This window comes from Salmo salar, chromosome ssa19 (assembly GCF_905237065.1).
Source record: "Salmo salar chromosome ssa19, Ssal_v3.1, whole genome shotgun sequence".
NCBI classification, from domain to species: domain Eukaryota; kingdom Metazoa; phylum Chordata; class Actinopteri; order Salmoniformes; family Salmonidae; genus Salmo; species Salmo salar.
Genome location: NC_059460.1, coordinates 67,643,398 through 67,931,755, shown reverse-complemented (window position 1 = coordinate 67,931,755; position 288,358 = coordinate 67,643,398). Strand labels below are relative to the sequence as shown.

At 42.6% G+C, this 288,358-nt stretch overlaps 1 protein-coding gene and 1 long non-coding RNA gene across 8 annotated transcripts; both read right to left on the bottom strand.

Moving 5' to 3' along the window:
- Positions 1-52,762: 52,762 nt before the first annotated feature.
- On the bottom strand, positions 52,763-178,676 carry LOC106579428 (fibroblast growth factor receptor 2). Of its 7 annotated transcripts, none has more exons than XM_014159332.2 (18): positions 177,993-178,676; positions 172,463-172,739; positions 144,391-144,660; positions 136,422-136,496; positions 132,704-132,873; positions 115,961-116,084; positions 106,484-106,674; positions 105,917-106,055; positions 100,037-100,236; positions 98,862-99,004; positions 93,986-94,107; positions 85,569-85,679; positions 82,007-82,197; positions 76,979-77,101; positions 65,851-65,921; positions 58,058-58,195; positions 57,349-57,454; positions 52,763-54,434 (listed from the first exon to the last, which is right to left on the bottom strand). In XM_014159332.2, exons 2-18 carry the CDS (start codon positions 172,650-172,652, stop codon positions 54,270-54,272), a joined length of 2,529 nt encoding a protein of 842 aa, XP_014014807.1. In that variant the 5' UTR covers positions 172,653-172,739; positions 177,993-178,676; the 3' UTR covers positions 52,763-54,269. The 7 variants fall into 7 exon arrangements, with proteins under 7 accessions (XP_014014807.1, XP_014014806.1, XP_014014805.1 ...); XM_014159331.2 differs by having other exon boundaries at positions 100,031-100,236; positions 177,993-178,664; XM_014159330.2 differs by lacking the exon at positions 105,917-106,055 and adding an exon at positions 104,778-104,922 and having other exon boundaries at positions 177,993-178,658.
- Positions 178,677-235,079: 56,403 nt separating this feature from the next.
- Positions 235,080-285,014, bottom strand: LOC106579438 (uncharacterized). Its single transcript, XR_006760779.1, has 3 exons — positions 284,866-285,014; positions 284,476-284,596; positions 235,080-236,141 (listed from the first exon to the last, which is right to left on the bottom strand). It is a non-coding gene; the product is annotated as an uncharacterized lncRNA (long non-coding RNA).
- Between the last annotated feature and the right edge of the window lie 3,344 nt (positions 285,015-288,358).

Here is a 288,358-nt window from a genome sequence, read left to right as displayed (position 1 = left end):
GTTGTAAAGCCTTTTTGAAATCGGACAGTGTGGTTAGATTAACGAGAGTCTTGTCTTTAAAATGGTGTAAAATAGTCATATGTTTGAGAAATTGAAGTAATAGCATTTCTAAGGTATTTGAAAATCGCGCCACGGGATTACACTGGCTGTTGCGTAGGTGGGACGATTTCATCCCGCCTAGCCCAGAGAGGTTGAATGTATTTGGCTAAGGTGTATGTTAACTTCCGACTTCAACTGTAGATGTTACAATTTTTTGGGGGCCTGTCTGTCACACAAAATGTTGTTTTGTTGAAGGGAGGACCAAGGCGCAGCGGGAATGTGGATACTCATCTTTCTTTAATGAAAAAACACGCAAAGCATCCACAGTGAAAAAACAATAAATAATACTCACGACAAGAACAGTTTTGCAGGCTAACAAACGCAGCGCAAAAACAATTACCCACAAACACACAGACAAACACACCCTACTAATATAGGACTCCCAATCAAAGGCAACTCAACACACCTGCCTTCAATTGGAAGTCCCACCCCAATTAACTCTACATAGAAAACCAAAGCTAGACAGAATGTAGACACACATACCAAAACACAAAGACCTCTGCCACGCACTGACCAAAACTAATACAATTACTCCCTCTGCTGGTCAGGACGTGACAGTACCCCCCCTAAAGATGCAGACCCCAGAATGCACCTTAAAAAAAGAAAACACAAAAATTCCTCAATACCCCAACAAAACCAATAAACAATATCCCCTAAACAATAAGGGAGGGAAGGGAGGGTGGCTGCCGTCAAAGAGGGCACTGTGCTACACCCTCCCTCCCCAACCCACCTATCCTGGAGGTGGCTCAGGTGCGGGACGTGGACCTCGCTCCACCTTCGGCGTCGCCCACTTCGGTGGCGCCGATAGCTGCGCCGGGCAGACGGGCCACTCGGCTGACCCTGGCAGACGGACCACTCGGGCTGGGCCGGAGGACAGGCGGGCCACTCGGGCTGGGCCGGAGGACAGGCGGGCCACTCGGGCTGGGCCGGAGGACAGGCGGGGCACCCCGGCAGACCCGGAGGACAGGCGGGGCACCCCGGCAGACCCGGGCAGTCGGGCCACTCCGGCAGACCCGGGCAGTCGGGCCACTCCGGCAGACCCGGGCAGTCGGGCCACTCCGGCAGCTCCTGACTGGCGGGCAGCTCCGGCGACTCCTGACTGGCGGGAAGCTCTGGCAGCTCCTGACTGGCGAGGCTGGGCTGACACACTAGACGCCTGATGCATGGGGCTGGTACTGGACGTGCCAGCCTGGAGACACGCACCTTAGGGCTAGTGCGGGGAGCTGGCCTGGGGCTCCATTCTTGCCCCGCAAAACTGCCCTTGTGCCCCCCCAAAAAAATTATTGGGGCTGCCTCTCGAGTTTACTTAACTCTTCCATAGCCCTGGAAACGCTCATCCTTATCTCCGCCCACGTCCATCCTTCTTCCTCGTTCCTCCGCTGCTTGGTCCTTTGGTGGTTGGTAATTCTGTCACACAAAATGTCGTTTTGTTGAAGGGAGGACCAAGGCGCAGCGGGAATGTGGATACTCATCTTTCTTTAATGAAAAAACACGCAAAGCATCCACAGTGAAAAAACAATAAATGATACTCATGACAAGAACAGTTTTGCAGGCTAACAAACGCATTGCAAAAACAATTACCCACAAACACACAGACAAACACACCCTACTAATATAGGACTCCCAATCAAAGGCAACTGAACACACCTGCCTTCAATTGGGAGTCCCACCCCAATTAACTCTACATAGAAAACCAAAGCTAGACAGAACGTAGACACACATACCAAAACACAAAGACCTCTGCCACGCCCTGACCAAAACTAATACAATTACTCCCTCTGCTGGTCAGGACGTGACACTGTCCATGTATTTGCAATCGTGAACATTTTGAAGAGTGCGTGGGTGTTGGTGTGTGTGTTATATTGATAGAGGAGAAGCGAAGGTAGAATCAAGTGAAGGAATGAGAGAGAGCGATTAAGACAGAGAAAGGAGACGGAGAGAGAGAGAGACGACCAGAGAGGGAGCTAGTGCAAGCGAGAGAGGAAGGAGTTGGATTAAAGGGTTTCACATTTACCGGGGTAGCGCTCTCTGGAGATGCTTTCTTGTCACTTGGACTAAGCACCAGCCCTAAAGGACTTCTAAAGCCCACTGAAAACTCCCAGAACCCTCCACTCCACTCTGACAGTCTTAAACCCTTTTTACAAGGTGTCATGAAATAAAACTGAGGGAGAAAAGAGAAAGACGGGGCTAATATCTAGGTATCCATCTTTTCTCTCTTGTTAAAGTGTCCCCCCTTCCTCGCTCTCTCTGTCTCTCTCAACACACACTCACGCAGGTACGCACACTCTCCCCCCTCCTCCCCCCTGGGTTAGGTCTCTACAGTTGGTTGAGAGGGGGGCAGGTGGGGATGTTGACGCGGTTGGTTGGTCAGCCGGTCCCTGTCTGCCATCAGTTGACTGGGGAAGCTCTAGCAGGTCAGAAATTTTATGAACTGACTTGTTGATAAGGTGGCATACTATGACGGTGCCACGTTGAAAGTCACTGAGCTCTTCAGTAAGGCCATTCTACTGCCATTGTTTGTCTATGGAGAATGCATGGCTGTGAGCTCGATGTTATACACCTGTCAGCAATGGGTGTGGCTGAAATGGCCATATCCACTAATTTGAAGGGGTGTCCACATACTTTTGTATTTATAGTGTATATCTGTCTCAAGGTAATCTGATCTTTATTTATTTAACAAGCTTTGTATTTTAGTGGGATGTACTATTGACATAAAATGTAAGACAACATTATGTAGTATAATAATACAATGTTCAACTGTATTATTTACAACTAGGCTTTAGGAAAACAATGCTGGCTAAACATCTGAACACAATTAGTAATGGGTTAGTTTTGTAAAAAGCAATACAATGAAGTAAGGTGTTCATTATGGCAAATCCAACATTCAAGTTCTCATTTATTTATATTTGTTTGAATTATGTCTCCAGAGAAACCTAGAGTGAAATATAGGTCCTATTTATCAAATTACCATAGGCGTAATTAGGTGTATTTTCGCTGGAGTCAAAATGACCCCAAAGGACTTGATATAGAAACACTAAACAATGATTTATATTTGTTAAAACAAATAAAATCAAATTGTATTGGTCACATACACATGGTTAGCAGATGTTAATGCGAGCTTAGCGAAATGCTTGTGCTTCTAGTTCCGACCATGCAGTAATATCTAACAATTGCACAACAACTACCTTATACACACAAGTGTAAAGGAATGAATAGGAATATGTACATATAAATATATGGATAAGCGATGGCCGAACGGCATAGGCAAGATGCAGTAGATGGTATAGAGTACAGTATATACATATGAGATGAGTAATGTAGGGTATGTAAACATTATATAAAGTGTCATTGTTTAAAGTGGCTAGTGATACATTTATTACATCCAATTTTTAATTGTTAAAGTGGCTAGATATTTGATTGGCAACGTCATGTAAAATGTGAAGAATTTAATAAACCACCTTTGGACTATGATAAAAAAATTATGCCTCTGGGGTCAAAGCAACAACAGTATGTGAGAAGATTTAAATTGACTAGTAATATGGAAAATCTACATCGATATATATAGACATCTTTTGATACCATGGGGATATCATATCGGTTATATAAATAAGTTTCATAAATAGCCTTGAATCTGTGTTCCTTTTCTGTTAACCTGTTGGGTCTAGGGGGCAGCATTTGCACGTCTGGATAAAAAAAATGTACCCGATTTAATCTGGTTACTAATCCTACCCAGTAACTAGAATATGCATATACTTATTATATATGGATAGAAAACACTCTAAAGTTTCCAAAACTGTTTGAATGGTGTCTGTGAGTATAACAGAACTCATTTGGCAGGCAAAACCCTGAGACATTTTCTGACAGGAAGTGGATACCTGATGTGTTGTATTGACTTTAAACCTATCCCATTGAAAAACACAGGGGTTTAGGAATATTTTGGCACTTCCTATTGCTTCCACTAGATGTCACCAGCCTTTACAAAGTGTTTTGAGTCTTCTGGAGGGAGATCTGACCGAACAAGAGCCATGGAACGGTGATGTCCCATTAGACACCTGGCGCGCTACTTCATGTTGGGTACCCTCGTTCCAATACGTTATAAAAGACTATGCATTCGTCCACCTTGAATATTATTCATGTTCTGGTTAAAAAGGCCCTAATGATTTATGCTATACAACGTTTGACATGTTTGAACGAACGGAAATATATTTTTTCCCCTCGTTCATGACGAGAAGTCCGGCTGGCTTACATCATGTGCTAACGAGACGGAGATTTTTGGACATAAATGATGAGCTTTTTTGAACAAAACTACATTCGTTATGGACCTGTGATACCTGGAAGTGACATCTGATGAAGAGAATCAAAGGTAATGGATTATTTACATAGTATTTTCGATTTTAGATCTCCCCAACATGACGTCTAGTCTGTATCGCAATGCGTATTTTTCTGGGCACAGTGCTCAGATTATTGCAAAGTGTGATTTCCCAGTAAGGTTATTTTTAAATCTGGCAAGTTGATTGCGTTCAAAAGATGTAAATCTATAATTCTTTAAATGACAATATAATATTTTACCAATGTTTTCTAATTTTAATTATTTAATTTGTGACGCTGACTTGACTGCCGGTTATTGGAGGGAAACGATTTCCTCAACATCAATGCCATAGTAAAACGCTGTTTTTGGATATAAATATCAACTTGATAGAACTAAAAATGCATGCATTGTCTAACATAATGTCCTAGGAGTGTCATCTGATGGAGATTGTAAAAGGTTAGTGTATCATTTTAGCTGGTTTTATGGTTTTGGTGACCCTGTCTTTGACTTGACAAAACATTACACACAACTCTTGTAAATGTACTGTCCTAACATACTCTAAATTTATGCTTTCGCCGTAAAACCTTTTTGAAATCGTAAAACGTGGTTAGATTAAGGAGATGTTTATCTTTCAAATGGTGTAACATAGTTGTATTTTTGAAAAATTTGAATTTTGACATTTATTTGGATTCAAATTTGCCGCTCTTGAAATGCACCTGCTGTTGATGGAGTGCACCACGGGTGGCACGCTAGCGTCCCACCTAGCCCCAAGAGGTTAACCTGTTGGGGATAGGGGGCAGTATTTGCACGTCCGGATAAAAAACGTACCCGATTGAATCTGGTTATTACTACTGCCCAGAAAGTAGAATATGCATATAATTATTGGCTTTGGATAGATAGAAAACACCCTAAAGTTTCTAAAACTGTTTGAATGGTGTCTGTGAGTATAACAGAACTCATATGGCAGGCAAAAACCTGAGAAGATTCCTTACAGGAAGTGGCCTGTCTGACCATTTCTTGGCTTCTACACTCTCTTTATTGAAAACTGAGGATCTCTGCTGTAACGTGACACTTCCTACGGCTCCCATAGGCTCTAAGAAGGCGGCAAAAAGCTGAATGATGTCTTTGCAGCCCCTGGCTGAAAAACATTAGCGCATTTGGATAGTGGTCGATCAGAGGACAATGAGACTGAGGCGCGTGCACGAGGCGACACGATGTTTTTATTTTCTCTGTCTTTGAACGTAAACAGGGTTTCCCGGTTGGAATATTATCGCTTTTTTACGAGAAAAATCGCATAAAAATTGATTTTAAACAGCGGTTGACATGCTTCGAAGTACGGTAATGGAATATTTAGATTTTTTTTGTCAGGAAATGCGTTGGGCGCGTCACCCTTCGTCACCCTTCGGATAGTGTCTTGAACGCACGAACAAAACAGAGGATATTTGAACATAAGGATTATTTGGAACCAAACCAACATTTGTTATTGAAGTAGAAGTCCTGGGAGTGCATTCTGACGAAGAACAGCAAAGGTAATCAAATTTTTCTTATAGTAAATCTGACTTTGGTGAGGGCTAAACTTGGTGGGTGTCTAAATAGCTAGCCCGTGATGGCTGGGCTATCTACTCAGAATATTGCAAAATGTGCTTTCACCGAAAAGCTATTTTAAAATCGGACATAGCGATTGAATTCTGAGTTCTGTATCTATAATTCTTAAAATAATTGTTATGTTTTTTGTGTACGTTTATCGTGAGTAATTTAGTAAATTCACCGGAAGTTTGCGGTGGGTATGCTAGTTCTGAACGTCACATGCTAATGTAAAAAGCTGGTTTTTGATATAAATATGAACTTGATTGAACAAAACATGCATGTATTGTATAACATAATGTCCTAGGGGTGTCATCTGTTGAAGATCATCAAAGGTTAGTGCTGCATTTAGCTGAGGTTTGGGTTTATGTGACATTATATGCTAGCTTGAAAAATGGGTGTCTGATTATTTCTGGCTGGGTACTCTGCTGACATAATCTAATGTTTTGCTTTCATTGTAAAGCCTTTTTGAAATCGGACAGTCTGGTTAGATTAACGAGAGTCTTGTCTTTAAAATGGTGTAAAATAGTCATATGTTTGAGAAATTGAAGTAATAGCATTTCTAAGGTATTTGAATAACGCGCCACGGGATTCCACTGGCTAGGTGTGAATGTTCTGGGGCCTGAACATACCCAACTATTTTGAATACAATGAGGAGCCCATCAACCATCAGCAGGGAATTAAGTATGATAAGTTGAGAGCCTTTGAGAAAGTCTGTGAGAGAGTCATGTAATATAGTTTACCAAACTACCAATTACTTCACGCTGGAAGAAGTTAAGGTTAGCTTTAGTGTAGCTTAAGAAAAATATATTTGACTTAACTAAAGTTACTTTGGAAAAGTAGCACTACCTCCTAAGTACTTTGTGATACATTATGATATCAGATATGTCATAGACTACAAATTGCAAGAACAGTTCATTCTGCAGTCAAGTGTGAAAATTGGGGCAGCTCTGTTGCCGAAAGATTCTTTCCTACTTCACACATTTTATTGTTGCAATAAAGAGGTAGTGTGAGGTTTCAGTAGTTATCTACACCGCTACATGGGGGAAAAATAATTAACTACTGAAAACACTACCAAGATTATAATTGAGTTCAACTACCACCAAGTTACTGCAACCTGTATTTAAATTACTAGTATTAGTGCAATGAATAAAAATATAATCCTTAATTCTAGAAAACAGATGTATGCCGCATCGGTGGACAGAATGATGTTCAAATGCCCTGGGGGATACAAATAAAGGATCCGGTTCGGGTTCGGGAAAGTCGTATTCCTGGTAATGTTGGTGAGTTACCGCCGCTCTGATATCCAAAAGTTCTACCCGGCTGTATACAATAACACAAGAAAAACTCCTGGGCTAATAACATAAGAAATAACACTTCAAAATACTGCAAGGTTTCCTAAGAGCTCAAAGCACAGCAGTCATATTTGTCAGCGCCATTACTATACTATATTACTACATAACTCCCTGTGAACAAGCAAGTGAATAGACAATTTACCACAACAGAGGTGGGGGGGAATATTAAGAATAATTGGTATAGGGGAATTTGGTGTACTTTTTTGAACAGTCTTTTCACTCACGGGGCACAGTAGATCACCCCAGAAGCCTTTGCAAAGGTCTAATCTGCATAAACATTGTTGACTCACTGTGTTTTTAAGACAAGACAGGCCCTCTCTACCCTTTGTAAATAGGGAGTGGTGTGTCTGGACTAGTAGTTGTAGACTGGTTGAGAGACTGGGTGGTAGATGTAAATGGGGAAAAAGGGGGGGGACATGTTAACTTCTCTAGGGTAGGGGGCAGTATTTTGACGTCTGGATGAAAGGCGTGCCCGTAGTAAACTGCCTGATACTCAGGCTCAGAAGGTAGGATATGCATATTATTAGTAGATTTGGATAGACAACTCTGAAGTTTCTAAAACTGTTTGAATGATGTCTGTGAGTATAACAGAACTCATATGGCAGGCAAAAACCTGAGAAAAATCCAACCAGGAAGTGTGGAAATCTGAGGTTTGTAGTTTTTCAAGTGATTTCCTATACAGTATACAGTGACTTAGGGTTCATTTTGCACTTCCTAAGGCTTCCACTAGATGTCAACAGTCTTTAGAACGTTGTTTCAAGCTTCTACTGTGAATAGGGAGAGAATAAGAGCTTCTGGAAGTAGACGACTGAGAGAATGACATGAGTTCAGTGGCGCGCACTCCCGTGAGAGTTAGCTGTGTTCCTTTTCTTTTTTGAAGACATTGGAATTGTCAGGTAATAATATCAATGAAGAATTATGATAAAAACATCTTAAAGATTGATGCTATACATCGTTTGACATGTTTCTACGAACGTAAGTATAACTTTTTTTTGACTTTTCGTCGTGACATTTTGCGCGAGCTTCCTGCATTTGGAGTAGTGGACTAAACGCGTGAACAAAAAGGAGGTATTTGGACATAAATTATGGACTTCATTGAACAAAACAAACATTTATTGTAGAACTGGGATTCCTGGGAGTGCATTCTGATGAAGATCATCAAAGGTAAGGGAATATTTATAATGTAATTTTTCTCATTTCTGTTGACTCCAAAATGGCGGGTATCTGTATGGCTTGTTTTGATATCTGAGCACTGTACTCAGATTATTGCTTTCGCCGTAAAGCTTTTTTGAAATCTGACACAGCAGTTGCATTAAGGAGAAGTGTATCTATAATTCTTTGAATAACAGTTGAATATTTTATCAACGTTTATGATGAGTATTTCTGTAAATTGATGTGCTCATTCACCGGAGGTTTTGGGAGGCAAAACATTTCTGAACATTACACTACATTACGCTAGCGTCCTACAGAGAGGTTAAAGTGGATATTGTCTGATGGTACTAATGTCGATAACCTCTAAATATAGGTTCACATAGAATTGATTAATGATGTAACCTCAAAAGGTAAAATGCTTGTAAGGATATGTGTACACACAAATACCAGTAGCACTATTAAAATACTATTAGATCAGATTTTTAAGATCACAAAGGATCACTTACACACAATTGAACTGATCCTAGAGGCTGTTCCAAAACTTTGCCAGCGGAAAATAGGCACTCGGAGCGGACTTTTAGTCCGACTCAGGAGGCGCGCACACCACCCACCGCTTCCGAGTATATTACTTGCTAATGTTCAGTCTCTAGATAATAAAGTTGCTGAGCTCAGGGATAAGAATTTCCTTCCAGAGAGACATCAGGGATTGTAACATACTGTTTCACGGAAACATGGCTCTCTCGGGATATACTGTCTGAGTCCGTTCAGCCAGTTGGGTTCTCAGTTCATTGCGCAGACAGGAATAAATATCTCTGGGAAGAAGGGCAGGGGGTGTATGTTGCATGGTTAACTACTCATGGTGTGATTGTGATAACATGCAGGAATGCAAGTTATTTTGTTCACCCGACCTAGAATACCTCATAATCAAATGCCGACCGTATTACCTCCCAAGAGAATTATCTTTGGTTATAGTCACAGCCGTGTATAGTACCCCTCAAGCCAATACCACGATGGCCCTCAAAGATTTTCACTGGACTTTATGTAAACTGGAAATCGCATATCCTGAGGCTGCCTTGATTGTAGCTGGGGATTTTAACAAAGCAAATTTGAGGAAAACGTTACCGAACACATTGACTGTAGTAATCTGCTAAAACACTCAACCACTGCTACTTCAACTTCCAGGATGCCTACAAGGCCCTCCTGTCGGCAAATCTGATCACGACTCGATTTTGCTCCTCCCTTCCTATAGGCAGAAACTCAAACAGGAAGTACCTGTGCTAAGGACTATTCAACGCTGGTCTGACCAATCGGAATCCACGCTTCAAGATTGTTTTAATCACTCGGACTGGGATATGTTCCGGGTAGCCTCCGAGAACAACAGACAAATATGCTGATACAGTGACTGAATTTATCAGGAAGTGTATAGGAGATGTTGTACCCACTGTGACTATTAAAACCTACCATAACCAGAAACTGTGGATAGATGGCAGCATTCGCGCAAAACTGAAAGTGCGAACCATCACATTTAACCATGGCAAGGTGACTGGGAATATGGCCGAATACAAACAGTATAGTTATTCCCTCCGTAAGGCAATCAAACAGGCAAAACATCAGTATAGAGACAAAGTGGAGTCGCAATTCAACGACTCAGACACAAGATGTATGTGGCAGGGTCTACAGAAAATCACGGACTACAAAGGGAAAACCAGCCACGTCGCGGACCCCGAGGTCTTGCTTCCAGACATGCTAAACTTCTTTGCCCGCTTTGAGAATAACACTGTGCCACCGACCCGGCACGCTACAAAGGACTGTGGTCTCGCCTTCTCCGTGGCTGATGTGAGTAAGACATTTAAACGTGTTAACCCTCACAAGGCTGCCGGCCCAGACGGCATCCCTAGCCGAGTTCTCAGAGCATGCGCAGACCAGCAGGCTGGAGTGTTTATGGACATATTCAATCTTTCCCTATCCCAGTCTATTGTCCCCACATGCTTAAAGATGGCCACCATTGTTCCTGTACCCAAGAAAGTAAAGGTAACTAAACTAAATAACTATCGCCCTGTAGCAGTCACTTCTGTCATAATGAAGTGCTTTGAGAGACTAGTCAAGGATCACATCACCTCTACCTTAACTGACACCCTAGACCCACTTAAATATTCTTACCGCCTGTCACGTCCTGGCCAGTAAAAGGGGTTATTTGTCATTGTAGTTGGTCAGGGCATGGCAGGGTGTGTTTGTTTTGTATAGTTGGGTATTGTGGGTTTAGGTTCTAGTTTTCTAATTTCTATGTTTATCTAGCTTTTCTAGTTCTATGTGAGTTTTGTCAATGACCTCCAATTAGAGGCAGCTGGTTGTTGTTGTCTCTAATTGGAGGCCATATTTAGTTGTGTTTGTTTTCACTGGGTTTTGTAGGTGGTTGTTTCTAGTATAGTCTATGCACCTTACTGGACTGTTTTCGTTGTTTGTTTTGTATTGATTAACCTGTTAGGGCTAGGGGGCAGTATTTGCACGGCTGGATAAAAAAAATTACCCGATTTAATCTGGTTACTAATCCTACCCAGTAACTAGAATATGCATATACTTATTATATATGGATAGAAAACACTCTAAAGTTTCTAAAACTGTTTGAATGGTGTCTGTGAGTATAACAGAACTCATTTGGCAGGCAAAACCCTGAGACATTTTCTGACAGGAAGTGGATACCTGATGTGTTGTATTACCTTTAAACCTATGCCATTGAAAAACACAGGGGCTGAGGAATATTTTGGCACTTCCTATTGCTTCCACTAGATGTCACCAGCCTTTACAAAGTGTTTTGAGTCTTCTGGAGGGAGATCTGACCGAACAAGAGCCATGGAACGATGATGGCCCATTAGACACCTGGCGCGAGTTCATGTTGGGTACCCTCGTTCCAATACGTTATAAAAGAAAATGCATTCGGTCCACCTTGAATATTATTCATGTTCTGGTTAAAAAGGCCCTAATGATTTATGCTATACAACGTTTGACATGTTTGAACGAACGGAAATATATTTTTTCCCCTCGTTCATGAAGTGAAGTCCGGCGGGCTTAGATCATGTGCTAACAAGACGGAGATTTTTGGACATAAATGATGAGCTTTTTTGAACAAAACTACATTCGTTATGGACCTGTGATACCTGGAAGTGACATCTGATGAAGAGAATCAAAGGTAATGGATTATTTACATAGTATTTTCGATTTTAGATCTCCCCAACATGACGGCTTGTCTGTATCGCAACGCGTATTTTTCTCGGCGCAGTGCTCAGATTATTGCAAAGTGTGATTTCCCAGTAAGGTTATTTTTAAATCTGGCAAGTTGATTGCGTTCAAGAGATGTAAATCTATAATTCATAGAGGTTAAGTGTTTTCTTTTCAAAAGAAGAGGATGAGCACTTTACCCGCTGCGTTTTGGTCCCCCCTTCAATGACGAAGTGTTACACGCCGACCCAACAGATCCACAGACGATGTAATCGTCATCGCACTGCACACTGCCCTATCCCATCTGGACAAGAGGAATACCTATGTAAGAATGCTGTTCATTGACTGTAGCGCATCATTCAACACCATTGTACCCTCCAAGCTCATCATTAAGCTCGAGGCCCTGGGTGTGAACCCCACCCTGTGCAACTGGGTCCTGGACTTCCTGATGGGCTGCCCCCAGGTGGTGAAGGTAGGAAACAATACCTCCACTTCACTGATCTTCAACACTGGGACCCCACAAGGATGCGTGCTCAGCCCCCTCTTGTACTTCCTGTTCACCCATGACTGTGGCCACACAAGCCTCCAACTCAATCATCAAGTTTGCAGATGACACAACAGTAGGCCTGAATACCAACAATGACTTTACAGTCTACAGTGAGGTGGCGAGGGCCCTGGGAGTGTGGTGCCAGGAAAATAACCTCTCACTCAACGTCAACAAAACAAAGGAGCTGATTGTGGACTTCCTATCCACATTGACGAGACCGCATTGTAGAAGGTGGACAGCTTCAAGTTCCTTGGCGTACATATCACAGACAAACCGAAATGGTCCACCCAAAGAGAGTGTGGTGAAGGTGCAACAGCGTGCCTTTTGCAAGGCACTGTAAGTTCCGCATGGAGCGGAACCCTCCCATGGAAATGCAGGGTTGAAGGACTGGAGGATTGTATTCAGTGTGGAGGGCCCAGCCTGGGCCGGACCAGCTCAGGGAGGGCCAACCCATCACCCCCTTGGCCCAGATGGTGGCTCCGCTGGTGCCAGCAGAGGGGGTCTGAGCGTCTGGCCTCTGGCCTAGAACCACAACCTCTGATGGAGTTAAGCTGGCCAGAGTCTAGCCCAGCACAAAGTACCTTTTCAGGGGCCCGTTCACCCTCTCTCCCCTCAGCCAGAGTCCAGTCACCTCATAAAGCCTGGGAGGGAATGCTTTCAGTGCAGAAAAATGGGCTGAGGTTCAGGATTTCATATTTTCCCCCCTAACTCTCTGGCTGAAGGATTGTGAGGGCCACAGAGACTTAAATGAAAATATGGATATGCATGTTTGAATACTATACAACAATGAGAAGAAAAAAAAGAGAACCTCTGTTCCTAATGGTTTGTGCAGATAAACATACTGTTTCATTACTACAGCAGCTTTGCTTCACTTTGCATACACACACCTTTGAGACATATGTAGTAGTCATATTTAACCTTTATTTAACTAGGCAAGTCAGTTAAGAACAAATTCTTATTTACAATGACGGCCTACCCCGGCCAAACCCTAACCCGGACGACGCTGGGCCAATTGTGCGCCGCCCAATCACGGCTGGTTGTGGTACAGCCTGGAATCGAACCAGGGTCTGTAGTGAGAACTCTAACACTGAGATGCAGTGCCTTAGACCGCTGCACCACTCAGGAGTCCTATAGATGGATCTTGTTAATAACCTTAAAATAAATGTAAAGGTTATCTCTAAGCATAGCTTCCAGCGCTGCTTGCACTGTTTGCTTTTTTACATGTCAGAACTACTGTATTGATCTCTCCCAACCCTTTATTGTCTGATTTTAAAAAGTAACAATCCACAAAGTTACACATCTTGACTCTTGGCAAGAAAGGGAGAGATGGAGAGAGAGAGAATGAAGTGAAGAGCTTGAAGGTGAGCATTTAAGTCAAACTGTAATTACCTCTCTTGCCTGGGCAAGACAGAGCGGGTTTCTGTTGGAGCAGGGCGGGCGGGTAGGTACTGAGAGAACGCTTTTCTTTAATTACCTCCTCCCTACTGTATAGAGTAGTGTGTGTCCCAAATTGCACCCTATTCCCTTTATAGTGCACAACTTTTGACCAAGGCCCATAGGCCAAGCCATAGGGCTCTGATCAAAAGCTGTGCACTATATAGGGAAATGGGTGGCATTTGGAACGCAGGACAAGACATTCAAAGAGGCATTCTCTTTACCTGCCCTCAAAAGAATCAGCAACACGCAATTACCCTGGGAAAGAAGAAACATTACCTAGGAATTCAGAGGAGAGAGAACGAGAACTTTGAAACATATTTGAAATTGACTGGGAGAAAGAGACCTGTTTTTGTATGTATGCCTACGTTAAATGAGCAGCCATAGTATGAGAGAAACACTGGGCTTCTTGTTAGCTTGGAAAAGGGGATGTATGTAGGAGGAGGGTTATACACCGTGATTTATATCCCACGTCTATCACCATGGCATTGTTATGGCAATCAATCATTTGGATTATAAAAACAATGACAAAGCAAACCCACACACACAATGAAGCATTTGAGCTTGTGCAAACGCCTCACTAACTGCTGATCCACTCTTCCTTGTTTCTATAGTCCCTTTTTCATTTTCTTCTATTTTAAACTTGCCTTACGTTATTTCTTTGTCTTTCTATAGTCATGTGTTTATATAATTTCACTGTTCATTTAATTTCAAATAATTTGTCATAGGCTACGTCTACACTTAGTTGAACAATGTATGTACAAAAGTTACCAGTCAAAAGTTTGGACACACCTACTCATTCAAGGGTTTTTCCTTTATTTTCCTTTTATTTTATTTCACCTTTATTTAACCAGGAAAGCCAGTTGAGAACAAGTTCTCATTTACAACTGCGACCTGGCGAAGATGAAGCAAAGCATTGCGACAAACAACACAGAGTTACACATGGAATAAACAAACGTACAGTCAATAACACAATAGGAAAAGAAATCTATAGACAGTGTATGCAAATGTGGTAAGAATAGGGAGGTAAGGAAATAAATAGGCCGTAGTGGCAAAGTAATTAAAATTTTGCAATTAAATACTGGAGTGATAGATATGCAGAGATAGTTGGATGGGCTATTTACAGATGGGCTGTGTACATGTGCAGTGATCTGTGAGCTGCTCTGACAGCTGATGCTTAAAATTAGTGAGGGAGATATGAGTTTCCAGCTTCAATGATTTTTGCAATTCGTTCCAGTCATTGGCAGCAGAGAACTGGAAGGAAGGGCGGCCAAAGGAGGAATAGGCTTTGGGGGTGACCAGTGAAATATACCTGCTGGAGCACGTGCTACGGGTGGGTGCTGCTATGGTGACCAGTGAGATAAGGCAGGGCATTACCTAGCAGAGACTTATAGATGGCCTGGAGCCAGTGGGTTTGGTGATGAATTTGAAGCAAGGGGCAGCCAACGAGAGCATACAGGTCGCAGTGGTGGGTAGTATATGGGGCTTTGGTGACAAAACGGATGGCACTGTGATAGACTGCATCCAATTTGCTGAGTAGGGTGTTGGAGGCTATTTTATAAATGACATCGCCGAAGTCAAGGATCGGTAGGATAGTCAGTTTTACGAGGGTATGTTTGGCAGCATGAGTGAAGGATGCTTTGTTGTGAAATAGGAAGCCGATTCCAGATTTAATTTTGGATTGGAGATGCTTAATGTGATTCTGGAATGAGAGTTTACTGTCAAACCAGACACCTAGGTATTTGTAATTTTCCAGAGTAGTGATGCTGGACGGGTGGGCAGCGATCGGTTGAAGAGCATGCATTTAGTTACTTGCATTTAAGAGCAGTTGGAGGCCAATGAGAGTTGTATGGCTTTGAAGCTCATCCTGAGGTTAGTTAACACAGTGTCCAAAGAAAGGCCAGAAGTATACAGAATGGTGTCATCTGCGTAGAGGTGGATCAGAGAATCACCAGCAGCAAAAGCGACATCATTGATGTATACAGAGAAAAGAGTTGGCCCGAGAATTGAACCCCTGAGGTCCGGACAACAGGCCTGCCGATTTGTCACACTGAACTCTGTCGTACTTGGTGAGCCAGGCGATGCAGTCATTTGAGAAACAAAGGCTGTTGACTATACTATTTTCTACATTATAGAATAATAGTAAAGACATCAAAACTATGAAATAACACATATGGAATCATGTAGTAACTAAAAAAAAGTGTTCAACAAATCAAAATATATTTTATAATTTATTTGAGATTCTTCAAAGTAGCCACCCTTTGCCTTGATGACAACTTTGCACAATAAAGCAAAGGTAACTGAACTAAACTATCACCCCGTAGCACTGACTTCTGTCATCATGAAGTGCTTTGAGAGGCTAGTCAAGGATTTTATCACCTCCACCTTACCTGTCACCCTAGACCCACTTCAATTTGCTAACCGCCCCAATAGGTACACAGACAATGCAACCGCCATAGCATTGCACACTGCCCTATCCCATCTGGACAAGAGGAATACCTGTGTAAGAATGCTGTTCATTGACTTTAGCTTGGCATTCAACACCATAGTTCCCTCAAAGCTTATAATTTAAGCACGAGGCCCTGGGTCTGAACCCTGCCCTGTGCAACTGGGTCCGGATTCATGAAACATTACTTATGAAAGAATTTAAGGATCTGCTTAACAAAAAAAAAAAGTAGTTCATTAGATAGTTTGTAAATGCAATTCCTCAATGTTCTTAGGAATTCTTTCTTAACCTGTTATGGATAGGGGTCAGTATTTTCACGTCCGGATAAAAAACGTATCCGATTTAATCTGGTTATTACTCCTGCCCAGAAACTACAATATGCATATAATTGTTTGATTTGGATACAAAACACCCTAAAGTTTCTAAAACTGTTTGAATGGTGTCTGTGAGTATAACAGAACTCATATGGCAGGCCAAAACCTGAGAAGATTCTATACAGGAAGTGCCCTGTCTGACCATTTCTTGGCCTTCTATAGCCTCTTTATCGAAAACAGAGGATCTCTGCTGTAACGTGACATTTTCTAAGGCTCCCATAGGCTCTCAGAAGGCGCCAGAACGGGGAATGATGACTCTGCAGTCCCTTGGCGAAAAACAGTAGCGCATTTGGAAAGTGGTCGATCTGAGAACAATGACACTGGTGCGCGCGCATGCACATGAAGACACCATTTTCTTCTTTTAGTCTTTGAACGAAAACAACGTCTCCCGGTCTGAATATTATCGCTATTTTACGAGAAAAATCGCATAAAAATTGATTTTAAACAGCGTTTGACATGCTTCGAAGTACGGTAATGGAATATATTGAAAATTTTTGTCATGATATGCGCCAGCGCGTCACCCTTTGGATAGTGTCTTGAACGCAAGAACAAACGCAGCTATTTGGATATAACTATGGATTATTTGGAAACAAAACAACATTGGGTGCTGAAGTAGAAGTCCTGGGAGTGCATTCTGACGAAGAACAGCAAAAGTAATCCAATTTTTCTTATAGTAAATCTGAGTTTGGTGATTGCCAAACTTGGTGGGTGTCAAAATAGCTAGCCATGATGGCCGGGCTATCTACTCAGAATATTGGTTCCAAATTGAATAATTATGTAAATGGAGATATCTGTATTTCATATTCAATAAATGTGCAAGCATTTATAAAAACATGTTTATCATTATGGGGTATTGTGAGAAAAATATTGAATCCAGGTTGTAACAACAAAATGTGGAATAAGTCAAGAGTTATGAATACTTTGTGAAGGCACTCTATTTAGGTGCTGACTGACTGAACAAAAATATGAAACGCAACATGCAACAATTTCAAAAGATTTTATTGAGATAGTTCATAAGGAATTAAGTCAATTGAAATAAATCCATTAGGCCCTAATCTATGTTTTTCACATGACTGGGAATACAGATATGCATCTGTTGGTCACAGATACCTTAAAAAAAGGATATGGGCGTTGTCATGACGTTGGCCTGTGGGTAAGGTTTATGACCCCCCCCCCCCCATAAATACCTTTTACCACTTCCCCTCTCTGAGTCTACTGAAGGACTTGAATAGCCTGTGTTAAATATAGAGAGTCTGGGAACATCAAACAAATGGGGAAAGGTACCACATATTTTGTTAATAAAACCAGTTGGAAATATGCTTGGGAACGTAATGAGTATGTATGTCAGTTCGGTTGTCATCTGAGACATTATGACTGATGACAGGACGACATAAACTGTATCTGAGAAAGTATACACCCTCTAGTTATCAGAGTCACATGGAATTGTTATGCAATTGAAATGTTTGATATTGAAAATGTTTGTTAGGAGATGAAATGTAATTTTAGCTTCCGAATGAGAGATTTGGGTTTTCATAAGGAAAGTGCCCTGCTCGATCAGTGGCCAACCCTGTGAAGAGACAGGGGTTATAAACGATGAAACACCTCCCTCCCCCTCTCCACTATATAATCCTTTGACGAAAAGATAACCAGGGTTGTTCCAGTACGTGAGGTCTGCAGCCTCTACGTTAGAAGGACACACATGTCAAGTACAGAACTAAGCCAACCTCGGCGTGAGCTCTGGTATGAACTGGTATGAACTTTGAGCTTATTCACTACAGAAGTGCTACTTCCTAGCCGTTGAGTTAGCAGCGGCCGCTGCTAACGTGGGTTAAAAATTGAGAACGCTCTCCAAAATTAGCCATCAAATACAGGCTTTGTGACTGTTCTCTCCACTTTAGCACTTATGTATCGCCATCAAAGGTTGGCATCGGTCCAATACCACAGTGCACAGCTGAAGCACGTGCAAGACATGGCTAACATGAGGGCACAGGTGGAGAGAACTGAGCAACTATTGACAAAAGCAGGAAATGAAAACATTCTGCTAGTCGAGGAACTGCGTTTGAAATCGGAACAATTAAAAGTAATTGCAAATACTTATGACGATGAACGAGCACAAACTCTCCAACAAAATCGTTATCTGCAGGAACAACTCGATTTAGCCAAAACTAAATGCGATGTAGTCCACGCCAAACTAGATAAATCTGTCGAGTTATCTACAAACAGGAACGCGCAATTTGATAACATGCAGGCAGTTTTGTTGAACGTTACTCAAGGTAACAATGTTCTACTCCAAATTCTGCAGACCAAAGACGATCAGTTGATGACCACAATGACAAAGTTGGATGACAAATCAGCAGAACTTATTGAAGTCGCTGACCAAATGAATGATGAGAGAACTCAGGTGATGAGGATGGAAATATTGATTTCTAAGCAAGCAAAGGAAATCTCATCACTGAATCTCTCGCTCCGTACTCGAGACCTCTATCTGCAAACCATGACGCTTGGTGCGGAATACCTTGACAAACTCGTCAAGAATTTCCCCACCTTTGACCCCGTTCCAGGTCAGCCAAACGATACTGAGACGTTCCTAGCTGACATAGAGGACGCGTTGGGTGGCTACCTGAATGCTACGGGTTCTGACAGGGTTTACCTATTGAAGCGAACGTCGAATAGACACGTGACGAGGTTCATTCGCCTATAACAGCAACACGTGCTAAATGACTACGCTAAACTTGCCACAGCTTTGATATTAGAATTCAGTGGTTCTGCGACTCGCAAACACGATAGCTCACTGGCTAACACCGTCAAACAAGCTCGGAACGAACACCCACAAGCTTTCTATCATAGGCTTCGTTCAGCTTACTTTGGCCTACTCACGGAAACAGGAATGGAAGAGCTGTTACCATTCAAACAAATGTTTCTGTCGAACATGTATCCCACCTTCATTACCTACTTGGGCCCTGCGATCAAAACATAGACCAATGTTCTCCAGAAGTTCCACTACGTGAAGAACTAAAGCGAGAACAATTTGAGAAAAGGGTAAAAGATAAGTCACAAGGACTAGACGGGGAATTACCGGACACCAGGTCCGCAGAAATTAACACCCATAGCAAGGACGTTAAAGTTCAAATTTCTCCCGCTCTCATTCAAGACCCTATCCAGGGCCCGCCTGATCAAGAAACAAGCCCCCGGGCTTTGTCTATAGACTCTGATACAAAAGTTGCGAAGAAAAAGGTCAAACGCTTCGTTAAAGCCAAGCCCACTCAAAATCGGAAAAGTCAATCTGCTTCCACCTTGAACAGAAATGGCACATCACGTCGTTGCGAACGACCACTCCACTTTGTGGGGAATATGTCCACTAACCACGAATCTAAACGGCCATACCTGGAAACAGTCCTGGAGGACTGCTTAACTTGTCATGCGCTAATTGATTGGGGTGCGACAATATCACTCATCTCTCAAACATTGTTTGATGATCTCAAAAGGGCTTTGAAAGTGGAACGATGCGACACTACACTTCGAGGGGTCACTCAGACTACCTCGCCTCTCACATTGAGAGTCATGCTGAAACTACACTTCCAGGACGTATCGCTCGTTCACCCTGTGTATGTTACCAGCCTCGAAACTGTAACCCTGCTACTTGGAGCAGACTTGATGGATCGGTTACTCCCATTGATGGATTGGAAAACCAACCAGGTATGGTCACAGGCCACAGTGCCTTCTCCACTGACCACACTGTCTTCCCCTAACGCTAGCTGCAATGCAGTCATTCACGAGGGGTATCTGTCGAAAGCACCCCTTTGGGAAAAGACGTTTAGAAACCTCTTGGTGCAGAATCCGATCCAAGGAGATATTACGATATCTCGACACATTCCATCAGCCAACCTGATTGACCATTCTTTTCATGATTTCGAGCCAGCTGTCTCTGTGATTAAGCAACTTCCCTCCTCCTTGCAGTCGTGCAATTCGATAGTTGAGATGAACTTCCCTTGCCCTTCGGACACTTCCGCAAGCACTGCGGCCGTCTCAGCAAGAAAAACATTGATGTGCAGAGTACACTCTGCTTCCAATGATACACCTTCTGCTTTGTTGGGAACTGTCACCCCTTACAATGACACTAATGGCGTCAGTCCAGCAACTGACCCGATGACTCCCACTGGTGAAACACTTTGCGATATCACAGACCGATATCCTCGTCTCAGTTTGCAGGTACTGAAGAGGTTGCCACACGCGGACGCGGTGGTGACTGACAGACCTCGACAGCCACTGAGGGTGTTGAAGCACAAACACCAGGAGATTTGGTTGAAAGGTTACAGCCATTCTCATAATAACACGGCCACTGACAACTCGTACATAGGGTCCGACCTTTTCGTTTGCGCCTCGGACACCAACACCACCCGCTGGTGGGGGGGTCCCGAGACACAAAGGGGGGGAATAGTAGCCCAGACCCATGATGAGCCTCATCGAGGCCGGTGGGGGGTCGAGACTACGGACAACACCGTACGAGGCCGCCAGAGCATAAATCAAATCTAGTTGTAAACTCCCCTATGAGAACAGTGAGGAGCAGACAGGCCCCTAGACGGGGATTATCTTAGAACACGTCTAAGATAGTACTGAGGTGTACCACACTGGTCGTAAAGGAAGTCCAATGGACTTGTCCACCTCCAAAACAAATGGCAACAATAATAATTCCTTGCCATGTGTAGGTTCAACTACAATACAACTAGTAATATGCTCCAATCATGTGTTCCGGTAGATAATATTTCAGAATAAATCGGTAGGACAACTGGACCCCTTGAATACCAGTACCAATACCGCAGTCAGTCCAGCAACACTCAGTAAGAGGATTAGTAACCTCACAAGTTAAATTGCTATTGATAATAGCGACATAGGAGTCACTCAGAGTGCAACACGGGGAAGGGAATCTCCATTGCACTCTTCCAATGGTTAACACATGCCACTAATAAATAGAACCCTCCGTTCAGGAGAAAATTATTAGAAGTCATGAACCATGATCACACCACGTACGACTGGTCTAATACTTAGAGTACTTCCGTCGTGAGGTTAGCTCCTCCGTGGATAACATAGCTATGAAATTGACTTCATACCTACTGCCACTACAATAGTGGAAGACACAGTGACTTGTAGAAAACTACTACAGACTCCCTTGACACCAATTCTGACTGACCTCCAAGCATTGACCTGAAATTTACTTGACTACGTCAGACTCATTCTGAACAAGTTGTAGTCTGCCAGGATACTTGGTTTTCTTCCCTTGACATGCGCGATTGTGTAAGCATAAACGCACATGCACAACGGAACTTCCAATTAGGATTTATGCTAGGATCACTTAAGGGTCCAAGCAAAATACCAGCCTTAGTAAAGTTCAACATTTACTTCTAGGCCTTTGACTCTACAGCACTCACCAGTTTTCTAACCAGAAGTCCATAGGTCATCCTGTAGACTGCCCAAAACTAGTGCCTTACAGCTGTAGACTTATCATATAGTTGTCAACTTAGGATAGTACCCTAAGCGCCACCCCGCAAATTAGGAAAGCCCTAGATATGACATTAGACAATGGCATGATAGGGTCATTTTGCCAAGACCATGGACGTAGATAGAATACAGTCCAATTAGATGATTAAGGTGGCATAACTATATTTTGTTTTGTTTATGCTTTCATTCATTTTGTTTCATTTTTTTCGGCACATAGAAAGTGATAGAGCCATAAACAACTCCCCCATACAACCATCAGTTAGTGCCACAACGCCGCTCATTTGGGGGAAATGTAATGATATATTTCATGAGTGTGTGTGCGTTGTTAACATCTGCCTAAGTTACTGCCCAGATATTCCAGTCTGGACGACCAGACGACGGGTCCGGAACGGCGATCCCAATCCGGACATCCGCTGCCGAGCCATGGAACGGACTTCTTCATTTGCAGAGACCCTACCCGGGTCGACCACCAGAGGGGGGACTGCAATAGCAACCACCAACTGGACATCTACTGCCCAGCCTTGGAGCGGATTTCTTCATTTGCAGACACCCTACCCGGGTCGACCGCCAGATGGGGACCACAACGATGATCCACAACTAGGACAACCCACGTTCATTTTTATGTTGGGTTATAACATGCAGGTTAATCGCAAGATTGAACCCAACATGGGGGGACTGTCATGACGTTGGCCTGTGGGTAAGGTTTATGACCCCCCCCCCCCCCATAAATACCTTTTACCACTTCCCCTCTCTGAGTCTACTGAAGGACTTGAATAGCCTGTGTTAAATATAGAGAGTCTGGGAACATCAAACAAATGGGGAAAGGTACCACATATTTTGTTAATAAAACCAGTTGGAAATATGCTTGGGAACGTAATGAGTATGTATGTCAGTTCGGTTGTCATCTGAGACATTATGACTGATGACAGGACGACATAAACTGTATCTGAGAAAGTATACACCCTCTAGTTATCAGAGTCACATGGAATTGTTATGCAATTGAAATGTTTGATATTGAAAATGTTTGTTAGGAGATGAAATGTAATTTTAGCTTCCGAATGAGAGATTTGGGTTTTCATAAGGAAAGTGCCCTGCTCGATCAGTGGCCAACCCTGTGAAGAGACAGGGGTTATAAACGATGAAACACCTCCCTCCCCCTCTCCACTATATAATCCTTTGACGAAAAGATAACCAGGGTTGTTCCAGTACGTGAGGTCTGCAGCCTCTACGTTAGAAGGACACACATGTCAAGTACAGAACTAAGCCAACCTCGGCGTGAGCTCTGGTATGAACTGGTATGAACTTTGAGCTTATTCACTACAGAAGTGCTACTTCCTAGCCGTTGAGTTAGCAGCGGCCGCTGCTAACGTGGGTTAGGAAATAACGGACGACGGATCCAGTCTAACAACCAGACGAAGATACCACCACGTATCCAATGGACCACCATTGACATTCTTCCGAAAACAGGGAGATCTGTTGGCCAACCCGGCCAGCATCTACGACCAATCTACCGAAGCGCAGCTCAGAGTAAATATTTATTGCATTTTCCTTTTCCAAATGGGCGGTAACTTAGAATGCATAAGATAATGTATTTACGATAGCATAGCTGCTGTTTCTGTGTTCCTAAATCTTCCCGCTCTTTCATTCAAGCCCAACCCCTTTCCTTTGTGTAACTAGCTTTCATACAGGTTCCGTCCACCAGGACGTTTTCTGTATGACATCATTGTATTCTATGTATTTGTAATTCTGTGTGATTAGTTAGGTATTTAGTAAATAAATAATTAAACCCAATTTTGTATTGCTGATTCAACTTGTTAGCCAGGGTTCGTGAAGATAGCCAAGAATTTACAACTTTCATTATGAGACTGAAAATAAGACAAGGGTTAACCTCTTGGGGCTAGGTGGGACGCTAGCGTGCCACCCGTGGTGCACTCCATCAACAGCAGGTGCATTTCAAGAGCGGCAAATTTGAATCCAAATAAATGTCAAAATTCAAATTTTTCAAAAATACAACTATTTTACACCATTTCAAAGATAAACATCTCCTTAATCTAACCACGTTTTACGATTTCAAAAAGGTTTTACGGCGAAAGCATACATTTAGAGTATGTTAGGACAGTACATTTACAAGAGTTGTGTGTAATGTTTTGTCAAGTCAAAGACAGGGTCACCAAAACCATAAAACCAGCTAAAATGATGCACTAACCTTTTACAATCTCCATCAGATGACACTCCTAGGACATTATGTTAGACAATGCATGCATTTTTAGTTCTATCAAGTTCATATTTATATCCAAAAACAGCGTTTTACTATGGCATTGATGTTGAGGAAATCGTTTCCCTCCAATAACCGGCAGTCAAGTCAGCGTCACAAATTAAATAATTAAAATTAGAAAACATTGGTAAAATATTATATTGTCATTTAAAGAATTATAGATTTACATCTCTTGAACTCAATCAACTTGCCAGATTTAAAAATAACCTTACTGGGAAATCACACTTTGCAATAATCTGAGCACTGCGCCCAGAAAAATACGCGTTGCGATACAGACTAGACGTCATGTTGGGGAGATCTAAAATCGAAAATACTATGTAAATAATCCATTACCTTTGATTCTCTTCATCAGATGTCACTTCCAGGTATCACAGGTCCATAACGAATGTAGTTTTGTTCAAAAAAGCTCATCACTTATGTCCAAAAATCTCCGTCTCGTTAGCACATGATGTAAGCCAGCCGGACTTCTCGTCATGAACGAGGGGAAAAAATATATTTCCGTTCGTTCAAACATGTCAAACGTTGTATAGCATAAATCATTAGGGCCTTTTTTAACCAGAACATGAATAATATTCAAGGTGGACGAATGCATACTCTTTTATAACGTATTGGAACGAGGGTACCCAACATCAACTCGCGCGCCAGGTGTCTAATGGGACATCATCGTTCCATGGCTCTTGTTCGGTCAGATCTCCCTCCAGAAGACTCAAAACACTTTGTAAAGGCTGGTGACATCTAGTGGAAGCAATAGGAAGTGCCAAAATATTCCTAAGCCCCTGTGTTTTTCAATGGGATAGGTTTAAAGTCAATACAACACATCAGGTATCCACTTCCTGTCAGAAAATGTCTCAGGGTTTTGCCTGCCAAATGAGTTCTGTTATACTCACAGACACCATTCAAACAGTTTTAGAAACTTTAGAGTGTTTTCTATCCATATATAATAAGTATATGCATATTCTAGTTACTGGGTAGGATTAGTAACCAGATTAAATCGGGTACATTTTTTTTATCCAGACGTGCAAATGCTGCCCCCTAGACCCAACAGGTTAACATTGACTGCTATCGATGTAAAATATTACTAAGTATTTTAAGAGTTTATTCGGAAGATAACGGCTCTATAAACGTTCTTCCGTGGTGCCCCGACTTTGTAGTTAATTATATTTACATGATTAGCTTAATCAGGTAATATTAATTACAGAGAAATCATTTTATAAGTTAGCATGTCATATCACTTAATCCGGCATAGCCAAAGACACGACAGCGTGGATCAGAAAACCAGTCAGTATCTGGTGTGACCACCAATTGCCTCATGCAGCGCAACATCTCCTTCGCATAGAGTTGATCAGGCTGTTGATTGTGGCCTGTGGAATGTTGTCCCATTCTTCAATAGCTGTGCGAAGTTGCTGGATACCGGAATAGGCTTTCGTACACGTCGATCCAGAGCATCCCAGACATGCTCAATGGGTGACATGTCTGGTGAGTATACAGGCCATGGAAGAACTGGGACATGTATAGCTTCCAGGAATTGTGTACAGATCCTGGGGGTTGTGTATTATCATGCTGAAACATGAGATGATAGTGGCTGAATGGCATGACAATGGGCCTTACAATCTCGTCAAGGCATCTCTGTGCATTCAAATTGCCAACGATAAAATGCAATTGTGTTCGTTTTCCGTAGCTTATGCCTGCCCATACCATAACCCCACCACCACGGGGCACTCTGTTCACAACGTTGTCATCAGCAAACTGCTCGCCCACACGACGCCATACATGCTGTCTGCCATCTGCCCGATACAGTTGAATCCGGGATTCATCCGTAAAGAGCACACTTCTGCAGCAAGCCAGTGCCCAAAGAAGGTGAGAATTTTCCCACTGAAGTCGGTTACGATGCCGACCTGCAATCAGGTCAAGACCCTGGGGAGGACAACGAACACGCAAATGAGCTTCCTTGAGATGGATTCTGACAGTTTGTGTAGAAATTATTCGGTTCTGCAAACCCAGTTTCATCAGCTGTCCGGTTGGCTGGAGTCAGACGATCCCGCAGGTGAAGCTAGATGTAGAGATCCTGGGCTGGGGTGGTTACACGTGGTCTGCGATTGTGAGGCCGGGAAGACTTACTGCCAAATTCTCTAAAACGAAGTTGGAGGCGCGTCATGGTAGAGAAATGAACACAAAATTTGTGCAAAAAATTGTGAGAAATACGCTTTTTATGCATTTGGAAAATGTCAGGTATTTTGGATTTTAGCTCATGGGACCAACACTTTACATGTTGCGTTTATATTTTTGTTTAGTATATTTTCATGGAGATTATTATTTTACTTCAAACTGTATAGTTCTACACCTATGTCTTGTGTTTCCATTTGTGAGTTTTCTAAGTTCTCAAGTGATACCAAAGACCGCAGCTGATGAAACTGTAAGGCCTTTTAGTCAAATCTTCTGAATTACAACTGCTCCGTCACAATTGTGCCATTAGCAAATGTAATGGAGGACCCCAATGGGCAACAAACCACACACATGCACTCACCCACAAACACAGTCGATTTGTTTACCCTTCCATGAAGAACCAGACACTGTGCCTTGCAAACCCTAAAACAACTACTTCCTTCTATAGCCACTGACCCAGCGTTGAACCAGTCATGATCTTCTCTTCAATACAAATGGTACGTTTGAGCATGCAGGCATGACGGATAGACCATACAGCAGTCCCATTGGTCAACTGTTATATACAGTGCATTCGGAAGGTATTCAGACCCCTTGACTTTTTCCACATTGTGTTATGTTACAGCCTGATTCAAAAATGTATTAAATCATTCTTTCCCTTCATCAATCTACACACAATATAATGACAAAGCAAAAACAGGTTTAGACATTTTTGCAAATGTATAAAACAAGGTTTTACATAAGTATACAGGCCCTTTACTCAGTACTTTGTTGAAGCACCTTTGGCAGTGATTACAGCCTCGAGTATTCTTGGGTATGACGCTACAAGCTTGGAACACCTCTATTTGGGGAGTTTGTCCCATTCTTCTCTGCAGATCCTCTCAAGCTCTGTCAGGTTGGATGGGGAGCGTTGCTGCACAGCTACAGTATTTTCACATATCTCCAGAGATGTATGATTGTGTTCAAGTCCGGGCTCTGGCTGGGCCACTCAAGGACATTCAGAGAGTTGTCCCGAAGCCACACCTGCATTGTCTTGGCTGTGTGCTTAGGGTTGTTGTCCTTTTGGAAGGTGAACCTTCACCCCAGTCTGAGGTCCTGAGCAGGTTTTCATCAAGGATCACTCTGTACTTTGCTCCATTCATCTTTCCCTGGATCCTGACTAGTCTCCCAGTCCCCACAGCATGATGCTGCCACCACGCTTCACCGTAGGGATGGTGCCAGGTTTCCTCCAGACGTGACGCTTGGCATTCAGGCCAAAGAGTTCAATCTTGTTTCTTATTGTCAGAGTCCTTTAGGTGCCTTTTGGCAAACTCCAAGTGTGCTGTCATGTGCCTTTTACTGAGAAGTGGCTTCCGTCTGGCCACTACCTTAACGGCCTGATTGGTGGAGTGCTACAAAGATGGTTGTCCTTCTAGAAGGTTCTCCCATATCCACAGAGGAAGAACTCTGGAGCTCTGTCAGAGTGCCCATCGGGTTCTTGGTCACCTCCCTGACCAAGGCCCTTCTCCCCTGATTGCTCAGTTTGGCCGGGCTTCCAGCTCGATGGTTCCAAACTTCTTCCATTTAAGAATGGAGGCCATTGTGTTCTTGGGGACCTTCAATGCTGCAGAAATGTTTTGGTATCCTTCCCCAGATCTGTGCCTCGACACAATCCTGTCTCAGAGCTCTATGGACAATTCCATCGACCTCATGGCTTGGTTTTTGCTCTGACGTGCACTGTCAACTGTGGGACCTTATACAGACAGGTGTGTGCGCACCTTTCCAAATCATGTCCAATCAATTGATTTTACCACAGGTGGACTCCAATCAAGTTCCAGAAACATCAAGGATGATCAATGGAAACAGGATTCACCTATGCTCAATTTTGAGTCTCACAGCAAAGGGTCTGAATACTTATGTAAATAAAATGTTTTTACATTTGCAAAAATTCTAAAAACCTGTTTTTGATTTGTCATTATTGGGTATTGTGTGTAGATTGATTTGGAAAATGTTTTATACATTTTAGAATAAGGCTGTAACGTAACAAAAATGTGGAAAAAGAGAAGTGGTCTGAATACTTTATACATCGAAAAGCAAAGTAGCAGCGTTTTAGGTTGGAGAGCCAATGAAACAATCATATAAATCCGTCCCCCTGCATTTTAACACAATTATGCTACATAATGGGACCCTCGTTTCATGCTGTGTAGGGAGGGATTGGTGGTCACTGGCGGTAAAAAAGTAAGTAGTGTTAAACTTCAAGTCAAGGGTAAACATTGTACAATGTTCAATGAGTGTTTCTTATTGGACAAGTCCAGGTTGTCCCTTCCTATTTCAGTATGTTTTGTTCCATTTGGTGCCTAATAAACACAGCCAAGTTCCTGAACAAAGTCTCTCTTAGGGGTGGAATTCAGACCCAAATGATGTTTGTGTAAATGGAACTTAAATCCCTTTTTATGCACTAATCTCTCGACGCGTATACTGACCTTGAAGTTAAGCATGGGCCAGTGTCAGAAAGATACCTGTATGGGATGGAGATCAAAGAAATGGAGGTGTGTCTACAGTCGTGGCCAAAAGTTTTGAGAATGACACAAATATTAATTTCCACAACGTTTGCTGCTTCAGAGTCTTTAGATATTTGTCAGGTGGAATATGTATGGAATACTGAAGTACAATTACAAGCGTCAAAGGCTTTAATTGACAATTACATGAAGTTGATGCAAAGAGTCAATATTTGCAGTGTTGACCCTTCTTTTTCAAGACCTTTGCAGTCCGCCCTGGCATGCTGTCAATTAACCTGTTTAGGATAGGGGGCAGTATTGACACGGCTGGATAAAAAACATACCCGATTTAATCTGGTTACCACTCCTACCCAGTAACTAGAATATGCATATACTTATTACATATGGATAGAAAACACCCTAAATTTTCTAAAACTGTTTGAATGGTGTCTGTGAGTATAACAGAACTCAAATGGCAGGTCAAAACCTGAGAGATTCCTTTACAGGAAGTGGCCTGTCTGACCATTTCTTGAACTTCTTTTCCATCTCTATCATTTACTAAGGATCTCTGCTCTAACGTGACACTTCCCACGTCGTCCATAGGCGCTCAGAGCCCGGGAAAAAATAGAATGTCGTCATTCCAGCCCCAGGCTGAAACACATTATCGCCTTTCTCAAGTGGCCGATCAAGGGACACTGGGCTTATGCTCGTGACCCCGACCGCCCCCGCCTTTGGGATTTTTTCCTATGTTTGCCGAAAAGGAGATTCCCTGTCGGAATATTATCGCTTTCTCACGAGAAAAATGTCGTAAAAATTGATTTTAAACAGCGGTTGACATGCTTCGAAGTACGGTAATGGAATACTTAGAATTTTATTGTCACGAATTGCGCCATGCGCGCGACACTTCTTTACTATTTCGGATAGTGTCTGGAACGCACGAACAAAACGCCGCTATTCGGATATAACGATGGATTATTTTGGACCAAACCAACATTTGTTATTGAAGTAGCAGTCCTGGGTGTGCATTCTGACGAAGACAACAAAAGGTAATCAAACTTTTATAATAGTAAATATGATTATGGTGAGAGTGCTAAACTTGCCGGGTGTCTAAATAGCGAGCCCGTGATGCCTGGGCTATGTACTTAGAATATTGCAAAATGTGCTTTCACCAAAAAGCTATTTTAAAATCGGACATATCGAGTGCATAGAGGAGGTCTGTATCTATAATTCTTAAAATAATTGTTATGCTTTTTGTGAACGTTTATCGTGAGTAATTTAGTAAAATATTAGCGAATTCCCCGGAAGTTTGCGGGGGTATGCTAGTTCTGAACGTCACATGCTAATGTAAAAAGCTGGTTTTTGATATAAATATGAACTTGATTGAACAAAACATGCATGTATTGTATAACATAATGTCCTAGGGTTGTCATCTGATGAAGATCATCAAAGGTGAGTGCTGCATTTAGCTGTCTTCTGGGTTTTGGTGACATTATATGCTGGCTTGAAAAATGGGTGTCTGATTATTTCTGGCTTGGTACTCTGCTGACATAATCTAATGTTTTGCTTTCGTTGTAAAGCCTTTTTGAAATCGGACAGTGTGGTTAGATTAACGAGAGTCTTGTCTTTAAATGGCTGTAAAATAGTCATATGTTTGAGAAATTGAAGTAATAGGATTTTTAAGGTTTTGAAAATCGCGCCACAGGCTGGCAGTGGCTGTTACGTAGGTGGGACGAATTCGTCCCGCCTAGCCTAGAGAGGTTAACTTCTGGGCCAAATCCTGACTGATGGCAGCCCATTCTTGCATAATCAATACATGGAGTTTGTCAGATTTTGTGGGTTTTTGTTTGTCCACCCGCTTCTTGAGGATTGACCACAAGTTCTCAATCGGATTAAGGTCTGGGGAGTTTCCTGGCCATGGACCCAAAATATCGATGTTTTGTTCCCCGAGCCACTTAGTTATCACTTTTGCCTTATGGCAAGGTGCTCCAACATGCTGGAAAAGGCATTGTTCGTCACCAAACTGTTCCTGGATGGTTGGGAGAAGTTGCTCTCGGAGAATGTGTTGGTACCATTCTTTATTCATGGCTGTGTTCTTAGACAAAATTGTGAGCCCACTCACTTGGTTGAGAAGCAACCCCACACATGAATGGTCTCAGGATGCTTTACTGTTGGCATGACACAGGACTGATGGTAGCGCTCACCTTGTTTTCTCCGGACAAGCTTTTTCCAGATGCCCCAAACAATCGGAAAGGGGATTCCTCAGAGAAAATGACTTTAGCCCAATCCTCAGCAGTCCAATCCCTGTACCATTTGCAGAATATCAGTCTGTCCCTGATGTTTTTCCTGGAGAGAAGTGGCTTATTTGCTGCCCTTCTTGACACCAGGCCATCCTCAAAGTCTTTGCCTCACTGTGCATGCAGATGCACTCACACCTGCATTCTGCCATTCCTGAGCAAGCTCTGTACAGGTGGTGCCCCGATCCCGCAGCTGAACCAACTTTAGGAGACGGTCCTGGCGCTTGCTGGACTTTCTTGGGCTCCCTGAAGCCTTCTTCACAACAATTGAACCACTCTCCTTGAAGTTCTTGATGATCCGATAAATGGTTGATTTAGGTGCAATCTAACTGCCACAAATATCCTTGCCGGTGAAGCCCTTTTTGTGCAAAGCAATGATGACGGCACGTGTTTCCTTGCTGGTAACCATGGTTGACAGAGGAAGAAGCTTCCAGTCTGTTATTTGAACTCAATCAGCATGACAGAGTGATCTCCAGCCTTGTCCTCGCCTTGTTAACGAGAGAATCACTGACATGATATCAGCTGGTCCTTTTGTGGCAGGGCTGAAATGCAGTGGAAATGTTATTTTGCGATTCAGTTCATTTGCATGGCAAAGAGGGACTTTGCAATTAATTGCAATTCATCTGATCACTCTTCATAACATTCTGGTGTATATGCAAATTGCCATCATACAAACTGAGGCAGCAGACGTTGCGAATATTTATATTTGTGTCATTCAAAACTTTTGGCCACGACTGTACCAATACCACAGGAAGTTGGTGGCACCTTAACTTCTCTAGGGCCAGTGGGACGATTTCGTCCCACCTACGTAACAGCCAGTGAAATCCCGTGGCGCGTTATTCAAATACCTTAGAAATGCTATTACTTCAATTTCTCAAACATATGACTATTTTACACCATTTTAAAGACAAGACTCTCGTCCGATTTCAAAAAGGCTTTACAACGAAAGCAAAACATTAGATTATGTCAGCAGAGTACCCAGCCAGAAATAATCAGACACCCATTTTTCAAGCTAGCATATAATGTCACAAAAACACAGAAGACAGCTAAATGCAGCACTAGCCTTTGATGATCTTCATCAGATGACAACCCTAGGACATTATGTTATACAATACATGCATGTTTTGTTCAATCAAGTTCATATTTATATCAAAAACCAGCTTTTTACATTAGCATGTGACGTTCAGAACTAGCAAACTTCCGGTGAATTTACTAAAAATTTACTAAATTACTCACGATAAACGTTCACAAAAAGCATAACAATTATTTTAAGAATTATAGATACAGAACTCCTCTATGCACTCGATATGTCCGATTTTAAAATAGCTTTTCGGTGAAAGCACATTTTGCAATATTCTGAGTACATAGCCCGGCATCACAGGGCTAACTATTTAGACACCCAGCAAGTTTAGCCTTCACCAAAGTCAGATTTACTATTAGAAAAGTTTGATTACCTTTGCTGTTCTTCGTCAGAATGCACTCCCAGGACTTCTACTTCAATAACAAATGTTGGTTTGGTTCCAAATAATCCATAGTTATATCCAAACAGCGGCGTTTTGTTCGTGCGTTCAAGACACTATCCGAAAGGGTAAAGAAGGGTGACGAGCACGGCGCATTTCGTGACAAAAAATGTCTAAATATTCCATTACCGTACTTCGAAGCATGTCAACCGCTGTTTAAAATCAATTTTTTCTGCAATTTTTCTCGTAAAAAAGCGATAATATTCCGACCGGGAATAATACATGGTTTCCTGGTGTTTGATGCCATTCCATTTGCACCGTTCTGGCCAGTATTTTGTGCCATTCTCCCCTCAGCAGCCTCCTGTGACAGATACACCATATTATGACCTTAACCTAATTCCATCTTCACGTGCAAGGAAACCATGAATAACGTAGAGCGAACCTGATGATTCCAAGCTGAAAATTTTTTTCTGATAGAAAAAACTGAATTCTACATGCACTAATTTATACATTGATAAGAGCTAGGTAAATGAGTAATGCGTTTAGAGAAGAGATTGTAAATACACATAGCAATTGTTTTTAGATTTTCCCTTATGATCCCTGGAGACAAATGGGAAACCAGTCATATTTATTTATTTTATTTATTTCACCTTTATTTAACCAGGTAGGCAAGTTGAGAACAAGTTCTCATTTACAATTGCGACCTGGAACAAGATAAAGCAAAGCAGTTCGACACATAAAACAACACAGAGTTACACATGGAGTAAAACAAACATACAGTCAATAATACAGTAGAAAAATAAGTCTATATACAATGTGAGGAAATGAGGTGAGATAAGGGAGGTAAAGGCAAAGAAGGCATGGTGGCAAAGTAAATACAATATAGCAAGTAAAACACTGGAATGGTAGATTTGCAGTAGAAGAAAGTGCAAAGTAGAAATAGAGATAATGGGGTGCAAATGAGCAAAATTAAATAAATTAAATAAATAAATACAGTAGGGGAAGAGGTAGTTGTTTGGGCTAAATTATAGATGGGCTATGTACAGGTGCAGTGATCTGTGAGCTGCTCTGACAGCTGGTGCTTAAAGCTAGTGAGGGAGATAAGTGTTTCCAGTTTCAGAGATTTTTGTAGTTCGTTCCAGTCATTGGCAGCAGAGAACTGGAAGGAGAGACGGCCAAAGGAGGAATTGGCTTTGGGGGTGACCAGAGAGAAATACCTGCTGGAGCGCGTGCTACAGGTGGGTGCCGCTATGGTGACCAGTGAGATAAGGGGGGACTTTACCTAGCAGGGTCTTGTAGATGACCTGGAGCCAGTGGGTTTGGCGACGAGTGGATGGATTGAATGGATTACAAATGGATTGAAACATCGCAGTAGGTGATGACTTCTCTGGGTTACTTTTTGCGTAGGGTGCTTTGTTTTGTGAATGTAGGTAAACCTCAACACGAATCTATCTACAAAAACTGCAGCTTTTTCAAGAGTGAGATCCTTGCGCTCATAAATGTAGGTCGCAACCCTTCCATGAAGGCAATTCTTGAACTGCTCGAGAAGCATGAGAGAGTCTTTAAATCCTCAAGGTTCTTGACCTCTTGAGGACCACACCATTGAACTCAATCGATCAAATTTATCTCATAGATCATTTTATAACATTTTTGACATGCGTTTTTCTGGATTTTTTTGTTGTTATTGTCTCTCACTGTTCAAATAAACCTACCATTAAAATTATAGACTGATCATTTCTTTGTCAGTGGGCAAACGTACAAAATCAGCAGGGGATCAAATACTTTTTTCCCTCACTGTATGCACGCTCACTGTTCAGTTTTAATTTCACTTCACCAATTTGGACTTGTGTATGTTCATTACATGAAATCCAAATAAAAATCAATTTAAATTACAGGTTGTAGTGAAACAAAATAGGAAAAATGTCAAGGCCGTGAATACTTTTGCAAGGCACTGTAACAGATAGCCGGAAAGTAGAGGTAGCCGGAAAGTAGAGCATTGCAGTCGTCTGATCTATAAGTGACAAAAGCATGGATTAACTTTTCTGCATCATTTTTGGACAGAGTTTCTGATTTTTGCGGTGTTACGTAGATGGAAAAAAAGCTGTCCATGAAATAGTATTGATATGTTCGTCAAAAGAGATCAGGGTACAGAGCAACGCTGAGGTCCTTCAGTTTTATTTGAGACTGTACAACTATCAAGATTAATTGTCAGATCCAACATTAGATCTTTGTTTCTTGGAACCCAGAACTAGCATCTCTGTTTTGTCCGAGTTTAAAAGTAATAAACATGCAGCCATCCACTTCCTTATGTCTGAAACATAGCCTTCCAGGGAGGGCATTTTTGGGCTACACCATGTTTACATTTACATTTTAGTCATTTAGCAGACGCTCTTATCCAGAGCGACTTACAGTAGTGAATGCATACATTTCATACATTCTTTCCCATCGAAATGTACAGCTGTGTATCGTCTTCATAGCAGTGAAAGGTAACATTATGTTTCCAAATGACATCACCAAGAGGTAAAATATATAGTGAAAACAACAGTGGTCCTAAAACAGAACCTTGAGGAACACAAACTTACAATTGATGTGTCAGAGGACAAACCGATATCTTTGACAGATAAGATCTAAACCAGGCCAGAACTTGTACGTGTCGACCAATTTAGGTTTCCAAAAAGAATGTGGTGATCAATGGTGTCAAAAGCAGCACTAAGGTCTAGTAGCACGAGGACAGATGCAGAGCCTTGGTCTGACGCCATTTAAAAAGGTAATTTACCACCTTCACGAGTGCAGTCTCAGTGCTATGATGGGGTCTAAAACCAGACTGAAGCGTTTCGTATACACTGGAAGGGTATCTAGGAATCTTTAGGTTGTCCGAGAATTTATAGCACGGCTTTGATGATCCTTGGTTGGGGTCTAAGCAGATTATTTGTTGTGATTGCAAACGTAATAAAATGGTGGTCAGATAGTCCAGAATTATGAGGAAAAACATTAAGATCCACAATATTTATTCCATGAGACAAAACTAGGTCCAGAGTATGACTGTGGCAGTGAGTTGGTCCAGAGACATGTTTGACAAAACCCATAGAGTCTGATGGCTCCGAAAGCCTTTTGGAGTGGGTCTGTGGACTTTTCCATTTGAATATTAAAGTCAAAGTAAAATTTGAATATTAGGAATTCAGGGAACTCAGTGAGGAACGCTGTATACGGCCCAGGAGGTCTGTAAACAGTAGCTATAAAAAAAGTGATTGAGTAGGCTGCATTGATTATGACTAGAAGCTCAAAAGACAAAATCAAATCAAATTTTCAAAATCAAATTTATTTTTATATAGCCCTTCGTACATCAGCTGATATTCTCAAAGTGCTGTACAGAAACCCAGCCTAAAACCCCAAACAGCAAGCAAAGCATGTGAAAGAAGCACGGTGGCTAGGAAAAACTCCCTAGGAAAAACTCCCTAGAAAGGCCAAAAACCTAGGAAGAAACCTAGAGAGGAACCAGGCTATGAGGGGTGGCCAGTCCTCTTCTGGCTGTGCAGGGTGGATATTATAACAGAACATGTTCAAGATGTTAAAATGTTCATAAATGACCAGCATGGTCAAATAATAATAATCATAGTAGTTGTCGAGGGTGCAACAAGCACGTCCGGTGAACAGGTCAGGGTTCCATAGCCGCAGGCAGAACAGTTGAAACTGGAGCAGCAGCACGGCCAGGTGGACTGGGGACAGCAAGGAGTCATCATACCAGGTAGTCCTGAGGCATGATCCTAGGGCTCAGGTCCTCCGAGAGAAAGACAGAAAGAGAGAAAGAGAGAATTAGAGAGAGCATATTTAAATACACACAGGACACCGGATAAGACAAGAGAAATACTCCAGATGTAACAGACTGACCCTAGCCCCCCGACACATAAACTACTGCAGCATAAATACTGGAGGCTGAGACAGGAGGGATCAGAAGACACTGTGGCCCCATCCGATGATACCCCGGACAGGGCCAAACAGGCAGGATATAACCCCACCCACTTTGCCAAAGCACAGCCCCCACACCACTAGAGGGATGTCTCCAACCACCAACTTACCGTCCTAAGACAAGGCCGAGTATAGCCCACAACGATCTCCGCCATGGCACAACCCAAGGGGGGGCGCCAACCCAGACAGGAAGACCACGTCAGTGACTCAACCCACTCAAGTGACACACCCCTCCCATGGACGGCATGGAAGAACACCAGTAGGCCAGTGACTCAGCCCCTGTAAAAGGGTTAGAGGCAGAGAATCCCAGTGGAAAGAGGGGAACCGGCAAGGCAGAGACAGCAAGGGCGGTTCGTTGCTCCAGCCTTTCCGTTCACCTTCACACTCCTGGGCCAGACTATACTTAATCATAGGACCTACTGAAGAGATAAGTCTTCAGTAAAGACTTAAAGGTTGAGACTGAGTCTGCGTCTCTCACATTGGTAGGCAGACCATTCCATAAAAATGGAGCTCTATAGGAGAAAGCCCTACCTCCAGCCGTTTGCTTAGAAATTCTAGGGACAATTAGGAGGCCTGCGTCTTGTGACCGTAGCGTACGTGTAGGTATGTACGGCAGGACCAAATCGGAAAGATAGGTAGGAGCAAGCCCATGTAATGCTTTGTAGGTTAGCAGTAAAACCTTGAAATCAGCCCTTGCCTTAACAGGAAGCCAGTGTAGGGAGGCTAGCACTGGAGTAATATGATCAAATTTTTTGGTTCTAGTCAGGATTCTAGCAGCCGTATTTAGCACTAACTGAAGTTTATTTAGTGCTTTATCCGGGTAGCCGGAAAGTAGAGCATTGCAGTAGTCCAGCCTAGAAGTAACAAAAGCATGGATGAATTTTTCTGCGTCATTTTTGGACAGAAAATTTCTGATTTTTGCAATGTTACGTAGATGGAAAAAAAGCTGTCCTTGAAACAGTCTTGATATGTTCTTCAAAAAGAGAGATCAGGGTCCAGAGTAACGCCGAGGTCCTTCACAGTTTTATTTGAGACGACTGTACAACCATCCAGATTAATTGTCAGATTCAACAGAAGATCTCTTTGTTTCTTGGGACCTAGAACAAGCATCTCTGTTTTGTCCGAGTTTAAAAGTAGAACGTTTGCAGCCATCCACTTCTTTATGTCTGAAACACAGGCTTCTAGCGAGGGCAATTTTGGGGCTTCACCATGTTTCATTGAAATGTACAGCTGTGTGTCGTCCGCATAGCAGTGAAATTTAACATTATGTTTTCGAATGACATCCCCAAGAGGTAAAATATATAGTGAAAACAATAGTGGTCCTAAAACGGAACCTTGAGGAACACCGAAATTTACAATTGATTTGTTAGAGGACAAACCATTCACAGAGACAAACTGATATCTTTCCGACAGATAAGATCTAAAGCAGGCCAGAACTTGTCCATGTAGACCAATTTGGGTTTCCAATCTCTCCAAAAGAATGCGGTGTTCGATGGTATCAAAAGCGGCACTAAGATCTAGGAGCACGAGGACAGATGCAGAGCCTCGGTCTGACGTCATTAAAAGGTAATTTACCACCTTCACAAGTGCAGTCTCAGTGCTATGATGGGGTCTAAAACCAGACTGAAGCGTTTCGTATACATTGTTTGTCTTCAGGAAGGCAGTGAATTGCTGTGCAACAGCTTTTTCTAAAATTTTTGAGAGGAATGGAAGATTCGATATAGGCCGATAGTTTTTTATAATTTCTGGATCAAGATTCGGCTTTTTCAAGAGAGGCTTTATTACTGCCACTTTTAGTGAGCTTGGTACACATCCGGTGGATAGAGAGCCGTTTATTATGTTCAACATAGGAGGGCCAAGCACAGGAAGCAGCTCTTTCAGTAGTTTAGTTGGAATAGGGTCCAGTATGCAGCTTGAGGGTTTGGAGGGCATGATTATTTTCATCATTGTGTCAAGAGATATAGTACTAAAACACTTTAGTATCTCCCTTGATCCTAGGTCCTGGCAGAGTTGTGTAGACTCAGGACAATGGAGCTTTGGAGGAATACCCAGATTTAAAGAGGAGTCTGTAATTTGCTTTCTAATGATCATGATCTTTTCCTCAAAGAAGTTCATAATTGTATTACTGCTGAAGTGAAAGCCATCCTCCATTTGCGAAGGCTGCTTTTTAGTTAGCTTTGCGACAGTATCAAAAATAAATTTCAGATTGTTCTTATTTTCCTCAATTAAGTTGGAAAAATAGGATGATCGAGCAGCAGTGAGGGCTCTTCGATACTGCACGGTACTGTCTTTCCAAGCTAGTCGGAAGACTTCCAGTTTGGTGTGACGCCATTTCCGTTCCAATTTTCTGGAAGCTTGCTTCAGAGCTCGTGTATTTTCTGTATACCAGGGAGCTAGTTTCTTATGACAGATGTTTTTAGTTTTTAGGGGTGCAACTGCATCTAGGGTATTGCGCAAGGTTAAATTGAGTTCCTCGGTTAGGTGGTTAACTGATTTTTGTCCTCTGACGTCCTTGGGTAGGCAGAGGCAGTCTGGAAGGGCATCAAGGATTCTTTGGGTTGTCTGAGAATTTATAGCACGACTTTTAACCTGTTAGGGCTAGGGGGCAGCATTGACACGGCTGGATAAAAAACATACCCGATTTAATCTGGTTACCACTCCTACCCAGTAACTAGAATATGCATATACTTATTACATATGGATAGAAAACACCCTAAATTTTCTAAAACTGTTTGAATGGTGTCTGTGAGTATAACAGAACTCAAATGGCAGGTCAAAACCTGAGAGATTCCTTTACAGGAAGTGGCCTGTCTGACCATTTGTTGAACTTCTTTTCCATCTCTATCATTTACTAAGGATCTCTGCTCTAACGTGACACTTCCCACGTCGTCCAGAGGCGCTCAGAGCCCGGGAAAAAACAGAATGTCGTCATTCCAGCCCCAGGCTGAAACACATTATCGCCTTTCTCAAGTGGCCCATCAAGAGACACTAGCTTATGCGCGTGACCCCGACCGCCCCCGCCTTTGGGATTTTTTCCTCTGTTTGCCGAAAAGGAGATTCCCTGTCGGAATATTATCGCTTTTCTACGAGAAAAGTGTCGTAAAAATTGATTTTAAACAGCCGTTGACATGCTTCGAAGTACGGTAATGGAATACTTAGAATTTTTTTGTCACGAATTGCGCCAAGCGCGTGACACTTCTTTACTATTTCGGATAGTGTCTGGAACGCACGAACAAAACGCCGCTATTCGGATATAACGATGGATTATTTTGGACCAAACCAACATTTGTTATTGAAGTAGCAGTCCTGGCTGTGTATTCTGACGAAGACAACAAAAGGTAATGAAATGTTTATAATAGTAAATATGATTATGGTGAGTGCTAAACTTGCCGGGTGTCTAAATAAGCGAGCCCGTGATGCCTGGGCTATGTACTTAGAATATTGCAAAATGTGCTTTCACCAAAAAGCTATTTTAAAATCGGACATATCGAGTGCATAGAGGAGGTCTGTATCTATAATTCTTAAAATAATTGTTATGCTTTTTGTGAACGTTTATCGTGAGTAATTTAGTAAAATGTTAGCGAATTCCCCGGAAGTTTGCGGGGGGTATGCTAGTTCTGAACGTCACATGCTAATGTAAAAAGCTGGTTTTTGATATAAATATGAACTTGATTGAACAAAACATGCATGTATTGTATAACATAATGTCCTAGGGTTGTCATCTGATGAAGATCATCAAAGGTGAGTGCTGCATTTAGCTGTCTTCTGGGTTTTGGTGACATTATATGCTGGCTTGAAAAATGGGTGTCTGATTGCAAACTTCCGGGGAATTCGCTAACATTTTACTAAATTACTCACGATAAACGTTCACAAAAAGCATAACAATTATTTTAAGAATTATAGATACAGACCTCCTCTATGCACTCGATATGTCCGATTTTAAAATAGCTTTTTGATGAAAGCACATTTTGCAATATTCTAAGTACATAGCCCAGGCATCACGGGCTCGCTATTTAGACACCCGGCAAGTTTAGGACTCACCATAATCATATTTACTATTATAAAAATTTCATTACCTTTTGTTGTCTTCGTCAGAATACACACCCAGGACAGCTACTTCAATAACAAATGTTGGTTTGGTCCAAAATAATCCATCGTTATATCCGAATAGCGGCGTTTGTTCGTATGCGTTCAGACACTATCCGAAATAGTAAAGAAGTGTCACGCGCTTGGCGCAATTCGTGACAATAAAATTCTAAGTATTCCATTACCGTACTTCGAAGCATGTCAACCGCTGTTTAAAATCAATTTTTTCGACATTTTTCTCGTAGAAAAGCGATAATATTCCGACAGGGAATCTCCTTTTCGGCAAACAGAGGAAAAAATCCCAAAGGCGGGGGCGGTCGGGGTCACGCGCATAAGCTAGTGTCTCTTGATGGGCCACTTGAGAAAGGCGATAATGTGTTTCAGCCTGGGGCTGGAATGACGACATTCTGTTTTTTCCCGGGCTCTGAGCGCCTATGGACGACGTGGGAAGTGTCACGTTAGAGCAGAGATCCTTAGTAAATGATAGAGATGGAAAAGAAGTTCAACAAATGGTCAGACAGGCCACTTCCTGTAAAGGAATCTCTCAGGTTTTGACCTGCCATTTGAGTTCTGTTATACTCACAGACACCATTCAAACAGTTTTAGAAAATTTAGGGTGTTTTCTATCCATATGTAATAAGTATATGCATATTCTAGTTACTGAGTAGGAGTGGTAACCAGATTAAATCGGGTATGTTTTTTATCCAGCCGTGTCAATGCTGCCCCCTAGCCCTAACAGGTTAAGTAACCCAATTTTGAGATGTGAGGTATCACAATCTCTTTCAATAATGGCAGGAATGGAGGAGGTCTTTATACTAGTGAGATTGCTAAAGCGAACACCGCCATTTTTAATTTTGCCCAACCTAGATCGAGGCACAGATACGGTCTCAATGGGGAAAGCTGAGCTGACTACGCTGACTGTGCTAGTGGCAGACTCCACTAAGCTGGCAGGCTGGCTAACAGCCTGCTGCCTGGCCTGCACCCTATTTCATTGTGGAGCTAGAGGAGTTAGAGCCCTGTCTATGTTCGTAGATAAGATGAGAGCACCCCTCCAGCTAGGATGGAGTCCGTCACTCCTCAACAGGCCAGGCTTGGTCCTGTTTGTGGGTGAGTCCCAGAAAGAGGGCCAATTATCTACAAATTCTATCTTTTGGGAGGGGCAGAAAACAGTTTTCAACCAGCGATTGAGTTGTGAGACTCTGCTGTAGAGCTCATCACTCCCCCTAACTGGGAGGGGGCCAGAGACAATTAATCGATGCCGACACATCTTTCTAGCTGATTTACACGCTGAAGCTATGTTGCGCTTGGTGACCTCTGACTGTTTCATCCTAACATCGTTGGTACCGACGTGGATAACAATATCTCTATACTCTCTACACTCGCCAGTTTTAGCTTTAGCCAGCACCGTCTTTAGATTAGCCTTAACGTCGGTAGCCCTGCCCCCTGGTAAACAGTGTATGATCGCTGGATGATTAGTTTTAAGTCTAATACTGCAGGTAATGGAGTCGCCAATGACTAGGGTTTTCAATTTGTCAGAGCTAATGGTGGGAGCCGTCGGCGTCTCAGACCCCACAACGGGAGGAGTAGAGACCAGAGAAGTCTCGGCCTCCGACTCCGACTCGCTTAATGGGGAGAACCGGTTGAAAGTTTCTGTCGGCTGAATAAGCGACACCGGTTGAGCATTCCTACAGCGTTTCCCTCCAGAAGCCATGAGAAAGATGTCCGGCTGCGGGGACCGTGCGAGGGGGTTTATACTAACGTTACCATCTGTACTTACTGGTGGCACAGACGCTGTTTCATCCTTTCCTACACTGAAATTACCCTTGCCTAACGATCGCGTCTGAAACTGGGCTTGCAGCACAGCTATCCTTGCCGTAAGGCGATCGTTCTCCTGTATATTATAGGTACAACGACTGCAATTAGAAGGCATCATGTTAATGTTACTTAGCTTCGGCTGTTTGAAGTCCTGACGAACCATGTCCAGATAAAACCTCCGGGGTGAAAAAGTTGAATGAAAAAAGTTGAGTGAGGGAAAAAGTAAAAACAAACACAGTCATTTTCTTTTGTAAATGGAAATGTGCTGCCTGGCTGCCTGGCCTGCACCCTATCTCATTGTGGAGCTAGAGGTGTTAAAGCCCTGCCTATGTTCATAGATCAGATGAGAGCACCCCTCAGCAGGCAAGACTTGGTCCTGTTTGTGGGTGAATCCCAGAAAGAGGGCCAGTTATCTACAAATTCTATCTTTTGGGAGGGGCAGAAAACAGTTTAACCAGCGATTGAGTTGCGAGAGACTGCTGTGGATTTCATCACTCCCCCTAATTGGGAGGAGGCCAGAGACAATTACTCAATGATATTTATAGCTGTTTCACACGCTGAAGCTATGTTGCGCTTGGTGACCTCTGACTGTTTCATCCTAAAATTGTTGGTGCCGACGTGGATAACAATATCCCTACAATATCCCTACACTCGCCAGTTTTAGCTTTAGCCAGCACCATCTTCAGATTAGCCTTTACGTCGGTAGCCCTGCCCCCTGGTAAACAGTGTATGATCGCTGGATGATTCATTTTAAGTCTAATACTGCGAGTAATGGAGTCGCCAATGACTAGGGTTTTCAATTTGTCAGAGCTAATGGTGGGAGGCTTTGGCGGCTCAGACCCCGTAACGGGTGGAGGAGAGACCAGAGAAGGCTCGACCTCTGACTCCAACTCGTTGCTTAATGGGGAGAACTCATTGAAAGTTTGTCGGCTGAATGAGCATTTCCTTCCAGAAGCCATGAGAATATAGTCTGTCTGCGGGGACTGTGCAAGGGGATTTATACTACTATTGGTACATATTGATGGCACAGACTTTCATCCTTTCTTACACTAAATTACCCTTACCTAACGATTTCATCTGAAGCTGGGCTTGCAGCACAACATCCTCACCATAAGGTGATTGTTCTCCTGTATATTATGAGTACAGCGACTGCAATTAGATGGCTTAATGTTACTACTTAGCTTCAGCTAGTGGAGGTCCTATAGAACCATGTCCAGATAAAGCGTCCGGGGTAAAAGAGTCGAATGAAAAAAGTAGAGCAAGGGAACATATAAAACAGTTATTTAACCTTTCTGGTGCAGGCGTTCCGCTAGCGACCCACCTCGACAAAATCCGGTGAAATTGCAGAGCGCCAAATTCAATACAGAAATAGTCATAATAAACATTCATAAAAAATACAAGTGTTATACATCGGCTTAACCTGTTGGGGCTAGGGGGCAGTATTTTCACGGCTGGATAAAAAAACGTACCCGATTTAATCTGGTTACTAATCCTACCCAGTAACTAGAATATGCATATACTTATTATATATGGATAGAAAACACCCTAAAGTTTCTAAAACTGTTTGAATGGTGTCTGTGAGTATAACAGAACTCATTTGGCAGGCAAAACCCTGAGACAGATTCTGACTGGAAGTGGATACCTGATGTGTTGAATTACCTTTAGGCCTATGCCATTGAAACACACAGGATCTTATTAATGTTTTGGCACTTCCTATTGCTTCCACTAGATGTCACCAGCCTTTACAAAGTGTTTTGAGTCTTCTACTGTGAGATCTGACCGAACAAGAGCCTTGGAACGGTGATGGCCGATTAGACTCTGCGCGCGAGGTCATGTTGGGTACCCTCGTTCCAATACGTTTTAAAAGAGAATGCTTTCGTCCACCTTGAATATTATTCATGTTCTGGTTAAAAAAGGCACTAATGATTTATGCTATACAACGTTTGACATGTTTGAAATATATTTTTTCCCCTCGTTCATGACGAGAAGTCCGGCTGGCTTAGATCATGTGCTAACAACACGGAGCTTTTTGGACATAAATGATGAGCTTTTTTGAACAAAACTACATTCGTTATGGACCTGGGATTCCTGGAAGTGACATCTGATGAAGAGAATCAAAGGTAATGGATTATTTACATAGTATTTTCGATTTTAGATCTCTCCAACATGGCCGTTAGTCTGTATCGCAAAGCGTATTTTTCTGGGCGCAGTGCTCAGATTATTGCAAAGTGTGATTTCCCAGTAAGGTTATTTTTAAATCTGGCAAGTCGATTGCGTTCAAGAGATGTAAATCTATAATTCTTTAAATGACAATATAATATTTTACCAATGTTTTCTAATATTAATTATTTAATTTGTTGTGCTGACTTGACTGCCGGTTATTGGAGGGAAACGATTTCCTGATCAACGCCATAGTAAAACGCTGTTTTTGGATATAAATATGAACTTGATAGAACTAAAAATGCATGTATTGTCTAACATAATGTCCTAGGAGTGTCATCTGATGGAGATTGTCAAAGGTTAGTGCATCATTTTAGCTGGTTTTATGGTTTTGGTGACGCCTGTCTTTGAATTGACAAAACATTACACACAGCTATTGTCAATGTACTCTCCTAACATAATCTAACTTTATGCTTTCGCCGTAAAACCTTTTTGAAATCGGACAACGTGGTTAGATTAAGGAGATGTTTATCTTTCAAAGGGTGTAAGATAGTTGTATGTTTGAAAAATTTGAATTTTGACATTTATTTGGTTTCAAATTTGCCGCTCTTGAAATGCACCTGCTGTTGATAGGGTGCACCACGGGTGGCACGCTAGCGTCCCACATAGCCCCAAGAGGTTAAAGATGAACTTCTTGTTAATCCAGCCGCTTTGTCAGATTTCAAAAAGGCTTTACGGCGAAAGCATACCATGTGATTATCTGAGAACAGCGCCCCGCTTACAAATGCATACAAACATTTTACAACCAAGTAAAGGAATTACAAAAGTCAGAAATAGCAATAAAATTAATCACTTACATTTGAAGATCTTCATATGTTTGCAGTCACGAGAGTCCTAGCTTCAAAATAAATGTTTGTTTTGTTCAATAAAGTCCCTCTTTATATCCCAAAAACTCAGTTTTGTTGGTGCATTTTGTTCAGTAATCCACTGGCTCCAAGGTGGTCAAAACATGCAGATGAATACATCCTAATAGTACTGGTAAAGTTTGTCGAAACATGTCAAATGATGTTTAGAATTAATCCTCAGGTTGTCAATTGTCTAAATTATCAATAATATTTCAACCGGACAATAGCGTATTCAATAGAAAGGAAAAACAACGAAGGGCGCGAAATCGGTCACGCTCAAACCAGCTCTGCATTCTTCCTCAGTCCACTGACAAAAAGGTCTCATTCTTCTTCATTTTTCAGAAAACAAGCCTGAAACAATGTATAAAGACTTGACATCTAGTGGAAGCCATAAGAACTGCAATCTGGGTCCTAACCCATTAGACACTGTATAGGCATTCAATTGAAAATACCCACATCAAAATAATTCAACTTCCTGGATGTATTTTCCTCAGGTTTTCACCTGCCATATCAGTTCTGTTATACTCAGACATTATTTTAACAGTTTTGGAAACTTGAGTGTTTTCTATCCAAATCTACCAATTATATGCATATCCTAGCTTCTGGGCCTAAGTAACAGGCAGTTTACTTTGGTCACACTTCTCATCCAGACATTGAAATACTGCCCCAAGCCACACAATTTTAAAAACTAAGTTGGCAGGAAGCAACGTAACATTAGCAATAACCCGCACAGCAGCATGGAAACTGCTGCTGTGCGCACAACAGCACAGATTCTGTCTTTCGTAATTTACGGAACTGTTGTCTGTATGCCTCTGGGACCAACTCGTAAGCCTGATTTGAGAGCAGCTTCAACAGTGTCATAATCTGGACTCTGGTCAAGAGATGAATCGGCATATACTTTGAGCCTTTCCCACAAGAACGCTTTGGAGGAGCAGTGACCAAATGTCTCACGGCCATTTTAGGGATGTGACAATCCACTCAGTAAAATATACGTCCACCTCCTTTTCATTTAAAGGCGGTACAAGTTGGCTGTTCCGACCAAGATCAAACTCTGTTGAGGGTGCAGGATGGCCTGACTGGATTCGTAGTGCTTTCAGTTCTACAGCATCTCTTAATCGAATGGCATACTCATGTTCCTGTTCCCTTTCCTTGTACTCAAGTTCAAATTTCTGTTGCTCCAATCTTTGCCTTTAGTACTAACTCTCGCAGTTTCACGTCTACCGGATTCACTCAACTACCCATAGGACCCTTTTCATCAGCCTCCCCCTCTGACAGGATCTCCTCCTCCACCACCAAAGCAGTACCGATCAACTTCTGCTTTTGGATCGCCAGATGCCACCTTGATGTCAATGCTTTGAAATGACGAGCAGATTCGCCTTTGTACATTTATCTAGCATCTCCCATGTAGGATTTTCCACATGATTCCAACTTAAAGTTGCTTATTGAAATTCTCAATTATAGTGGATTTATCGGTGGTGACAGAGTTTCCTATCCTCAGTGCAGTGGGCAGCTGGGAGGAGGTGCTCTTATTCTCCAAGGACTTGACAGTGTCCCAGAACGTTTTTGAGTTTGTGTTGCAGGAAGCAAATTTCTGCTTGAAAAGCTAGGCTTGGCTTTTCTAACTGCCTGTGTATATTGGTTTCTAACTTCCCTGAAAAGTTGCATATCACGGGGGCTGTTCGATGCTAATGCAGAACGCCACAGGATGTTTTTGTGTTGGTTAAGGGCAGCTAGGTCTGGAGAGAACCAAGGGCTATATCTGTTCCTGGTTCTAAATTTCTTGAATGGGGCATGCTTATTTAAGATGGTGAGGAAGGCATTTAAAAAAATAACCAGGCATCCTCTACTGAAGGGATGAGGTCAATATCCTTCCAGGATACCCGGGCCAAATCGATTAGAAAGGCCTGCTCGCTGAATGTTTCAGGGAGCGTTTGACAGTGATGAGTGGAGGTCGTTTGACGGCTGACCCATTACGGATGCAGGCAATGAGGCAGTGATTGCTGAGATCTTGGTTGAAAACAGTGTAGGTGTATTTAGAGGGCAAGTTGGTCAGGATGATATCTATGAGGGTGCCCGTGTTTACGGCTTTGGGGTGGTACCTGGTAGGTACATTGATAATTTGTGTGAGATTGAGGGCATCAAGCTTAGATTGTAGGATGGCTGGGGTGTTAAGCATGTCCCAGTTTAGGTCACCTAGCAGCACGAGCTCTGAAGATAGATGGGGGGCAATCAGTTCACATATGGTGCCCAGAGTACAGCTGGGGGCAGAGGGTAGTCTATAGCAGGCGGCAACGGTGAGAGACTTGTTTTTAGAGAGGTGGATTTTTAAAAGAAGTTCAAATTGTTTGGGTACAGACCTGGATAGTAGGACAGAACTCTGCAGGGTATCTCTGCAGTAGATTGCAACACCGCTCCCTTTGGCCGTTCTATCTTGTCTGAAAATGTTGTAGTTAGGGATGGAGATTTCAGAGTTTTTGGTGGTCTTCCTAAGCCAGGATTCAGACACGGCTAGGACATCCGGGTTGGCAGAGTGTGCTAAAGCAGTGAATAAAATAAACTTAGGGAGGAGGCTTCTAATGTTAACTTCTTGGGGCTATGTGGGACGCTAGCGTGCCACCCGTGGTGCACCCTATCAACAGCAGGTGCATTTCAAGAGCGGCAAATTTGAAACCAAATAAATGTCAAAATTCAAATTTTTCAAACATACAACTATCTTACACCCTTTTAAAGATAAACATCTCCTTAATCTAACCACGTTGTCCGATTTCAAAAAGGTTTTACGGCGAAAGCATAAAGTTAGATTATGTTAGGAGAGTACATTGACAATAGCTGTGTGTAATGTTTTGTCAATTCAAAGACAGGCGTCACCAAAACCATAAAACCAGCTAAAATGATGCACTAACCTTTAACAATCTCCATCAGATGACACTCCTAGGACATTATGTTAGACAATAAATGCATTTTTAGTTCTATCAAGTTCATATTTATATCCAAAAACAGCGGTTTACTATGGCGTTGATGTTCAGGAAATCGTTTCCCTCCAATAACCGGCAGTCAAGTCAGCACCACAAATTAAATAATTAAAATTAGAAAACATTGGTAAAATATTATATTGTCATTTAAAGAATTATAGATTTACATCTCTTGAACGCAATCAACTTGCCAGATTTAAAAATAACCTTACTGGGAAATCACACTTTGCAATAATCTGAGCACTGCGCCCAGAAAAATACGCTTTGCTATACAGACAAACGGCCATGTTGGAGAGATCTAAAATCGAAAATACTATGTAAATAATCCATTACCTTTGATTCTCTTCATCAGATGTCACTTCCAGGAATCCCAGGTCCATAACGAATGTAGTTTTGTTCAAAAAAGCTCATAATTTATGTCCAAAAAGCTCCGTGTTGTTAGCACATGATCTAAGCCAGCCGGACTTCTCGTCATGAACGAGGGGAAAAAAATATATTTACGTTCGTTCAAACATGTCAAACGTTGTATAGCATAAATCATTAGTGCCTTTTTTAACCAGAACATGAATAATATTCAAGGTGGACGAATGCATTCTCTTTTATAACGTATTGGAACGAGGGTACCCAACATGAACTCGCACGCCAGAGTCTAATCGGCCATCACCGTTCCAAGGCTCTTGTTCGGTCAGATCTCACAGTAAAAGACTCAAAACACTTTGTAAAGGCTGGTGACATCTAGTGGAAGCAATAGGAAGTGCCAAAACATTAATCAACCCCTGTGTGTTTCAATGGCATAGGCTTAAAGGTAATTCAACACATCAGGTATCCACTTCCTGTCAGAAAATGTCTCAGGGTTTTGCCTGCCAAATGAGTTCTGTTATACTCACAGACACCATTCAAACAGTTTTAGAAACTTTAGGGTGTTTTCTATCCATATATAATAAGTATATGCATATTCTAGTTACTGGGTAGGATTAGTAACCAGATTAAATCGGGTACGTTTTTTTATCCAGCCGTGAAAATACTGCCCCCTAGCCCCAACAGGTTAACATGCATGAAACCAAGGCTATTACGGTTACAGAAGTCATCAAAAGAGAGCGCCTGGGGAATAGGAGTGGAGCTAGGCACTGCAGGGCCTGGATTCACCTCTACATCGCCAGAGGAACAGAGGAGGAGTAGGATAAGGGTACGACTAAAAGCTATGAGAATTGGTCATCTAGGACATCTGGAACAGAGAGTAAAAGGAGCAGGTTTCTGGGGGCGATAAAATAGCTTCAAGGTATAATGTACAGACAAAGGTATGGTAGGATGTGAATCCAGTGGAGGTAAACCTAGGCATTGAGTGAATATGAGAGAGATATTGTCTCTATAAACATCATTGAAACCAGGTGATGTCATCGCATGTGTGGGTGGTGGAACTGAGAGGTTGGATAAAGTATAATGAGCAGGGCTAGAGGTCCTACAGTGAAATAAGCCAATAAACACTAACCAGAACAGCAATGGACAAGGCATATTGACATTAAGGAGAGGCATGCTTAGCCGAGTGATCAAAGGGGTCCAGTGAGTAGTGAGGTTGGTTGCGGTCACGGCGATTCAGACAGCTAGCCGGGTCATGGGCAGCAAGTTGGCAGAAGATGGTCTGTTATTAGCCACCTCATGCGTTTCCGTTGATAGATTAGTGGGGTTCCGTGTGGTAGAGGGGACCAATCCAATTGGCAAAATAGTTATAGTTATTGTTATAGTGGCCCAAGAAAATTTGGCCGATAGACCTATTAAGATAGCAGCCGATAAGACAGCTAACGATTAGCTGGCTGCAAATGGGCGTTCAGGTTACGTCGCGACGGAGTGGCCAGTTGGATAACTCCCTCGGGCAGATAACGTCGGTAGTCCAGTCGTGAAGGCCCGATGGGGCTCCGCATCGGCAGTAAAACGGGTTCGGATAGGTGATTGTAGCCCAGGAGTGGCTGATGAAACTCTTCAGCTGGCTAGCTCCGGAATAATTGATGTTAGCTCCGGGACCGACATTAGCCAATAGTCACTCGGATAGCAGCTAGCTAGCTGCAAGATCCAGGTGTAAATGTCCAGAGCTTGTGGTAGAAATCCGGGGATATGGAGAGAAAATAGGTCCGGTATGCTCTGGTCTGAGTCGCGTTGTACAAAACTGGCAATAGCTTTTCGAGCTAAGGGATAGCTGATGACCGCCAACCGTGGTTAGCTGAATTCTAACATTACCTAGTGAACTGGCTAACTTCTGGCTAGCTTCTGTTGTGGATTTCCGATTTGAGGTAAATAATATATATATTTTTTTTAATTGGTGAGGCAGGTTGCAGGAGAGTGTTTTGAAATTGAGTTTTTAGAAAAAAAATATATAAAAAGATATGCAAAGAAAATATGTAAATATATATATATACACGGGACACGACAAGACGAGGACAAAGGACATCTGACTGCTATGCCATAATACTGTAGCCCCCTCTATGGGATAGCCAACACTTTGTCTGGGTGTGGTGGTCAGGGTTTAAGATAATCTCTAAACCAGAAAGTCCTATTTTGCAATCATCCCTGGGGTGCAGTTTTATAAAACAATATATGGATACCTCACCAAAATAATAAATGTGATATCAATAAATTCACAGAATGTCCAGAATAATATTATAAAATAATGTACAGTTCTACAATTGTGTTTTTCGAAAGGTACATTGGTCTCGTTTGCCACTCATGGAGCTCCATGCAGAGGCTGTGGGAAGAGACTAAAGGTACAATAACTGCGTAGTATATAGGTTGTAAGGAAATGTCTGTATACTTTATCCGTGTGTGGTCTTAAAATAACAACTTCTTTCAATCTGTCAGTAATTTCGGGAATTTTTTTTTCATTGCATTAGGGGTAGCTTTGAACTTCTGTGTATAAGGAGCACTCTAAACTCTCTCCAGTCTCAATATGCAACCTCCTCCTTGGAGTGTGTTCACCCCACCCCCTGGCCTCTCCAGGACTGTGTATAGCCAGCCCACAGGACAATGGAGAGCGGCTGAGCCTTGGTGCTGATAACAGTGAGCTAAAGCCAGTGTGGATATCCGGCCAACACCACCGCCTTTCTCTCTTTCTCTACACCCCATAATGAAGGGTGTATGGCTCTGTGGTTAAACTCTGACACTTTTTCTTTCCTCCAATCCTATAGGGCTCTTCTTCGCCTTTCAGTGTTTCCCTCTATTCGGTGGAAAAAGCTAAATGTTTTTCCCCACTTTTCCCTCCAAGCCCTCTCAGGTTACAGGGGCATGAGAGAACACATTGAGTGGAAGAAGGAGCCATCGAGTCACAGGGGTGGGGGTGCAGTGCACTCTGAGATTCTCAGAGCAAGACAAGTCAACACGTGGTTACTGAGGGTGAGGGAATTAAGATTTACTCTAAAGAATGCAATTGCTAATGTCTACTCTTAACAATCGTTGGCCTTCCAACTTGACTTGACTTAGGGCTTGATTCAATCCGTATCGCGGAAGATCCGCGGTATAGTTAGGGGAGGATTTGGCCGGGGTAGGTTGTCATTGTAATATAAGAATTTGTTCTTAACTGACTTGCCTAGTTAAATAAAAATATGAATACAATAGTGCGATTGAAATGTAAAGGTAATTTCCAATTGAGGCGACATATGCAGCATGTACCGTGAATGTAGTCTCTGTGAACGCAGGAACATTGCATTTATACATTTCAATCGTGCCAAACCACAGATCTTCTGTGATACAGTTTGAATCGAGCCCTTATTCTTTTTAGCTTCTAAAGGAGCAAAGGGCCTCAACAGTGCAGCTCCAGCGAACCCTGTTCTGGGCAATTTTCCTAACTTCATTCCAGGCCCTACAACTAGACACATCATTCCTCCACCCCTCCTATAGACTGGCAGGCAAAATTATCATACATTTTAATTAAAGTTGAATTAATTTGGTGATATTTTAACCAACTCAGTTTTTTATGCCATTGTCTTGCTGTATGTTGCTATTAATGTTATTTCTTTGCTTATATGAATACAGTGCCATTAACTATATGAACACAGCCATTATCGATTAAGTTGATAATAAATATAGCCATTCTCAGACCTCTTTTCTCTCTCAAGGACATGACAAGATCGCAGAAACTAGTAACTTTTGACTGAATAGTGTGATTACACAAAATAGAAATCAACACAAACACTTGTTTTTCCATCTTTAATTTTGCAAATGTGTCAAGAACACTAGCAAAGAACATCTTAAACTTGGTCCAGTAGAAAAAAAAATACTTGAATGATTTAATACTTTTGTTCTTCAGCTTTGAACCCTCTGGTGTGAATTTGGAGTCTCACAGATTGCTTGTGGGTAGTTCCAAAATCATTTTTCTTTTCAATCATATATAAATATCCAGAAATCATATAATTTCAAATGCAAACCTAAGATAGAGTAAAATGACTGGATAGAAACTGCATTATCTACATAAGAAAGGGATTAGCAGACAATAAAATGTACAGTACTTTCAAACACCCACTACTAAAAATAGCTTTTGTTTCTGTTACCTCTGAAAGAGAATTTTAAATTACGATAATAAACATAATGGATTATTTAATATCAGCGTCATTAATAGCATTATATCTTTCTTACTATTTCAAATTTTTTTTTTTTTTTAAATCTTTTTGTTTTCATTTTTTTTTAAAAAATCAATAAATTAACAAGCTACCTCTTTCCCTGAAAGCCAATACTCCACTGTGTCATTGAATGAGAGTGAGAGTGTGTGTGTTTTTGTGTGTGTGCGTATATGTGTATGTGTGTGCATGCCTATATTTGTGTGTGTTGTGTTTAAAAGAACACAAGTGAACAGAAACATAACCTGGGTGATGACACACCAGTCTCAAACCCAATGAGGGAGGGGAGAGGGGGAATAATTCTGGAGTCCATACAAAAAATAATTCATTGTAAATATATAATATATATTTATACATATTTGAATATATTTACAAATATACCCAGCCCTATATACTGCGTATTATTTTTCTCCATAACAATAATAAGTGTGTGGGCTTATCAAGAGAAGGTATAAAGAAACAAGACAATATTACAAAATATAAAGAAGAGGCAGTGTCTGTATGCGCTCTTCTCCTATTCATCTGTTTTTGTTAGTTGATTCTTTCTTTCAGTCCTTTCAGTTTCCTATTTTGTCGTCCTCTTTATGAGTCCCTTGTTTTTTCCGTACATTACGGTCCATCTTTTCCCTCTGGGAACAAGCAAAAGTCTTGGAATGCAGCCAACGGAATGGAATCATGAAATGCAAAAATAGTAAATTCCAAACTCTTGTGGAAAACAACTGGAACAAATAAAACAGCAAGAAAGGAGAGGAGGTGGACCCTTGGGAACAGATATTCATTCAGTCAGTCAAGAGGAACACTGATGAAGGGTCCCGGTCCTCTCCTTAAGACCTTGAACATGTGTATGAGTGTGTGTGCAAACGTGTGTGTGTGTTCAGTTCTAAAAGCAGCACTGCCACCAGCCCAGTCCCATCTGGGTCCGTTAGTCCATTTGGAGCCAGAGGGGGGTTGGGGGCCAGGAGGTTTGTGGGGTTGGTGGTGGGGGTATATCTAATTTTCTCTCTATGGAAGTGTCGCTTTGTGGGGGGGTTTTGGGGGGGGTTGGTCAGGCTGGAGCTGGATGGGGGGGATTGAGGAGGGGAGGGCTCATGTTTTGACGCCTCCATTGATGTGCTGGTACTTGGGGAGGCAGGGCTGGTCTGGCAGGGGGTCATGGGAGAACACGGAGTCGTCACCGGAGGAACAGGAGCTGTGTGTGTCCTGGAAGCTGGGAGAATACTGCTCCGCTGGGGCACACAGGTCCAGATACTCCTATACACAGACAGGGTGAGAAGGTAGAACTATTACACTCACAGGTTTAGAGGAGAGTGAGAGAGGAGAGAGAGAGACAAATGGAAAATACTGAAATAGAGACAGGCATGAAGACAGTTTCAGGAGGACAGTGATGGACATGTGGAGAGGATCTTGTGGAGTGTATCATTTTTATTATTTTATTTATGCAAAATATAAACTATTCCCAAATCACGCTGGACGGATTTATGAAAAATGTTGGCGCCAGGAGAGAAAACGATTTGATATCGGATCCGTATGAAAATATGTCGATGAATAATACCTCATAAATGGGGTGTGGGCTAAAGAGAGGGGAACTTTCCAGCACAGTTCACATAGAGCAATGCTGACCTGGTTGCTGTTAGTCTCAGTATAAAATGGTTCAATGTGTCTGGGCGGGCGAGGGAGAACACCCAGAGAGCGCGAGAGAACGTGAATGAGAGAACAAGAAAGAAAGAGAGGGGGAAGACCAGAGAGAGAAAAGAGAGACCAGTGAAAAAGGGGGGAGAGCGAGGTAGAGAGAGGGTGTGGAGCCCAGAGATAAAGAGAAACCAGAGAGGAAAAAAGACCAGAGACAGCGAGAGAGAGAGAAAAAGATAAGAGATACCCAACCCTGGGCTTCATCCATACCGCTCTGCTTCACGTCACTACCCAGCACAATCAGAACAAACCTGACATCTGAAATTGGAATGTGGATTTGAGCACAGTAGGAGAATGACTGAAAAAAAATATCCCAAAAACCAAGGAAAAGATAAAAAACGTAAATTATGTTATTAAAGACATGCTCCGGAACTTTGGCAACTACTAAGTATTTTTTAAACCTCCTGCTTTGAGCTGGATGTGCCAATCTGTAGTTCATACATCCATAATCTATGATCAGAATTACTGTTTTACCTCAATTAGCCACAACATTTGAAAGCAAGGGTTTTTCCTGGAAGCTGTTCTGTGCCATTTTCCCCCATGTGTGCCAGCCCCCTTGCAATTCGAGTTCTAGCCAATGAGCTTCAGCCCCTCGCCATTTGAGTGACAGCTAGCAAGATGAACACACAGCAGAGTGAGAAGAGAGAGCAATGACATGGTGCATATATCTGCACATATGTGACATAGTAACCATTTTTCGGGGATCATTTTTGGCCCTTAAATTTACTTTCAAAACAATTGTCTAAAAAGTACACAAAAATACTGGAGAATCTCTAATGTTAGGGCTTTTTTTTTTTACTTGAACCAGCATTTTGCAGTTGTTTTTGCTCTTTTCATCTTCATCCCTGCACCCTCCTCCCTCCTTTTTTTCTCTTGTCTTTTGTGGCAGCTTTTGGAATAGTTGTGAGGTTAAGAAATAGTTGAGAGTGAGTTGGGAGGAAGAAGAGAAGCGTTGTTGGGGTTTGAGCGTTCTTATAAAAACGAGTGCTGGCTTCCATTTCTCAGCTCAACACAAGGCGTCTCACATTACTAAAGAGCGGTTTAAAAATAAGGGAAAAAAAGAAAGGCGCTTTATTACATTTCAAAAGTTCAAACTCTGAAACACTGAAGTTGGAGATTTTGGCATAATCTATGGAGGCCCAGACTGAAGCCAAACGAGCCCTGACATATTTCCATCCATAGCCCCTCTTCAGGCCCGCGCATGGATATCACACACAACAGGAGGGGAACGGAAAGAAACACAAGCCATTATTCTGAGGCGAGGAATAGCTCAAAGTATCTTTTGATGATTGGGCAACATCAGTGGGCCATGGCCACAGCTCTGGGGCCTGGTTTGAATCAAGCAGCCATTTTCTGGTCATTGTAAAGGTCATGTGTCAGCCAACGCAGGATCCTTCTAATGCTTTTCAACATTCTTGGTTAATCAACTTTGATCAACTTTGCTTGCCCTGGCAATTGGAGTGTCCGTGAGCCTGTATCATGTTTTCGCAGAGTACGACCCTGCCTCACACAGGAAGCGGCGCAGGTCCTAATCCAGGCACTTGTCATCTCCCGTCTGGATTACTGCAACTCGCTGTTGGCTGGGCTCCCTGCCTGTGCCATTAAACCCCTACAACTCATCCAGAACGCCGCAGCCCGTCTGGTGTTCAACCTTCCCAAGTTCTCTCACGTCACCCCGCTCCTCCGCTCTCTCCACTGGCTTCCAGTTGAAGCTCGCATCCGCTACAAGACCATGGTGATTGCCTACGGAGCTGTGAAGGGAACGGCACCTCCATACCTTCAGGCTCTGATCAGGCCCTACACCCAAACAAGGGCACTGCGTTCATCCACCACTGGCCTGCTGGCCCTCCTACCTCTGAGGAAGCACAGTTCCCGCTCAGCCCAGTCAAAACTGTTCGCTGCTCTGGCACCACAATGGTGGAACAAGCTCCCTCACGACGCCAGGACAGTGGAGTCAATCACCACCTTCCGGAGACACCTGAAACCCCACCTCTTTAAGGAATACCTAGGATAGGATAAAGTAATCCTTCTAACCCCCCCCTTAAAATATTTAGATGCACTATTGTAAAGTGGTTGTTCCACTGGATATCATAAGGTGAATGCACCATTTTGTAAGTCGCTCTGGATAAGAGCGTCTGCTAAATGACTTAAATGTAATGTAATGTAATGTGTTCACCTTTTTCCAAGCTTTAGGAGAGAAGCCTGACATGCTTTTACGTCATACTTCTCATTGACCAAGTACTTCCACGAAAACAAGGTCAGCAGGGTTGGGGTCAACTTCATTTAAATTCAGTTAATTCAGGAAGTAAACTGAAATTCCAATTCCATGTTTACTCAATGCCTTTCAACAGAAAAAATAGTTTTCTTCCTGAATTGAAAGGCAATTGACCCCAACCCTGGAAGTAAGTGAACTGCTCTGGCTCCAGATTCTAGATACGAAAAGGTGAAGTGGAATGACTCTGGTTCGTGCCCTCACCTCATTCGTGGCCAGGGTGAGGATGCGGTCTAGATCCTCCACCAGCTGCTTGAAGGTGGGCCGGTGGGAGGAGATGGCATGCCAACAGTCTTTCATCATCATGTACCTGAGAGAGAGAGAGAGAGAGAGAGCAGAGAGAGAGAAACAAGGAGTATGAATGGTTAGTAAAAGTACTTCATTGTTTTTATTTCCAAAACACATGCCATGCCACCCATTCAACAGACTGATGCACATTTATAAAATCATTGTCCAATTGCCTGTCAAAAGTGGTGAGATGATAAAGACTAATTTCTCTGAGCCTAGGTGTCAAGGTATGAACCAGCCAATCCAAACACAGAGCTATGCTGGTTCTATTTCTCTGCACTCTAACGTTTAAGACAAATGCATGCCAATACCAATCCTATCCTAGGTCTGTCTGTCTCCACTGTAGATTTCTAGTACAGTGTGAGAACATTAGGTCCGACAATACCGGTGCAGGCAGTGACATTATGTGCTGTGTAACTGGAAAGGGCCCATTGTGAATGACAACATTGATACAGGCCCAGGCCAGCTGTGTAGGATCATGGGTCTGATAGAGATGGGGTGAGGGTGGGGACCCCAGTAGGGTTTGTGTGTGTGTGTGTGCACATTTGTGCATGTGTGTTTCTGCCTGCCTGCATAGTGTGTGTGTGTGTGTGTATGAGATAAAGTGATAAAAATTGTATTATACAGCTCATTGGTGCAGTTGCCAGGCTTGTCCATACGATGGCCCTCTTTCAACAGCTTGAAGAGCTCCTCTACGGGGATACCAGGGTACGGAGAACCCCCGAGGGTGAAGATCTCCCACATCAGCACCCCAAATGACCAGCTGGGAAGAAAAACACAAAACACACATATTCAACATGAATGCTTTCATTACTATTATCATGTTATGCATCCATTGATACATACATACATACATACATACATACATACATACATACATACATACAAGTGATAACAATTGATGGCAATGAAGTACTAGACTTATTCTTTCTTATTTTTTACACGATTTCAACTGCTACTGCTCAGAGAAACAAAGGGTTGAAGGGTAACTGTTTACAGCTACATCATTCCATTGATTCCATTAATTATGGAATCAATGGAATTAATTGATTCCGCTAACCATTCTCTATAAATGTTCACCCCTAACATTAATTTAGGGCTCAGAGTGGCGCAGCGGTCTAAGGCACTGCATCTCAGTGCTAGAGGCGTCACTACAGATCCTGGTTCGATTCCAGGCTGTATCACAACCGGCCGTGATTGGGAGTCCCATAGGGCGGTGCACAATTGGCCCAGCGTCGTCCGGGTTTGGCCGTGGTAGGCCGTCATTGTAAATAAGAATATGTTTTTAAGTGACTTGCCTAGTTAAATAAAGGTTAAATAAAAGATTACTCTTCATGGCAGTGTGTGAGTTGGAAGCAACAAAGAGTGTATTATAGCACCCGCAGGGAAAGGCGGCACACACACACACACAGAGCAACACGCCTACCTTAGTGACCCAAAGAGGCCATAACACGACACAAAGACACCGTGACCTTTTATTTGCTCCTGTGGTTCTCTCTCCATCGATCTGTTGACATAACTGGCCCTGCGTTTGTTCTCTCTTTCTATCTCTCCCTCTGCATCTCTCTGTTTGTTAACACATCCCTTTGCTCCATTCAATGACACTTTGAATCCATCGCTCACCTATTGTCATTCCACTGGCCCATGTAAATACAGTTGAAGTCGGAAATTTACATACATACACCTTAGCCAAATACATTTAAACTCAGTTTTTCACAATTCCTGACATTTAATCCTTGTAAAAATTCCCTGTTTTAGGTAAGTTAGGATCACCACTTTATTTTAAGAATGTGAAATGTCAGATTAATAGCAGAGAGTATTATTTATTTCAGCTTTTATTTCTTTCATCACATTCCCAGTGGGTCAGAAGTTTACATACACTCAATTGGTATTTGGTAGCATTGCCTTTAAATTGTTTAACTTGGGTCAAACGTTTTGGGTAGCCTTCCACAAGCTTCCCACAATAAGTTGGGTGAATTTTGGCCCATTCCTCCTGACAGAGCTGGTGTAACTGAGTCAGGTTTGTACCTGGTTTGCGAGCAAGCGGTTTGCGAGCAAGCTTTAACTTCCTGACTGATGTCTTGAGATGTTACTTCAATATATCCACATAATTTTGCTTCCTCATGATGCCATCTACTTTGTGAAGTGCACCAGTCCCTCCTGCAGCAAAGCACCCCCACAACATGATGCTGCCACCCTCGTGGGATGGTTGGGATGGTGTTCTTCGGCTTGCAATCCTCCCCCTTTATCCTCCAAACATAACGATGGTCATTATGACCAAACAGTTCTATTTTTGTTTCATCAGACCAGAGGACATTTCTCCAAAAATTACAATCTTTGTCCCCATGTGCAGTTGCAAAACGTAGTCTGGCTTTTTTATGGCGGTTTTGGAGCAGTGGCTTCTTCCTTGCTTGCGGGCTTTCAGGTTATGTCTGTAGGATTAGTTTTACTGTGGATATAGATACTTTTGTACCTGTTTCCTCCAGCATCTTCACAAGGTCCTTTGCTGTTTTTCTGGGATTGATTTGCACTTTTCGCAACAAAGTACATCCATATCTAGGAGATAGAACGCGTCTCCTTCCTAAGCGGTATGATGGCTGCGTGGTCGCATGGTGTTTATACTTATGTACTATTGTTTGTGCAGATGAATGTGGTACCTTCAGGCATTTGGAAATTGCTCCCAAGGATGAACCAGACTTGTGGAGGTCTCCAATTATTTTTATGAGGTCTTGGCTGATTTCTTTAGATTTTCCTATGTCAAGCAAAAAGGCACTGAGTTTGAAGGTAGACCTTGAAATACATTCACAGGTACACCTCCAATTGACTCAAATTATGTCAATTAATCCTATCAGGAGCTTCTAAAGCCATGACATCATTTTCTTGAATTTTGAAGGCTGTTTAAAGGCAGTTTTTAAGTGATCATTTTATTTATTAAGGGAAAAAAGCTATCCGAACCTTCATGGCCCTATGTGACAAAGTAATATCCCCCCCTTGTTAAATCATGAATTTACTAGGGTTAATCACATTTTTTTGGAAAGCTGAGTTCAATTTCACTAGCCACACCCAGGCCTGACTACTGCCAGACCTGTTGAATCAAGAAATAATTTAAATAGAACCTGTCTGACAAAGTGAAGTGGGCCAAAAGATCTCAAAAAGCAAGACATCATGCCGCGATTCAAAGAAATTCAAGAACAGATGAGAAACAAAGTAATTGACATCTATCAGTCTGGAAAGGGTTACAAAGCCATTTCTAAAGCTTTGGGACTCCAGCGAACCAGGGTGAGAGCCATTATCCACAAATGGAGAACATTTGGAACAGTGGTGAACCTTCCCAGGAGTGGCCGGCCTACCAAAATTACCCCAAGAGCGCAGCGACGACTCATCCAAGAGGTCACAAAAGAACCCACAACAACATCTAAAGAACTGCAGGCCTCACTTGCCTCAGTTAAGGTCAGTGTTCATGACTCAACCATAAGAAAGAGACTGGGTAAAAAATGGCATCCATGGCAGAGTTCCAAGGTGAAGACCACTGCTGACCAAAAAGAACAAAGGCTAGTCTCACTTTTGGCAAAAAAAACATCTTGATGAACCACAAGACTTTTGGGAAAATATTCTGTGGACTGACGGGACAAAAGTTGGACTTTTTGGAAGGTGTGCAATCCGTTACATCTGGCATAAAAGTAACACAGCATTTCAGAAAAAGAACATCATACCAACAGTCAAATATGGTGGTGGTAGTGTGATGGTCTGGGGCTGCTTTGCTGCTTCAGGACCTGGACGACTTGCTGTGATTGATGGAACCATGAATTCTGCTCTCTACCGAAAAATCCTGAAGGAGAATGTCCGGCCATCAGTTCATGACCTCAAGCTGAAGCGCACTTGGGTTCTGCAGCAGGCCAATGATCCAAAACACACCAGCAAGTCCACCTCTGAATGGCTTAAAAAAAAGAAATGAAGGTTTTGGAGTGGCCTAGTCAAAGTCCGGACTTGAATTTGATTGAGATGCTGTGGTGTGACCTTAAAAAGGCGGTTCATGCACGAAAACGCTCCAATGTGGCTGAATTAAAACAATTCTGCAAAGAAGAGTGGGCCAAAATTCCTCCACAGCAATGTGAAAGACTCATTGCCAATTATCGCAAACACTTGATTGCAGTTATTAGGTTTAGGGGGCAATTACTTTTCTACATAGGGCCATGAAGGTTCAGATAGCTTTTTTCCCTTAATAAATAAAATTGTCACTTAAACTGTATTTTGTGTTTACTTGGGTTATCTTTGTGTATTATTCGATCTGAAACATTTAAGTGTGAGAAATGTGCAAAAAAATAAGAAATCAGGAAGGGGGAAAGTACTTTTTCACAGCACTGTAAATATATGGATGAGCGATGGCCGAACGGCATAGGCAAGATGCAGTAGATGGTATAGAGTACAGTAGAGATTTGAGTCAGAATGTTGGCTGCAGCCACTCAATGTTATTGATGGCTGTTTAACAATCTGATGGCCTTGAGATAGAAGCTGTTTTTCAGTCTCTCGGTTCCAGCTTTGATGCACCTGTACTGACCTCGCCTTCTGGATGATAGCGGGGTGAACAGGCAGTGGCTCGGGTTGTTGTTGTCCTTGATGATCTTTTTGGCTTTCCTGTGACATCGGGTAGTGTAGGTGTCCTAGAGGGCGGGTAGTTTGCCCCCGGTGATGCGTTGTGCAGACCTCACTACCCTCTGGAGAGACTTACGGTTGTGGGCAGAGCAGTTGCCGTACCAGGCGGTGATACAGCCCGACAGGATGCTCTCGATTGTGCATTTGTAAAAGTTTGAGTGTTTTTTGTTGCACCTTCTTCACCATGCTTTCGGTGTGGGTGGACCATTTCAGTTTGTCCGCGATGTGTACGCCGAGGAACTTAAAACGTTCCACCTTCTCCACTATTGTCCCATCGATGTGGATAGGGGTGTGCTCCCTCTGCTGTCCACGATCATCTCCTTTGTTTTGTTAACGTTGAGTGTGAGGTTGTTTTCCTGACACCATACTCTGAGGGCCCTCACCTCCTCCCTGTAGGCCGTCTCGTCGTTGTTGGTAATCAAGCCTACCACTGTAGTGTCATCTGCAAACTTGATGATTGAGTTGGAGGTGTGCATGGCCACGCAGTCATGGGTGAACAGGGAGAACAGAAGAGGGCTGAGAAAGCACCCTTGTGGGGCCCCGGTGTTGAGGATCAGCGGGGTGGAGATGTTGTTACCTACCCTCACTACCTGGGGGCGTCCCGTCAGAAAGTCCTGGACCAGTTGCACAGGGAGGGGTCGAGACCCAGGAGCTCGAGCTTAATGACGAGTTTGGAGGGTACTATGGTGTTAAATGCTGAGCTGTAGTCAATGAACAGCATTGTTTCATAGGGATTCCTCTTGTCCAGATGGGTTAGGGCAGTGTGCAGTGTGATTGCGATTGCGTCGTCTGTGGACCTATTGGGACGGTAAGCAAATTGGAGTGGGTCTAGTGTGTCAGGTAGGGTGGAGGTGATATGATCCTTGACTAATCTCTCAAAGCACTTCATGATGACGGAAGTGAGTGCTACAGGGCGATAGTAGTTTAGCTCAGTTACCTTAGCTTTCTTGGGAACAGGAACAATGGTGGCCCTCTTGAAGCATGTGGGAACAGCAGACTGGGATAGGGATTGATTGAATATGTCCGTAAGCACACCAGCCAGCTGGTCTGCGCATGCTCTGAGGACGTGGCTAGGGATGCCTTGCGAGGGTTTAACACGTTTAAATGTTGTTCTCACGTTGGTTGCAGTGAAGGAGAGCCCGCAGGTTTTGGTAGCGGGCCGTGTCGGTGGCACTGTATTGTCCTCAAAGCGAGCAAAGAAGTTGTTTAGTTTGTCTGGGAGCAAGACATCGGGGTCCGCAACGAGGCTGGTTTTCTTTTTGTAGTCCGTGATTGACTGTAGACCCTGCCACATACCTCTCGTGTCTGAGCCATTGAATTGCGACTCTACTTTGTCTCTATACTGACGCTTAGCTTGTTTGATTGCCTTGCGGAGGGAATAGCTACACTGTTTGTATTCGGTCATGTTTCTGGTCGCCTTGCCCTGATTAAAAGCAGTGGTTCATGCTTTCAGTTTTGCACGAATGCTGCCATCAATCCACGGTTTCTGGTTGGGGAAGGCTTTAATAGTCGCCGTGGGTACAACATCACCGATGCATTTGCTAATAAACTCGCTCACCGAATCAGCGTATACATCAATGTTGTTGTTCGACGCTATCCGGAACATATCCTAGTCCACGTGATCGAAGCAATCTTGAAGTGTGGAATCAGATTGGTCGGACCAGCATTGAACAGACCTGAGCACGGGCGTTTCCTGTTTTAGTTTCTGCCTATAGGCTGGGAGCAACAAAATTGAGTTGTGGTCAGATTTGCCGAAAGGAGGGCGAGGGAGGGCTTTGTATGCGTCGCAGAAGTTAGAGTAACAATGATCCAGAATTTTGCCAGCCCGGGTCACGCAATTGATATGCTGATAACATTTAGGGAGCCTTGTTTTCAGATTAGCCTTGTTAAAATCCCCAGCTACAATAAATGCAGCCTCAGGATATGTGGTTTCCAGTTTACATAGAGTCCAATGAAGTTCTTTCAGGGCCGTCGAGGTGTCTGCTTGGGGGGGGGATATACACGACTGTGATTATAATCAAAGAGAATTCTCTTGGTAGATAATGCGTTCGGCATTGGATTGTAAGGAATTCTAGGTCAGGTGAACAAAAGGACTTGAGTTCCTGGATGTTGTTATGATCACACCACGACTCGTTAATCATTATGCATACACCCCCGCCCTTCTTCTTACCAGAGAGATGTTAGTTTCTGTCGGCGCGATGCTTGAAGAAACCAGGTGGCTGTACCGACTCTAACGTATCCCGGGGAACTTTTTGTGTATGCAGTGAACTTTTTGTGTATGCAAACCAGGTATAACAAGTTCAGTCTTGGTTGAATATTTGCTATGCGCAATACAGTCTACTTTGATAATCAGACATTTACTCTAGGCTATTTAGTCCTTAAAAAGTCCTTGAAGTTATGGAAGCCGATTTAGAAGTTCTACTGCTCCAATGAGTTTTTTGTAACCGCTTTAATTTGTTTCCCGCTGTTTCAATTAACGGGTGCTGCGCTAGTCTGTTGCTCTCATTTTGGAAAAAAATGTTTGGTTATTATGAGCAAGACAACACTGAATGTAGGCTTCAACTTGGTTTTCCATATAAAGCGTTCCATTACAAAGGGAACACAGTTTTTGCTCACTTTCTCATTTTTAAAACATGATACAATAACCCCTCAATAACTCTTTCATTTCAAATGGAGAAACTGACTAGCTACCACAGACTTCATTCAAAAATCTACTGTTGCATGTGGTCTTATTTAGTCAGGCAATACCCACTCTATTCTGACATGTTTTAGAATCTAAAAAAATTGTAATGTCAATGCATAATGCCATTGGGAAGGCTTAATAAAACATGCATTATTCTCTAAGTGGTAATGCATACTTTTTTGCATACATTTTGGGGGGAGATTTCTTTCTAAAGGCTATTACAACAATTCAATATAAAATGTAGGTCCAAGAAAATTACAATTAAGTACTTGAAAAAGTCCTTAAAAGTCCTTGAATTTGACTTTTCAATGTCTGTATGAATGCTGTAGGCTACTTGCTCAGCCCAAATTAAAGATAAAATCACCTGCTATTGAAATTACGTGTGCATCATCCGCTTTTCTGCCAGATCTTGACCCAAGACAGATTTTCTTTTCATTCGGGACCGTAACTTTCAGTTGGCAATGGCTCAGTGTGCCATTGCCAACTGTTGCAGTTAGAAACATAAACATTTTGCTGCACCTGTGATAACATCTGCAAAATAAGTGTACGCGACCAATAACATTTATTTGATTTGAATTCAAAATGTGATTTGAATTGAGAATTGAATTGAAGGAGGCCTAGGGGAGACTTAAGTACAGGGCAGGGGGAGGGGGGCTCTGGCTCCTTCCAGAGGCTTTGAAGACGGGCAGATTAGTAACAGCATCAGGCCGTGTGAAACTTTCCCTTTCACCAACAGGCCGGCCAGTACACACCCCACCCACCAAACAAATCCCCCTGCACCCCCTAATTCCGCCACCACCAAATCACCTCACTAACCTCCTGTACCCATTCCTCCACCACCAGCCCAACCTCTTACCCCCTGGGTCTCACTGCAAAACAATTTGCATCAGAAAGCTACAGCCAGTGTATATGCCAGGGTCGTGTTCATTAGGGCACACAATGGCAAACTTTTTAAAACGGCTGGTTTTAACAGGTTTTCTTACGTTGGGTGCCTAATGAACACAGTTTAGGCTGCGTTCCTCTTTCTAAAACAGTAAGCGAATTGTGTGTGTGAGAGAGTAAAACCAAGGTACAGTACTTACACATCACTCTGGTGAGTGTACACACGGTCAAACAGCGCCTCTGGAGCCATCCACTTCACTGGGAGACGACCCTGAGGAGGACACACACACACACACAGGTCAAAGGTCAATAGGTCAAAAAGGTAACATTTAAATATCTATACACAGACAGGGTATTTCATGACCAATATTTCTTGGCCAATCAGAATTTTTTAATTCATGCACTCTTCCAGGTTCCTGGTATTCCCAAGAATCTCATTAGATCTGGGAATATCAATACGGATTTCCCAGAGGTACTGTCACACGTTTATAGCAGTTAGCAGATAAACTGGGTTGCCGATAAAGACAGAGTTTATAGCTACATGCCATTAAACACTGCAGCATGGATAGCTAAGTGACAAGCAGGGTCAAATACATTCACGCACACTGAAGTTACAGTGTAGGAGAAATTATTTTAGAATGGGTAATAGAAAGGTAGGGGCAGATGATAAGCATGATGATGATTAACATTAGTTCTGCCCCTATCTTTTTATTAGGCCTTCTGATATAAGTCTAATTTCTCCAAGACTAGAACATACTATTGTAAAGACTGATGGATTGGTGATTATCATCATCATCACAATCACCCATTGTCTATGGCTCATGCTGTGCTGTGCTGTGCTGTGGTTTGTTGTTTTTGTGGTTCTTGTTGTTTTCAACTAGGCTAGGTTCTCAGCGTGTAATGAAAAGGCAGCCATGCATACTAAAGGAGGATGGGCAGGCTGTGCTGTGCTCTACAGTGGGAATCAGATGAATGCTATTGGGGGTCTGCTATGGAGATGTCAAGCACTCTGTTGCTCTCCCTCTATTTCAGTATCTCTCTTGGTCTGTTTGGACAAGTGGCTATGGAAGTGAAGGTACAAGAGAGGAGGCACAAACTAGTGCAGAGCCTCTATAGAAGCACTGCATTCACTGATGGCCTGGGAACCTCCAGTTAGAGAGCTGCGGGCCCGACAGAGAGCATTGCGGTGCAGCCTGCATTTTTCATGCTGTGGGTGGGAGCGGGTGGTCAGACAGATAACTTTGGGATGAAAATATTTTTGGGTCCACAGATTATTTACAACAGTTGTCTTTCTTATCTATTGTATTAAAAGCAGCTCTTTGTCGCAATATTTACAAACTCTCAAATGATAATTTTGCTTCAAGTTCAGTAACCTAGCTCTTCTCTATTGTGTTGGGCGTGGGAGATCAAATGTGCCTATGTTTGGTCTCAATGAAACCTGTATGTTGTATGAATGGATGAGCATGTGCAATGGTCTTTCCGTGGAAATTAACTTCCTAAATATGATAGGCTATAGTTTAGGTTCCAACATTGACTGTAAATAAATATTGATAACACATTTATTTGTGTCTGCCTGCAAATTGTCCTGCTCCTATCAAAGTTATGCAAGATTATTTCAAAACCATTTTGTCTTTGTTTTGTAGGCTATTCATTATCTACAGTGCCATCAGAAAGTATAAACACATTCTACATTTTGTTGTGTTACAGCCTGAATTTAAAATAGATTAAATTGAGGTGTTGTGTAACTGATCTACACACAATACCCCATAATGTCAAAGTGGAATTATGTTTTTAGAAATTACATTTTTTTAAACAAATGAGAAGCTGAAATATCATGAGTCAATAATGATTCAACTCTTTTGTTATGGCAAGCCTGAATCAGTTCAAGAGTAAAAATGTGCTTAACAAGTCACATAATAAGTTGCATAGTGTCACACCCTGATCTGGATCACCTGTCTTTGTGCTTGTCCCCACCCCCTCCAGATGTCGTCCATCTTCCCCATTATCCCCAGTGTATTTCTACCTGTGTTCTCTGTTTGTCTGTTGCTAGTACGTTTTGTTCGTCAAGCCTACCAGCGGTTTTCCCCTTGCTCCTGCCTGTTTCTAGTTTCTTTTTTCTAGTTTTCCCGGTTTTGACCATTCTGCCTGCCCTGACCCTGAGCCTGCCTGCCGTTCTGTACCCTTTGGAGTCTGATCTGGATTACCAACCTCTGCCTGCCCTTGACCTGTCGCTTTGATGGCTCCCTGTTCTAGCAAATAAACCTTTGTTACTTCGACACTGTCTGCATCTGGGTCGTCCCTGGAACGTGATAGTACGAACTGACCTTGACTGACCCAGCAGACTCGGACCAGCCCTGCAACTCCACCTCCCCCCAAGGAGCCACCATCGGAAGGCACGAGGAGTTGCTTCGTGATGAATGCCATGACGGAGCGTTGAACACATTGCTGGAGCAATTCTGCGGGTTGTCTGTTAGGCAGACTATCACAACGGTAACCTCCCAGCCCCTCAGTAACCCGGCTGTTAGCAGCTCCACTTCCCCGGCAACCCCGGAACACTTCGATGGAGAGTCGGGCACCTGTTGGCCGTTTCTCGCTCAGTGTTCCCTCATCATCGAGCTGCAGCCCTCCTCCTTCCCCTGCTCTAAGATAGCATACCTCATCACGCTAATGTCCGCAAGTGCTCTCACCTGGCCTTCTGCAGTATGGGAACAACAGTCGGTCGTATGCTTATGTCTGGAGGAGTTTGTGGCGGTGGTAAAGAAAGTTTTTGATGCTGCAGTGTGGCATACAATGCGGGGGATTTCCACATATTGGCAGCTGAGAGTGCCTGGAACCCGGAAGCACTGTTCGACATGCTCCAGCACGGAGTTTCAGAGGAAGTAAAGAACGAGCTTGCAGCCCGGAAACTACAGATGGATCTCGACTTGCTCACTGCCTTGACCATTCAGATCGATGGGCGACTACGGGAATGAAGGAAGGAGAGGAGATTTGATTTTGCCCGCACAAGGATTCAACCTCGCCTCCGAGGCATCCCGGAAGTCCTCGACGGCGCCTTTGCCGAGAGAACCCGAGGCTACCCGAGTTCCCCTGAGAGTCTCAGAAGTCTGCCGATTCACCTCTTCCTGAGCCAATGCAACTAGGCAGAGCTAGGCTGCCTGTATTGCGGGACTACTGGCAATTTCGTCTCCACCTGTCCACTAAAAGACCAGGCTCACCGGTAGGAGCGAGTACTCTGGTAGGCCATAGGGAGAACTTTTCCTCTCCCCTTACTCGTACCCCTTTTCATGCCATTTTGCTGTGGGGGAACCAATCGAAATCTCTCCGGGTACTCATCGACTCTGGGGCCGATGAGAGCTTTATGGACGCGACCCTGGCGTCCAAGCTGGGCATCCCCACTCAGCCTCTCTCCATTCCCATGGATGTTAGAGCGCTGGACGGGCGCTCTATAGACCGGGTCACCCACAATACCACCCCCATCAACCTACAGGTGTCAGGGAACCACAGCGAGACAATACAATTCAATTCCTGCTCATTAAGTCTCCTCAGGTTCCCGTGGTATTGGGATTCTCTTGGCTCCAGCAACACAATCCCCTTATTGACTGGTCTGCTGGTGCCATCATGGGCTGGAGCCCGTTCAGCCACTCATCTCTTTGGCCTTCAAGTCACTCCAGGGGGCCACCGTGTTCTCCAAGCTGGACCTACGAAATGCCTACCACCTGGTGAGGATATGGGAAGGGGACGAGTGGAAGACTGCTTTCAAAATGAGTGGAAGACTGCCTCATCTCTTCGGCCTTCAAGCCGCTCCAGGGGGCCAGCTGGTACTCCTGATGCCATCATGCCATTTGGCCTTACCAATGCACCAGCTGTGTTTCAGGCTCTGGTTAATGATGTTCTCCGCAACATGTTGAACCGGTTTGTCTTCGTCTACCTCGACGACATCCTTGTCTTCTCCCGCTCCGCCCAAGAAGACATGCTCCACATCTGACAGGTTCTCCTAGAAAACCAGCTTTTTGTGAAAGCAGAGAAGTGTGAATTGCATTGCCCCACCATCGCTACAGGGAGAGTACAGATGGATCCCGGGAGGGTGAGAGCGGTGGTGGATTGGTGCCAGCCTATGTCGAGGGGGCAGCTGAAACGTTTCCTGGGATTCACCAACTTTTATCGCCGCTTTATCCGAGGTTACAGCACCCTGGCTTCCCCCCTGTCTGAACTCACCTCTCCCAGCTGCTGATCGGGCGTTCCGGGATCTCAAACACCATTTCACCACAGCTCCCATCTTGGTTCATCATGACCTGTCCCGGCAGTTTGTTTTGGAGGCCGATGCTACAGATGTCAGAGTGGGGGCTGTCCTGTCCCAGCGTTCTGCCCTGGACCTCAAGTTACATCCTTGCGCCGCCTTCTCCCATCGCCTCAACGCCACGGAGAGGAACTACGATGTGGGGAATCGTGAGCTTCTCGCGGTGAAGATGGCATTGGAGGAGTGGAGGCACTGGCTGGAGGGGGCGGAACATCCATTCATTGTGTGGATTGACAACAATAACCTGGAATAGGGAAGAACCTGTAATAGGGAAGCAGGTTCGTGAGGCGCAACATTCCCAGCCGAACCGGATGTTTGTTCCTAACGCGGTCCGCTCCTTGGTCCAAGCCTCCAGGCTTGCCTGCCACCCGGGCTCCCGTCGGACCCTGGCCTTTGTGCAACAGAGCTTTTGGTGGACTACCATGGTTCCTGACGTCTCTGCGTTCGTCGCCGCATGCAAAATCTGTGCGCAGAACAAGACTCTGCCTTACCCTCACCGTCCCTGGTTTCACATATCCCTGGACTTTGTCATGGGTCTCCCCCGGTCTGATGGCAACACAGCCATCCCGACAGTAGCGGACCGGTTTTCCAAAGTCGCCCTCTTAATTCCTCTCCCTAAGCTACCCTCTGCCAAAGAGACAGCCCAGCTCATGGTGTAGCACGGATTCATGGACCCACAGTGGACATGATCTCTGACCGGGGTCCTTAGCTCTCGTACCAGTTATGGAAGTCTTCTGCACACTCATTGGGTCATCGGCCAGCCTGTCCTCCGGGTTCCACCCCCAGTCCAACGGCCAGTCGGAGCGAGCCAACCAAGACCTGGAGACGACCCTTCGCTGCCTGGTCTCCGCCAACCCCACCACCTGGAGCCAGCAACTAGTGTGGATCGAATATACCCGCAACACCCTTCCTTGTTCAGCCACGGGTCTCTCACCCTTTGAGTGTTCCCTGGGTTATCAGCCCCCCGCTCTTCCCTGAGCAAGATGTCGGCATACCTTAGGCCCAGTTGTTTGTCTGCCGCTGTCATCGTACCTGGAAGAGAGCCCGGTCGGCCCTTCTCAAGACCACCTCCAGGTATCGACGACAAGCGGACTGCCACCGGAACCCGGCTCCCCTGTATTGTCTCAGGCAGAAGGTATGGCTGTCCACCCAGGATCTGCCCCGTCGGGTGGAGTCCTGCAAACTTTCCCCCCAATTTATTGGCCCTTTCCCCATCTCCAAGGTCATTTGCCCCTCTCCTGTTCATCTTATGCTGCCCCGTACCCACCTGTATACATTCTACATTTCATGTGTCTAGAATCAAAACCATGCCTCACAGCCGCCCTTTGTCTCATGTTTCTCTGATCTGGATTACCGACCTCTGCCTGCCCTAGACCTGTTGTTTTGCCTACCCCCTGTTCTAGTAAAAGACGTTTGTTACTTCAACACTGTCTGCACCTGGGTGAATTTCAAGCACAGATTCAACCACAAAGACCAGGGAGGTTTTCTAATGGTTCGCATGGTAGATGAAAAAAAAATGACATTGAATGTCCCTTTTGAGCATGGTGAAGTTATTAAATACACTTTGGATGCTATACATCAGTCACTACAAAGATACAGGCGTCCTTCCTAACTCAGTTGCCAGAGGGAGGAACACTGCTCAGGGATTTCACCATGAGGCAAATGGTGACTTTAAAATGGTTACAGAGTTTAATGGCTTTGATAGGAGGACAATTGAGGATGGATCAACAACATTGTAGTTACTCCACAATACTAAACTAAATGACAGAGTGAAAAGGAGGAAGGCTGTACAGAATACAAATATTCCAAAACATGCATCCTGTTTGCAATAAGGCACTAAAGTAAAACTTTGTCAAAGAAATTAACTTTATGTCCTGAATTCAAAGTGTTATCTTTGGGGCAAATCCAACACCACACATAAGTATGTATGTATGGCAAGACTTGAAAATAGCAACAACCAACTTGACAGAGCTAGAAGATTATTTTTAAGAAGAATGTGCAAATGTTGTACAATCCAGGTGTGCAAAACTCTAAGAGCCTTACTCTGAAAGACTCACAGCTGTAATCCCTGCCAAAGGTGATTCTAAAAGGTTTATTGACTCAGGGATGTGAATACTTATGTAAATTATATATTTCATTTTCATTTTCAATCAATTAGCAAAAATTGTATTATGGGGTATTGTGTGTGATAAAAAAATACTATTTAATTAATTTTGAATTCAGGCTTTAACAATGGGTATGAATACTTTCTGAAGGCACTGGTCACACTGTATGTGTGGTCTCAATGAAACAGCCTGTAGACTAGGCTATATGGGCGGAGAAGCACGGCACAGTTGTCTTCCTAAATATGATACACTATAGTTTAGACTCCGACATTGACTGGAAATAATTATTGATAACATGTATTTTACTCTCCTCGAAAATCATCCCGCTCCTAAAAGTTATGCAAAATGTATCTCAAGTCAAGTAAGGGTCCACTCTCCTATATTTCGCCCCAATTAAAGGTCTACTCTCTTTCAAACTATGTCTACCCTATTGGTGATATAGCCCAATAATACTGATAGCCTAATATAAATGGGCCAAGTGAGAATCTATGGTATTTTATCCCTGGTATTTTTTTATTTTAGCGCATTTTGATCTTGACTAGGGTGGCCTAATTGATGGGAATGGGGCTGCAAAGCGAGCTGTGTCACATAAACCTAAAACAGGGTTCTCCAATAGGTGGGTCCAAATTTGGCGATCAAGCATCCACATAATTCTGGTCATGTGGTGTACATAATGTTAATTTGTGTAATTTCTTTCTTAATGTGTTTGAGACAATCAGTTGTGTTGTGACAAGGTAAGGATGGTATACGGAAGATAGCTCTATTTGGTAAAATACCAAGCCCATATTATGGCAAGAACAGCTCAGATAAGCAAAGAGAAATGACAGTTCATCATTACTTTAAGACTTGAAAAATGTCAAGAATTTTGAAAGTTTCTTCAAGTGCAGTCGCAAAAAACATGAAGTGAATTATATGTGAAATAATCTGTCAGTAAACAATTGTTGGAAAAATGACTTGTGTCATGCACAAAGTAGATGTCCTAACCAACTTGCCAAAACTATACTTTGTTAACAAGAAATTTGTGGAGTGGTTGAAAAACGAGTTTTAATGACTCTAACCTAAGTGTATGTAAACTTCCGACTTCAACTGTATATCTTATATTTATATTTATATATTTATATTTACAGTTCATCTAAGGAAATCAACAAAAACAAAATCCTAGATGGTTTGTCCTCTGGGTTTCGCCTGCCAAATATGTTTTGTTATTCTCACAGACATCATTCAAACAATTTTAGAAACTTTAGAGTGTTTTCTATCCAAATCTACTAACCATATGCATATCCTAGCTTCTGGGCCTGAGTAGCAGGCAGTTTACTTTGGGCACGCTTTTCATCCGGACGTGAAAATACCACCCCCTAGCCTAGAGAAGTTAAAATGACTTTGGAGGCGGCTTATGGTAGAGAAATTAACATTACATTATCTGGCACCAGCTCTGGTGGACATTCCTGCAGTCAGCATGCCAATTGCACGCTCTCTCAAAACTTGAGACATCTGTGGCATTGTGTTGTGACAAAACGGCACATTTTAGAGTGGCCTTTTATCGTCCCCAGCACAAGGTGCACCTTTGTAATGATCATGTTGTTTAATCAGCCACACCTGTCAGGAGAAATCCTCACTAACAGGGATGTAAACACATTTGTGAGTATGGAACATTTGTGATATTTTATTTCAGCTCATGAAACACGAGACCAACACTTTACATGTTGTGTTTATATTTTTGTTCAGTGTAGGAAATCTGTTCCCAAGTAAGTCCCACGCATAAATAAAGATATATGTGATATTGCTGAGCGATTAACCATTTCATTTTTTTTTTTAAACAACTAATTGACCGTTGGTTTAATTATTTTGAATTCCATTTAAATAGTTTTTGGATCTAGAGATAAATCAGATCCAGCCTGAACTGTGAAATGTAGTAGGGATTTGTAGTTTCAAACAGGCCAATTTTCTACATAGTTTAGTGCATAAAATGTGATAATTAACTATAATGACCATAATCCATTGCACATCTACTTGTCTGGTCTGTGTCTCTTTTATGACTGCTTCTATGGAAGAGTGAAGAGTGCACGATTGCTGACATAGAGAGCAGCTGTTGCTTCGCAAGGTATTTCTACTTGAACATACATGATCTAAGTGATTTATAGTTGGTATTCAGCAGTCATAAAAGTATGCCTTATTTACTTTGAATAACTACAAAATAGTACTTTTGTCAGACAGCACAGGCAGCAGCTGTATAGAGATGAGATAATGACATGGAATGAAATTAAGTCATCAAATAAAATATACACAAAGTCAAGTAATGTGAATAAATGATGGATAATAAGTAATAACCAGTCATGTGCAGTCATTACTATCATGGGACATGTATTAATGCGTTGTTACAGCATTCAACTCACATAATGCATAGTGCATTTAATGTTTAAAAACATTACTGAAACCGAAATTGAAAACCGTTGTCACGTCCTGACCAGTAATAGGGGTTATTTGTATTGTAGTTTGTTCAGGACGTGGCAGAGGGTATTTGTTTTATGTGGTTCGGGGTGGTGGTTTGCTTAGAAGGGTGTTTGATGTATTATTTCCGGGTTTTGGGTTATGTTTTTTGTATTTCTATGTTCTCTCTAGTTTAGTATTTCTATGTCTAGGTAATTGGGTGTTGGACTCTCAATTGGAGGCAGGTGTTTTTAGTTGCCTCTGATTGAGAGTCCTATATATTGGTATGTGATTTGTTTGTGTTTTGTGGGAGATTGTTCTGTGTATAGCCTTTTGCCTTATCAGACTGTTATTCGTCATTGTGTTTTGTGTGCGTGTTTATTTTGGTTTCCCTTCTTTTCTTTAATAAAGAAGATGAGTACATACGATCTCACTGCGTATTGGTCCCACAATGATTTCTCTTTATCTTCTGACGAAGAAGATTGTGACAACCGTTATTATTTTTTCATAATCAAACCGACATCAAAAAGCACTAATCCAGACCTGCCAACCCTGTCCAACTTTTTTAAAGTACCAGACGCGTGGAGATTCAACTCGCCGAATTGGGATTTTCTTTCCCCCCCTGCATGCTCGTGCATGCGCTGTTCGTGAGTCTGATCGCAATTATAGAATTGTACCAAATCAAGTCAATAAAAGGTTGGAATACTTTCTTGACAGCATTCCATTTACACATATGGTAAAAGTCACTAACAATATCAAATAAGAAAGAACACACAAAGGACCTTTATTCTTGGAGATTACATGTACAGTGTAGAATGGAGATAATGATCTATAAAGCTTTTCTTAGCACATGCCCCCAAGTTTAGTCTATATAGTAGAGGAACGCTTGTCACCTCTCAAACAGGGCCAATCACAAGGGCCAGCTCACAAGTATTGGCTTTTTAGACACGGTTCCTAATCAACACTAAAAGCAATATCATTTTGAAAACATGAAAAACAAATGATTGCATCGACACAGACCGCAAACTAGCTACACAATGCTTAAGTAGGCTACCGCAAAGGGAATCTGACCGCTGTTCGCTAGAAGAGTCTGGTGTTTCAGCCTATGTAAAGGTGCCTATTGTATTTCTATGCAGGGCATACATTTCAGATTTTCTTAATTGATAAAATCTCAAATCTAATGCAAAGGCATTTTAGAAGCATTGCCGCTAATACCGGACACTCATTCATTCTTCATCGCGCAGTCTTCTAAACTCCCGACTCCTCCATTTAATGCCAAGATTTTTCTATTTATTTTTGATTATACTTTTGTAATGCTTTTTGTGGCGTGGATCATAATTACAGTTACAGTCTATCAGGTTCCGTGATCCTCCTAATGTTACATGGAAAATACAACTAATGGATACACAGAATTAAATTTATATCACACTTGCACAAATGCAACCAGTTATTTTTTGCATTTGCATTTCATTTAATTCACTAGCAAATGTGAGTGAACTGCTGGCACTTTAGAGCCCACTGAATGTCCATCTTATGTTTGCTAACGTTAGCTTGAAACAATTAGTGTTTACCTTTCCACAACACACGGAGTCAAAAATTGATTTGTCTATGTGTTTACGTACAGCTGACAGTCAGCATCACAACAAACAAGAGGAGGGGGAGACACGGGGTAGCTACGTCGAATAATGATGTATTGATCTCCATGTCCGTTGACACAAACTCCGTACATGTCTGTGTGTTGCAGCTCGAGAATCGGGATGTTAGATTTATTCAGTGGATTTATTTTTTATTTAGATGTAAAATATATATATATCAGGCCCTTTTCATTTCTGCATACTTTTAACTCGGATCTCGTACCTACGTACATGGACAGAGAATTGCATAGTTGGTACGCAAAATGCGTGCATGTTGGCAGGTCTGCTAATCGCTCAGCAGTAATATTTGCTCATATTCCAATGTAATCAAGGTTTGAAATGATTACGTTTTTGTCAAATACTATATCTGTTTGGGATTCATGCGGTCAATTTGCAGTGTACAAATTATTTATAACTATGTTCCGGCCACCGACCATCCGCTCAAGGAAAAATTGGCCCACGGCAGAATGTAATTGGCAACCCCTGACTTACAATAACATTGCAGTATGGCGGCCGCGTTCGGGACCAGTTCTTTCTGGAGCGGGTGGGAATCGGACAAGAAGTCAGTGGGAGCAGGAGGGTGTGGTTTGAAAAGCAGTGGGAGCGGGATGAAGGAATCAGTCCCCCGCAGACTACTACCTCCTGTCTCTGCCAAGACTGAGAAGGACGGAGGGAGGCTCAACTTACACAATACAGAAAGTAAACTGAAATTCAAATTTTCCTTAAGGAATTTCGGTTTACTTCATGAATTAACTAAATTGAAATGGAGTTGACTGTCACATACACCCCCTCACAACATTACAGAACACACTAACAAACACAACACAGCATACACTCCTCAAGTGCACCCCCCCCCAGTACTCACGTTAGTTGTCTTTTTATAGTAATCGATGTTGTGGACGTCCCTGGCCAGACCAAAGTCAGCAATCTTCATGAAGTTGCTCTCTGTGACCAGGACGTTCCTCGCTGCTAGATCTCTATGTATACACTGGATGGAGAGAAGTAGAGAAAAGGGGACAGGGTGGACGGAGATATAGATGAAATTGAGAACGAGAAAAAAAAAACCTAAACAGAAATTAATAGAAACATGTAAGTAAGCTATGCTAAAAATGTTACTCACAGTATATGGTAAGTGTAATGAACCAGAAACATATTTAATTAACCCTTTGACAAGTACCAACAAACCGCTGTGATCATTCTACAGTGGTCCCTGCAGCGTACGCTCAAGCCGGTGTGAACATCCAGTTTCGATTGACGCAACAGTCAGCGTTTCAGCTGGCAACACTGTTTTTTTGCAGAAACATTTTGCACAAACACAGTCCTTAGAAAGTTATGTCCTGAATTTGACCAGTTTATTTTTGGATGCAATGTTTAAACATTCACAGAAGTAGCGACAGCATAACACAATCATCCAAACTGGAAAATGTAGGCTACACTAGTCCTAGCGCTAACCGAGGAAAGATTGAGGTAACACATGCGGTCATATTTAGCTAACTCTCGGCTGACAGAAACCACAACATGCTAATAGAAGTTATTACTTACAATTCATCACATCACGGGTGAGTTCACCATTGATTGAAATAACTTAGTAAAAACCATTCCTTCACCTCATTTTGTTATAACACCTTTGGTCTGACAGACGTTTAAGTGACACCCAGAATGCATTGTATAATGTCAACAAACATGGCCCCACACAGAGCTGGCAAATAGCTTAGCATTAGCTCATCATAATCAGTACAAACTTCAAAAAAGTATTTTACACACATCATAGATGTGGTGAAGGTAGGAACCAACATCTCAACTTCGCTGACTCTCAACACTGGGGCCCCACAAGGGTACGTGCTCAGCCCCCTACTGTACTCCCTGTTCACCCAGGACTGCGTGGCCATGCACACCTCCAACTCAATCATCAAGTTTGCAGACGACACAACGGTAGTGGGCTTGATTAGCAACAACGACGAGACAGCCTACAGGTAGGAGGTGAGGGCACTCGGAGTGTGGTGTCAGGAAAACAACCTCTTACTCAACGTCAACAAAACAAAGGAGATGATCGTGGACTTCAGAAAACAGCAGATGGAGCACCCCCCCTATCCACATCGAAGGGACAGCAGTGGAGAAGGTGGAAAGTTCACATCACAGACAAGCTGAAATGGTCCACCCACACAGACAGCGTGGTGAAGAAGGCGCAACAGCGCCTCTTCAACCTCAGGAGGCTGAAGAAATTTGGCTTGTCACACAAAACCCTGACAAACTTTTACAGATGCACAATCGAGAGCATCCTGTCGGGCTGTATCACAGCCTGGAACGGCAACTGTCCTCAACCGCAAGGCACTCCAGAGGGTGGTGCGGTCTACACAACACATCACAGGGGAAAACTACCTGCCCTCCATGACACCTACAGCACCCGATGTCACAGGAAGGCCAAAAAGTGTATGGTGTCAGGAAAACAACCTCACACTCAACGTTAACAAAACAAAGGAGATGATCGTGGACAGCAGAGGGAGCACACCCCTATCCACATCGATGGGACAATAGTGGAGAAGGTGGAACGTTTTAAGTTCCTCGGCGTACACATCGCGGACAAACTGAAATGGTCCACCCACACCGAAAGCATGGTGAAGAAGGTGCAACAAAAAACACTCAAACTTTTACAAATGCACAATCGAGAGCATCCTGTCGGGCTGTATCACCGCCTGGTACGGCAACTGCTCTGCCCACAACCGTAAGTCTCTCCAGAGGGTAGTGAGGTCTGCACAACGCATCACCGGGGGCAAACTACCCGCCCTCTAGGACACCTACACTACCCGATGTCACAGGAAAGCCAAAAAGATCATCAAGGACAACAACCACCGAGCCACTACCTGTTCACATCGCTACCATCAAGAAGGAGAGGTCAGTACAGGTGCATCAAAGCTGGGACTGAGAGACCGAAAAACAGCTTCTGTCTCAAGGCCATCAGACTGCTAAACAGCAATCACTAACTCAAAGACGCTGCTGCCTACATAGAGACTCAAATCACTGGCCACTTTAATAAATGGATCACTAGTCACTTTAAACAATGCCACTTTAACCTGTTGGGGCTAGGGGGCAGTATTTTCACGGCTGGATAAAAAAACGTACCCGATTTAATCTGGTTACTAATCCTACCCAGTAACTAGAATATGCATATACATATTATATATGGATAGAAAACACCCTAAAGTTTCTAAAACTGTTTGAATGGTGTCTGTGAGTATAACAGAACTCATTTGGCAGGCAAAACCCTGAGACATTTTCTGACAGGAAGTGGATACCTGATGTGTTGAATTACCTTTAAGCCAATGCCATTGAAACACACAGGGGCTGATTAATGTTTTGGCACTTCCTATTGCTTCCACTAGATGTCACCAGCCTTTACAAAGTGTTTTGAATCTTCTACTATGAGATCTGACCGAACAAGAGCCTTGGAACGGTGATGGCCGATTAGACTCTGGCGCGAGGTCATGTTGGGTACCCTCGTTCCAAAACGTTTTAAAAGAGAATGCATTCGTCCACCTTGAATATTATTCATGTTCTGGTTAAAAAGGCACTAATGATTTATGCTATACAACGTTTGACATGTTTGAACGAACGTAAATATATTTTTTCCCCTCGTTCATGAAGTGAAGTCCGGCGGGCTTAGATCATGTGCTAACAACACGGAGCTTTTTGGACATAAATGATGAGCTTTTTTGAACAAAACTACATTCGTTATGGACCTGGGATTCCTGGAAGTGACATCTGATGAAGAGAATCAAAGGTAATGGATTATTTACATAGTATTTTCGATTTTAGATCTCTCCAACATGGCCGTTTGTCTGTATCGCAAAGCGTATTTTTCTGGGCGCAGTGCTCAGATTATTTCAAAGTGTGATTTCCCAGTAAGGTTATTTTTAAATCTGGCAAGTCGATTGCGTTCAAGAGATGTAAATCTATAATTCTTTAAATGACAATATAATATTTTACCAATGTTTTCTAATTTTAATTATTTAATTTGTGGTGCTGACTTGACTGCCGGTTATTGAAGGGAAACGATTTCCTGAACGTCAACGCCATAGTAAAACGCTGTTTTTGGATATAAATATGAACTTGATAGAACTAAAAATGCATGCATTGTCTAACATAATGTCCTAGGAGTGTCATCTGATGGAGATTGTAAAAGGTTAGTGCATCATTTTAGCTGGTTTTATGGTTTTGGTGACGCCTGTCTTTGAATTGACAAAACATTACACACAGCTATTGTCAATGTACTCTCCTAACATAATCTAACTTTATGCTTTCGCCGTAAAACCTTTTTGAAATCGGACGACGTGGTTAGATTAAGGAGATGTTTATCTTTCAAAGGGTGTAAGATAGTTGTATGTTTGAAAAATTTGAATTTTGACATTTATTTGGTTTCAAATTTGCCGCTCTTGAAATGCACCTGCTGTTGATAGGGTGCACCACGCGTGGCACGCTAGCGTCCCACATAGCCCCAAGAAGTTAAATGCCACTTTAATAATGTTTACATAACTTACATCACTCATATCATATGTATTTACTGTGTTTTATGCCATCTACTGCACCTTGCCTACGCCGCTTGGCAGTCGCTCATCCATATATTTATATATTTACATATTCTCATTCACCCCTTTAGATTTGTGTGTATTAGGTAGTTGTTGGGAAATTGATAGATTACTTGTTAGATATTACTGCACTGTCGGAACTAGAAGCACAAGCATTTCGCTACACTCGCATTAACATCTGCTAACCATGTGTATGTGACCAATAAAATGTGATGTCCATTACAATCTATGCAATAATCGGAATGCATGATTTGTGACCAGTACTTGAAAACGTGAATAAAAGTGTAAATATATGCTACAGTATAAATTATAACACAATATACAGAAAATAAAGGCACCTCGTTTGATAGGATTAAAGTTATTATTTGTAAGGAAAAAAACAATGCGACCGCCAGCCAGAAAATGTGCCTGGGGGATAAAGTTTGTGCAAGACTGCTTGGGCTCTCCTCAAAGAGAGAAGTTTGTCCAGGTCAGTAAAGGCTCAAACATAAATTGTCCAGAACAGTGAAATGGGCTACTTCTATGTGAATTAATGAGCAGGCAGAACACACCACAATTCAAACTGTTAGAAAATAAAACTTAAGAAAATAACTTGAAATTGACAAGTTATTTTTGTTTGAAGGCAGCGTGGGTTAATTGTCCTGTTCCGTAATAACCACATTTTGGAACAGTGAGTGCATTCTGACATCACGTGCATAAAAAACTCACGCTGGGGCGACTGTTAGAGATATTTGGAACTCATGCGTGAAAAGGTTAAAGTAACACACGCTACCTAATATAACATGACGACAAAATACACGCACGACAAACGTGCCTGAATTGGAGGAAGATTCATGACAGATACATGGTAGAAGTTGTTTGTGCACCTAGGTGTGTATGTCTGCCTGTGCATGTGTGTTTAGGTGCATGTCTGCATGCCAGAGTGTGTATGCATGTGTGTGTGTGTATGCGTGTGAGTGTGTGTTAGCATACTGTGTGATTGTATGCTCTAGGCTCTGTCACATTCCTCTAGTGAGCAGGAGCGTTATGGAGTGTTTGGCTAAAGTGCCAATTGCTAGTTGTGAATGCGTTGTGAAAACGCTATTCTTCAGTTTTCTACACAGAGAGGCTTTGTGTGATAGAGAGAGACAATGCTGAGATTTGGACAGGTGGCTAGAGTTGTGTTTTTAGGAGACAATATTGATAAACACACGCTATTTACACAACCACCATGGCTAAAGCCCTAGTCACAAAGACCCAGTGCAATGCCAAGGAAGTGTGTCTACCTAGCAGAATGAACATGTTGTATGTGTATTTGTGTGTGTGTGTACCTTCTGTGAGGCCAGATATTCCATGCCCCGTGCCACCTGGTAGGTACAGGAGACCAAGTCCTTGAAGGTGAGCTGTTCATCTGAGCAGCGGGTAATATCGTAGGAGTACTCCATGCCAGGGGGCCTGCGGGCACGTAGGTACTCCCTCAGGTTCCCTTTAGAGGCATACTCCACTATCACATATAGAGGGCCTGTCACAGAGAGATAAAGAGACAGACAGAGAAAGAAAGAGAGAAAGAGAGAGAGAGGACACATACACACATTTAGGACTCCACACTGACTGATCACTGCTTTCCAAAAATTGGGGGAGAGGGATGAATCTTGAGTATTGAAGGAACCGAGTCAATCTGGGATTATGGGCATCACGATGTTATCTTGAAAACTTGAATGCTGACAATTTGTGAATGACAGAGTCAAACATGACAAAAATGACAAATATTTGGTGGGAGAGGTTTTGTCGTGTGTGTGGATAAAATACTGATGTAGATTCAGTTCTGATATTCAACACCATATTCATAGTACAGTTGTGGCCAAAAGTTTTGAGAATGACACAAATATTAATTTTCACAGTCTGCTGCCTCAGTTTGTATGATGGCAATTTGCATGTACTCCAGAATGTTATGACGAGTGACCAGATGAATTGCAATTAATTGCAAAGTCCCTCTTTGCCATGCAAATGAACTGAATCCCCCAAAAAGATTTCCACTGCATTTCAGCCCTGCCACAAAAGGACCAGCTGACATCATGTCAGTGATTCTCTCGTTAAACCTGTTAGGGCTAGGGGGCAGTATTGACACGGCTGGATAAAAAAACATACCCGATTTAATCTGGTTACCACTCCTACCCAGTAACTAGAATATGCATATACTTATTACATATGGATAGAAAACACCCAAAATTTTCTAAAACTGTTTGAATGGTGTCTGTGAGTATAACAGAACTCATTTGGCAGGCAAAACCCTGAGACATTTTCTGACAGGAAGTGGATACCTGATGTGTTGTATTACCTTTAAACCTATCCCATTGAAAAACACAGGGGCTGAGGAATATTTTGGCACTTCCTATTGCTTCCACTAGATGTCACCAGCCTTTACAAAGTGTTTTGAGTCTTCTGGAGGGAGATCTGACCGAACAAGAGCCATGGAACGATGATGGCCCATTAGACACCTGGCGCGCGAGTTCATGTTGGGTACCCTCGTTCCAATACGTTATAAAAGAGTATGCATTCGTCCACCTTGAATATTATTCATGTTCTGGTTAAAAAGGCCCTAATGATTTATGCTATACAACGTTTGACATGTTTGAACGAACGTAAATATATTTTTTCCCCTCGTTCATGACGAGAAGTCCGGCTGGCTTAGATCATGTGCTAACAAGACGGAGATTTTTGGACATAAATGATGAGCTTTTTTGAACAAAACTACATTCGTTATGGACCTGTGATACCTGGAAGTGACATCTGATGAAGAGAATCAAAGGTAATGGATTATTTACATAGTATTTTCGATTTTAGATCTCCCCAACATGACGTCTAGTCTGTATCGCAACGCGTATTTTTCTGGGCGCAGTGCTCAGATTATTGCAAAGTGTGATTTCCCAGTAAGGTTATTTTTAAATCTGGCAAGTTGATTGCGTTCAAGAGATGTAAATCTATAATTCTTTAAATGAAAATATAATATTTTACCAATGTTGTCTAATTTTAATTATTTAATTTGTGACGCTGACTTGACTGCCGGTTATTGGAGGGAAACGATTTCCTCAACATCAATGCCATAGTAAAACGCTGTTTTTGGATATAAATATGAACTTGATAGAACTAAAAATGCATGCATTGTCTAACATAATGTCCTAGGAGTGTCATCTGATGGAGATTGTAAAAGGTTAGTGCATCATTTTAGCTGGTTTTATGGTTTTGGTGACCCTGTCTTTGAATTGACAAAACATTACACACAACTCTTGTAAATGTACTGTCCTAACATACTCTAAATTTATGCTTTCGCCGTAAAACCTTTTTGAAATCGTAAAACGTGGTTAGATTAAGGAGATGTTTATCTTTCAAAGGGTGTAAAATAGTTGTATGTTTGAAAAATTTGAATTTTGACATTTATTTGGATTCAAATTTGCCGCTCTTGAAATGCACCTGCTGTTGATGGAGTGCACCACGGGTGGGACGCTAGCGTCCCACCTAGCCCATAGAGGTTAACACAGGTGTGAGTGTTGACGAGGACAAGGCTGGAGATCACTCTGTCATGCTGATTGAGTTCGAATAACAGACTGAAAGCTTCAAAAAAGGAGGGTGGTGCTTGGAATCATTGTTCTTCCTCTGTCAAACATGGTTACCTGCAAGGAAACGCGTGCTGTCATCATTGCTTTCCACAAACGGCTTCACAGGCAAGGATATTGCTGTAAGATTGCACCTAAATCATCCATTTTTCGGATCATCAAGAACTTCAAGGAGAGCGGTTCAATTGTTGTGAAGAAGTCTTCAGGGCGCCCAAGAAAGTCCAGCAAGCGCCAGGACCGTCTCCTAAAGTTGATTCAGCTGCGGGATCGGGGCACCTCCTGTACAGAGCTTGCTCAGGAATGGCAGCATGCAGGTGTGAGTGCATCTGCACGCACAGTGAGGTGAAGACTTTTGGAGGATGGCCTGGTGTCAAGAAGGGCAGCAAAGAAGCCACTTCTCTCCAGGAAAAACATCAGGGACAGACTGATATTATGCAAAAGGTACAGAGATTGGACTACTGAGGACTGGGGTACAGTCATTTTCTCTGATGAATTCCCTTTCCGATTGTTTGGGGCGTACGGAAAAAAGCTTGTCCGGAGAAGACAAGGTGAGTGCTACCATCAGTCCTGTGTCATGCCAACAGTAAAGCATCCTGAGACCATTCATGTGTGTGGTTGCTTCTCAGCCAAGGGAGTGGGATCACTCACAATTTTGCCTAAGAACACAGCCATGAATAAAGAATGGTACCAACACATCCTCCGAGAGCAACTTCTCCCAACCATCCAGGAACAGTTTGGTGATGAACAATGCCTTTTCCAGCATGATGGAGCACCTTGCCATAAGGCAAAAGTGATAACTAAGTGGCTTTGGGAACAAAACATCGATATTTTGGGTCCATGGCCTGGAAATTCCCCAGACCTTAATCCCATTGAGAACTTGTGGTCAATCCTCAAGAGGTGGGTGGACAAACAAAAACCCACACATTCTGACAAACTCCAAGCATTGATTATGCAAGAATGGGCTGCCATCAGTCAGGATTTGGCCCAGAAGTTAATTGACAGCATGCCAGGGCGGATTACAGAGGTCTTGAAAAAGAAGGGTCAACACTGCAAATATTGACTCTTTGCATCAACTTCATGTAATTGTCAATAAAAGCCTTTAACACTTATGAAATGCTTGTAATTATACTTCAGTGACATCTGACAAAAATATCTAAAGACACTGAAGCAGCAAACTTTGTGGAAATTAATATTTGTGTCATTCTCAAAACTTTTGGCCACGACTGTAGATGTATGGGAGAGGTACAGAGTAAGTTATGGTAGAGCCCCTTGTACTCACCATCTTGTGTACAGGCCCCTAGCAGGTTGATGATGTTCTTGTGTTTACCGATCATCTTCATCATCTCCATCTCTGACACCAGATCAGACAGGTCCTTCTCTGTAGCATCGTCTGGAGGGGGGCAGGAGGAGGGATGAACAATGGGTCATTATAGAGGACAGAAAATACGTATTCATGAATAACAGACACATGCGCAATGCTATAGGCTGCATTCATTTGTCAGCATCATTACCTGTTAACTAGCCCTCCCTCTTGGTTGGTCCTGTCTCGCTCAGTTAAACCTCTTAAATGTAAAGTCCCCATATTTTATTTATTCAATTCAGTCTGGAAAAGCAGGGTGTCTGCGGAGAGCTGAGTATCTTGGCTATTGATCGGTGCCTTCAAATCTTTTGTGTGACTTAATACCAAATATGGGCATATGAATTTACAAGTCCAGGCCGAGCCCATGACTTAATTTCACGATGGCTGCTACCTACATGAGGATAACTTATTTTTCTGCCTGTGACCTACTGTTATTGATCACCAGCCCCGAGAGTCATAATGTTTATATAATGTTTTCACCAAACATGTTAAAATGTAAGTTTCGATTTGGTCTGTGTGTGAGCTATAGCTACATGGGGGCTATCAAATTAATTATTCGGTAGGTAGGAACAAATCTAGCCAATTTACAATGTTATCTGATTATGTATGACTTAATGGCAACATTGAATGTCCACCGAGTGACTATCTTTGTGCATCAAATATATGATGTTGCCTGCTTACGTGCTGTAGGCATCCATTACACAGGGGATTGGCTACTTGGGTGGGACAAAGCAAGGCCTAAAACCTTTTATGCGTAATGCAACCTATTGCTACCTGGCTCAGAGACGAGACACACTGAGCACACTACATAACATTGTAAACAGATTTAATTGATTTCATTTCATTGCTTTAGCATAAAAGATGTCTTAAGAAAAAAAGGGAAAAACTAAGATTACTGAACAGGAACCTAAAAAAAAGGCAGCTATGAATGTAATGTAGCGTGCTCAGTGCGTCTCGTCTCTGAGCCAGGTAGGAATAGATTGCATTACTCATAAAAGGTTTTAGGCCTTGCTAGAACTGTTTGGCCATAATGGCCACCATTTGGAGGAAAAAGGGGGAGGCTTGCAAGCCGAAGAACACCATCCCAACCGTGAAGCACGGGGGTGGCAGCATCATGTTCTGGGGGTGTTTTGCTGCAGGAGGGACTGGTGCACTTCACAAAATAGATGGCATCATGAGGTAGGAAAATGATGTGGATATATTGAAGCAACATCTCAGGACATCAGTCAGGAAGTTAAAGCTTGGTTGCAAATGGGTCTTCCAAATGGACAATAACCCCAAGCGTACTTCCAAAGTTGTGGCAAAATGGCTTAAGGACAACAAAGTCAAGGTATTGGAGTGGCCATCACAAAGCCCTGACCTCAATCCTATAGAAAATTTGTGGGCAGAACTAAAAAAGCGTGTGCGAGCAAGGAGGTCTACAAACCTGACTCAGTTACACCAGCTCTGTCAGGAGGAAAGGGCCAAAATCCACCCAACTTATTGTGGGAAGCTTGTGGAAGGCTACCCAAAACATTTGACCCTAGTTAAACAATTTAAAGGAAATGCTACCAAATATTAATTGAGTGTATGTAAACTTCTTACCCACTGGGAATGTGATGAAAGAAATTAAAGCTGAAATAAATCATTCTCTCTATTATTATTCTGACATTTCACATTCTTAAAATAAAGTGGTGATCCTAACTGAGCTAAAACAGGGAATTTTTACTAGGATGAAATGTCAGGAATTGTGAAAAGGTGAGTTTAAATGTATTTGGCTAAGGTGTATGTAAACTTCCGACTTCAACTGTAGGTATTACAGACTCGGTCAGGGAGAGGTTGTAAATGTCAGTGAAGACACTTGACAGTTGGTCTGAGAGCATCGAATCCCCACTCTATCGTTTCGAGTTCCCCACCTCCATCATGAGTGAACTGATTCTTGGCCATCAACCGTACTCTTCACATGAGTGACCCACAAAAGGATCAGGAGAATGACGGGGACTGCAGGGTATGATCGTCTTGCAAGACTCAAGCCCCTTTATCATGACATGGTGGAGGCATGCAAAACTTACTTCCAGCCTGCTCAAAATCCATCTATAGATGAATGCATGGTTGCCTCAAAGGCTCGAATTAGCTTGAAGCAATATATGAAAAATAAGCCAACCAAATGGGGCTACAATGTCTTTGTGCTAGCCGATTCAGCCTCTGCTACAGGTGGAACTTTTTCATCTATGAAGGCAAGGTGATCACACCCATTGGGAAGGGCCTTAGTTATGACTGTCATGCAGCTGATGGACTTCCCATTACTTGGCACTGGGTACAAGCTCTTTGTGGACAATTTATATTCTTGTCCCATGCTTTTCATAGACCTCTTGAAAAAGAAAATAGGACAAATGGTGACACAAGCCCCTAAGAGAATCGGTTACCTCAAGACCAAGGTAAATGACATGACAAAGACAGCAGAGAGGGGGACAATACGTTGGATCAGGACTAACAAGCTGCTTTTTGTGAAATGGAAGGACACTAGGGAAGTAACCATGCTCACCACACAGCATAAGGCATTCAATAACGACCACGTCTCAAGGAGGGAGAAAAATGCCAATAGAGCAAGGGTGAGGAAGAATGTCCCCATTCCTGTTTCTGTGAAGGACATGTGTAACCAAGTTTGTGTTTGATAAGACATTTTTATATATTTTTAATGTATATCTATTGCTTTTACATTGTTTTTGTAAACAGTTCATTTGTATGTGGGACCAATACATTGCATATGCCTGGGCTAAACGTTTAACGTCACTAGAGTAGGGGGCACTATTTTCCCCTCCAGGTGAAAAGTGTGCCCAAAGTAAACTGCCTGCCACTCAGGCCCAGAGGCTAGGAGATGCATATAATTAGTAGATTTGGATAGAAAACACTCAAGTTTCTAAAACTGTTAAAATAATGTCTGTGAGTATAACAGAACTGAAATGGCAGGCAAAAACCTGAGGAAAATTCATCCACGAAGTGCCATTATTTTGAAATGGCTGTTTTTCCAATGAAAGCCTATCCACCATTTAAAGGGATAGGACCCAGATTCTGTTCCCTATGGCTTCCACTAGTTGTGAACAGTCTTTAAACATTGTTTCAGGCTTTTATTCTGAAAAATGAGGGAGAATGACAACTTTGAGTGATTGAATAGTGGGATGTCCTCAGTGCTGGTTACTGCGCACGACCAAGAGCGCACCTTTTTTGTTTTTCTTTTATATTGACGACGCTATTGTCCGGTTGAAATATTATCGGTTATTTAGGCTAAAATCAACCTGAGGATTGATTATAAACATCGTTTGACATGTTTCTACGAACTTGACGGATACTATTTGGAATTTTCGTCTGCCTGTTGTGACTGTATTTGAGCCATTGGATTACTGAACAAAACGCGGCAACAAAATTGAGGTTTTTGGATATAAAGAGGGACTTTATCGAACAAAACAAACATTTATTATGTAACTGGGAGTCTTGTGAGTGCAACCATATGAAGATCATCAAAGGTAAGTGATTAATTTTATTGCTATTTCTGACTTTCGTGACTAATCTACTTGGCTGGTAACTGTATGTAATGTTTTGTGTGCTGAGCTCTGTCCTCAGATAATCGCATGGTTTGCTTTCGCCGTAAAGCCTTTTTGAAATCTGACACGGCGGCTGGATGAACAACAAGTTAAGCTTTATTTTGATGTATTACACTTGTGATTTCATGAAAGTTAAATATTTATAGTAATTTAATTTGAATTTGGCACTCTGCAATTTCACCAGATGTTGGCCAGGTGGGACGCTACCGTCCCACACCCCCTAGAGAGGTTAAACACTTTGGAGAGGTTGAAAAAACACTTGGATATCCCCTGTATGTCCCCCAACACCACCACAATGTTTGAGAGAGATTGGTGTTGTAGAAATATAGTTTTTATAGTGAACAATAACTTTTAGGCGCATCCAGTGTGCAAAAACAATTACCACATTCTGACACTTTGGATAGGTTGAAAGGACACTTGAATGTACCCTGGATACCCCATAACACCACCACAATGTTTGAGTGAGGTTGATATGCTATAAATTGTGTTTTTTTACTGAACAAATAATATTTAGGGATTGCAAATATGTAATATCACTGGAATCATCTAATTTATAGACATATACCACTTTGGAGAGGTTTAGAGACACTTGGAAACGTCCTGTGACTACACCTGACACCACTTACTAAAACATCTGCCCATTTCTAGTTAGGTCTATCAATCCCATTTTTTTCATGATATTGTTCACATGTTGTGGAAGCCATCTGATGTGTTTCCAGCTCTAGTCATCAATAATTCACTTATAGCTTGTCAATGAAAGATGACTTAATAAAAACGGTTATTTTGTGTGTGCTTGATCTTGTGTATTCTTAACTATGCAACGCCTATCTATCTTCTGATCATTTACTCATAATATCCCACATTGGCTTCTTTCCAGATACACCAAGTTTTTGCATGTCAGAATCATGAAATTACACATTAATAGCAGTTACTTTTGGGTATGTCTATTTAGGTGGAAATCTACATTTTGCCATTACATTTAAGAGGTTAAAGGGCACATTCCCTTGCTCAGCCATGGTTGAAGTCCCGATGTGTGTGTCCATGTGTACATCTGTGTCCACCCCCACCCATCAAATACTCTACCTGACCTAGCCCCCCCCCACGCCTCACCCCCCTCCCATCTCCCTCCCTTCTTAGGGCTATTCCCTCCATCCCCTCCTCGTTTCTTAATACAGTTGTCCTTCCAGCCTTCCATCCCTGTGACTGAGCGGTCTTTGTGTCAGTGCAGACTAATGCCTGGGCAGCTGGTGCTGTGGGGGTCAGGTATGTGACCCTGCACCCGTGATTCCACCCCTACAGCCGTCAATCACCAACAAGGAATAATGACAGACCCCAAGCCCCGCCTTCCCCACACCGCCAACCCCAGTAGGACAGATCCTGAGATGGATAGCAGCTCTCACACACACATACAGGTAAAAACACACACCTAGATTTTGGGTTCAGGTACACACGCACATAAGGTGACACATATAGGCAGGTTTGTATGTACACTATATATACAAAAGTGTGGACTCCCCTTCAAATTAGTGGATTCGGCTATTTCAGCCACGGTGTATAAAATCGAGCACACCGCCATGCAATCTCCATAGACAAACATTGTCAGTAGAATGGCCTTACTGAAAAGCTCAGTGACTTTCAATGTGGCACTGTCATAGGATGCCACCTTGCCAACAAGTCAGTTTGTCAGATATCTGCCCTGCTAAATTTGGCCCCGTCAACTGTAAGTGCTGTTATTCTGAAGTGGAAATGTCTAGGAGCAACAACGGCTCAGCCGCGAAGTGGTAGGCCAGACAAGCTCACACAACAGAACCACCGAGTGCTGAAGCGCGTAATGCATAAAAATCCTCTGTCATCGATTGCAACACTCATTACCGAGTTCCAAACCCACTCTGGAAGCAACGTCAGCACAAGAACTGTTCGTCGGGAGCTTCATGAAATGAGTTTCCATGGCCGAGCAGCCACACACAAGCCTAAAATCACCATGCGCAATGCCAAGGGTTGGCAGGAGTGGTGTAAAGCTTGCCGCTATTGGACTATGGAGCAGTGAAAACATGTTCTCTGGAGTGATGAATCACGCTTCACCATCTGGCAGTCCAACGGACAAATCTGGGTTTGGCGGATGCCTGGGGAACGCTACCTGACCGAATGCATAGTGCCAACTGTAAAGTTTGGTGAAGGAGGAATAATGATCTGGGTCTGTTTTTCATGGTTTGGACTAGGCCCCTTAGTTCCAGTGAAGATAAATCTAAACGCTACAGCATACAATGACATTCTAGATGATTCTGTGGTTCCAACTTTGTGGCAACAGTTTGGGGAAGGCCCTTTCCTGTTTTCGTATGAGAATGCCCATGTACACAAAGTGAGGTCCATACAGAAATGGTTTGTCGAGATCGGTGTGGAAGAACTTTGACTGGCCTGCACAGAGCCCTGACCTCAACCCCATTGAACACCTTTTGGATGAATTGGAACGCCGACGGCAAGCCAGGCCTAATCACCCAACATCAGTGCCCGACCGCACTAATGCTCTTTTGGCTGAATGGAAGCAAGTCCCCACAGCAATGTTCCAACATCTAGTGGAAAGCCTTACCAGAAGAGTGGAGGCTGTTATAGCAGCAAAGCGGGGACCAACTCCATATTAATACCCAAGATTTTGGAATGAGATGTTCGGCGAGCAGGTGTTCACATACTTTTGGTCATGTAGTGTATGTAGTGAACACGGTTGGGTAGGTTACTTTTGAAATGTAATTATCGTAATCAGTAACATAACTTTTGGATTACCCAAACTCAGGAACATAATCTGATTACTTTCAGTAACTTTTACATTACTTTCCCTTAAGAGGCATTAAAAACCAAAGTCTGTCAGATTTTTGCAATCAGTCACTTGTAATGGATTTCATGTAATCCATTATTCCCCAAGCCTGATGGTGTACTTGCACACACAGTGACACATAGCCAGGTGTGCAGTGGTATGTAGTGTAAATAAGAAATAATACATACTGTAAGTAAACACACCCTCGTACACAAACACACACGCCCAGCCACAACATACACCCCAAACTAGAGCCGGTAGCTTACAGCTAGCAGGGCAGTGTGTCACACGGCTAGAGATAACTGTGTCGATACTGAGATACTAAGATCCTGTAGGCTTTACTGAGGGAGGGACACACACACACACACAGTGGTAAACACACGCACAGGTACAAACTGAGGGACAAACTCACATGTACAGTGCATCCGGAAAGTATTTAGACCCCTTTAATTTTTCCACATTTTGTAACGTTAAAGCCTTATTCTAAAATTGATTACATAATTTTTCCCCCTCATTAATCTACACACAATACCCCATAATGACAAAACGAAAAGTTTTTTTAGACATGTTTTGCAATAAATACCTTATTTACGTAAGAATTTAGACCCTTTGCTATGAGATTCGAAATTGAGCTCAGGTGTATCCTGAGATGTTTCTACAACTAGGAGTCCATCTGTGGTATATTTAATTGATTAGACATGATTTGGAAAGGCACACACCTGTCTAAATAAGGTCCCACAGTTGACAATGCATGTCAGAGCAAATACCAAGCCATGAAGTCGTAGGAATTGTCCGTAGAGCTCAGAGACAGGATTGTGTCGAGGCACAGATCTTGGGGATGGGTACCAAAACATTTCTACAACACAGAAGGTCCCCAAGAACACAGTGGCCTCCATCATTCTTAAATGGAAGAAGTTTGGAACCACCAAGCTGGCCAAACTGAGCAATCAGGGGAGAAGGGCTTTGGTCAGGGAGGTGACCAAGAAACCGATGGTCATTCTGACAGAGCTCCAGAGTTCCTCTGTGGAGATGGGATAACCTTCCAGAAGGACAACCATCTCTGCAGCACTCTACCAATCAGGCCTTTATGGTAGAGTGGCCAGACAGAAGGCACTCCTCAGTAAAAGGCACATGACAGCCCACTTGGGATTTGCCAAAAGGCACCTAAAGGACTCTGACCATGAGAAACAAGATTCTCTGGTCTGATGAAACCAAGACTGAACTCTTTGGCCTGATAGCCAAGTGTCACTCTCATCACCTGGCCAATACTATCCCTACGGAGAAGCATGGTGGTGGCAGCAACATGCTGTGGGGATGTTTTTCAGCGGCAAGGACTGGGAGACTAGTCAGGATCGAGGGAAAGATGAACACAGCACAGAGAGTACAGAGAGATTCTTGATGAAAACCTGCCCCAGAGCGCTCAGGACCTCAGACAGGGGCGAAGGTTCACCTTCCAACAGGACAACGATCCTAAGGACACAGCCAACACAACCCAGGAGTGGCTTCTGGACAAGTCTCTGAATGTCCTTGAGTGGCCCAGCCAGAGCACGGACTTGAACCTGATCTAACATCTCTGGAGAGACCTGAAAATAGCTGTGCAGCGACGCTCCCCATGCAATCTGACAGAGCTTGAGACGTTCTGCAGAGGAGAATGGGAGGTGTGCCAAGGTTGTAGCGTCATACCAAAGAAGACTCTAGGCTGTAATCGCTGCCAAAGGTGCTTCAACAAAGTACTAAGTAAAGGCTCTGAATACTTATGTAATTGTGATATTTCAGGTTTTTATTTTAATAAATTAGCAGAAATTTCGAAACCTGTTTGCTTTGTCATTATGGGGTATTGTGTGTAGGTTGAAGAGTAAAAAAAACACCAATTTAATCCATTTCAGAATAAGGCTGTAAAGTAACAAAATGTCAAGGGGTCTGAATACTTTCTGAATGCACTTTACCTTTCAGCATCTTCACAGCCACTGTGACGGCCTCCTTGGGCTTGTCCTTATCAATGCCCAATGCTTCGGCCATCACCACCTGGCCAAAGCAACCCTCGCCCAGCGGCTTGCCCAGAGTCAACCTGTAGAGGAGGAGAGGGAGAGGTTAGAAGAATAGTTCAAACAGCTGTGTAGCTACACACAGAATTAGTAATAGCTCACCTTTATACACACTCACATGGGCATGTGCACGCACGCACACACACTTAGACCCAGTCCCACACTTCCCACACCACTATCACTCATGGTCACAACACCTCTCTGACCACTGATCCTTTGGTAATAGATTGACCCTCTGGTCCTAGTTTGAAAGACAGGCGGTGGCCTGCCCCTGTGGCCCAGTCTTGAGGTTGTGTAAACATTCACACTGGCTCCGGGGCCTAAGGCCAGCACGCCGTCAGAGTAACACAATCCCTAGTCTGTCCACACAGATGCCGCCCCACCCCCCACCCCCCTAGCTCAATGGCACCCTTTCTGCCCTGGCCCACCACACATAATCAATGTTATTTTTCCTTCCACGCCAGCACAAACGTTAGCATTCCTGAGTGTTCCGCATCTCCACCACGGCCCCGAGGCACTTGGGAATGACAGACGAGGAGCGTCGAAGAGGAGACGGGGACAGAGATGAACGAGAGACACACAAGATTTAACAGTAGGGGCTTAATTGAGCATGCCAATGAGACATGTAGAATGCTTTTGATCCCCTACTGTTAAATCTTCACAAAAACATGGCATGGCGAAACACCACAGGCGGAATGTCCTTGTCCTTACCCAAGAGCCGGATTGTGTTTTACTGTCTGGGTTTTCCCCATTGCTTAACAACAAGAGACCTCACCGAAGCAAAATCACTATGTATAAGTCCGTTGTGGCCTTCAGCCTGACACTTTCCACTGAAGCTGACTGAGGCCACTAGTTCAACTCGTAGTAGGGACTAACTCCTCTGGTATGAGGCAAAGCAAACAGTCACAGCACAAAAACACAGATTACAGCCATAACACACACACAAAGACACACACTGGGTCCTGTTCATTAGGCAAAAAAGAAAAAAGAAAAGTGAAACATTAATCGGAAATACGCTTTTCTTATTGGACACTTCCAGGTAGTTCCTCCCTGTTTCAGTCTGTTTCCTTCTGTTTGGTGCCTAATGAACAGGACCCTGGTACAGTGTAGCACTGAGAAATTACTCATTGGTCTGTGTAAGTGATACGGAAAGGGCTGGGTGCCAATGGCCTCCCTGGGTCATGTTCAGTAGAGCACAACGTTTTTAAACATGGAAAAGAAAAATGAGTGTTTCTTATTGGACAAGTCCAGGCTGTCCCTCCCTGTTTCAGTCCATTTTCTTCTGTTTGCTGCCTAATGGACACTACTCTGGTACAGTGACATTTTTTATCACAGCCACAGCCATTACTCACTGGTTAATCATTACAGATCACAGACCATGTTCAATGGTGCTTAATAGTATATTATACCAGACAACACTAGTACCTCATGTAATAGCCTGCATACACAATCAGTTAGCCAAATGTTAGCTAACGTCATTCATGAGGGGGTTACATGCTACTATAATGCATCTAGTTAGGAGACAAGCATTTCGCTACACTTGCATTAACACCTGCTAACCATGTGTATGTGACAAATTAATTTGATTTGAAGTAATTAGCAACATTCACACTTTCACTTGAAAGAGCTAGTGTGAAATCACTGCCACAATCTCTGACAACTGGGACACTGCACTGGATTCATTTCTGGGTTTGTTTGAAGTTAGGTAACCTAACGTAGCAGGCGTAAAATAAATGCCTGAGTGGGGTCGAAGGAAACCGGAAGCATACGGTTTTCAGGCTTCGCCTCTTCTCTGCTTTTCCCCTGAAAACCGGATGATTCCGGATTTTACAGACCCGCTGACGGTGTGTTAGGTAGAAATACATTCCAACTGAGCAAAAACCTCACTGACTCCAGCTTACAACAGTATGCAGCTAGTCTTGGGCCTCACCCATTGCCTCACCGATTCTCAGAGAAATAGCTGAGAAAGCCATAGGCCGCATTCCAGGGGGTCTGTGAAACAGTTGCGTAACAAAAATGTACCAGTGATTGAAAGCCACTTACTCTATATTGCAGTCCAGTAGCCTATGTGTTGTGATAATTGGGTTGTTTGGTCTATAACCTGTTAGTTCATATTATATATACTGTAGGCCTAAAGCCGAAACAATAAGAAGACAGTTGCAGAATAAATTCAACCACACCTTTGTTTCATCACAAACCCAGCGAGCAAGTCTTCAAAGCATTTTGCATGTAACAAACAGTTACAAAAACTACAGCATGGTCAAGCAAATTGTTTCTGATATTTTCGAACTACAAAACAACCATTGATTTAGAACCACGGAGAGTTACCTCAAGTCTAAAAGAGCTGCCTTCAATATTCCAGCACCATTTCAACTTCAACATCATCAAATCACCTACAGTTGAAGTCGGAAGTTTACATACACCTTAGCCAAATACATTTAAACTCACCTTTTCACAACTCCTGACATTTAGTCCTAGTAAAAATTCTCTGTCTTAAGTCAGTTAGGATCACCACTTCATTTTAAGAATGTGAAATGTCATAATAATAGTAAAGAGAATGATTTATTTCAGCTTTAATTCTTTCATCACATTCCCAGTGGGTCAAAAGTTTACATACACTCAATTTGTATTTCGTAGCATTGCCTTTAAATTGATTAACTTCGGTCAAATGTTTTGGGTAGCCTTCCACAAGCTTCCCACAATAAGTTGGGTGAATTTTGGCCTATTCCTCCTGACAGAGCTGGTGTAACTGAGTCAGGTTTGTAGGTCTCCTTGCTCACACACACTTTTTCAGTTCTGCCCACAAATTTTCTATAGGATTGAGGTCAGGGCTTTGTGATGGCCACTAAAATACCTTGACTGTGTTGTCCTTAAGCCATTTTGACCCAACTTTGGAAGTACGCTTGGGGTCATTGTCCATTTGGAAGACCCATTTGCGACCAAGCTTTAACTTCCTGACTGATGTCTTGAGATGTTGCTTCAATATATCCACATCATTTTCCTTCCCCATGAAGTGCACCAGTCCCTCCTGCAGCAAAGCACCCCCACAACATGATGCTGCCAACCCCGTGCTTCACGGTTGGGATGGTGTTCTTCGGCTTGCAAGCCTCCCACTTTTTCCTCCAAACATAACGATGGTCATTATGGCCAAACAGTTCTATTTTTGTTTCATCAGACCAGAGGACATTTCTCCAAAAAGTACGATCTTTGTCCCCATGTGCAGTTGCAAACCGTAGTCTGGCTTTTTTTATGGTGGTTTTGGAGCAGTGGCTTCTTCCTTGCTGAGCGGCCTTTCAGGTTATGTCGATATAGGACTCGTTTCACTGTGGATATAGATACTTTTGTACCTGTTTCCTTTGCTGCTGTTCTGGGATTGATTTGCACTTTTCGCATCAAAGCACGGTCATCTTTAGGAGACAGAACGCGTCTCCTTCCCGAGCGGTATGACGGCTGCGTGGGCCCATGGTGTTTATACTTGCGTACTATTGTTTGTACCTTTAGGCGTTTGGAAATTGCTCCCAAGGATGAACCAGACTTGTGGAGGTCTACAATTTTTTTTCTGAGGTCTTGGCTGATTTCTTTGATTTTCCCATGATGTCAAGCAAAGAGGCACTGAGTTTGACGGTAGGCCTTGAAATACATCCACAGGTACACCTCCAATTGACTCAAATTATGTCAATTAGCCTATCAGAAGCTTCTAAAGCCATTACATTTGTGGAGTGGTTGAAAAACTACTTTTAATGACTCCAACCTAAGTGTATATAAACTTCCGACTTCAACTGTATGCTTAGTTTAATATAGTGAAAAGACACCAAAAACTACTTAGTCCAATCAACGTAAGCTAAATATGATGTGGCTGTCCATGGTACTGATTTGTGTGTTTGTGTGTGCAAGTAGAAAAAACATGTTGACTCACCCTACTTGTAGAGAAACGCTTGAAGTTTTTGTTGTCCAAAGCTACCTGGCTAAAATGCTTGCTCGCTAGCCTATCTTCCTTTCATGGCCATCTATGTGCCAGGCCAGCTAGTCAACATTAGCCTATTACATCTATCTACTTCCATCCTCTCAGGCCAGGGGCACAATGTATGAATTTATGGTCGGATCAGAATCGCCGTTTTAATCATTGGCCAGTACGGAGAATTAAGTAAAACCACAAGTCCAAATCCCTATCTCCATCCATGGCTAATTTAGGAAAAGGAATGATTTTAGCTAACTAGCCACCGGAGGACAATGACACAATGGGATGCAACAATTCAAGTTTTTTTCTGTAAATGCCGTTCTGCTTTGATGTGATTGTTCTGAAGTCAAATCCAAACTGGCTTCCCTTGACACTTTTTTTTTAGTGCGCCAGGAACATTCACAGTTGAGCTCACTCAGGTTAGCTCAACGCTGACTGGCTATTATAATAATAATTTTTTATCAAAGGAGGCCAAATGCTCGCTGGCTTCTCTTGCATTCAATGCTACGGGCGGCAACAATGTCATACTCTTTTTGACCAGACAGCATCAGATAGATGGGCTACACATACTGTGAAAGAGAGGTGCTGTTTCGCTCACTTGGATGCTTCTCCAATGAGACACATTCAGCCTCTTGCGAATTGAAAGAAAATTATGAAACAGAGATGTTCTGAGGTTTGGTGAGTGACTACTATGTAGACAGCCTGAAATGTGGCCATACTGTTGAGGTCAATGACATCCTTGTACACTGTCCCCTCCCCGCAACATCCTTTACCTCCCCCTTCCCTATTCCTACCCCCGTTCCCATCCCTCCCCATCACCTGTCTCTGGAAAACTCCCAGCGTGGGTCCTCTGGGAGGTCGTACTCTGGGATGGGGTCGTCATGGCCGGCCGAGCTGCGTCGTGTGGTGATGCGGACCAATGGGGTGCTGGAGTTCATCGAGGAGCTGGAGTCATTTGACACCTGTAGGAGATGACAGATTGGCTGATCACTTGAGCCTAGATACACTGGTCAAATAAGAAAGGGCGGGGATAGGCATGTGTGTGTGTGTTTGTATTACTATAATTGTGAGGACCAAGGAGTGTAGGTGGGTAGGTGTGTGTGTGCGCACACGTGTCTGTGTGATGAAAAAAAATCTAAAGATCAAATGCCTCATTTACATGGGCTTTAAATTATATTGATACTGTGCTAATCAACATATTCTTCATGGTTTTTAAAAAGTGAGTTAATGCATGTTAGGGATCATTAGTGATCACAACTCAGTGCTATAGAGTAACGTTCTATCTGATGAATGTGTCTTTTTTATCATTGTCCTCAGGGCTCTTCTCTCCTTTTTGCTCCAACCTTACCTTGACACTGGAACCACCCATCTCTCGAAGGAATGTAATCCATCACTTTCTGTACCTCTTGGAGTTTGTTTTCCCCTTGAGGGAAAAGCATCACTCACAGAGAGGTAGAGGAGCTAGAACAGGAGCTAGAGGTGCTGGAGAGCAGTGCTAACATGCTCAGACGCCATGCACTGTAGCTAGCTGTCTTTCAGTGGAGTTAACTGATGCTTAGCACCTCAAGCAGTGCGATGTATTAGTTACAGTAGTGTTATTAAAATCCACTTCTCCTGAACAGCTAAATTAACTGGGCTCTCAAATCAGAGTACCAGTAACCCAATTGATCTATGTCGGGAATACTTTTTGTGTGTTTTCTGCTCTTAGTAGGTAAACCTTGGACTATTTTCCTGTTTGTTTTTATTTAAGTCTAAGTATATGGGGCTTTTCACACTGCTGAACCTGAACCAAGCCAAGCCAAGCTGTACTGAGCTGGCCTGGTTACACATCCACCATAGTAGCTGAAACCATGAAAAAATTAAATCCCAGTCAGTACAGTTTGGTTTGGCACAATAGTGTGAAAAGAGAATTATGTATGAATCCATGTGTGCGTGGAGTTTGTCTTTTTATGGGTGTTAAATGCCTTGGAAACCCCTTATCTACTTTCTGTTACCTGGCGACGCAGAGGTATCTGCTTGCTGAGTTTGTGGACTGCTGGCTGGTTCCCGAAGTCAGGCTTCTTAGCTGTATTCCTCATCCGGCACACCACCACGATGACCACCATACAGGCGATCAGGAACACCCCGATGCAGTAGATGGCTATCTCCACGTAGTCAGGTGATGTCAGACCCGTCACTCTCTCTTCCTTATTGGCTGTTTTGGGGAGCAGAGGGAGGGGCAAGGGGAGAGTGTCAGAGAGGGATAGAAAGTGGAACGTAGAGGCACATACTGACTCATGACATAATGTACACATACAAACACATGGACGTGGGCACACAGACACACAGACACTTAAACAAAAAGACATGGACACATCTGATAGACGCACATGTATGAACAGAACACATGCCATGGAAACGACACACACACACACGTCATTGCTAGATAGACAAACAAAACATAAATAATGAGAACGACGCACACGTTTTTCCCTCTCCGTCCCCCTCCCTCTACTCTCCCTCTTCTTCACACAACCATCTACTGCCCATCTAGGACAGACAGAAAACCATAGAAATACAATCACTCTGATTCTATTTTTACGAGGTAAATACACTGAGCTCAAGCAGGGTGCTGTACTAAGTGCCTACATTCAGGGTTACTTGTCACACCACACACGCAGGGTGCAGACACACTCTCTCAAAAACACACACATGCACGCACGCACACACAAGTTCTCCCTCCCTCTCTCACCAGCATACACACACCCTTTGACACACACGCTTCACATCAGACTGCAAACAAGTGAGTGGTGCCCTTTGTGGCGATATATGGCCTGAGCTTCCTGTCTGTAGGAAATGGGTCTAGGTTTGTCTCTGAGTGGCTATAGGACCACAGCCTGTTCCATAATGCATGTCATCCACCCATGGCTACAAACAATGCCCTTGTACTGTGCAGCCAGGGGGAAATAATAACATGTAGGAACCTTTCTCCAGTCGGCTTCGTATCACCTGGTCCAAAAACCACAGCGCAACACAGAAGGCAGAAGAGCCATGCGGGCGCCACCAGATCAGATACATGGGGACTAGGGCAATAAATTAAAGATACTATTCGCCAAGAAATGAAATCCAATCAAAGAAAAATGTTCATGCTCCGAATACAATAGGTGTAGACCTTATCGTGAAATGCTTTGACAAGCCCATTGCTTGACAAGCCCTTAAACAATGCAGTTTTAAGGAAAATAAGAGTTGAGAAAATATTTACTAAATAAACTAAAGTTTAAAAAAAGTAACGCAATAAAATAACAATAACAAGGCTATATATACAGGGGGTACCGGTACCGAGTCAATGTGCGGGGGTACAAGTTAGTTGAGGTAATTTAAGTAATATGTACATGTAAATAGGGGTAAAGCAACTATGCGTAATAATAGTATTGTGTTCAGAGACAAAACAAGGCTATTATCTGGGAGGACATTGAGGGGATTTTTGTACCTGTTGTCTGTTCATGTGGTGGATTACAGGAGATTAAGTGCTATGGTCCATCTCATTTAATGTCCAGAGTCCAGACATCTCACCCACCCTACATACATGTAGATGTATTCATGTTGGCTGACTCTGTTGTCTGATCTGAACCTCTATCTAAGGAATGAGCATAAGTGTTCTATTTATATGGACTTTAACTGTGTTTGGAATATACAGTGGGGTTCGAAATTATTGATATCCTTGATAAAGATGGGCAAAAATTATTGTATGCTCCAAACATTTTGGAAATTCTATTATTTTATACGGATATAAATGCTCAGAGTAAGAGATTTTGTTTAACAGTAATACTTTTTTTTTTCTCAAAAAGGTAGGAGTCTTTTTTTAATACCTTTCAATAGCTCACCTTGCGAGGATAATGGCACTGAGACATTTTCTAAAATGTTTTATGAGTTGAAGAACACATTGGGAGGGATCTTAGATCATTACTCCATACAGAATCCTTCCAGATGCTTGATATCCTTCGTCTAAGTTTATGGACTTGAAAATGGGTTTCAGATGGCCATTGCAAAATGTTGATTTTGTGGCAAATAACCAGGTTTCCAGCCAACCTTTTTATGTTGGATAAAAACATGTCACGACAGGCCTGGTCAAAATTTGTTGGTAAACCTTCCAAATGTCAACAAAACAAAATATGCTAGAGAAGGTGGGATCTTTTTGTGTCGGTAAAATGTATTATGCAAGAAATGGCAGTGGAAATGCCTTTATGCGCAAATATCGATATAATAATAACCATCTTATCAAACTTGGAGTCACGAGATTATATGGTGTGTGGTCCTCTCACTCGGGAAAGCATACCGTTTATTATGCTACAGATGAAATAAGTTATGATGAACTTCACAGGGTGGTGAAAGTGCACTGTGATGAGCTTGATCATTGCTTTTTTTTGGTCCATAATAATCTCATCATGTAGGCTATACATGCGAGCTGTTCTATATCGAGTGCACGTGACAAGACCAGAGTGGGCACATTTGCTATATAAGAAATGTTTTTTTGTGACAAAACCATCAGTAGAGTTGAACATGCTATGGAAATCCATATAACTTGTATGTTTTATTCGGTACATGGGAATTTAAGCGCATAAGTTATTTTTATGTGCACTACGTCATCAACCACAGCCTTTTACCGTTAACAAGTCAGAAAATCTGTCGCTATTTGGATGGAAACCTAGCTATAGAACAGTGGAGGCTGCTGAGGGGAGGACGGCTCATAATAATGGCTGGAATGGAATCAATGGATGGTATCATATGTGGTTTCCATGTGGTTGGAAACCACGTATGACCCCTCCTCCCCACAGCAGCCTCCACTGCTATAGAACAATTTCTTTGTTGATTTAAGTGTAATTGGGGTTATTGTCTTGCTGAAAGATCCATTTGCAGCCAAGTTTCAGCCTCCTGGGGGAGGACACCAGGTATTTGGCTAAAATGTCCTGGTACTGGGTAAAGTTCATGATGCCGTTGACCATAATAAAGGCCCCAAGACCAGTGGAAGCAAAATAGCGCCAGAGCCACCACCATATTTTACAGTAGGTATGGCGTTCTTTTCTGTTCATGCATTCTCATTTCGATGCCAAACACACCACTGGTGTGCGTGGCCAAAGAGCTCTATTTTCATGTCATCCAACAAATGAAAATGCCTGGAGTTTGCTAAACGGCATTGGCACTTGGATTGGAACCGGTGCTTTGGTCAGATGGCATGAAAATAGAGCTCTTTGGCCATGAACACAAGTGGTGGGTTTGCCGTCAAAATGAGAATACATAAGCAAAAAAGAAAATCTCTTTCTCTGAGCAATTGTATTAGTATAAAATAATATAGCTTAGTATTCGAATTAGTTATTTTATACAGCTATTTTTGCAAATCTTTATCAAGGGTGTCAATGACCCCACGGTAAATCTATGGATGTTTGTCAGTGCAGACATGAGGGACACAGACACACTCGCACAGACACAGAGAGACACACATTTAAAGACACACACACACACACAATCGTGCAGACACACACATACATTTAAACTAGGTCTGCCAAACGATAAAATGTTCTAATCGAGTTAATCGTATGATTTGCTATGATTAATCGCAAATTCAGAATTCGCTCAAATTAAGATGTAATTTAAGATTGTTTATACAAAAAGCATTACAAGAATAATGATGTCTTGATTTATCCCAAAATAATGGTTAAAAAAATTAAGTAAATTGATAAAGCACACCTTTAACCGCAATGTCAACTTGTTTTGGAGACAACATTGTTTTTAGCAGTATATATTTGTATTTTGGATGTTTTCTGTCGATTTTGAACGCTTTCATACAATCTGATTAATCACAATAAAACAAATGTGTGCACTAAAATCAAGTTAACTGATTAACTCTGACAGACCTAATTTAAACACACACATGCAAACACACACACACACACACACACACACACACACACACACACACACACACACACACACACACACACACACACACACACCCACTATATAAAACATATTGAATACATTTTAAACAATTGGCCCTGATAATTGAGAAAGTCAAGCCGTGAGTATTCCAGCTGTAACATTCTTTTTTTTTATCTCAAGGAGAAAAAATAAAAAGGCAATCAATTATCAGAGCCAGGAAAGAGGTGGAGCCTTGAGGGAGTTTTTATCAATTCTCAGGGAATGACAGAAAAGTCACTGACACCGACAGACAGACAGAATCACCAAGACAGACAGACGCCCTTCTTCTGTAAAAACTTGCAGTCCGAGCCAAAATGTACGTAGCACCAACAGACTTTCCCCGAGAACCAGGAGAGAGAGAGAGATGAGGGAGGGGGAGAGAGGCAAACCTCCTCTTGAGTAACGAGACACTCGAGCCATTCGGAGAAGTCGGGTTATAAGCTTAGAGCAAATGTCTCTTTATCTGGCCCCTTGCTTTCAACACACCAAGATAACAAAATATTTGTAATACATATTCCTGCTCTAGTATTACACCGAATTAAATGTTGAGTTGTTGACTGTGTAAATTCATCATTGTATTCTGATATTATGTTATTTCGTTGAGTTTGTGTGTCTTTCACTCCAAAGGAATTTTTCACTTCTCCCTTCCTTCCTCCCATAGAAATCATCAATATAACTTTATTGACCGAACGTTTTAAAACCGTTAGTGAATGACATTGAGAGAGAGTGAGAAAGAGAGAGAGTGAGGGGAAAGGGAGGGCAGTATATGAGTGTATATACCTGGAAGCACCGTCAACCAAGCAGTGTGATAGGAGATCCCAATAGAATTACCCGCCAAGCAGGTGTACTCCCCAGCATCCTCGTAAGTGACATTGGGGAGGTAGAGGACTTCAATCTCCTTGTCCGTGGTGTTTACACCTGCGGTCTGGGAGAGGGTTAGGAGTAGTTGTGGAGGAGGATGAAGAGGAGGAGAAAAAGAGGAGAATGGAGTATGAGAGAGGAAGGGTGGAAGAAGTAAGGGAAGAAGAGGAAGAGGAGAAAGAGAAGGGGCAGGTCGGTGGGAGAGGGAGGGGTGGAGGAGAAAGAAGAGGAAGAGACAGGGATGGAGGAGAAAGAAGAGGACGAGACAGGGATGGAGGATGAGAAAGGGAGGGTGGACGTTAGGAGGATAAAATATATTTAAGGAGTGAGTAGGAAGAAAGTAAGATAAAGGGAAGGAAAAATAGCAGAGAGGAGAGAAGAGGAGGAAAAGCAGAGGTAACAATTAGACCCACAACACCATGAGAGAGGAGTAGCTGGATGGTGTCCATAGCTGGGAGGAGAACGGTCATCCCATCTATAGAGAGATAGAGTAGATGGGAGGAGCATCCAGGGAAGGAGAGGAGCGTCCAGCGAGGGAGAGTCTTCAAAACAAACAGGAAGAGCACCTTGTACCACAAGAAATAATAGCAAACACAATACACCAAAACACGTGATAAAAATACCCTTCACCCACAACACCAGAGCCCAATCGTATCCACACCAGGCCTGGTCATGCACAGTACACACAAACACAGAAGAAGAAGGCATGGAGATCACCCCACTGCAGCCCCCAACACTAACCTGTGCCCTTACAAATCACACCATTGAAATGGGGGGGGGTCGGGGGGAAAAGAAGGAGAGAGAGAGAGAGAGAGACAGACAGAGTTGAAAGGTCTGAGATGGACATAGCAGGATAGTGTGAGTGTGCAGGTACAGTAGGCATTTCCATGGCTGTACAGTCACAGTCAGTAGTTACAGTAGAGCAGCTGGGAAAGGATCAGTCAGTTCACAACCCAGCAGGAACTAAGACCACCACACCGAACCGGGTCAGTGACAGGCCCAAAGAGACCACACGGGAGGTGGTCAACAGAGGTCAAGGATCAGGGGTCAGCGGTTACCTGGGATGACCGTCAGCCAGCCCGACTGGTTGACCTCCCCTATATAATTGGAGACTTTACAGGTATACTCTCCGGTGTCCTCCTCAGTCACGTTGGTGAGTGTGAGCACCTCCACGTCCGAGCTATTGATGCCTGAGCGCTGAGGTGTGTGAGCCACACGCACACACACATGCACGCACACATGTGCACGCATACACAAACAACCAAACACACACACACACGTACACACATACACGGCAGCAGAGGGACAAAACAAAACACAGGCCTGTTACTATCACATCTGCACCTCAGTGCAGGGAAAGGAGGTTACAGGATCCGCCACCCAGACCGGAATACAGCCAGTGTTCCAGTAGTATAGAGGGAAAAGGGGTATTTATTATTCTTCGTAAAGGAGAGAGATTAGATACTATAGGAAGACAGATGGGATAGTAACAAAAATGCTGCTTTTACAAATGGCAAAAAAGTTACCTGAAAACAAAAAAATTATTAGCCTACACTTTGAAGAAAAAAACTGTGTCAATCAGGTCAAAACAGCCAATGAGGGGCCAGGGGGGGGCTGGAACGTACCTTCAGTACACGGACGTAGGGGTGTCCGTCTGGGCCGGTGCGACTACCATTCTTCTGGATGTGCTGCAGCCACTGGATGTGGGGCTGAGCATCACTGTACACCTTACACACAAAGCGTGCGTCCTCCCCTACATGCACACTGGTGTTGGCTGGCAGCCCTGCCTGGAGAATGGGCCTATGAGGGGACCGTTCTAAGATGGAGAGAGAAAAGGGGAGATGTTTTATGGTGAGTTAGTTTGTGCTTGAGACATCGCCATTGGCCATTTCAAACCCCAACCTTGCACCATACACCCCTTGGTAAAAGACAGATTTGTATTTCTAATATCAATGACGGCCAATTGATCAACTAAGCTAGATCACCACTGGGTACCTTGGGAATAAGCATTAGGACACAGACTTCACTTTGTCTAAGGAACTGAAAACGAGCACAGAATACTTGGGGGTGAGGGTTCGGAGAGTCATGGGGGGTGGTATGAGGCTTGCGGGGCACTGGATGGGTTAAAGAAGGAGGGCTTATAAGTGGGTGGCAGAGAAAGGAGAGGGGTGGGAAAATAATAGAGCGAATAAAGGGAGCTCAACAGACAGAGTGAAAATAGAAAGAAAGAGGGGTGAAGAGGGTGAATAAAAAAAGGTATAGAGACAACTTTCATGCACTATGTGTGTGTCAGTCTGTCAGAGTTTTGCCACTAGTAATCTTCCTCTGTGCTGTTCCTCTGTCCATCAGAAGGCCAAATGGCTACTCTCTCTCTCTCCGTCAGATCAGATGATTCCCACCCCTCCCTCGTCTCTTTCTCCCTCCTCCCTACGCATTCCTTGGGCTCGCCGTGTTTATTGTCTCTCTCCCTTCCTTCCATCCCTCGTTTGTGCATGTATGTGTGCATATGTGTATATATGTGTGTGTGTGTGTGTGTGTGTGTGCGTGCGTGCGTGCATGCATGTGTGTTAGTGGTTTAGCGGACTGGTGGAACCTGCCTGAAGTCATCATGTAGTCTTGATGGCTGCTTGGCGTTGCTACTGATGACTTATTCACCAGTCTGCTCTCTGACCACACTGACTCGAGTGTTTCTGTGAAATGTATGTTTGTGACTCGAGTGTTTCTGTGAAATATATGGTTGTTTGCATGTATAGCATGTGTCAGGTGTGGATCTATCCATAACTGCATGGATAGCATGGCGACTATGACGTACTATCCATATATGTTATAGACACCATGCTACCCATGCATTTATGGAGAGACCAACACCTGACACATACTGTACACACACACACACCCACTCTGCCCTTTTATTATCCCGATTCACTCACCCGAATCAAATACAAACATCTATTTATCAATTAACTTCTCTAGGGTAGGGGGCAGTATTTTGACATCTGGATGAAAGACATACCCAAATTAAACTGCCAGCTACTCAGACTCAGAAGGTAGGATATGCATATTATTAGTATATCTGGATAGAAAACACTCTGAAGTTTCTAAAACTGTTTGAATGATGTCTGTGAGTATAACAGAACTCATATGGCAGGCAAAAACCTGAGAAAAATCCAACCAGGAAGTGGGAAATCTGAGGCTGTAGTTTTTTCAAGTGATTGCCTATCTAACACACAGTGACTTAGGGTTCATTTTGCACTTCCTAAGGCTTCCACTAGATGTCAACAGTCTTTAGAAAGTTGTTTGAGGCTTCTATGGTGAACAGAGAGTGAACAAAGGAAGTTGTTGACTCAGGAAAGGACATGAGTTTATTGGCGCACATTCACGTGAGAATGTAGCTGTGTTACATTACATTTTTCAAGACATTGGAATCGTCCGGTTGGAATATTATTGAAGTTTTATGTTAAAAAGGCCCTAAAGATTGATGCTATACATCGTTTGACATGTTTCTACGAAAGTAAATATAACTTTTTTAAACTTTTCGTCGTGAGATTTTCGGCGAGCTTCCTACATTTGCAGTAGTTTACTGAACGCGCAAACAACAAGGAGGTATTTGGACATAAATGATGGACTTTATCAAACAAAACAACATTTATTGTGGACCTAGGATTCCTGGGAGTGCATTCTGAAGAATATCAAAGGTAAGTGAATATTTATAATGCTATTTATGATTTTAGATGACTCCAAAATGGCGGGTATCTGTATTGCCTGCTGTTGTTTTCTGAGCGCCGTACTCAGATTATTGCAAAAAGCTTTTTTGAAATCTGTCACAGCGGTTGCATTAAGGAGATGTTTATCTATAATTCTTTGAATAACAGTTTAATATTTTATCAACGTTTATGATGAGTATTTCTATAAATTGATGTGCTCATTCACCGGACGTTTTTGAAGGAAAAACATTTCTGAACATTACGGGCTAATGTAAAATGGGTTTTTTGGATATAAATATGAACTTTATCGAGCAAAACATACATGTATTGTGTAACATGAAGTCCTATGAGTGCCATCTGATGAAGATCATCAAAGGTTAGTGCTTAATTTTAGCTGTATTTCTGGTTTTTGTGATGCCTCTTCTTGCTTGGAAAATGGCTGTGTGGCTTTTCTTGTTTAGGTGGTGTCCTAACATAATCTAATGTTTTGCTTTCGCCGTAAAGCCTTTTTGAAATCTGACAATGTGGTTGGATTAAAGAGAGTCTTATCTATAAAATGGTGTATAATACTTTTGGTTGTTTTGAATTTGCCGCCCTGCTATTTCACTGGCTGTTGAATAGTGTGTCCCGCAGGTGGGACGGTCACGTCCCACATACCCAAGAGAGGTTAAGTCATTAGTAAAGTACTTATGGCTGCTGGGAGTTGGTAGTTAGGAGTTGAGGAAAGGGACAGACTTCTGTGGCGTCTAAGCAGCACCACTAAACTCTGGGTAACCTGGCGGCTTGACACGCAGAGCCATGGGGGTCAGGGAGGGGTTGTTGATCGGAGGGGGATAGGGCCAGGCCCGGACCAGGGGAAGAAACTGAAGAAGGAGTGAAAGAAAAGTGGAGGGGGCTGGGCATAAACAAAGTACCCGCGGGGTGACTGGGTACCACTGTGGGTGAGCAGGCTGGTGAAGGCCAACGGGTACCACTTGTTGACGTCTCGGAGACGCTCAGTCAGGGCACAGATCTGTGTGTGTGTGTGTGTGTGCATGTGAGTGTGCACTGCATGTATGTGTGTTTGTCTGGGGGGCCCTCCCCCTGCGCCCGTATTCAGCCAGAAAAGGCTGGTCTAGCTTTGTTTTTAATGGCTGATCCTGTTGGTCATTTGGGCCCAAAAGCCCGATAAGAACAGCCTTCCAGACACTCTCTCCCCCTCCATCTCTCTTTCTGTCTCCACCCCTTCTCACACTCTCTTAAACAGTAAAAATCAGTAAAATTAAGCAAGAGGTTGGGGGGGGGGTTAATCTGGAGCCGGACATAAAAAGGGTTTACTGCTGAGCAATAAAACAGAACAAAAAACAGAAACAGAGAGAGTCTGAAGGAGAGCTTTAGTTAATCCCATAGCAAGGAGGCCTGGAAGGGGGAGAATATGTGTGTGTGTGTGTGCATCTGGAGGCTACAGCCGTGAGGTATTTGAGGGTATTTACACTCAGGATTCCATCTCTTGTCTGATAGTGTTGTGAACATTTCCCTTTATTACCATGGAGACCCTGACAGAAGGCTAGGGCAAATTAACAAAGGGGGTCAACTCTCCTGAGAGCTGAGCTTTACAACCACATGGACAAATAACATCCAAGACCTCTGGGAATTAAACCACAATGTATTGTGTATTGACCTAATGGTTATCAGTAAGGCATTGATGAACCGTGTGGGGTAGTTGCCCCTAGATGCTGATCTGTGGTCAGTTTTTCATTTTCTACACTAATGGTTAAAGTTAGGATTGGGGGAGGGAAAGCTGATCCTAGATCTGTACCTAGGGTAAAGGTCTCACCGGAGCTTGATGAACCCTAGAGGACAGAAGTGCTTTGATGCCCACTGGCTGTTTTTCATGTGGTACAGTAAGGACAACAGGGAAACAAATAGATACAGATTAAAACATTGGCCAAAGACCCCCCACAGACACACTGGGGCTGGTACAATTACCGTATAACTGTTTAACCGACGGTTATGAATGAAGACTGTAATGAAAATAAAATAACTGTCATAAAAAAAATATATACTATATATAGTATTTTGACTGGTACTGTATATACAGTAACAGTCAAAAATTTGGACACACCTACTCATTCAAGGCTTTTTCTTTACATTGTAGAATAATACTAATAATAATCACAACTATGAAATGACACATAGAATCATGTAGTAACCAAAAAAAACTGAAAGAGTAGGTGTGTCCAAACGTTTGACTGTTACTGTATATATATATATATATATATATATATATATATATATATATATATATATATATATATATACACACACACACACACACACACACACACACACACACACACACACACACACACAGTAACAGTCAAACGTTTGGACACACCTACTATCATTTTTTTTTTTTTTATATTAGGAACACATGCTCTTTCCATGACATAGACTAACCAGGTTAATCCAGGTGAAAGCAATGATCCCTTATTGATGTCACCTGTTAAATCCACTTCTATCAGCGTAGATGAAGGGGAGGAGACGTTAAAAATCCTCCTTTAAGCCTTGAAACAATTTACACATGGATTGTGTATGTGTGCCATTCAGAAGGTGAATGGGCAAGACAACATATTTAAGTCAGGTATGGTAGTAGGTGCCAGGCGCACTGGTTTGAGTGTGTCAAGAACTGCAACCCTGCTGTGTTTCACGCTCAACAGTTTCCCATGTGTATCAAGAATGGTCCACCACCCAAAGAAGATCCAGCCAACTAGAGTCCATGCCCTGATGAATTGAGGCTGTTCTGAGGGCAAAAGGGGGTGCAACTCAATATTAGGAAGGTGTTCCTAATGTCTTGTACACTCAGTGTATATATGCATTTATTTATTGTGTAGAATGAACAGCTGACTGAAGGCGTAACGGCCGGACATTCATGCAGTTGAGTCTGTTTCGGTTGTAACATGGAAACTTAACAACGTGATGAAACTTTGTTGCTCCTTGCGGAAACAAGTAAGGTATTATAGCAAACGTGAAACAAGCAAATTGTTGTAGCAAACGGGTCTTTGGTTGCCTAGGCAATGCCCCCTCCCTCCAGCAGCACATACACTCTTAGAAAAAGGGGTTCCAAAAGGGTTCTTTGGCTGTCCCCATAGTATAACCCTTTTTGGTTCCAGGTAGAACCCTTTTGGGTTCCATGTAGAACCCTTTGTAAGGGTTTTACATGGAACCCAAAAGTGTTCTACATGGAACAAAAATGGTTCTACCTGGAACTAAAAAGTGCTCTTCTAAGGGTTATCCTATGGGGACAACCAAAGAACCCTTTTAGCTTCTAGATAACACCTTATTTTTCTAAGAGTGTAGAAACGTAATGAATATCATATCATTCTATTTCTATGGCAGCACATGCAGTCAGGAGGAGAGGAGAAAATGTACTTATATATATATATATAATATAATATATATATACACACTGCTCAAAAAAAATAAAGGGAACACTTAAACAACACATCCTAGATCTGAATGAAAGAAATAATCTTATTAAATACTTTTTTCTTTACATAGTTGAATGTGCTGACAACAAAATCACACAAAAATAATCAATGGAAATCCAATTTATCAACCCATGGAGGTCTGGATTTGGAGTCACACTCAAAATTAAAGTGGAAAACCACACTACAGGCTGATCCAACTTTGATGTAATGTCCTTAAAACAAGTCAAAATTAGGCTCAGTAGTGTGTGTGGCCTCCACGTGCCTGTATGACCTCCCTACAACACCTGGGCATGCTCCTGATGAGGTGGCGGATGGTCTCCTGACAGATCTCCTCCCAGACCTGGACTAAAGCATCCGCCAACTCCTGGACAGTCTGTGGTACAACGTGGCGTTGGTGGATGGAGCGAGACATGATGTCCCAGATGTGCTCAATTGGATTCAGGTCTGGGGAACGGGCGGGCCAGTCCATAGCATCAATGCCTTCCTCTTGCAGGAACTGCTGACACACTCCAGCCACATGAGGTCTAGCATTGTCTTGCATTAGGAGGAACCCAGGGCCAACCGCACCAGCATATGGTCTCACAAGGGGTCTGAGGATCTCATCTCGGTACCTAATGGCAGTCAGGCTACCTCTGGCGAGCACATGGAGGGCTGTGCGGCCCCCCAAAGAAATGCCACCCCACACCATGACTGACCCACCGCCAAACCGGTCATGCTGGAGGATGTTGCAGGCAGCAGAACGTTCTCCACGGCGTCTCCAGACTCTGTCACGTCTGTCACGTGCTCAGTGTGAACCTGCTTTCATCTGTGAAGAGCACAAGGGCGCCAGTGGCGAATTTGCCAATCTTGGTGTTCTCTGGCAAATGCCAAACGTCCTGTAAGCACAACTCCCACCTGTGGACGTCGGGCCCTCATACCACCCTCATGGAGTCTGTTTCTGACCGTTTGAGCAGACACATGCACATTTGTGGCCTGCTGGAGGTCATTTTGCAGGGCTCTGGCAGTGCTCCTCCTGCTCCTCCTTGCACAAAGGCGGAGGTAGCGGTCCTGCTGCTGGGTTGTTGCCCTCCTACGGCCTCCTCCACGTCTCCTGATGTACTGGCCTGTCTTCTGGTAGCGCCTCCATGCTCTGGACACTACGCTGACAGACACAGCAAACCTTCTTGCCACAGCTCGCATTGATGTGCCATCCTGGATGAGCTGCACTACCTGAGCCACTTGTGTGGGTTGTAGACTCCGTCTCATGCTACCACTAGAGTGAAAGCACCGCCAGCATTCAAAAGTGACCAAAACATCAGCCAGGAAGCATAGGAACTGAGAAGTGGTCTGTGGTCACCACCTGCTGAACCACTCCTTTATTGGGGGTGTCTTGCTTATTGCCTATAATTTCCACCTGTTGTCTATTCCATTTGCACAACAGCATGTGAAATTTATTGTCAATCAGTGTTGCTTCCTAAGTGGACAGTTTGATTTCACAGAAGTATGATTGACTTGGAGTTACATTGTGTTGTTTAAGTGTTCCCTTTATTTTTTGAGCAGTATATATATATATATATATACACTGATATGACCAAAGTCATTTGGCTGAGCAATAACCATCATTTAAAATTCCATGACCGTCACAGCCATAACACACACACACCCACAGCAACACACAGTCTGGGACACAGACCCATATTCATAATCATAAGAGTAGATTGTTGAATAACTCAGCAGGGAAAAACACACACACGGGCATGCAATATATACAGTGTACACACATTTATCTGACATTTGACTAACCCAAACCCTCTGATTTAACCCCCTCTTCTCCCCCACCCTCCTGCTAGTTTATTTTGCAAGATGACCAGTGCTCTACATAATACATTGAACATAACACACACACACACACACACACACACACACACACTCTAGTCTTGTTTGCTCCAAAGGTCAGAGTAAAGGGGTTGAGTGAGTTATGTTTGAACTTGCTGTGTCCCCTTGTAATACTGCTGACCAACGTTCCCTCTAAGCTGCGCACATGCGAGAATGAACTTCACTCAATGAGAATGAACTTCACTCAACTTTGTAGAATTTTCCCTGTTATTTAACACTATCAGCGTGTCCCTTTACTGTGACAATATTAGCCACTTTCAATGCAACATACCACAACAAAACAAACTATGAAAGACAGTATGCAAAACTAACTATGCAAGAGATTTGGTTGTAGGCAGAACGCATTGGAGTAGGATTTTATTGCATTGACATAACCAATCAGAGCTGCAGTAGGACTATATCACATAGACCATTGCCATATATGGATCTGTGTTCTTCACTTCGAACTGGACTGTTCTACAGCATGAGCAGTCGTGAGTAGATGCGCTTGTTTTGAGATCAAACCGAGAGCTTTATGTAGCCACGTGTGCACATTTCGTTAATATCCTTTGCTAGTTAGTGAGCCCAGTTATAGATAATTTGCAGTCAGCAATAGGGAAGTGATTGCTTCCTACAAGAGCACAAAGCAAGTCAGGTAAAGAGCATTTTGTTTGTCTTAAAGGGGCAGTGTTGTATTTTGAGACAGGCTTTAATAAGCTAAGTAGCCAATAGGCAGAGGGTAGCATTAATTCTCTGTAATAATGGAAGGCGAACAATAATGCATTTTATTTTGTTAAGTGGTTTTTGTATCAAACAACACAACATTTTCAGTCACCTTGTCTGAAGGACAAGTGGATTAACAGTTTAATGTCAAGCTCTGAATGTTTTTTTCAAAAGTCTCATGGAATATAGGTCAACATTGAACATCACACATTGGCTGCTACTGAAGGCTGAATGATAGAACAACTATTTCCATGTTAAAATGTTATGGGATGCATTTTATCCATTGTTTTTGATGGAGCCACAGTAACCTACTTGCCCACTGTTAAAACTGAAATTTAAAGTGGGTACAGCCTCAGTGTTCACAGTAAACGTGAGCTGAAGGTTGCACAGAATTTTAACAATGTTCAAGAAGGCCAGAAATTTGCTCAGTGCCCCAAAACATTTGAGGTAACATTGCTGCTGACCACATTGGTTCTGTTTGTTCCCCGAGAGAGGCTCAGCAGCATGTACTCCCACCGTCCCTCTCCAACTCCTCTAACAGTCACATCCCTGGCCCCTTATGTCCAGCCGACTTTTGCCGGATTCACAGTGTTGGGCCAACCCGAATAGTACTTGGCTGGCCTGGATATTTTATTTTCACAATGTCTTTTCCCGCGAGTTTCCAAAAAATGCGGCTGATGCGTAACCAGGCAAGCACAGTACAGTTTGGCTTGTCTTGGTGTGAATCAAACTATTGCGACTAAGGAGCAAACAATTTCAAAGACTGCAGTCACCCAAGTCATAGACTGTTCTCTCTGCTACGGCACGGCAAGCGGAACAGGAGCATTGTTGGTTAAGGGCTTGTAAGTAAGCATTTCACGCTAAGGTGAAATACCTGTTGTATTCGGCGCATTTGACAAAACAAATTAGATTTTTTATTTGGCCAGGGCCCTGCCTACATACTGTACATGCATCAATCCTGCCCATAGAAACAGACCTGGCACACCTAGGCAGCATTCCCTCTCTGTACTTACATACAGTGTAGTAGCATGCACCTGGGGATCAAACAGACAGCAATAATCCTCAACCCCACCCTGTCCCCAACACCCTCTGTGAGAATCCCCTAATGCTGGCCCAAACAAGTAATGTTTAGTTGGAGGCGGCAGGTAGCCTCAAGGTTAGACCATTAGGCCAGTACCTGAAAAGTTGCTGGTTCAAATGCCGCTGTGCCCTTGAGCAAGGCACGTCACCCCAAATGCTCCAGGGACACCGGCAAATGGCCTAACCTGGTTCTGACCCCTACTTTTCGCAGATGTTATTATTAACCCCCCATCCCTCCCTCACTCCCAGGCAGGCCCAGTGCTGTACTCACCCACTACATCCAGGGTGTAGGTGTGGTTGATGGTGCCATATGCGTTCTCCACCAGGCAGGTGTAGTTGCCCTTGTCGGATGGCACCACACTCTCCATGATCAGGGTCCAGTGCTGGTGACGCACCTGAAAGGGAAAACAACCCATTAATGTGAATCTCACACAGGAACATCCAAACCAATGCAAACTGCAGATTGATGGAAGGCCAGAGAGCGTAAGTGAGGGGGCTCAGTGAGTGACGGGCGGTCAGGTCTATTCTCACGAGCGCATCATGGTGAAAAACAATATTACGGGGAGTGACAGACTGGTCCTAAGGTGAGCTGCTACCCCCACCCAAGGAATTTCACTGTTTTGCTGAGACTGTGGGGTGGAGTGCTCTCCCTAAGCTACTACTTACCACCTCTACTCCTTAGAACACGAGTGAAAACCCTGTAGATTCTAAATATTCTACTTTTTACTACTTAGTGAGAAAACACTAGATATTCTCTTTTATTTTAGGGCACTTGTTTTGCATGGGCAAGTCAAGTGGAGTGTGTGTGTTTACAGAACTGTCACTAAAGACAGTGAGGAGAGAGAGTTCTACTGAATACCGTGTTTATTAGAATGAGACTTTCTACAGAATTAAAGCCAAGGGGAAACATTCTCCGGAACTTCCCATGAAGAGATGGCTGTGTTTCCTCGTAAACTATCACCCATTAACTACATGTGTCACTGTTTCCTTCCCTATTACATCCAAACACACTAGATAACTTGCAAATGAATCCATCACTGTAAAGTGTAATGTGACTTTTAATTGCACTTTAAAAAACATTTGATTTGATTTCGATAGATTGGATGATTCCCCAATTGTATTATCTTATTCAGCTGAAGTATTTTTATATACAGTGCTTTCGGAAAGCAATCAGACCCCTTGACTTTTCCACATTTTGTTACGTTACAACCTTATTCTAAAATGTATTAAATTGTTTTCTTTCTTCATCAATCTACAAACAATACCCCATAAAAACAAAACAAAAACAGGTTTATAGAAATGTGTGCAAATGTATATATATATATTGTGGCAAAGAAGGGGGTCGAGTGATAAATGGCAGATATGTGAGAGCAGAACTAATAAACGGCCTCTGCCCGATCACTAAAATGGCCACCCGATCAGAACTACAGATCACAAAATGGCCGACTGCCAAAACTACAATTCCCAGAAGCAAGGGGAACCCTCAGAAGGTGGAGCCGACCCACAGATAAAAGGTCAAGAAAAACCAGGAAGAGAGAGAGAGGGCGGGAAGGATCTATGAACCATAGAGAAGGAGACAATCTACATTGGCTGGATTTACCGTGTACGAGCTGGACTGTTTTGGACTTACCTGTTGGTGTTTAGACCTGGACCTACCGAGAACCAGATTTGTGTACCGAACCCTGCAATCCTTGACCTTACCTGCGGCCTGGGTGGACCAGGACAGCGAAACAAACACACAGGTACTGTCATGTTTGAAAGAACTTTCATTCTGGGCTGACTTTGGTGACAGTTTCACACTTAATTTGTGACAAATGCTCCTAACCTTGAAGAGGTTTGCCACTATATATATATATATATATCACATTTACATAAGTATTCAGACCCTTTACTCAGTACTTTGTTGTAGCACCTTTGGCAGCAATTACATCCTCGAGTCTTATTGGGTATGACGCTACAAGCTTGGCACACCTGTATTTGGTGAGTTTCTCCCATTCTTCTCTGCAGATCATCTCAAGCTCTGTCAGGTTGGATGGGGAGAGTCGCTGCACAGCTATTTTCAGGTCTCTCCAGAGATGTTTGATCGGGTTCAAGTCCAGGCTCTGGCTGGACCACTCAAGGACATTCAGAGACTTGTCCCGAAGCCACCCCTGTGTTGTCTTGGCAGTCTGCTAAGGGTCGTTATCCTGTTGGAAGGTGAACCGACTCTCTTCCCTGTATATATCAATGTCGCTCTTGCTGCAGGTGATTATTTGATCCACCTCTACGCAGATGATACCATTCTGTATACATCTGGCCCTTCTTGGACACTGTGTTAACAAACCTCCAAACGAGCTTCAATGCCATACAACACTCCTTCCGTGGCCTCCAACTGCTCTTAAATGCTAGTAAAACGAAATGCATGCTCTTCAACCGATTGCTGCCCGTCCCCGCCCGCCAGACTAGCATCACTATTTTAGACGGTTCTGACTTAGAATGTGTGAACAACTATAAATACCTACAGTGAGGGAAAACAGTATTTGATCCCCTGCTGATTTTGTACGTTTGCCCACTGACAAAGAAATTATCAGTCTATAATTTTAATGGTGGGTTTATTTGAGCAGTGAGAGACAGAATAACAACAACAAAAATCCAGAAAAACGCATGTCAAAAATGTTATAAAATGATTTGCATTTTAACGAGGGCAATAAGTCTTTGACTCCTCTGCAAAACATGACTTAGTACTTGGTGGCAAAACCCTTGTTGGCAATCAGAGGTCAGACGATTCTTGAAGTTGGCCACCAGGTTTGCACACATCTCAGGAGGGATTTTGTCCCACTCCTCTTTGCAGATCTTCTCCAAGTCATTAAGGATTTGAGGCTGACGTTTGGCAACTCGAACCTTCAGCTCCCTCCACAGATTTTCTAAGGGATTAAGGTCTGGAGACTGGCTAGGCCATTCCAGGACCTTAATGTGCTTCTTCTTGAGCCACTCCTTTGTTGCCTTGGCCGTGTGTTTTGGGTCATTGTCATGCTGGAATACCCATCCACGACCCATTTTTCAATGCCCTGACTGAGGGAAGGAGGTTCTCGCCCAAGATTTGACGGTACATGGCCCCGTCCATCGTCCCTTTGATGCGGTGAAGTTGTCCTGTCCCCTTAGCAGAAAACACCCCCAAAGCATAATGTTTCCACCTCCATGTCTGATGGTGGGGATGGTGTTCTTGGGGTCATAGGCAGCATTCCTCCTCCTCTAAACACGGCGAGTTGAGTTGATGCCAAAGAGCTCCATTTTGGTCTCATCTGACCACAACACTTTCACCCAGTTGTCCTCTGAATCATTCAGATGTTCATTGGCAAACTTCAGACGGGCATGTATATGTGCTTTCTTGAGCAGGGGGACCTTGCGGGCGCTGCAGGATTTCAGTCCTTCACGGCGTAGTGTGTTAATAATTGTTTTCTTGGTGACTATGGTCCCAGCTGCCTTGAGATCATTTACAAAATTCTCCCGTGTAGTTCTGGGCTGATTCCTCACCGTTCTCATGATCATTGCAACTCCACGAGGTGAGATCTTGCATGGAGCCCCAGGCCGAGGGAGATTGACAGTTCTTTTGTGTTTTTTCCATTTGCGAATAATCGCACCAACTGTTGTCACCTTCTCACCAAGCTGCTTGGCGATGGTCTTGTAGCCCATTCCAGCCTTGTGTAGGTCTACAATCCTGTCCCTGACATCCTTGGAGAGCTCTTTGGTCTTGGCCATGGTGGAGAGTTTGGAATCTGATTGATTGCTTCTGTGACAGGTGTCTTTTATACAGGTAACAAACTGAGATTAGGAGCACTCCCTTTAAGAGTGTGCTCCTAATCTCAGCTCGTTACCTGTATAAAAGACACCTGGGAGCCAGAAATCTTTCTGATTGAGAGGGGGTCAAATACTTATTTCTCTCATTAAAATGCAAATCAATTTATAACATTTTTGACATGCGTTTTTCTGGATTTTGTTGTTGTTATTCTGTCTCTCACTGTTCAAATAAACCTACCATTAAAATTATAGACTGATCATTTCTTTGTCAGTGGGCAAACGTACAAAATCAGCAGGGGATCAAATACTTTTTTCCCCTCACTGTAAGTGTCTGGCTAGACTGTAAACTCTCCTTCCAGACTCATATTAAGCATCTCCAATCCAAAATTAAATCTAGAATCGGCTTCCTATTTCGCAACAAAGCCTCATTCACTCATGCTGCCAAACATACCCTCGTAAAACTGACTATACTACCGATCCTTGACTTCGGCGATGTCATTTACAAAATAGCCTCCAACACTCTACTCAGCAAATTGGATGCAGTCTTATCACAGTGCCATCCGTTTTGTCACCAAAGCCCCATATACTACCCACCACTGCGACCTGTATGCTCTCGTTGGCTGGTCCTCGCTATATATTCGTCGCCAAACCCACTGGCTCCAGGTCATCTATAAGTCTTTGCTAGGTAAAGCTCCGCCTTATCTTAGCTCACTGGTCACCATAGCAACACCCACCCGTAGCACGCGCTCCAGCAGGTATATTTCCCTAGTCATCCTCAAAGCCAACACCCCCTTTGGCCACCTTTCCTTCCAGTTCTCCGCTGCCCAAACTGGAACGAATTGCGAAAATAGTTGTAGGCTATTGCTTCTAACTTCAATTTGCTCTTTAAATAAATAAGAACTACACTACTTTTAACAGCACATTACTCAACACTAATGAGACTCAAGTCGCCTACAGTATATTGAAAAATACAACGTGACTCTCCCCCAATAATGAAATATAGAGGATTGGAGGATATTTCTGTAATTCAGTGATATTTATTCCCATAGTAATTCGTTATGGATCGATAACTAAATAAACAGGATTTTGAAAGAGCATTTTTATCATTATTTTTATTAACAAAAGCATAAAGATGCCATTATTCGTTACATTGTTTTAGTTTGAACGTGCAGACTGGCACTAAGAACAGAACAGCGGGAATGTTTCCCTAGTCAGCTCCATTTCTAGTCCAATGCCCCTTAAAGTGTTGCCAGTGTGGAGGGGTGGGGGTCCACCCTCCCTCCTTCTCCTCCCTTCCCCATGGGCTAGGTCGGTCTTCTGTTCGCGGCTCTGCAGCCCATCCTGTGCCCCCTGCCCTCGTGCCTTGAACCTTGCGCGCTTTCAGTGGATACAGCTGGAAAAATATATACTGCTCAAAAAAATAAAGGGAACACTTAAACAACACATCCTAGATCTGAATGAAAGAAATAATCTTATTAAATACTTTTTTCTTTACATAGTTGAATGTGCTGACAACAAAATCACACAAAAATAATCAATGGAAATCCAATTTATCAACCCATGGATGTCTGGATTTGGAGTCAAACTCAAAATTAAAGTGGAAAACCACACTACAGGCTGATCCAACTTTGATGTAATGTCCTTAAAACAAGTCAAAATGAGGCTCAGTAGTGTGTGTGGCCTCCACGTGCCTGTATGACCTCCCTACAACGCCTAGGCATGCTCCTGATGAGGTGACAGATGGTCTCCTGAGGGATCTCCTCCCAGACCTGGACTAAAGCATCCGCCAACTCCTGGACAGTCTGTGGTGCAACGTGGCGTAGGTGGATGGAGCGAGACATGATGTCCCAGATGTGCTCAATTGGATTCAGGTCTGGGGAACGGGCGGGCCAGTCCATAGAATCAATGCCTTCCTCTTGCAGGAACTGCTGACACACTCCAGCCACATGAGGTCTAGCATTGTCTTGCATTAGGAGGAACCCAGGGCCAACCGCACCAGCATATGGTCTCACAAGGGGTCTGAGGATCTCATCTCGGTACCTAATGGCAGTCAGGCTACCTCTGGCGAGCACATGGAGGGCTGTGCGGCCCCCCAAAGAAATGCCACCCCACACCATGACTGACCCACCGCCAAACCGGTCATGCTGGTGGATGTTGCAGGCAGCAGAACGTTCTCCACGGCGTCTCCAGACTCTGTCACGTCTGTCACGTGCTCAGTGTGAACCTGCTTTCATCTGTGAAGAGCACAGGGCGTCAGTGGCGAATTTGCCAATCTTGGTGTTCTCTGGCAAATGCCAAACGTCCTGCACGGTGTTGGGCTGTAAGCACAACCCCCACCTGTGGACGTCGGGCCCTCATACCACCCTCATGGAGTCTGTTTCTGACCGTTTGAGCAGACACATGCACATTTGTGGCCTGCTGGAGGTCATTTTGCAGGGCTCTGGCAGTGCTCCTCCTGCTCCTCCTTGCACAAAGGCGGAGGTAGCGGTCCTGCTGCTGGGTTGTTGCCCTCCTACGGCCTCCTCCACGTCTCCTGATGTACTGGCCTGTCTCCTGGTAGCGCCTCCATGCTCTGGACACTACGCTGACAGACACAGCAAACCTTCTTGCCACAGCTCGCATTGATGTGCCGTCCTGGATGAGCTGCACTACCTGAGCCACTTGTGTGGGTTGTAGACTCCGTCTCATGCTACCACTAGAGTGAAAACCCGCCAGCATTCAAAAGTGACCAAAACATCAGCCAGGAAGCATAGGAACTGAGAAGTGGTCTGTGGTCCGCACCTGCAGAACCACTCCTTTATTGGGGGTGTCTTGCTTATTGCCTATAATTTCCACCTGTTGTCTATTCCATTTGCACAACAGCATGTGAAATTTATTGTCAATCAGTGTTGCTTCCTAAGTGGACAGTTTGATTTCACAGAAGTGTGATTGACTTGGAGTTACATTGTGTTGTTTAAGTGTTCCCTTTATTTTTTTGAGCAGTGTATATCGTCCTGCTAATAACAGGGTTAATAATACAGTGCCTTGCGAAAGTATTCGGCCCCCTTGAACATTTCAACCTTTTGCCACATTTCAGGCTTCAAACATAAAGATATAAAACTGTACTTTTTTGTGAAGAATCAACAACAAGTGGGACACAATCATGAAGTGGAACGAAATTTATTGGATATTTCAAACTTTTTTAACAAATAAAAAACTGAAATTGAGCGTGCAAAATTATTCAGCCCCCTTAAGTTAATACTTTGTAGCGCCACCTTTTGCTGCGATTACAGCTGTAAGTCGCTTGGGGTATGTCTCTATCAGTTTTGCACATCGAGAGACTGAAATTTTTACCAATTCCTCCTTGCAAAACAGCTCGAGCTCAGTGAGGTTGGATGGAGAGCGTTTGTGAACAGCAGTTTTCAGTTCTTTCCACAGATTCTCGATTGGATTCAGGTCTGGACTTTGACTTGGCCATTCTAACACCTGGATATGTTTATTTGTGAACCATTCCATTGTAGATTTTGCTTTATGTTTTGGATCATTGTCTTGTTGGAAGACAAATCTCCGTCCCAGTCTCAGGTCTTTTGCAGACTCCATCAGGTTTTCTTCCAGAATGGTCCTGTATTTGGCTCTATCCATCTTCCCATCAATTTAACCATCTTCCCTGCCCCTGCTGAAGAAAAGCAGGCCCAAACCATGATGCTGCCACCACCATGTTTGACAGTGGGGATGGTGTGTTCAGGGTGATGAGCTGTGTTGCTTTTACGCCAAACATAACGTTTTGCATTGTTGCCAAAAAGTTCGATTTTGGTTTCATCTGACCAGAGCACCTTCTTACACATGTTTGGTGTGTCTCCCAGGTGGCTAGTGGCAAACTTTAAACGACACTTTTTATGGATATCTTTAAGAAATGGCTTTCTTCTTGCCACTCTTCCATAAAGGCCAGATTTGTGCAGTATACGACTGATTGTTGTCCTATGGACAGAGTCTCCCACCTCAGCTGTAGATCTCTGCAGTTCATCCAGAGTGATCATGGGCCTCTTGGCTGCATCTCTGATCAGTCTTCTCCTTGTATGAGCTGAAAGTTTAGAGGGACGGCCGGGTCTTCGTAGATTTGCAGTGGTCTGATACTCCTTCCATTTCAATATTATCGCTTGCACAGTGCTCCTTGGGATGTTTAAAGCTTGGGAAATCTTTTTGTATCCAAATCCAGCTTTAAACTTCTCCACAACAGTATCTCGTACCTGCCTGGTGTGTTCCTTGTTCTTCATGATGCTCTCTGCGCTTTAAACGGACCTCTGAGACTATCACAGAGCAGGTGCATTTATACGGAGACTTGATTACACACAGGTGGATTCTATTTATCATCATTAGTCATTTAGGTCAACATTGGAACATTCAGAGATCCTCACTGAACTTCTGGAGAGAGTTTGCTGCACTGAAAGTAAAGGGGCTGAATAATTTTGCACGCCCAATTTTTCAGTTTTTTATTTGTTAAAGTTTGAAATATCCAATAAATTTCGTTCCACTTCATAATTGTGTCCCACTTGTTGTTGATTCTTCCCAAAAAATTACAGTTTTATATCTTTATGTTTGAAGCCTGAAATGTGGCAAAAGGTCAAAGTTCAAGGGGGCCGAATACTTTCGCAAGGAACTGTATATCTGTGAGAATACCCAAAGCGGGCTTTTGTATCATTCTAAATTAATAATAATCACCTTGTTTAAAATAAATTGAATTTTGGAGATGATTTTGTTTTCAAATAACGTCAAATTTGTGAGAAAGGCCATTCTTGAACATGGGGTGAGACATTGTTATTAATTTGTAAATAAAGCCAGTTTGCTATTTAGAATTATTTATTTAAACCAAAAAACTACAGTCATCTCATGGGTCTCCCGGTCAAGGCCGGCACAGGTATTGAACCAGTATCTGTAGCAACACAGCTTGCACTGCTATGCAGTGTCTTAGACCATTCAGGCGCTGTATAACATGACCGGTCGGGAGTGGCCTACAGTACTACTGTCACGTCCTGACCAGTAAAGGGGTTATTTGTTATTGTAGTTTGGTCAGGACGTAGCAGGGGGTGTTTGTTTTATGTGGTTCGGGCTATGTTTTTAGGTAGAGGGGTGTTTGGTTTATGTGTTCTGGGGTTTGTTGGTTTATGTTCTATGTTAGTTATTTCTATGTTCTAGTCCTTTTAGTTATATGTTTAGGGTTTTGATGGACCTTCAATTGGAGGCAGCTGTTCCTCGTTGCCTCTGATTGAAGGTCCTATGTATAGGGGTGTTTTTGTATTGGGATTTGTGGGTAGTTGTCACCTGTTTAGTGTATGTTCGCCTGACAGGTCTGTTAGTGTCGTTCGTTGCGTTTGTATACGTGTTTTGTTTGGTTTTCCTTCTTTTTATCTAATAAAGAAGATGTGCATACACGTTCCCGCTGCACCCTGGTCCAATTCTTACGACATCTATGACAACTACAGAAAGAGCAAAATAATCATAACAAAATAAAAGAATAAAAACCTTAGCGTAACAGTTTTAGTAAGTAATACTGAAGTTGTGCACAATTATCCATTTCTATTTAGGTTTATGTCGCCCACTCACTGTCAGTTAGAGACACAGTAGGACCCAAAAGCATAATCCGTGCTCTAATTCCCCCTTGCGCTGGTCTGGAGCAATGAAGTGGTGACGCAGGGTACCGTACTAAACCACAAATTACCTACAAGTCCCGCAGCATAATCGCACAACTTTTAGTGGAGCAACCACTGTACCCATTGTTCGTCTTTAGTGCATTTAACTATATGTCGCAAGTAAAAGCCTTGGGTAGCGAATTTATATAATTCCAAGTCTGGAAGGTTAAAACCACCCTCAGATTTTTTTAAAGTCTGTTATGACTGAGTATACCTTTCTTAAAGAATGTCTTCGGTGGGGTAAAAAAATGAATACAAAAACATTGGGAGCCATGCCATTCTAAATAGTTTTATTCTACCTGTAAGATGTATGGGAATATTATTTCATTTAATTAGATCTGCCTTTATATTGTTGAGTAATGGAATAAAGTTATTTGTTGTCACTTACTAGGCATCATAAGTATTTCATATTTTTTGTGGTCCATTTAACCTCTTGACGGTCGCCTAGGATAGGGGGCGCTACAGCGATTTTTGAAAAAAATTAGGGCCCATTTTAAACGACCTCTTACTCAAACTCAGAAGCTAGGATATGCATATAATTAATACTTGTGGATAGAAAACACCCTAAAGTTTCTAAAACTGTTTGAATGGTGTCTGTGAGTATAACAGAACTCATATGGCAGTCAAAACCCTGAGACAGATCGTAACAGGATGTGGAATTCTGAATTGCGGACTCAACTTCATCACTTTGCCTATAAATCACACCGTGAGCTATGGTTCATTGAGCACTTCCTATTGCTTCCACTAGATGTCCCCAGTCTTTACAAAGTGGTTTGAGCCTTCTACTGTGAAAACTGACAGAATGAGTCTGTGGAAAGTGGTCACATGGAGAGGGCCATCACCATTATGACGCCGGCGCCCCTGGCTACCCTCCCCTTTCGAAACGTTTAGAAAGACAATGCAACCGTCCCCCTTGAATCTTATTGGTGCTCTGGTTGAAAAAGGCCCTAAAGATTTATGTTATACAACGTTTGACATGTTTGAACGAACTTAAAAAAAAATATATGCATTTTGTTGAGAGAGAAGTCCCGTGGCCGACGGAACTTTTGGAGCAGCCTTCAACAACAGCAAGCTATTGGGACATAAAGGATTAACTTTTTTGAATGAAAATACATTTGTTGTGGACCTGGGATTCCTGGAAGTGCCTTCTGATGAAGATAATCAAAGGTAAGGGATTATTGACAATAGTATAGAAGAGTAGTTTTGATATGCGATTGTTCCAAGATGGCGCTGACCTGTAACGGTAGCCTATTTTTCTGAGTATCGTATCCCCTTTTATCGCAAAGTGTGATTACCCAGTAAAGTTATTTTTAAATCTGGCATTACAGGTGATTTCAAGAGATGTTAATCTATAAATCTTAGAATGACAATATTACATTTTAAAAATGTTTTCGAATAGTAATTTAGTAAATTGTAGCGCTGTTTCACCGGATGCATTTGAGGGAAAATAGTTAGTCAACGTCACGCGCCGATGTAAAATGCTGTTTTTATATATAAATATGAACTTTATCGAACAAAAGAATGCATGTATTGTGTAACATGATGTCCTAGGAGTGTCATCTGATGAAGATTGTCAAAGGTTAGTGCTGCATTTAGCTGTTATTTGTGATGCATGTGGTTGGTCGGAAAATGGCTATGTGGCTACTTTTACGATATACTCCTCTAACATAATCTAATGTTTTGCTTTTGCTGTAAAGCCTTTTTGAAATCGGACAACGTGGTTCGATTCAGGAGAGGTGTATCTATAAAACGATATACAATAGTCCTAAAAATTTAAAAATAAATTTTGTAAAGAAAATGGCGATAGGATTTTTCTCTGGATGTTGATCCCGCATACGGGACGGAGCCCGTCCAGAGGTTAAAGAATTGCTGTAAATCGTGAGTTTTTCTTATTCCTATTGCCATTATTACTTTTTTCACATAAATGTTATATGCTGAGATTTTAGAGTTTTCTGAAAATATTTTTAGCAAAGGGGGCATATTGGTCTGGTACAGTATATCAGGAGATCATCTGCAAATAAGTTTAGTTCATATTGATGTTTACCAATACTGATACCTGCTACGTTTGGATCCTGTCTAATTATTTCTGCAAGCGGTTTAATTGCCAGTGCAAACAGGAGGGGACAGCTCTGTCTTATGGCGCTTTCAAAAGCAATTTCATCAGATAATGTATTATTTCTGTATATTTTTGCTTTAGGACATTTATACAATACTTTTATTAAATGTATTATAATCAGCAGGGGACTGACGCTGGGCCAAATGTGCGTCGCCTCATGGGTCTCCCGGTTGCAGACGGCCGGGATGTCCTTGTCCCATCGCGCTCTAGTGACTCGTGTGGCGGGGCCGGGCGCATGCACGCTGACACGGTCACCAGTTGTACAGTGTTTCCTCAGACACATTGGTGCAGTGTGTCAAGAAGCAGTGCGGCTTGGCAGGGTCACGTTTCGAAGAACACATGGCTCTCGACCTGGCGGGCGCGTCACCAACAAACTATCATGGTCCAAACACACCAAGAAAGTCATGAAGAGGGCACGACAACGCCTTTTTCGTCTTTTGGTAGGGACAAAAATGTCATATTTTCTCATTCTGTTTTCTTGCTGGTGCAGTTCATCTTGTAAAGTTTGAACCTTTGTTTCCAGAAGCCCAATTGAGTTGCCTTGTTCATGCACGCTCCCGCCACGTACAGTTGAAGACGGAAGTTTACATACACTTAGGTTGGAGTCATTAACTTCATCGGGGTAGGGGGCAGTATTTTGACGTCCAGATGAAAAGCATGCCCATAGTAAACTGCCTGCTACTCAGGCCCAGAAGGTAGGATATGCATATTATTAGTAGATTTGGATAGAAAACACTCAAGTTTCTAAAACTGTTTGAATGATGTCTGTGAGTATAACAGTACTCATATGGCAGGCAAAAACCTGAGAAAAAATCCAACCAGGAAGTGTGGAAATCTGAGGTTTGTAGTTTTTCAAGTGATTCCCTATCCAGTATACCGTGTCTCTGGGGTCATATTGCACTTCCTAAGGCTTCCACTAGATGTCACAGTCTTTAGAACGTTGTTTCATGCTTCTACTGTGACTGGGGAGAGAATAAGAGCCATTGGAATCAGATGACTGAGAAAATGACATGAGCTCAATCGTGCGCGATCACGTGACAGTTAACTGTGTTCCTTTTCATTTCTGAAGACAAAGGAATCGTCCGGTTGGAATATTATGGAAGATTTATGATAAAAACATCTTAAAGATTGATTCTATACATCATTTGACATGTTTCTACGAACTCTAATATAACTTTGTCTGAACTCACTGCGCGTGCACAGTAGATTTGGATTACTCGACTGAACGCGCAAACAAAATGGAGGTATTTGGACATAAAGATGAACTTTATCAAACAAAATTAACATGTATTCTAGAACTGGGATTCCTGGGAGTGCATTCCGATGAAGATCATCAAAGGAAAGTCAATATTTATAATGTAATTTTTGTCATTTCTGTTGACTCCAAAATGGCGGGTATCTGTATGGCTTGTTTTGATATCTGAGCGCTGTACTCAGATTATTGCAAAGTTTGCTTTCGCCGAAAAGCTATTTTGAAATCTGACACAGCGGTTACATTAAGGAGAAGTGTATCTATAATTCTTTGAATAACAGTTGAATATTTTATCAACGTTTATGATGAGTATTTCTGTAAATTGATGTGTTCATTCACCGGAAGTTTTGGGAGGCAAAACATTTCTGAACATTACACGCAAATGTAAAATGGGGTTTTTGGATATAAATATTAACTTTATCGAGCAAAACATACATGTATTGTGTAACATGAAGTCCTGTGAGTGCCATCTGACGAAGATCAAAGGTTAGTGATTCATTTTAGCTATATTTCTGGTTTTTGTGACGCCTCTCCTTGCTTGGAAAATGGCTGTGGTTTTTCTTGTCTAGGTGCTGTCCTAACATAATCTAATCTTATGCTTTCGCCGTTAAGCCTTTTTGAAATCAAACAATGTGGTTGAATTAACGAGAAGTGTATCTTTCAAATGGGATATTATAGTTGAATGTTTGAGAAATTTGAATTTTATGATTTTTGATGTTTTGAATTTGGCGCCCTGCTATTTCACTGGCTGTTGAATAGGGACGCTAACGTCCCACATACCCCAGAGAGGTTAACTCGTTTTTCAACCACTCCACAAATTTCTTGTTAACAAACTATAGTTTTGGCAAGTCGGTTAGGACATCTGTGTGCATGACACAAGTAATTTTTCTAACAATTGTTTACAGACAGATTATTTCACTTACAATTTACTGTATCACAATTCCAGTGGGTCAGAAGTTTAAACAGCTTGGAAAATTCCAGAAAATTATGTCATGGCTTTAGACGCTTCTGATAGGCTAATTGACATCATTTGACTCAATTGGAGGTCTACCTGTGGATGTATTTCAAGGCCAACCTTAAAACTCAGTGCATCTTTGCTTGACATCATAGGAAAATAAAAAGAAATCAGCCAAGACCCCAGAAAAAAAATGGTAGACCTCCACAAGTCTGGTTCATCCTTAGGAGAAATTTTCAAATGCCTAAAGGTACCACGTTCATCTGTACAAACAATAGTACGCAAGTATGAACACCATGGGACCACGCAGCCATCATACCGCTCAAGAAGGAGACGCGTTCTGTCTCTTAGAGATGAACGTACTTTGGTGTTGAAAAGTGCAAATCAATCCCAGAACAACAGCAAAGGACCTTGTGAAGATGCTGGAGGAAACCGGTACAAAAGTATCTATATCCACAGTAAAACGAGTCCTAAACCAACATAACCTGAAAGGCCGCTCAGCAAGGAAGAAGCCACTGCTCCAAAACCGCCATAAAAAAGCCAGACTACAGTTTGCAACTGCACATGGGGACAAAGATCATATTTTTTGGAGAAATGTCCTCTGGTCTGATGAAACAAAAATAGAACTGTTTGGCCATAATGACCATCCTTATGTTTGGAGGAAAAAGTGGGAGGCTTGCAAGCCGAAGAACATCATCCCAACCGTGAAGCACATGGGTGGCAGCATCATGTTGTGGGGGTGCTTTGCTGCAGGAGGGACTGGTGCACTTCACAAAATAGATGGCATCATGAGGAAGCAAAATTACGTGGATATAATGAAGCAACATCTCAAGACATAAGTCAGGATGTTAAAGCTTGGTCGGAAATGGGTCTTCCAAATGAACAATGACCCCAAGCATACTTCCAAAGTTGTGGGAAAATTACTTAAGGACAACAAAGTGAAGGTATTGGAGTGGCCATCACAAAGCCCTCACCTCAATCCTATAGCTCTGTCAGGAGGAATGGGCCAAAATTCACCCAACTTATTGTGGGAAGCTTGTGGAAGGCTACCCAAAACATTTGACCCAAGTTAAACAATTTAAAGGCAATGCTACCAAATACTAATTGAGTGTATTTAAACTTCTGACCCACTGGGAATGTGATGAAAGAAAGAAATAAAAGCTGAAATAAATAATTCTCTCTACTATTATTCTGACGTTTCACATTCTTAAAATAAAGTGGGGATCCTAACTGACCTAAGACAGATAATTTCTACTAGGATTAAATATCAGGAATTGTGAAAAACTGAGTTTAAATGTATTTGGCTAAGGTGTATGTAAACTTCTGACTTCAACTGTATATGCATATTGACATGATAGACTGTACTTTCCTTTTGAGCAAATCTACTTTTTTAACAACAGCTTGTAACAGTTTATTTGTTTTGGTGAGCATTTTAGTTATGTATTCCTGGATATCCTTCAACTGTTGCTCTCATTTACATCTCCAAGTTGTTTATCTTTTCCTCTAAAGTAAGCCATGGCTTGTTGGGATTGAGTCGCAGCGACACTTTACCCACAGATTAGTTCGTAGTTTTACAGTATATAACTGATCGCTCACTCTCTCCCAGGTACTTGGGGATATATTGATCTATCGATTTTAAGTGCTTAATTTAAACTATATTGTCTGGCTTCTACATATAATCACAGTTTGAAGGTACAAAACGGAGCTACTCCCTCCCCATGGGTCCCATCGGTACGCGCATGAGCCTCCACTCTATGCACATGGACTTTTCAAACATCTATAAAAAATGAAATGCCATGAAAATATTAAAATCAAATTTATTGAGAAAAAAAAAAGTTTAGGACTACATTTGCACGGAAAGCGTGTGTGTGTTTGTATGGTCGAAAGTTGAGTCTTAGGTCACCTCTTGGTGTCTTTACATTGTTTGAGTTTGCAGAATGTGCAAACAGCAGTTGGGCGAAGTGCATGGGTTCTTAGAACATAGGCTGGTCCCTTCTGTTCAACTTAAGGCCGAGGCTGCAGATCCATAGGTAACCGCCCCGTCCCGCCGGATCCCTTTTCCCCAGAGCTGATGATCCAAATCACTGGCTGTACCTCTACTTTACACACCAATTTTTGTGGTCACCCTCCCTTCACATTTCTCACTGCCAATCGTGAATGATAAAGTTTTACCGGTGAAAATTACATGCAGCACCTGCATTTCAACTATTTGATCTGAACCAGTTTCATGGGGATATTCATCTAGATCTTCTTGAGTTATCGATTGTGATGGGGGGGAAAAAAGATGGTTACATATCGGGATATTATTTTTTATGACGTATCGTATCATTTTGACAATATCTCAATATTATTTTTGACTTAGTTGGCTGTACCTGCACCAAAACTATTTTTCTTCACAGATTGAAAATAATATTTTTTTTAAATGGGGAGCCAATTAGTTTTCAGCACTTATTTCCGTGACTGATCGTTTTTTCATGGCTCTGTCTTGTACCTCTGCAGCAGACATATGGTGGGCAATATGTTTGGAACATCGAATCGCTATATAGAATCATGAGAATCACAACACATACCATATCGGCACCTAAGTATCGTGATAATATCATATTGTTAGGTCCCTGGCAATTCAGAGTTGTAGTTATCAACATGGTTTCGAAGTACCCTACAGTGTTGTTTTGCATTATGCACATGGAGCAAATTTTAGTCTCCTACCTGTGTTTTTTTGTTGTTGTTGATCAAAGCACATATTTTGTTCAGTGGCGCACGCTGAGTTGAAACATGCAAGTATTCGAAAGAAAGACGCAAACAATCATCCTAAAATCTCTTAATAAAAGAGGTAGTGTGCGATTTATATTTGGTTATGTTGTATACTTTCATTATGTGTTCTTGCAGACTTTGATCAACTTTACTAAAGAAGCAACATTCTTCAGAGACCGTGCGTAAAGTAGAGAATCCTGCACATGTGAAGAAGCTTCAGGACCTTTAGATGTTGGCAAAACGGGTCGAGAAAGTCGCATCCACAGTAAACTTTAACTAGGCTGCGCAGCTCAACAATAGTAGCAATAGACAAAATGGACGGGCAACAGTCTGCATCAAAATCAAGACACAGAAAAATACATTGAAAGTCCTTTCTAAACAACAGTCACAAAAGTAAACTTGAATGAAACATTTGATTACAGACTAATTTCAATGAGCTAGTCATGAGAAACTCCATGTCCCAGCATGCTGCAGTGCAGGGTTCTCTCTCGTACCTTGTAGCCGCCCATGCGGTCCTCCTGCCGGAATGGTCGGCTGTTCTTCAGCCAGCGCATCTTAGGACGTGGGTTGCCCCCGGCAGCACAGCGAAACTTGACTGTGTTGGCAGCAGGTACAGCATGTAGCCTCTTCTCCATCTTCTCCAGCATCGTCCAATAGGGCGCCCCTAAAGAAAAGAGATGACCAATCAGGGTTTTTGTTTAGTCAAAATCTCAAATTAGATTTTGTCCATCTATAGCAAAACAGTAACATATATTATATTAGGGAAGTACCAGACAGTACCAGAAAGTTTTCATTGTTACCACATAGTTTATTAGTTAAAACCATATCAGCTTAAACCGTGCTGTAAAATAAGTCTTACTAATATTTGTGAGAGTAACTTTGCTCACTTTATCTCTGTCAACAGAAACACTGTATGGGAAACATGGCTGAGGAGCAGAGCTCCGTTGATTAACAGTTTCAGTCCAAAGCCTGAACAACATGGATTACTACAGCCAGCAGGTAGTGAGAAAGAGTGAGGGAGGTGGTCACAGGCATTGTCCCAAATGGCACCCTATTCCCTATATAAAGGCACTATTTTTGCCCAAAGCCATATGGTCTGAGGGGGCCCTAAACTGTTATTTCCACTCCCTAGCCCACTTCACAACACTGGGCTATATGGACTTACAACCCAGCAATGGCTTCACAGGCTACGTCCCAAATGGCACCCTATTCCCTATGGGCCCTAGTCAAAAGGATTGCACTAAATAGGGAATATGGTGCCATTTGGGAAGAAACTAGTTCACACTGGCAACACTTAAAACTCAAACATAATTGTTATCTTTTGAAGGTTGCAGGACACGTTGCCAAGTGGGTAACTAGACCATCACATCCATTTAATCTAGTTGCAGTTAGTGCTTTTTTTTAACCACTTCTTCCAATTACAATATTTAGCCTCCTGTCATCGGGAAGATATGGCTGTTGGGAAGAAGGGATATTTATCACCCATGAATAATCATTTGTTGTGAGTGAGAAATGTTTGGTTTGTAAAGAGTAAGTTACCCACACAATGATCGATCATGCTCCTTCATTCAAATACACCCCCACAGGGACGTATAGGAAGTTAGGAACACCCCTTTTCTGTCTGGCCTACATACTGTAACTGCAGCTCGTTCACCCCATATCTCATTTTCTGTAGTTCCCTGAAGCCCCCCCCTCTCTCTACCTCTTCCTCTCATACACTTTATCTTATCTCTACCCCCCCCATTTCTCTCTCTCGCCACCTGGGAGAGTGATTGGATAAGCAGATGAACTCAGAAAGAAGAGAAACTTCACAACCGATGTCCTCCCCACCATCACTTCGTATATCTCTATTACAGGAGCAGGGAGAAGAGGGGAAACACTCCAGGGTTACTGCAGCCGTTAGACACTCCTTTAGCCTTCTTGGGCCTCTGTACTTCTCTTTCCACCCCTCCCTCCCTGTTTTAGCCCCTCTTCCCACTCCTCTCTCCCGCCCACCAGAGTGCAATCAGAATACTATCAGAGTCGGTCACCTCCCATAATTTTCTCTGGCATGCAAACCGGACAGTACACACATACTTTGATACAGAAGAAGTAAACCATGCTCTTCCTTCCAGGATGAACGAACACACTATAATTAGACTAGTTAGGTTATTTTAAGCCCATTTCCTTCTCACTCTGTCCCCCTACTTCTCGCCATCTTATTTTATTTTTCAACACTCCTCCCTACAGACACAGTCAGACAGGTTAAGGTAGCGACTGCCCCCGCTCGGGAACTCATCTCTCTCAGGTAAACTCTGACCCCGGAGTGGCAGCAGCTGTATCTGATGAGCACGGTACATGATGGTGAAAGGTGACCAGGTCTGTTTCCCATGCTCCCGTCGTCCGGAGGTAGCGAGACTTCAAAGACCCCCCCCAACCTCTGTCCAGATGAGCCAAACTCTCACTGGCCAACTGCTGTGGCCCCTAAGACACCTCTGTGGCCCCTAGCACCCTGTGTGGCCCCCCTATGGCCCCTTAAGCTCTCTGGTTTACTCTGTGGCAGTCTGGGGTTAGCTCAGGTTATCTATGTAACTCCAAAACAAGAATGTGCTGTACGTTCAGCATGAGGAATGAGGCACAAACATAAGTGTCAAATTATAGTATTAATTGTTTTAAAGTTGTACATTTGCCCCATACTGTAGAGCTGGTACTAGGGCTACATATACTGTAAATCTAGGACAAACATAACAAAGCAGCTAATGATAACAGACTATTAAAAGCTTGTAAATTGTACCCTACAGATGTTTCAAACGAAGACAAACGGGAGCAATTAAGGATGATCTCCTTAACAGGCCAGAGAATGAGTTAGAACAACAAAACCAACGAGACTGGAACCCCACATCCACTCTGACCTCCGCCTGACGTCAATGCTGCCCCGAAAAACAAAGCCTTCTCTATGATCCTTCCGTATGCCTTGCTCGTCTCCTCCAATCACAGCCAACCTCCGCTGACGCTGGGTAGGGGTACATCTTCACTCATAACTTTTTCTCACAGTGTTTTAGGGGGGGCCAGGTTGTGACTGTGTTGTTCAATCTCTTTTTAACAAAGTGGAATCAAAGTGTGCTGAGACAGACACTGAAGCCTAACCCATCGGGCATTGGAACGGCCCCAAGCACAATGCTCAGACCCCCCCCTTCTCCTTCCTTCTTTCCCTAAAAAGCCTCCACAACACCCCTCCAAAAGTGGGCCGGGGGCCAGCGCTCTACAGCGTAAGCGTACACAGAGAAGTGCTGGTGCTGATCCAAACCAGAACGCTGTAGTTAAAAGGCCTCAACCGTCCCCTATTTTTTTCTCTTCCCCCACTCTTCCGCCTCTCTTTTTTAATATTCCGGTTTTGAATTCTTAGAAAAAACACCAGGAGAAAATTCAACCGAGCTGCCAGAACAGTTTTTACTTTGCTTCAAACAGCTTATTACCACCAGAAACAGTTTTTTTTCCCCTTCTCTCCATTTTCCTCTCCTTACAGAGTTCCTAGATTACATATTTAATGGATTTCAGGCAATTATAGTCGGTGCAAAGTGGGGGAGTTGAACCCACTGTGAGGCACGGTGCGTGTTTAAAATTTTAACAAGATATGGAAGCCTTCAGCCTGTGACACACACACAGAGCCCATCTCCCATCAGGTCCCTAACCCAGTCCAGATGGGAGCATTCCATAATGGATGAGTCCAGCTGACTCGCTCCTTGGGGCCTGACTACCTGAGAGATGCCGGTTACAGGAGGAATGTTAGGAATTCCTCTTCCCTGGAGCGCCTAAAAGGCCTGGGAGAGATAGGCTTACAAACATCACACACACATATACACATTCCCAGCACACACACTCCCAGACTTACTACATATACAGGAATGCTACAGTACAGCTGAGATCTCATTGCAAATTTGAACTAATGAAACTAACAGATTTAGTAACACTGTGCACACAACACACACAAATTTAGGAGTATAGTAACTTTGGTCATGACGACATTTGACCTGATGGTCGAAAGTCCAAGCCATGTCCTTCAGATCCACAACAGTGTTATTATATAACAATGCAGGTAAAAACAACCCCAAAAAACGACAACCTATTTGCTGAGTTCACATATTGCCTCAATGCCCCCACTACAGAAGACAACGGTCACGGCCTCTCCTGCCCTGTTCCCACACTGTCCCACAATACTATGCCCATACTCACTTATCTGCTCTCCGTCCACCCCCACGTCCTCCGATCGCTCTGTGTCGTCCTCATCGTCCCCAGACGAGATGGCATCTGTAGAGATGACCACGGTTAATTCCTACTATCTCTGCCACCTCTCAACACAGCTCCAGCCATACACATACACTGCTACACACGCATGCACACCCACATGTACACACACACACTGCAGCACATACATGCACTGATGTGTTTAGGTGAGGTGGCAGAATCAGGTGATGTAATATTGACGTTTACACTGTTCACAAAATCACTAATCATATGCAATCAAGAACAGCATGAGAGTCACTGACGTTTGTAAGAAAAGTTGAATAACTACAACTACATGACCATTCCACAACCCTTCCATGGCCATTCCCCAAATACCACCCTATTAAAAAAGCATCACAACTGCAAAAGATCAGGGATGTAGTAGGCTGGACACATTACATTTTTAACAATGCTTTTTTCTGATAAAAACTAGTTCATTGCATCAGCCGTGGAGCCCAGTTTCATAATATTACCATATGTCCCAGCTGCTTGCCATAGGTTTGAAGTAATCATGAAAAAACAGGCCTTATTTTGGGGCATTTTTCACCCTGCCAGCTTCTATATTAGTTATATTGAGCCCCGTGGCACCAACTCGCCTTCCGAACGTTCTATTCCCAGCCTACTGTTACAATGCCTGCTTTGCTATTGTTGGCAATGAGACCTGCCCACGTTGCTGGTAGTTAAAATGTAAACAACAACAAAAAATTACTCTGAGGTCGTCCCATTGTTTCAAATCGGGAAATATAGATATGTCTGTCCATTTCGCCAAATATCTCGTAATGTGTATATTTCGATTTTTTTAAATTGGACAACATTTTAATCAGGATAATCTCCTCTTTCTAATTATGTAAGGCTGGGCAGTGTATTCCGTTGTCATCAAACGCTAGACCAGAAAGTCAGAAGTTGCAATTTATTCCCGACATCCTCATTATGCAGACATAAGCACACTTGACACTTTTGAGGTGCGGATGTTTACTTTCTACACAACTTGGTATTTTTCAGTTTCGTCATAAGAACAGATTTTAGTAGTAAAAATAAAAAGGTGGCGCAGTGGTCTAAGGCACTGCATTGCAATTCTAGCTGTGCCACTAGAGATTCTGGGTTTGAGTCCAGGCTCTGTCGCAGCCAGCCGTGACCGGGAGACCCACTGGGCGGAGCACAATTGGCCCAGCGTCCTCCGGGTTAGGGGAGGGTTTGGCCGGCAGTGATGTCCTTATCCCATCATGCACTAGTGACTCCTGTGGCGGGCCGGGCGCAGTGCACGCTGACACGGTCGCCAGGTGTACGGTGTTTCCTCCGACACATTGGTGCGGCCGGATTCCGGGTTAAGTGGGCATTGTGTCAAGAAGCAGTGCGGCTTGGTTGGGTTGTGATTCGGAGGACGCACGGCTCTTGACCTTCGCCTTTCCCGAGTCCATACGGGAGTTGCAGCAATGAGACAACACAGCAACTACCAACTGGATAAAACGAAATTGGGGAGAAAAAAAAGAAAAGAAATATAAAAAGATATGTGTGAGAATGTTTTAAACTGTACCTATCTCGGAATATGTTTGTTTGTAATGATGTACAGTACTGACATAGTCAATATCTTTTCCATTATTTATTTATTTCTGTCACACCCTGATCAGTTTCACCTGTCATTGTTGTTGTCTCCACCCCCTCCAGGTGTCGCTTGTTTTCCCCAGTGTATTTCTCCGTGTGTTTCCTGTCTCTCTGTGCCAGTTCATCTTGCATGTTTAGTCAAATCAACCAGCGTGGTTTTCCCATACTCCTTTTTCTAGTCTCTTTTTGATAGGCAGGGGTCAAAACCGGGAGGACTGACTCTGGACTTCTTTCCCGCCTGCCTGATCATCCTGCCTGGCCTGACCTTGATTCTGCCTGCCCTTCAGTACCTTTTGGACTCTGTACTGGTTTTGACCCTTTTGACTGTCCACGACCACTCTTGCCTTCCCCTATTGGATTAATAAATATTGTACGACTCCAACCATCTGCCTACTGTGTCTGCATCTGGGTCTCGCCTTGTGTCATGATAATTTCAAAATAGTATTTTCTGTATAAAAAAACACGCCCATCATCATATTTCCCAACATGCTCTATTACAGGTTGATTTTAAGAATTGTTTGCTTCAATATCTGTGTTTTTGCATGTATATTGATTGGTTGATAAATAACATACAGTACCAGTCCAAAGTTTAGACAAACCTACTCATTCAAGGGTTTTTCTTTATTTTCACTATTTTCTACATTGTAGAATAATAGTGACGACATCAAAACTATGAAATAACACATATAGAATCATGTAGTAACCAAAAGAGTGTTAAACAAATCAAAATGTATTTTATATTTGAGATTCTTCAAAGTAGCCACCCTTTGCCTTGATGCCAGCTTTGCACAATCTTGGCATTCTCTTAACCAGCTTCATGAGGTCGTCACCTGGAATGCATTTCAATTAACAGATGTGCCTTGTTAATTTGTGGAATGTATTTCCTTTTTATTGCGTTTGAGCCAATCAGTTGCATTGTGACAAGGTTGGGGTGGTATACAGAAGATAGCCCTATGTGGTAAAAGACCAAGTCCATATTATGGCAAGAACAGCTCAAATAAGCAAAGAGAAACGACAGTCCATCATTACTTTAAGACATGAAGGTCAGTCAATACGGAAAATGTCAAGAACTTTGAAAGTTTCTTCAAGTGCAGTCGCAAAAACCATCAAACGCTATGATGAAACTGGCTCTCATGAGAACCGCCACAGGAAAGGAAGACACAGAGTCACGTCTGCTGCAGAGGATAAGTTCATTAGAGTTACCAGCCTCAGAAATTGCAGCCCTAATTAATGCTTCACATAGTTCAAGTAACAGACATAACTCAACATCAACTGTTCAGAGGAGACTGCGTGAATCAGGCATTCATGGTCGAATTACTGCAAAGAAACCACTACTAAAGGACACCAATAAGAAGAAGAGACTTGCTTGGGCCAAGAAACATGAGCAATGGACATGAGACCGGTGGAAGTCCAAATTTGAGATTTTTGGTTCCAACCGCCATGTCTTTGTAAGACGCAGAGTAGGTGAACGAATGATCTCCGCATGCGTGGTTCCCACCGTGAAGCCTGGAGAAGGAGGTGTGGGGGTGCTTTGCTGGTGACACTGTCTGTGATTTATTTAGAATTCAAGGCACACTTAACCAGCATGGTTACCACAGCATTATGTACCGATGAGCCATCCCATCTGGTTTGCACTTCGTGGGACTATCATTTGTTTTTCAACAGGACAGTGACCCAAAACACACCTCCAGGCTGTGTAAGGGTTATTTGACATAGAAGGAGAGTGATAGAGTGCTGCATCAGATGAACTTTCCTACACAATCATCCGACCTGAACCCAATTGAGATGGTTTGGGATGAGTTGGACCGCAGAGTCAAGGAAAAGCAGCCAACAAGTGCTCAGCATATGTGGGAACTCCTTCAAGATTGTTTGAAAAGCATTCCTCATAAAGCTGGTTGATAGAATGCCAAGAGTGTGCAAAGCTGTCATCAAGTCAACTTTGAAGAATCTCAAATATGAAATATATTTTGATTTGTTTAACACTTTTTTGGTTACGACATGATTCCATATGTGTTATTTCATAGTTTATTTTTCTACAATGTAGAAAATAGTAAAAATAAAGAAAAACCATTGAATGAGTAGGTGTGTCCAAACTTATGACTGGCATTGTATATTTTGAAAAACTAATCCAATTTGTTAGTAGTTGGACTTAATATACCAGCGAAATGGTTCCAGTTTTAATGATTTAGGTAGCATCAATAATCAATTTGGAGGGTTGAATACCGGGAAACAGGTTAGCAAGATTTACCGCCCAAACCCACTCCCTTTTCCCAGGATAAATAACTGCGAGAAACTGGTAAATTATTATAAATTATTTCTATCAACAGCATGACTTGAAATGGAACTGCTAAATTATGTGATGTCTAAATCTGGCTTCTCTATGGCCTTCTCTCTGCTATCTGCATGATCAATCATCAACAATCAGGGTGGGGACAGACAGCGTATCTCAGTAGGAGCATAGCTCACAATGCATGTAACTTTTTTTCTTGTGACAGGGGGCTGTAGTGGAGCAGGTTGAGAGCTTCAAGTTCCTTGGTGTCCACATCACCAACAAACTAGAATTGTCCAAACACACCAAGACAGTCGTGAAGAGGGCACAACAAAGCCTATTCCCCCTCAGGAAACTAAAACGATTTGGCATGGATCCTCAGATCCTCAAGAGGTTCTACAGCTGCAACATCGAGAGCATCCTGACTGGTTGCATCACTGCCTGGTACGGCAATTGCTCGGCCTCCGACCGCAAGGCACTACAGAGAGAGGGTAGTGCGTAAGGCCCAGTACATCTCTGAGGCTAAGCTGCCTGCCATCCAGGACCTCTACGCCAGGCGGTGTCAGAGGAAGGCCCTAAAAATTGTCAAAGACCCCAGCCACCCCAGTAATAGACTGTTCTCTCTACCGCATGGCAAGCGGTACAAGAGTGTGAAGTCTTGGACAAAAAGGCTTCTCAACAGTTTTTACCCCCAAGCCATAAGACTCCTGAACAGGTAATCAAATGGCTACCTGGACTATTTGCACTGTGTGCCCACCCCAACCCCTCTTTTACACTGCTGCTACTCTCTGTTTATCATATATGCATAGTCACTTTAAATATACATACTACTTCAGTTGGGCCACTGCCCCCACACATTGGCTAACCGGGCTATCTGCATTGTGTCCCACCACCCACCAACCCCTCTTTTACGCTACTGCTACTCTCTGTTTATCATACATGCATAGTCACTTTAATCATATCTACATGTACATACTACCTCAAATCAGCCCGACTAACCAGTGCCTGTATATAGCCTTGCTACTATTATTTTTCACTGTCTTTTTTACTGTCGTTTTTATTTCTTACTTACATATTGTTCACCTAATACCTTTTTTGCACTGTTGTAAGTAAGCATTTCACTGTAATGTCTACACCTGTTGTATTCGGCGCAAGTGACAAATAAACATTGATTTGATTTGCTGCAGCATAGCCTATGCTACAGCCATATAAGTACTGAATGCATGTCTAATTTACACATTCATCTGGCTTTCGGGGTCACCTTATTTTTTTTATTGTAAAGAAAAAAATGTAAATTGCAGCTGCAGAGTTTTAAAACAGCTTATCACTCAAATATCGTTGCTTTAAATCAGTGCATACGTCAGCACTACATATCCTAGCCTATCTCTTTTAGGTAACTAATTCAATGCAGTATTAGTTGTAGCCTATATTTAGCTTATGAATGATGGGCTATGCATAAGCTTCTAACTTATAGCCTTTGTCTGTTGCGCAATAGTCACCTGCGCTCCGCTGGGCTCCTTAAAAAACGCTCCTTAGCTCTTGCTGTAAACATTTTTATATTTTTTGCATTTCTTATAATATTCTTTTCAAAGAGGGATACATGCTCTTGTTTGCTGAATGTTAAATATAGCAGCCAATTGAACTCAGAGAGTTTGAATAAAGAGAGAACGCGCGCGATGGCGGTAGGCTATAACAGTGTAACATTGGAAAGCTGCCGCGGTCATCCCCTTTGATACTCTAGACCCAAATTGTTACAGACCTATATCTATCCTACCCTGCCTTTCTAAGGTCTTCGGAAGCCAAGTTAACAAACAGATCACCGACCATTTCGAATTCCACCGTACCTTCTCCGGTATGCAATCTGGTTTCCGAGCTGGTCATGGGTGCACCTCAACCACGCTCAAGGCCCTAAATGATATCATAACCGCCATCGATAAGAGACAATACTGTGCAGCTGTATTCATCAACGTGGCCAAGGCTTTCGACTCTGTCAATCACCACATTCTTATCGGCAGACTCAACAGCCTTGGTTTCTCAAATGACTGCCTCGCCTGGTTCACCAACTACTTCTCAGACAGAGTTCAGTGTGTCAAATCGGAGGGCCTGTTGTCCAGACCTCTGGGCATTCTCTATGGGGGTACCACAGGGTTCAATTCTCGGGTCGACTCTTTTCTCTGTACACATCAATGATGTCGCTCTTGCTGCTGGTGATTCTCTGATCCACTTCTACGCAGACGACACCATTCTGTATACTTCTGGCCCTTCTTTGGACACTGTGTTAACTAACCTCCAGACGAGCTTCAATGCCATACAACTCTCCTTCCGTGGCCTCCAACTGCTCTTAAATGCAAGTAAAACTAAATATATGCTCTTCAACCGATCGCTGCCCGCACCTGCCCGCCCGTCCAGCATCACTGCTCTGGACAACTGCAAATACCTAGGTGTCTGGTTAGACTGTAAACTCTCCTTCCAGACTCACATTAAGCATCTCCAATCCAAAATCAAATCTAGAATTGGCTTCCTATTTCGCAACAAAGCATCCTTCACTCATGCTGCCAAACATACCCTTGTAAAACTGACTATGCTACCGATCCTTGACTTCGGAAATGTCATTTACAAAATAGCCTCCAACACTCTACTCAACAAATTGGATGCAGTCTATCACAGTGCCATCCGTTATGTCACCAAAGCCCCATATACTACCCACCACTGCGACCTGTATGCTCTCGTTGGCTGGCCCTCGCTACATATTCGTCACCAAACCCACTGGTTGCAGGTCATCTATAAGTCTTTGCTAGGTAAAGCCCTACCTTATCTCAGCTCACTGGTCACCATAGCAGCACCCACCCGTAGCACGTGCTCCAGAAGATATATTTCACTGATCACCCCCAAAGTCAATTCCTACTTTGGCCGCCTTTCCTTCCAGTTCTCTGCTGCCAATTACTGGAACGAATTGCAAAAATCACTGAAGCTGGAGACTCATATCTCCCTCTCTAACTTTAAGCACCAGCTGTCAGAACAGCTCACAGATCACTGCACCTGTACATAGCCCATCTGCTCCTTTGCACCCCAGTATCTCAACTTGCACATTCATCTTCTACACATGATCACTCCAGTGTTTAACTGCTAAATTGTAATTATTTTGCCACTATGGCCTATTTATTGCCCTACCTCCCTTATTTGCACACACTAAATATAGACTTTTGTATTGTGTTATTGATTGTATGTTTGTTTATTCCATGTGTAACTCTGTGTTGTTGTTTGTATTCGCACTGCTTTGCTTAATCTTCGCCAGGTCGCAATTGTAAATGAGAACTTGTTCTCAACTAGCCTACCTGGTTAAACAAAGGTGAAATAACAAATAAATACAAATAAAATGTCTTTAATGTAGGGCTCATAAAATGTCTAATGTAGGGCTCATAAAATGTCTTTAATGTAGGGCTCAGGTAGTATCAGGCTTGAAATGTCATGCTGATCAAAGCTCATAATGTGACTAACATAATGTGACTGTAAACCAGGAGTTTCCATCCGCTGTGTTAGGACATAATTAGGCCCTGAAAGAAAGGCCTTATGATATACTGTATCTAATGTATCGTCATGAAAAAAATATGCAAATAATGCTAGAACCGTTCATGGAGGGTTCTAAGAAGAACCTATAGAGGATAAAAGGGTTCTTGGTAGAATTCTTTGTAGAGGGTTCTACGAAGAACCCTTTATAGAGAATCCTAGCTATTACACTTTACAGAGAGTTCTATGAAGAACCCTTCATATAGGATTTTAGGTAGAACCTTCGGCAAAGGGTTCTACCTAGCACCAAAAAGGTTCCCCCATGGAGACAAACTGAAGAACCCTATATGGTTCTACTTAGCATTTTTTTTTCTAAGAGTGTAGGACCTACACTATGACCAACCCTACCTTTGTCTGTCCCTGTCCTGCCCTTGCAGGCTGGTTGGCTGGCTCGTTTCTCCCAGCCCTGGGTTATTGGTTGCTCCCTGCCCTGACTGGCTGGTTACCCTGTCCTGCTTCCTGCCTGGCTCCCTGACTCACCTGTGACGTTCACTATGAAGCAGAGTGTGTCGCTGCCCTGAGGGCCCACGGTGCTGCAAGCGTACAGGCCCGAGTCCTTGGGCGAGGCGTCGCGGATCTGCAGCACCTCCCGCTCTATCAGGGTGCGGTTGTTGACCCCCAGAGAGGAACCATCCTTAGTCCAGGTGATGGTCCCCATCTCCCCGGGCAGAGGGCAGTTGAGCTTCAGCAATTCCCCCGGGTGCACCGAGCACACGGTGGGCTTAGATATTTGGTATTTGGTCGGAGGCTCTGCAGAGCAAAGAAAAGGGGGGGAGGCCAAGGAGGGGTGTGCACAGAAAGGAGGGAAGAAGACAGGGAGAAAGGCGGAAGAGGAAGAAACAAGCAATAGTGTAAGAAATATTTTTTTTAAACACCACATAACCCCATGGATGCACTTAAATCAACGTAAAGCCAAGAGGAGTGATACAGAGAGAGAGGAGGCACAAATTGTTTAATCTTAAAACCATATATTAACATGACAACCCTCATTCAGGACATACCCTAAACATTATCTTTAGTGTTGGGTTGTGTTTTCATGTGTAAAGCATGCAGTTATGGCCCAAAGCAGAGGGTAGAGAGTGGACAGTGGCATGGAGGTGGAGGCAGAGCCTGTGAGAATAACAACCAATCATTGTGGCCAGACAGATAAACAGACCCCCTCACTTTCAGCACAAATACCAGCCAGTGTGAGTATAGCAGAGAAAGGACAGGTACCTCAAAAACAACAAGATATACACTGAATAAAAATATAAACGCAACATGTAAAGTGTTGGTCCCATGTTTAATGAGCTGAAATAAAAGATCCCAGAAATTATCCATACGAACAAAAAGCAAATTTCTCTAAAATGTTGTGCACAAATTTGTTTACATCCCTGTTAGTGAGTATTTCTCCTTTGCCAAGATAATCCATCCACCTGACAGGTGTGGCATATCAAGAAGCTGATTAAACAGCATGCTCATTACACAGGTGCACCTTGTGCTCTGGAAAATAAAATGCCACTCTAAAATGTGCAGTTTTGTCACAACACAATGCCACAGATGTCTCAAGTTTTGAGGGAACAAGAAATTGCCATGCTGACTGCAGGAATGTCCACCAGCAGCTGTTGCCAGATAATTGAGTGTTCATTTCTCTACCATAAGCCACCTCCAATGTCATTTTAGAGAATTTGGCAGTACGTCCAACCGGCCTCGCAACCGCAGATCACGTGTAACCACTCCAGCCCAGGACATCCACATCTGGCTTCTTCATGCAGAATTGTCTGAGACCAGCCACTCAGACAGCTGATGAAACTGTAGGTTTAAAACCGAAGAATTTCTGCACAAACTGTCAGAAACAGTCTCAGGGAAGACTGCGTGCTAATCGTCTTCACCAGGGTCGTGACCTGACTGCAGTTTGGCATCGTAACCGACTTCAGTGAGCAAATGCTCACCTTCGATGGCCACTGGCATGCTGGAGAAGTGTGCTCTTCACAGATGAATCCCGGTTTCAACTGTACCAGGCAGATGGCAGACAGCGTGTACTGTATGATGTTGTGCAGTTTGCTGATGTCAATGTTGTGAACAGAGTGCCCCATGGTGGCGGTGGGGTTATGGTATTGACAGCAATTTGAATGCACAGAGAAACCGTGGCGAGATCCTCAGGCCCATTTTTCGTGCCATTTATCTGCCGCCATCACCTCATGTTTCAGCAAGATAATGCATGGCCCCATGTCACAAGGATCTGTACACAATTTCTGGAAGCTAAAAATATCCCAGTTCTTTCATGGCCTGCCTACTCAACAACGTGTACGACAGCATGTTCCAGTTACCGAACAATATCCAGCAACTTCGCACAGCCACTGAAGAGGAGTGGGACAACATTCCACAGGCCACAATCAACAGCCTGATCAACTCTATGCGAAGGAGATGTGTCGAGCTGCTTGAGGCAAATGGTGGTCACACCAGATACTGACTGGTTTTCTGATCCACGCCCCTACCTTTTTTTAAAGGTATCTGTGGCCAACAGATGCATATCTGTATTCCCAGTCATGTGAAATCCATAGATTAGGGCCTAATGATTTCTTTTTTAAATTGACTGATTTCCTTATATGAACTGTAACTGAGTAAAATCTTTGAAATTGTTGCATGTTGCGTTTATATTTTTGTTCAGTGTATTTTTTCAATCCCCTACACCCATCAGAAAGAAAATCCAGACAGGAAAGGGTGAAAGCTGTTTTAGAGGGAGCACTCATTTTTCTTTTCTTCCTGTCTTGTTTTTGGACAGCGAGACAGAAGACAAAACCTTGACCTAACCAAAGGTCTAACTACTCTGTTTTCCAGCCCTCTCTCTCTCTCTCTAAAAACATGGTAAATCTAGTCTCTAACCTCTGCCTTGATTTGACGCACTCAGTCTACAGATTTCAACACTCAGTAAAACCCTTCATTACAAAAATAAACCTTGGCAGAGGTGCAAGATTTTTGGATTGTTTATTGCAATATTGTGTGTGTGCTTGTTTTCCATAAAATAAATATTGTACGTGGCTAACCTGTCTTAGACAGTCCACATTTGGCTGACTGTACAGTAATAATTAGAGGCATAGTACAGAGGCACTCCCAACCGTTCCTGTATCTCAGCACACCTCCCTAAGTACATTCCACCTTCATTGTGTGTGTTACATTAACTCCCACCCCTGAGCAGGAAGAGAAAGTTAATTCCACTTGCAGGCAGCCGGCCATGCCAGAACGTGTGTGCTCTAAGCGCTCCCCCCGGGCACATTGCCCCACACAGGTATAGTTCCAGTACTGTGATATTTTTTTCATCTTTCCTTTACTCCGGAAATAATTAAGCCATCCCTCTCCACCCACCACCCACTATGCATGGTCTGAGGAGGAGTGTGTGTGTTGATTGATGGGGGCTATATTCACCACCTTTGTTTTTTTCCCTACATAGTTTTCCATACTACTTTAATTGCATTGTTATTGACTCTGCGTTTCCCTCCATTGTGTGATCAAAGCCTGTGGAAAGAGCTGTTCCTGTTGCCTTCCACTAGGCCTGATACAGGCGCTCAGTTCGGGAGCTAGGCCTCTCTATCAACACAGGTGAGAGAGAAGGGGTGTACAGAAAGCTAATATACACAGAACTGAGAGGGGATGGCCATATACTATGACAGGCACCATCCATCACACACATAGAATGGGGGGTGGGGCAGGACATTGTTAAATAACTCCAAATGGGGAACACTTGGAAAGATATGCTTAAGTGTTACTTTGAGGTGTTGTATCTCTCTTCTAAGCTGTGTGTACATCTGTCCATCTTCATCAATGTCTCTCCTCTCTCATTCTTCTCTTTCACCTCCTTTTCCTCCTCCCATGACTCTGTTGACCTGACCCTGACCCATCCCTAAACCTGTTGACACCTTCAGGATTCCCAAATATTCATGGGAACCATGGGGCCAATCACACTTACACCTCGAAACACACGCACTCCAAATTCACTAACCATAACCCACACAGCAGATTGTGGCCATGGACTTTGTTACAATGCAGCATCTCAGTGGAGGTTGAGGGTTTGAAAACCACCACTGCAGACTTTTCAGCTCATCCTCCTCCTTCTACACCACAGGAGGATGTGTTCTGATATGAACTCATTCTACTCCTAGACACCTCTCTCCATTCCTACCACAGTCAGCTCTCCCTCCCATTCTCCCCATCAAAAAAATATAAAACACATTACAAATATTTTGCTGCGTTTTGTAAATGCAGATCAAAAATGCTTCTTATTGTAATTTCTGCACAGCATCAAACAAATGTTTTGCTTCAGTTGCACTTCTCCACTCGGATGAGAATTCACGAATGGGCATTCTATCAAAACACAGCGCTCTGACTGATGTGTAGCTACTTCTCTTGTACTTTTCTTGGTGTAGTCAGCCTACTTTTCTCTGGTAAAATGCAAGATTAACTTTAAGCAAAACATTAGGAAATGTAGCTGGTTACATTCTTTCTATGATAAACATTAGAAATATGATGGCCATGCATCGTTTTTTCATTGTCTCATTTACTTGTGTGGCTGTCAGCCAAATAGGGTTGCACTTCTGTTGTCATCTGATGACAATGAAGCTATTTTCTGCCAAATGTGTTGCACTAATGTATTTTCTGTGAAGGAAAACTATAGTTGCACATCCCTGATAACTCTATTGAAGCAAAAAAAACACTTGACTTTCAATATAAAACGCTTTCTCCTGTTGTGCTATTTACAAACATACTATGACTAGCTCAACTGCTCTGGGGAACTACAGTAAGCTTCATAATGCAAAATAATGTGATAGGTGAAATGAAGAACACAATCTGCTTTATCTCCTAACGTATTGCACAAGTTGACTGCAGGTATTTAGCTACAAATATAAACATGTATTGAAAAACATTGCAAAGGTATTGACGGTACTGTAAAACCATCCCATGGCTATTTCCAAATACCCCGGTATACGGTATACCGCCCAAGCTTACTACCAGCCTACCTGTCAAGAGATGAGTCTCAACTAAACCCTGCCTACACAACCTGTTGACATGTTGAGGTTTGACATTTTTCTGACTCTTGCCATTTGATAACTCCAGTGAAACTGTGTCGGATTCCAGACGTCATTCATATTTGGATATGAACATGATCAAATAGCTATATCCTATGTTCTCTCTGTTATCATTTCAGCAAGCTAGCTAGCTTTCAATTAATTATCTAAATTGCACATCTATATATCAATGCATTATCTAAACTACGGGTGCAAATCCGCCATAGAAATAGAAAGAATATAAACTCTGGTAATATGGATAACCTAACTATTGAACGGTTTGGAGCATGTATACCAATTTGCCTAAAACTTTAGTGGTCAAAACCTTTCATCTTGGGGGGAACGGGGTTCTAAAATGCAATACTAACACACAATTTTACCATTTACATGACAAAGCGGTGCAGGTTTCTCAAAGCAACTTTTGAGGATTTTACATTTTGTGGTCATCATCTTCAAAGTTGTTTCCGCGGGTCACTAAAAGCTAAATTAACATGACACAAGCTGAATTAAATGTAAAAGGATTTGAATATAGAAAGATTGGTATACGCTCAGTGCTCCGTTAACATTTCACAGAGATACGCTTGTTTTTGTGAGACATTAAAGCGTATACTAAAATATGAAAATACTAAGTAATGTCTCATATACCCATCTTATCTCTATATTGTTTTAAGTCCTACGGATTCGAGAACAAAGATGACGAGTTCATCGGGAAAGTGAGCCTGTCAGTTAGCAAGTAGCCTTAATTCTTTAACAGAATCCAGCCTAGCTGACGAGATGAAATTTTCCAGATTTTTTCCCAACTTTTTTCTCTGGCCTCCATTGATTTGATCACCCTAATTCTGGCCATCCTACAAGGGTAAAAACTCCAATAACTTTTGAACGGATTATGATAGAGACATGAGGTTTTGACCATTGGTTTTCTTAGAGGATTAACATATTTGCCCACTTTCGGGTGGCAAAGTCTAACGATGATTTTCATTAAGGTCCATGACTGATATAATGGAGCCGGAGGAGATGGCTGCCATTTTACGGGCTCTTAACCAATTGTGCTATTGTGCTACTCATTTCTACCAGCATGTTAAATGTGCAACCAGAGGAAAAAAAACAACCTCTAGACCACCTTTACTCCACACACAGAGACGCATACAAAGCTCTCCCTCGTCCTCCATTTGGCAAATTTGACGATAATTCTATCCTCCTGATTCCTGCTTACAAGCAAAAACTAAAGCAGGAAGCACCAGTGACTCGGTCAATAAAAAAGTGGTCAGATGATGAAGATGCTAAGCTACAGGACTGTTTTGCTAGCACAATCCGGAATATGATCCGGGATTCTTCATTGAGGAGTACACCACATCAGTCACTGGCTTCATCAATAAGTGCATCGATGATGTTGTCCCCACAGTGACGGTACGTACATACCCCAACCAGAAGGTTGAATCGTACTACACTGGCTCCGACGCTAGTCGGTTGTGGCAGAGCTTGCAAACTATTACAGACCACAAAGGGAAGCACAGCCGTGAGCTGCCGAGTGACATGACCCTACCAGACAAGCTAAATTTATTCTATGCTCGCATCGAGGCAAGCAACACTGAGGCATGCATGAGAGCATCTGCTGTTCCAGACGACTCATGCATCAGCTGTTCTGGACAACTGTGCGATCACGTACTCTGTAGCCGATGTGATTAAGACCTTTAAATAGCTCAATATTCACAAGGCCGCTGGGCCAGACTGATTACCAGGACTTGTACTCAGAGGATGCACTGACGAACTGGCAAGTGTCTTCACTGACATTTTCAACCTGTCCCTGACTGAGTCTGTAATACCAACATGTTTCAAGCAGACCACCATAGTCCTGGTGCCCAAGCACACTAAGGTAACCTGCCTAAATGACTACTGACCCGTAGCACTCACGTCTGTAGCCATGAAGTGCATTGAAAGGCTGGTCATGGCTCACATCAACACCATTATCCCAGAAACCCCAGACCCACCCAAATTTGCATACCGGCACAACAGATCCACAGATGATGCAACTACTATTGCACTCCACACTAACCTTTCCCACCTGGACAAAAGGAACACCTATGTGAGAATGCTATTCATTGACTACAGCTCAGCGTTCAACACCATAGTGCCCTCAAAGCTCATCACTAAGCTAAGGACCCTGGGACTAAACCCCTCCCTCTGAAACTGGATCCTGGACTTCCTGACGGGCCACCCCCCAGGTGGTAAGGGTAGGCAACAACACATCCGCCACGCTGATCCTCAACACGGGGGCCCCTCAGGGGTGTGCCCTCAGACGAACCCCTCCTGTACTCCCTGTTCACCTATGACTGTATGGCCAGGCACGACTACAACACCATCATTAAGTTTGCAGATGACACAAGAGCGGAAGGCCTGATCACCAACAACGATGAGACAGCCTATAGGGAAGAGGTCAGAGACCTAGCTGTGTGGTGCCAGGATAACAACCTCTCCCTCAATGTGATCAAGACAAAGGAGATGGTTGTGGACTACAGGAAAAGGAGGACTGAGCACGCCCCCATTCTCATCGACGGGGCTGTAGTGGAGCAGGTTGAGAGCTTCAAGTTCCTTGGTGACCACATCACCAACAAACTAGAATTGTCTAAACACACCAACACAGTGATGAAGAGGGCACAATAAAGCCTATTCCCCCCCAGGAGACTGAAAAGATTTAGCATGGGTCCTCAGATCCTCAAAAAGTTATACAGCTGCACCATCGAGAGCATCCTGACTGGTTGCCTCACTGCCTGGTATGGCAACTGCTTGGCCTCTGACCGCAAGGCACTACAGAGCGTAGTGCGTACGACCCAGTACATCACTGGGGCCAAGCTTCCTGCCACCAGGACCTCTATACCAGGCAGTGTCAGAGGAAAGCCCTAAAAATGGTCAAAGACTCCAGCCACCCTAGTCATAGACTGTTCTCTCTGCTACCGAACAGCAAGCGGTACCGGAGTGCCAAGTCTAGGTCCAAAAGGTTTCTTAACAGCTTCTACCCCCAAGTCATAAGACTCCTGAACAGCTAATCAAATAGCTACCCAGACCATTCACATTGTCCCCCCTCTTTTACACTGCTGCTACTATCTGGTTATTATCTACGCATAGTCACTTTAACTCTACCTACATGTACATATTACCTCAACTACCTCAACTAACCTGTGACCCCGCACATTGACTCTGTACCGGTACCCCCTGTATATAGCCTTGCTACTGTTATTTTACTGCTGTTCTTTAATTAGTTATTTTTATTTTTTACTTATCACTTATTTTTCTTAAAACTGCAGGGCTTGTAAGTAAGCAATTCACTGTAAAGTCTACACCAGTTATATTCAGCGTATGTGACAAATAACATTTGATTTGATTTGACAGACAGTTATATGTGGGTATGATACCCATATATCGGAGGTAGCTAAATGTGGGTATAACTGGATTATATGTTATGACCCCTATGCTGGTAATTAATGAACATTTTAAAATCATTACCATGTTCTGTTATGATCTCCACCTGGCACAGCCAGAAGAGGACTGGCCACCCCTCATAGCCTGGCTCATCTCTAGGTTTCTTCCTAGGTTTTGGCCTTTCTAGGGAGTTTTTCCTAGCCACCATGCCTCTACACCTGCATTGCTTGCTGTTTGGGGTTTTAGGCTGGGTTTCTGTACAGCACTTTGAGATATCAGCGGATGTAAGAAGGGCTATATAAATAAATTTGATTTGACTTGCATAGTGGAGTCTTTTGTTTAGATATGTAGCTAGCTAGCTAGCTAAACAATTAACCATAATGTCATGATTATGTGTAATGTCCTGACCAGTAAAGGGGTCTATTTGTTATTGTAGTTTGGTCAGGACGTGGCAGAGGGTATTTGTTTTCATGGTTTTGTGTATGTGTTAGAGGGATATTTTGTGTAGTGTTTCTGGGGTTTATTGGTGTAAGTGTCGATGTAGAGGGGGTAGTTCATTTAGGTGGTTCGGGGGTGTGTGTATTGTAGAGGGGTATTTGATTTATGTGTTCCGGGGTGTTGGGTATGTTCTTGTGTTCGTTGTCAGGGTTGATTGTTTGTTATGAGGTTCTGTGTTTTTCCCTCTTGGAGTTACATTGTATTGTTTTTGGGCTGCGTCCCTGGTGAACATTCTTTTAAGGGTGGTGCCTTTATTTTTGCACACCCTGCACTCCGTCCTTTGCATATTTTTCCGTGTGAATATTTTATTAAAACTTTATTCCCGGAATCATCTGTCTCCTGCGCCTGACTCCACCTCTTCTGATTCCTCAAGCCACCCGTTGTGACATTATGCATGAATCTGCAGGTAGCTTACCAACCAGGTTCAATGTTTGAACTTGAAATGAAAACAACTTTGACAAAATTAGAAACGTGTAATATCTGAAAATATAGCTAGATAGACTATCTTACCCGTATACATGGATGGACGCTTCTCCCTCTCTGTCACGGATGCCATGGTTGCCCTTAGTTTGAAGATGCAATCCGGAGACAGGTGTTTTATACAGCCTTCTGTGTGTTCTCTTTTCGACTCCCTCTGTATATTTGCAATCAAAGGCCAGACTTTTCTCCATCTCCTTAGCTATCATACTCTAATTCCACTAGGCCTTCCACTAATTTCAAAACTATGTCCTCCAGAAAGTGGAGAACAACACTTTGATATAAAAAAAAGCCATGTTAGAAAGGATTACCTACAAATACTGAGCAGCTCATGTTATAGACAGAAGCGTGCTACATGGCAGACCAATCCAAACTCATCTCTCGGTATGTCCAGCCCATTCATTATCTCAGCCAATCATGGCTAGCGGAAGGTTCCTGCCTTTTTCCATGGCTAAACCAACTAGGCTCGTAATTGAACAATTGTATTAGTATTTACAGATGGCATACAAGTTTGTTATTAAGGCACATGTTCCAGAAGGCATTTCTGCCAAAAAATGCATTTTGATAAAAAAAAAAATGTACGTTCAAATGGCTCTCCTGTGAAGTAGTGACGCGCAACATACAGTTTCCTGAAACGAGTCACATGTATGCATTTTGGGGTATCTCGAGCCAGAATGGACAGTATTGGGATGTGCTCAATTATCACATGGTACCCTAGATGATATCTACAACAGATTTCACACAGAACAAGGAGATCCATTGGGGAAGTTTCTTAGATATATAGAGTCATCATAGATGTTGTCAATAATCTGTCCCAGTAGCCTATTTTCAAGATGGCCGCCATTCAAGTCAATGGGAAGGAACTGCATTGATTGAGCACAGCCATAACTGAATAAATAATTGGTGTAATAAGACAAGTATGTCAGTTATATGCATTTAGCTAAATATGACCAGAATAGTGGTAAAAAATATGCCCCAAAAAGTATTGTATCTGTTTCAAATATATTACATAAAAAATTGACATTTTCTACAAGCATTCACTGATGTCTATTTATTAAAATGAAATGCAATATGAATCTATAAAAATGGTATTGACATCAACAAATACCCAGTACATTGCACCCTATATGAAATCCCATAGGAATGCATCTAGCAAAGATGCACAGGTAACACATTTTCTGAAAATGCCTTCATAATGAGTGCATACTTTACATAAAGATAGGAAAAGTCTAAACAATGATGTTTAGTTATTGCTGATTTAACCATAGGGTACACATTTTCCAATATAGCCACCAACCAGCTCCATTGGTTTTGACTGGATTGGTCTGACATTGCCACAACTCTTTCAATAATAGGTGGAATATGACTAATGATAATTAAAACATTAAAGTTATGCAAATAACAACCAATTTTACTAGGTTTGCAAAATATATTATATTTATAAAATATTAGCAAAATGATTCCAAAAAGTGCCCCCCAAAATATATTTTCAAGCAATAAGAAATTATCTATATTATTCATAAATTTGTCAACCAGCCTTTGGCTACAAAATGATTAGTTAACATATTTCATTTAATCACTAGTAAGGTTAGAGAGGTTAGAGCTGTTGTGGCGACCGTATAACCACCACACCGCCATTCATGATTCATTGAGTCACGGTAACCTCCTATTATGCACTCTGGACATGCATTGGTAGTACCCAACTCACTAACGACCACTAACTAACCACTCTGACATCAAGGCAAAGGCAATCTTCTTGGGTATGACGCTACAAGCTTGGCACACTTGTATTTGGGGAGTTTCTCCCATTCTTCTCTGCAGATCCTCTCAAGGTCTGTCAGATTCGATGCGGAGCGTCGCTGGATATCTATTTGAGGGGCTCTCCAGAGATGTTAGATCGGGTTCAAGTCTGGGCTCTGGCTGGGCCACTCAAGGAGACTTGTCCCGAAGCCACTCCTGAATTGTCTTGGCTGTGTGCTTAGGATCATTGTCCTGCTGGAAGGTGAACCTTCACCCCAGTCTGAGGTCCTCAGCGCTCTGGAGCAGGTTTTCATCAAGGATCTGTACTTTGCGCCGTTCATCTTTGCCTTGATCTCAAGTCCCTGGCGCTGAAAAACATCCCCACAGTATGATGCTGCCACCACCATGCTTCACCGTATGGATGGTGCCAGGTTTCCTCCAAACGTGACACTTGACAATTAGGCCAAAGAGTTCAATCTTGTTTCTCATGGTCTGAGAGTCTTTAGGTGCCTTTTGGCAAAGTCCAAGTGGGCTGTCGTGCCTTTTACTGAGGTGTGGCTTCCATCTGGCCACTCTACAATAAAGGCCTGATTGGTAGAGTGATGCAGAGGTGGTTGTCCTTCTGGAAGGCTCTCCCATCTCCACAGAGGAACTCAAGAGCTCTGTCAGAGTGACCATTGGGTTCTTGGTTACCTCCCTGAAAAAGGCCCTTCTCCCCCGATTGCTCAGATTTGGCCTGGCAGCCAGCTCTAGGAAGAGTATTGGTGGCTCCAAACTTCTTCCATTTAAGAATGATGAGGCCACTGTGTTCTTGGGGACCTTCAATGACAGTTTTTGGTACCCATCTGTGCCTCGACACAATCCTGTCTCGGGGCTCTACGGACAATTCCTTGGACCTCATGGCATGGTTTTTGCTCTGACATGCATTGTCAATTGTGGGAACTTATATAGACCAGAGATGCAAACTGGTGAGAGCCCAAATAGGTGACACTTCTTTCTTTGTTGCACCGAAACATGCAAAAATCCCTGCTAGGGGGAAATACAGGTTATAACTAATTAAACAACAAAGAATATGATCTACATGCTCAGTCTGCGTGTAAAATAAAAAGTGGTTAAAGTGAACCTAACTCACATCTAAAAAATGTAAAGAACACAATCCAATGTTATTTGTTGCCTAGACTTTACTTCAAATGACACTCAAGTATTGAGAAAAAACAATACACTATTATGGCAGTTAGCCATAATAGCCTTCATACAGTTGAAGTCGGAAGTTTACATACACTTAGGTTGGAATCATTAAAACTCGTTTTTCAACCACTCCACCAATGTCTTGTTAACAAACTATAGTTTTGGCAAGTCGGTTAGGACATCTACTTTGTGCATGACACAAGTCATTTTTGCAAAAATTGTTTACAGACAGATTATTTCACTTATAATTCACTGTATCACAATTCCAGTGGGTCAGAAGTTTAAATACACTAAGTTGACTGTGCCTGTGAACAGCTTGGAAAATTCCAGAAAATTATGTCATGGCTTTAGACGCTTCTGATAGGTTAATTGACATCATTTGAGTCAATTGGAGGTGTACCTGTGGATGTATTTCAAGGCCTACCTTCAAACTCAGTGCCTCTTTGCTTGACATCATGGGAAAATCTAAAGAAATCAGCCAAGACCTTAGAAAAAGAAATGTAGACCTCCACAAGTCTGGCTCATCCTTGGGAGTGATTTCCAAACGCCTAAAGATACCACGTTCATCTGTACAAACAAGAGTATGCAAGTATAAACGCCATGGGACCACGCAGCTGTCATACCGCTGAGGAAGGAGACGCATTCTGTCTCCTAGGGATGAACATACTATGGTGTGAAAAGTGCAAATCCATCCCAGAACAACAGCAAAGGATTTTGTGAAGATGCTGGAGGAAACAGCTACAAAAGTATCTATATCCACAGTAAAACGAGTCCTATATCGACATAACCTGAAAGGCCGCTCAGCGAGGAAGAAGCCACTGCTCCAAAACCGCCATAAAAAAGCCAGACTACGGTTTCCAACTGCACATGGGGACAAAGATCGTACTTTTTGGAGAAATGTCCTCTGGTCTGATGAAACAAAAATAGAACTGTTTGGCCATAATGACCATCTTTATGTTTGGAGGAAAAAGGGGGATGCTTGCAAGCCGAAGAACACCATCACAACCGTGAAGCACGGGGGTGGCAGCATCATGTTGTGGGGGTGCTTTGCTGCAGGAGGGACTGGTGCACTTCACAAAATAGATGGCATCATGAGGTAGGAAAATGATGTGGATATTTTGAAGCAACATCAAGACATAGGTCAGGATGTTAAAGCTTGGTTGCAAATGGGTCTTCCAAATGGACAATGACCTCAAGCATACTTCCAACATTGTGGCAAAATGGCTTAAGATCAAGATCAACACAACAAAAGCAACATCTTTGGGCTACACTGCACATTATTACATTGTACACTTTCTGCCTGTGGACGTCTGTTCTACAATGCGCCAGCAGAGCATGATACCCTTTGTTGGCATAATTGATCTCTTTCAGGCAGAGAGTACACGTGGCATATACCTTTTATCCACTGTATTGAAAAAATGAGAAAGAGGGAAAGTGTGTTGTGTTCCTTTCACCTCTATAGTGGCATCCAGCTTAAGCCAGGCCCAGCTCCAGCTACACTTGATCCCTGAATCCACGTGTTTAACAAGCAACGCCTCATTTTCACCTAATTCTCTTATTCCGAAAATTAACCACATACTGTGGAAGGAAAACATTAGTTCACAGATAGTAGTTAGTTTGTTAGCTTGTTAACAAGTCAACATTTCACAGATTGCCAGGGTCCAGTAAGCAACTAACGAGTTATAACTTGAGGAACAGCAAGGAGTCGTATACCAATTAATACTATAGCGAAATGGTTAGGGTACTAATGTTAGCTCATCTGATGTTGTAACATTAGCTAGCTGACTTTATTAGCCAGTAAAGTTGGCTAATGTTGCTCAACATTTCTCTGGCTAGCTAATGGAGTATTCAATCCAGCTAGCAAGATGACGTTACTTAATAAAGAAATTAGGCACATTTGGGCAGTCTTGGGCAATTTTGAACAGTCTAAAGCTTTGTAAATACACTGCTGCCATCTAGTGGCCAATATCTAAATTGTACCTGGGCTGGAATAATACATTATGGCCTTCGTCTTACATTTCAAAGATGACGGTACAAAACAATAAAAAAAAAACGTCTTTGTATTATCTTTTGCCAGATCTAATGTGTTATATTGTCCTACATTCCTTTCACATTTCCACAAACTTCAAAGTGTTTCCTTTCAAATGGTATCAAGTATATGCATATCCTTGCTTCAGGGCCTGAGCTACAGTCAGTTAGATTTGGGTATGTAATTTCAGGTGAAAATTGAAAAAAATGGGCGGATCCTTAAGAGGCTGCCAGTTGAGGACTTGTGAGGCATCGGTTTCTCAAACCAGACACTCTAATGTACTTGTCCTCTTGCTCAGTTGTGCACCGGGGCCTCCCACTCCTCTTTCTATTCTGGTTAGAGCCAGTTTGCGTTCTGTGAAGGGAATAGTACACAGCTTTGTATGAGATCTTCAGTTTCTTTGCAATTTCTCGCATGGAAAAGCCATAATTTCTCAGAACATGAATAGACTAACGAGTTTCAGAAGAAAGTTTTTTGTTTCTGGCCATTTTGAGCCTGTAATCGAACCCACAAATGCTGATGCTCCAGATACTCAACTAGTCTGAAGAAGGCCAGTTTTATTGCTTCTTTAAGCAGGACAACAGTTTTCTGCTGTGCTAACATAATTGGAAAAGGGTTTTCTAATGATAAATTAGCCTTTTAAAGTTATAGACTTAGATTAGCTAACACACCGTGCCATTGGAACACAGGAGTGATGGTTGCTGATAATGGGCCTCTGGATGCCTATGTAGATATTCCATTAAAAATCAGCCGTTTCCAGCTACAATAGTCATTTAAAACATTAACAATATCTACACTGTATTTCTGATCAATTTGATGTTATTTAAATGGACGAAAATTGCTTTTCTTTCAAAAACAAGGACATTTCTAAGTGAGCCTTTTAAAATGATCAACCTGGATTAGGTATCAAAATAAAGAAAGTTGCACACTCCATGTATAATCTCCCAGCAATTTAATGGGTATTAATAGTGCCTGCTAACATGAATTTCTTTTAACTAGGGAAAATGTGTCACTTCTCTTGCAAACAGAGTCAGGGTATATGCAGCAGTTTGGGCCGCCTGGCTCGTTGCGAACTGTGAAGACTATTTCTTCCTAACAAAGACAGCCGACTTTGTGTAATCCATGTGAAATGGCTAGCTAGTTAGCGGTGCGCGCTAATAGCATTTCAAACGTCACTCGCTCTGAGACTTGGAGTAGTTGTTCCTCTTCCTCTACATGGGTAACGCTGCATCGAGGGTGGCTGTTGTCGATGTGATCCTGGTTCGAGCCCAGGTAGGAGCGAGGAGAGGGACGGAAGCTATACTGTTACACTGGCAATACTAAAGTGCCAATAAGAACATCCAATAGTCAAAGGTATATGAAATACAAATCATATAGAGAGAAATAGTCCTATAATTCCTATAATAACTACAACCTAAAACTTCTTACCTGGGAATATTGAAGACTCATGTTAAAAGGAACCACCATATGTTCTCATGTTCTGAGCAAGGAACGTAAACGTTAGCTTTCTTACATGGCACATATTGCACTTTTACTTTCTTCTCCAACACTTTGTTTTTGCATTATTTAAACCAAATTGAACATGTTTCATTATTTATTTGAGGCTAAATAGATTTTATTGATGTGTTATATTAAGTTAAAATAATCAGTATCGGCTGTATAATCAGTATCGGGTCCTCCAACAATCGGTATCGGCGTTGAAAAATCATAATCGGTCGACCTCTAGAGCACACCTTTCATTTACTATGCTGAGTATTGCTTTACGAAAGACTAAAGGTGGCAACTATAAAGCCGATATTCTACCAGATCTGGATGTCTTGTTCTTCTATTATTTCCCAGTATGACCAATTTCCCTAAACCAAATATGTAGTTCTGTGATTTGTAACATTGTTGTTTCAATGATGAGTCAGTGTAAGGAACGATGCTGAAGACGAGAAGAAAGTACATGGAGTGAGCATTTAATGGAAAACGGACAAGAAACAAACGTAACGACATCAATACTGACACGGGGAACAAACTGAGGAGCAGACAGATATAGAGGGGCAATCAACAAAGTAAAGGAGTCCAGGTGAGTCCAATGAGTGCTGATGCACGTAATGGGCGCCCTCCAGCGCCAGAGAGGAGAAGCGGGAGCAGGCGTGACAGTCAGTCTAGGTAAATCATTAGTTCTGATGTCAAAAATGTGCCAAATCCCATGGTTTATAAGATGAGATCTACCAAACAGAATGTTTCATCGTTGTTCCACAGTCAATTTCAATGAGCATGTGAACATTCCAACATGTCTCAACTTTTCTTTATCAGCCTGCAAAGATGCTATTGAATAGACTCCCATACAACACGATTTATAACATTTTGGGAGAAGATATCATATATCAATTTGATCAGGGGCTTGCGGGGAACAATATAATACCATCAAACCTTCGCCACCCCAAAGTGGCCAAACTTTTGGTCTGGCCCATGGACTGACTACAAGGATAAGTTTGATGTCGGTCAACAACAATAGAATGTTCATGATTTAATGCATGCCAAAGACGGTAAGATGAAAGGCGACATTCATACTGGGAATTTGGCGGGACTTTTAAACACAGAGCCGAAATCATGACTAGGTCAGTTGACGGAAATAGAAGTACAGGCTTTGTCACCGGCAATACCTTTCAGATATAAAAAAAAAGTCAGCAAAAAGTTGGAATGCTAAAATTGGCTGGTTTTGTCTCTGTTAAAAATGGATCTCTCTCTCTCTCTCAATTCAATTAAATTCAACTCTCCCTCTCTCTCTCAGTGACAGTTATTATCAGCGTGGCTATCACTCCTCTCCTCTATTCATTCACACCATCCTGGCAAGAGGGAATTATGCTCTGTGAGGGACTGTGGCAAGAGGCTGCAACCAATTCTCACACCAGAACAAACTTGTCTATCTAGCTGCCTATCTTTCTCACTCCATCTGTCTAACTGTCTGTCATGTCTGTGAGCAGACTAAGCACCAACAGTAACAGTATCCAAGGAGCATGAGTTGCGTACATAAAGAGCAGTGTGATTTTTCTAAGATATGTGTGATCATAAAAACAGGCACTGCTGTAAACTAGCTAGCTCTTCCCTGCATTTTCACTCTCCTGTAGTTTAGTGAGAGGAGAGAAGTGAATAAAAGGGTTTGAGACAGTGACAGTCTGTCACACATTATAGCCATGCTGATAATAACTGTCACTGGGAGAAAGAGGGAGAGAGAGGAAGAAATATAAATGTCAAACAGAGATGAAAACTAGATAACTTTAGCATGAAAACTTTTTGCCAACTTTTTTTGTTGCGTACATAAAGAGCAGTGTGATTTTCTAAGATGTGTGTGATCATAAAAACAGACACTGCAGTAACTATTTTCTATTTTAAGAACAAATTCTTATTTACAATGACGGCCTACCAAAAGGCAAAAGGCCTTCTGCGGGGGCTGGGATTCCAAATTAAAAATAAATAAAATGTAAATATAGGACAAAACACACATCATGACAAGAGAGACAACACTACATAAAGAGAGACCTAAGACAACAACATAGCAAGGCAGCAACACATGACAACACATCATGGTAGCAACACAACATAACAACAACATGGTAGCAGCACAAAACTTGGAACAAACATTATTGGGCACAGACAACAGCACAAAGGGCAAGAAGGTAGAGACAACAATACATCACACAAAGCAGCCACAACTGTCAGTAAGAGTGTCCATGATTGTCTTTGAATGAAGAGATTGAGATAAAACTGTCCAGTTTGAGTGTTTGTTGCAGCTCATTCCAGTCGCTAGCTGCAGCGAACTGAAAAGAGGAGCGACCCAGGGATGTGTGTGCTTTGGGGACCTTTAACAGAATGTGACTGGCAGAACGGGTGTTGTATGTGGAGGATGAGGGCTGCAGTAGATACCTCAGATAGGGGGAGTGAGGCCTAAGAGGGTTTTATAAATAAGCATCAACCAGTGGGTCTTGCGACAGGTATACAGAGATGACCAGTGATGTGTCCTTTAAGGAGCATTGGCGGCCGAATGGTAAAGAACATCTAGCCGCTCGAGAGCACCCTTGCCTGCCGATCTATAAATGATGTCTCCATAATCAAGCCTGGTCATCTGAATCAGGGTTAGTTTGGCAGCTCGGGAGAAAGAGGAGCAATTACTTTAGCCTGCAGCTGTGCTGAACTAGCTAACTCTTCTCTGCCATTTCTCTCACTTGTAGTTTTTATTTTAATTTAACCTTTCTTTAACTAGCGAAGTCAGTTAAGAACAAATTCTTATTTACAATGACGGCCTAGGAACAGTGGGCTAAACTGCCTTGTTCAGGGGCAGAACAACAGATTTTTACCTTGGGATTTGATCTAGCAACCTTTCGGTTACTTGCCCAAAGCTCGAACCACTAGGCTACCTGCCGCCCCAAATTAGTGAGAGGAGAGGAGTGAAGAGAGAGGTGTGAGTGGGAGGACTAAAAGTCATAATAAACAAGTGTATACACACACATGCATAAGCATGCACACACACCTCACAAACTATACTATAGAATCCATACACTCCCCTCTTTCTGTGTCCACTCTCTGGACCATTCTTATTTCCTTCTCTCTGTTCTAATTCTCCATTATTTCCTTTCAAATTAAAATTCCATCAGGCTTTATTGTCATGACAATGCTGTGCTCTGCCAACTGCCTTCCGGTGGCGTCCATGGCAACGGCCCTCCAGCCGAACATTCGGTACCCGCCAGGCACACACACACACACACACACACACACACACACACACACACACACACACACACACACACACACACACACACACACACATACCACCACCAACCCTCATCAGACAGGTAGTGGAGGAGTGACAAGGCATTTTTTGCTGCATCGGCCAAGGGAAACAACAGTCCATATAACGTTAATACACTTCAACAGCAGGTAGCCTAGTGGTTAGAGTGTGGGCCAGTAACCGAAAGTCTGTCATTGTAAATAAGAATTTGTTCTTAACTGACTTGCCTAGTTAAATAAAGGTTAAAAAAAATTAAACAGTAACTAGGCCTAATGGCAGGCAAGCAGGAGCCTATAAAAGTCCATTGTATAGAAGAGGCTATCAGTCTAACTGCCTGCCACACTGACAGCAGGACTCAGGACAGTTTGTTTAGTGGGAGAGTTTAGCTTCATAGCCACTGACATACACACACACAAACACAGAGACATGCACACACACAGACATGCGGGCACATGCACGCTCACACGTGCACGCGCATATAGAGATTCACACAAACACACAACATGTCATTAACAGACCAGAGGCAGGCAGGCTGATACTTCTACAACCTGGATCATTCTGTTGTTAAGATGTCACTAAGTTTGAGTCCTATGACCACTATCTCTTCTCATGTAACCATCCACTTACATGCAATAAAATCTGGTGCTACTTATTCAAATTGAACAGGCCATCACTATGCAACTGAATACCTGAACATTGATTTTAGAGAGCAGTAGCAATCTTCTACTACTCCAAACTACTGTAGCACAGTGTATCAGAATGTTCCTCCCTGCTATACTAGCCTTACAGGTTGGCGTCCTACAGTATATCACTAGCTGAAAGGTAATTTTGCTATCATAATGAGTAGCAATCAATCAAAACGAATCACAATGCCGTGCTTTTCATGACAATAGGTTGACGTGTCCATGCAGATTTACATATATTTAACCTGACTGACCCTCAGTCCAGAGTGAGGACCATAAAAATATACTGAATAGATTGACTTTTTTTAAGGTAATGGTCCCGTACTCCACACACAATTTATTTTTGTATAAAGCTTTTTTTCTCTCACTGCATCAGAGATAGCATGTAGGACCTTCAGAGTGAGATGGAGAACATTCATCAACAGCCCATGCTCCCTATAAGAGCAAAGGGCTTAAATAAAAGTAAGTCAAGGGATAGCATACACAGACGTTTCATTTAAAAGCCTTCTTCGGTGGGTAGGTAAACAAACTAGCAGCAGAGCTATCATGGGTTCATTCCTCGTTCAAAGCAAGCGGTAACACTGATATGGAATCTATGACAATTACCCCTCCCCTTCCAGAGAGGCAGAGAAAGACAGTGGTTTAGGCACTTGTGGCCCCAGGGAGCTCTGGCGTTCAGAGGGGTTGGGGCCAGGGAAGACTACTGACAAGACAAGATCTGGGGGGTAACTAAGAGAGGAAAAGAGACACCTCTTTTCATGTTCCTCTGTTTCTGTCTGTACAGGTGACGGGCGGGATACCGCCGCAACCACAACCAATCAGAGCAAGAGAGACGAAAGATTCACTCTCATATGACCCCAATAGAAATAAGTTGTGCAATCTTTGGTGGTTTAAAATGTAGTGTATTGTATTTTGTGTGGCTGGAATGTGTTTCAAATGGCCAAAATGAAAAATACACAAATAGATTCTAAATGTACTGGTGCACACAATACACACACAAACATCGTGGAATATTGCCCCTGTGATTGACCAGGGTCAGCTGACAAAAACTGATCTGGAATCAGATGTTGGGGCTGCTTTCTAAACAAGCCTCCGACCCCTGCCCTGTTGATCCCTCATCATGTGAACCCCAGGTTCAGCCCACTTAATCCCCCATCACACTTCCCAAATTCTCCGTAATCTCCCCTATCTGAAGGAAAAGTCAGGAAAAGTCCACTATGCACAAATACTCTTAAAAAACATTCCTGGGTCTCCCGAGTGTCGCAGTGGTCTAAGGCACTGCATCGCAGTGCTAACTGTGCCACTAGAGATTCTGGGTTTGAGTCCAGGCTCTGTCGCAGCTGGACGCGACCGGGAAACCGATGGGTCAGCGCACAATTGGCCCAGCATTGTCCGGGTGAGGGGAGGGTTTGGCCAGCAGGGATGTCCTTGTCCCATTGCGCATTAGCGACTCCTGTGGTGGGCCGGGCGCAGTGCACGCTGACAAGCTCGCCAGGTGCACTGTGTTTCTTCCGACATATTGGTGCGGCTGGCTTCTGGGTTAAGTGGGCATTGTGTCAAGAAGCAGTGCGGCTTGGTAGGGTTGTGTTTCGGAGGATGCACGGCTCTCAACCTTCGCCTCTCCCAAGTCCGTAAGGGAGTTGCAGCAATGAAACAAGACTGTAACTACCAATTGGACACCACGAAATTGGGGTGAAAACAGGGTATCTGCACATATTGGATTACAAGGGGGAAAATCCTGTCTCTTACAGCATTGGCATGTAGCATGTCAAAGAAATCTGTGTTTCTCAAACAGAGGCAATCGGAGCAAAATTAAGGCAGTTATACAATTTTAAAAACATCACAAAACATTCATAACAGATTTCACAACACACTAAGTGTGTGCCCTCAGGCCCCTATTCCACTACTACATATCTAAAACACAAAATCCATGTTTTGTGTGTATGTTATCATGTGTGTATGCATGTGTCTGTACCTACATTTGTGTTGCTTCACAGTCCCCGCTGTTCCATAAGGTGTATTTTTGATCTGTTTTTAAAATCTGATTCTACTGCCTGCATCAATTACTTGATGTGCAATACAGTTCCATGTAGTCATGGCTCTATGTAGTACTCTGTGCCCCCCATAGTCTGTTCTGGACTTGGGGACTGTGAAGTGACCTCTGGTGGCATGTCTTGTGGGCTATGCATGGGTGTCTGAGCTGTTGGGATAGGGGGCAGAATTTTCACGGCCGGATAAAAAAACGTACCCGATTTAATCTGGTTATTACTCCTGCCCAGAAACTAGAATATGCATATATTAGTAGATGTGGATAGAAAACACCCTAAAGTTTCTAAAACTGTTTGAATGGTGTCTGTGAGTATAACAGAACTCATATGGCAGGCCAAATCCTGAGAAGATTCCATACAGGAAGTGCCCTCTCTGACCATTTCTTGTCCTTCTATAGCCTCTTTATGGAAAATAGAGGATCTCTGCTGTAACGTGACATTTTCTAAGGCTCCCATAGGCTCTCAGAAGGCGCCAGAACGGGGAATGATGACTCTGCAGTCCCTGGGCGAAAAACAGTAGGGCATTTGGAAAGTGGTCGATCTGAGAACAATGACACGGGCGTGCGCATGCATGTGAAGAGTCCATTTTACATTTTCAGTGTTTGAACAAAAACAAGGTTTCCCGGTCGGAATATTATCGCTATTTTACGAGAAATATCGCATAAATAATTGATTTTAAACAGCGTTTGACATGCTTCGAAGTACGGTAATGGAATATTTAGAATTGTTTTGTCGCGATACGCACCGGTGCGTCACCCTTCGGATAGTGTCTTGAACGCAAGAAGAACGCAGCTATTTGGATATAACTATGGATTATTTGGAACCAAAACAACATTGGGTGTTGAAGTAGAAGTCCTGGGAGTGCATTCTGACGAAGAACAGCAAAGGTAATAACATTTTTCTTATAGTAAATCTGAGTTTGGTGAGTGCCAAACTTGGTGGGTGTCAAAATAGCTAGCCATGATGGCCGGGCTATCTACTCAGAATATTGCAAAATGTGCTTTCACCGAAAAGCTATTTTAAAATCGGACACCGCATTGCATAAAGGAGTTCTGTATCTATAATTCTTTAAATAATTGTTATGTTTTTTGTCAACGTTTATCGTGAGTAATTTAGTAAATTCACCGGAAGTTTTCGGTGGGTATGCTAGTTCTGAACGTCACATGCTAATGTAAAAAGCTGGTTTTTGATATAAATATGAACTTGATTGAACAAAACATGCATGTATTGTATAACATAATGTCCTAGGAGTGTCATCTGATGAAGATCATCAAAGGTTAGTGCTGCATTTAGCTGTGGTTTTGGTTTTTGTGACATTATATGCTAGCTTGAAAAATGGGTGTGTGATTATTTCTGGCTGGGTACTCTCCTGACATAATCGAATGTTTTGCTTTCATTGTAAAGCCTTTTTGAAATCGGACAATGTGGTTAGATAAAGGAGAGTATTGTCTTTAAAATGGTGTAAAATAGTCGGATTTTTGAGGAGTTTGTAATTCGCGCCACGTTCTATCATTGGATATTGGCGAGGCGTTCCCCTAGCGGAACATCTAGATGTAAGAGGTTAATCGGAATGGCCGATTAATTAGGGCCGATTTCAAGTTTTCTTAACAATCGGAAATCGGTATTTTTGGATGCCGATTTGGCCAATTTTTTTCTTTTTCTTTTTTACCTTTATTTAACTAGGCAAGTCAGTTAAGAACACATTCTTATTTTCAATGACGGCCTAGGAACAGTGGTTTAACTGCCTTGTTCAGGGGCAGAACAACAGATTTTTACCTTGTCAGCTCAGGGATTCAATCTTGCAACCTTTCGGTTAACTAGTCAAACGCTCTAACCACCTGCTTTACATTGCACTCCACGAGGTTACGCGAATGCAGTAAGAAGCCAAGGTAAGTTGCTAGCTAGCATTAAACTTATCTTATAAAAAACAATCAATCATAATCACTAGTTAACTCCACATGGTTGATTATATTACTAGTTTATCTAGCCTGTCCTGCGTTGCATATAATCGCTTTGGTACACGTTGCGCCAACCATAAACATCAATGCCTTTCTTAAAATCAATACACAAGTATATATTTTTAAACCTGCATATTTAGTTAATATTGCCTGCTAACATGAATTTCTTTTAACTAGGGAAAATGTGTCACTTCTCTTGGAAACAGAGTCAGGGTATATGCAGCAGTTTGGGCCGCCTGGCTCGTTGCGAACTGTGAAGACTATTTCTTCCTAACAAAGACAGCCGACTTTGCCAAACGGGGATGATTTAACAAAAGCGCATTTGCGAAAAAAAGCACAATCGTTGCACGACTGTACCTAACCATGAACATCAATGCCTTTCTTAAAATCAATACACAGAAGTATATATTTTTAACCTGTTATGGCTAGGGGGCAGTATTTTCACGGCTGGATAAAAAAACGTACCCGATTTAATCTGGTTACTACTCCTGCCCAGTAACTAGAATATGCATATAATTATTGGCTTTGGATAGAAAACACTCCAAAGTTTCTAAAACTGTTTGAATGGTGTCTGTGAGTATAACAGAACTCAAATGGCAGGTCAAAACCTGAGAGATTCCTTTACAGGAAGTGGCCTGTCTGACCATTTCTTGAACTTCTTTTCCATCTCTATCTTTTACTAAGGATCTCTGCTCTAACGTGACACTTCCTACGTCGTCCATAGGCGCTCAGAGCCCGGGAAAAAACAGAATGTCGTCATCCCAGCCCCAGGCTGAAACACATTATCGCCTTTCTCAAGTGGCCGATCAAGGGACACTGGGCTTAGGCGCGTGACCCGACCGCCCCCGCCTTTGTGATTTTTTCCTCTGTTTGCCGAAAGGAGATTCCCTGTCGGAATATAATCGCTTTTCTACGAGAAAAATGGCGTAAAAATTGATTTTAAACAGCGGTTGACATGCTTCGAAGTACGGTAATGGAATATTTAGAATTTTTTTGTCACGAATTGCGCCATGCGCACGACCCTGATTTACCATTTCGGATAGTGTCTGGAACGCACGAACAAAACGCCGCTATTCGGATATAACGATGGATTATTTTGGACCAAACCAACATTTGTTATTGAAGTAGCAGTCCTGGGAGTGCATTCTGACGAAGACAACAAAAGGTAATCAAACTTTTATAATAGTAAATATGATTATGGTGAGTGCTAAACTTGCCGGGTGTCTAAATAGCTAGCCCGTGATGCCTGGGCTATGTACTTAGAATATTGCAAAATGTGCTTTCACCAAAAAGCTATTTTAAAATCGGACATATCGAGTGCATAGAGGAGGTCTGTATCTATAATTCTTAAAATAATTGTTATGCTTTTTGTGAACGTTTATCGTGAGTAATTTAGTAAAATGTTAGCGAATTCCCCGGAAGTTTGCTAGTATGCTAGTTCTGAACGTCACATGCTAATGTAAAAAGCTGGTTTTTGATATAAATATGAACTTGATTGAACAAAACATGCATGTATTGTATAACATAATGTCCTAGGGTTGTCATCTGATGAAGATCATCAAAGGTGAGTGCTGCATTTAGCTGTCTTCTGGGTTTTGGTGACATTATATGCTGGCTTGAAAAATGTGTGTCTGATTATTTCTGGCTTGGTACTCTGCTGACATAATCTAATATTTTGCTTTCGTTGTAAAGCCTTTTTGAAATCGGACAGTGTGGTTAGATTAACGAGAGTCTTGTCTTTAAATAGCTGTAAAATAGTCATATGTTTGAGAAATTGAAGTAATAGGATTTTTAAGGTTTTGAAAATCGCGCCACAGGCTTGAAGTGGCTGTTACGTAGGTGGGACGAATTCGTCCCGCCTAGCCCAGAGAGGTTAAGTCCTTTATCTTTGTTTCATAGTTTAGTTTCTTCGGAAAACAACTACCCACAAAACCCAAAGGAAAAACAGGCTGCCTAAGTATGGTTCCTAATCAGAGACAACGATAGACAGCTGCCTCTAGTTAGGAACCATACTCGGCCCAACACAAAGAAATACAAAACATAGAAACTGAACATAGAAATACAAAAACAGACAAACACCCCTTGTCACGCCCTGACCTACTCTACCATAGAAAATAACAACTTACTATGGTCAGGACGTGACATTTGCAGTATGTTTGCCAATCGGTTGTGCAGCCAGACTTATTTGCCATTCCCTTTGCCTCATCAATCCACAGGGTTTTAACAGTTTTTACAGTGATTTTCTTAATGCCCCAATTTCTCAGTTCCAGATGTTTTCTTTCTAATTAATCCATAAGACTGTGGAGATATGGTATTGTGAGGGTGAGGGCACGTGTAACCCTTTACAGTCATACCCATATACAGGTTGAAAATGGCATATATTGGGCACTGATAAACGGCTAAATTGTAAAGCAGAGGCTGTACAGTAACACACTATACATGACGTCAGAGGCTTTGCACTTCACAGCGCTGTATGGGTTTTGACTGACAACCGTTCTGAACTTGAGCACCTCGCACGACAAGAAATTGCCCCCATCCTCCCGCTAATTTGGCAACTTTTGCAAATTCTTTTTTGTCTGAGTGAGGCAAATGCTGTAAACTAAGAAGACCATGTGATTTGAAAGATGAGACATTGATGATTATAATAAATATCGCTTTGATATCATTCAAGCAAGCCAAACACCCATGAGTCCAAATGTGCACTTCACTTCAAAGTTTATGATCACTATGTTTGATGTACATGGTGTCATACCCTTGGTTGTTCTGAACAGAATGAGCCTGTTTGTCTATTGTGAAGAAAATGTGCAGTGGCACACGCACCTGAATGCACTCATGACTCCTTTCTATGCCCACCAAAATGATCTGTTTCCCTGAATTGCATTGTGAAAGCCTAACACTGTAATATCATATTTTATAACTTAGCTGGTCATGTTGGCAATAGAACACGCTTCAAATTATGCCCACCTGACCCAGATTGAGATGTATAATGGACTGTTTTTGGATTGCATAAACAACAAAAGTATTTGTGTGAGGGTGGGGATGCAGGGTTGTGTTCCAAAAAAAAACTAATACAAATACTAGTTCCTTAAGGCACAGCTAGGAGAGCAAGACAAAAGCACATTATAGTCATAAAAATGCATTGGAATTACTTGGAAACTGTACATATGTTGGAGAGGTGTGTGGCCACTTGGAGACACCAGTTAGTCCTCTCACTCAAACCCTTGTCCTTTTTTTGTCTTTTGTTGCACCAACCCAACATTTTCCAGGAATATTCTTGTAACTGAATGTATCCAGAGTACTGTCAGATTTCGTAATCAACAACAGTATTGTAAATGTAAAATTCACATAAAATCAACAGTGTAATGTTTGGATTCAGTCTTGTGTCAGGTGAACTTTTGTGTCCTCAGCTTTGCTCTAATAACTTACAAAAATCTCGAAACTGTTCCCTTTCAATTGCTACCATGGTTATGTAAATGCTTTTCATATTTATTCTATAACAAAACATTCAATTTATCCGTATCCATATAGGCCAATTCCCACAAGTATAAAGGGATTAGGTCAAATCAATTGGAGAGTACAACTCAAAAGTGCCAGCCTTACTCCTCTCCACCCTAAACCACAACTACCACCCTAACAGTGTACAATAAGTGGTACAAGACAAGAGCTAGAGGGCCAAGGAGAGTCTTACAGCAACAATACCTCCTTCTCTCCATCCCACAGTTATATAACACACTCCAGGTGCACGTTGTAAAGTGTTGGTCCCATGTTTCATGAGCTGAAATAAAAGATCCCAGAAATGTTCCATATGCACAAAGAGCTTATTTCTCTCAAATTTTGTGCAGAAATTTGTTACATCCCTGTTAGTGAGCATTTCTCCTTTGCCAAGATAATCCATCCACCTGACAGGTGTGGCATATCAAGAAGCTGATTAAACAGCATGATCCTTACACAGGTGCACCTTGTGCTGGGGGCAATAAAAGGCCACTCTAAAATGTGCAGTTTTGTCATACAACAGAATGCCACAAATATCTCAAGTTTTGAGGGAGCGTGCAATTGGCATGCTGACTGCAGGAATGTCCACCAGAGCTGTAGCCAAAGAATTGAACATTCATTTCTCTACCATAAGCTGCCTCCAATGACGTTTTAGAGAATGTGGTCTCACAAACCGGCCTCACAACCACAGACCACATGTATGGCGTTGTGTGGGTGAGCGGTTTGCTGATGTCAACATTGTGAACAGAATGCCCCCATAGTGGCGGTTATGGTATGGGCAGGCATAAGCTACAGACAATGAACACAATTGCATTTTAGTGATGGCAATTTGAATGCACAGAAATACTGTGACGAAATCCTGAAGCCCATTGTGAGGCCCATTTTTTAAAAGGTATCTATGACCAACAGATGCATATCTGTATTCCCAGTCATGTGAAATCCATAGATTGGTGCCTAATGAATTGGATTGGTGCCTAATGAATTGATTTCAATTGACTGATTTCCTCATTAGAACTGCAACTCAGTAAAATCTTTGAAATTGTTGCATGTTGCGTTTATATGTTTGTTCAGTATAGGATCAGCTTACCTTTCCCAAATCTTAACCGCAACCATTGAAGGGGGATACCTCTAAACAGACCTTAGATCAGTATCTAGGCTAGGGGCAACAAAGTAAATAATACAGCCAATGAGGCGCCAATGTCTTACCTTCAGGTTCTAGCGTAGCCTCCTCTTCCTCGGCGACAGTGTACGGTGGCCTCGCCACAGTAGCCATCACTAGGGACAGCAGGACGGCGGTGAGCAGCCAGGCCCACGAGGCCATCCTGTTAGTGGAGGGCAAGTCTCCCCCCCATCCCCCCCTCCTCAGGCTCCGCCTCCCCCTGGACACTGATCCCATCTGAAGGGCTCCACCCAACCATCAACTGCAGGCTGTATGGCCTGTCACTCACTGTGAATTCCCCCAATCACCTGGGCTGAGGAAAGACTGTGGGAGGGGCAAGAAAGTTGGGAAAAGGGTGGTAGGTAGGTAGGTAGGTAGGTAGGTAGGTAGGTAGGTAGGTAGGTAGGTAGGTAGGTAGGTAGGTAGGTAGGTAGGTAGGTAGGTAGGTAGGTAGGTAGGTAGGTAGGTAGGTAGGTAGGTAGGTATTACATTATTTTATAATGTGGGGGGAAAGAATGAGGGAGAAGAGGGAGTAAACCAAAACAGGAACATTTGTATTGACGTTGAAAATGAAGCCAATTCTGCATTTACACCACAGATGTAGACTCTTAATTTGGAAATGTAAACGTGTAGTGTATTCAAGGTTTAAAAAGGCTTCTAAAGTTTGTAATTTCCACTTTAAAATGTCAGACTTCATTTGGCCTAACAAAAAATATACCAACCCCTACAAAAAATGTCCATTAATTATAATCCACATTTCCTGTTGCTGCAGGGTTATTTTCCTGCTGTAGCAAATTGGCTCAAATGAAGATCCTACGTCTGTATACTATACTCTGCTAAACTCTCTTGTCTCTATTCTTACCTGTCTCACCTATTCAAATAGCATGTATAGAAAGAGTGGGTATGAGAGAGGGAGAGAGAGTGTCACAAAATGCTGTCAAACAAGCCTTGCCACAGACATACCAAAGCTCTGATGCACCTCAGCTCAGCACACAACCACACTACACCTACCTTTACGTCCGACCCATTGTCGCAAATCCTCACGTTCACAATTACAATACACGCCGCATGAGTATGTAGCATTTCTATTGAGTGGATTTGATGCTTGCATTCTAAGGCTGAAATGATTGTGGACTACAGGAAAAGGAGGACCAAGCATGCCCCCATTCTCATCGACGTGGCTGTAGTGGAGCAGGTTAACAGCTTCAAGTTCCTTGGTGTCTACATCACCAACAAACTAACATGATCCAACCACACCAAGACAGTCGTGAAGAGGGCACGACAAAAATAATTCCCCCTCAGGAGGGTAGTGCGTAAGGCCCAGTATATCACTGTGGCCAAGCTTCCTGCCATCCAGCTACTCTATAACAGGCAGTGTCAGAGGAAGGCCCTAAAAATTGTCAAAGACTCCAGCCACCCTAGTCATAGACTGTTCTCTCTGCTACCGCATGGCAAGCGTTACCGGCGTGCCAAGTCTAGGTCCAAGAAGCTTCTTAACAGCTTCTACCCCCAAGCCATAAGACTCCTGAACATCTAATCTAATGGCTACCCAGACTATTTGCATTCCCCCACCCCCCTCTTTTACGCTGCTGCTACTCTGTTATTATGTACGCATAATCACTTTAATAACTGTACCTACATGTACATATTACTTCAATTACCTCGACTAACTGGTGCCCCTGCACATTGACTCTGTACCGGTACCCCCTGTATATAGTCTCGCTATTGTTATTTTACTGCTGCTCTTTAATTATTTGTTACTTTTAATTCTTATTCTTTCAGGTATATTTTATTTCTTTTAACCGCATTGTTGGATAAGGGATGGTAAGTAAGCATTTCACTGTAAGGTCTACACCTGTTGTATTCGGCGCATGTGACAAATAGCATTTAATTTGATCACATTGTAGTGAAGTTTTACATATATAAATGGTTTCTCAGAGAATCAGCATTGAATAGACTTTGTTAGTTATTAAGAAAAAACATGTATCACTAGGCTATGTAGGTACTGTAGTTATTACCATTTCAATAACACAATTATTATTATTATTATTATTGTTGTTGTGGTTATTGTTATTATTATTATAACTGAAAATGTCCAGCTGTGGAATATCAAATTCCACCAAACATCACTGTCTTCTGATCCGAGAGAGCAGGCAACACTCAATAACCAAATCATCCAATACTCATAGTATATGTCTTATCCTTGTGCGCAACCTGTTGCTTTCCATTTGAAGTCGATTTATTGAAGAATATGCATACTTATCAGTTGCTAAATAAATTAACTTAATTGTAGCCCTATGATTATGCGTTTTATAATTGAAATGGAATACACAAGGACACATCAATCTATTGGCCAGAAATCTGTGGTGGTGCATTCCGATTTAACAGTCTCTGGAGGTTTGGAGCCGGCTGCACCGAGACCCCTGTAGTGCCTTCTGCTACAGCTGCGATGAATTGATTGGTTCACAAAAGGAAGAAACATAAATTACCGTTCAAAAGTTTGGGTCACTTTAGAAATGTCCTTGTTTTTGAAAGAAAAGCACATTTTTAGTCCATTAAAATAACATAAAATTAATCAAAAATACAGTGTAGACATTGTTAATGTTGTAAATTACTATTGTAGCTGGAAGCAACTGATTTTTTATGGAATATCTACATAGGCGTACAGAGGCCCATTATCAGCAACCATCACTCCTGTGTTCCAATGGCACGTTGTGTTAGCTAATCCGAGTGTATCATTTTAAAAGTCTAATTGATAATTAGAAAACCCTTTTGCAAGTATGTTAGCACAGCTAAAAACTGTTGACCTGATTACAGAAGCAATAAAACTGAAGCAATAGGCTTCTTTTGACTAGTTGAGTATCTGGAGCATTATCATTTGTGGGTTTGATTACAGGCTCAAAATGGCCAGAAACAAAGAACTTTCTTCTGAAACTCGTCAGTCTATTCTTGTTCTGAGAAATGATGGCTATTCCATGCGAGAAATTGACAAGAAACTGAAGATCTGGTACAACGCTCTATACTACTCCCTTCACAGAACAGCGCAAACTGGCTCTAACCAGAATAGAATGAGGAGTGGGAGGCCCCGGTGCACAACTGAACAAGAGGACAAGTACATTACAGTGTCTAGTTTGAGAAACAGACGCCTCACAAGTCCTCAACTGGCAGCTTCATTAAATAGTACCCGCAAAACACCAGCCTCAACGTCAATAGTGAAGAGGCGACTCCGGGATGCTGGCCTTCTAGGCAGAGTTCCTCTGTCCAGAGTCTGTGTTATTTTGCCCATCTTAATCTTTTCTTTTTATTGGCCAGTCTGAGATATGCCTAGAAGGCCATCATCCCGGAGTCGCCTCTTCACTGTTGACGTTGAGACTGGTGTTCTGCGGGTACTATTTAATGAAGCTGCCATTATCAACATTAACAATGTCTACACTGTATTTCTGATCAATTTGATGTTATAAAAATTTGACAAAAAAAATAGCTTTTCTTTCAAAAACAAGGACATTTCTAAGTGACCCCAAACTTTTGAAGGGTAGTGTATAATTTGACATGTACACAGCAACTTTGAAAGGTGTCTATAGATTCTGGTTCATCTCTAATGAGGTCGTCACTAGTTACCACAGCCACAAAGTCATGATTATGGCTAAACCCTGGCCTATTTCTACAATTTCTCTACTTAAAATCATATTTTTAACCTAAAAGCTAGCCGACTAAACTCAACTCCACGATTTACGATCACGATTTACAATGGAGTTGAGTAAAGGGTGTACTGGAGCTCCGACGTCACTAAAATCTACGGATTTATAGCCCGCATTTCTTTGGGTGCTGAAATCCAGGGTGCTGAAATCTGTTTTTTTTATAAAGATGTTGGAACTCCAGTTTGCCCACACTAGTCACCACTCAACGCCATCGTAAATCGTGGAGTTGAGTTTAGTCGGCTAACCTAACCAAGCTGCTAACCTCATGTCTGACCCTAACCTTAAATGAAGTCCAAAAAGCTTAATTTTGGTTTTCATTCATCTTTAGGGTTGGGTTTAAAGTCATAATTATGGCTAAACCCTGCCTATTTTTACAATTTATCTTCTTAATGTCTGATTTTAAACCTAATCCTAGCCGGCTATACTCAAGTCCACGATTTACAATGGATTTGAGCAGCGACTAATGTGGCCGGACTGGAGCTCCAACTTCACATAAAATTAAGTTTTTCACAAAATCTACAGATTTCAGCACCCAAAGAATAGCCCACATTTCTTTGGATGCTGAAATCCAGAATAGCCCAAATTCTTTAGAGTGCTGAAATCTGTAGTTTTTTATAAAAACGTTGGAACTCCAGTTCGCCTACTCTAGTCGCTGCTCAACTCCATCGTAAATGGTGGAGTTGAGTTTAGTCGGCTAACAAAACCCGAACCACACTGCTAACCTTACTCCTTTAAATGAAGACAAAAAAATCTAATTTTGTCTTTCATAAATTTTTAAGAAATAGATCATTTTGACTTTGTGGCTGTGGTAACCAGTAACAACCCTCTAATGACCCGCGCATTACATCATGGCCTGAATGCATCCCTCTCGTGCAACGTGATTGGACCAGGCTAGAGTGGGCAGGCTACCTTGTTTTAGGATGATGGTTTACTTACAAATCGATAAGTCGTCTATTTTGTTTCTCAATAGTCTATTGCAAAGCAAAGGGAAATGAACACTGTAGGCCAGCACAGCAAGGTAACTGACAATTGATGGGCAATTTTTGTATCGATAATTCGTCTAGGTCTAGCCTTCTTTTGGTGATTTAGCTGTTGTAAAGTGTATAGCCTATAGCTTTGACAAACGCTTTATGAGTTGCTGCTGTCAACAACATGACATCCAACAAGTTCAGACTCATGAGGGCTTTTCCTTTATATGCATATCCCAACGTTTTCCTGGCCCCCATTTAAACCAAGGCTTCTGAATAACATTTCTTCCGCTGATTGAATTCCTATTGATATGCAAATCAGTTGTAAAAACACAACGTGCGGTCACGGGGTAATTGTAATTGGCACCATAAATGCAATGTAGAAAATTAAGCAAAGTAATAAATAACCAAAACAGTGTTGTTAATGAACACTCATGGGTGCTGCAACCGTTGCTTAAATTGTATTTTTGTAATTGAGGGGAAAACATGGTAAACGTTGCCATAAAGGCAGCTGTTATTGAATGAAAAATATTATATTTTTCAGAAATGGCAAAAAAACGAGCTCTTGTTTCGTTGTAGAAATGGAGTAGGCCTACATTATATTAGCAATTTATTATGATTCGACTGTCAAATCAAGTTAGCTATTAAAGTAGCCTATGCATAAAATGTGTAATTTCTCAACTCCTTAGAATAACGACTTGGGTTAATCTGTCATGTTTAAAAAAAAAAGTTATTAACAATAAATCACGTTGCATGCGCGTGATGATCATTTGTGTAGCAAACTGATTCCCGAAAAATATTTCCAAAACTTAGAAACATTACAAATTAGCTCTATTCTCCATTAATCTAGGACAAATAGAACAATACCTATTTGAGATCTATGCCCACAATAATACTGCCAGAATACTTACCACGAATAACTACGAAGTCTGAAAGACCTCCGAGTCGCATGCACGGAAAAGGCAGGAGGCGTGTACCCTATAGTCCTCACCGAGCGAATTCTCTTCACATTACCAAAAATGCCAAGAAGCGATGTTTTATTACCCCCAAATCCAACGAGCAACAACTCAAATCACTGGAGAGACTCTTATTAAATCCCGAAATTACTGGTGTTCCATTGCACTTGAAAAAATGTTGAATTGAAATGCATATCCTTGAAAAGAACTTGAAATAGTTAGCTAGATAACGTTACGTCTCCAAAACTTTTCTTATTCAGCAAGTTCATACAGTTTCTTCAACTCAAAACATGTCAGTGTTCCACCGCGAGCGCACTCTTCATCCAAACGAAGGGTCTATGTAGTTTATGAAGAAGTAATGCGTAAAATATATATATAAATTCCAAAAAGAAGAATCCATCAATTTATGATCTCCCACGGCAGAGAGTCTTCTTCCCCGACAATCATAATAGTACTGTCCTCAGACGCTTTGTCAGGTTTTAGATTTGTTCTGCTCCTTACGTCCTCACACACGCACAACCCCCTCCTCCCTCACTTCAGTGGGTATCGCTCCCCCGTGAAATTCGATCCGTTTCCTGGCTCTGAATTCCTCGGCCAATCAAATCTCAGTGTCTCCCTCTCTTTCTACGCTTTTGCCTAGAAAGAAACCACGAGCCTTCCTTGCTCCGTACGCCCAAGGAGAGAGAGAGCTCAACCTACGGAGCTCACTACAAACGTTGTACTGTATAGGTTATAGGGGTTCTCCTCCACCCCTCGTTGGCTTGGCGCAACTTGCAGTAACTACGCCCCCGTGCGGACACAACACCTGAATCGCACAAGTCATATGTAGAATAGCAATAGGGAATGTATGCATTATTACCATGTTGTATATAATGAATAATGTTGACATACGGGAGTAGTAGGCTTGTTGTCTGTTGCCTATCATTCTCACAGGGTTCGGCTACAGTGTTTTGTATGACATGAGCCCAGTGGCGGTTCTAGACCATTTCAACTGGTGGGGCCAAGCTGGGGTCAGTTGTACTGTTAGAGGGGCCAGTTACATTAGACGTTATTGTTGTCATATCGTTTTCTTCACTGCATTGCAGGCATTAGCAGGAAAAAGACCATGTTCATAATCATTCAACAATATATTTGCATTTTCTGTCTAATAATGGATGTAAAAAAAGAATGATAGCAAAAATGTTTATTTATTTTCCCTTTTGTACTTTAACTATTTGCACATCGTATATAGCCATAATATGACATTTGAAATGTCTCTATTCCTTTAGAACTTTTGTGAGTGTAATGTTTACTGTTGATTTTTATTGTTTATTTATCTTTTGTTTATGATCTATTTCACTTGTGTTGGCAATGTAAACACATGTTTCCTATGACAATAAAGCCCTGTGAATTGAATTGAGTGGAGTGGAGTAGAGAGATATGGAGGGAGGGAGGAAAAGAGGGAGGCAGAGGACTACTAATCTCTCCCTAAAGTAATTTTTTGTTCTCTTCCAGTAGTGAGTAGAATGTGTGTTTATAGGAACGGAACCCTCCCATATTCAGGATGAATAGAGCAGCTAATAAGGCTGTTAGCAAAAGCGAGGTGGTGTGCTGTGAATGGAGCATTCTCTATCTCTGTTTTTCTCTCGCTTTCACCCTATCTCTCGCTATTGCAGTAAAGCCATCAGAGAGATGAAGGTGACAGCTTGGTTCGAAACAAAGAGGGGGAGAAGTTAGAGGAGAAGGGGTGAGAAAGAGTTCTGCTGTAGTTTTCTCCCAATACAAGAACGACAAGGAAGTCATGCAAGCAAACTCCCCTGTTCCTTCACCTAACCCTATTTGCAGCTTTCCATTTTCACCACCTTTTGAACAGCATTTATTTTTGAACGAAATGTAATTATGTTGGGTTTCTTTAGGCTATTGTCTTGGTTGGGCCCATGTGCTACTAGTTCGCTATTGTCTTCCTATCCCTAATTAGGTGGTGGGCCGAAGCCTTAATAAGGATCGTACCCTTTTCTTTAATTTTATAGCTCAGGACCTGAAGCAAGGATAATCATATTCTTGATAGCTTTCGAAAGGAAACACTTTGAAGTTGGTGGAAATGTGAAATTAATGTAGGAGAATATAACACATTAGATCTGGTAAGATATAATACAAACAAACAAAAATGCGTTTTCTAGTTTTTTTTTTCATCATCTTTGAAATGCAAGAGAAAGGCCACACTTTCAGGTAGGAATCTAGGTGTAATTTAGATTTTGGCCACCAGATGGAAGCAGTGTGTGTGTGCAAAGTTTCAGACTGATCCAGTGAAGAATTACAGTACTGCAAAATATGTTGTATCAAATCTGCCAGGAATTTTCCCAAATGTGCCGAATTGGTCAATTGATACATTTTCAAGTACATAACTATAGAGAAGTTAATTTTTTTTTATGGTAATAAAAAATGTAAGTTTATACACTCCAAGGAATGTCATACATGATGGATCATTAGCTTGTACACTAACTTTCACACATCTAGACGGCCGGGCTGGGTGGGTGTGGAGCCAAAGACAGTGGTGGGGTCAAACTGTGGACCTCAGTTCCTACATTTGAACATAAAAAATTATTTTATCAAACAAAACTATGCTACATTTTATCTCTGGGATCCTCAGGATGACAAATCAGAGCAAGCTTACTGAATGTAAGTACATTATTTACCTTCAGAAGTGAATGTATCAAACGAGTTGCCGTGATAAAAGTTTTTGTTGTTGTTGTGCACTCTCCTCAAACAATAGCATGATATTTTTTAACTGTAATAGCTACTGTTAATTGGACACTGCGGTTAGACTAACAAGATTTTAAGATTTCTGCCCATATAAGACATGTCTATGTCCCGGAAAGTTGGCTGTTGTATACAACGTCATTCTAGTCACATTAGCAACAACCATCCCGGTTTAGGGACACCAATCCCGTAGAGGTTTAAAACGTGAAGTTGATCGATCACCATCGTGGGAGGAGCAGATTTTTTGTATATGTAGATGACAGTAAAACATTGTTACAATAACTATAACATTTGTTGCCACCTTCAAATCTTGCACATTTTCTCATAAGAGGTATATTTCAACACTTAGCCGCATAGGCAAATTTGCCAACTACTAAACAGTTGATCTGATCTCCCGTTCATACACCTTGTGATAAAGGCAGCCGATGGCCTGCTTCTATCTACGATGTAAACACAGCCTCTTGTGAAAACGGGAGCTGCTTTCTAATGAAGAGGAACAGATAAAGCTTGTCTTGATTATATGAAGAGATAACTCTGTTGACCATTTAGCCAATTTATTGAAAGCTAGCCAATGTTACTAGCCTATCCAGCTACTGTAAAGTGCAATCGGAAGGTACTCAGACCCCTATACTTTTCCCACATTTTGTTATGTTACAGCCTTATTCTAAAATGGATTAAATATATTTTTCCCTCATCAATATACAGACAATACCCCATAATGACAAAGTGAAAACAGGTTTTTAGACATTTTTGCAAATGTCTCAAAAATAAAACACTGAAACAGCACATTTACATAAGTATTCAGACCCTTTACTTAGTACTTTGTTGAAGCACCTTTGGCAGAAATTACAGCCTTGAGTCTTCTTGGGTATGATGCTACAAGCTTGGCACACCTGTATTTGGGGAGTTTCTCCCATTTCTTTCTGCAGATCCTCTCAAGCTGTCAGGTTGGATGGGGAGTGTCGCAGCACAGCTATTTTCAGGTCTCTCCAGAAATGTTGAACCGGGTTCAAGTCTGGGCTCTGGCTTGGCCACTCAAAGACATTCAGAAACTTGTCCAGAAGCCACTCCTGCGTTTTATTGGCTGTGTGCTTAGGGTCGTTGTCTTGTTGGAAGGTAAACCTTCACCCCAGTCTGAGGTCCTGAGCGCTCTGGAGCAGGTATTCATCAAGGATCTATCTGTACTTTGCTCCGTTCATCTTTCTCTCGATCAAGACTAGTCTCCCAGTCCCTGCCGCTGAAAAACATCCCCACAGCATGATGCTGCCACCATGCTTCACAGTAGGGACGGTGCAAGGTTTCCTTCAGCCGTTATGCTTGGCATTCAGGCCAAAGAGTTTAATGTTGATTTCATCAGACCAGAGAATCTTGTTTTCATGGTCTAAGAGTCCTGTAGGTGCCTTTTGACAAACTCCAAGTGGGCTGTCATGTGCCTTTTACTGAGGAGTGGCTTCCGTAAAGGCCTGATTGGTGGAGTGCTGCAGAGATGTTGTCCTTCTGGAAGGTTCTTCCATCTCCACAGAGGAACTCTGGAGCTCTGTCAGAGTGACCATCGGGTTCTTGGTCACCTCCCTTACCAAGGCCCTTCTCTCCCAATTGCTCAGTTTGGCCAGGCGGCCAGCCCTTGGTGGTTCCAAACTTTTTCCATTTAAGAATGATGGAAGCCACTGTGTTCTTGGGAACCTTCAATGCTGCTCCAGATCTGTGCCTCGACACAACCCTGTCTCGTAGCTCTACGGACAATTCCTTCAACCTTGTGGCTTGGTTTTTACTCTGACATGCATGGACAACTATGGGACCTTATGTAGACAGGTGTTTGCCTTTCCAAATCATGTCCAATCAATTTAATTCCTGATTTGCATCGTAACAGTGACTCCTTGTGGCGGGCCATCAGCCTGCAGGCTGACTTCAGTCGTCAGTTGAACGTGTTTCCTCCAACACATTGGTGCAGCTGGCTTCCGGGTAAAGCGGGCGTTTGGCAGGTCATGTTTCGGAGGACGCATGACTCGACCTTCGCCTCTCCCGAGCCTGTTGGGGAGTTGCAGCGATGAGACAAGATCGTAATTGGATCACAATTAGATATCATGAAAAAGGGTGTAAAAATGAAGAAATAAGGTATTTCTGTTTATATTATTAATATATTTGCAAACATTTATAAAACCTGTTTTCGGTTTGTCATTATTGGGTATTGTGTGTAGATTGATGAGGACATTCTCATGCTCGCGCCTCCATGCTCTGGACACTACGTTGACAGACACAGCAAACCTTCTTGCCACAGCTCGCATTGATGTGCCATGCTGGATGAGCTGCACTACCTGAGCCACTTGTGTGGGTTGTAGACTCCGTCTCATGCTACCACTAGAGTGAAAGCACCGCCAGCATTCAAAAGTGACCAAAACATCAGCCAGGAAGCATAGGAACTAAGAAGTGGTCTGTGGTCCCCACCTGCAGAACCACTCCTTTACTGGGGGTGTCTTGCTAATTGCTTATAATTTCCACCTGTTGTCTATTCCATTTGCACAACAGCATGTGCAATTTATTGTCAATCAGTGTTGCTTCCTAAGTGGACAGTTTGATTTCACAGAAGTGTGATTGACTTGGAGTTACATTGTGTTGTTTAAGTGTTCCCTTTATTTTTTTTGAGCAGTGTACAAGTAGACACATTTTTTCAAGTCTCTTAATTACTACAACTTGTGTTGGGTGGTGCTTTGTTCTCTGGCCACCATCCTTTCCCCAAGGCAGGCTTTATTTAAATGTATTTATGTATTTATTTTATTTCACCTTTATTTAAGCAGGTAGGATAGTTGAGAACAAGTTCTCATGTACAACTGTGACCTGGCCAAGATAAAGCAAAGCAGTTCAACACATACAACAACACAGAGTTACACATGGAATAAACAAACATACAATAAATAATACAGTAGAAAAATCTATATACAGCATGTGCAAATGAGGTAGGATAAGAGAGGTAAGGCAATAAATAGGCCATGGTGGCAAAGTAATTACAATATAGCAATTAAACACTGGAATGGTAGGATGTGCAAAAAAATGAATGTGCAAGTTGAGGTACTGTGGTGCAAAGGAGCAAGATAAATAAATAAATACAGTATGGGGATGAGGTAGATTGGATGGGTTATTTACAGATGAGCTATGTACAGGTGCAGTGATCTGTGAGCTGCTCTGACAGCTGGTGCTTAAAGCTAGTGAGGGAGGTAAGAGTGTCCAGCTTCAGAGATTTTTGCAGTTCGTTCCAGTCATTGGCAGCAGAGAACTGGAAGGAGAGGCGGCCAAATGAAGAATTGGCTTTGGGGGTGACCAGTGAGATATACTTGCTGGAGCGCGTGCTACGGATGGGTGCTGCTATGGTGACCAGTGAGCTGAGATAAGGCAGGGCTTTACCTAGCTGAGACTTGTAGATGACCTGGAGCCAGTGGGTTTGGCGATGAGTATGAAGCGAGGGCCAGCCAACAATATCATACAGGTCGCAGTGGTGGGTAGTATATGGGGCTTTGGTGACTAAAAGGATGGCACTGTGATAGACTGCATCCAATTTGTTGAGTAGAGTGTTGGAGGCTATTTTGTAAATGACATCGCCGAAGTCGAGGATCGGTAGGATAGTCAGTTTTATGAGGGCATGTTAGGCAGCATGAGTGAAGGATGCTTTGTTGCGAAATAGGAAGCTGATTCTAGTTTAATTTTGGATTGGAGATGTTTAATGTGAGTCTGGAAGGAGAGTTTACAGTCTAACCAGACACCTAGGTATTTGTAGTTGTCCACATATTCTAAGTCAGAACCGTGTAGAGTAGTGATGATGGACGGGCGGGCAGGTGCGGGCAGCGATCGGTTGAAGAGCATGCATTTAGTTTTACTTGCATTTAAGAGCAGTTGAAGGCCACGGAAGGAGAGTTGTATGGCATTGAAGCTCATCTGAGGTTAGTTAACTTGTTATGGATAGGGGGCAGTATTTTCACGGCCGGATAAAAAACGTACACGATTTAATCTGATTATTACTCCTGCCCAGAAACTAGAATATGCATATAATTAGCTTTGGATAGAAAACACTCCAAAGTTTCTAAAACTGTTTGAAATTATTGCAACCCCTATTACTAGCCTCTTCAACCTCTCTTTCGTATCGTCTGAGATTCCCATAGATTGGAAAGCTGCCGCGGTCATCCCCCTCTTCAAAAAGGGAGACACTCTAGACCCAAACTGCTAAAGACCTCTATCTATTCTACCCTGCCTTTCTAAGGTCTTTGAAAGCCAAGTTAACAAACAGACTACCGACCATTTTGAATCTCACCGTACCTTTTCCGCTATGCAATCTAGTTTCAGAGCTGGTCATGGGTGCACCTCAGCCACGCTCAAGGTCCTAAACGATATCATAACCGCCATCGATAAGAGACATTACTGTGCAGCCGTATTCATCGACCTGGCTAAGGCTTTTGACTCTGTCAATCACAACATTCTTTTTGGGAGACTCAACAGCCTTGGTTTCTCAAATGATTGCCTTGCCTGGATCACAAACTACTTCTCAGATAGAGTTCAGTATGTCAAATCGGAGGGCCTGTTGTCCGGAACTCTGGCAGTCTCTATGGGGGTGCCACAGGGTTCAATTCTTGGCCGACTCTCTTCTCTGTATATATCAATGATGTCGCTCTTGCTGCAGGTGATTATTTGATCCACCTCTACGCAGACGTCACCATTCTGTATACCTCTGGCCCTTCGTTGGACACTGTGTTAAAACCTCTTACATCTATACGTTCCGCTAGCGGAACACCTGCGCGAAATACAAAGTCCTCGAAAATCCGAAAACGTCCATTTTTCAAACATATGACTATTTTACACCATTTTAAAGACAAGACTCTCCTTTATCTAACCACACTGTCCGATTTCAAAAAGGCTTTACAGCGAAAGCAAAACATTAGATTATGTCAGCAGAGTACCCAGCCAGAAATAATCAGACACACATTTTTCAAGCTAGCATATAATGTCACATAAACCCAAACCACAGCTAAATGCAGCACTAACCTTTGATGATCTTCATCAGATGACACTCCTAGGACATTATGTTATACAATACATGCATGTTGTGTTCAATCAAGTTCATATTTATATCAAAAACCAGCTTTTTACATTAGCATGTGACATTCAGAACTAGCATACCCACCGAAAACTTCCGGTGAATTTACTAAATTACTCACGATAAACGTTCACAAAAAACATAACAATTATTTTAAGAATTATAGATACAGAACTCCTTTATGCAATCGCTATGTCCGATTTTAAAATAGCTTTTCGGCAAAAGCACATTTTGCAATATTCTGAGTAGATAGCTCGCCATCACGGGCTAGCTATTTTGACACCCACCAAGTTTGGCACTCACCAAACTCAGATTTACTATAAGAAAAATTTGATTACCTTTGCTGTTCTTCATCAGAATGCACTCCCAGGACTTCTACTTCAATAACAAATGTTGGTTTGGTTCAAAATAATCCATAGTTATGTTCAAATATCCTCTGTTTTGTTTGTGCGTTCAAGACACTATCCAAAGGGTAACGAAGGGTGACGCACCCGGCGCGTATCGTGACAAAAAAAATCTAAATATTCCATTACCGTACTTCAAAGCATGTCAACCGCTGTTTAAAATCAATTTTAATGCGATTTTTCTCGTAAAAAAGCGATAATATTCCAACAGGGAAACCCTGTTTTCGTTCAAAGACTGAAAATCTAAAATGGACTCTTCATGTGCACGCGCGCCCCCGTCTCATTGTTCTCAGATCGACCACTTACCAAATGCGCTACTGTTTTTCAGCCATGGCCTGCAAAGTCATCATTCAACGTTCTGCCGCCTTCTGAGAGCCTATGGGAGCCGTATGAAGTGTCACGTTACAGCAGAGATCCTCAGTTTTCAATAAAGAGAGTGTAGAAGGCCAATAAATGGTCAGAGAGGGCACTTCCTGTAAGGAATCTTCTCAGGTTTTTGCCTGCCATATGAGTTCTGTTATACTCACAGACACCATTCAAACAGTTTTAGAAACTTTAGGGTGTTTTCTATACAAATCAAACAATTATATGCATATTCTAGTTTCTGGGCAGTAGTAATAACCAGATTAAATCGGGTACGTTTTTTATCCGGCCGTGCAAATACTGCCCCCTACCCTAGAGAGGATAGAACTCTGCAGGCTATCTCTGCAGTAGATTGCAACACCGCCCCCTTTGGCAGTTCTATCTTGGCGGAAAATGTTATAGTTAGGGATGGAAATTTCAAGGTTTTTGGTTGTTTTCCTGAGCCAGGATTCAGACACGGCTAAGACATCCGGGTTTGCAGAATGTGCTAAAGCAGTGAATAAAGCAAATTTAGGGAGTAGGCTTCTAATGTTAACATCAAACAAAGGCTTTTACAGTTACAGAAGTCAACAAATGAGAGCACCTGGGGAGTAGGAGTGGAGCTAGGCACTGCAGGTCCTGGATTAACCTCTACATCAACAGAGGAACAGAGGAGAAGTAGGATAAGGGTATGACTAAAGGCTATAAGAACTGGCCGTCTAGCACGTTCGGAACAGAGAGTAAAGGGAGCAGGTTTCTGGGCACGATAGCATAGATTCAAGGCATAATGTACAGACAAAGGTATGGTAGGAAGAGAGTACATTGGAGGTAAACCTAGGCATTGAGTAATGAAGAGAGAGATATAGTCTCTAGAGACGTTTAAACCAGGTTATGTCATCGCATATGTGGGAGGTGGAACAACATGGTTGGTTAAGGCATATTGAGCAGGGCTATAGGCTCTACAGTGAAATAAGACAGTAATCACTAACCAGGACAGTAATGGAAAAGGCATATTGATATTAGGGAGAGACATGCGTAGCCAAGTGATCGTAAGGGTCCAGTGAGTGGTTGGGCTGGCTGGGGACACAGCGATTCAGACAGTTAGCAGACCGGTGCTAGCAAGCTAGCAGTTAGCAGGCCGGGCCTAGCAAGCTAGCATAAGGGACTTAGAGGGACGTCGCGATGGGGGAAAAGTCTGTGTTTGCCTCCTCGTGTGGTGACGTCGATAGACCAGTCGTGGAATTAGTAGGGTTCCAAGTAGCAGAGGGGTCCAAGTCCAATTGGCAAAATGGGTATAGTGGTCCAAGAAACCAGCTAACAGTCCAATATGCTATAGATAGCTAGCAGGCCACGGTTAGCAGAATGGGCCTTCAGGGGACGTCGCACCTGAGGGCCCTGTTGGGCTCCTCGGGCAGATTATGTCGGTATTCCAGTCGTGAAAGATCGGCGGGGTTCCGTGCCCCGTACCGGCAGTAGAAGGGGTCCGGATATTGTAGCCGAGGAGTGGGCTTCAGGAGTAGCCCAGGAGCCCTAGCCGGGAGATGGGTCTAGCATGGGCTAGCCCCAGGCTAGTTGGTGCTTGCTCCGGGAAGGGAACGTTAGCCAGGAGTAGTCAAACCGGGTTGCGGTTAGCTAACTGCCATGATCCAGATGAAAGGGTTCAGAGTTTGTGGTAGGAATCCGGGGATATAGAGAGAAAAATAGGTTCGGTATGCTCTGGTTTGAAACGCGTTGTACGAACTGGCGAGAGCTTTCCGAGCTAAAGGTTAGCCGACTGATAGCTGGTAGCTTGTTAGCTAGCTAGCTTCAGTTGAGGTAATCCAGTTAGGAGGTAAATAGAAATACTTTAGAAAAAAAAACAGATCCACACCACATTGGGTGACACTAACTACAATCCTTTGAGCAAAACTGAAAGAACTGACCAGAACTTCAAGTGATTCCTCTCATCAACACGAATTCGATGATGGAGCATCTATTAGCTACATGGTGACATTCAACCTAACATGTTTCAACTGGAAAATAGCGAAGAGAATTCGAAACAAAGAGTTGGAATTAGCTAACGTTAGAAGCTCAGCTACAGCCGATGGCAGCACCAAGAGGGCAGATGACAAATACGGTGCAAGTTATTTTTCCTGCAAGCCACCTAGCTAACTTTAGTTATCTACTGAAACCCATATTGTGTATTGCTGGCTAACATACTACTGTGTTACAGTGGATGGAATTGGTGTTCCTGTAGGTGTTCCTCTTGTCCTGGTGGGAGAGGGCAGTGTGGAGTGCAATAGAGATTGCGTCATCTGTGGATCTGATGAGGTGGTATGCGTGTGTGGGGGATGGTGTTGATGTGAGCAATGACCAGCCTTTCAAAGCATTTCATGGCTACAAATGTGTGTGTTACGGGGCGATAGTCATTTAGACAAGTTACCCTGGCTTTTTTGGGCACAGGGATTATGGTGGTCTGCTTGAAACATGTAGGTATTACAGACTGGGTTAGGGAGAGGTTGAAAATGTAAGTGAAAACACTTGCAGCTGGTCAGCGCATTCTCTGAGTACGCGTTCTGGTAATCCGTCTGGCACTGTGGCTTGTGGATGTTAACCTGTTGAAAGATCTTACTCACATTGGCTACGGAGAGCGAGATCACACAGTTGTCCGGAAAAAATGGGTGCTTTCATGCATGGTTCATTGTTGCTTGCGTAGAAGCGAGCATAGAAGGCATTTAGCTCGTCTGGTAGGCTCGTGTCACTTGTCAATTCGTGGCTGGGTTTCCCTTTGTATTCTGTGAAAGTTTGCAAGCCCTGCCACATCCGATGAGCTTCAGAGCAGTAGGATTCGATCTTAGTCCAGTATTGACGTTTTGTCTGTTTGAAGCCTCGTCTGAGGTCATAGCGGGATTTTATATAAGTGTCAGGATTAGAGGCCCGCTCCTTGAAAGCAGCAACTCTAGCCTTTAGCTCAGTGTGATGTTGCCTGTACTCCATGGCTTCTGGTTGGGATATGTACGTATGGTCACTGTGGGGATGACACTTATTAATGAAGCTGGTGCCTGATGTGGTGAACTCCTCAATGTTATTGGATGAATCCTGGAACATATTCTAGTCTGTGCTAGCGAAACAGTCCTGTAGCTGAGCCCCGCTTCATCTCACCACTTGCGGGTACTTCCAGTTTGAGTTTTTGCTTGTAAGCAGGAATCAGGAGGATAGAGTTATGGTCAGATTTGCTTAAGAGAGGGAAAGGGAGAGCATTGTATGCATTTCTGTGTGCTGAGTAAAGGTGATCAAACATTTTATTGCCTCTAGTTGCACAGGTGACATGCTGGTAAAAATTTGGTAAAATGATTTTCAGTTTCCCTGCATTAAAATCACAGGCCACAAGAAGCACCACCTCTGGGTGTGCATTTTTTGTTTGCTTATGACCCTATACAGTTCGTTGAGTGCGGTCTTAGTGCCCACAATGGTTTGTGGTGGTAAATAGACAGCTACGAAAAATGTAGATGAAAACTCTATTGGTAAATAGTATGGTCTGCAGCTTAACATGAGTTATGATAACTCGGGCGAGCAAAAACTTGAAACTTCCTTAACAGTAGAGATCGTGCACCCGCTGTTGTTAAGAAAGAAACACACCCCTCCCCCCTCATCTTACACGAGGCTGCTGTCTTTACGATATATGGAAAAGCCAGCGAGATGTATATTATCCATGTCCTTGTTCAGCCACGACTCTTTGAAACATACAATATTACATTTCTTCAGGTCCCGTTGATAGAATAGTCTAGAACAGAACTTATCCAGTTTGTTCTCTAGGGACTGTACGTTCGCCAACAAAACAGAGGGCAGAGGCGGTTTATTTGCATGCCAATGTAGTCTCATCAGGATGCCGGCTCATCTGCCTCTTTTGCGCCGTCGCAAGAATTAGGGCCTTGTCCGGAGAAAGTAGAACGTGCAGAGCTCCCAACTCATTAAAGTAGAAATGATCATCCAACTTGAGGTTAGTGTTTGCTATTCTGAACTAGCTGTTTTCGGTCATAGATATAAACATAAAAAACACAAAATAGCAGAATTGGCCAGGAGCCCATAAAACGGATGCTATCCACTGCAAATGCCATCTACAGGTTTAGAGGAGGGTTACTATATCAGAAGCTACAAAAGTAAAATACATGCTTTATTCAGATACATGGTTGTCCCAATCTACAGAGAGGTGCTGTGAAATGCAGGTAGCCACTATTAGTCGAGGGAAGGACGACTGCAGGGTAAACCTAACCCTACTGTGAAGACCGGGGATCACTGCAGAAAAGAAAATACATACAGAGAGAAGTCAAGTGTGCTTAAGATAATGATACATTCGCTACAATCATGCATTGTTGTAAATCAATCAGTCAATCAAATGTATTTATAAAGCACTTTTTACATCAGCCGATGTCACAAAGTGCTATACAGAAACCCAGCCTTAAACCCCAAACAGCAAGCAATACAGATGTAGAAGCATGGTGGCTAGGGAAAACTCCCTAGAAAGGCCAGAACCTGGGAAGAAACCTAGAGAGGAACCAGTCTTTGAGGGGTGGCCAGGCCTCTTCTGGCTGTGCCGGGTGGAGATAACAGAACATGGCCAAGATGTTCAAACGTTCATAGATGACCAGCCGGGTCAAATAATAATAATCACAGTGGTTGTAGAGGGTGCAACAGGTCAGCACCTCAGGAGTAAATGTCAGTTGGATTTTCATAGCCAAGCATTCAGAGTTAGAGACAGCAGGTCCGGGTCAAGGTAGCATGTCCGGTGAACAGATCAGGGTTACATAGCCTCAGGCAGAACAGTTGAAACTGGAGGACCAGCACGACCCGGTGGACTGGGGACAGCAAGGAGTCATCAGGCCAGGTAGTCCTTAGGCATGGTCCCAGGGCTCAGGTCCTCTGGGAGGGGAGGGAGAGGGAGAGAGAAAAAATTAGAGGGAGCATACTTTAATTCACACAGGACACCGGATAAGGCAGGAGAAATACTCCAGATTTAACAGACTGACCCTGGCCCCTATTGCAGCATAAATACTGTAGGCTGAGACAGGAGGGGTCGGGACACACTGTGGCCCCGCCTGACAATACCCCCGGACAGGGCCAACCAGGCAGGATATAACTCCACCGACTTTGCCAAAGCACAGCCCCCACACCACTAGGGATATCTTCAAACCACCAATTTACTACCCTGAGACAAGCCCACGAAGATCTCCACCATGGCACAAACCCGAGGGGGGTGCCACACTGAACAGGAAGATCACGTCAGTGACTCAACCCACTCAAGTGACGCACTCCTCCTAGGGACGGCATGGAAGAGCACCAGTAAGCCTCAACCCCCGTAATTGGGTTAGAGGCAGAGAATCCCAGTGGAGAGAGGGGAACCGGCCAGGCAGAGACAGCAAGGGCAGTTCGTCGCTCCAGTGCCTTTCCTTTCCCCTCTCACCCCTGTGCCAGACTACACTCAATCACAGGACCTACTGAAAAGATGAGTCTTCAATAAAGACATAAAGGTCGAGACCGAGTCTGCGTCTCTCACATGGATAGGCAGACCATTCGATAAAAATTAAGCTCTAAAGGATAAAGCTCTGCCTCCAGCTGTTTGCTTAGAAATTATAGGGACAATAAGGAGGCATGCGTCTTGTGACCGTAGCGTATGTGTAGGTACGGCAGGACCAAATCGGAGAGATAGGTAGGAGCAAGCCCATGTAATGCTTTGTAGGTTAGCAGTAAAACCTTGAAATCAGGCCTTGCCTTCACAGGAAGCCAGTGTAGAGAGGCTAGCACTGGAGTAATATGATCACATTTATTGGTTCTAGTCAAGATTCTAGCAGCCCTGTTTAGCACTAACTGAAGTTTATTTAGTGCTTTATCCAGGTAGCCAGAAAGTAGAGCATTGCAGTAGTCTAACCTAGAAGTGACAAAAGCATGGATTCATTTTTCAGCATAATTTTTGGACAGAAAGTTTCTGATTTTTGCAATGTTACGTATGGAAAAAAGCTGTCCTTGAAACAGTCTTGAAACAATCCCTCCATCAGTGCTCAGACTGTCTCGCAATAGGCTGAGAGAGGCTGGACTGAGGGCTTGTAGGCCTGTTGTAAGGCAGGTCCTCACCAGACATCACCGGCAACAACGTCGCCTATGTGCACATTCCCACCGTTGCTGGACCAGACATGACTGGAAAGAAGTGCTCTTCACTGATGAGTCGTGGTTTTGTCTCAGTCTGAGCAGCAAAGCAGCCCCAAACCATGATGTTCCCTCCACCATACTTTACAGTTGGGATGAAGTTTTGATGTTGGTGTGCTGTGCCTTTTTTTCTCCACACAGTGTTGTGTGTTCCTTTCAAACAACCCAACTGTAGTTTCATCTGTCCACGATATTTTGCCAGTAGCGCTGTGGAACATTCAGGTGCACTTTTGCAAACTTCAGACGTGCAACAATGCTTTTTTTTGGACAGCAGTGGCTTCTTCCATGGTGTCCTTCCATGAACACCATTCTTGTTTAGTGTTTTACATATCATAGACTCATCATTAGAGATGTTAACATATTCCAGAGACTTCTGTAAGTCTTTAGCTGACACTCTAGGATTCTTCTTAACCTCATTGAGCATTCTGTGCTGTGCTCTTGCAGTCATCTTTGCAGGACGGCCACTTCTAGGAAGAGTAGCAACAGTGCTGAACTTTCTCCATTTATAGATAATTTGTCTTATGCAAGTCAACAATTGTTAATCTTAGGTCTTCTGAGATCTCTTTTGTTCGAGGCATGGTTCACATCAGGCAATGCTTCTTGTGAATAGAGAACTCAAATTTTGTGAGTGTTTTTTTATAGGGCAAGGCAGCTCTAACGAACATCTCCAATCTTGTCTCATTGATTGGACTCCAGGTTAGCTGACTCCTGACTCCAATTAGCGTTTGGAGATGTCATTAGCCTAGGGGTTCACATACTTTTTCCAACCTACACAGTGAATGTTTAAATTCAATATAGACAACAAAAATAAAATAATTTGTGTGTTATTAGTTTAAGCACACTATGTTTGTCTATTGTTGTGACTTAGATGAAGATCAAATCAAATTTGAAGACCAATTTATGCAGAAATCCAGGTAATTCCAAAGGGTTTACTTTTTCTTGCCACTAAGTATTTTGCTATGAGACTCGAAATTGAGCTCAGGTGCATACTGTTTCCATTTATCATCCTTGAGATGTTTCTACAACTTGACATGATTTGGAAAGGTACACACCTGTCTATATAAGGTCCCACAGTTGACAGTGCATGTCAGAACAAAAATCAAGCCAGGAAGGTCGAAGGAATTGTCCGTAGAGCTCCGAGACAGGATTGTGTCGAGGTACAGATCTGGGGAAGGGTACCACAACATTTCTGCAGCATTGAAGATCCCCAAGAACACAGTGGCCTCCATCATTCTTGAATGGAAGAAGTTTGGAACCACCAAGACTCTTCTTAGAGCTGGCTGCCTGACCAAACTGATTAGTCGGGAGAAGGGCCTTGGTCAGGGAGGTGACCAAGAACCCTATGGTCACTCTGACAGAGCTCTAGAGTTCCTCTGTGGAGATGGGAGAACCTTCTAGAAGGACAACCATCTCTGCAGCACTCCACCAATCAGACCTTTTTGGTAGAGTGGCCAGACAGAAGCCACTCCTCAGTAAAAGACACGACAGCCCACTTGGAGTTTGCCAAAAGGCACCTAAAGACTCTTAGACTATGAGAAACAAGATTCTCTGGCCTCAATGCCAAGTGTCACGTCTGGAGGAAACCTGGCACCATCCCTACGGTGATGCATGGTGGTGGCAGCATCATGCTATTGGGATGTTTTTCTGCGGCAGGGACTAGGAGACTAGTAAGGATCGAGGCAAAGATTAACAGAAAAAAGTACAGAAAGATCCTTGATAAAAACCTGCTCCAGCGCACTCAGGATCTTAGACTGGGGCGAAGGTTCACCTTCTAACAGGACCACGACCCTAAGCATACAGCCAAAACAACGCTGGAGTGGCTTTGGGATAAGTCTCTGAATGCCCTTGAGTGGCCCAGCCAGAGCCCGGACTTGAACCCGATCAAACATCTCTGGAGAGACCTGAAAATAGCTGTGCAGCAACGCTCCCCATCCCACCTGACAGAGCTGGAGAGGCTCTGCAGAAAGGAATGGGAGAAACTCCCCAAATACAGGCGTGCCAAGCTTGTAGCGTCATATCCAAGAAGACTTGAGCCTGTAATCGCTGCCAAAGGTCCTTCAACAAAGTACTGTGTAAATGGTCTGAATACTTATATAAATGTGATATTTTTGTTTTTCTTGCAAAATGTCTAAAAACCTGCTTTTGATTTGTCATTATGCGGTATTTTGTGGATTGACGAGGGGGAAAAAACGATTTAATCAATTTTAGAATAAGGCTGTAACGTAACAAAGTCTGTAAAAAGTCAAAGGGTCTGAATAATTTCCGAATGCACTGTATGCCCATTCGTTATTAAAGGGGCCATCTGCGGTTCAAACAACAACAAAGCCGCCATCCTGCCACTGCTTTGGTAAAAAAGATGAGGAATTGAGGTGGAAAAAGTTACCTACTCAAATTCATCAATTCAAATTTTAACCATATTCAGAGGCTAAACGGTGTTTGTTTACATTTTTAGTCATTTAGTAGACACTCTTATCCAGAGCGACTTACAGTAAGTAGAGAATGCATACATTTCATACATTATTTTTTCTATACTGGTCCCCCATGGGAATCAAACCCACAACCCTGGCATTGCAAACACCATGCTCTACCAACTGAGCCACACAATCACATTGTTTAGAAACAATTGAGTAGAACAAGCATATATTTTTGTTTCTGATGGGATACAACAATTGTACTAATCTCATGAGCCATTTATTGTTCAAGAATCAATGGTTGTGTGTAAATATTGAAAAAGTCAAACAATTGAGGTAGCAATTGCAGATTGACCCTTCAAATAATAAAATGTATAAATGTCTCAAGAGCATAGCACACCTGCCCTACTGTTCTACTGTACCAGGACTACATTCCAAACTATTTGAGTAGCAATTGAATAACACATGTTCATATCAAAGCAATAAAACATAAAGTTTTGTCATACATTTGGAATTTAAATTTCTATAGGAAATATACATCTTAAAGCTGATATACTGTACCATAATTACACTGTATCTCTAACTTTCATTCATTTGATTCCCTAAAGCCATACTGTAATGGATAAGCATAAATCATGTAGGAGTCAGTCTACCAGTGTGGGAAAAGCACCGGGTTTAGTAATTACTGTTGCAGTGAAAGTCAAGGAGAAACACCTTGTAAATGAATCCCTGAGAACAGCCACTTTCACATTGACCGACTCTCTCTCTCTCTCCCTTCCTCTCCCCCTCTACCTCCCACTCCCCTCTGGCCTCCCTGCAGTTAAGGTTGCGAGAGCACCACTCCCCCTCACTCATCCCTCCCCCTTCCTCAACTCTCCTCCCCCTGGCCAGGACCCACCCAGCGAGAGCTGTCACTCCTCTAGTGTGTCAGAGTAATTTACTGTGACAACAAACAACTGGCCACACCACAGAACAGCCCATGATGCTTCACATCAAACTGAGAGAGAGGTGCTGATGGTGTTTGTGTGTCTGTGTGCGCTTGTGCATGTGCGTTCAGTCAGGAGGAATGGAAGAAATGGGAAGAAATAGGAAAGGGCAGAAAGAGTAGAGGTAAAGGGGAGGGGAAGGCTATTGTACCTGAACATACCCTGTATTTATTTTAGTATTAATAAAAAGCTCACTTTGATATTTTCCATTCCATTTTATTGTTCCCGGTTGCACTGCTCCGCTTGACCGTGTTCTGTGTTAAAAATAGGGGCTCCCGAGTGGCGCAGCGATCTATGGCACTGCATCTCAGTGCTTGAGGCATCACTACAGACACCCCACCCTACAGACAGTCTGTATCACAACTGGATGTGATTGGGAGTCCCATAGGGCGGCGCACAATTGGCCCAGCGTCGTCTGGGTTTGGCTGTTGTAGGCCGTCATTGTAAATAAGATATTTTTCTTAACTGACTTGCCTAGTTAAATAAAGGTTAAATAAAAAAAATATTGGATAAAGTTGGCTTAACCTCTCACTGCTTAATATTTTTATGGTTATGATTGAGAATCACCCTGGTCCTGTCAGATAGGTTGAGGAATGGTGACCAACTCATGGAATAGAGAATAGAGAGTAGGGGAGGGTCACAGTTTAGAGTTCTGCCAGCTTGTTTTTAGTAAAAGTGAGGCTCAAAGTAAAAGTGTAAAAGTGTGATATATCTCCATATCTCTCCATCCCCAAAAAATGTATAGGAGGGAAAAGGAAAAGAAATGGAAGTCAAGTAAAGTTACTTAAAACCTCTTTTGGCGCATGAACCGCTAGCGGGACACTTATGACAACATCCAGTGAAATTGCAAATCAGAAAAGAAAAAGCGTAATATTAAACATTCATTCATGAAAATACAAGTCTCATACATCATTTTAAAGCTTAATCTTGTTAATCCAACTGCGTTGTCAGATTTCAAAAAGGCTTTATGGCGAAAGCATACAATGCGATTGTCTGAGGACAGCGCACCACACCAAAATACTTTTTCAACCAGCACAGGCGTCACAAAATCCCAAATAGCGATTAAATAAATCACTTACCTTTGAAGATCTTCCTCTGTTTGCAATCCCAAGGGTCCCAGCTACACAATGAATGTTTGTTTTGTTCGATAAAGTCCTTCTTTATATCCTAAAAAGTCAGTTTAGTTGGCGCCAATGATCTCAGTAATCCACTCTTTCAACATGCATACAAACAAATCCAAAAAGTTACCAGTAAAGTTCATCCAAACAAGTCAAACGATGTTTCTAATTAATCCTCAGGTACTCTAATATCTAAATAAACGATAATATGTAAGACGGAGAATAGTATGTTCGATAGGGAAGATAAATAACGAAGAGCGCGCACCTCATTCATGTGCCAACAGGACTACATTTCTAATGAGAGACACCTTGGAGTTTTTCCAACTACTTGCTTATTTTTCCATAAACAAGCCTGAAACCCTTTCTAAAGACTGATGACATCTAGTGGAAGCCATGGGAACTGCAATCTGGGTCCTATCTATTTGTATATCCCTTAGGCAAGCATTGAAATGGACTGTGACCTGAAACATTTTGGGGGGATTTTCACCAGCCATATCAGTTCTCTTATACTCACATACATTATTTTAACAGTTTTAGAAACTTCAGCGTGTTTTCTATCCAATGCTACCAAGTATATGCATATCCTAGCTTCTGGCCCTGAGCAACAGGCAGTTTACTTTGGGCGTGTCAGTCATCCAAAATTCTGAACAAAAAAACAGTCTCCAAAACAGGTTAAAGTAGAAGAATGAAATGTAAAAGAAGGGGAAAATAGAGTGAGAAAGAGATAAAGCTAGAGGCACATGACCTCAGGTTTAACCGGAGAGAGGCGACATAAATCAAACATGGCGTGAAAACATGGCACTTTCAGGTTAACTGTTTTGTTTTCAAATTGAAGTGGCCAAATTGTTCTCTCATGAGGCAGGGGGGGGACTTCTAGGTTTGATTTTCTAATGATACTGATCTGTTTGTCTTACGTTACCCAAAGAGCTCAAATCAATAAACCTGTAAATAGGGCTGTTGCGGTGACCGTATTTCTGCCACACCGGCGGTCAAAAATCATGAAGGCAGTCAGATTCCACGTGACCATTTAGTCACTGTAATAGACTTTTCCTAGCTATGATGCTGCTGATGGTCATTAGTTGCCTACCAAACTTGCTAACTGCCTGGTACTCAGCACTATATTGTCCCTCTAATCACTCTGACATCAATGCAAATGTGATCGAAAATCGAATCAAACACTTCATGAGAGCCCATGAGCTCATATTGCGCAACATTTCCATAGGCTATGCAGTTGTCCCAGTTGATAGAGTAATGGCCTCTACTAAAAAGAGGAGGATCCCATCAGCTTTATTTAGGCTTACTATATTTATTTCTCAACTTTCCTTAATATTAAGAACATTGTTTATCTTTACAACAGGGGTATAGCCTACCTGGCTGGCAAGAAAATGAACCACTGGAAAGCGTCCTCCATTCACTGTTTAAGACCATAGATGACATGTATTTTTTCCCGCTGCCCATGTTTCGAGATAGGTGCATGATAATGGTCCATTCTATATCAAAACAAATTTCAAACATATATTATTTAGTAAATGTAGCACTTGTGAATTATATATTATCACTTGTGAATGATGCCCAGCATAAGAAACAATGCCTTTTTGGGCGATGTTTTCGAATCAGCCACTCACCTCATGTAGCATAGCCCATAGGCATATATGTTTTGATAAGATTTGTATCACAACTAAAGTGGCCAAATAACTTCTTAAAATTAAGCACATTAATTCGCTTTACAAGGGGTGTAGAGCCTACAGAGCCCCACCTGTTTAGCTTTCTTTTTTTCTCTTTTGGCATTAATATGAATCACGTAAAGCTAAACAGGTGGGGCTCTGTAGGCTCTACACCTTATATATATATATATATATATATATATATATATATATATATATATATATATATATATATATATCATCAGTGAGCTAATAAAGCCACATACAAACGTGGTCTCTTTTTTCTTTCTTGAGTAAGTCAGCTCCAAAATGCAGGTGTTTCAGCCTAGCTCAGTGCTTTCTGTGGTGGTGGGGCAGCCAGCGGAAAATACGGAGCGTAGGGGTTGGTAATGTTCTCTAGTTGCGCCGTGATTGGCTCAGTGTTCTGTCACTCATGGGAACACTACATCACTGCAAAATCTAAGGGTAGAGCTCGAAAATTCAAGCCCCTTGGGTGCTGCTATAGAGTTACATTAGAAGTGCCCATCCAAGAAGGTCATTGGCCACAGATAAAATGACTTCAAATCACATTATATCTACAGTAGGATTGGACTGATCATGTCAACATCATACTTTCAAAATATTAGCTAGCAGCCATCATCATGAATCAAGTCGACAATCTGATGGCAAATCCTTTTCAATTCTTGTCATATGAAGAGAAATTATAGATAAAACGTATCGGTGTTCATCGGCCATTGAACATTACACAAGTTGGAAATCGCAAATTCAACAATGAGTGGTTTGGAAGGAATCAGTGGCTAACTGCAAGCATTGCAAACCAATCACTAGCCTGCTATTCAGTGGAGTTGGTGTGTGGTCCCAAGTCTGGGTCTTCTTAGGGCAAGGTCCCTTTTTTCTCAATTTCCGCCTGAATGACGTGCGCAAAGTAAACTGCCTGTTGCTCAGGCCCTGAAGCCAGGATATACATATAATTGGTACCATTGGAAAGGAAACACTCTGAGGTTTGTAGAAATGTTAAAATAATGTAGGAGAATATAGCACAATAGATATGGTAGGAGAAAATCCAAAGAAAAACCAACCAGATTTTTTTTTATGACAGAGACCATCCTCTTACAATGGTCATACTGAAAATTAGCTCCCTGGATGCAATTCCTATGGCTTCCACAGGGTGTCAGCAGTCTATGTTCAAGGTTTCAGGCTTGTAACTTAAAAACGAATAAGAAATAACAGATTTAGTAGAAGGACACAGTCTTGGAAATGTATGTTTGCGCACGCCATGAAGACAGGACGCACCTGCTAAAATCGGTTTCCTATTGAACATACTTCTTTCCGTAAGAAATATTATAGTTTGATTACATTTTAGGGTATCTGAGGAGTATTTAGAAATGTATTTTGACTTGTTGAAACAAAGTTTAGGGGGAGATTTTCATATTCCTTTCTCTGCATGTTGAACGAGTGGATTACTCAAATCGATGGCACCAACTAAACTGACTTTTTTGGATATAAAGAAGGATTTTATCTAACAAAACGACACTACATGTTATAGCTGGGACCCTTTGGATGACAAATCAGAGGAAGATTTTCAAAAAGTAAGTGAATATTTAATCGCTATTTGTGAATTTATGAAACCTGTGCCGGTGGAAAAATATTTTGATGTGGTACGTGTTGATGATTAGTTATTTGAGAAGGAAACCAAGTCAAGACGATGGACCAGGTGGATTCAGTATATAGTAAGGCAGTTTATTATGAGACAAAGATATTTGGCTGAGCGTGCACGGACTCCTTCGTTTAGCGCATAGGGAACTAGCAGAAGAGAGCCCCGAAACATAGTGTACATCCAATTTATACAATGAAATAACAGTGTGTTGACGTTGAGTCTAGTAGGTCCGCTCTCCTGACTGGTCGATGAGTGGAGGGACGGTCCACTCTCCAGGTGGTGTCGACTTCCCATTGGCCCTTGGCAGTGTCCTTTGTCCTCGGAGTCCAACACACCTAAGGTGTGTGTGTGTGTGTGTGTGTGTGTGTGTGTGTGTATTTCTGGTAATTCGTGTCTGGGTGCTTGCGATATTCATGGAATGTTGTTCTTTACACCAGTGGTCAGTTCGTGTGGCTAGGGCTTAAGTCAGCCATCTGTCTCTGGGTGTGGTCGTGATTGGTATCAGTTGGTCGCTCAATATGTCTCTGGAACAGTACAGGCTGGGAAAACGCAAAAGGCGTCGTGAGTGAGACAGGCAAAAACTGTCATACATAGGAGGAGTGAAGGACAGGAAAAAACAGCGCTCCAAAAGAAGTGTGTCTCAAAACAAACAATACCTCACAGTGATGGGAGGAACTGAACTAAATAATTTGGGATGATGACATCCAGGTGTGTGAACAGGTTATTAGATACCCGGTGATTGGGATCTGGAGAGTGAGCTGGAAAGTGGACTGCGTTCCGGGGATCTAAGTGTTTGGGAGTGTGAGTTGGATGTAGACGTTACACCGAGTGGGAAAATACGTTTGAACAGTCATCCAACTCGGAATTGCAAATCGGGAACTCAGGCCTCTTTCTAAAGCTCCGACCTGAAGATCACTGACGTCATCATGTTCCCAATTTATCCAGAGAATGCCAGACTTTGATGACACTATTTGGCCACGAAGGACCGACGTGCCACCTTCCTGTTCAAGTGAGCACAGCACAAGGTGAGTCCAAAAATGCATTGTATGCTGCTGCATAAATAATGTAATATGAAAGGGAGAATACTTGGTGTACAGGGAGAATACTGTTACAACGGCCCGTGTTCTGAATTCTGTCGCTGTGCATTTCAAAATTGCTGAACAAATAGTTATATTGACTATGTCTATTCTAGATCGCTCATTAACATCTTAATCAAAATTACGTATTGCCTCTTATCCGCTCGTCATCCCCTTTTGCCATAGTTTGTACATCTCAATTGTCAGTAGAAACCACATTAGTTTAAGCTTGTCAGCCATATCGGCTATGTTTTTTTAAAAGGCAGTAAATGAGGATGAATTAACTGTTTTGCTGCCAGACAAGGCTCCGCTGATAGCCAGCTGTAGCGGCGGTAAGGTGATAGGACTCTGCTGTTGAGGTTTTTTTTCACCGTTATAGTGCAATCAATTAATGTATTGTTTAGTGTGGTGTTGAGTAGTGGCTTTGCTGGCATGCATATACAGTACCAGTCAAAAGTTTGGACACATTGATGGGATGGCGTATCGCTGAAGAACGCAGTGGTAGCTGTGCTGGTTAACTGTGTCTTGAATTCTAAATAAATCACTGACAGTGTCCCCAGCAAAGCACCCCCACACCCTCACACCTGCTCCTCCATGCTTCATGGTGGGAACCACAAATGCAGTGATCATCTGTTCACCTACTCTGCGTCTCACAAAGACACTGCGGTTGGAACCAAAAATCGTCAATTTGGACTCATCAGACCAAAAGACAGATTTCCACCGGTCTAATGTCAATTTCTCGTGTTTCTTGGCTCAAGCAAGTTTCTTCTTATTATTGGTGTCCTTTAGTAGTGGTTTCTTTGCAGCAATTCGACCATGAAGGCCTGATTCACGCAGTCTCCTCTGAACAGTTGATGTTGAGATGTATCAGTTACTTGAAGCATTTATTTGGAGTGCAGTCTCAGGCTGGCAACTCTAATGAACTTATCCTCTGCAGCAGAGGTAACTCTGGGTGTTCCTTTCCTGTGGCAGTCCTCATGAGAGCCAGTTTCATCATAACGCTTGATGGTTTTTGCGACTGCACTTGAAGAAACTTTCAAAGTTCTTGAAATGTTCCGCATTGACTGACCTTCATGTCTTAAAGTAATGATGGACTGTTGTTACTTTTTGCTTATTTGAGCTGTTCTTGCCATAATATGGACTTGTTTTTTTGCCAAATAGGGCTATCTTCTGTATACCACCCCTACTTTGTCACAGCACAACTGATTGGCTCAAACGCATAAAGGAAAGAAATTCCACAAATACATTTTTAACAATGCACACCTGTTAATTGAAATGCATTCCAAGAGACTACCTCATGAAGCTGGTTAAGAGAATGCCAAGAGTGTGTGAAGTTGTCATCAAGGCAAAGGGTGGCCACTTTGAAGAATCTCAAATATAAACTATATTTTGATTTGTTGAACACTTTTTTTGGTTACTACATTATTCCATATGTGGTGTTTCATATTTTTTATGTCTTCACTATTATTCTACAATGTAGAATTTTTTTTTTAAATAAGAAAAACCCTTGAATGAGTAGGTGTGTCCAAATTTTGGACAGGTACTGTATAATATATATATATATTTTGTTTGCCCCACCAAGATTTACATGCTAAAATCACCACAGAGCCTAACTGGCAATCATAAGCAGTGCGTGAGTTTCAAGTTTGGGTAAGATCCTTTTTACCATAAAAATGCACCTTTCTAATAAAAGCATTACATGCATAATCGTATTTGTGGTCACTTTTAATAATGGTGTTTTTCCGCAAATGGAACATTCACACTTATAGAATACTGCCATGTGCGCATTGCTGCGCTTATAATGTGAAGAAATAGCCTAATAGTTTATCAACATTTTAAGCTAAATGCTCTGATCTGTTGCGTCAGCCACATTGCGTAAAAACATTTGTTTGATGCTCGTGGTTGTATTAATTTGGGATCCAACTGTCCCAAACTATGTTTGGAATATAAATTTCTCGCACTGAATGGAATAGGTTGACTTTTGTACTATGGGGGATAGTATATTGACATAGGCTAGTGCTTGTAGTCTAAATCAATTGTAGTCTTCATACAAATTCTAAGCAAATCTTGTCTGCTAAATGAACTGTAGCCCAAAGAAATTTGGCAGCCAGGTCAGGACCTAAAATAACTCAGCCTACAAGCCACTGATGCAGACCTTTGGAACATCAACATTTTAAAAAGTCTAATAAATCCATGTAATATAGCCTACACCTTCACAATAAATCCATTATTTATTTTAGACAGGTGTAAAGAAGTTCTATTTAAGAAGAACAGAATAGCATATTATATGTGTGGAAGCCAGGAGATGCTAAATGTGTTTACGTTAATTAAAGGTGAATTACCATGAGACCGACAGTTATTTGCTTGACAATCACCGGCTGATGAAATTCTGTGACCGCCACAGCCCTGACTGTAAACAATAACCAGATTGAAGTGTGGATTCACTCACACATGGCATGAGCAGCCAGGCAGGGAATGTTTTTATCTACCATAACATCCCTTGAACAAAAACACTGATAGGACAAACTTTTGACCAGTTTTCTGACCAGAAATCTCTCAGGAATTACCAAACATTGACCAAAATTGGGGGTGGTGATCACAGGGCACAAAGTCATCCTCTGATTGCGCTTGTTGTCACTGTGTTCTCCGGTGGTGAAATAGAATGTGTATAATGTGCACTGTGTGTTTTCACTGTCAACAGAAATCCTATAGATTACAACTGAACTCCTCTGGAGTTAAAGAAAAGAAGGATATTCCAGGACAGATTGATGCTACTGCATACTGTATGTGCCAGGGTCAATAGAATGAACACACATTATATTTTCACTACAATGATTTGCAATGTGTTCATTGTGTCTGTCCAAATTGGTTACCGATATGTACTTAATGACTTTAATATCCCCATTTGAAATGTTGTTTTATGGCTGTAAAGTTGTTTATTAATAGGATGTGTAAGTTGTTGGCTTATTGGAGGGGTTTTGTGTGTGTGTGTGTGTGTGTGTGTGTGTGTGTGTGTGTGTGTGTGTGTGTGTGTGTGTGTGTGTGTGTGTGTGTGTGTGTGTGTGTGAGTGTGAGAGTAGCTTCCATCTGGGTATCAGGCAGGCTGGCTGATGGGTAAGGTAACCCTGTGGTGTGGAGGTCTGTCAGGGGGTGTGGGGCCATTTGTCCACCGGGGGAGGGGGGGGGGAGGGGAGGGGGGGTCCTGGTGGGCTCTGTAGTCCGTGATCATGAAGACTGTTACTCTCAACCCCCCATCCCAGACACTTGCATTTAAACATACAGACATGCATAAGTAGATACAAAAACACACACTCACGCATGCATGGGGGATGACCAGTATCTTCTCAACCTCAAACTTCAAAAGACCCTGAACTGCACCACACTCTAACTTTACATCAGACACAACATAATCAATCCCCCTTTATTACTGTGGAGAATACTAGAAGTCTCCACGCTGTACTTTTGGAAGTGGAACGATCAATGTGAAACTTTCATAAGGCTGATATAGTTGAGGCATAGAGCCCTCACAGTGGAGCTGTCATAATACCCATAAAACCTAGCGGCCAAACAGGGAAATGGTTCCAATCGTTTTTCCACCATTCAGTTTTCCCATAGGGGATTTTAGAAACACTTAAAATAAGGGCTGTGTTTTGTATAGGCTTACCCTGGCGTGACATTTTGATAAACATGTAAATCTTTCTCGGCCAAGGTGACTTTTATCAATATATTCGACTCAAATTACTCTCAGATTTGAAAATGCTAATGAGTATCAAAGTAGACATAATGGAAAACTACAAATCCATGCAAGCTCCTGCATGTCATCTCTAGCTGACACCTTTGCTAACAGGTATTGTGTCAATAAAAAACTTGCACAAGACAGTTCACAGAATTATCAATTTAAAGAAATGTAACCAATTTATTAATTCCTACATTTAGATAACATTAGATAGTTAATCCAAAGATCCTTACCTTTGCCTGATTGGAACCATTTCCCTGTTTGACCGCTAGGTTTTATGGGTATTATGACTCTGTGGTACTCTATTAATGATGTTACTTGCTTACTTTCTTGCACTCTGTTTCTGATAACTTTGTTATTGATGAGCATCATGATATAAAGTCCATATAAATTCCAATCCCACCAAGCAAGTGAAGTAAAGTAAGCAAGTGAGACAATTTAACATTTTATAGAAATCAAAAGGGAAGACTTATTTAAGAATATTGGTCCCGCTTTAAATGACATTCAGCTTATAAAGGCTTAATAAAGGCTTCAAAGCCTTCATAATGCCTTCATAGGCACTACATAAATGTGTTAAAGTATCTATAACCGTGTCATGCTTTATAAAGGGTTCATAAATGTGCCATAACTGTATGACATAATCACCAATGTCAAATGTGCCATAACCCACTATGTCGATTATGATATAAACATGTGCTTTATAAAGGGTGACATGTTGGGTTGAATGATTGGAATACGCTCTAAAGTGAAGTCATGTTAGTCACATTACACCTAATTGTCACATCCAGATCTGTTTCACCTGTCCTTGTGATTGTCTCCACCCCCTCCAGGTGTCGCTGATTTTCCCCAGTGTATTTATCCCTGTGTTTCCTGTCTCTCTGTGCCAGTTCGTCTTGTATGTTTCCAAGTCAACCAGCGTTTTTCCCGTTCTCCTGCTTTTTGCATTTCTCCTTTTTCTAATCCTCCCTCTTTTGACCTTTGCCTGGTTCTGGACTTTGTACCCGCCTGCCGTACCATTCTGCCTGCCATGACCAAGAGCCTGTCTCCCACTCTGTACCTCCTAAACACTGATCTGGTTTTGACCTTTTGCCTGTCCACGACCATTCTCTTGCCTACTCCTTTTGGTGTATTAAACATTGTAAGACACCAACCATCCGCCTCCTGTGTCTGCAACTGGGTCTTTCCTTGTGTCATGATACTAATCTCATTCCCAGACACTTCCGCACAAATGTGCGGTAGGTCTGGTGGACCAACACATCAAACGTGGCTTTCATTAGTTAGGTTTAGGTATAAAATCATATTTTATGATATATCATGAAAATTGGAAGGGTTTAGCCATAATTATAAAAATTGTACTGTGTTAACTAGTGACAATGACAAATACAGTACTTTACTCAGTATGGTCACTCCTATAGAATTCTATGGTCACTCTCACTAAGGCCAACTTTGAATGGTTGATATCCCAGGCTTATATGTGTTATGTGTGCAATAGCCTGGGGACAACGTTACACCAAGAAACACTTACCTTGATGAAAGCCCCAAACCTAAAGAAATGGAAGGTGGCTTTCTTCTGGAACAAAGTTAACGAGCCATACCGTGTGGTATTGGGCCCATCAGGTCTTTGACACATTCACCCACTCCCCTGCTGAAAGATCAGCCATAAAATGTTGGCACGATTGTAACAGGTTGTAATCAAGCCCTGGTCTCCAGCACGGGAGCAGAATAGGAATACTTGGTGCGGTAGTGTCAGGTTGGACTTTCCCAAATCATCTTGGCTCTGACACACACACAAGCAGGTCCATCAACGCATTTAAATACCTCTCACACCCAACAGTAACCTGTGGATCATGAGAGAACCTTCATAAAATCAGCAGAATGTTAATAACCTATTTATTGTTCTGTAATACTTAGTTGGAAGTGAGACACCTTCAGTCAGTCATAACACATCCATAAAGATTCTAAATCATATGACGCTGTACTTACTTTAAAGTTAGACCCAGTTGGTAATGTATAACACATACATGAATGCCTTATATCATATGACGCTGTGCTTACTATAAAGTAAATTACCTTTGGTCATTCATAACACATACATAAATGCCTTATATCATATGACGCTGTGCTTACTATGAAGTCAATTACCTTTGGTCATTTATAACACATACATAAAGGCTTAATGATGTAAACACAAATGTATTAACACATAGGGAATTATCAATAACAGCTAAAACAAATAAACATTAAAGATATATTTCCTTTTATTTGTAAAGTTTTAAAACAATACAAATACATTAAGTTTCAAAGTCCAGCAATTCAATTAAATTGAACATTACACAGGACTGTGAATAGTGTAGCTCGTGTCTGAGCTGGCAGACGAATGGTTCTTGCCTGTCTGCCTGCTGGAGGTCACTGCATGTCGGTTCCAACCTAAAAAGTAACAACAAAGAAAGTTAGCAGGTCTGTTAGGAAATGCCTTTATCACACCATTTGAAAAAAGGCATTTCTGTGCTGCACCAGAAACACTAACTGGGGAGATGGGCGTTTCTGGTTTCCACTGGTCCAGAGTCCAATGGTGGCGAGCTTTACACCACTCCAGCCGACGCTTGGTACTGCGCATCATGATCTTAGGCTTGTGTGCGGCTGCTCAGCCATGGAAACACATTTCATAAAGCTCCCGATGAACAGTTCTTGTGCTGATGTTGCTTCCAGAAGCAGTTTGGGACACGGTAGTGAGTGTTGCAACCGAGGACAGACGATTTCTTGCGCCAAACGCTTCATCACTCGGTGGACCCGTTCTGTGAATTGGCCTACCACTTCGTGGCTGAGCCGTTGTTGCTCCTAGATGGTTCCACTTCAAAATAACAGCACTTACAGTCAACCGGGAAAGCTCTTCTTTGCCATCTCTATCTTTTACAAAGGATCTCTGCTCTAACGTGACACTTCCTACGTCTTCCATGGGCGCTCAGAGCCCGGGAAAAACCTGAATGTCGTCATCCCAGCCCCAGGCTGAAACACATTATCGCCTTTCTCAAGTGGCCAATCAAGGGACTGTGGGCTTAGGCGCGTGCCCCGCGTACCCCCGTCTTTGTGATTTTTCCTCTGTTTGCCGAAAAGGAGATTCCCTGTCGGAATATTATCGCTTTTTTACGAGATAAATTGCATAAAAATTGATTTTAAACAGCGGTTGACATGCTTCGAAGTACGGTAATGGAATATTTAGAATTTTTTTGTCACGAATTGCACCATGCGCACGACCCTGATTTACCATTTCGGATAGTGTCTGGGAGGCACGAACAAAACGCCGCTATTCGGATATAACGATGGATTATTTTGGACCAAACCAACATTTGTTATTGAAGTAGCAGTCCTGGGAGTGCATTCTGACGAAGACAACAAAAGGTAATCAAACTTTTATAATAGTAACTCTGATTTTGGTGAAGGCTAAACTTGCCGGGTGTCTAAATAGCTAGCCCGTGATGGCTGGGCTATGTACTTAGAATATTGCAAAATGTGCTTTCACCAAAAAGCTATTTTAAAATCGGACATATCGAGTGCATAGAGGAGTTCTGTATCTATAATTCTTAAAATAATTGTTATGCTTTTTGTGAACGTTTATCGTGAGTAATTTAGTAAATTGTTAGCAAATTCCCCGGAAGTTTGCTAGTTCTGAACGTCACATGCTAATGTAAAAAGCTGTTTTTTGATATAAATATGAACTTGATTGAACAAAACATGCATGTATTGTATAACATAATGTCCTAGGTGTGTCATCTGATGAAGATCATCAAAGGTTAGTGCTGCATTTAGCTGTCTTCTGGGTTTTTGTGACATTATATGCTAGCTTGAAAAATGGGTGTCTGATTATTTCTGGCTTGGTACTCTGCTGACATAATCTAATGTTTTGCTTTCGCTGTAAAGCCTTTTTGAAATCTGACAGTGTGGTTAGATAAAGGAGAGTCTTGTCTTTAAAATGCTGTGAAATAGTCATATGTTTGAAAAATTGAAGTTTTTGTATTTTTGAGGAATTTGTAATTTGCGCCATGGCTATCATTGGATATTGGAGCAGGTGTTCCGCTAGCGGAACGTCTAGATGTAAGAGGTTAACTTACTTGTTTTTCGCTGTCCGGTGGCACTATAATTGGGCATTTAATTTGCAAACTCATCATATGGTCAGCGTCTAATCAGCAACACTAAAGAAGTACTTCCGGGTCACAGAATTTCTAACATTTTCAAAATAAAAGCCCCACATAATAGTATAAAAGTGTCAATAACCTGTATTTATTGATGAAATATGAAAACTTATTGTCTAAACATTAGCAATGATTCATATTTATTCATATTTAAGTGACATTTGCAATAAATGTGGGTTTTAAAACATGTTCCAAGGTCATATAAATGCCCCCAATGTGAATCACTGTATATGGAATATATATTGGCTGATAGAGCAAAAACTATTCTGGGTGCAGCAGTAAAAGTAGGGAGTACTCAGTAGGGTCTGTAGAATGTATGTATGCTGTCATTTCATGGGGCTCTGAATAATACGGATGTAACGGCTTGTCTGTTGTGTGGCGGAAAGAAGCGCAGGAAGCAGCGAACACTGTGTGGTAATTTTAATAAACCACATGTAAAAAATAAAAGGTTTCCCAACAACAGGGAAAAATACAATCGACAAGCACAGTCGAACAAAACTCAGTCAACACACAGAAAAACAATCCCGCACAATAGGGTGCGGGCCAGCTGAACTAAATAGCCCTCTTAATTGCCTAACTCAGGGCAGGTGAGAAAACATAAAAAAAGGGAAAAACAAAAAGCCAATCGGTGGTAGCTAATAGGCCGGTGACGACGACCGCCGAGCGCCACCCGAGCAGGAGGGGGCGCCACCGTCGGTAGGAATCGTGACAACAGAGTGTTGCTGGTCTTTTACTCCACCCATTCCATTGGTGGCCACAATTCAAATCACTGTACATGGAATACATAATCATCACATTTGCGATTACTGCGCTACAGAAAATCCTCTAACCAAACAATAGTGCAGGGCATGTGCGCTGAATTAACCCTTTGTGGGTACGATCACATATTTGTGATCATTGTTAGGTGTCCCTGCAGCTAACCATCGCAAATATGTGATTGGAACATTAGCAACAGAACATATGATGCAACAAACGCATTATTGTGTGAAAACCATCTAAACAATGTGTACTGATGGGAAGTAAAGGTCTTCAATCAATCAATCAATGAAATGTATTTATAATGCCATTTTTACTTCAGCAGATGTCAAACTGCTATACAGAAACCCAGCCTAAAACCCCAAACAGCAAGCAATGCAGATGTAGAAGCACGGATGTAGATGTAAAAAAACTCCCTAGGAAGGCAGGGACCTAGGAAGGAACCTATTGAGGAACCAGGCTCTGAGGTGTGGCCAGTCCTCTTCTGGCTGTGCCAGTTGGAGATACTACATGGCCATTAAGGCCAGATTGTTCTTCACGATGTTCATAGATGACCAGCAGGTTCAATCAGAGGTCGAGACAGCAGGTGCGGTAGAGAGAGAGAGAGAGTCAAAACAGCAGGTAGCACGTCCGTTGAACAGGTCTGGGTTCCATAGCCGCAGGCAGAACAGTTGAAACTGGAGCAGCAGTACGACGAGCTGGACTGGGGACAGCCAGGAGTCATCAGGCCAGGTAGACGTGAGGCATGGTCCTAGTGCTTAGATCCTCCGGGAGGAGAGGGAGAGAGAGAATTAGAGGGAGCATGCAGTGCATTCGGAACGTATTCAGACCCTTTCACTTTTTCCAACATTTTTTACGTTAGTCTCATTCTAAAATGGATTAAATAATAAAACTTCCTCATCAATCCACACACAATACCCCATAATGACAAAGCAAAAAAGGTTTTTAGACATTTTGCAAATGTATTAAAAATCAAAAACAGAAATACCTTATTTACATAAGTATTAAGACCCTTTGCTATGAGACTCAAAATTAAGCTCAGGCACATCCTGTTTACATTGATTATCCTTGAGATGTTTCTACAACTTGATTGGAGTCCACCTGTGCTAAACTCAATTCATTGGACATAATTTGGTAAGGTACAAACCTGTCTATATAAGGTACCACAGTTGACAATGCATGTCAGAGCAAAAACCAAACCATGAGGTTGAAAGAATTGTCCGCAGAGCTCAGAAACAGAAATGTGTCAAAACACAGATCTGGGGAAGGGTACCACAACATTTCTGCAGCATTGAAGGTCCCCAAGAACACAGTGGCCTCCATCATTCTTAAATGGAAGAAGTTTGGAACCACCAAGACCTTTCTGAGAGCTGGGCACCCTGCCAAACTGAGCAATTGGGGGAGAAGGGCTTTGGTCAGGGAGGTGACCAAGAACCCTATGGTCACTCTGACAGAGCTCTAGAGTTCCTCTCTGGAGATGGGAGAGCCTTCCAGAAGGACAACCATCTCTGCAGCACTCCACCAATCAGGTCTTTGTGGTAGAGTGGCCAGACAGAAGCCACTCCTCAGTAAATGGCACATGACAGCCCGCTTCAAGTTTGCCGAAAGGCAACTAAAGGACTCTCAGACCATGAGAAACAAGATTCTCTGGTCTGATGAAACCAAGATTGAACTCTTTGGCCTGAATGCCAAGCGTCACGTCTGGAGGAAACCTGGCCCCATCCCTACTGTGAAGCATGGTGGTGGCAGCATCATGCTGTGGAGATGTTTTTCAGCGGCAGGGACTGGGAGACTAGTCAGGATCGAGGTGAACGGAGCAAAGTACAGAGAGATCCTTGATGAAAATCTGCTCCAGAGCACTCAGGACCTCAGACTGGGGCAAAGGTTCACCTTCCAAGAGGACAACGACCCTAAGCACACAGCCAAGACAACGCAGTAATGGCTTCGGGACAAGTCTCTGAATTTATTTGAGTGGACCAGCCAGAGCCCAGACTTGAACCAGATAGAACATTTCTGGATGAGACCTGAAAATAGCTGTGCAGCAACACTCCCCATCCAACTTGACAGAGATTGAGAGGATCTGCAGAGAAGAATGGGAGAAACTCCCCAAATACAGGTGTGCAAAGCTTGTAGGTGCCAAAGGTGCTTCAACAAAGTACTGAGTAAAGGGTCTGAATACTTATGTAAATGTGATATTTCAGTGTTATTTTTATAACTTAATTTGGTTAAATTTCTAAAAACCTGTTTTTGTTTTGCCATTATGGGGTATTGTGTGTAGATTGATGAGGGGGAAAAAACAACTGAATCCATTTTATAATAAGGCTGTAACGTAACAAAATGTGGGAAAAGTGAAGAGGTCTGAATACTTTTCGAATGCACTGTACTTAAATTCACGAAGGACACCAGATAAGACAGGAGAATTACACCAGATATAACAGACTGACCCTAGCCCTCTGACACATAGACTATTGCAGCAAATATACTGGAGGCTGAGACGGGGGGGTCGGGGGACACTAGACACTGTGGCCCGGTCCGACAATACCACCTGACAGGGCCAACCAGGCAGGATTTAACCCCACCCACTTTGCCAAGGCACAGCCCCCACAACACTAGAGGGATATCAACAGACCACCAACTTACTACCCTGAGACAAAGCTGAGTATAGCCCACGAAGATCTCCATCGCACGAGCCCAAGGGGATGCAAAACCGGACAAAAAATATAATTTCTAACAGACCCATCTCAACATCAACTGTTCAGAGGAGACCTCGTGAATCAGGCCTTCATGGTCGAATTGCTGCAAAGAAACCACTACTAAAGGACATCAATAAGAAGAAGAGATTTGCTTGGGCCAAGAAACACGAGCAATTGACATTAGACCGGTGGAAATCTGTCCGTTGGTCTGATGAGTCCAAACTTTTAGATTTTTGGTTCCAACCGCCGTATCTTTGTGAGACGCAGAGTAGGTGAATGGATTATCTCTGCATGTGTGGTTCCCACCATGATGCATGGAGGAGGAGGTGTGATAGTGTGGGGGTGCTTTGTTGGTGACACTGTCAGTGATTTATTTAGAATTCAAGGCACACTTAACTAGCATGGCTACCACAGCATTCTGCAGCGATACGCCATCCCATTGGTTTGCGCTTAGTGGGACTATCATTTGTTTTTCAACATTACAATGACGCAACACACCTCCAGGCTGTGTAAGGGCTATTTGACCAAGACGGAGAGTGATGGAGTGCTGCATCAGGTGACCTAGCCTCCACAATCACTCGACCTCAACCAAATTGAGATGGTTTCGGATGAGTTGGACCGCAGAGTGAATGAAAAACTGCCAACAAGTGCTCAGCATACTCTTTCAAGACTGTTGGAAAAGTATTCCAGGTGAAGCTGGTTGAGAGAATGCAAAGAGTGTGCAAAGCTGTCATCAAGGCAAAGGGTGGCTACTTTGAAGAATATAAAGTATAAAATATATTTAGATTTGTTTAACACTTTTTGGTTACTACATGATTCCATATGTGTTTTGTCATAGTTTTGATGTCTTCATTGTATTATACCATGTAGAAAATAGTAAAAATAAAGAAAAGGCCTTGAATGAGTAGGTGTGTCCAAACTTTTGACTGGTACTATAAATGCAAACTTCATCATCCAAACATCACACGGAACACTTCCACAGCCAAACTCATTCAATTAACCAATCTAAATAACAGGTTTCACTGACAAAAAAATAAAAAATAAACATAAGTTAGCGACCTAACAGCTAGACTTGTTTACAATGAACCACTGGTGCTTCTACACCTGCATTTCTTGCTGTTTGGGGTTTTAGGCTGGGTTTCTGTACAGCACTTTGAGATATCAGCTGATGTAAGAAGGGCTTTATAAATACATTTGAATTGATCTCTGGCGAACACATGGGAGAACTTTAATATTGTTTTGAAAAGAGATGCGTGTCAGCTAAGCTAACAGCAGCTAAATTATTTATTATGGCAGCCTAATCCCAGAATGCCATTCACTATAAAACACAAATAAACAAAGTCAAAGTCAAAGATGGCTGTGCCCACTGCCTGAAAAATAAGAACTTAGTTTGGCCATTTTTCAACATATTACAAATCTTTGATGTACTTATTACAGTGTATACAAGAACCGGAGCACATGACTTGACAAGTCGTTACAGTTTTTAACAAATCAACAAAGCAAATAAATGTTGATCACCTCTCAGATCATCACGCCAAATAGAAGTCTACTGCCAAGCCTAACTGTAGAGCAAAAGCTAAACAGGGTTGCCAGATATGGTTGAAACCATCTTGGATGGGTTTGTGCTGGGGTTAATTTAATTTGTGGGGGGTTTTCAAGTCCATGGGGGGTATAAATGAGGGAAGGTATTGTTACGGGATATGATGCAGGAAATATTACTATGATGGGGGATTTATCAATAAATGAGGGGCAAACACAGGAGCAGTTTATAAGCTAAATAAAAATAAAGCCCCTTTAAGCCGGCAAACCTGAGGTATCATAGTTACAATCTGATGCCGTGTTCAAACAACTGGTAATTTCAGAACTGGGAACTCAGAAATCTCAGACCTCCGACTTCAATGCATTCAAGACAACTGAAAACTGAAAAAAAGAGCTCCAACTGGGAAACATCGTTTTGAACGGTCATCCAACTCAAAATTCCAACTCAGGAACTCAGGCCTCTTTCTAGAGCTTTGACTTTCTGACCTGAAGATCGCAAATGTCATGATCTGACCTCGTATTTTTCAGAGTTCACTGTTGTCTTGAAAGCCCCATAAGTCAGTCGAGCGAACCATCACCTCACTTTGTTTTGTTATAACATCTTCGATCTGACAGATGCTTACATGACAACCAGAATGCATTGTATGATGTCAACGAACATGGCGCCACACATAGTTGGAAAATAGCTTAGCATTAGCTCATCATAATCAGTACAACCTCCAAAAAAGTATTTTACACACTTCATATGTGTCCATTACAATCTCTGCAAGAATCAGAAGGCATGATTTGTCACCAGTACTTGAAAACGTGAATAAAATCGTAAATACATTAAGCTCCATACATAGACTCCATATGGTATGCTACAGTAGAAACAATACCATATAAATAAAATAAGGAACTTACTTTGATAGGAATGCACACATGTCCAAAGTTATTATTTGTCAGGAAAACAACAATGAAGAAAAAGCAGGCGCCAGCCAGAAAATGTGCCAGCGGTAAACAGTTAGTGCAAGGCCTGTTCTGACGAAGATGCACAAATGTCTGCATACTTGATCTGGGGAAACACTGGGGAAGTACTTGGGCTCTTGTCGAAGAGAGAAGTTTGTCCGGGAAGTAAAGTCTCAAACATGTCCGCCACAGTGAAATTGGCTACTTATATGTGAATTTATGAGGAGGCGGAACACAATTTAGTTCAAACTGTTATCAGAAATAAAACTAGTTAGAAAATAATTTGAATTTGACAAGTTGAAATTATATAATTAGTAGGCAGCATGCCTTGGTTTGAGGGCAGCGTGTGTTTACTGTCCTGTTGCGTAACAATCACATTTTGTAACAATGAGAGCATTCTGACATCATGCGTATAAAAAAACTCACGCTGGGACGACCGTTAAGAGAGATTTTGAACTCATGTGAAAAAAATTCAACTCAAAATCAAATAGCAAAATGATCCTTGGTATGACCTTCTTAAAACAATTCCATATAGCTTAGTAGAACACCCCCCCACCCCCCAGAATAGACAGGGCTTAGACTGTTTAGTGCCAAAAGTAAGGGGTTAAATATATATGTAAAAAAAAAAATTACAAATGTTTCCTGATCTTTCTTAAATCTCTCAGAACTTCAGAACAAACTTCCTTTAGATTTTTTTGGGGGACTATCTGTTGTTCCATTTAGTGAATCTGTAATTCAATGCATTTGTATGGGCGAATAGCAGTAAGGCCGCCCCCCGGCTTAGACAGGGCTTAGACTCTTATGGGTTAAAGGACAGTAGAGACAGCAGGATGAGGAACGAGTGGCAGTCGGGGGAAAATTACTCAGCCTACACTCAGCATGGGCTTGTGATTTGAGATCATGAGAGATCTTTCCATATCTGCTTTATCAGTAGCAAGTGTGTGTGTTTGTGTGTATGTTTGTGTGTTTGCTTAGCGAGTACCACTTCCTCCCGATTCAGCACATACCTGCCGCCAACTCGGGACCTCTGCCTTGCTAGCACACGTGACCACCCTCCAGAAGCGTCTTAACAGACGGCACCACGCTAAAAGCTAGCTATTCGCTGGTGAAAGTGGAGACACTAGGCTGAGGAGTAAGTTTCACACATCCCCATGTGCTACACGTGTATGTGTGTGCGTGTAATTGAATATACTATAATGTACTCTCCCTCTCTCTTTCTCTCATCCAGCTCTCCCTTCTCTTGGATTGAGCCTTTTCAGGTCGTAAAAGGGGCCCAGAAAGAGGAGGATGTCGAACCCAGACACCAAGACGGACCCCTGGCCTCCCCCTCCACCGGCTAGACTCCAGACTGCAGACACCCCTGCCTGGACCAGCACAAACCAGACACAGACAATACCAGAGCAGCTCACTTTCACAGCTTTGATTTAAAGAGTTATATAGAGGCCAGAGGCCACCTTCATATAAGACTGCCCAATCTCATAACCTCACTGCCCAACCCTTTAACCATGTAAAAATGTAAATGTAATGTAATGCAACCTATAGAGTGTGTCATGTCTCACTCAGTCCTTCAGAGAATCTTGGTTATCCTTTGGTTTACCATGATTCTACCCTACCCTCATAAGAACGATTCACTCTTACTGACAATAGAGATATACACTGAGTATACCTAACATTAGGTATACCTTCCTAGTATTCTAGGGTAGTGTAATAGTTGTGTAACAGTGTGTAATGCCAATTTAAGTAAGTTGTGGGCCATTCTCGAACAGACCAGGCTTACTTTACTGTTAAGACAGAGTAAGGTTTGTTTGAAGCCCGTTGTGGGATAAAAAGGGAGTTATGTAAACTGTGGATTAGGGTTGTTTTGTAAAGGGATATACCCCCCAGAATGAGATTGGAATTTGGTTTTGGACTGGCTCTGTGGGCCTGTTTTTAACAGGCATACCTGCACATGCTAATATGTCTGCATACCAAATGAGCACCCTATATTCCCTACATAGTGCACTACTTTTACATAATACAAGTAAAACCCTGTCTGTGATTCTCTATCCCTCTCTCCCTACATCCCTCTTTCCTTCTCACGCACATTCCTCTTGCTAACTCCCTCCCTCGCTCTCTCCATCACTATCTATTCTGTCTGTCTCTGGGTGCCTCAGCTGAGTAGCTCAGTTGCTGCAATGCTACATGATCTGGTTTTCAATGCTAGAGCAGAGCTGCTAGTTAGAGGGGGAAGGGTGCTGTGGTATGGGAACTCAGGCTAGACAGACAGTTATCTACAAGCCCAGGATCCACCATAGAGAGAGGGTACATTTTCTTCCCTATAATGTACACTTTCTTCAACACACCACCATCTCCCTCCTCCAATTCATCCTTGATCTTCTCCCCATTTCTGAGCCCCAGAGCCACCCTGTACATCCCGCCCTCTGCATCCCAAAGCCCCCCTTTATCCTCCACCCTTCCTTCCCCTTTCCTCATTCTGCAACCCAAAGCCATGCTGTACCCCCTTTCCTTCCACCCCCTTCTGCACCCCAAAGTCACCCTGCACTCCCATCCCATCCCCCTCTTCTGCACCATTTTGCCCCCCTCCTCCTTCTCAGTGCCATGTTCTCTCCGTTCATCTGCCAGTGTCTTTCCTGCCTGTGGGGCCAATGGGTCAGCAGTTTGATAAACACATAAAGCAGCCTTGCTACACCATGAAGGCCCCTGATGGCCCCTGGTGGCCCATGACACTAGTTCCCACAGCCCGCCTGTCTGTCACTCCAACTGACTGACAACAGTCACCCTAACCCTCTCTTCACACCCCTCCCACCCATTAATCCCCATCCCTGCCCCCCACCCTGGACAGTTGACAATCCGTTAGAGAAGGGATGGGCGTCTCTTTCTCTCCCCCTCTCACTCACTCTCGATCTTCTCCCCATTTCTGGCCCCCAGAGCTACCCTGAAGAGCCAAAAAGAAATCAGATCATTCTGGATCCTATTTTAACATCAAAATATCAATCATGGAATACCTGGATATGTTATATGAAATAGCTTACTTTTTGAATCATAGGCTTCCATCTCAGTTGTCTTACATGGTACTGGATTTTTTGTTGTTGTCTAGAGCTCTGCCATTAATGTAAAGTAGTCCTAACTGTCCATACAAAATATATATATTGTTGTATTTGTTGTTATTGAGCAAAGTAGTTACATTTATCACAATATTACTTTTTCTCCATAACGCCCAGCTCTAGCAACTCCCCCAAAAATTACTTATGGTAATTGCTCGCTGATTTATCATTGTCACAAAAAATGGGTACATTTATTACGATATGGATTTTTTTCCATATCTCCCATCTCTACCCTGATGCCACCCTCCCCCTTGCAAAATAACACAGATGCTCCTGTGAAGCCAGAGCCCTATACTATGAATAAGGTTTGAGGAGTTAGCGAAGTAACTTTGGTCAACTCTGAATTCAACTCGGGATAACAGGTACCACAAAAGTGGTTCAACTTTTAGCCAGGTACATTTCTATGGCAACCAATCCTTCAGAACTAATCTGCTACAGGGCAGGCTAACTCAGGGCTAACTCCATTTATCCTGAAGGAAGTGTGAGTTGAGGACCAATGAAATCAGATTCAAGTCAAATGTTTTATTTGTCACATGCGCCGAATACAAGCCCTTAACCAACAATGCAGCTTTAAGGAGCCTTTTGGACCTAGACTTGGCTCTCCGGTACCGCTTGCCACGCGGTAGCAGAGAGAACAGTCTATGACTTGGGTGACTGTAGTCTTTGACCATTTTTTGGGCCTTCCTCTGACATCGCCTAGTATATAGGTCCTGGATGGCAGGAAGACTGGCCCCAGTTATGTACTGGGCTGTATGCACTACCCTCTGTAGCACCTTACGGTCAGATGCTGAGCAGTGAGCAGTTACCATACCAGGAGGTAATGAAACCAGTTCAGATGCTCTCGATGGTGCAGCTGTAGAACTTTTTGAGGAACTGGGACCCATGCCAAATCTTTTCATGCCAATTCCCTCCCTCTCGCAAATATTGTCATCATCACCTTCATTTGAGGAAGATGACTGATTCAATATTTTATTAATCAAATGTTTTTTTGTGTTAAAATACCTATCACATTACACATTTACTGTAGTAATGACAGAATGCATTTGAAATGTCATGCACAGTAAAACTTTTGTCTGACTTAATACAATTCTATTATTGATAGGAATGGGAGAAAAGGGTGCTTGTGTACACCAAAGCACACCAAAGATGGCATTGATGATAAGTAATAAAATAAAGTTGGCACTTCTTACAAGCCTATTTCACTCCATAGCCTGCTGAATTTGCAAGATAACTTTTCTTTCATTTTTTATTCTCAGCATAAATTAAAATATGACATTGACATGACCATGGATTGTTGTTTCAGCATTGTCTCAATGAAGAGTTCGGTATTCGACTAGCCTCGTGCAACATGCATGTGCAGTTACAAGCCTGCTAGAGTTAGCGACATGCAAGTGCAGTTACAAGTCTGCTAGAGTTAGCGGCAGGCGGACGAGCAATATCCACCGTCATAGTACGGATGAAGCCTGCACTGGAATGTGAAGTTAACTGAAGCTGGCTAGCTTTAGAAAACCCTGAGTAAATCTAGCTTCCTTTGTAATATATCCCTCTGGCAAGGTCCACCCAGTATTGTGGAACCATAGAAAACAATTTTTGGGGTGACATCCTGGGTATAGAAAAATGATGAATGTATCCCTTCAAACTGTCTGTCAACCCTGTGTAGTCACTCACTTCACAGCAGCAGGGAAATTGATTTAGTCACGCTCAGTCAGGGGCTGTTTCTCAATTCCTATTTCTGCAATTCCTCACATCCTATCTCCTCGCCTGCTTATCAACCATATTAAAGGAGAAGGTCCCTCCACTCTGACCTTCTTTTCCAATAGGTTTTGAGAAGGAGGTGAGGAGAGAGGATACTAGGAATTTAGGAAAGATTCATTGAGAAACTGACATTATTTAAGATTCACTTCCCCTTCCTCCTCGAGGTTGAAGGTCAGTATAGCACTACTGTTGTTGGGTTAACATTTACGAGCTCACTGTTGGCCAAAAGCTGAAATAAATATAAAAAATAAGAATAATATACAAAACCCTGATCTGAGGTATTGTGGGAAAGGAAGCCGTTTCGGTTCTTGTCGCTTATTATTATTATGATTTCTAGATGAACGGGGAATTCTAAGGGAATGTGGTGCGTTAGTATGGCACCATTGTGGTCTGGGGCTTTACAGTTAACAGGAGAGGAGAGATGGGCTCTTACAGCACAAACCAAAGGAACCAAAACCCCAGTGCAACTCAATATTAGGAAGGTGTTCACTCAGTGTATAAGGAAAGGAGAATGACAAAGTGGTCTACCGGCAGTAATTTACATAATGGGCTATTCATAATAACAAAAAGTAGTACATTATGTGTAGGGAATGTGGTGGAGACTTGCTGTTTCCTCTGCGCTCTGTGTGTGTGTGTGTGTGTGTGTCCATATTATGCTAGACCCACTTGTTCGGTTACAGATACACCCAAACGCTCACTGCGTGGGTTTGGGAGCGCAGAATGACCAGTCTGGATTTTTCTTTCTTTTTTTCTTCTTCAAAGTCTACTACTTTGACTACTCTACAGTCTACTTGGCTACTACAGTCTAGATTAAATAAAATGGTAAAGCTAGTACTGTACTTGGGGAGTTTTCCTGCACATACGTTTTTAATTTAACCACTGTGGTTTTGGTTCCATTGGTTTGTGCTGTAAGAGCCCATCTCTCCTCTCCTGTTTACTGTTAAACCCCAGACCGCAATGGGGTCATACTAACGCACCACATTCCCTTAGAATTCCCTGTTCATCTAGAAATCATAATAATAAGCGACAAGAACCGAAACGGCTTCCTTTCCCGCAATACTGCAGATCAGGTTTTTGTTATATTATTCTTAATGTTTTAGCTTTTTTCAGCTTTTGGCCAACAGTGAGCTCGTAAATGTTAACCCAACATTTGCCCAGGATTTTTTGTGGTGCACTTAAAACACTAGCAGCTTTACTCAAACCCCCAAACACAGTCCACCTCTGCACTGCACCGCAGTTCTGTTACGGCTTGTACAATTGCCTTTAAATTACCCCAGAGACAGAAAACGAAAGAGAGGGGGAAAGCAAGAGAGGGGGATAAATAGAGAGAGGGGGAATGACAGAGGGAGAGAGAAAGGAAGGAGAGAGGAAGAGAATGAGAGAAGGAAAGAAAGAGTGAAGGAAGAGAGGGAAAGGAAGGCTTTGGGGTTGTTTCTGCATTTCTGAGGATTCCTGGATAATGATCGGGCTGTAACCATACTGGCTGCATTCCGCCAAATGAAACAAGGGCACCGCCAGCTCCAACTATGTTTATTTTGTCATCTCCCTTTTTTTCACTTGTGACATGAAAAAAAGCCATAAATACAGAATCTGCATTTAATTTGCATGGCAGACCACTATATTTTTCTCTCTCTTCTTGTCTGCTCGTCCCTCTATTTCTGCACATTCAACATGTCATCTGGCCAAGAGAGGGATTTGTGGCTGGTGTTGCTTGCTCACCAGCGGAGGGGAATATTTTCGGAGAAACTGCTCTTGCCAACAGATTTTGTGATGCTGCAGCCTCATACACTGACCTGAGCAATCAGCTGCTGAACCTACACACAAAGACCTACTTGACTCATGTTGCAGTCATTGTTTTGTAGTAACCCCTGTTCCAAAATTGCCTCCTGAAAGCGTCTAGGAATGCAGTCAGTCACTGAAGTGAAGGAAGGCCCTATGTCCTTAACAGAAGAGAAAACTATGTGGGAGCAATCATCAATCTTTCCAAAATGGCTACCACCCACGGTATTGGACTCAAGTAGCTGTCAGTACTAAAAAAAAAAATTCACTGTAATTGTAACCCTCATATCGGTAAGCGTTGTAGAAAAAGACAACATAGGAGGTGGAATCAAAGCAGGTAGGGAAGAGAGTTGTTGGTATGAGGCCTCTGGGCTGGGTTAGGTCTGTGAGTCATGGGCTTTGCTTTGGAATACACAGTAATAAGCTCCTGGAAGAGGCCTTAAGCCTGTCACCTCACGCACACACTGCGAACCCAGAACGGACAGGGGAGACGGGGGAGAAAAAGTAGTCTTGTCTCCTCCTAATCGAGTCTCAGAGCCACTGATGGGCCTTGGTTCAAGAGCCACACTGGCTGGAGGCCGGAGGAAAGACAGAGGGGAGAGTAATCTAGGCTGCATGCCGACAGGGATTTCTAGGTTTACTGAATCTCCCCTTATGTCTGAAATGTGGTTTGGTGGAGGCTCCATTTTGGGAGTGAAGATGGGAGATAAAAAATGCTGCTCCATATTTGTTTGGTGCCAAGTTGCAAACAGAACTCTCCACATGAACCACACCTAGGAACCCATTTGATGTGTAATCAGTGGACATATACAGTATTCTGTATGTGCTTGTTGGGTGTTGCTATACCAGCACTAGTAACATAGCCCACTAATTCCTAAACACTTAAGGTAGCCAGGCCCCATGAACCATGTTTCCCTCCCTGTTCAGTCAGTAATGAACTGAAATCATGGTAACTTCTACTATTATTATACAAACAAGGAGTGATGATGTTACTATTCACTGCCCAAAGCGAACTGGCTTCTGTTGGGATCCATTTCGTGGTGGTCTTGGATGAGGCCCTTGGATATGGGCATTGTGCCATCAATCAATCAATCAATCAAATGTTTTTAGAAAGCTCTTTTTACATCAGCAGATGTCACAAAGTGCTATACAGAAACCCAGCCTAAAACCCCAAACAGCAAGCATTGCAGATGTAGAAGCACAGTGGCTATTAAAAACTCCCTAGAAAGGCAGGAACCTAGGAAGAAACCTAGAGAAGAACCAGACTCTGAGGGGTGGCCAGTCCTCTTCTGGCTGTGCCGGGTGGAGATAAGAGTAAATGGCCATTTAAGGTCAGATTGTTCTTCAAGATGTTCAAACATTCATAGATGACCAGCAGGGTCAGATAATAATCAGTGGTTGTAGAGAGTGCAACCGGTCAGTACCTCAGGAGTAAATTCAGTTGGCTTTTCATAGACGAGCATTCAGAAGTCGAGACAGCAGGTACAGTAGAGAGAGAAAGAGAGAGATTCGAAAACAGCAGGTCCGGGACAAGGTAGCACGTCCGGTGAACAAGTCAGGGTTCCCTAGCCGCAGGCAGAACAGTTGAAACTAGAGCAGCAGCACGACCAGGTGGCTGGGTACTGCCAGGAGTCATTAGGCCAGGTAATCCTGAGGCATGAGGGAACATACTTAAATGCACACAGGACACCAGATAAGACAGGAGAATTACACCAGACATAACAGACTGACCCTAGCCCCCCGGCACATAGACTATTGCTATTGAGATGGGTGGGTCGGGGGACACTGTGGCCCCGTCCGACGATACCCCCAGACAGGACAACCAGGCAGGATATAACCCCACCCACCTTGCCAAATCACAGACCCCACACCACTAGAGGGATATCATCAGATCACCAACTTATTACCCTGAGACAAGGCAGAGTATAGCCCACAAAGATCTCCTCCACCGCACGAGCCCCAGCTGTCCCCCTGTCCACTCGCACATGCCAGGCAGACAGGCCATAACCACACCCTCTCCAGTTGCTGAGAGCCAGGGCATTTGGGTGCCTAATGGGCGTTAGCCAGAAATGAAAATATTTATCTTGCTAAGCGTTTCTGTAAATGGTCAACTGCCCCATCGCTGGGTGATAATCAACTGGGGTGCAGGTGGTCCAGTCTTGTGCACCAGAGAGAGGATGTGAAAAGGAGAGGACACAGAGATGAGAGAGAGAGAGAACGAGAAAGACAGAGAGAGAGAGAGAGAGAGAGAGAGAGAGAGGTAGAAGAATTGATATCATAAAGGATAAAATATTCTGCTCACTAACCCCTTCACCTCTGTTTTTGTGAATTAGAGAACTCAAACAGAGGGTAACACATCACATGTCAGGGACCCAAAATGCATTTCAAATGTGAATGTCATATTATCAAATAAATAATAAAAACCACATAGAAACCCAAAACAATTAGAGAAAAGTAAGTGAAAAGTCTGGCACAATAATATATAAATGTAGCTTGGGCCCAAGCTTAGATCCACCTGCTAAACAAACTATGCCCATGGCTTGCACACACTCCCGTGTGAAATCTGAGCCAATGATTACTGGTCTTTCGCACTCCTATAAATGTCGGACTAGAGGCCTAGAGCCAAGAAACGGTGCATGAAACATTTCTGATATTTCTCAAATGTGTGGCTAATCAGGAATGGCAGTACACATCTGTGGGATTCTCTAAGTGGGAAAGAACTAGTGGGGTGAGGGAGAGAGAGAAAGGGGGGATCATAGAATAGGTTTATTACATAAGAAATATGATTATATCTTTCAATATGCCAACATGTCTTTTGATAGGTACATTAGTGGTTAGTAAACTCAACACCTTCATAATGTTCATCATGTTGTAAATCATAAAGTTGTTGAACACAATGTGCCAAAAACCACAAGCACCAATGACATGTAATTTGGCCACTCTAGATGCATTTCATTCTCACTACCTTTCTTGGATGTAAATGTATACTGCACATATGATTATAGTTCCACTATAATTAAGGTAGATGTTATGACACAATGATAATGATATAGAAAGATTAGATAAACTGTACATTTTCTGGTGATTTCCAGAGTTAACAAAACACACGTTATTTTATTTGTTATTTAATCTTAATTTAACTAGGCAAGTCAGTTATTTTCAATGACGGCCTACCAAAAGGCAAAAGGCCACCAGCGGGGACGGGGGCCTGGGATTAAAATAAATAAATACAATATAAATATAGGACAAAACACACATCACAACGAGACAACACAACACTACATAAAGAGTGACCTAAAACAACAACATAGCAAGGCAGCAACTCATGACAACACAGCATGGTAGCAACACAACATAACAACAACATGGTAGAATCACAAACATTATTTGGCACAGACAACAGCACAAAGGGCAAGAAGGTAGAGACAACAATAGCAGCCACAACTGTCAGTAACTGTCCATGATTGAGTCTTTTGAATTAATAGTTTCTGATTCTTTTTTTAGTTTCAATTTACAAAGGGACATACTGTAAAATTACTTAAGTGAAACATAATCCGTAGAACAATAGCTGCCTCTTGGAAGAATTGGCTATTCAATTATTATGGGCTATTAGTGGGAAAAATGTCAGCTATATTGGATAGATATGAAAGCCGGCTGAATTTACAACATTACATGAGGTGTGAATAAAGGAAAAAATGGAGAGAATGAAGGCTGAGGTAGGTCTTTAGTAGACAAACGAAATGTATGTCAGGGTATGCGTGAAGGGCTGTAGCAAGTCAGGCGCAGGAGAGCAGATAGTTGGTAGCAAAACGGAGCCTTTTATTTGGCGACCCAAAAGCACACGGCACAAACTAACACGAAATACAAATAAGGGTTTAACATAACCCAGCTTAAACAGCCTAACGTGCGCATACATGAACAGATAAACAATACCACACAAAGACATGGGGAAAACAGTGGGTTAAATACACAACACATAATGAGGGAAATGAGAACCAGGTGTGTGGAAAAACGAGACAAAACAAATGGAAAATGAAAAATGGATCGGTGATGGCTAGAAGACCGGCGACTTTGACCGCCGAACACCGCCCGAACAAGGAGAGGCATCGACTTTGGTAGAAGTCGTGACAACATGACTGAACATTTGAACGCTTGTTGCTTTTTACCATGAAGGTCATGATCTAAATGTGTACATCCACAGGACCCTTGCTAAACAACTGAGCCTGAAATGTATAAAAACGGAGTCTGGCTGCATAAATAAGGAGACTACACAGTAACACTGTTTCCAATAAAACTTAACAAAACAAAGAAAAGCACCATTAAGTGGATTCCCATAGAAAAACAGTCCTCTGAATCACTCCGTGTGCTGCTAAAAGTTAACTTGCCCTGCCGGGCCCGTGTAAGCCTGGGCAAACTGTAAATATAGCAGTTTTTATATTCTTAATTATACAGACATTTTTCTGTTCTGTTCCCTGGGCCTGCTCCCCCTCAGACCCAGCAGGTTACCGCGGTAATGCCAAGCACTCCCTCTACAACAACAGCCGCATTTACTAGTCCAAGATTTGGAAGCTCTTCAAATATAGACTCCAATTTCTGCAAATATATTTTCTCTGCAAAAGTATGGAGGGGGAAGGAAGAGAAAGAAACAGCATGAGGAAAATTAAAGGAGGTTTGGCCTGACAAAAAGATGTAGATTCTTTAGAGGAGACAGCACACATATTTGAAAGGCGGGTAGTTGGTGACCCCATCTCCCCCACCTTAACACTCAGTCCATTCACTCTGTCCCATTAGTATTCTAATGCCACTGGGAATATGTATGGACTGCCCGGAGAAAGAGGTGTGCTGCCCTGTGCCAGAGGGAAGGAGAAAAGAAGAGTGAGGAGAGGGAGGGGTAAGTAGAGAGTAGTGTGGTCGAGAGCTATAAGAAGGAGAGAGAAAGGCAAAGGAGAGGGAGAAAGAGAGGGATAAACATACAGGGGGACGCAGAGAGGGATTTCTAAATAGGGATACGTATAAGAAGACCATTTTACAGCCAGGGAGGCATTGTCTGTGTCGCCATGCCAACTGAGTGGCAGTCGTACTAAGCCATGAGGCTCTCTCTATCAGAAAGTTGTTTATTTTCCCTAGTTGTTTTTCTACATTAGTTTCATGGTTTTACTGCACACTGATTAAGGAACTAAGCGATTTTCATACACAGTTACACTCTAAATAAACGTTCACTACACAAAAGAGAACTAGCCATGTGTCTAGTTACAGTACGTTTTCTCATCAATAAACCTTGCTCTGACTGGGGAACTAAGGCAGCTATTGCTTTAGCAAGCTGCTGCTTTTTACAAAGATAGCCTAAAAACACTTAAGGACAGTTTTTCTTACATTAAGCGTAGCCCTGGACTAAAATGTTACTTGAATAGACATTCTCTACTGAGCATGCTTTTTAGTCCAGGAGTAGGCTTAATCTGAGTCCAGGAAACCAGGGAGAGGCCCATTTTTTTTTAAAACTACCTACTTAATATTCAAATCTAACACTGATATTGATAAACGTGATAGCTAGCTACCACCATGTCAAAGCGCATTTGCCATGCTTCTATAATCACTTCAACAAATCACTTAAACATTGTCCCTTTAAGTGATAATGTCAGAGAAGCCGATATATTGGCACGGGTATTGTTATGCATTATCACTTTTATACAATAGGTTACCAACATATTCAAATAACGACTGACATATTTAATTAAAAACATTATTTTGATGAATCTATTCATACTATTTCATCTTTCCACAAGATATACAGTACCTGTCAAAAGTTTGGACATACCTAATCATTCAAGGTTTTTTTTTTATTTTGACTATTTTCCACATTGTAGAATAATAGTGAAGACATAACACATGGAAATAACAAACATATATTTTATATTTGAGATTCTTCAAAGTAGCCACCTTTTGCCTTGATGACAGCTTTGCACACTCTTGGCATTCTCTCAACCAGCTTCACCTGGAATGCTTTTTGAACAGTCTTGAAGGACTTCCCACATATACTGAGCACTTGTTGGCTGCTTTTCCTTCACTCTGCGGTCCAACTCATCCCAAACAATCTCAATTGGGTTAAGGTCGGGTGATTGTGGAAGCCAGGTCAACTGATGCAGCACACCATCAACTCTCCTTATTGGTCAAATAGCCCTTACACTGCCTGGAGGTGTGTTCGGTCATTGTCTTGTTGAAAAACAAATGATAGTCCCACTAAGCGCAAATCAGATGGGGTGGCATATGGCTGCAGAATGCTGTGGTCGACATGCTAGTTAAGTGTGCCTTGAATTCTAAATAAATCACTGACAGCATCACCAGCAAAGCACCCCCACACCAACACACCTCCTCTTCCATGCTTCACGGTGGGAACTACAGATCATCCGTTCACCTACTCCTGGTCTCACAAAGACAGGGTTGTTGGAACCAAAAATCTCAAATTTGGACTCATCAGACAAAAGGGCAGATTTCCACCGGTCTAATGTCCATTGCTCGTGTTTCTTGGCCCATGCAAGTCTCTTATTCTTATTGGTGTCCTTTAGTAGTGGTTTCTTTGCAGCAATTCAACCATGAAGGCCTGATTCACGCAGTCTCCTCTGAACAGTTGATGTTGAGATGTGTTTGTTACTTGAACTCTGTGAAGCATTTATTTGGGCTGCAATTTCTATGGCTGATAACTCTAATGAACTTATCCTTTGCAGCAGAGGTAACTCTGGGTCTTCCTTTCCTGTGGCGGCCGTCATGAGAGCCAGTTTCATCATATCTTTGAGGGTTTTTGTGTTTGCACTTAAAGAAACTCAAAGTTCTTGTAATTTTCCAGATTGACTGACCGTCATGTCTTAAAGTAACGGTGGACTGTTGTTTCTCTTTGCTTATTTAAGCTGTTCTTGCCATAATATGGCATTGGTATTTTAACAAATAGGGCTATCTACTGTATACCACCCCTACCTTGTCACAACACAACTGATTGGCTCAAATGCATTAAGAGGGAAAGAAACTCCACAAATGAACTTTTAACAAAGCACAACTTTTAATTGTAATGCATTCCAGGTGACTACCTCATGAAGCTGGTTGAGAGAATACCAAGAGTGTGCAAAGGTTTTATCAAGGCAAAGTGTCACGACTTCCGCCGAAGTCGGTTCCTCTCCTTGTTCGGGGGACGTTCGGCTGTTGACGTCACCGGCCTTCTAGCCATTGCCGATCCACTTTTCATTTTCCATTTGTTTTGTCTTTGTCTTACACACCTGGTTTCAATCCCCCAATTAATTGTTCATTATTTAACCCTCTGTTCCCCCATGTTTGTTTGTGAGTAATTGTTTGTCTTGTATACGGTCCGTCATTGTAGGCTCGATATATTGTGTTGTATTTTGTGATTACTCATATCTGCTCTCCTGCGCCTGACTCTCTACACCAGCTACACACAGGCCGATTACACAAAGGGTGGCTACTTTGAAGAATCTCAAATATAAAATATATTTTGATTTGTTTAACACTTTTTTCTACAATGTAGAAAATAGTAAAAATAAAGAAAAACCCTTGAATGAGTAGGTGTGTCCAAACTTTTGACTGGTACCGTAGTCCCGACACAAATCTAAGGTTGCTGGAGATGCCACACAGTCGTTCATTTTTTTGTTCTGTATTTATAGACGTGACCCAGTCGTTCGTTCTAAATTTCCATTGACATACTGCCTGGCAACGTTCTTATCCCTTGTTTTCTAGCTAGACAATTATGGCTAACTTACGAAAAAAAAGTGCAGTCAGAATAACAGCAAAGTAGCTGCATTTGCCATTTGTTTAAGCTGTTTTCTCGTGACATTTATTTGGATACATGGATGCACGATTTCGCCTGGCATAGAAAATGTGCTCACTTGTCAGGACACTGTAGTTCAGAGAAGCTAGCCAACAACACAGCTAATGTAACACAATCACTTCAAACTGAAGCTGGAAAGACTGCAAATTAGCTGCTTTTCATTTGACCTTTTTTCAATGTACGTTTTTTGTATATATCCATAAAAATGATGCCAGCTGATTCATGATTTTGACTGGCTGAGAAACGCTACCTGTCTGTCTCGTCCCGACTTGTTCATAACTATGGGACCGCAGGAGATCAAATGTCGGAGAGACAGACCGCAAGGTTTATACAAATCTCCGCTGTTGAAATCGAAATGTTAGTCCAAAAGAAATGTGAAATAGTGTCTAGATGGTTTTTATAGTGGAGATCAAGTTTATAAATTGCCTGGCTGGGCTGATGAGACAGTGGATTGCAGAGTCAGATGGAACAGAGTAAATAGGCATTTTAATGTCATAGATTTAGCCGGTGGCAACTTAACTTGTGGAAAAGACACCGGCTGAAATGTGGTTTTAACCAATCAGCATTCAGGATTAGACCCACCCGTTTTATAATTCTGTACAATACAGCCACTCATCATCTCATGTGCCCTAGAGAAACAGATAGAGGCAGCGAGCTCCGGAGTCCGCGAGCTCTGGGGATGCTGATAGTGGTGTGTTGAATCTGTGTGACAGAGCCCCAGTGGGAGTGGGCGCCCTCCTGTCCCTCTGTTAATCCCCAGCAGAAAGGGCCTGCATTTAGGCTGTCATACGCTTAATCCAGGGGCCTTGTTCACAAAGGAGCCCAGCACTTCCTCTGACCTGGGAGCTTCCGCTGGGTGGTTGGGGGCTGGTGTGGGTTGCCAGTACAAACATGCTGCAAGCATGAACCCAACACGTCCACGGCGGCCGAGATTGAACAAACACTGTATGCATATGCACAGGCAGGTACTGTACGCACAGACAGACAAACACGCACCCAACCACCCACACGCATGCATGTATACACACAACGACAGACACACACTTGTGCATTCATACTGTCCTAATGTGGGAGCCAATCAAAACATGCAACAAACTGCACACATACATGAGGGCCAGAGAGAGTAAACACAATACACACACACACTGATTAGTTACTAGATACTGCCCCCACAGCCAGTGAAAGAAAGCCTGAATAGACTAAGATAAACTCAGAGGACAGAAAGAGAAAGAGGGGGAATAAGACCAAACAGTATAGTGACCGAGATACTGTTTACAAACAGTATCTCTGTGTGCCATTTGCGAAGCAGACAGTGAAAAGACAGCTTTTCTTTAGCCAACTATACAGATGTTCCATGGAATTTCCAAGTTGACTTTCATACTGTGTACACAGTGTGTGGGTAGGTGCACGTGTTCAAGGACCTTACTGGTGGATGACTCGCTCTCCTGCTATCCCACTGCTGACCTCTAAGATGCTTTTGTGACCACTCAAATGTCAACTTTTGAAAAGACAAACTACAACTAGGCCATAAAAAATATAAAAATATAAAAAAGTATGCTGGCTCTGTATTTTCTTCCTGATTCTACTTAGAAATAAACAATACTAGCAGGAATAAGGCCATGTAACTCTGATAGACACATACAGTATAAAATAAATATAAATACATACAATAAAATAAACAGATCATTCATATTAAAAATACATTTCATTCCATGCAGGGAGAAGAAAGACCAAACTTGGAATATGGGAAAACCCCAGGTCTGTATAATGTATAGATTTCCTTGTTCCCCCCCCATTTCTTTCCCATCTTATTTCATGCCTAAACACAACTGTCAGTCCCAAACTTGCAGAAGAGAGAAGGGAGCAGGAGAACCCAAACACAGGAGCCCTGCAGACCTGCATACAGTAGCTGCAATGTTCAGCTAGGCCTTTTGACTTTCTTGATAGCATGGTCTGTCTGGAAGTCAGTAAGCAATGGGCCAGGCACAGCATGGGGTTCTTAGACAACATAGAGACAGAGAATCACCGGAATTGACTTAGGAGATAATAAGTTATGTGATTAAATGTATTATGAAAAATGAGATCCATATTGAGGTTATTGACCCACATAGAGGTTATAGATGTTTTATAAAACCTATGTCTATAGACAGGATATCTATAGTGCACCCTATGACAGGACAGGATAAATTGTAGGTGGTCCAAATATATGAGTAACTGCCTTAACTCCAATTACTTTCCATTCAACCCCTGCTGGTCAAACAGACATTAAAATACCTTACAATCTTTTCCAACCCGTATACTTTCCTCAAAAGAGAATCGGTGCGGCAGGTAGTCTAGTGGTTAAAGCTTTGGACTAGTAACCGAAAGGTTGCAAGATTGAATCCCCAAGGTAAAAATCTATTGTTCTGCCCCTGAACAAGGCAGTTCAGCCACTGTTACTAGGCTGTTATTGAAAATAAGAATTTGTTCTTAACTGACTTTACTGATTTGCCTCGTTAAATAAATAAATAAAAAAGACTGAACACTCATTAGAAAAGTTATAGAGGAGGTTGTCTTTCTGTGTTATATGGATTTAACAGAAAATGGTGGTATTTAGACAGACGGGGAGGCCCCCACATCGTTGTGTTGTCATGGGCACTCGTGCTCCACCAGGACTAACTGTTCATGGCAGGCCTAGGAGTGTGAGTCTGTGTCTTGGAGAGAGAAACACACATGCATGCACAGACAGAGAGACACACACACATGGGATGGGGTATTGAGGGAGTGAGGGATGCGGGTAAGCGTGGCTAATGTGGGACAGGAACACTGGGTCCAATATGGCTCCAGTCAGCGCCAGTGTTCCCTTCCTGGATAATTATCCTGTCACTCTATTCTACCTCCCAACAACACAGTCTGTGGGTGTGTTCCAAATGGCAACCTATTCTCTTTACTGAGTGGTTGTGGATCCAACTTTTTCTGGATCTTTAGTGCACCGGACTAAAGATCCTGAAGCTTCTGGCATGTGCTGATGTCATCCTGCGCATGTGTATATTCTCTACTTTACACGCAGCGAACAGGCTTCTCAGGCGAATGTTGCTCGTTTAATCAAAGCTTAATCAATGTCTGCAAGACCACATAATGATAGTATTCTACATAACAGAACTTAATATAATAGCATAGTATAACGTTAATCTGACAAAAACACCACTGCATTTTTCTCTCATGTGCACACCCCACTAGGCAAAATACACAGGTAGGCTATGCTACAGTTTGTTAGCACTATCTGCTCTAAAATTCACTCACTGTACATCATTCAAAACAACACTTTAGGCTACCTAGAAACAATACTGTACAACTCAGGAGGATCTCAATTAATATCTCCATGAAAATGGTTGGTATGCAGATGCAGCATGGATTTTTCAACGGTAAAATTTGAAGAATGATCATTCACTATTGAAAGTGGGGGTGTTTTTGTCTTAGTAACTTTATACTATGCTATTACATTTGGTTCTGTTATTTAGAATAGTATCATTATTTGATCTTGCAGACATTGATTCACCTTTGATGTAACTTTATTAAATGATCACCATTCGCCTGAGTAGCCTGTTCTCTAAAATAAAGAATATAATATACACATGCGCAGAATGACAGAAGCTTTGGGATCTTTAGTCCGACAGACTAAAAAAAGTCGGATCCACAGCCAATACCTTCTCTTTATAGTGCACTACTTTTGACCAGGGCCAATAGGGTAGTAAGGTTTTATCAGGAGAGATGAGTTTGTAGCCTGGTTCCAGATCTGTTTGTGTTGTCTTGCCAACTCCAACATATCTGGGACCAGGCTAGGTTTTTCACCTTTCGTTTTAGTGGGAAAGGTGGTTGTTTTTCAGGCTTGGCTGCAGACAGGGTGGCTGAAACAGCCTCTGGAAAACTCTGTGGTGACCACAACAGCCAGAGCTGAGCAGGCCTGCTAGACAGATCGATATTGTCCAGGATCCAACTCACTGACTGTGGTTCTGTGGTTACAACACAACTGTTCTGTGTGTGTGTATGTCTGTGTGTGTGCGCAAGTGTGTGTATTACTCTAACCCCAAGGCTGACTGAAGCTCCTGTGTGAATAGGAAGGCCACCCAGCCATTGCTCAGGGTTAAAGATACAACAGAAATGATCAACTGTCCCAGCAGCAAGAATGACAGGAACACATCTGCCTTCTGAATGTTCACTTCGATTAGATCTGAAGGCTGAGTGTGTTGGCCCTGTCTGTGCATCGTCCTGCCTGGGATAGCTCAGACCTGGGTCATGTTCACTAGGCACCAAACAGAAAAAAAACACTGATTCTGGGAGCGAATATCTGGACTTGTCCAATAAAACCACACATTTTTTGTATTTTTTTATTGCAAAAACGTTTTATAACATTATGCCTTAATGAACACAACCCTGGCCCAGTGTTAGCCTAGGGCATAGCTCAGACCTGGAGGCTAGCCTGCTGACGTGGGTCTGGCCTGGCTCGGCTTTGGCCTGGCTTGGAGCTGCTAGGCTGGCTGCCGTTGACACGCTTTTGGAAGGCTAGAGGCCATTTGTATTCATGTTCTGCCAGCTCACATATCTGACACCTGTCGTCTGGCCCAAATCAAACAAGCTCCGACTACATCAGAGTGTGTGTGTGTGTGTTAGTTTTATACAGTGTCAGTCTGTGCAAATTTACACTTCTATTTGTGTTTGGGTATGAGGTTGAATTCACACTGTGTGCTTTGGAATGGATTGTCTGTCCATTCAAGGAAATGCCCCTAAAACCCCATTCTCACGGTTCCTTGCAGGCTGGTCTGTAACATTATTTTCTCATGTAGCACATGGGGATGTGTGAAACTTACTCCTTATCCTTAAGTGTCCCGCTTGCGTCGCATCATTAGCTAACTTTTGAGGTGGTGCGATCGGCTAAGATGCTTGAGGAGGACGGCCACGTGTGTTTGTGTGGCAGAGGTCCCAAGTTCGCAGCACATATGAGCCAAATCGGGAGGAAGTGGTACTTGCTAAGCAAGCAGTGTGACATCCTTTACACTTAGAGAGACAAACTTAAATAAGAAATTCAATACTTCATCACTTTATTTCTTTTAAACAAAATAACAGTATCAATAATAAAAGTGCAAATAAAGCAATACAAATCAGTGACAGAAAAAACAAGCATAGAAATGAAGCACACAGAAATGTTTGCTTCACAGGATACAACCAGACCATGTTCATTTCAGTGTGGTTTGTGAACAATCCACATAGGAGTGAAGCAGCAGCTTTCAGATTCACCTTAACTTCACTGATTCTAGATCAGTACATATCCTCCCTATCTTATCCAAAATCAGTACTGAGGACAACCATGTCGTGTTGGGTTGGGAAGCCCTGCTGTAACATAAGGTGATGGCTACTGCTGCTTTCAGTGTGAAAAGAGTGAAAGTCAAACATCATGAAATCAAAATTACACTGAAATTAATCTTCCCTGTAATCAAGACTTCCGAGTCTTAATCAATGGTATTGATACTTCACAATTAAATAAAGAACAAATGTTGTTAAACTGAAACCTTTCGTATTATGGCTAAAACTGACATTATCAAACATGATTCAGATATAATAGCATCGACCAGGCCAGCAGGTGAGTGCAATATACTTGAGTGCGCTGGTTCGGCCTATGTGTTGTAGAGCTAAGCTTTGTGAGGCTATTGTAGAGTGAAGCAACGGAAAATACTTACAAAGACAGCGGGACAGACAGAGACACATGAGTCGTATTCATAAGGGCAGTCCATCGCCAAAACCTTTTGCAATGGAAAATGAAAACGAGCGCTTCCTATTTGACAAGTCCCTTTCTGTTTCACTCCATTTTCTTCCGTTTGGTGCCTAATGAATATGACCCTAGACAGACACATTGCTGGTAGGTGTATTTTGGTGCAGAGTGGATCACGGTGCAGGGTGGCGGTGGCGCCCCCGGTGGGTTACGCCCGGTATAGCAGGATCCTCGCAGCGCATACCTGGCCCATCAGGCCGGCGTACTGCTCTACCTCTCGTCATTGGAGCCCTTCTGTTTTTGGGCATAGGGCAAGACTGTCCGTACAGCACCAGAGAACGACCCAGGTCCTTCAGTACTTGTGTATCACCTGGACAGACAGACAGACAGACAGACAGACAGACAGACAGACAGACAGACAGACAGACAGACAGACAGACAGACAGACAGACAGACAGACAGACAGACCAGAGGTGAATTCAGTGATGCGAAGCGTTCTGAAGATTGATGATAGAAATAGACTGATAGAACATGATTCCCTATTCTACATGACAGACACTACTATATGTTCTTCACTAAACATTTCTGTTGGAACGTTGGTCCCACTTTAAATGAAGTTTTATATAACATACTTAAAGACTTCGTAAGAACTATATAAATGCTTCACAAGACATATATAAGCATATGTAATACTCTATAAATGGTGTGTAAACATAGTTATGTCACATTTGGCAAATCACCCTGCATTGGTAATTGTTAAGTCACCCTTTATACACTATTTATAAAGTATGACATACTCTTATAGATTTGTGAAGCATTTATGTCGTGCTTATGAAGATTTTATGCTATAAAAATTATTTATAAGTTTAACTTCTTTAAAGTGGGACTGGAACACTCTGTAATGTTACATCCTTATGAACAGGCTCAAACCAATCACAAGACATAGCCAAACGCAGACACACAACACACTCGTTTCAGAGAACTGGGCCTTCTACTTCGCTGCCTTCTCTCATACACCTCTGTTGGCATGGACAGGTTGTTAGACCATGGGCAACTGTTCCAGGAATCCAGGAACCATCACACCAAGAGCATACATAACCTCCATCTCCTCAGCCCCAGTTCCCCATACTCCTAAACCTGGAGACACAGAGGCACGTTGGTCTGAGTTTGGGTTGTTTACAATGCCTCGCTCCTGGCAGGAGTCTCATTAGGTGCTCAGTCATAAAGGCTGCTAGTGAGTTCCCTGAAGACCAGTGAGGAAAGTACTATTTTGAAAAGTAATAAAGTTCGAAGGGCTAAAAATGGTCCTCGGAGAGTTGAGTGGAAAAAAGGGTGAAGAGGTTGGTAATTCCTGCCAGTTAACGCACAGCAGTGCCAACAGTCAGAAAGGAGGCACAGGGCATTGGGGAATATCATGTCTCCTGGGTTTACCTTTCTACACACGCATAAAAGGCCATATTCTGACTTCAGATCCATGAAATACAACTGGAACCAGAATTTCAAGAGGTCCAAGAACAGTGCCTTAAGGAACCCCTTAACTATTTTTTCCCCTTTTGCAAGTATCCCATTGACATCAATGAATGATATACGCCAAAGTTCTAATTGTGCACGCTTACTGTATCTATAGGAATCAGGCCGATACTGTACAACCCGCACACTTTGAGGGCCTAAATCAGTCTATCAATCAGTAGACCACCAATGGCCATTTCACTATCAAGTTGTGGTGTAGAATGACCATTCAGCCACATGTACTGTAGCACCAGCCAGGAGGGAGACAAACATGGATTCCACACAGGTGGTACAGCCCCGTAGCAACACATGAGCGAAGCAGAAGGAGAGTTATGATTGAGATTAACAGATGAAAAAAACTACCCGCCACCCTCTTCATTACTTTACTCTCCCAGCTAGAGATAGGCCAAGTTGAGGGTGTTGTATGGTGTGCGTTCTCTTATAGCGCCCAATTTCACTGAATTTCTCAAACTATCCACCCAACTACGCGCCACTAAAGCCCATCTCTGCTGTCCAGCTGAAGAGCTATGAGACAGAGGGAGATGGACTAACAGAGAGACGGAAAATACTACTATCATACAGTCGTGGGTTAAAATATTGGCACCCTTGCACTTTTTTCAAGTAACTCACAATATTTCCTAAAAATAATTTGAAATTGCCAAAGTATTTGGTCTCCACAGTACTTTATTTCACTGTTAATATTACATAACCTTTGCTTTTTTTAAATATCCATTAAAAATCAGAAAAAAAACCAGAAATGGCAATGACAAATTTACCGACACCCTAGACTTGATATTTGGTAGCACAACCTTTGGTCAAAATAACTGTACTGGCAGTTTGGCCCACTCCCCTTGTGCAAATTGCTCCAGTTCTCCCATATTTGAAGGGTACCTTCTCCTAACTGCTGTTTTCAGATCTCTCCAGAAGTTTTCAATGGGATTTAGATCTGGACTCATTGCTGGCCACTTCAGAACAGTCCAGCGTTTTGCCTTGAACCTTTCCTGAGCACTTTTTGAAGTGTGTTTGGGGTCATTGTCCTGCTGGAAGACCCATGACCTTCGACGGAGACCCAGCTTTCTAACACTGGGTCCGACATTGCGCTCCAAAATGCCTTGATATTCTCCTGATTTCATGATGCCATGCACACTTTCAAGGCACCCAGTGCCAGAGGCAGCAAAGAAACCCCAAAACATCACTGAACCTCCTCCATGTTTGACTGTACTGAAGGTGTTCTTTTTTTTTGAAGGCTTCATTTTGTTTTCTGTAAACGTAGAGATGGTGTGCTATACCAAAAAGCTATAATTTGGTCTCATCTGTCCACAGGACATTCTCCCAGAAGGATTTTGGCATGTTCGGGTGTGTTTTGGCAGTCGGGCTTCTTATGTCTAAGCATCAGCTGTCAGAGCAGCTTACCGATCGATCACTGTACCTGTACGCAGCCAATCTGTAAATAGCACACCCAACTACCTCATCCCCATATTGTTACTTATTCTCTTGCTCTTTTGCACCCCAGTATCTATACTTTCACATCATCATCTGCACATCTATCACTCCAGTGTTAATGATAAATTGTAATTATTTTGCCTCCATGGACTATTTATTGCCTTACCTCCCTACTCTTCTACATTTGCACACACTGTGTGTTTTCTATTGTGTTATTAACTGTATGTTTGTTTATGTGTAACTCTATGTTGTTGGTTTGTCTCACTGCTTTGCTTTATCTTGGCCAGGTTGCTGTTGTAAATGAGAGCTTGTTCTCAACTGGCCTATCTGGTTAAATAAAGGTGAAATAAAAAAAATGTCTCTTTCTCAGCAGTGGGGTCCTCCTGGGTCTCCTACCATATAACCCCTTTCATTGAGTTCGCGACAGATGGTGTGAGCTGAAACTGTCGTACCTTGTGTCTGAAGATCAGCTTGAATCTGTGTGGCAGTTGATCAAGGTGCTTTCTCCACCATTCAAACAATCCTTCACTGTAATCTTCCATAAGTTCTCTCTTGTGGCCACGTCCAGGGAGGTTGGCTACAGTGGCATGGGCCTTAAACTTCTTGATAACATTACATACGGTGGAAACAGGAACATCAAGGTCTCTGGAGATGGACTTGTAGCCTTGAGATTGTCCATGCTTGGCTAAAATGGTGTCTGACCTCAGAAAATTCTCAGATTTTCTTTACTTTCTCCATGCTAATTGGGGTAAACACAGTGACACAAAACAGGAGAATGAGTCCATTTCTCTATTCAAACTAGTTGAATGAGTAATTTTTATATTGCGGGCACTGGCAACTCACCACAGGTGAGTTCAATTCCAAAGTAAAGGAGAATCACCTGCTTGAAATCATATTATTTCAAACTATTTCTAGAAGGTGCCAATAATATTGTCCGGTCCATTTTAGGATTTCCTTATAGAAAAAGCTAACATTTAGTCAATTATTCAGATGTTTTTGTTTTGTTCATCTGCAAACCAAAGACATACATACAGTTGAAGTCGGAAGTTTACATACACCTTAGCCAAATACATTTAAACTCAGTTTTTCACTAGTCCTGACATTTAATCCTAATAAAAATTCCCTGTCTTAGGTCAGTTAGGATCACCACTTTATTTTAAGAATGTGAAATGTCAGAATAATAGTAGAGAGAATGATTTATTTGAGCTTTTATTTCTTTCATCACATTCCCAGTGGGTCAGAAGTTTACATACACTCAATTAGTATGTGGTAGCATTGCCTTTAAATTGTTTAACTTCTGTCCAAAATTTCTGGTAGCCTTCCACAAGCTTCCCATAATAAGCTGGCTGAATTTTGGCCCATTCCTCCTGACAGAGCTGGTGTAACTGAGTCAGGTTTGTAGGCCTCCTTGCTCGCCCACACTTTTTCAGTTCTGCCCACAAATTGTCTATAGGATTGAGGTCAGGGCTTTGTGATGGCCACTCCAATACCTTGACTCTGTTGTCCTTAAGCCATTTTGCCACAACTTTGGAAGTATGCTTGGGGTCATTGTCCATTTGGAAGACCCATTTGCGACCAAGCTTTAACTTCCTGGCTGATGTCTTGAGATGTTGCTTCAATTTATCCATATAATTTTTCACCCTCATGATGCCATCTATTTTGTGAAGTGCACCAGTCCCTCCTTGCAGCCATCTGGTGTTTGTTCCTGCCTAAATAAAGTGTGCGCCTGTTCACAACTCTTTGCTCTCCTGCACCTGACTTCGCTACTAGTACGCACACCCGTGACACTAATGGTGTTGCGTACTATTGCTTCTACAAATGAACGTGGTATCTTCTGGTGTTTGGAAATTGCTCCCAAGGATGAACCAGACTTGAAAGGGGGGTCTACAATTTTTTTTCTGAGGTCTTGGCTGATTTTATTTTATTTTGCCATGATGTCAAGCAAAGATGCACTGAGTTTGAAGGTAGGCCTTGAAATACATCCACAGGTACACCTTCAATTGACTCAAATGATGTCAATTAGCCTATAAGATGCTTCTAAAGCCATGACATAATTTTCTGGAATTTTCCAAGCTGTTTAAAGGCACAGTCAACTTAGTGTATGTAAACTTCTGACCCACTGTAATTGTGATACAGTGAATTATGATACAGTGAATTATAAGTGAAACAATCTGTCTGTAAATAATTGTTGGAAAATTACTTGTGTCATGCACAAAGTAGATGTCCTAACCAACTTGCCAAAACTATAGTTTGTTAACAAGAAATGTTTGGAGTGGTTGAAAAACAAGTTTTAATGACTCCAATCTAAGTGTATGTAAACTTCCAACTTCAACTGTATGTGGATACCAAAATAATTTCTAATTTCAACAGTTTTTTGGAAGAAAAAAGTGAGAGGGTGCTAATATTTTTGGCCATGGCTGTATATAGTCTTGGCATGTCATGACTTTTGATAACCTGCCCACTTACTTTTCCACTTGTAGGGCATTAGTGTGATCTAGATACAGAGCCCTAACAATCCTTTAAATCCATTCACAGTCCATGATGAATATTATGAAAGGAGTGGAGAAGAGGAAGAGGAGAAGAGAGGGTGCCAAATGGCCACTCTGGATGCTTTCTGACTTCAGTGAACATTTGTTTCTTCCACAGCTCAGCACATGTTATTCAATAATACAGTATTTCCACTGGGTCATTAGGGAGGCACTGGAATTAGCTCTTGGGCTCCCAATTTCTATTTCTTTTGCTCTCCTCTTATATTTAGAGTGAGACATTGAATTCACAGTTTTGCTTCACATTTTATTTAAACACTTGGTTTTCCTCTGTTTTTTTATCTGCTCTAAAATGCTGTTTTGTTGAAATCTATTACGTTAAATTCAACTTTTTAAATAAATAAATCTGCAATGTCTCACAACTTTAATATGTGCACCTGTGGCTTCACAAGAGTAAATAAGTTATGTAACATTTTCATATTCACATTAACACCCAAAATGAGACAAAGGGGCTCATGTTTGGGATGACTGACAGGACACAATGCAATCAATCTATCTATTGGTTCTACATTGATATTGATTACTGTATTATTTGGTTTAGAGCTTGCAAGAAAGGCATTTCACTGTACTTGTGCACATGACATTAAAACTTGAAACATATCTGAGCCCGTATTTAAAAAGGGCCTCAGAGTAGGAGTGCTGATGTAGGATCAGTTTAGTCTTTTTAGATCATATTGAATCAAATTACAGTGGGGTTGGAAAATTATTGACAGCTTTGATAAAGAAGAGCAAAAATTACTGTATAAAATAAATTATTTCCCAATTTTTTGAACATACAATATAGCTCAGTATTTTAATTCTATATTTTGTACAGTCATTTTTGCGCATCTTTATTAAGGGTGTCAATCATTTCAGACCCCACTGTAGGGACATGGGGGGGACTTGATCCTAGATGAGCACTTTTTTTTTTTTTTTTAAACGGGCCCTGGCGTTGAGGACAGGATGGAGCTCTATGGCGCTGTTAGCAATATGCTATCTGGCATTGAAAAGCGGATGGAGCTCTGTTAGTGATTTTAGCGGGGACACTGTGTGACATTCCTGTGCCTGTCTATCACAGTGTTGACAGCAGAATGGAGTTATTTTGCCAGAGGAAAGCAGAGACCAGAGAGAATACTAAACAGTGGTTTTGCCCCAAATGACATCCTATTCCCTATATAGTGCCCTACTTTTGACCAGAGCCCTAACAAAAATAGGGCACCATGTAGGGAATAGGATACCATTTTGGACTCAGACAGCCAGTCATAAACAGAGCTGGAGGATAGATGCAGAGGCTTTTAGCTGCCGAATTAACCTTGCCAATAACACTGAGCAGAGCTGTCACAAGAGAGAGGAGACCAGGTCTCGCTTTCTCTTTCGCTCTTCCCATCTGTCAGACAATCCAAACATCCGCTCCTCTTATAAACACGTCTCTTTCCCTTTTCCCTCATTCGCTCATTTATTCCCCCCATCCATCTATCCATCCATCCATCCATCCATCCCTCCTCTCTCTCTCTCTCCTCCAGGGCTCCTGCCTGCTGAGCTGCTCCAAACCCCCTCGGTTCGTCTGGGCCACCGGACGTCCACTGACAGGGCCGCAGAGAGGGAAAACTGCTTCCAGGTCAGATGTCACGGGTAAAGAGGGGAGAGTAGTGTCTCTGGAGTGAGAGGGTCAGGACGAGATGAGGGGTTCTGGGACTCCTCCATGGTGCAGAGAGGATGCTTGGTAATTTGCAGGCAGCAGAGTTTTTATTCATGTATCCTTTATTTAAGTGACATTGAGATTAATATCTCTTTCAAGTGAGCCCTGGCCAAGAAAGCAACATACAAGATTGATTTGTGGACCCAGGGTGGGTCCATTTCATGTGGTTTCATCAACGTTGATCAGTACAATATCTATCTAAAGGGACGTTAATAAGGCAGAGAGGTGCCACAGATCCAGACTAAAACCAAGCGTCTCACTGAATTAAAACAGCTCTAAGCTTAGACTCTCCCACTACTTCCATCCATCCTCTCCATTCCTCCCATCTCGGCTCCGACATGAGGATTTGGAGAGAAGAGGAAAGAAGAGGTGAGGAGGAGTGATCTCTCTCAGGATGAAGGGATAGAATGATCCACTCAGGATGAGCGCATTAGTGTTTTAGCCAGACCTAGGAGTTAGTGGCATTTTTGATGAGCATACGTAAATTGCCTCTGACAACCAGTCAAAGAGAGACAGAGAGACGAATAAGAGGGCGTGCGCCGGACACAGGAAGGTAGACACATGGAGAGAGAGGAGTGTCTGTGTGTGCGTGCATATGTGTGTGTTATTCCAGAGGGAATCTGTTATTCTGGTTGCTGTCAAACTGGGACTTGTAACAATAGAGGAGGAGAAGGCCTCAGTCTCTCCTTCTCTGAAAGCGGGTTGGCAATATGTCGCCAAGCCCAAACACACTCTTTCAATAAACAGCACAAATTAAAGCCCAGCAAGACCACAGACACTGCTGAGAGGAGAGAGAGAGAAGTGTGTTGGGAGATAGGAGTGTTTGTGTGTTTGCGCTGGTCTGCGGCACTTAAAGGAATACTTTGGGATTGTGTCAGTGAAGCCCTTTATCTGCTTCCCCAGAGTCAGATGAACTCGTGGATACCATTTTTATGCCTCTGCGTCCAGTATGAAGGAAATTTGAGGTAATTTCGGGAGCCAATGCTAACTAGCATTTGCACAATACTATGGTAACAGCGAGAATTCTAGCTGTTATCATAGACTTACAGTCATTGCGCTAATGCTACTTAGCAATTGCGCTAGGGCTAGTTAGCAACTTCCTTCCAACAGCACGTAGAGACCAACATTTTTTCCCACAAGTTCATTTGACTCTGGAGAAGTAGATACAGGGCTTCATTGTCAAAATCTCAAAGTATCCATTTAAGGGTCCCACACTCTAACAAGTGTTTACCCTGTGGAGAGGGACATTTTCCTATGTCCCTGTCAAGCAAACAGAGATTATGACAGTGTATGCATGCGAGTGAATAAGCTCATGTCTGTGTGTGTGTGTGTGTGTGTCTGTCACATGCAAGTGAATATGCTAATGTATGTGAACGCTCATGAGTGAGTGTGTGTGTGTGTGTGTGTGTGTGTGTGTGTGTGTGAACCCAGTGTTTAAAACATGCCTGAGGTCAGGGAGAGAAAAACCCAGGTTCTCTGTGCGGTCGGTTTCAACACATCGGCATAAACTTTTACATTTTAGTCATTTAGCAGACGCTCTCTGATCCAGAGCGACTTACAGTAGTGAATGCATCCATTTCATGCATTTTTTTTTGTACTGGCCCCCCGTGGGAATCGAACCCACAACCCTGGCTTTGCACACACCATGCTGGCGTTGCAAACACCATGCTCTACCAACTGAGCCACAGTTGGTAGAGCATGGTGTGATTAGTACTTCACACACACTTCATTAAGACAGGGCCTACAGCCTGCACATCCTGACAACCAGAGGGCACCCAGCAGCTCTCCTTTACCCCACCCAGAGCAAGGCTTTAATCTCAGAGGAACATCAGGGAATGCTGTGTTTTTGTTTTTACAGAGAATTGCCTTACAGACGATACACCAGACTCTGCAATTCAACCAGACGTCTTTACCGTTTTCCATATGGATTGAACAGTGGCTTCTGGTAGGAGTATGGGGTAAGGGTGTAATGGCACACGTATTCTTATCGAACTGTTTGGTACGGGGACTTCAGTTTGGTCCGCACTGTGAACCTGAATGAATACATACAAAAAAATAAGTCCTATAGACTACGCCTCGAGTACATCAGAGCTGAAAAAACATTTCAGGCTATTCCATTAAAAGTCGGGCTGTGACGGTAATTTAATAACTGTGTAACTAACGGTTATAGATGAAGACCATCATGAAAGAAAATAATTCTCAAAACTGTTTCAATAGGCCTAGGTTCATTTTAGGATAAAACATTTATTTATTTATTAACTTTTCATGTAGATCAACTTTACCTAATAGTGGGAGTGTTTACCAATGATTATAAGCAATTGTTTTGCTAACTTAGTCTGTGTATTAAACTTTCTACATCTCCTCTTTCTAACTGTGCTTGGATGCTCAAGCAGCTAATGTGCTAGATGCACAGGGGTGGGGAGCGATAGGCTATGGCATTTTCAGAAAAGCAATTATTTGAGGTAGCCCAAAAAATGTTTTGTGTTCTTACTTACAGCCGGAAATAGCTTTTGGATATCAGGGCGGCGCTAACTCAACTGCATTACGACCAGGAATATGACTTTCCTGAATTGGATGCTTTGTTCATACCGCCCAGGGCAATCGAACTTATTCCAGAGGCTGCTCCAAAACACCGCCGGCGGAGAAGAGGTAGTCGGACTGGACGTCTAGTCCGACTCAGAAGGCGTGCACACCATCCACCGCAACCGAGTATATTACTCACTATTCAGTCTCTGGATAATAAAGTAGACGAGCATCTCCTTCCACAGAGAAATCAGGGATTGGAACGTACTCTGTAACATAAAAATGTCTCTCTCTTCCATACAGCCATCTTGGTTCTCAGTACATCACGCAGACATGAATAAAGAACTCTACGGAAAGAAAGGCGGGGGTGTATCCTTCATGATTAACTTCTCATGGTGTGATTGAGGTATTCGAGGTCGGGTGAACAAAAGGACTTGCGTTTCTGTATGTTATCACAATCAAATGCCGACCATATTACCTCCCAAGAAAATTCCCTTTGGTTATAGTCACAGCCATGTATATTCCCCCTCAAGCCGCTACCACGATGACCCTCCAAGAACTACACTGGACTTTATGCAAACTAAAAACCACATATCCTGAGGCCGCATTTATTGTAGCTGGTGATTTTAACAAAGCAAATTTGAGGAAAACGCTACCAAAGTTCCACCAACACATTGACTGTAGTACTCGCGCTGGTAAAACATTGGACCACTGCTACTCAACTTTTCTAAATGCCTACAAGGTCCTCCCCCGCCCTCCCTTCGGCAAATCTATCACGACTCCATTTTTCTCCTCCCTTCCTATAGGCAGAAACTCAAACAGGAAGTACCCGTGCTAAGGTCTATTCAATGCCTGTCTGACCAACCGGAATCCATGCTTCAAGAATGTTTTGAACAAGTGGACTGGGATATCTTCTAATGTACTTGTCCTCTTGTCAGTTGTGCACCGGGGCCTCCCACTCCTCATTCTATTCTGGTTAGGGCCAGTTTGCACTGTTCTGTGAAGGGAGTAGTACACAGCGTTGTACCAGATATTAAGTTTCTTGGCAATTTCTTGCATGGAATAGCCTTCCTTTCTCAGAACAAGAATAGACTGACGAGTTTCAGAAAAAACGTCTTTGTTTCTTTGTATTTTCAGCCTGTAATCGAACCCACAAATGTTGATGCTCCAGATACTCAACTAGTCTAAAGAAGGCCAGTTTTATTGCTTCTTCAGGACAACAGTTTTCTGTGCTAACATAATTGCAGAAGGGTTTTCTAATGATCAATTAGCCTTTTAAAATTATAAACTTGGATTAGCTAACACAACATGCCATTGGAACACAGGAGAGATGGTTGCTGATAATGGGCCTCCATACGCCTATGTAGATATTCCATAAAAGAAATCTGCTGTTCCCAGCTACAATAGTGATTTACAACATATAAATATCTACACCTATGTTATTTAATGGACACATTTTTTTATTTTCTTTCAAAAACAAGGACATTTCTAAGTGACCCCAAACTTTTGAATGGTAATGTATGTGATAGGGTCTATAGACAATCACGGACTACAAAGGGAAAACCAGCCAAGTCACGGACACCGACGTCTTGCTTCCGGACAAGCTAAACACCTTCTTCGACTGCTTTGAGGATAAAATCGTGCCACCAACAAGGCCCACTACCAAGGACTGAGGGTTCTCTTTCTCCGTGGCCAACGTGAGTAAGACATTTAAGAGTGTTAATCCTCTCAAGGCTGCCGGCCCAGATGACATCCCTAGCTGCGTCCTCAGAGCATGTGCAGACCAGCTTGCTGGTGTTTACAGACATATTCAGTCTCTTCCTATCCCATTCCGCTGTCCCCACTTGCTTCAAGATGTCCACCATTTTTCCTGTACCTACAGTGAGGGAAAAAAGTATTTGATCCCTGCTGATTTTGTACGTTTGCCCACTGACAAAGAAATGATCAGTCTATAATTTTAGTGGTAGGTTTATTTGAACAGTGAGAGACAGAATAACAACAAAAAAATAAAGAAAACGCATGTCAAAAATGTTATAAATTGATTTGCATTTTAATGAGGGAAATAAGTATTTGACCCCCTCTCAATTAGAAAGGTTTCTGGCTCCCAGGTGTCTTTTATACAGGTAATGAGCTGAGATTAGGAGTACTCTCTTAAAGGGAGTGCTCCTAATCTTAGCTTGTTTCCTGTATAAAAGACACCTGTCCACAGAAGCAATTAATCAATCAGATTCCAAACTCTCCACCATGGCCAAGACCAAAGACCTCTCCAAGGATGTCAGGGACAAGATTGTAGACCTACACAAGGCTGGAATGGGCTACAAGACCATCGCCAAGCAGCTTGGTGAGGTGGTGACAACAGTTGGTGCGATTATTCGCAAATGGAAGAAACACAAAAGAACTGTCAATCTCCCTCGGCCTGGGGCTCCATGCAAGATCTCACCTTGTGGAGTTGCAATGATCATTAGAACGGTGAGGAATCAGCCCAGAACTACACGGGAGGATCTTGTCAATGATCTCAAGGCAGCTGGGACCATAGTCACCAAGAAAACAATTGGTAACACACTACGCCGTGAAGGACTGAAATCCTGCAGCGCCCGCAAGGCCCCTCCTGCTCAAGAAAGCACATATACATGCCTGTCTGAAGTTTGCCAATGAACATCTGAATGACTCAGAGGACAACTGGGTGAAAGTGTTGTGGTCAGATGAGGCCAAAATGGCATCAACTCAACTCGCCGTGTTTGGAGGAGGAGGAATGCTGCCTATGACCCCAAGACACCATCCCCACCGTCAAACATGGAGGTGGAAACATTATGCTTTGGGGGTGTTTTTCTGCTAAGGGGACAGGACAACTTCACCGCATCAAAGGGACGATGGACGGGGCCATGTACCGTCAAATCTTGGGCGAGAACCTCCTTCCTTCAGCCAGGGCATTGAAAATGGGTCATGGATGGGTATTCCAGCATGACAATGACCCAAAACACATGGCCAAGGCAACAAAGGAGTGGCTCAAGAAGAAGCACATTAAGGTCCTGGAGTGGCCTAGACAGTCTCCAGATCTTAACCTCTTACATCTAGACGTTCCGCTAGCGGAACACCTGCTCCAATATCCAATGATAGGCGTGGTGCGAATTACAAATTCCTCAAAAATAAAAAAAATTCAATTTCTCAAACATATGACTATTTCACAGCATTTTAAAGACAAGACTCTCGTTAATCTAACCACACTGTCCGATTTCAAAAAGGCTTTACAGCGAAAGCAAAACATTAGATTATGTCAGCAGAGTACCAAGCCAGAAATAATCAGACACCCATTTTTCAAGCTAGCATATAATGTCACAAAAACCCAGAAGACAGCTAAATGCAGCACTAACCTTTGATGATCTTCATCAGATGACACACCTAGGACATTATGTTATACAATACATGCATGTTTTGTTCAATCAAGTTCATATTTATATCAAAAAACAGCTTTTTACATTAGCATGTGACATTCAGAACTAGCATACCCCCCGCAAACTTCCGGGGAATTTGCTAACAATTTACTAAATTACTCACGATAAACATTCACGATAAACGATAATCCATCGTTATATCCGAATAGCGGCGTTTTGTTTGTACGTCCCAGACACTATCCGAAATGGTAAATCAGGGTCGTGCGCATGGCGCAATTCGTGACAAAAAAAATCGAAATATTCCAATACCGTACTTCGAAGCATGTCAACCGCTGTTTAAAATCCATTTTTATGCCATTTTTCTCATAAAAAAACGATAATATTCCGACCGGGAATGTCCATTTAGCTAAACAGAGGAAAGAAAACAAAGCTTTCGGTCGATGCGGGTACGAGCCTGAGTCTCACAGTACTGTAACCAGCCACTACCCAAACGCGCTACTTTGTTTCAGCCAGAGCCTGCAAAGCCACGATTCAGTATTTTACCGCCTTCTGAGAGCCTATGGCAGCCGTAGGAAGTGTCACGGGACAGCTAAGATCCTCACTCTTCAATAAACAGAGACAAGAAGAACGACACCTTGTCAGACAGGCCACTTCCTGCATGAAATCTTCTCAGGTTTTTGCCTGCCATATGAGTTCTGTTATACTCACAGACACCATTCAAACAGTTTTAGAAACTTTAGGGTGTATTCTATCCAAAGCCAATAATTATATGCACATTCTAGTTACTGGGCAGGAGTAGTAACCAGATTAAATCGGGTACGTTTTTTATCCAGCCGTGAAAATACTGCCCCCTAGCCATAACAGGTTAATCCCATAGAAAATCTGTGGAGGGAGCTGAAGGTTCGAGTTGCCAAACGTCAGCCTCGAAACCTTAATGACTTGGAGAAGATCTGCAAAGAGGAGTGGGACAAAGTCCCTCCTGAGATGTGTGCAAACCTGGTGGCCAACTACAAGAAACGTCTGACCCCTGTGAGTGCCACAAGGGTTTTGCCACCAAGTACTAAGTCATGTTTTGCAGAGGGGTCAAATACTTATTTCCCTCATTAAAATGCAAATCATTTTATAACATTTTTGACATGCGTTTTTCTGGATTTTTTTGTGGTTATTCTGTCTCTCACTGTTCAAATAAACCTACCATTAAAATTATAGACTGATCATTTCTTTGTCAGTGGGCAAACGTACAAAATCAGCAGGGGATCAAATACTTTTTTCCCTCGCTGTAAGAAAGCAACGATAACTGAACTAAATGACTATCACCCCGTAGCACTCACATCTGTCATCATGAAGTGCTTTGAGAGGCTAGTTAATGGGGAGTACCGGTTGAAAGTTTCTGTCGGCTGAATAAGCGACACCGGTTGAGCATTCCTACAGCGTTTCCCTCCAGACGCCATGAGAAAGTTGTCCGGCTGCAGGGACCGTGCGAGGGGGTTTATACTAACGTTACTATCTGTACTTACTGGTGGCACAGACACTGTTTCATCCTTTCCTACACTGAAATTGCCCTTGCCTAACGATTGCGTCTGAAGCTGGGCTTGTAGCACAGCTATCCTCACCGTAAGGCGATCGTTCTCCTGTATATTATAAGAACAACGACTGCAATTAGAAGGCATCATGTTAATGTTACTTAGCTTCGGCTGTTTGAAGTCCTGACGAACCATGTCCAGAAAAAACCTCCGGGGTAAAAAAGTTGAATGAAAAAAGTTGAGTGAGGGGAAAAACTAAAAATATACGGTAATGAAAAAGTAAAAACCATGAAGTAGTCAGTTAGCAAAGTAAGATCGGCAACAAAACGCACAACAGCACGTAAACAAGTCACTCGGCTAAGCATGCCTCTCCTTAATGTCAATATGCCTTGTCCATTGCTCTTCTGGTTAGTGTTTATTGGCTTATTTCACTGTAGAGCCTCTAGCCCTGCTCATTATACCTTATCCAACCTTTCAGTTCCACCACCCACACATGCTATGACATCTTCTGGTTTCAATGATGTTTCTAGAGACAATATCTCTCTCATCATCACTCAATGCCTAGGTTTACCTCTACTGTATTCACATCCTACCATACCTTTGTCTGTACATTATACCTTGAAGCTATTTTATCGCCCCCAGAAACCTGCTCCTTTTACTCTCTATTCCGGACGTCATAAACAACCAATTCTCATAGCTTTTAGCCGTCCCCTTACCCTACTCCTCCTCGGTTCCTCTGGTGATGTAGAGGTGAATACAGGCCCTGCATTGCCTAGCTCCACTCCTGTTACGGATACAGGTATCCTGTGTATGTATCCGGTGTGTGTTTTCTTGTCTCTCCTTCTCCCCTCACAGGTGACAATCATCACTCCCCAATCAGTCATCAATCAGTCCCCAATCAGAAGACACCTGTTCCTTTTCCCTCAACCTATCACAGCCCCTTTCCCTTGGTTTAAAAACCCAGTCAGTTGTTTTCTCCCGAGATCAATTTCTCGCTAGCTCATTCTCCCTCTGAGATCAATCTTTGTGTTCATTCTCTCAATCGCTCTTGTGTCCATTCTCTATCTCCCTGTGTCTCTCTCTCTATCTCTGTATTGATCTCTTTTGTTTTTGCAACTACATGTCACATTTGTCCGGTAATCCTGTGAGTATTGTTTTGTTGTTTGGTTGTTTGTTTGTTTGGTGGGAAAAGGGGGTACCAAGACAAGTCGCCCATGGGCATACATTACCCGTAGGAATACTGTGTCTAAGTACCCTAGTTAGAACTGGGCGGACCACCCTCTGTATTTTTGGTTAGTTAGCTAGCTGTTGTGGAAAAAGGCTAGTCTAGCTTAGGGGTGTTTTTGATTATTGTTTCTTTGCTTGGGTCCAGCTCAGCCCCTTTTCTCACACCCCTTTACCGTGTGTTTAAAATAAACCTTTTGAGTTTGACGGTAGATTTCAGTTGTCTGTGGTTTTTGGTTCTCACTGTTACATGTCACGATTATAATTTGCATGATTTATGTTACGGGTCTCGTATCCATCCCCCCTAGACCGCTGGGCCAAAGGGATTTGTAACAACTCCTATTCCCCAGGCGCTCTCTTTTTGATGACTTCTGTAACCGTAATAGCCTTGGTTTCATGCATGTTAACATTAGAAGCCTCCTCCCTAAGTTTGTTTTATTCACTGCTTTAGACCACTCTGCCAACCCGGATGTCCTAGGCGTGTCTGAATCCTGGCTTAGGAAGTCCACCATAAACTCTGAAATCTTCATCTCTAACTACAACATTTTCAGACAAGATTGAATGCCCAAAGGGGGCAGTGTTGCAATCTACTGCAGAGATAGCCTGCAGAGTTCTGTCCTACTACCTAGGTCTGTACCGAAACAATTTGAACTTCTACTTTTAAAAATCCATCTCTCTAAAAACAAGTCTCTCATTGTTGACACCTGCTATAGACCACCCTCTGCCCCAGCAGTGCTCTGGACACCATATGTGAACTGATTGCCCCCCATCTATCTTCAGAGCTCGTGCTGTTAGATGACCTAAACTGGGACATGCTTAACACCCCAGCCATCCTACAATCTAAACTTGATGCCCTCAATCTCACACAAATTATCAATGAACCTATCAGGTACCACCCCAAAGCCGTAAACACAGGCACCCTCATAGATATCATCCTAACCAACCTGCCCTCTAAATACACCTCTGCTGTTTTAAACCAAGATCTCAGCGATCACTGCCTCATTGCCTGCATCCGTAATGGGTCTGCGGTCAAACGACCTCCACTCATCACTGAGAAACGCTCCCTGAAACATTTCAGTGAGCAAGCCTTTCTAATCGAACTGGGATGAGGTCAATATCCTGGAAGGATAATATCCTGGAAGGATATTGACCTCATCCCGTCAGTAGAGGATGCCTGGTTATTTTTTTTAAATGCCTTCCTCACCATCTTAAATAAGCATGGAACAGATATAGCCCTTGGTTCTCTCCAGACCTGACTGCCCTTAACCAACACAAAAACATCCTGTGGCATTCTGCATTAGCATCGAACAGCCCCCGTGATATGCAACTTTTCAGGGAAGTTAGAAACCAATAAACACAGGCAGTTAGAAAAGCCAAGGCTAGCTTTTTCAAGCATAAATTTGCTTCCTGCAACACAAACTCAAAAAAGTTCTGGGACACTGTAAAGTCCATGGAGAATAAGAACACTTCCTCCCAGCTGCCCACTGCACTGAGGATAGGAAACTCTGTCACCTCTGATAAATCCACTATAATTGAGAATTTCAATAAGCATTTTTCTACGGCTGGCCTTGCTTTTCACCTGGCTACCCCTACCGCGGTCAACAGCACTGAACCCCCCACAGCTACTCGCCCAAGCGTTCCACATTTCTCCTTCTCCCAAATCCAGTCAGCTGATGTTCTGAAAGAGCTGCAAAATCTGGACCCCTACAAATCAGCCGGGCTAGACAATCTGGACCCTTTCTTTCTGAAATGTTCTGCCGAAATTGTTGCAACCCCTATTACTAGCCTGTTCAACCTCTCTTTCATGTTGTCTGAGATTCAAAAAGATTGGAAAGCAGCTGCTGTCATCCCCCTCTTCAAAGGAGGGGACACTCTTGACCCAAACTGCTACAGACCTATAGCTATCCTACCCTGCCTTTCTAAGGTCTTCGAAAGCCAAGTCAACAAACAGATTACCGACCATCTCGAATCCCACCGCACCTTCTCCGCTATGCAATCTGGTTTCAGAGCTGGTCATGGGTGCACCTCAGCCACGGTCCTAAACGATATCGTAACCGCCATCGATAAGAAACAATACTGTGCTGCCGTATTCATTGACCTGGCCAAGGCTTTCGACTCTGTCAATCACCACATCCTCATCGGCAGACTCAATAGCCTTGGTTTCTCAAATGATTGCCTCGCCTGGTTCACCAACTACTTCTCTGATAGAGTTCAATGTGTCAAATTGGATGGTCTGTTGTCCGGGCCTCTGATAGTCTCTATGGGGGTGCCACAGGGTTCAATTCTTGGGCCAACTCTTTTCTCTGTATACATCAATGATGTCGCTCTTGCTGCTGGTGAGTCTCTGATCCACCTCTATGCAGACGACACCATTCTGTATACTTCTGGCCCTTCTTTGGACACTGTGTTAACCTCTATGGGCTAGGTGGGACGCAAGCGTCCCACCCGTGGTGCACTCCATCAACAGCAGGTGCATTTCAAGAGCGGCAAATTTGAATCCAAATAAATGTCAAAATTCAAATTTTTCAAACATACAACTATTTTACACCCTTTGAAAGATAAACATCTCCTTAATCTAACCACGTTTTACGATTTCAAAAAGGTTTTACGGCGAAAGCATAAATTTAGAGTATGTTAGGACAGTACATTTACAAGAGTTGTGTGTAATGTTTTGTCAATTCAAAGACAGGGTCACCAAAACCATAAAACCAGCTAAAATGATGCACTAACCTTTTACAATCTCCATCAGATGACACTCCTAGGACATTATGTTAGACAATGCATGCATTTTTAGTTCTATCAAGTTCATATTTATATCCAAAAACAGCGTTTTACTATGGCATTGATGTTGAGGAAATCGTTTCCCTCCAATAACCGGCAGTCAAGTCAGCACCACTAATTAAATAATTAAAAGTAGAAAACATTGGTAAAATATTATATTGTCATTTAAAGAATTATAGATTTACATCTCTTGAATGCAATCAACTTGCCAGATTTAAAAATAACCTTACTGGGAAATCACACTTTGCAATAATCTGAGCACTGCGCCCAGAAAAATACGCGTTGCGATACAGACTAGCCATCATGTTGGGGAGATCTAAAATCGAAAATACTATATAAATAATCCATTACCTTTGATTCTCTTCATCAGATGTCACTTCCAGGTATCACAGGTCCATAACGAATGAAGTTTTGTTCAAAAAGCTCATCATTTATGTCCAAAAATCTCCGTCTTGTTAGCACATGATCTAAGCCCGCCGGACTTCACTTCATGAATGAGGGGAAAAAATATATTTACGTTCGTTCAAACATGACAAACGTTGTATAGCATAAATCATTAGGGCCTTTTTTAACCAGAACATGAATAATATTCAAGGTGGACGAATGCATCCTCTTTTATAACGTATTGGAACGAGGGTACCCAACATGAACTCGCGCGCCAGGTGTCTAATGGGCCATCATCGTTCCATGGCTCTTGTTCGGTCAGATCTCCCTCCAGAAGACTCAAAACACTTTGTAAAGGCTGGTGACATCTAGTGGAAGCAATAGGAAGTGCCAAAATATTCATCAGCCCCTGTGTTTTTCAATGGCATAGGTTTAAAGGTAATACAACACATCAGGTATCCACTTCCTGTCAGAAAATGTCTCAGGGTTTTGCCTGCCAAATGAGTTCTGTTATACTCACAGACACCATTCAAACAGTTTTAGAAAATTTAGGGTGTTTTCTATCCATATATAATAAGTATATGTATATTCTAGTTACTGGGTAGGATTAGTAACCAGATTAAATCGGGTACATTTTTTTATCCAGCCGTGCAAATACTGCCCCCTAGCCCCAACAGGTTAACAACCCTCCAGACAAGCTTCAATGCCATACAACTCTCCTTCCGTGGCCTCCAACTGCTCTTAAATACAAGTAAAAGTAAATGCATGCTCTTTAACCGATTGCTGCCTGCACCTGCCCGCCCGTCCAGCATCACTACTCTGGACGGTTCTGACTTAGAATATGTGGACAACCACAAATACCTAGGTGTCTGGTTAGACTGTAAGCTCTCCTTCCAGACTCACATCAAACATCTCCAATCCAAAGTTAAATCTAGAATTGGCTTCCTATTTTCGCAACAAAGCATCCTTCACTCATGCTGCCAAACATACCCTCATAAAACTGACCATAATATCCTCCAATACCCTACTCAATAAACTGGATGCAGTCTATCACAGTGCCATCCGTTTTGTCACCAAAGCCCCATATACTACACACCACTGCGACCTGTACGCTCTCGTTGGCTGGCCCTCGCTTCATACTCGTCGCCAAACCCACTGGCTCCAGGTCATCTACAAGACCCTGCTAGGTAAAGTCCCCCCTTATCTCCGCTCACTGGTCACCATAGCAGCACCCACCTGTAGCACGCACTCCAGCAGGTATATCTCTCTGGTCACTCCCAAAGCCAATTCCTCCTTTGGCCGTCTCTCCTTCCAGTTCTCTGCTGCCAATGACTGGAACGAACTACAAAAATCTCTGAAACTGGAAACACTTATCTCCCTCACTAGCTTTAAGCACCAGCTGTCAGAGCAGCTCACAGATCACTGCATCTGTACATAACCCATCTATAATTTAGCCCAAACAACTACCTCTTCCCCTACTGTATTTATTTATTTATTTATTTTGTTATTTTGCACCCCATTATTTATATTTGTACTTTGCACTTTCTTCCACTGCAAATCTACCATTCCAGTGTTTTACTTGCTATATTGTATTTACTTTGCCACCATGGCCTTTTTTGCCTTTACCTCCCTTATCTCACCTCATTTGCTCACATTGTATATAGACTTATTTTTTTCCACTGTATTATTGACTATGTTTGTTTTACTCCATATGTAACTCTGTGTTGTTGTATGTGTCGAACTGCTTTGCTTTATCTTGGCCAGGTCGCAATTGTAAATGAGAACTTGTTCTCAACTTGCCAACCTGGTTAAATAAAGGTGAAATAAATAAAAATCAACAAACACAAGCATGGTGGTGGCAGTATCATGCTGTGGGGATGTTTTTTAGAGGCAGGGACTGAGAGACTAGCAACGATCGAGGCAAAGATGAACAGAACAAAGTACAGAGAGATCCTTGATGAAAACTTGCCCCAGAGCGCTCAGGACCTCAGACTGGGGCGAAGGTTAACCTTCCAACATGACAACAACCATAAACACACAGCCAAGACCAGGCAGGAGTGGCTTCGGGACGAATGTGAATGTCCTTGAGTGGCTCAGCTAGAGCAAGGACTTGAACCAAATCAAACATCTCTGGAGAGACCTGAAAATAGCTGTGTAGCAACACTCCCCATCCAACCTGATAGAGCTTGAGAGGATCTGCAGAGAAGAATGGGAGAAACTCCCCAAATACAGGTGTGCCAAACTTGTAGTGTCATACCCAAGAAGAATCAAGGCTGTAATTGCTACTAAAAGGTGATTCAACAAAGTAGAGTAAAGGGTCTGAATGCTTATGTAAAACATTTCTTACAACCTGTTTTTGCTTTGTTATTATAGAGTATTGTGTGTAGAATGATGAGTTAAAAAAAAAAAAGATTTTATCAATTTTAGAATAAGGCTATAACCTAACTTTCTGAAGGCACTGTATCAAGGTGTTTTGGTACTTCCCTTATACACTATGCTTTTCCGTGTGCAAACTTTTACTATACCACAGGTCAGTATAGTCTAACGGTATATATTGCACTCTATTCATAGTGACAATAGTGGTAGGTGGATCGTTCGTCCAGATCTGCAATAGGCTAACTAGCAATCATACCACACAAAAACGTTCAAAGCTGTGTAAATGTTTAATATGAATCGACAAGAACAAATAGGAATAGCTGATAGGCAGCAGAGGCCAGCATCATTGAGCATGAAAGAACAGTGAAGACAGACACACAGCTCAAAAATCTCCCCTATTGATCTTGTTGAAGGGCTCTACCCTTAACCTTGTTCTGAACATCTCCAAAACAAAGGTCATGTGGTTTGGTAAAAATAATGCCCCTCTTCCCACAGGTGTTATTACTACCTCTGAGGGTTTAGAGCTTGAGGTAGTCACTGCATACAAGTACTTTGGAGTATGGCTAGACGGTGCACTGTCCTTCTCTCAGCACATATCAAAGCTGCAGGCTAAAGTTAAATCTAGACTTGGTTTCCTCTATCGTAATCGCTCTTCTTTCACCCCAGCTGCCAAACTAACCCTGATTCAGATGACCATACTACCCATGCTAAATTATGGAGACATCATTTATAGATTGGCAGGTAAGGGTGCTCTCGAGCGGCTAGATGTTCTTTACCATTCGGCCATCAGATTTGCCACCAATGCTCCTTATAGGACACATCACTGCACTCTATACTCCTCTGTAAACTGGTCATATCTGCATACCCGTCGCAAGACCCATTGGTTTATGCTTATTTATAAAACCCTCTTAGGCCTCACTCCTCCCTATCTGAGATATTTACTGCAGCACTCTAGTGGTAGCATGAGACGGAGTCTACAACCCACACAAGTGGCTCAGGTAGTGCAGCTCATCCAGGATGGCACATCAATGCGAGCTGTGGCAAGAAGGTTTGCTGTGTCTGTCAGCATAGTGTCCAGAGCATGGAGGCGCTACCAGGAGACAGGCCAATACATCAGGAGACGTGGAGGAGGCCGTAGGAGGGCAACAACCCAGCAGCAGGACCGCTACCTCCGCCTTTGTGCAGGGAGGAGCAGGAGAAGCACTGCCAGAGCCCTGCAAAATGACCTCCAGCAGGCCACAAATGTGCATGTGTCTGCTCAAGCGGTCAGAAACAGACTCCATGAGGGTGGTATGAGGGCCCGACGTCCACAGGTGGGGGTTGTGCTTACAGCCCAACACCGTGCAGGACGTTTGGCATTTGCCAGAGAACACCAAGATTGGCAAATTCGCCACTGGCACCCTGTGCTCTTCACAGATGAAAGCAGGTTCACACTGAGCACTTGACAGACGTGACAGAGTCTGGAGACGCCGTGGAGAACGTTCTGCTGCCTGCAACATCCTCCAGCATGACCGGTTTGGCGGTGGGTCAGTCATGGTGTGGGGTGGCATTTCTTTGGGGGGCCGCACAGCCCTCCATGTGCTCGCCAGAGGTAGCCTGACTGCCATTAGGTACCGAGATGAGATCCTCAGACCCCTTGTGAGACCATATGCTGGTGCGGTTGGCCCTGGGTTCCTCCTAATGCAAGACAATGCTAGACCTCATGTGACTGGAGTGTGTCAGCAGTTCCTGCAAGAGGAAGGCATTGATGCTATGGACTGGCCCACCCGTTCCCCAGACCTGAATCCAATTGAGCACATCTGGTACATCATGTCTCGCTCCATCCACCAACGCCACGTTGCACCACAGACTGTCCAGGAGTTGGCGGATGCTTTAGTCCAGGTCTGGGAGTAGATCCCTCAGGAGACCATCCGCCACCTCATCAGGAGCATGCCCAGGCGTTGTAGGGAGGTCATACAGGCACGTGGAGGCCACACACACTACTGAGCCTCATTTTGACTTGTTTTAAGGACATTACATCAAAGTTGGATCAGCCTTTAGTGTGGTTTTCCACTTTAATTTTGAGTGTGACTCCAAATCCAGACCTCCATGGGTTAATAAATTGGATTTCGATTGATTATTTTTGTGATTTTGTTGTCAGCACATTCAACTATGTAAAGAAAAGTATTTAATAAGATTATTTCTTTCATTCAGATTTAGGATGTGTTGTTTAAGTGTTCCCTTTATTTTTTTAAGCAGTATATATATATGTATATATATATATATATATATACACACACACACATACACACACAGTACCAGTGATAAAAATGTCCCCAAAGGAGATGGCTTCCGTTTTACGATCCCGTAACCAATTGTGCTATTGTGCATGTTTTTTCACGTTATTTGTAACTTATTTTCTACATAATGTTTCTGACACCGTGTCTTATGACCAAAAAATAGCTTCTAGATATAAGGACAGAGATTACACACCCCGTACTGGAAGAATACTTTTTCTTTAACGAGTCGGATGGGAAGGATTTACTTCAGACGCCCGACCAGGCCCTCATCCCTGTCATTCGCAGGAGTAAGAGACGGAGGTATCGGGGAAGGAAGGTCCGTGTGCCTTGTTAGTATCCGACGCCGAGAGGGTATTCTACCTTTACCATTGGTCCTATTAGCCAACGTACAATCAATCGATAATAAAATAGATGAACTACGATCACAAAAATCCTACCAACGGGATATTAAAACTGTAATATCTTATGTTTCACCAAGTCATGGCTGAACGACGACATGAATAACATACAGCTGGCGGGTTTTAAGCTTTTTCGTCAGAATTGAACAGCGGCCTCTGGTAAGACAAGGTTGTGAAGGTCTATGTAAACAACAGCTGGTGCCCGAAATCTAACGAAGTCTCGAGGTTTTGCTCGCCTGAGGTAGAGTATCTCATGATAAGCTGTAGACCTCACTATTTACCAAGAGAGTTTTCATGTATTTTTCGTAGCTGTTTATATACCACCACAAACTGATGCTGGCACTAAGACCGCACTCAATGAGCTGTATACGGCCATCAGCAAACAGGAAAACACTCATCCAGAGGCAGTGCTCCTAGTGGCCAGGGACTTTAATGCAGGGTAACTCAAATCTGTTTTACCTAATTTCTACCAGCATGTTAAATGTGCAACCAGAGGGGAAAAAACTCTACACCACCTTTACTCCACACACAGAGACGCGTACAAAGCTCTCTCTCGCCCTCCATTTGGCAAATCTGACCATAATTCTATCCTCCTGATTCCTGCTTACAAGCAAAAACTCAATAAGAAAGTGGTCAGATGAAAAACTGTTTTGCTAGCACAGACTGGAATATGTTCCGGGATTCTTCCGATGGCATTGAGGAGTACACCACATCAGTCACTGGCTTCATCAATAAGTGCATTGATGACGTCGTCCCCACAGTGTCCATACTGTACCTACATACCCAACCAGAAGCCATGGATTACAGGCAACATCTGCACTGAGCTAAAGGGTAGAGCTGCCGCTTTCAAGGAGCAGGACTCTAACTTGGAAGCTTACATGAAATCCCACTATGCCCTCCAACGAACCATCAAACAAGGCAAAGCGTCAATACAAACTGTCAGGACTAAGATTGAATCGTACTACACCGGCTCTGACGTTAGTCGGATGTGGCAGGGCTTGCAAACTATTACAGACCACAAAGGGAAACACAACGCAAGCTGCCCAGTGACACGAGCCTATCAGACGAGCTAAATTACTTCTATGCTCGGGTCGAGGCATGTAACACTGAAGCATGCATGAGAGCATCAGGTGTTCCGGACGACTGTGTGATCACGCTGATGTGAGTAAGATCTTTAAAACAGGTCAACATTCACAAGGCCACAGGGCCAGACAGATTACCAGGACATGTAGTCCGAGCATGCGCTGACCAACTGGCAAGTGTCTTCACTGACATTTTCAACCTGTCCCTGACTGAGTCTGTAATATCAACATGTTTCAAGCAGACCATAGTACCTGTGCCCAAGAACACTAAGGTAACCTGCCTAAATGACTACCAGCCTGTAGCACTCACGTCTGTAACCATGAAGTGCTTTGAAAGGCTGGTGTCGTGTCTTTGGCTATGCCGGATTAAGTGATATGACATGCTAACCTATACAATTCTTTCTCTGTAATTAATATTACCTGATTAAGCTAATCATGTAAATGTAATTAACTAGAAAGTCGGGGCACCACGGAAGAACGTTTATAGAGCCGTTATCTTCCGAATAAACTCTTAAAATACTTAGTAATATTTGACATCGATAGCAGTCAATATTAACCCTTATCTTATTTTCAGTCTCATAATGAAAGTTGTAAATTCTTGGCTATCTTCATGAACCCTGGCTAACAAGTTGAATCAGCAATACAAAATTGGGTTTAATTATTTATTTACTAAATACGTAAACTAATCACACAGAATTACAAATACACAGAATACAAATGATGTCATACAGAAAACGTCCCTGGTGGACGGAACATGTATGATGGCTGGTTACACAAAGGAAAGGGGGTTGGGCTTGAATGAAAGAGCGGGAAGACTTAGGAACAAAGAAACAGCAGCTATGCTATCGTAAATACATTATCTTGTGCATTACTAAATTACCGCCCATTTGGAAAAGGAAAATGCAATAAATATTTACTCTGAGCTGCGCTTCGGTATATTGGTCGTAGATGCTGGCCGGGTTGGCCAACAGATCTTCCTGTCCTGGGAAGAATGTCTCTGGTGGTAAATTGGATACGTGGTGGTATCTTCGTCTGTTCGTTGTTAGACTGGATCCGTCGTCCGTCCTTTCCTAGCCCACGTCTACAGCGGCCGCTGCTAACTCAACGGCTAGGAAGTATCACTTCTGTAGTGAATAAGCTCAAAGTTCATACCATTCGCCACCAAAGCTCACGCCGAGGTTGGCTTAGTTCTGTACTTGACGTGTGTCCTTCTAACGTACAGGCTGTAGACCTCACGTACTGGAACATGTGGTTATCTTTTCGTCAAAGGCTTATATAGTGGAGAGGGGGAAGGATGTGTTTCATCGTTTATAACCCCTGTCTCTTCACAGGGGTGGGCCACTGATCAAGCAGGGCACTTTCCTTATGAAAACCCAATTCTCTCATTTGGAAGCTAAAATTACATTTAATCTCCTAACAAACAATTTCAATATCAAACATTTCAATTGCATAACAATTCCATGTGACTCTGATAACTAGAGGGTGTATACTTTCCCAGGTACAGTTTATGTCGTCCTGTCATCAGTCATAATGTCTCAGATGACAACTGAACTGACATCCATACTAATTACGTTCCAAAGCATATTTCCAACTGGTTTTATTACCAAAATATGGTTCCTTTCCCCATTTGTTTGATGTTCACAGACTCTCTATATTTAACACAGGCTATTCTGCAGTCCTTCAGTAGGGTCAGAAAGAGAGGGGAAGGGAGAAAGGTATTTATGGGGGGATCATAAACCTCACCCACAGGCCAACGTCATGACACTGGTCATGGCTCACATCAACACCATTATCCCAGAAACCCTAGACCTACTCCAACTTGCATACCGCCCCAACAGATCCACAGATGATGCAATCTCTATTGCACTCCACACTGCCCACCTGGACAAAAGGAACACCTATGTGAGAATGTAAGCTAAGTAAGCTAAGGACTCTGGGACTAAACACCTCCCTCTGCAACTGGATCCTGGACTTCCTGACGGGCCGCCCCAGGTGGTAAGGGTAGGTAACAATACATCCGCCACGCTGATCCTCAACATGGGGGCCCCTCAGGGGTGCGTGCTCAATCTCCTCAATCTTCTCAGATCCTCAAAATGTTCTATAACTGTACCAGAGAGCATCCTGACTGGTTGCATCACTGCCTGTTATGGCAACTGCTTGGCCTCCGACCGCAAGGCACTACAGAGGGTGCTCTCTGTGGTGTAAAAATTGTCAAAGATTCCAGCCACCCTAGTCATAGACTGTTCTCTCTGCTACCGCACGGCAAGCGGTACCGGAGCGAAGGCCTCTTAACATTTTCTACCCCCTAGACATAAGACTCCTGAACAGTTAATCAAAGGGCTACCCAGACCTCTCTTTCACGCTGCTGCTACTCTCTGTTTATTATCTATGCATAGTCACTTTAACACGACCTACATGTACATATTACCTCAATTACCTTGATTAACCAGTGCCCCCACACATTGACTCTGTACCGGTACCGGCTTTCCTGTGGCTCAGTTGGTAGAGCATGGTGTTTGCAATGCCAGCATGGTGTGTGCAACGCCAGGGTTGTGGGGTCGATTCCCACGGGGGGCAAGTACAAAAAATTAAAAAAAATGCATGAAATGAAATGTATGCACTCACTACTGTAAGTTGCTCTGGATAAGAGCGCCTGCTAAATGACTAAAAAGTAAAAATTTACCCACTGTATATAGCCTCGCTATTGTTATTTTCCTGGTGCTGTTTAATTATTTGTTACTGTCATTTAAAAAAAATTACCTAACACTTTTTTTTTTTTTTTACTTCTTAAAGCATTGTTGGTTAAGGAGTTGTAAGTAAGCATTTCACTGTAAGGTCTACACTTGTATTCTGCGCATGTGGCAAATACAATTTGATTTGATTTACAAGTCAAAAGTTTGGACACACCAATTGATTGAAGGTTTTCTTTATTTTTACCATTTTCTACATTGTAGAATAATAGCTAAGACATCAAAATATAATGAAATAACACATATGTAATCATGTAGTAACCAACAAAGTGTTCAACAAATCAAAATATATTTTAGATTTTAGATTCTTCAAAGTAGTCACCCCTTGCATTGATGACAGTTTTGCACACTTGGCATTCTCTCAACCAGCTTCATGATGTAGTCACATGGAATGCATTTCAATTAGCAGGTGTACCTTGTTAAAAGTAAATTTTCTTGAGCTAATCAGTTGTGTTGTGACAAGATAGGGGCATTATGCAGAAGAAAGCCCTATTTGGTAAAAGACCAAGTCCATATTATGGCAAGAACAGCTCAAAAAAGCAAAGAGAAATGACAGTCCATCATTACTTTGGACACGAAGGTCAGTCAATCTGGAAAAGGTTTCTTCAAGAACAGTCGCAAAAATCATCAAGCTCTATGAAGAAACTGGCTCTCATGAGGACTGCCACAGGAAAGGAACACCCATAGTTCACCAGCCTCAGAAATTGCAGCACAAATAAATGCTTCAAAGAGTTCATGTAACAGACACATCTCAACATCAACTGTTCAGAGGAGACTGTGTGAATCAGGCCTTCATGGTCAAGTTGCTGCAAAGATCCCACTACTAAAGGACACCAATAAGAAGAGGAGAATTGCATGGGCTAAGAAACACGAGCAATGGACATTAGACAGGAGGACATCTGTCCTTTGATCTGATAAGTTTCTGGTTCCAACCGCCCTGTCTTTGTGAGATGCAGAGTAGGTGAACGGATGATCTCCGCATTTGTGGTTCCCACCATGAAGCATGGAGGAGGTGTGATGGTGTGGGGCTGCTTTGCTGGGGACACTGTCAGTGATTTATTTAAAAGTCAAGGCACACTTAACCAGCATGGTTACCACAGCATTCTGGTTTGCACTTAGTGGGACTATCATTAGTTTTTCAACAGGACAATGACCCAAAACACACCTCCAGGCTGTGTAAGGGCCTGGATACCGATATTTACAATTTTAGCGGCCTTTTAAGCATTCTAATACAGTTAAATAGTTAACACACACACATGGATACAGCGGTCTAATGCACTGCATCTCAGTGCAAGAGGCGTCACCACAGTCCCTATATCAAATCCAGGATATATCACATCCGTCCATGATTGGGAGTCCCATAGGGCGGCGCACAATTGGCCCAGCGTTGTCCGGGCCGTCATTGTAAATAAAAATGTGTTCTTAACTGACTTGCCTAGTTAAATAAAGGTCACACACACACCACACTAACCAAAAAGTTATTTTCTTGGCATTTACGTATGTCCCCATTACCAGTAAAACATAATCAAAACCTATTTCTTTCACTTACTTGCTGTGCTGTTTCGTTCCTCACTATATAGCTATGTGTCATCTAAAATAACTCTCATTTATAAGGCAGTTCTTATTTGATTAATGGTGGTAGGGCCCATCTATGTGAAGCTAGCCACAATAAGGATTAGCCACTATTAGCCACATTCCACTATTGTGCCTAATTCTTATTGTGGCTAGCTTCACAACACATAAACCGGTCCGGTCGAGCATCACTAGCCAGATGAAGCTAGCTGGCTGCTTATAACGTTAGCTTTGGGCAACAGGGTTAAGTAGCTGGCTGGCTATTTATTTTCATGAACTGAAGTTCAATTTCAATAGGCGAACAACAAGTGGCAACCTAGCTAATACTTACTCACAAGGATTCAATGCTAAGAATAATGAAAATGACTGTCGTTTCTACTGGTCACTGTTTTCAGGCTAGTTGTATTGGTGCTAGCTACCCCAGAAGTTGACGTCGAACAAATTATGCTTTATTACTACTACGGTATTGTAAACACATCCTTCGTGGCCAGTGTTTGCTTGTTTGCAGACTTTTTTGTACAGCTTTGAAAGTGCTACTGTATCTTTTTTTAACACACAAAGACCCAAATGGCAAGCCATAGTATGTTTGTCGTGAAGCTAATAGCAGTAACACTATTACTGTGTAACTCCGGTAGGGCAACATCTGAAAAATAGTGCACTTGGTAGTGTGTACCGGTGCTCGACCAGTCGGCGAAAGCCAACATCACCCACGACTGAGAACGTTGGATTGTCAATGGCAATGAATTCCATTATCTTGGCTTTAATGGATTTCACCTTTGAATTGTCTCACTGAACATTTCTTACTCTTTCAAATGACTGCTCAATCCACACAGCAGACTAGGGGTGGGCTAGGTTAGGAATGCTGTGTTGCACGTGTAGCGCAACATTTTACGTGGCGTTATTACGTCATGTACCTACGTTATATAGGTATGCACGGCAGCTTTGACATCGGTTTTTAACGTTGGCGTTAAAATAGACATCGGGCCGATACCAATGTTACCATCTTTAGCTAATATTGTCCGATTCAGATATGTTCACCAATATATTGTGCATCCCTAATTATTAATCATTATTTATAACCTTGTTAACCTCTTGACGGTCGCCTAGGATAGCTGACGCCACAGCGCATTTTGAAAAAAATTCGTGCCCATTTTAAACGGCCTACTACTCAAACTCAGAAGCTAGGATATGCATATAATTAATACTTGTTGATAGAAAACACCCTAAAGTTTCTAAAACTGTTTGAATGGTGTCTGTGAGTATAACAGAACTCATATGGCAGTCAAAACCCCGAGACAGATGGAAACAGGAAGTGGAATTCTGAATTGCGAACTCAACTTCATCACGTTGCCTATTAATCACACCGTGAGCTATGGTTCATTGAGTACTTCCTATTGCTTCCACTAGATGTCCCCAGTCTTTACAAAGTGATTTGAGTCTCCTACTGTGAAAACTGACAGAATGACACGCTGTGGAACGTGGTCACACGGAGAGGGCCATCACCATTATGATGCCGGCGCCCCTGGTTACCCTCCCCGTTCGAAACGTTTCGAAACACAATGCAATCGTCCCCTTCGGATCTTATTGGAGCTCTAGTTGAAAAAGGCCCTAAAGATTTATGTTATACAACGTTTGACATGTTTGAACGAACCTAAATAAGAAAAAAATGCATTTTGTTGAAAGAGTAGCCCCGCGCACGTCGGAACTTTTGGTGCAGCCTTCAGAAAGCGCTAACAACAACAAGCTAATGGAACATAAAGGATGAACTTTTTCGAACAAAAATACATTTGTTGTGGACCTGGGATTCCTGGAAGTGCCTAAGGATGAAGATAATCAAAGGTAAGGGATTATTGACAATAGTATACAAGACTAGATTTGATATGCGATTGTTCCAAGATGGCTAGCCTATTGCTATTGCTAGCCTATTGTTCTGAGTATCGCATCCCCTTTTATCGCAAAGTGTGATTACCCAGTAAAGTTATTTTTAAGTCTGGCATTACAGGTGCTTTCAAGAGATATTCATCTATAAATCTTAGAATGACAATATTACATTTTAAAAATGTTTTCGAATAGTAATTTAGTAAATTGTAGCGCTGTTTCATCGGATGCATTTGAGGGAAAATAGTCAACGTTACGCACCAATGTAAAATGCTGTTTTTATATATACTGCTCAAAAAAATAAAGGGAACACTTAAACAATAACATCCTAGATCTGAATGAAATAAATAATCTTATTAAATACTTTTTTCTTTACATAGTTGAATGTGCTGACAACAAAATCACAAAAATAATCAATGGAAATCCAATTTATCAACCCATGGAGGTCTGGATTTGGAGTCACACTCAAAATTAAAGTGGAAAACCAGACTACAGGCTGATCCAACTTTGATGTAATGTCCTTAAAACAAGTCAAAATGAGGCTCAGTAGTGTGTGTGGCATCCACGTGCCTGTATGACCTCCCTACAACGCCTGGGCATGCTCCTGATGAGGTGGCGGATGGTCTCCTGAGGGATCTCCTCCCAGACCTGGACTAAAGCATCCGCCAACTCCTGGACAGTCTGGTGCAACGTGGCGTTTGGATTCAATTGGATTCACGTCTGTCACGTGCTCAGTGTGAACCGGCTTTCATCTGTGAAGAGCACTGGGCGCCAGTGGCGAATTTGCCAATCTTGGTGTTCTCTGGCAAATGCCAAACGTCCTGCACGGTGTTGGGCTGTAAGCACAACCCCCACCTGTGGACGTCGGGCCCTCATACCACCCTCATCGAGTCTGTTTCTGACCGTTTGAGCAGACACATGCACATTTGTGGCCTGCTGGAGGTTATTCTGCAGGGCTCTGACAGTGCTCCTCCTTGCACAAAGGCGGAGGTAGCGGTCCTGCTGCTGGGTTGTTGCCCTCCTACGGCCTCCTCCACGTCTCCTGATGTACTGGCCTGTCTCCTGGTAGCGCCTCCATGCTCTGGACACTACGCTGACAGACACAGCAAACCTTCATGCCACAGCTCGCATTGATGTGCCATCCTGGATGAGCTGCACTACCTGAGCCACTTGTGTGGGTTGTAGACTCCGTCTCATGCTACCACTAGAGTGAAAGCACCGCCAGCATTCAAAAGTGACCAAAACATCAGCCAGGAAGCATAGGAACTGAGAAGTGGTCTGTGGTCCCCACCTGCAGAACCACTCCTTTATTGGGGGTGTCTTGCTAATTGCCTATAATTTCTACCTGTTGTCTATTCCATTTGCACAACAGCATGTGAAATGTATTGTCAATCAGTGTTGCTTCCTAAGTGGACAGTTTGATTTCACAGAAGTGTGATTGACTTGGAGTTACATTGTGTTGATTAAGTGTTCCCTTTATTTTTTGAGCAGTGTATAAATATGAACTTTATCAAACAAAAGAATGCATGTATTGTGTAACATGATGTCCTAGGTGTGTCATCTGATGAAGATTGTCAAAGGTTAGTGCTGCATTTAGCTTTTTTTTGGTTATTTGTGATGCATGTGGTTGGTCGGAAAATGGCTATGTGGCTACTTTTACGATATACTCCTCTAACATAATCTAATGTTTTGCTTTTGCTGTAAAGCCTTTTTGAAATCGGACAACGTGGTTCGATTCAGGAGAGGTGTATCTGTAAAACGATATAATTTGAAAAAAAAATTGTTTTTTTTTTTTAATAAAATTTTGTTATGCTAATGGCGATAGGATTTTTCGCTGGATGTCGCACAGGGGTTAAAGTCTTGAATATTAAAGTCTTGAATATATCTCCTATTCATTTTACAGCCCATTTCATGCATGTTTTCATGGAAAACAAAGACATTTCTAAGTAACCCCAAACTTTTGAACGGTAGTATACCAGTCAAAACTTTGAACAGCGTCGCTGCACAGCTATTTTCAGGTATCTCCAGAGATGTCAGATCGAGTTCAAGTCCAGGCTCTGGCTGGGCCACTCAAAGACATTCAGAGACTTGTACCGAACCCAGGCCTGTGTTGTCTTGGCTGTGTGCTCATGGTCGCTGTCCTGTTGGAAGGTTAACCTTCGCCCCAGTCTGAGGTCCTGAGTGCTCTGGAGCAGGTTTTCATCATGGATATCTCTGTACTTTGCTCCATTCATCTTTCCCTCAATCCTGACTAATCTCCCAGTCCCTGCCGCTGAAAAACATCCCCACAGCATGATGCTGCCACCACCATGCTTCACCGTAGGGATGGTGCCAGGTTTCCTCCAGATGTGACGCTTGGCATTTAAGCCAAAGAGTTCAATCTTGGTTTCATCAGACCAGAGAATCTTGTTTCTCATGGTCAGAGTTTTTAGCTGCCTTTTGGCAAAATCCAAACGGGCTGTCAAATGCCTTTTACAGAGGAGTGGCTTCCGTCTAGCCACTCTACCATAAAGGCCTGATTGGAGGAGTGCTGATGAGATGGTTGTCCTTCTGGAAGGTTCTCCCATCTCCACAGAGGAACTCTAGTGTGCTGCCATCCTGTTAGAAGGTAACAGATTATTTTATTACAGTGGTTAAGATGGATGTTCATTGTGTTCCATGGTGTTTATCGCCCCCTAGTGGAGCTTTCTGTTACTTAGAAAGACTGTACGAAAACAGGAAGTAGAGAATTCGTTCTGCACGCATAGAAGCAGCTAAAAACAACGCTACGGGGCAGGTATTTCAGTGCAATTATTTCTTGTCACGCTTCAGCCTCGTAAAATATTTGTTTGTAAATTCGATTCAAGCATATTGCTAGTGATGATAATCTTGTTATTGATAGAATTGCTTACCTATCAATGTTAGTTGGTTGCATTTCACACAAATTGCCTTGCCTTTCATGTATGCCGTCAGCTGTATTACTTTACTCGTGCGTCATGTAAACAAATTGTAAAACATACAATACTGAAGTTTTGTTACTGTTTCTAGTGTAATATGCTATGTTATTGTACAGAGGTGGTTGCACATTATTAGAGTAATTAAAGGAGTTAGCCAATTACCATATGAGTATTTATGCTTTGTATTTATGCAATTTCAACTTCAAATGTATAATGTACAGCTACAGTATGTCGATGTGAATTGAATACTAAAGTATATTCTTTTCTGTATTTTGCTGTTTCACAACATAAATATTTTCAATATATTCATTCAAGAAAAGTCACGCCTTGGGAGTTTTATTGAAGACTTATCTGTCTAGTTTTGTATGGGAATGCAATTCAAGGGCAGAATATCTAGAGCTCTGTCAGAGTGACCATCAGGTTCAATGTTGCAGAAATGTTTTTGTACCCTTCCTCAGATCTTAACCTTGACACAATCCTGTCTCGGAGCTCTACGTACAATTCCTTCGACCTCATGGCGTGGTTTTTGCTCTGACATGCACTGTCAACTGTTGGACCTTATATAGACAGGTGTGTGCCTTTCCAAATCATGTCCAATCAATTGAATTTACCACAGGTAGACTCCAATCAAGTTGTAGAAACATCTCAAGGATGATCAATGGAAACAGGATGCACCTGAGCTCAATTTCGAGTCTCATAGCATAGGGTCTGAATACTTATGTAAATACGGTATGCTTTTTATTGTCAATACATTTGCCAAAAAATTATACAAACCTGTTTTGACTTTGTCATTATGTTGTATTGTTAAGATTTTTTTTAAATGTAATACATTTTTGAATAAGGCTGTAAAGTAACAAAATGTGGAAAAAGTCAAGGGGTCTGAATACTTTCCGAATGTACAGTATATTTCCTAACAACTAACCATGGGTGACCAAAGAATTGAAAGTGGTGCTTAACAAGATGAAACAACTGTTTGCCTCCGGGAATCCATTAAAAAGAAAAGAGGTACAGAGAAAGGTGAACAAAGAGATAAAAAAGGTGAGATGCCAGTACAAGGATAAGGTGCAACAGATAATGTCACATGGAGACTCTCGGTCTGCCTGGTTGGGCATTAAGAATATGGTAAACACCCCCTTCAAAGGTAGGCAATGTATCAATCCCTGCCTGGACAAGAGATTGTGCCTCTATAGCCACTGAACTAAACAAGTTCTTCACCTGCTTTGAAACAGGGGGCGTTCCCACTCCCCTATCCTGTCTGGCGGAGGATGTCATGGCAACCGAGAGCGCGCTTGTCATCAATGAGGAAGTCATACAACAAGTGTTCAAAAGCACTGGAGCACGAAAAAGTCCAGGGCCTGATAACATAAGTGGTCATGTCTTGAAACACTGTTCCACCCAGCTGAGCGGTGTCTTCTGCTCTCTCTTTCAGCGGTCCCTGGATACATTGGAAAATCCATCTCTATGGTAAAATCTATTGTTGTACCTGTCCCAAAAATCTCTCATCCATCTGCATCAAATGATTACAGACCTGTTGCTCTTACCTCTCCCTTGATTAAATCTCTTGAAAATATCATCAAGGCATATATAATCAACACCACCAGACACCCCCTTGACCCCTCTAATTTGCATACCGGTCAGAGAGAGGGACAGATGATGCCATCCTCTCGCTCTTACATCTGGTGTACATGCATTTGGAGGGCAGTAAAACCCACGTGCATATCATGTTCACAGATTTCTCATCAGCATTTAACACAATCAATCCATTGGTCCTCCCAGACAGATAGAGGAGACTTTGGACTTGATGCTATGCTTATCACATGGATCACCAACTTCCTAACTGATAGGTCTCAGTAGGTACGAGTTGGCAACACACTCTCTGAGGTGCGCACTACTTCAGTTGGAACCCCACAGGGCGGTGTTCTTTCACCAGTACTATACATACTGTATCCAGACAGCTGCCAGAGCTGGTTCCCAGGGCCCCACCTGATCAAATATGCTGACGATACTGCTTTGATCAGTCTTCGCGAAGGGGATGAGACGGAGAACGGAACGGCTCTGAATGATTTTACTCTCTGGTGTGAGTCATCCCATCTAATTTTGAATACATCAAAAACTAAGGACATGGTGATTGACATTTGAAGGAACACTACCATGCACACACCATCACTGATAAAAGGTGAGCCCATTGAAATAGTGGAGTACAAATACTTTGGGCTAGTCATTGACAGCAAGCTGTCCTGGGATCGGTGTACTGACACTATTTTTAAGAAAGGCCAACAGAGAATGTATTTCCTACGGAAACTTCACTTTTTTAATGTTGATCTAACCATCAATGTTCTCTTTTATAAATCATTAATTGAGAGCATTCTGTCCTTCTGCTTGACCTGCTGGTTTGGGAATATCAAGGTTGCACAGAAAAATTGGTTGAGCAAGATAGTCAGGACTTGCGGAAAAATCATGGGGCAGCAACAGCAAGAACTGTCATATCCCTACCTGAGTAGAGCCCTCCATTTGGCGAATAAAATAGTGGTTGACTCTTCCCATCCACTCCACCCTGAATTCCAGCTCCTTCCCTCTGGTCGCAGGTACAGACTACCTAAGGTTAAAAAAACAGGACTAACTACTCTTTTATTTCGAATGCCATTCTGCAACTTAAAATGTTGGACTAATTGCACTTAGCACTTTGCCTATGAAACTGCATTTACCCTGCCTATTTGTTTGTAAATATCCTTTGCTGTTTATTTGACATTTTTTGACATGATTTGTATTATGACTGCTGCAAGATGAATTGCCTCTCTGAGGACATTAAACGTTTTCTGAATCTGAATCATACAGTAGACAAAAGCCTATAGGTCTATGCATGCAATGCCCTGATGCATTTAGTGCTCAAATCTCAGACAGCTGAGCCATGAGGTTCAATTGCTGTTTTAGGAAAGTAGCCTACAAATATTATATAAAGTTTTTCATATGTTACAGATTGAAACACAAGGAACAGTGTTTTTGTAAATAGTTATCCTCTTACATCTAGATGTTCCGCTAGCGGAACGCCTCACCAATATCCAATGGTATAGCGTGGCGCGAATTACAAACACCTCAAAAATCCAAAACCAATTTTTCAAACATATGACTATTTTACACCATTTTAAAGACAAGACTCTCCTTTATCTAACCACATTGTCCGATTTCAAAAAGGCTTTACAGCGAAAGCAAAACATTAGATTATGTCAGGAGAGTACCCAGCCAGAAATAATCACACACCCATTTTTCAAGCTAGCATATAATGTCACAAAAACCCAAACCACAGCTAAATGCAGCACTAACCTTTGATGATCTTCATCAGATGACACTCCTAGGACATTATGTTATACAATACATGCATGTTTTGTTCAATCAAGTTCATATTTATATAAAAAACTGCTTTTTACATTAGCATGTTTTGTTCAGAACTAGCATACCCACCGAAAACATCCGGTGAATTTACTAAATTACTCACGAGAAACGTTCACAAAAAACATAACAATTATTTTAAGAATTATAGATACAGAACTCCTTTATGCAATCGCGGTGTCCGATTTTAAAATATCTTTTCGGTGAAAGCACATTTTGCAATATTCTGAGTAGATACCCGCCATCATGGCTAGCTATTTTGACACCCACCAAGTTTGGCACTCACCAAACTCAGATTTACTATAAGAAAAATTGGATTACCTTTGCTGTTCTTCGTCAGAATGCACTCCCAGGACTTCTACTTCAACACCCAATGTTGTTTTGGTTCCAAATAATCCATAGTTATATCCAAATAGCTGCGTTTTGTTCTTGCGTTCAAAACACTATCCGAAGGGTGATGCGCCGGCGCATATCGTGACAAAAAAAATCTAAATATTCCATTACCGTACTTCGAAGCATGTCAAAAGCTGTTTAAAATCAATTTTTATGCGATTTTTCTCGTAAAATAGCGATAATATTCCAACCGGGAGATGTATCCGTTCAAACACTGAAAGAAGTAAAATGGAGTCGTCACATGCACACGCGCGCCAGTGTCATTGTTCTCAGAATGACCACTTTCCAAAACCCCTACTGTTTTTTGCCCACGGACTGCAGAGTTATCATTCCACGTTCTGGCACCTTCTGAGAGCCTATGGGAGCCTTAGAAAATGTCACGTTACAGCAGAGATCCTGTATTTTTGATAAAGAGGCTATAGAAGGACAAGAAATGGTCAGACAGGGCACTTCCCATATAGAATCTTCTCAGGTTTTGGCCTGCCATATGAGTTCTGTTATACTCACAGACACCATTCAAACAGTTTTAGAAACTCTAGGGTGTTTTCTATCCAAATCAAATAATTATATGCATATTCTAGTTTCTGGGCAGGAGTAATAACCAGATTAAATCGGGTACGTTTTCTATCCGGACATGAAAATACTGCCCCCTATCCTAAACAGGTTATAGGCCGTTTTAAGGACAAGTAAATGTGGCTCATTTGGCCAATATCCCTTACTTATTGATGGCGCTGGCTGCGCCAAGTCAAATCTTAATGCATATGGATGTCCGTTAAATTAAAATATTCCCGGTCACGTTGTCGAGCACCAAATTTTCCTAATGGAAACCCTGAAATGTGCATATTGTTTTTATGCAGATTTGATCATGTTCACATTAAAATCTGTCACTAATTGGATGGAAACCTACAGGCACCCTAAAGTTATGTCTGCACATTATGGTTCACCAGCAGCCCCAAGCATCTAAAGAATAAGCTACAGACGAGGGTTGAATATTTTCCCTGTTTTACAAATGTTCCATCCAGACAATAATCACTTGTCTCCCGGGTAACCCGGTATTCGAAATGTACACCATGTATACAAAGTATTGGACACCCTTTCAAATTAGTGGATTCAGCTATTTCAGCCACATCGGTTGCTGATAGGTGTATAAAAACGAGCACACTGCCATGCAATCTCCATAGACAAACAATGGCAGTAGAATGGCCTTACTGAAGAGCTCAGTGAATTTCAACGTGGCACTGTCATTGGATGCCACCTTTCCAACAAGTCAGTTTGTCAAATTTCGGCCTGGCTAGAGCTGCCCCCGTCAAATGTAAGTGCTGTTGTTTTGAAGTGGAAACGCCTAGGAGCAACAGCTCAGCCGCAAAGTGGTAGGACACACAAGTGCACAGAATGGGACCGCCGAATGCTGAAGTGTGTAAAAATCGTCTGTCCTCGGATAGAACACTCCCTACTGAGTTCCAAACTGCCTCTGGAAGCAACGTAGCACAATAGCTGTTCATCGGGAGTTTCATAAAATTGTTTTCCATGACCGAGCAGCCACACACAAGACTAAGATTACAAAGTGCAATGCCAAGCGTCGACTTGAGTGGTATAAAGCTCGCCGCCATTGGACTCTGGAGCAGCGGAAACGCGTTCTCTGGAGTGATGAATCACGCTTCACCATCTGGCAGTCCGATGGACAAATCTGGGTTTGACAGAATAATGGTCTGGGGCTGTTTTTTGTGGTTTGGGCTAGGCCCCTTAGTTCCAATGAAGGGAAATCTTAATGCTACAGAATAAAATGACATTCTAGACGATTCTGTGCTTCCAACTTTGTGGCAACAGTTTGGGGATGGCCCTTTCCTGTTTCAGCATTACAATGCCCCCGTGCACAAAGTGAGTTCCATACAAAAATGGTTTGTCAAGATTGGTGTAGAAGAACGTGACTGTCCTGCACAGAGCCCTGTCCTCAACTCCATTACACATCTTTGGGATAAATTGGAAAGCAGACTGCGAGCCAGGCCTAATCGCCCAACATCAGTACCCAACCTCACTAATGCTCTTGCGGCTGATTGGAAGCAAGTTCCAGCAGAAAATGTTCGACGAGCAGGTGTCCACTTACTTTTGGTCGTGGAGTGTACAGTTGAAGTCGGAAGTTTACATACACTTTAGCCAAACACATTTAAACTCAGTTTTTCACAATTGCTGACATTTAATCCAAGTAAAAATTCCCTGTTTTAGGTCAGTTAGGATCACCACTTTATTCTAAGAATGTGAAATGTCAGAATAATAGTAGAGAGAATGATTTATTTCAGCTTGTATTTCTTTCATCACATTCCCAGTGGGTCAGAAGTTTACATACACTCAATTAGTATTTGGTAGCATTGCCTTTAACCTGTTGGGGCTAGGGGGCAGTATTTTCACGGCTGGATAAAAAAACGTACCCGATTTAATCTGGTTACTAATCCTACCCAGTAACTAGAATATGCATATACTTATTATATATGGATAGAAAACACCCTAAAGTTTCTAAAACTGTTTGAATGGTGTCTGTGAGTATAACAGAACTCATTTGGCAGGCAAAACCCTGAGACATTTTCTGACAGGAAGTGGATACCTGATGTGTTGAATTACCTTTAAGCCTATGCCATTGAAACACACAGGGGTTGATTAATGTTTTGGCACTTCCTATTGCTTCCACTAGATGTCACCAGCCTTTACAAAGTGTTTTGAGTCTTTTACTGTGAGATCTGACCGAACAAGAGCCATGGAACGGTGATGGCCGATTAGACTCTGGCGCGAGTTCATGTTGGGTACCCTCGTTCCAATACGTTATAAAAGAGAATGCATTCGTCCACCTTGAATATTATTCAAGTTCTGGTTAAAAAAGGCCCTAATGATTTATGCTATACAACGTTTGACATGTTTGAACGAACGTAAATATATTTTTTCCCCTCGTTCATGAAGTGAAGTCCGGCGGGCTTAGATCATGTGCTAACAAGACGGAGATTTTTGGACATAAATGATGAGCTTTTTTGAACAAAACTACATTCGTTATGGACCTGTGATACCTGGAAGTGACATCTGATGAAGAGAATCAAAGGTAATGGATTATTTACATAGTATTTTCGATTTTAGATCTCCCCAACATGGCGGCTAGTCTGTATCACAACGCGTATTTTTCTGGGCGCAGTGCATAGATTATTGCAAAGTGTGATTTCCCAGTAAGGTTATTTTTAAATCTGGCAAGTTGATTGCGTTCAAGAGATGTAAATCTATAATTCTTTAAATGACAATATAATATTTTACCAATGTTTTCTAATTTTAATTATTTAATTTGTGGTGCTGACTTGACTGCCGGTTATTGGAGGGAAACGATTTCCTCAACATCAATGCCATAGTAAAACGCTGTTTTTGGATATAAATATGAACTTGATAGAACTAAAAATGCATGCATTGTCTAACATAATGTCCTAGGAGTGTCATCTGATGGAGATTGTAAAAGGTTAGTGCATCATTTTAGCTGGTTTTATGGTTTTGGTGACCCTGTCTTTGAATTGACAAAACATTACACACAGCTATTGTCAATGTACTCTCCTAACATAATCTAACTTTATGCTTTCGCCGTAAAACCTTTTTGAAATCGGACAACGTGGTTAGATTAAGGAGATGTTTATCTTTCAAAGGGTGTAAGATAGTTGTATGTTTGAAAAATTTGAATTTTGACATTTATTTGGTTTCAAATTTGCCGCTCTTGAAATGCACCTGCTGTTGATGGAGTGCACCACGGGGGGGACGCTAGCGTCCCACCTAGCCCATAGAGGTTAAATTGTTTAACCTGTTAGGGCTAGGGGGCAGTATTGACACGGCTGGATAAAAAACATACCCGATTTAATCTGGTTACCACTCCTAACCAGTAACTAGAATATGCATATACTTATTACATATGGATAGAAAACACCCTAAGGTTTCTAAAACTGTTTGAATGGTGTCTGTGAGTATAACAGAACTCAAATGGCAGGTCAAAACCTGAGAGATTCCTTTACAGGAAGTGGCCTGTCTGACCATTTCTTGAACTTCTTTTCCATCTCTATCTTTTACTAAGGATCTCTGCTCTAACGTGACACTTCCTACGTCGTCCATAGGCGCTCAGAGCCCGGGAAAAACCTGAATGTCGTCATCCCAGCCCCAGGCTGAAACACATTATCGCCTTTCTCAAGTGGCCGATCAAGGGACTCTGGGCTTAGGCGCGTGACCTGACCGCCCCCGTCTTTGTGATTTTTTCCTCTGTTTGCCGAAAAGGAGATTCCCGGTCGGAATATTATCGCTTTTCTACGAGAAAAATGGCATAAAAATTGATTTTAAACAGCGGTTGACATGCTTCGAAGTACGGTAATGGAATATTTAGAATTTTTTGTCACAAATTGCGCCATGCGCGCGACCCTTCTTTACCATTTCGGATAGTGTCTGGAACGCATCGAACAAAACGCCGCTATTCGGATATAACGATGGATTATTTTGGACCAAACCAACATTTGTTATTGAAGTAGCAGTCCTGGGAGTGCATTCTGACGAAGACAACAAAAGGTAATCAAACTTTTATAATAGTAAATATGATTATGGTGAGTGCTAAACTTGCCGGGTGTCTAAATAGCTAGCCCGTGATGCCTGGGCTATGTACTTAGAATATTGCAAAATGTGCTTTCACCAAAAGCTATTTTAAAATCGGACATATCGAGTGCATAGAGGAGGTCTGTATCTATAATTCTTAAAATAATTGTTATGCTTTTTGTGAACGTTTATCGTGAGTAATTTAGTAAAATGTTAGCGAATTCCCCGGAAGTTTGCGGGGGGTATGCTAGTTCTGAACGTCACATGCTAATGTAAAAAGCTGGTTTTTGATATAAATATGAACTTGATTGAACAAAACATGCATGTATTGTATAACATAATGTCCTAGGGTTGTCATCTGATGAAGATCATCAAAGGTGAGTGCTGCATTTAGCTGTCTTCTGGGTTTTGGTGACATTATATGCTAGCTTGAAAAATGGGTGTCTGATTATTTCTGGCTTGGTACTCTGCTGACATAATCTAATGTTTTGCTTTCGTTGTAAAGCCTTTTTGAAATCGGACAGTGTGGTTAGATTAACGAGAGTCTTGTCTTTAAATAGCTGTAAAATAGTCATATGTTTGAGAAATTGAAGTAATAGGATTTTTAAGGTTTTGAAAATCGCGCCACAGGCTTCAAGTGGCTGTTACGTAGGTGGGACGAATTCGTCCCGCCTAGCCCAGAGAGGTTAACTTGGGTCAAACGTTTCAGGTAGCCTTCCACAAGCTTCCCACAATAATTTAGGTGAACTTTGGCCAATTTCTCCTGACAGAGCTGGTGTAACTGAGTCAGGTTTGTAGGCCTCCTTGCTCGCACACACTTTTTCAGTTCTGCCCACATATTTTCTATAGGGTTGAGGTCAGGGCTTTGTGATGGCCCCTCCAATACCTTGACTTTGTTGTCCTTAAGCCATTTTGCCACAACTTTGGAAGTATGCTTGGGGTCATTGTGCATTTGGAAGACCCATTTCCGACCAAGCTTTAACTTCCTGACTGATGTCTTGAGATGTTGCTTCAATATATCCACATAATTTTCCTACCTCATGATGCCATCTATTTTGTGAAGTGCACCAGTCCCTCCTGCAGCAAAGCACCCACACAGCATGATGCTGCCCCCCTGTGCTTCATGGTTGGGATGGTGTTCTTCGGCTTGCAAGCCTCCCCCCTTTTCCTCCAAACATAAGGATGGTCATTATGGCCAAACAGTTCTATTTTTGTTTCTTCAGACCAGAGGACATTTCTCCAAAAAGTACTATCTTTGTCACCATGTGCAGTTGCAAACCATAGACTGGCTTTTTTATGGCGGTTTTGGAGCAGTGGCTTCTTCCTTGCTGAGCACCCTCGTTTCACTGTGGATATAGATACTTTTGTACCTGTTTCCTCCAGCATCTTCACAAAGGCCTTTGCTTTTGTTCTGGGATTGATTTGCACTTTTCGCACCAAAGTACGTTCATCTCTAAGAGACAGAGATGGACCAGCAAAGGACCTTGTAAAGAAGCTGGGGCGGCAAGTAACCTAGTGGTTAGAGCGTTGAACTAGTAACCGAAATGTTACAAGATCAAATCCCTGAGCCTACAAGGTAAAAATCTGTCATTCTGCCCCTGAACAAGCCACTGTTCCTAGGCCGTCATTGAAAATAAGAATTTGTTCTTAACTGACTTGCCTAGTTAAATAAAGGTACAACAAAATAGAACTTGTCTCCTTCCTGAGCGGTGTGACGGCTGTGTGGTCCCATGGTGTTTATACTTGCGCACTATTGTTTGTACAGATGAACGTTGTCCCTTTAGGAGTTTGAACATTTCTCCCAGGGATGAACCAGACTTGTGGAGGTCCACAATTTTTTTCTGAGGTCTTGGCTGATTTATTTTGATTTTCCCATGATGTCAAGTAAAGAGGCACTGAGTTTGAAGGTAGGCCTTGAAATACATCCACAGGTACACCTCCAATTGACTCAAATTATGTTAGTTAGCCTATCAGAAGCTTCTAAAGCCATGACATAATTTTCTGGAATTTTACCAGCTGTTTAGGCACAGTCAACTTAGTGTATGTAAACTTCTGACCCACTGGAATTGTGATACAGTGAATTATAAGTGAAATAATCTGTCTGTAAACAATTGTTGGAAAAATTACTTGTGTCAGGCACAAAGTAGATTGCCTAACCGACTTGCCAAACAAGAAACTTGTGGAGTGGTTGAAAAACGAGTTTTAATGACTCCAACCTAAGTGTATGTAAACTTCAGACTTCAACTGTATCCAATGAAGGTAGTTTACAATATATGTCGCAATATAATGCCACCAAAGGGCGTCAGATTTTAGCAGGTTAACAACGATTCTCTCTTTCTCTCCGCTTGCAGGCTACCATACCCTCTGGAGACAAATACTCAAACTCAAAGATCTGCTAGCTGTACAGATTAACATCTCACCTATATTTTTGTTTCCTTAGCCAGATCAGTGAGTAGAGTTGAGATTCGCCTAGACGTAGCCAGGCTCATCACGAAAGAGCTAAACGGCTTTGGAGAGGATTACTATTGGCACTGCAGTGGGGGTAAGTGTGTGTGTTGATATAGAACTCTAACAACTCAGAGGAGAGTAGAGAACTGCACAGTCAGCAGAGCGGGACATAGATTGGAGAGGGAGAGAGGGGACTGTGTGTGTGAGAGAGAGAAAGAGTACTTTTAAGTACCCCACTCGCCAGTTACCTGCAGTGAACCCTCTTTCTCCTTCTCCTCCTCTCCAACCGCTCTCTTCCAGCCGTGGCGCCTGCTGGTCGGCCCAGCTTTTATCACTGATATCATTACTCTGGTAATAATAACACTGAGGCTGCGTCCCAAATGTCACCCTTTTCCCTACATAGAGCAATACTTCTTACCAGGGCCCCAGGTCAGGGTGCCATTTGTGACGCAATCCCTGAGTCCTCAATAATGACAGTGTCTGCTCTCAGACCACAGTGGAGCCAGTTGAGCCAGCACACGAACTGACCTGGGGTCAGGGACCGCTCTGTGTCTGGAGCCAACCCAAAGGTTTCAACATACTGCACGATCAGACTCGGATCAGTTCGGTTCACACACGGTTCATCCGAGCACACACGCATACAAAACAGCTAGGACCAATGTACATTTAAAAAAAAAAGTAGGACCAATGTAGAGGGCTGCATTACCACGGGATATCCATGTGATCTGCGGGTCCCAACAGAGATTATGGTGTGGTCAGCATTTTTCATGCTGCAGGTGGGAGCAGGTGGTGAGACAGACAACTTTGGGATTATTTGGAAACTAAATCTTTCTGCTTTGTATGCGTTAGCTTACTACTTATTGTATTAAAAGCACCTCTTTCTCGCATTATTCACACTATCAGCATAAGCAACTTCAAGTTCAGTAGCCTACCTCTCCTAGTTGTAAATGTGAGATCAAGTGGCCTATATGTTTGGACTGCAAATGGTCCCGCTCCTAAAAGGTAGGCTTCATCCTATATGCAAAACCTAAAGAGAAAGTGCAAGTGTCTGCTATCATAATTTTTCTCCTTCAAGTTCAGTAGCCTTTGGCCTACCTCTCCTCTTGGGCGTGTGAGATCAGGTGCGCGTGCATGTGGTCTCAATTAAATAGAGTAGTCTATATGCATGGGTGGAGAAGTACGGGGCAGGTATCTTTCCAAGGAAATGAACTTCCTAAATACAGTGAGGGAAAAAAGTATTTGATCCCCTGCTGATTTTGTACGTTTGCCCACTGACAAAGAAATTATCAGTCTAAAATTTTTATGGTAGGTTTATTTGAACAGTGAGAGACAGAATAACCACAAAAAATCCAGAAAAACACATGTCAAAAATGTTATAAAATGATTTGCATTTTAATGAGGGAAATAAGTATTTGACCCCTCTGCAAAACATGACTTAGTATTTGGTGGCAAAACCCTTGGTGGCAAAACAGAGGTCAGACGTTTCTTGTAGTTGGCCACCAGGTTTGCACACATCTCAGGAGGGATTTTGTCCCATTCCTCTTTGCAGATCTTCTCCAAGTCATTAAGGTTTCGAGGCTGACATTTGGCAACTCGAACCTTCAGCTCCCTCCACAGATTTTCTATGGGATTAAGGTCTGGACACTGGCTAGGCCACTCCAGGACCTTAATGTGCTTCTTCTTGAGCCACTCCTTTGTTGCCTTGGCCATGTGTTTTGGGTCATTGTCATGTTGGAATACCCATCCACGACCCATTTTCAATGCCTTGGCTGAGGGAAGGAGGTTCTCACCCAAGATTTGACAGTACATGGCCCCGTCCATCGTCCCTTTGATGCGGTGAAGTTGTCCTGTCCCCTTAGCAGAAAAACACCCCCAAAGCATAATGTTTCCACCTCCATGTTTGACATTTACATTTACGTCATTTAGCAGACGCTCTTATCCAGAGCGACTTACAAATTGGTGCATTCACCTTATGATATGACGGTGGGGATGGTGTTCTTGGGGTCATAGGCAGCATTCCTCCTCCTCCAAACACGGCGAGTTGAGTTGATGCCAAAGAGCTCCATTTTGGTCTCATCTGACCACAACACTTTCACCCAGTTGTCCTCTGAGTCATTCAGATGTTCATTGACAAACTTCAGATGGGCATGTATATGTGCTTTCTTGACAGGGGGACCTTGCGGGCGCTGCAGGATTTCAGTCCTTCACGGCGTAGTGTGTTACCAATTGTTTTCTTGGTGACTATGGTCCCAGCTGCCTTGAGATCATTGACAAGATCCTCCTGTGTAGTTCTGGGCTGATTCCTCACCGTTCTCATGATCATTGCAACTCCACGAGGTGAGATCTTGCATGGAGACCCAGGCCGAGGGAGATTGACAGTTCTTTTGTGTTTCTTCCATTTGCGAATAATCGCAACTGTTGTCACCTTCTCACCAAGCTGCTTGGCGATGGTCATGTAGCCCATTCCAGCCTTGTGTAGGTCTACAATCTTGTCCCTGACATCCTTGGAGAACTCTTTGGTCTTGGCCATGGTGGAGAGTTTGATATCTGATTGATTGATTGCTTCTGTGGACAGGTGTCTTTTATACAGGTAACGAGCTGAGATTAGGAGCACACTCTTAAAGTGAGTGCTCCTAATCTCAGCTTGTTACCTGTATAAAAGACACCTGGGAGCCAGAAATCTTTCTGATTGAGAGGGGGTCAAATATTATTTCCCTCATTATAATGCCTATCAATTTATAAAATTTCTGACATGCGTTTCTCTGGATTTTTTTGTTGTTATTCTGCCTCTCACTGTTCAAATAAACCTACCATTAAAATTATAGAATGATAATTTCTTTGTCGGTGGGCAAACGTACAAAATCAGCAGGGGATCAAATACTTTTTTCCCTCACTGTATGATTAGGCTACAGTTTACTAGATTGCCTGGAAATAAATATTGATCACCCATGTCTCCGCCTGAAAATCATCCCGCTCCTAAAAGGTAGCCTATATTTAAAACGTAGCTCAAGAGAAAGTGCAAGTGTCCTCTCTCTCTCCAACTCTGCTTTTTTCAAACAATGTCTATCCTATTGGCTTATATAGCCAAATAATACCAATAGCGTAATATAATGGGCCAAGTGAAAAGCTCTGGTAATTTAACACATTTCGTAGGTTATTTTTGCGCATTTTGATATTGCCTATAGGGCGCAAAATAGCTGGGGGGCCTGAGTGAAAAAGTTTGTGAACCCCTGGTCTAAGGGGATGATTGGATGAGTGGGTTGTCAGTTTTCAGTGTGTGGAATACAACATTGTCCAATGTGAATTGGAAATGTGCTTTTTTTTATGTCTTATGATATTCCCAACCCCAACCAGTTGTAGAGGTTAAGTGCCTTGCTCACGGGCACAACGGCAGTAGATGGCACCTGAGATTCTGATGAAAGCAACCCTTCGGTTGCCAGCTCACTCCAGCCATATTTCCCCCGGGGATCCGAATCAACAACCCTCCGATTACTGTCCCACTTCTCTAATCTTGAGGCTATTGCCGACCCCATGATTGACTGATACGTCAGTGTGCTGATTGCTGTAGGGTAGTGTTCCTAGTGTACAGTAGGGTGCCGTGTTCATTACCTGCGTCAGGTTCCTGGTTGAAGCGGGCATAGTGGATCTGCTCCAGGCTTGGGATGCAGCTCTCTATGGGCACAAAGACATACATCTCTGGGCACAGGAGGTCTGAAGGCTGGTACTGCCCCTGGAGAGAGAGAGAGGAGTTGTTATTTTACCATATATAACATAATACTGCAGCAAATTCAGGGGGTGGTCCCTACTGGGACTCAAACCCTGGTCCAACCAAGTCAATCTTAGCCATTACGCCAAGAGATCCAAACCAACATAATACTGTGGCGTATTCGGGAGGTGGTCCCGACCAGGACTGGAACCCGGGTGCAGCAAACATCAACCCAACACCTCATTTAATACGCTACTCCAAGAGGTTGACACAATATTTTGAGTAATACTTACAGATCATGGGGAAAGTCCGATGTAGAAGAAAAGGCTGAAGAGTCTGGTGAAGAGGAAAAGGCTGAAGAGAAAGAAAGAGGAGAATGCAGCAGCAGATACTTGGCCTTTTATCAGAGGCCTGGAGTCGATCACAGGGCTCCAAACAAACACAGATTACACTATAAACAAGCAGGCACCTCCAAAAGGCCTTCTGCACCGTCTCACACACACACAGACAGTCACTTACATATGCTCTTACATAAACACACAGGCTCACAAACACAGATATGAACAAACACACACGCATGCTCAAACACACGGACACTGATAAACACACAAACAAAAGATTATGCTATAAACAAGCAGGCGCCTACAAGAGGGCTTCTGCACCATCTCAAACACGCATGCACACACACACACGTTCCCACAAATGTTCACACACACACACACACACACACACACACACACACACACACACACACACACACACACACACACACACACACACACACACACACACACACACACACACACTTGGGTGAGGACGAGGGGCTCTCTCTCACAATAATAAAACCTATTTTGCTATACTATCACTAACTGTGACTTGTCTGTCAGTGGGCCTGCATGGAAACTATGCAGCCTGTTTTCACAAGCAGAATGCCATGAGAACAGACTTGTCTTATCATGGCTCGCAAAAAAATAAAATAAATAATCTAAGAAGGGTGGGGCCATTGGGGTCCTGCCCTGGCGGCTGCTTGTCTATACGGTACCCTTGGTCCAGGTTAGGGGACAGGGTAAGGCCATGGACAGGACCAGGGTCATATTCATAAGGGCACATTCCAGCAAAACGTTTTGCAATGGAAAATTAAATCAAGTTCAGGTAGTCGCTCCCTGTTTCAGTCTGTTTTCTTCCATTTGGTGCCAAATGAATACGACCCTGGACATGACACCCAAACACAATGGGGACAAACAGCGTCACCAGGGCCAGCTGCAGGGCATGTTTTTGTGAGTAAACTTGAGCCGGTGCCAACAGATTAGTTGCAGTACACACACACACACAATGCATGTTCCTGCTTTCCCCTACACCCACTGATGTTCCCCGACTGTCAACAGTCACCGACACACTATCACACTTCACCACGACTAGTCTATGAGTTCCCTCATCACTGCTCAGCAAAAGCACACCTCCACATGTTTCTCTCACACGCACACACCTGCACACACACACACACATATATGCATGTGCACACACAAACACGCACACAAGTGCGCACACAGTGTGTGCACGGATGAGTGAAGGGACACAAGGAGGGAGAGATGGAGGGAGAAATGGAGAGGGATGTAGATGGAGTGACTAGGCCACAGTTACTCTGTACCACCAGAATACTTAAGCAGACAGAGTGAAGTGAACCAACTTGTAAGAGCAGGCCTCTCTCTCTCCGTACTCTCCTATTTATTTATTTATTTATTTTTATTTCACCTTTATTTAACCAGGTAGGCAAGTTGAGAACAAGTTCTCATTTACAATTGCGACCTGGCCAAGATAAAGCAAAGCAGTTCGACAACATACAAAAACACAGAGTTACACATGGAGTAAAACAACATACAATCAATGATACAGTAGACAAAAATAAGACTATATACAATGTGAGCAAATTATGTGAGATAAGGGAGGTAAAGGCAAAAAAAGGCCATGGTGGCAAAGTAAATAAAGTATAGCAAGTAAAACACTGGAATGGTTGAATTATAATTTGAAGAAAGTTCAAAGTTAAAATATAAATAATATGGTGCAAAGGAGCAAAATAATAAATTAAATAAATAAATACAGTAGGGGAAGAGGTAGTAGTTTGGGCTATATTATAGATGGGCTATGTACAGGTGCAGTGATCTGGGAGCTGCTCTGATAGCTGGTGCTTAAAGCTAGTGAGGGAGATAAGTGTTTCCAGTTTCAGAGATTTTTGTAGTTCGTTCCAGTCATTGGCAGCAGAGAACTGGAAGGAGAGACGACCAAAGGAGGAGTTGGCTTTAGGGGTGACCAGAGAGATATACCTGCTGGAGCGCGTGCTACAGGTGGGTGCTGCTATGGTGACCAGTGAGCGGAGATAAGGGGGGACTTTACCTAGCAGGGTCTTGTAGATGACCTGGAGCCAATGTGTTTGGAGACGATTATGAAGCGAAGGCCAGCCAACGAGAGCGTACAGGTTGCAGTGGTGGGTAGTATATGGGGCTTTGGTGACAAAATGGATGGCACTGTGATAGACTGCATCCAGCTTGTTGAGTAGGGTATTGGAGGCTATTTTGTAAATGACATCGCCGAAGTCGAGGATTGGTAGGATGGTCAGTTTTACGAGGGTATGTTTGGCAGCATGAGTGAAGGATGCTTTGTTGCGAAATAGGAAGCCAATTCTAGATTTAACTTTGGATTGGAGATGATTGATGTGAGTCTGGAAGGAGAGTTTACAGTCTAACCAGACACCTAGGTATTTGTAGTTATCCACAAATTCTAAGTCAGAACCGTCCAGAGAAGTGATGCTGGACAGGTGGGCAGGTGCAGGCAGCGATCGGTTGAAGAGCATGCATTTAGTTTTACTTGTATTTAGGAGCAGTTGGAGACCACGGAAGGAGAGTTGTATGGCATTGAAGCTCGTCTGGAGGGTTGTTAACACAGTGTCCTATACCATGACAAGAAATACCTATTACCTATACCATGACAAGAAACAGATACAGGACGACGGAATTTGGAATTAATGCGGGGCATTAAAAACGTCCATGTTTGTGTTCCAAATGGCACCCTATACCCTATATATTTCACTATCGTTGACCAAGGCCCATAAGGGTTCTGGTGAAAAGTAATGGACTATATAGGGAATAGGGTACCATTTGGGACGGGCCCCATACTAGATTATTTAGGCCAATTTTAATGTCCCGGTCCAAACTTTAGCCCAGAATAACATCTCTGTGCCTTTAAAGATTTCCATGGTGATGGTATAACAGTTTAAAGATGTAGAGAGAGGGTCTATATAACCACAATGAGAGACAGAGGAGGGTCTGGGCCAATGTTCCCTCTTGTTTTTTTGGCACTGAGTAAATTTTAGGTTTGCTGAGCGCAAACTTGAATGTTGTGAAAATTCTGTGCAACTTCCGGAGTGAGTTTACTGTGAACACTGAGGCTGTACACACTAAGGTACAATTTTAACAGTGGCCAAGTGGGCTACTATGGTTATTTGATCATAATGTAGGCCTACCAGAGTTGCCTACCATCAAAAAATGTAGAAAATGCATGTCATAACATTTTAACACGGAAATGGCTATTGAAATAGCTGTTCTAGCTATGCTACAGTCTACAGTAGCAGCCAATGTGTGGTGTTCGATGTAGGCCTATATTCCATAAGACTTTTTAAAACATGCAGAGCTCGATATTAACCTGTTTAGCTACTTGTCCTTCAGAAAAGGATGTGACTGAAAATGTTGTATTGTGTTGTTTGATGCAAGAAACCACTTTACAAAATAAAAT

Bases quoted from the DNA above. Each gene is read 5' to 3' on its own strand.
- LOC106579428 (XM_014159329.2), bottom strand. From the start codon at position 172,652: ATGGGATCAGTGTCCAGGGGGAGGCGGAGCCTGAGGAGGGGGGGATGG. The intron at 106,675-115,960 runs GTGAGTACAGCA...TCTCCATCTTAG, and splicing joins CTACACCCTGGATGTAGTGG to AACGGTCCCCTCATAGGCCC. The intron at 57,455-58,057 runs GTATAATACAAT...TCTCTCTCTCAG, and splicing joins GGCAACTGCACCAATGAGCT to GTACATGATGATGAAAGACT.